The 252,181-nt window shown below is 45.4% G+C and overlaps 2 protein-coding genes and 2 long non-coding RNA genes across 7 annotated transcripts; 2 read left to right on the top strand and 2 right to left on the bottom strand.

The window, feature by feature from the left end:
* The first annotated feature begins 12,329 nt into the window (after positions 1–12,329).
* Positions 12,330–16,805, top strand: LOC142776197 (uncharacterized). Its single transcript, XR_012887369.1, has 3 exons — positions 12,330–13,396; positions 13,461–13,722; positions 14,018–16,805. It is a non-coding gene; the product is annotated as an uncharacterized LOC142776197 (long non-coding RNA).
* Positions 16,806–59,244: 42,439 nt separating this feature from the next.
* On the bottom strand, positions 59,245–229,982 carry LOC119161377 (WD repeat-containing protein 47). Its single transcript, XM_075879415.1, has 11 exons — positions 229,758–229,982; positions 224,446–224,711; positions 221,847–222,090; positions 208,375–209,501; positions 197,615–197,729; positions 97,459–97,680; positions 93,212–93,377; positions 89,374–89,547; positions 85,532–85,672; positions 69,802–70,020; positions 59,245–65,363 (listed from the first exon to the last, which is right to left on the bottom strand). Exons 2-11 carry the CDS (start codon positions 224,685–224,687, stop codon positions 65,218–65,220), a joined length of 2,796 nt encoding a protein of 931 aa, XP_075735530.1. The 5' UTR covers positions 224,688–224,711; positions 229,758–229,982; the 3' UTR covers positions 59,245–65,217.
* Positions 74,310–77,476, top strand: LOC142776198 (zinc finger protein 862-like). The gene is made up of 2 exons (XM_075879416.1): positions 74,310–75,082; positions 75,166–77,476. The coding sequence occupies exons 1-2, from the start codon at positions 75,016–75,018 to the stop codon at positions 76,362–76,364; spliced, it is 1,266 nt and encodes a 421-aa protein (XP_075735531.1). The 5' UTR covers positions 74,310–75,015; the 3' UTR covers positions 76,365–77,476.
* Positions 229,983–240,257: 10,275 nt separating the features above from the next.
* Positions 240,258–245,834, bottom strand: LOC119162373 (uncharacterized). Of its 4 annotated transcripts, none has more exons than XR_012887366.1 (7): positions 245,560–245,834; positions 242,395–242,594; positions 242,252–242,299; positions 242,105–242,167; positions 241,963–242,029; positions 241,268–241,887; positions 240,258–241,199 (listed from the first exon to the last, which is right to left on the bottom strand). It is a non-coding gene; the product is annotated as an uncharacterized LOC119162373 (long non-coding RNA). The 4 variants fall into 4 exon arrangements; XR_012887365.1 differs by having other exon boundaries at positions 241,306–241,887; XR_012887367.1 differs by lacking the exons at positions 242,252–242,299; positions 242,395–242,594 and having other exon boundaries at positions 241,306–241,887.
* Positions 245,835–252,181: the final 6,347 nt, after the last annotated feature.

Here is a 252,181-nt window from a genome sequence, read left to right as displayed (position 1 = left end):
GCTGATCATTACGTTCGAGGTCTTCCTCTTCCAGGTAGTGGTACCGTGACGGTGACAGCATTCGCTTATGACATCAAGTTGTATTTGAAGAATTAGGACAGTTTATCTCCTGGCCTACGACTTTTTGCTGAGTATGACAATTCCAGGTGCTGCGTTAAATTTTTCAAAAATCCGATATTTATTCGTTGGTTCCCCAGACGCCAGCTTAAGTCCCTTTTTCGGTCTTCAAAAAAGTGACTCCATTCGCATTCTGGGGCTTGATTGTATACCTGATACGGCATATCGGCCTTCTTGTGAGTTTCTTTAGTCGAAGATGTAAAACGACACATTGGTTAAGCGCAAGAGTATGATTTACCGATGCTCGAGAGAAGGTATATAGCACAGACTGTGTTTTGTGGCCGTGCATGGTACATATCTCGTGTTGTACAGCCCCTATTACGAATCACTAGGTCGCTGCAATCCCTCATTGGCTCTTTTTTTTTTTGTCAGGTGGAAGAGAGCTGGTTTGCCGAGGAGCACTTAGGCAACCGAGAAACTGTGGTGGATTCGCATTCCCATCCGTGTCTGTTCGCTGCCGGCTGCTTGCCCTATGATTCTTACTTCGGTTGTTGTACAGTGATCAGGATCCCGTACGTGATCTTGACTGCTATTTCTTAGGCACCAAAATACGTAATTTAATACCAGATACAGCTTAATTTTGCACCGCAAACACTTAACATGCCTGCATTTTACTCAACGGCACTAGCACTTTATCGACACGAGCAGCAGGTTTGTCCCGATGTGGACATTCTCGAAAGCTGCATTGTAGATACAACGGCGGCTGTTCTGCTTCCTATGGTTCCTCCAGCTCGTCTAGCACGATCGAGAGATGTCTCGTGGAGCGCGATAACGGCATCGTTTTAAAGACGATAATCTTTCTTTGGGACCTTCAACGCAAAACATTGTTCCGTCCGCCCATCCGTCCGTCCGTCCGTCCGTCCGTCCGTCTGTCGGTTTGTCTGTCTGTCTGTCTGTCTGTCTGTCTGTCTGTCTGTACCTTTGTCTGTTTGTCCATCTTTAACAGTTCCGGGTACTCGAAACGGCACCAGCCGATATCCCAAACGGCCCCACCCGCAGCGACCACTAATATTCCTCAAGGTTCAACGTTCATACTTGTGCGATTGTCAATTAAAACGCAATTATTGCGAATATCTGAGGCACCATAACAACTCGTCAATATTCTGTATGTCTGTTTTTTACTAGAAAAGGCATACATAAGTAGTTCTAAAGACTGTAGCATTCAACACGTTGCACTCACAATGAAACGCTTGCACGAGAAAGCAAGTGTATCCAACGCTTTGATAAGACCAGAGTTACTGTATATGCTACCTTTAGGTAGCAGAGTTGCGCCACTGTTTTCCGGGCGCCGCTCGCTCCGCCTACAGGAGTTCAGCCCCCTATTCGCAGAGCGCCATCACGTGGTCATAGATGGTTCATTTGCACTGCGGAGAAGCCAACGCTACGCAGATTCCGGGCAGATCAAGCGGGGTTGACAACAGCTGTTGTCATTTCGCCGCGCTTCTTCGGTAATGTAGCCATGCTGCTTGCTGTTCCCGAAAAATGTGGCAGCAAATGCTATATGTGTTGAATTGTACTACGAAGAGCCCATGCGATTAGACGCGGGTGTAGCGGGTGTTGCTATAGAAAGATTAGTGTTCAGTCGAAAGGAATAAACGCTTGGCCATTGTCGTTGGCATGATTTTCTCTTGGGGGTGCAAACCATTGTTGCATTGCGGCTTAGGTAGAGTGAGAGCACCGGTATAGCTTGATGAGGGCAAGTGCTGTTGTTGCTTGAGTGGGGCAAAGACCCCCTTTTCGCTTCTCTGCTGACGCCCATGCTCCTGGCTTTTATTTAATCTGTCCACGGCACAGCAAAACTTGCTCTATTTTTATTAACCACAGATTTAGTAGTGAATGCAGAGTAAATACAGAGTTAGGCAGCGTGTGCCAGCTCCATACGTCCAAACTAGTGTGGTGGTCAAAAGGCTAAAAATGAAGGGAGAACTTAAACTATAGAGCTATTTGAATCGGCAAAGTGTTGCTGCTAGTGCGTGAATTGAATGCTGCTTTGAAACCTTAAGCGAAAAGAATGTTGCACACGACAGGGTTGTTGAACGATGATTCAGATAAGTTGTCGTGAGCCGCGATTGTAATACGATCTTAATACGAGATGTGCGCTTGACGCGGGCGTCGCACGGCCACTCTCGATCGCTATCCAGCTCGATTAAGTTGAAGACTACAAAGCTTCAGCTGGTTAACTCGCACAGCTAACGAATGAGCCCAACGCACTGAAAATATTCCATCCCTGCCTCAATAGCAATCAAGAGTGAAAAATAATTTTATATATGTATATGGAAAAAACAGCCGAAAAGAAGCCGAAGCTAACGTGTGGCCTACTATAAATATACATATGTACAACTGGTTCAATGAGCTGACGCCCGTTTTATCATTATTACTTACCAAAAACGTAAACACAAAATCAAGGCTTCCAGGCATGACCAGAGCAACGGAGTTTGCCTCGTACCTTCATTAAAAATAAAGAGAAAAGAAAGCAAAAAGAAGCATCGCTAAAAGCGCGAACGCTGCTCCTACGCGTGTGGTGAGTGGCTTTCGCGCAAGACATTTGAACCCAAGATGCTAGCTTTAGGTGTATGTTATCTTTAGGTAGCATATACAGTAACTCTAGCTAAGATGACGCGGTGGCGGCACCTACCCGTCGCCTTGCGTTCTGCACCTAAACGCCTCCGAGACAGGCGCGCACGGCGCGCGCTTCGTTTTCCAAGATAACTGCCAGATAGCGCTCGTGTATCACATGTGACGTGCCTCGATGCACTCGTTCGCCTCCGCTGCACGCATCGAGGGACTCTGACGCAGCGCCTTTAGAGTACCATTCAGCGATTTTCTTACGCATAACATCAAATAAACTTTTTTGTTCACTCTCTCCAGATGCAAGACTATCGTCTTTCGAGGACGTTTGCAGTGTAACATGCAGATACGGGGCCATTTCTTTTAATTTGTGAGTAAGATACCGACGATGAAAACTGCATAGGAGATGCATTCTGCGATCACCGCCTTCTTTCATCGCATAGCCGTGCTCCCTGAATACCTATAGGTCCAGCGAAGCCATCGGGGAGAACCCAGTAAAGGCGTGGCACAGCTCTTTAAGCCGGCGTTCCTGAATAGGGGAGACCCGCTCAAGTTTGCCCGGCGACGCCAGCGCTTACCTTTCCCCTGCCAGAAAAAGCGCACAACAGTAGAGCCTTCCGACCCTTCCGCTCCCTTTGGCTTCCACACATTTGCGAAGCACGCTCTGCACGTGAAACGTCTCTCGTTCCGCGATGTCACCCCAACAGAAAAGGTGGTGACATCGCTGCGTCGTCAACTGTCACAATAACCATGCAAACACGAAGAAGTCGACTCCACCAGTGAAATTCTACCGATTCCCAAACTGATGGTACGAAACAAGCAGATGACAGAAATGGATTAAAGCAGTGCGCCGAAAAAAGATGTAAACAATTTTTTTTCATAAACATTAGCACGCGCACAATACATTCAAAATTACGTGTGTTAATTCCAGCGTCACCGTTTCTCTAATCTATCGAGTTACTGGGAGATGCACGTCCCCATCTTAAAAGTATAGATTTTCAACGCCCAGACGCGGCGTTTCAGCGCGCGCGTGAAACGCATGTCACGTCGGCTCCGTCGGAAATCGACGAATGTTGTAGACTTTTGGCAAATATCCACCAGAAACTGGTTTCAGCGTTTCGGCGAAGCCATCAGGAACCTCTGGATACCTACTTTATCCAGGTAGGCCCATTTTCCGCCAATCTACGACTGGTTGAACACCACGCGACGCCCGAGCCCGGCTAAGCCTAACGCCGACGAGGCTTACGCCCGGGCTCCCCAGCCATGGCAGCGTCCACGAAGACAGGCTACGACCCCAGCACGATGCAGTGGGTTGACATCGAGGTGGCAGAAACACGGGAAGACCCCATACCAGGTGAAGACGAATATCTTCAGATCATGGTTCGCCAACTGCAAGAGAAGCTCGCTAAAATGAAGCCCCGAGGCTCGACGGCCGCCGCCCAGCCACAGGCTCGCAAAACGGGATCAACACCCGCAGCTTGCGTTGAGTCCCTGCGGCAGCTGGCGACGTGGAAGCCAACACACACGCCTCGAATCCGGTCGGACGAGTTAGTTATTGTGGCTAAACCAAAAATGACCATGGATCTGCACGCTGCGTTCGGCCCAGGCGGGATTGGCACAGCCGTGCAACGCTTTACCGGTAGCACCACGAACGCTGGTATCTCCGTGTGGCCGGTGTGGGACCAAAACATCGTTGTTGTAGGTGTGAAAACGGAAAGCCTGGCCTCGAAGCTCATCGGGGACATCACGCTGACGATCGGGGACTGCCAGGTACCATTTCAAGGACATTTGAAATCAGCTGGAGAAACCTGCAAGAGTGTCGTCATCGTCGCAGACAATGAAACTTCGGAATCCCTTCGACGCAAGCTCGAGTGGATCGACGGCGAAATTTTGTGTGTGCGGAAACTCGGAACATCCAATGCTGCAGTGGTGACCTTCAAAGGACGCCGCGTTCCAAGATTCATTCACTACTGCTGTGAAAACGTGCCAGTGCGCTACTACAAGAAAACGGTTCCGGCATGTTACCGGTGTGGAACGGTGGGCCACAGACCGGATGCGTGCCCCAATCCGGACAATCAGCGGCGCATTCACTGTGGTGCGAAGGTGGAACTCACTCTGGAGGGCCAAGCGAAGCACGACTGTCAACCCGAGTGCCCTATATGCGGTGAAAACCATTTCACCGGCTCAGCGCAGTGTATCGGAAAATTCTGGAAGGCATGGAAGCCCGCTCTAACACAGCGGCAACATGGACTAAAAAACAAGCAAGAAGAGCCCTCAGGAGCTCTCAGGACTGACGAAAAAGCGAAGCCCATGCATAACAAGCCCAAGCCGATCAAAGCCCCAGCCGGACAGAAGCCGAGGCCGTCTACCTTCGGCGCCGAGGATTTCCCGTCACTGGCAAACCCGCCCAAACAGGTGAGCAATTGGGTAGGGGTCTCCTCTCAGTCTCCCACCACCACCACTGCCTCCCCCTTCCAATCCTGAAATTTTAAAACAATTGGAAGCCATGAAAAAATGCATTGAAACTCTGGAACGTGAAAATCGGGCGCTCAAGGCGTCGCAGGCTGCTACTCCTCCACCACCGTCGGAACCGGTGGCTATGCACACCTCCGACTGCTCGGACGATGAGCAGGACCCTCAATCAGACGTATCGGGTAACACTAGTGTGTCTAAAACTGTAGTAGGTGCTTCTAACGACATAGAAGGTCGACTAAGCAGACTAGAGGCTAAACTTGAGGAGCAGAGCAAAATGATCCTAGAACAAACCAAGCTTACAGTACAAGACATTATTCCGCAGCAGCTGAACCTATCAGTTCAAGCCGCTATGCAAGACCTCAAGCAAAGCGTTTTGCCAATTCTCACAGCCAGTGTACTACAAACCATTCAAAATTGGCTCACACCCCAATTGGACGAACTCAAAACTAGCATTAAGACAACAGAACAACCCCGACGCAAAATTGTTCATCGTAACCTGGCAAATTCTGAATACGAGAGCAACATAGCCCAGTCGTTAACAAACCAAACTGAGTCCCCCACGCCTCTCCAGGCTCCCACGCTGGCTACAGTGGCGAAAATGACACCTCCTCAATAATAAATTCATGATGGCAGGCAATTATAAACATAATAATAAAAGCTCCAAACAACAGCAACTCGATATTTTCCAGTGGAGCTGCAGGGGGTTTAAAGATAGGAAAAAAGAGGGCCACTCTTAACCTTTTCCTGCAGAATCAACATTTTACCCCTGCAGTTTTGGCGCTACAAGAAACCGGCTTACAGGCGAAATTGCCTGGTTCCAACTCATTTCAGGGAAGTGCGTCCACCTGTGTTCTCGTACACAAGGAGTATACCGCTTGTCAGATAGACCTTGATCTGTCAGAGGCGCACGAATACACAATGGTCAAAGTCCTTCCCAATAAAAGACGAGATCCTAGCTTGTACATTCTAAATGTATACAGTTCTCCAAAATCTAGGCAATGTGTCTTCAACGAAATGTTTTATAAAGCGATTAAGAAAGCAGATAAGAACCCACTGGTGATTTTGGGTGACTTTAACGCCCCCAGCTATCATTGGGGTTACACCTGCGAAGTCCCCAAGGGACGGAAATTGGCAGAACTCATATCCACTCTTCGTCTATCGCTTCTCACAGATCCAATGAAATCCACTAGGGAATTCTGTAAACCGAGATACTTGCCCGGATCTATCACTGACTAAGAACATTTCCTACGCAACATGGGAAAACTTAGAAGAAACGCTCGGCAGTGATCACTGTCTCCTCAGAATCACACTCTCCGGCAACATAGGCCGTAGAACATGAAGCCAAGCTAAGCTGACAGATTGGACAGCCTTCCGCTCACAGGTGATCCCCTCTGTGCCAGGGGCTGGAGGATATACGGGATGGGCAAAACAGCTCCTTGCAGCCAATTCCAAGTGTCTTAAAACTATAAAGACAACGGAAGACACCCCCGCCGTCGATAAGTACCTGCTCCACCTTTGGGACGCCCGCAGAAGCTTAACTAAACGTTGGCGGAAAAACAAATTCAACCGCAAGCTTAAACTTAGAATAGCCAAGTTGAGTAAGCAAGCGGATGAATATGCTGTACAACTGAACGAATCCAATTGGATAGAACGGTGCAATGTTGTAGCTAAAGAAATGAATACAAGGAAAGCATGACGCCTTTCTCGAACTCTCGTGGACCCCACCCAAACCCGAGGAGAAGCGCAAAAGCAGCTCCGTCGAGCCCTGCACAGTTTTCAGGGAACCAACTCCCAGCTGGCTGATGTTTTGTGTGCTAGATACCTATGTCGCACCACGGATCCCAACAGGAACGCATATGAATACGCAGGTAGAGAAAACAGTCAGCTCGATGCCCCTTTTGAAATGTGCGATCTGAAAGCAGCACTGAAAAAAATGCGCAGGGGCACTGCCCCGGGCCGAGACTTGATCACGGTAAAACTGTTAGCAAATCTGTCAGACGATTCTTATCGGCATCTATTGCAGTACATTAACGCGATCTGGGATGGCCAACCACTGCCAACTGAATGGAAAACAGCAGTTGTCACATTCATCCCCAAACCAGGCAAGCAAATCAGCACGGACAACCTCAGACCTATATCATTAACTTCATGTGCCAGCAAATTGATGGAAACAATGGTTAGAGACCGTCTCGCCACGTACCTCGAGAGCAAGGGGCATTTCGCAGATTCCATGTTTGGCTTTAGGCCACACCTGCCTGCGCAAGATATACTCTTGCAACTAAAACGAGACATTATCCAACCCATTCCCTCGACCCACAACGATAGAGCAAACCTTGCACTCGACCTTAAAGGCGCATTCGACAACGTTAAACATGAAAGCATCCTGAAGAACTTGAGTATTGTCCATTGCGGTAAGAAAATATTTGCCTACATCAGAGACTTCCTCTCTGAGAGACTGGCGTTCATTCGCATAGATAACGAGGAACATGGACCATTCAAAATGGGGACATGGGGAACCCCGCAAGGAGCTGTCCTGTCTCCGCTGCTATTCAACATTGCCATGATGAAGCTCCCGCAAGCATTGGCAGTAGTGGAAGGAATATATCATGCAATATACGCCGATGATATAACAATCTGGACGAATCGGGGCAGTTTAGGAGAAATTAAAGACCGCCTGCAGCAGGCCGCCTCCATTGTGGAGGACTATGTGGCCCAGTGTGGGTTGCAGTGCGCTCCAACCAAATCTGAATTCTTGTATATCAGAGAAAACATTAAAGATAGGACGACCCTGAGCTTGATGGTATCAGGATCAACAATACGAGAGGTTTCAGAACTACGAATCCTTGGCCTTCTGATTCACAACAGAACAAAAAACAGCACCACGCTAGACAAGCTACGGAAAATTGAAGAACAGGTAGGGCACATGATCCGCCGAGTGTCAAACAAGCGCGGGGGGCTACGAGGAAGGGACGCGATTCGGCTCGCCAATGCTTTTGTAACTAGCAGGATTCTATATTCAATACCGTACTTACGAATGACTAAACACGAAGAGTGGCAGAGTCGATGCTATTTTAGGAAAGTAATTAAGCGCGCACTTGATTTACCCATCAGCACTTCAAATCAGAAACTCTCTGCATTGGGAGTCTTTAACTCTATACAAGAGCTCCAAGAAGCCCACCTCACAAATCAATATACGCGTCTTACGCAGACGCCCCCCGGGTGGCGCCTACTGAACCGCCTCTTGATCCGGCACGAATGCAAAATCGAAAACGCGGAGCGTATTACTGAACTCTGGAGAACAAAACTCTGGGTGTCCCCGCTTCCCCGCAATATGACCAGGGAGGCGCACCAGGGTAGAAGGCAAGCGCGCGCTGAGGCACTTGAACAACGGCTTGGCTCCCGTAATGGGGTCTATTACGTCGATGTGGCCGGGCCGTCACCTAGGGGATACTACACGGTGGCGGTAATACATCAAGGAACGCAGGTGGACGGCCTCACTTTCAAAGCCACAAGCTCAAGTAAGGTGGAGGAGGTGGCCATTGCACTGGCAGCATCCCATCCAAACTCAAAACAAATAGTTACAGACTCTCGAAGAGCCTGCGAGAGCTATCTTGCAGGAGAAATCTCTCCATTGGCTAATAGACTTTTAAAATTCAGCATCAGGAACCGCGATCCTACTCCAAAACGTCTTATATGGACTCCGGGACATCAGGGTCTACAGGGTAACGAGGCTGCACATGCAGCGGCCCGCGTGCTTACTTCCCGGGAAACTCCCCGTTCCCCTGGTAGACCTGAACGTCCCACACCTTTACCACAGTTTCGAGAAATCAAAGAATACTACATTGAGCAACGCCGCTTGTATCCCGCACCAGCGAAGGAACTCTCGAAAACGGAGGAGCGCATCCTGCGGCGCCTACAAACAAATACGGTGCTCTGTCCAGCCATACTCAAATATTACGACCCAAAAATAAGTGGGCAGTGCCAGTACTGTGGGGAAGTGGCCAACAATTACCGTATGGTCTGGGCTTGCCAAATGAACCCAAAGTTAACCCCCTTTCCCAACCCCACCAAAGAGGACTGGGAGACGACCCTACTCAATAGCTCCACACTACAGGAACAGCGAACTCTAGTCCAGCGGGCTCGGGTGGCGGCCTCGACTAATGACGTCCCGGACTAGGGATGTCAACCAGCCTGGTGGGGATAAGGGCTATCTGGCACAGCCAGCATCAATAAAGTTTTTTTCCTTCTCCTCCTCAACGCCCGTCTTTAGAGCACTGTTAAAAATAGTGAATTAATATTTTATGCTGCTACTATTATTCGATATTGTTGGGGACGTAGTAGTTGAAGCTGTGTGCACATGTGGTATTGGTAATGTGTTGTTATAAATTTTTAAAACTACGTAGCGCCGACGGAAGTGTGTGGTTGCCAAAAGCTTGGACAACTATAAAAAAAGAAAAAAATGCATTAGCCGTTGTTGCACGTCCGTTGGCAGATACATTGAACTAGTTGTTACTGAGTGTGCAGGGGCAGCCCGAACAACACGGTGCATTTTTGATACGCGACCAAGATAAAATGCCTTTATAGCAATGCGCTCTTCTCCTGCAGATTAGACACACACAAAAAAGTTTCTCTGAAAGCTGGGCGCTCATCATGATGGTACGCACGCTGTTCGTGAACTCAAAGTACCCGCGATGAGAACGGTGATAATGCAAGGAAAGACACGCGAGATATATGTCCATTATTGTTGTGGGTCAGAAAGAAGCCCCAAATAGACCATTTATTTTTGAAGTGTTGTGTATACACCGCACGATAACTTGGGTAGGTGCTAGTAAATTAAGGTATCCCAACTAATAGCAGTCACAGCGCAAGAACCGCTTAACCTAAAGCACGAGAAGCGGCCTTACCCATCCATCCAGGAACAAACATAGTGCATAGTACACAGAGTAAACCAAATAAAACAAGTATATAATAATGAACGTACAGAAAGTTTTATTCACCTCTAACGTCGTAAACAGCGTCGTCTTTCACTTGCGAAACGCACTTCGCTCTGACGAGGACGGCGTCGTCTGCTACAACTTGCTTCGCTGCCCTTTTACTAAATTGCTGCCACGCAAAAAAATCCTCAATTGCGGCATCCTAATAAATGCGGACAGAGCGCACCGCACGCGACGCGAAACTCTCAAAAACACGTGCAGAAAGTGTGCAGCGCGCGAGCAAAGAAACGCGTTTTCAAGGCAGGTTGATTGGGACAGCGGAGGGGCGAAGACTCGAGTAACCAGTTTTCTCCCCACATTGACTGACAGCGCCACGCTCCGCAGCGCCTCCCCCGGCGTGGGTCTCCCCTATATGTGCTGCTGCAATGTATATGACTGGCAATAAATCAAAATTATTAGGCTATCGTGGATGTTAAAACAACAACTCCGGGCAAGTTATACTAAAAAATCGTTGCGACTTACGGTAATTTAACATCCACTTTGAGTTTACACGTGCTCCAGGAACCTTTATTGTTCAGTGGCGCAAATAAAAAACTCTTCGGCTTGCGCAATATGGCAGGTCAATTGCGCTAAGGTAACGATAGCTGTGCTTACAATCGGTGCACTTTTCTCTTATCATTCGCTTGAATGTAGCGTCAGGCTCTGGGACGGCTTCTATGCTCTCCCATAGAAGAGTACGAAGTACTCTAAATTGTTAAAACTTTTTCTAAACAGACAACTACGGGCGTACGCTCGTTTCGTCAATGCTCACGGCATAGAGAAAGGAAAAGATAAGAGAAGACACTCCGCGAAACCTGGCCTCAGGAAGTGCGTCACGACTACGTAACGAACTAGTGCTCTCACCAAACGTCAGAGGGCGCAAGCGCAAAAAAAACAGTTATAGTAATGCAACAAAATTGTTTTTACAAAATAATAATTATACGCCCAAATCTAGTATGTTTTTATACATAAAAACAATTTATTCAACACACCTTACGTGATTATTTTTCTTCAGCCGTACTGTCATAAACACCATCGACCCAGCGACAAGCCCATGCATGACTGACAGCGGGAAGCTTTCGTCGCTTTCGTCAACGTCTACTGCGTCGGCGTTTTCGTGCGTGAGATAACAGGTGAGGCACGTTTTCAAGCGAAGCTTGTTGAATGACATGTTGTTGGGCTTGTTGGGTCATTTTTTTCAGAAAACGGTTACACCTGCGCGAATAAGACACCATGCAACAATCATAGAAAGATGCACACACACACGTTGCGCTTTCTGTGTGCGAGTTTGTTTCTTACGTGGCGTCTCATTCACGCAGTTGTCGAACAAAAGAGATTTAAAACACTTGTGTACAACTTTATGCCCCATCCACAGTTACGCAGGCGCAGCGGCATGTTGTAGAATCTTCAGCCATGCATGAGCCGATACTGATTGTATTTGTAAAAGCTGGCGTGAGGTAACCTTTTTCTGAAGCTTGTAAGGACGGGGAGGTTCGCTAAAAAGAAAGTTTGCGGCTCTATGCGGCGGCTAGACGGGAACATTGTGCAACGTATGCAGTATAGCAAAGGCGACACGGCGTCAAGCCAAGGCGACGCGTGCTGCGTCTGCCACGGACGCGAGCATCTGTGCGCTGAGCATAGCTGGGCAGCTAGGTCATAGGCTCGGTGCAAAATATTGAGAAGCGTTCGCTGGGCCTCGCACGCTTCACGACGCGTTTCCCGAAGACTCGGAACACGAATAATTCTTGGTGTGCCGGAGGCAAATCTGGACTAGCCAAGTGGCCATCATCTTTGTTTCTTCGCTAGCCTTGTGCCACTAGTGCAAGCTGCCCACAAATTTTTTGACGTTTCCAATATAATTTTACCGCACAAATTTCAACTACGATTTTTCTTCCCAATTTACTGCTGATACTGCGTATGCACGAAGGTGTTCTAAAGTTCCCAGGCCGCGATACCATTGCATTACAAGGGATAGCGGCCTGGAAACTTCTGAAGATCTTTGTACGTGGTCTTGACGTCTATCTTTGTAAGTCAGAGTTTTATGGGTCAGAGTTGTATCACTGGTTTTGTATTGTGCATCGATTAGCTAATCATTCAAAGGGCTTTGCTGGTACACTTATGACGTGCACATATCTTTTTCGAAATTTGACAGCGATGCATCCACTTACTAACATTTTCAGACCGCGCTGATGCCATGCCGTCCGACGGTCCAAGCTACGGCAGCCACTGCTGTGTATCGTGGTGCTTCAACAATGGCAGAACCCACAAGAAGCCTGGGACGAGTTTCTTCCGCATACCACGGGACAGCAGGTGTGTTAAAGCTTTTGTATGGTTTGCATGTCTTTAGGCTTACTGTTCGTACTTGCTCAGTGAGGGTAACAATAAAAAATCACTATTCAAGCACTTCCCCTTTCAGCTAATAGTTCATTGCCAATGCAGGATGAAAGCATGGATGCAGTATGCTGGATGCGATGATCTCTTTAGTAAGCCGGCCAGCCTATTGTACGCAACGTACAGGGTTTGTAGCGACCATTTTACTGCTCAAAGTTTCATGGACCCTGGGCACACAAGGCTTACAAGAATGGCTGTACCGAGTGTGCAACCAGCTTTACCATGTAAGTGATTGACTAAAACTCAAATATGTGCAACAGCAGCCACTTGTATTGAATCAGTGGCGACAGTTAACCGCGAAGATCTTTGTAGCCGATGGAGAAACCTCACTATAGAAATAACACTTGGAAAGTCTTACATTTTGTGAATTGTGGGCTATTACCTTTCTAACAGCAGCTTTACATTTCTGTTGTTTTTTGATGCTCTTGACCTGCGCAACTTGTTTTGAAAAACTTTAAAGGGCTATTTCATGTTATCTTCAAGCCTGAGTGCAAATGTACGTATACCTTTCATCAGTGAAAGCTGGCACTGTTGATAATTCCAAAAATCACAAATTACTCGTTTCCTAGTTGGTGCCTTCTCTTTTCTTCCACATTTGACCAATTTATGCGTTTGAAAGAGCTGTTTAAGTTTCCCCATGCTACAAGCTTTGTAACTTGTACCAACTGCACATATATGCAGGTTCTCTGAGCGTCGCTTCAAGTAGTGACTGTGACATGGCTGCAGAAGCTGCACTGCAAGGTGCGGATGAGCTTCAGTTTGTGTTATTTTAGGCCTCTTACTGACACATTGTCGTAATTTCATTTCTTCAGGACCTGCGGTAGAGGCTTCAAAAAGCGGCTCCTACACATTAGGGTGCCCCGATGAGCAGGGTGCGTTCAGTGTCGCGATTCCTTTTTTTTTAACCCAAATTGACTGTTGACCAAACCTCGGCAGGTGGCAGCTCCCTTGTAGCTGGTGAAAGAATTTCTGCTGACTTCGTCTTGCCGGAGAAAACCTTAACCAGTCGTTCAGCTGTCACAAAAGGAACTTGTGTGACCGGTAAGTTGTATGTTCACTTCAACACCAGAGTGGATTGATATAGAGACTTCCGCAGGCCGCTTGCAAGATTGTTTCGACAGCACTGTCCGAGGCACTGAACAAGCTTCAGAAGACGTCTCCGCCAACAGCTCCACGCCTGAGTGCCCTAGAGAAAATGGTGACTATGCTTTTATTGCAGCTGTTTTTAATGTGCTATTTTATGTTTAGGACATTCTGAGGAAACTATCTTCAAAAGGACACTACGTGTGCACTTACAAAATGTAAGGATGGGCTCTCAGTGATTTTCATTTTTTTGTGCATTGTCAACACTGTGAATGGTTTGTTTTTAGGTAGTGTAATCGAAAACTTTGCACCACAGAAAGTTGTGCACCTTGGGTCTGAAAGAGCGAGGAAAGTGCTCGTATGGGATTAGTTGTTCTTCGCTTTTACATCCATTTTTTCGTTTATTGCAGTGCGTTCCTGTGTGCCAGCGACAATGTCTCCATCAATGAAGTACAAGCAAACCATTAAACATCTGCAAGCCAAAGTAGCAGCATAGCGGAAAACTATCAAAAGACTGCGGAGACAGCCTCACCAAGCACCGTCATCGACTTCAAAGGCCCTTGGAGTTATCCGACCGCACGTCATCGAGAAGGTTTTTAAACTTCTTTCTGCACATGTTCGCTTGAGGCCCAAACGCAAGGGCAAGCGGTTTCCCGTGTGGTTCAAGAAATTCGCTCTTCACTTAAACTTCTGAGGTCCGCGAGCATACCGATTTCTGGCTCCATATTTTTCTTTGCCCTCCCGGCGTTCGTTAAGGAGGTGGCTAGCTAATGTAAAGATGACTCCAGGCATAATTCCAGGAATCCTTTCTTCCATTGCAAGAAATACTCAAGCTTGGAATGAACGGGACCGAGTGTGCGCTTTAGTTTTCGACGAAATAGCACTCAAAAAGAATTACTATGATGCTGCAAGAAACGTCCAGGGTTTTACAGATGATGGCACTCATCGCACTTCAACCATTGCGAATTGAGCACTGGTTTTTCTTCTTGTTGGTGTTTCGAGAAAGTGGGTTCAACCGGTTGCTTTTACTATAGGGCACACATCAACACCATCATCTGTTATGCATAACTTGCTGGTGTCACTCATTTTGGAGCTTAGGAGCATTAATATTGCAGTGAAAGCAGTCATTTGTGACCAGGGCAGTTCAAATGTAAGTCTCGCTAACCAAGTAAGAGTGACTGTAGCAAAGCATTTTTTTGAAGTTAATGGTGAGCGGGTGTATTACATTTTTGATGTTCTGCATTTAATTAAAACAACGCGCAATAATGTCCAAGCACACAAGTTATACATTGGGGATGACATCGTTAACTGGTCGCACATTGTAAGCCTTTACCAATCCTCACATGAGTTGCGGTTGCGATTGGCTCCAAAGTTGACTGAACGGCACGTTCATCAGAAACCTTTTTCTAATATGAAGGTCAGCAGAGCAACTCAGGTTTTCAGTGCATCAGTTTCGATTGCTATCACGGCAATGGTGTATGCGAAGGTGCTGCCTGCCTCGGCCATCACTACAGCTCAATTTTGTGATCGTATGGACAGGATTTTAGATGCATTGAACAGCTCGAGTAAAAAAAAAAAACTTCGCAAAAGCGGCATGCAATCATGAAAAATGATTCAGAGCTGAATGACTTTTTCCGAGGCCAGCTTCCCTGGATTGCATCATGGCAGTTTGTTGGCAGACGTCAACCACAAACCATCGTAGGTTGGCAAATTACAATTCAGGCAATTTGTCAACTATTTGACGACCTCTCCAAAAATTACAATTTTGAATACCTGTTAACACGCAGGCTTCAACAGGATCCTCTGGAGAACATATTTGGCCACATTAGGCAAAAACAGGGTTGCAACACCAACCCCAATGTAGCACAATTTATTTGTGGCCTGAAGCACATCTGCATAAGAAAACTCTTCAAGCTGTCAGAATACGGAAATGTCGAGGATAATGAATGTGACCTCCTCCAGGAGCAGCTCTCGCCATTCTCCCTCACCAGTGCGTCTCTTGTGGATAATGAGGAGTGTGCACAGCCACAGCCTGACGACTTTCCCGCTCTAGACGATCTCTCTTAACTTGCGACCAACATTCACTCCCATATTATCGATGACTCCGCTGCATATTATGTAGCTGGTTTTCTCATCAAACACTTCCTTCGGAATGCATGTGACGGTTGCAGTTGCCCACAGTTACTGAAAGACGACAGTGAGACGCTTAAGGGTACCCACCAGTATTTCACAATGCTCAAAGCATACCACGTCCCCAGCAAACTTTTTGGGAATCTCACTGTGCCATCAGAAGCAGCTTTTGCATACGTACAACAACTTGAATCTCACTTTCTTGCCATAATTGAGGCCACTGCACATCACCTGAAAGTGTGCAATGTTTTGTATCACCATCTGTCAAGTGTTGGCGATTTTCATTTCTGCTCTGCTGGGTGTCGCGTGAAGTTTCTGAAAATGTTTTGCCGGGTTCGTTTATGTTGGCATGTGCGTTTTGTGAACCGAAACTTAGATAGGGTTAGGTTCCAGTCTTCAATCTCAGGCATACAGCTTGACAAGTTCAAAGGTTAGTAATTAGCGGCGGGTTTACACTAAAGTATTCGAGTTGAGCCGAATCCTGCAATAGCTTCGTTATGTTCTTACTTCGTTACAGCAGACTTCATTATGGTCTTATATGCTTATATTCAGTTCAACTGGACTAACCACTCCTTCGTTGCATACTTGTTTTGGTTACCCGCTATGAGGAGTAGGGACACTGTGTATTCGCTCGAAGTGATTTGCATAACCTTAAAAAGAATGTTGGGTATTGTCACACATGTCCCGTTTATTAGGGAGGCGATCGCCGGGCTAATTCCAAGGGCCGAAGTATCGGCCCCCCGAACCGCACCACGAAAGCGTGGACAATTTAGATGTGGTCCTTATTGGCGCGCCAGCAGACGCCGGCTGTGGCCCAAAGAACAAGTCAGAGCCGAGAGTTGATAAACAAACAGAATTATATTCTCAATAATGGCAGATGGAAAACAAGACACAAAAATGCACACTCCACAATAGTTGCATACAATATGCCACCAATCAAACCAATCAGACAGCGTACTACACAGTACAATCAGCCACACTTGAAACTACCGACACAGACAACAATACGCACTACAATGCAGTCGCATGCTTTGAACAACCAAGACACTTAAAGACTAAAGAGATAGAAAACCTATCCAGTCCAAAGTTCTTGGAACCAAAGTCTAGATGATACTCTTCCGAGAATCACTCACTCAAAGTCCAGCGTTGTTGCCGTTCTGCAGCTCTCGAAGTTTCTCTTCCAGGAAACCTCGCCGGAGTTTCTCTTCCAGGAAACCTCCCGTCTTCAATAGGCCACTCTCCAAGCTTCAAACTTCTTCGCCCGAACACGTCGGCTTCACACACGCAGCTGTCACCACGCGTCTTCGCTCGATAGCGGTAAACACACACTCTTGCCTGTAGCTCGAGCCTTCACCCCTCAGGTGGAAATCCTCTTCATCTCCTGCTTCGTCCCTATGGACAAAACCTTCGCCGACTACACGGCGGGATCGCTACGCACTCTGGCGCTAAATTCCGTCTTCTCCTGATCTCTCATCTCGGCTGCTCGGTTAAATACCTTGCGCGCGACATTCCAGACTGTTCTCGTCATTTCGTCGGCGCGATACGCAGCGAAGGCTGGGAAGAGGGCGAGACGGTTCGAACGCCCTCCGCGGCAGATGACTCAGCTCGGTATGACCACGCCTATTAACTTCTGGAACTTTCCAGCGCTTGCTAGGCCGCCGTTGTGGGGTGAGGAGGTTCGTCGGCGAAGCCACGCTTCTGCGGGGAGAGCGCGCGCCCCGGGGAGCCTTTAGATGTTTGTTTTCTTTTTCTTTTGACCTCGCGGCGCCACTCCGGCGTTTCGTCGCGACAATTCGGCGGCGCGCCCATTTTTAGCGCTCGTTCTGTGACACTGCCCCCCACTTTAAGAATATTATCTCATAATATTCAAAACCACACAAACGAGCGCGAACAGTCACCACACACTCTGAAACACTGTAACACAAACCGTCGCTCATGACACTTCACATTCGCAATAGATCGCTCAATACAATCTTACATTATAGTTCAATTCCACAACACATGAAATATAGCCACAGGTACACGACTACAACACTTCATCACTCATTCCAAACAATACAAATGTACAAAGTTCTCTCATTACAACAATTATACAATACTATACATCACCTCACCGTAACAAACATTTTGACTCATTCGACATACAAGTGTCACACAGGATAACAAAACACAACACATTGAGGCTCAACACAGACAAACACATTCCAATTTGACCTCAACACCTATCCTGAGTACTTCGAGTACTCTTTGAGTACTTTCTTGCGGCGTTCTCTCGATCTCTTCTTATTGTTTTTGCTCGTTTTGTTCCGGCGAGCCCCTTCCAACGACGGTATCTGAGGCAGCGTCTCAGCCATCGTTGTCACTTCTGACACCGTTAACGGGTCATAACATTCGAAGGGTCCTGTCTGTTTATTTACCAGCTTGATCATGTCTCTACATTTTGCCCGGCTGGCCAACTCCATCTCCTTTACACGGTCGGTCGGTTGGGGTCGTGCCGACGTACGTCCAGCTGCCCAGCGCGTGAACTCATTCAACACGATCGTCTTCTCATTCGCTGTCTCTTGCGCCGCGGCTTCACCTTGGGCTCTAGTGAGATCCGTCACGGGATGCTCCTCCACTGTATCTCGCGGTCGCTGGGTTGGCGAGGGCTTCATCTTAGGGTCTTCTCCCAAACATTCCGGATCATTCGGTCCTCGCGCCCCGGCGATGTTTCCGATGACAAGGTCTTAAAGGGGGGTCGTCATATATAGAGCGGTAACCTTCCCACTGAAGTACGGGGTTTCCACCTCAATTTCTGCTTCGGGAAGCATCCGGACCGTACGGTCAATTAGGCAAACCGGCTTTGTTTTGCCTGTTAACTCACTTCCCCGTACCAGATTTCTCCGCACGATAACAGTGGAGCTACCGGTGTCTCTTAGAACCGTAATCTTCTTGCCTGCAACCTTTCCAGGCCGCGTTGGCATTCCCTTCGTAACACCGGTTGGCTGTTTTGACATTACAGCACCCACAATAGGAATTTTCTCCCCACTTTTCAACTCTACGAATCCATCTGTCACGGCCTTATCATCGGATTTCGGTGCTGCTAGCACACAGGACACCTGGTGAGTTTGACTCGCTCCGTTTCGACATGCGTCTGCTTTGTGCCCAGTCTGACCACACTTAAAACATTTTACTGCCGTAGGGCTCGTAAAGATCATTCGACAGTTTTTCGCGCGATGACCCACTCGGTTGCACAGAAAACATCGCGGAATGCTCTCTGGTGCACGCTTCTTTTCGTCGGGAGCCAATTTCTTCGAATCCTCGGGACAATCCGTCTTGACCTTGGCCAAATTAGTTCCACCTTGCGCTTCCAAAAATTGATCAGCCAATTCAAGCATTCCTTCAAGTGACTCAGCCTTCCTCTTTTTCAAATACAGCGACAGGCTTGGGTGGCAACTAGTAAGAAATTGTTCTCTAATTAGGAGCTCTCTAAGTTCATCGTACTCCTGCGCTGTCCCTGAAAGTTCAATCCATCTGTCGAAATAATGACAAAGTCGGGCGGCATACTGCGTAGCCGTCTCACCATCAGCTGGCTTTCCTGTCCTAAATCTGTCCCGGAATCCTTCTACAGTAAATCTAAATCACTTCAGCAAAGCAGCTTTCACCTTTGCATAGTTGGCTGCATCGGTCGGCGTCAGCCTACCGTACACACTGAGCGCTTCACCACTCAAGCAAGTACTTAAAGCAGTTGCCCATTGATGTTCCAGCCAATTCTGGCTCTTCGCAATCGTCTCGAATCGGTGAAGGTATGCGTCAAGGTCGTCCTTCCTTTCATCAAACGCCACGAGCAGCTTGCTTGGGTTCAAGCGGAAGCCATGATCTTCCCGTTCGCTGCTTTCAACTCTAGGTTGGACGGGAGTTTCTTCGCTGTTGCAACCGGAGCCGCTCGAGTTCCATCTCGTGCTGCCGCTGCCGTTCCCTTTCCTCTCTTTCTTCTTTCAGCTGTCGCTCCTTTGCCTCTCTTTCTTCTCTCGCCCTCTCAGCGGCCAGCTTTTCCCTCTCCAGCTCCAACTTCAACTGCTGCTCTCTTTCTTCTTTCAGCTGTCGCTCCTTTGCCTCTCTTTCTTCTTTCGCCCTTTCAGCTGCCAGCTTTTCTCTCTCCAACTCCAACTTCAATTGTTGCTCTCTTTCTTCCTTCGCCCTCTCAGCTGCCAACCTCTCTCGTTCCAACTCAGCTGTTTTTTCTTCCTTGGCTCTCTCAGCTGCCAACCTCTCTCGTTCCAACTCAGCTTCTTTTTCCGCTTTGGCTCTTTCGACCGCCAGCCTTTCTTTTTTCAGCTGAGCTGCCTTTTCTTCTTTGGCCCTCTCTTTTTCTTCTTTTTCCTTGTGGTTGACCCACTTCCGTAGTTCGGCGCCAGAAAGACCCATCTTCTCGCCAAGAGCTACTAACTTTTCGAGATCCATTGTGTCTCGCAACTAAAACCTTGCCACGTGCAAAAAAATATCTGCCTAAATCAGTATATCGGAACACTTCCCTGCACTGGGTCACGAGAACACCGAACAACACACAAAATCAATCCGATAGCACTATCCCAACTCGAGGCTCTTTCTCACTACTTTGGACACACTGTGCACCAAAAGGTCCTGTGTTGCGGACGCCAGATTGTCACACATGTCCCGTTTATTAGGGAGGCGATCGCCGGGCTAATTCCAAGGGCCGAAGCATCAGCCCCCCGAACCGCACCACGAAAGCGTGGACAATTTAGATGTGGTCCTTATTGGCGTGCCAGCAGACGCCGGCTGTGGCCCAAAGAACAAGTCAGAGCCGAGAGTTGATAAACAAACAGAATTATATTCTCAATAATGGCAGATCGAAAACAAGACACAAAAATGCACACTCCACAATAGTTGCATACAATATGTCACCAATCAAACCAATCAGACAGCGTACTACACAGTACAATCAGCCACACTTGAAACAACGGACACAGACAACAATACGCACTACAATGCAGTCGCATGCATTGAACAACCAAGACACTTAAAGACTAAAGAGATAGAAAACCTATCCAGTCCAAAGTTCTTGGAACCAAAGTCTAGATGATACTCTTCCGAGAATCACTCACTCAAAGTCCAGCGTTGTTGTCATTCCGCAGCTCTCGAAGTTTCTCTTCCAGGAAACCTCGCCGGAGTTTCTCTTCCAGGAAACCTCCCGTCTTCAATAGGCCACTCTCCAAGCTTCAAGCTTCTTCGCCCGAACACGTCGGCTTCACACACGCAGCTGTCGCTACACGTCTTCGCTCGATAGCGGTAAACACACATTCTTGCCTGTAGCCCGAGCCTTCACCCCTCAGGTGGAAATCCTCTTCATCTCCTGCTTCGTCCCTACGGACGGAACCTTCGCCGACTACACGGCGGGATCCCTACGCACTCTGGCGCTAAATTCCGTCTTCTCCTGATCTCTCATCTCGGCTGCTCGGTTAAATACCTTGCACGCGACATTCCAGACGGTTCTCTTCATTTCGTCGGCGCGATACGCAGCGAAGGCTGGGAAGAGGGCGAGACGGTTGGAACGCCCTCCGCGGCAGATGACTCAGCTCGGTATGACCACGCCTATTTCCTTCTGGAGCTTTCCAGCGCTTGCTAGGCCGCCGTTGTGGGGTGAGGAGGTTCGTCGGCGAAGCCACGCTTCTGCGGGGAGAGCGCGCGCCCCGGGGAGCCTTTAGATGTTTGTTTTCTTTTTCTTTTGACCTCGCGGCGCCACTCGGGCGTTTCGTCGCGACAATTTGGCGGCGCGCCCATTTTTAGCGCTCGTTCTGTGACAGGTATCCTGTCTGTATTTTTGTAGCGAATGCGGGCAAACTGTACACTTTACTGTGGGTCGCTTGGTCACTGTGTATGCTTTATCTCTCCAGCTCAAGTAATAGATCGATAACAAAACCGCTTGTTGAAATGTCTTCGAGCGGGTAAGGAACACAGTATGAAGTGGGCAAGGTTCACGTTATCACGCTTTTCGTATTTTAGCTTCTCATCAACCTCCTCATCTCGCCCATCAAACTTTTCAAAAGAATACCCAAACTTGTAGCGTTTGATGGGACTGCGGGCACTGCCATTTTATTTTTATATAGCTTGTGAGTGATAACGTACGATGTAGAGCCTTTGTGAAAAATAATGAGCCAAAGTGGTTTCTTTCTGCTATTTATTAGCCCTGTAATACCGCTCTCGTAGCACCAATTAAGGTCCACAATTCTGGATAAGTGATGACTACAATCTATTTTAGCTCGCAAGCGTCACAACAACACCCAGACGCAAATAACTTGGGATCTTAAGTTTTTGATGAAGGCGACGCATAAGAAGAGCCACAAGACCTGCCAGTGTTGTAGCATAAAGTTTGTCTTTCACGTAGTCAGCAAGCTGCAAAGCCCTACCTTTCTGAGGACAAGCAAGCATCAAGTCTGCTTTTTTTAATTTTGGGCTAGCTGTTCTTAAGCACAGCCAGCACACTGCACCTTTGCCTTTCTGCTATATTGTGTCGTGTGGTTTCTGTGCGCTCTTTTTTTCTATGCATTATTTCGGTTGACCCCAGGCGCGATTCGCGACTTCATTGCTGTGTATATGTCACTTCTTCCTTCTTCATCAGCATTGTGCGCTGTGTTTTTGCCATAGATCCTTACTTACACTGGCCCGGTGTGTCATACTTCACCAGCTTCTCGGCTTCTGCCAACTCTAGCGATGTGTGCGTTGTCTGTGTTCTCTCTGTATTTGTTACAATATTTGTTACAATTTATTTGAAAGGCGAGATGCATTTGTTGTATACCTCTGTCATATTGTGCTTTTTATATTCTCAGACTCTACCTTGCCTTTGAATAAAACACTGCGGATACTCTGTCTCTTTGACTGATATATACATTGATCACTTGTTCAAAAAGAAAAACACAAGCGCGATGAATAAAACCGTAGTGAATTATCATTACCTGCATCTCTTTTTACTATAACTTAATCGAAATAAAAATTACGTCACGACCAACTCGCACAAACCACTGAACAAAACAAAACAGGGAATCGCTAAATCAAAGCGACCTACAAAAACTATCCATTTGGGCGATGAAAAGTGGTCTAAGATCATGAACTTTCGTCATAGCCAAACGTCGGTTACACAAAGTAATTCAAAATTTGCGCCAGTGAAACCGAAACAGAAAGCGCACGCCACTTGCTCTCACCAACCACCAGGTGTGCTAGGGTCGATTTGGCCGCGGAGGTTTACGGGAGTGTCCACTCTTAACATTTTTTTTAATTCTCTATGCTCACGGGACGGCTTTTTGCTCTCCCATAGTAGAGCACAAAGTACTCGAAATCATGAACCACTTTTCCAAACGCAGTCGTACTTTGTGGTGACCTCGAGGACAGCCTTTTGCTCTCTCATAGTAGAGTACAACATGCTCGAAATTGCCGAACATCTTTTGCTCGGCGGCCTGCGAAGGGGTTTTACATGATAGATCGTTTGGTTGCTTTTTAGCGTCGCCGCTGCAACTAATAGAATCTATGTGGATGCAGCATCTATGCTAACCAACACTCGCTCCCCCTCTCTTTCTTCTAGTCATCCCTCCCAGCGACGTTTACATCTGACCCCCATTCCGCATGTGCGCCCTCTCTCTCTCCTCTCCTACGCTCTCTCACAATCTCACCTCGCAACGCCGACGCAGGAAGCGCCTGCTGGCCTACGCTAACTCCCCCCTCTCCTAATGTCATCCCTCACAGCGGCATTTACGACCCCATTGCACATGTGCGTCCCCTCCCCTTCTCTTGCTTCGCAACGCCGACGCAGGCAGCGTCTGCCAGCGAGTTTCTTGATTTAAAACTGACTACTCGCGCTGCACAACCGTTTACTGGCCACCCTGCATGTATTCGCGACGAGATCGGGCTATAGACGTCAGACTCTGGAGTTTTGTTGACACGCAGCGCCACGTCTCGACACAGTTTTAGGTAGTACAAAGCCCTACTCCCTTTCACAATTTGCTGCGCGACCAGGTGCAACTACAGCGTACGAACCAACAATTGAGCTCAATGTTATATGTATTTGCTCATTTAACGCTCAGAAAAATAGCTAGGAATTTCTCCCCACTAGTCATACACATCACCAAACCGCCGTGAAGTGCTTGCTGGTTCACTCGCCTGAACGAAGGCGAAAACAAGAGAAGACGCAACAGCTCTGCGTTCTACGAAAAAAAAAAAGACCCCAGTCTGCGCTACTGTTGCGTTGTGAATTGCCACGGACGTAAATGACTTCAGTTTTACTGAATTCCGCACCTTTCGCAAAGCAGAATGGCGACAGCGCTAAATACAGGCCGTTGGGAACCTGTTGGGTAAGCAAATTACTCGCGTTCTCCACAGCCGTTCGCTTGAGTAAGTGTGATATTGTAGGTCTCCTGCCATTGCACTCTTGTTTTGAGTAGCCTTGACGGAGAGTCATGATAACAACTTTGTTTACGAAGCTGAACGGACCTTCTGACTGCGGAGCGTGACGTGCAACAACAGGCAGGTGACGTCCGGCCACGATAAACATCAAACACGCCACGACCACCGATATACTGAAGTTGTCGCCACTACACAGCATTACACACGTAGGTCTTTGAATGCTCAACCCCCCTATTCTAGAACGCCCCTTCACTCAACGCTCCACCTTCACTTGAGAAAGCCGATGGGAGCGCCATCTCTAGGCAGGGCAAGTTACTGCATATAAGTGATAATTTGCTGCTATTCTTGAGTAGCGCAGCGTCATTTTCAGCCGAGCAGTGGCGCACACCTCTGTCAAGTGATGGGTGAAAGTCGAGTCGAGGAGTGTTTGTGAATACGGGGGTAAGTCCCGGATTTAACCAAGAAATGCGAACACGTGCGTCATACAGATCATTCGCAAAATGATCCCAACCACAATCAGTTTTTTTTTTCGCCGTTGATCTCCGCGATAACCTGAGCTATCTCGGTGGCATCGGCTTTGCCTTTCGTTGTACACTGAGAAAGTGAACACGCATGTATCCCCATCTGCAGTATATACAAACGAAAGAAAACCTTCAATAGGGCATTCGAGTAGGTGTACTAAAACAGTTCAACGCACAGGAAGCGAGAAATCGCCTGGGTAATTCGTGCCGGATAAGGCGAACTTCGTACCTCTGATCGCATAGATTTTTCGTGTATGCACTTCATCACTCTGTCATAAGGCGCATGCCCAATTTTAATGCATTAAGGCGTTACTGAACGCACCTTAGATTGCTTGCCTCAAACTAGATGTCATGCGATGCTCGCTTGGATTTGAATTGCCAGTTGCAGCAAGCCTAAATAAATGAAACACACTCTAAAAAAAAGAGCGAGTAAAAAGGGTGTCTTTTTGTCCCACAACAGTAATCGTCATCTATAATGCGTTCCATCTTCGCGCTATCGCCCCACGTCCGGTACATTCCGGTTATGATCGACATGCTCATTATCAGGGTTACATTGCATTCTCGATAGGAAAGTGGCCAGCACCGAGTTTTCAAGAAAGGAGGCGCACGCAAGCCTGATGACGACTATTGTTGTGGGACAAAACGACACCCTTTTTACTCGATATTTATTTAGAGTGCATCTTTTGCATATTGCCCGCACTTCCTTTAGATGGGCTACCTACTTTTAGGAAGCAAGGTTTGGTTGAACGAAGAATGATTGATTGATTTGTGGGGTTTAACGTCCCAAAACCACGTGTTACAAGAAAGGGATGCTAACTTGGCATACAAGCTATTCATTAATAAACTCATAAAATGTTATGATGAAGCTTTCCCGGTGTCTGTGAAGAACGCAAAACGCCAGAAAATTAGAAAACCTTGGATAAGTAATGCGCTATTTAAAAAAATTACAAAGAAGAACAACATGTACCATGCGTTTATAAAGACACGAGATATCAAATTACTCAGTGAGTTCAAAAAATACAGAAACCATCTAAATGGTGAAATAAGGCGCGCTAAATTCAGGTACTATGAGAATTTATTTAGTAGAATAAGTGATAATCCGAGCAAAATTTGGAGCGAGGTTAGAAATCTTTCTGGTCAAATAAAACAAAGCCACATTCCTAGGGTTTTGAAAAACTCTAGTGGCCTTGGTAACCGAGAGGTGGCAACGGCAATGAATAACTACTTCATAAAAAGTTGTGATTTCGATGATGCGGGGTATGACGAGGATACACAACTGCCTGTAAATGACCGTCGCTTATCTAACTCTATAGTTCTGCACACTATCTCATGTCATGAAACCGAAGAATTAATAACAAAGATAAAAAACAAGTGTGCAGCAGGTTACGATGATATTAAAGCTATACCAATAAAATACGTCGCTGATGTTATATCACCTGCGTTGTCACATATTATTAATTTAACTCTTGTTACCGGCGTATTTCCCGATGAATTAAAAATAGCTCGCGTATGTCCGGTTTTCAAGGGTGGTAATGACCAAGAGATTGGAAACTACCGACAAATATCGGTACTTCCGATTCTGTCAAAAGTTTTTGAAAGCGTTATTAATATTAGATTACAAAAATTTTTTGCGAAGTACAATGTAATAAGTGATGCCCAATTTGGCTTTCAAAAATGTAAATCCACCGAGCTTGCATTACTCAATATTAAAAACGAGATACTAACCAATTTTGAGAAAAAGCTATATACTCTTGGTCTTTTTGTTGACTTCCGCAAAGCATTCGACACCGTGGACCACAGTGTTCTTTTAGAAAAACTTAATAACTACGGTGTCCGTGGCGTTGCCAATAGGTTAATTCAAAATTACTTAACAGACCGCTATCAGTATGTCGCTATTAATCAAGAGACATCTCCCCGTGCGAGGGTCAACAAAGGTGTCCCACAAGGATCGATACTTGGTCCTCTGTTGTTTATAGTTTATGTAAATAACTTGTGTAGCATTTCGGATTCTCCTAAGTTAATCATGTATGCTGACGACACCAATATATTTTTTGCTGGTTCATCGATCTCTCAACTTGAAAAGTCTGTAAACACATATCTAAATAAGTTGTCTTCCTGGATTAAACTAAACAAGTTGCGGCTAAACGCGAGTAAAACTAAATATATATTGTTTGCACCCATTAATAAGCCACGGAATATAAGTCTAAGTGTCTCCTTTGAGGGTCAAACTTTAGAACAAGTCAAGGTACAGAAATTCTTGGGTGTGTGGTTCCAGGAAGACCTTTCCTGGAATGAACATATAAATAAATTGGCAGCAGATCTAAGTAGAAGCGTTGGATGTATGTACAAACTATGTCCGTTATTACCACTTTGGCTAAAGAAAGCGTTATATTATACACTGATATATTCCAGGCTAAGTTATTGTGTCTTATGTTGGGGAACAACGACGGCTCAAAACTATAAAACATTACTTACACTACAAAAGAAGGTACTAAGACTATTCGAGGGATATTACGGTATGCCACAAGGTCTTAGCGCACGTCGGTTATTCCCTAAATATCTCATATTACAAGCAAACCAAATATATTATTATAAGTTATTATTGTATATCCAAAATAATAAACTATACCCCATGTACGATTCTTCTCGATGTGCTGAGTACTATCTCCGTACACATAGTATAAGAACACCGAAAACTAGAACAACCTATGGTCAACAACATATTGATTATCAAATACCGAGTCTCCTCAACAAACTGGGTGACGTACTTGACCTAAATAAGAAAACTTCCAAAAATAAGTTCAAGGAATTTCTCCTTTATAATTGTATAGAATACACTTAATACAGAAATTTGGATTATTTATTACTTTCTGTGTCCCAATTGCTTAGAGTACACTATTTGTGTCCTTTTGTTGTTTTTTTTGCTTATTGTTTGTTCAAGGTGCTTAGGAATGTATGTATCTCCAGATGCTTTCCTTACCTCACCTATTGTATATTACGATGTTTTTTAGGTATTTCGTTACTATTTACTGTCCTGTTCTTTCTTTATATTTGTGATGGTTACATGTGTGATCAGAATTTGCAGATTATATCTGTATATAATGATGTCTCTAATTGCGGCTAAGTTGTGTATGACATGTTATTTTTAGTTTTTATTTTATTTTATTTTGCCAGACAGTATTTCGGAGCAAAAGCCTCCGTCAGGCTATGTAGCCTTTTGCTTTTGCTTCGTTTTTTTTCTGTTGCACGTACAGAAAAAATAAATCTCAAATTGAAAAAAAAAACCACCATATGATTATGAGAGACGCCGTAGTGGAGGGCTCCGGAAATTTTGACCACCTGGGCTCCTTTAACGTGCACCCACATCTGGTTGAACGAAGAAGCTTGCCCGGTTCTTGTTTTCAGGAAACCTCGCCTCAAGACCAACGAAAGAAGGGGGCCTATGCACGTTCGCTTGCGGGACGGCCCTTTGTGCACTACCCATTTATGGTCGGCGTGGCGATGGGGGCGCTGGTGGTGCCGTTTTTCGCAGCGCGACCTGGGCAGAGTCTGACGGCCATAGGTGGCAGCACCATCCCAGCGGAAGAGCCGATAGGCGGGTGGCGGCGCGTATACAAAGACACAAGCAGTGGCGCTTCGCTGCGTGCGGTTTGAACCGATATTCGGTGAATGAAATGCGTTGAATGCAGTGTACTGGTAGTGCTTACGCTCCTTTCTGCCAGATCGACGCACGAAGTCCATACTACGTTACTATTACTGGCAAGTCAAGCTCGCCCAGGCTGGCTGACTGCGCGCTTTCGCACTAAATCAAGCTTGTGCTGTTCTGTTTGTAGGCATTTCGCGTATGTTCCGCCTAATTTGAGCTCTTCTTGCACGACTGAACTACATATTACCATCTTGCTCATCTATTACGAAAGAAAGAGAAGTAAAGATTGTAGAAGACCCTAATGTCGATGCGACGCGTTCGGTGCCCCTGTTCGCATTGAATGCGCATGTGCATGTTTGACTCATTCTGTTCCCCCATGAAATGTGGGACAGTCGATAAGCCCAGCCAAGAAATCTTCGTGGCTGACAGCGCTTTGCGTACATTGAAGTTTACCACGTGCCACATGTTCGTGCACCACCAAAACTACGGAAAGCTCACCGAAGGTATACTTGCATACGACAGTGATAAAATAATTGTCTGCTTATTTCATGGGAAAAATATGTTTTCTTTTTTAATTTTTAATATAAAAATTACCACTACCTTCCGTCAGTCAATTACAAGGCCACCCAAACGCTCAATAAAGTGTAAAAAGATGACACTTTCCGCGAAATTGTACAACAGTAATGTAAGGCACGCCGTCTGAATTAACTTTGGACGTCTGTGTTCTTTAAATATAAGCACACGGGTAATTTTGTGTAAATTTCGGTGCGTATATTTCGCCCCAAGGTAAAAAATGGCACTCGACAACTCCGTTTAAACCTTTTGAGACGCTGTGTACAAAATTACGTACACCACTTGTTTTTGTTATTTGCACTAAGTCGAGGCTAAGAAAGAGCAAGATATGTCGTACATTACATAAATTGAACTTCCTGTATAATAAACGTGTATTCTTTACACTTAATTTTGCAGTGAACTGATACATATGATCACTTTTCTGAAGGCACTACCTCGTTAGACGAGTAGTTTGACATGACACTTTCTTCAAGCAATGTGAAAAGCAGAAATTTTCCTCGCTCACAATTGACATAACTAAAAAATGAATTTGCACAATATTTCTAGCCTGACATAAGATTCTGTTTATGCCAAAAGTAAACATCAATGACTTCAGGATAAAAAGACATTTCATTGCAACTTAATTAGAACGAGTTACTATAACACACATAAATTCAACAATTATCTCATTATTTTTATTGCAAGAGAATATTGACTGCCTTGAGTCGCTGGTAACGTTGTAGTGATTTGACACATTTACAGACAGTTCTTAATAATTGGCGTTTGAAAGGGGTATTAAGAGTTGAAGTACCGAAGTGTCACGCTTTACATGATAGAATTACCTCCGTTGTAGTGCCATGGCCAGATAAACATAACCAAAGCTTATCGCATAGTCTCTGGACAATATAAAAAAAACCGTAGTTATACACCTAACAACAAGGTGCAAGTGCGTGGCCTAGAGCCTCGATGTTGTTTACAACCAAGTAGCTCTAACGCTGCATTCACTCACCATTTCATAGTCATTATGCTTGAGACGATGCCAAGTGCATTTTACAATGTGCTTGAAGCAGAAAGTGGCACCCGCACTGAAATTATTCTGGTACGGTGACAATACCAGCACTCTTGAAAGTTGCATATCGCTGGTCTTATTGCAGTGCATTACCAGCCTAGCAAGACCAAATGCTTTCAGATGTCGTTCCAGGCATACGTACAAGCAGTTAAGCTTGCGCTAACATATCCGAACAAACCAGTCTTTGCGAACGTTCTTGACGTGGCTAGCAGACGACGCAGGGAGAAATCCACACTTCGCCATTTTTTTTTTTTGCCCCACCGCGGTGGTCTAGTGGCTAAGGTACTCGGCTGCTGATCCGCAGGTCGCGGGTTCAAATCCCGGCTGCGGCGGCTGCATTTCCGATGGAGGCGGAAATGTTGTAGGTCCGTGTGCTCAGATTTGGGTGCACTGAGACGTCCCCCGCTACGCCACCGATCGCCGAAGAGAGGGAAGAACACTCGACCCTTTTCATCCGGTTCCCTCTTGGCTACGTGTCTCAATCACTCTCCACATACAGGGATTCGTGCTGGGGCCGGGAAGTAAGAGATGCTACGACCTGTTTCTCTTTACTGGTTCATTTAATTTAATACTAACTGCAAACATCGTAGAACCGCGCATCAACCACTACACAAAATTATAACACATGATTTAAACACTCGTGACATTTGACACAGGGCAGGCACATAAAGGAAGTAACTGTAACGACACAAGGTTATGCATATATAAAGCAAACACGCGACGACGCAGATGATAAAGTCATTAATTACCAAAACCGCGCAATGTCCCAATTTGCCGCATCCCTACCCGCAAAGCTAATCTAAATAGGGTGCATAAAGTTCGTCTCACGGATGGTCCGTCTTGTCAGTCTTCATCCTCTTCATCGTCTTCGTTGTCTCTCTCGGCGATTTCCATCTTAATCTTCTTTCATAACGTCCCGCAATCACTCGCTTCCTCGTTTCTCATCTCTAACTTTCATTCCTCATCGTACCGTCTTTTCCTCAGTCATAATCTCATCGACTCTCATTGCTATCTCTTCGAACCGTTATCTTCCTTTTCCATTCCGTCTTTCTACCATCTCAATCTCAACGCTGCGTCTCTCTCCGACTCTTCACATCGTATCCCGGGCTCTCCAGCTCGTCTCGTAGTCCCCTTTTTGTAGGACCCGACTCCGCCCTACCGGGGCACCAAACCAGTCCGCCACTCCACGCGACATATCTTTTCTTCTCAGTCCGAGTGTAACCTCCTCGGCGGCCGCCCCCGCGGCCTACACCAGTAGAAAACCCTCTCCCGAGCAAAGCCGAGCAAGTAAAATGTATAAACTCAAGCTTCAGGGAGAGTGATGGGCGCGCCGTCCGAAGACACTTTAATTACGGGCGAACAATGGTCCCGATGTTTTCGGTACTTGGCGAGCCGATTTCCAGACCGTTTCAACGTTTCTATGCAACTCAGTGTCTTCCACGAAATTCTCCGTAGCCGCCGCTTCCTCGTCGTTCACCGTCGCGGGCGGCCATCCGCGCAGAACGCAGTAAGAGCCCTGGCGCCACGGAGACTGACGGAAAAGCATAATGGACCCGGCACAGGCGCTTGCCGCAAAGGTCGCTTTCCCCGAACCAACAAAAGGTGTTCTGCTGCTCCCCCATGCCACAGATCTGAAGGGTGCGCGCCGATTATTGTACTCCGTCACACCATCTGTAGACGACAAGGCGCCGCCCGGTCCACGACTTTGCGTGGGGGAGCCCGTGAGAATAGTAGACATAATCCTTCTGGTACTTAACTCCGGAATGCCCTTTATGCGTGGGTTTGAAAACGAGCGCACACATCTCGAAAGGAGCGGGGTTAAGTCCGTGTTTGCGGGGACGTCACAGCACGTTAAAGAACACCAGGTGGTCGAAATTTCCGGAGCCCTCCACTACGGCGGCTCTCATAATCAAATGGCGGTTTTGGGACGTTAAACCCCACATATCAATCAATCAACACTTCGCCATTTTGGCTAGTGGCCGCCAGATGGCGACTCTGCTCGATCTCTCAGCCAATAACTTCATCTTTACCTCCAAAGTAGTGCCAGTGGGAAATTTCTCCTGTGCGTTGTTGAACTACGTGCGCGTTTACTAAAGGCCGACTGCGTGTCTCCATGTCTAATCAGAGTCTTCTGTCTCTCATTGTCCTTTAGGAGCGTTTTGCATGTTCCAGTAGGAAACACCGGTCCATCACTGCATACTTTGTGCGTCCCGAGGTTTCTCTCCTGCGTAAAGCCTTGATGAGCGCCAGCGTCAACGCCGCCGCCACTGTAACCGTTAGGGCCCATTGCTTCGCATCTGCAGATGATTCTCTTTAGTGGGAGATGGTGTAATTTGTAAATGCCAAGCATTTTTTAGCAAACTACAGCGACTTTGAGCGTATCTATCTATCTATCTATCTATCTATCTATCTATCTATCTATCTATCTATCTATCTATCTATCCCCCTACGACTTTTAGCTCTCCTGGCCGTTTCGATGATGGGATTTATACCAAAATTGGTATGGCATAACATTACTGTATATGACGAGCATAACGAACTATTCATAACGTGAAAATCATGACGTATGTGTAATGAGTGTCATGATTTAGATGTCATGGTCTTACGGTGGTTTCGTTCATATGACATATTGCAAAACTGGTATGGCAAGACTGCATGGCCAACAAGTGACAGGCCTTAACGTGAAAATCATGACATGCATGTCATGTAACTCATGACTAGACACCGGATTATAGCCAACTGCCTATTTTGATTTTGCGTTGTTATCTTCCCACTTTGACATATGAGCATGAATTAGAGGTTAAGAAGAGCATTTATAGCGTTTTTATAGTGCCTATTATTGCCTACTTTGGACATTTGTGCTTAAAATTGAATAAATGCCTAAAAATACCTATTTTCACAATTCGCGCCTATAGCTGCGACTGGCGCCTGTGCTAACAAGGGAGCGGCGTTCTTTTGGTCCTCAAACGAGTCGTCGAACGACTGGCGGCCTGTGTCCACCAGGTATTGTCCGTCTTAGCCGGAGGTTGAGGCATCGTGCCACCACGGCGCCGGGAACCGTTCCTCAGACGACAAGTGCAACATCTTTCTTGGAAGAGACAGTGGTGATATCCGCAAATCGCCCTGCTAATTAAGCGAGGTGTGCGGCGGACCCTTTAAGCTTGGTTGTGGCGGTCTTTTTGATGTATGCTGTCATGAGCTGGAGACCCCTCGCACAGCGGCACACACATGACGAGGAAGAACGACGTTGGTGACACATGGCAGTGCAGTGACATCGCCTTAATACTGGACGTTCACGTGGGCCGTGCAAGCTCGTCACCCTCGCCGGTTATGTGTGAGCCGTGATTGGACAGGGAAGCCTGTACGCGTTCCCTCATCTAGGGATTTGAGAACACACCCCTTATAATGAGCCACCCGGCTCGTTCAAAGGAGCTCCCGGTGTAGAGGAGCGCCAGATTCGAGAGCTCGCCAATTCTGCAATGTAACACGCTGGGACACCTACAGAGAAGCGTTGGACAAATCGACTGGTGAGCTGTTCGCAGATATGCTGCAAAGCAAGCGAGCAGCAACTTCGTTGCTGAAACTGCCCGACCATTTTCCTGCTCCTGACTTGAAATTGAAGAACCTCTGCGCAGCACGTAGACGGGCGGAGCGGAAAATAATGAGAACAAAAGGAAATTCATCTGCGAAAGCCGAATATAACAGGATAAACGCTGCGATTCGTCGCCATACAAAAAAATTAAGACGAAATCAATGGGCCGCTTTCTGTGAGAGTTTATCAACGTTTACGCCCTTGACAAAGATATGGGCAGTAATAAATGGTCTTTCTGGGAAGACCCGAACACACAGGCCATTCGAAGCACTCGCTTTGAAACAAGGGATAGATTTTCAAACCCTTGCAGAGGATTTCGCAGACGTGTACACATCTGGTAGATCAGCAGGAGCGGCGATTCCTCTGTCACCCCAGTTTTTTCACACGATGGATACGCCATTTACCTTTCGAGAGCTGGATATGGCACTTAGCAAATTAAGAAGACGCTGTGCCGTGGGTCCCGATTTGATCAGCAATCAAATGCTGACAAATCTACCATATGAGCAAAAAAGGGCCCTTTTGGACATATTTAATCATGTCTGGAGCACGGGAGAGATCCCATTTGTTTGGAAGACAGCATGGGTGGTGCCAGTCCTAAAGTCCGGAAAGGATCCTGGGAGCCTCGCATCATATCGACCGGTACCTCTAACATCATGCGTATCTAAGTTGATGTAAAGATTAATATGTACAAGATTAACTTGGTACCTTGAACAAGGAAGACGATGTTCATCGTGTATGACCGGATTTCGCCCACGACTGAGTGCCCAGGACAGTGTTTGGACCTATTAAGCCACATCGAGCACCACCATGTCAGCGGACTCTCGACACTCGCCGTCTTCATGAACGTTGCCAAGGCATGATTGTGTGCTTCAGGCAGGCATCGTGAACGGGCTCCAAGCCATGGGTGTGTCGGGAAATGCTCTTCGGTTCGTACATGAATTTCTCAGTGACCGCTGTGTCCGTGTGAAGCTTGGAAATGTAACGAGCGAAGAGAGACGCGTTTCCCTCGGCGTCCCACAAGGAAGTGTTCTATCTCCCTTGCTTCTTAACGCTGCCATGGCCAGCCTTCCCAACACTCTGCACTTAGCTCTGAAAGCAGTTAAAATATCCATCGACGCCGATGACATCTGCATTTGGATCTCAGGGTACCAGCACAAACGTTTGGCCCAGATAGCACAGAGCGCTATTTCAATCATTGAGCGTCACTTGTTGACACTTGGCCTATGTTTATCAGCGTAAAAATCGGCCTTCATGCTCTTCCCGGGAGCGCGACGGAAGTCAACACGTCTGTCGCTGAATATTCAAGGCCACTCAATTCGTTGTGCAACAAGTGTCCGTTTCCTGGGCATTACCATCGACAACAAGCTATTATGGCGACGTGCGGTTGATGGTATAGTCACTGCATCAGTGAAAAGGATCAATGCTCTTCGTCGCAAGGCAGGGGTCCGTTGGGGCAACAATCCTATGTCCACGCTTAAATTGAATGATGCGCTTATAACAAGCCGCATTTTTTTATCAGCTGCCCCTGATATCACCATCACCAAGCCAGTTCGAACGCCTAGAGGCAGTGTTTGGCGATGGGAGTCCCTCAGGCGGCTTCAAACACGAAGGTCACCAATGAAGCCGAGTCTCTTCCGCTCCGCCTTTTGGTGTCTCAGGCCTTATTGACGCAGCTGTCAAGACTGGGCGAGTCCTACGCAGGCACGGCGCTTCTCCGGCGGCTAAGAGCAAGAACTGGCTCACATTTCAACGCGGCACTAAACACATTTCGATATTTAGGCTTGAAACTGCCTAAACGGCTCCCTATGGACCCGCCATGGTCTTTTGTGGATGTTGCGTGTAACTTCAGCATACCCAATCTACCAGCGAAGCGCACCATTCCAGCCGCGGAAGCAAAATTTCTTGTTCTGGACCACTTGAGCACCATGTACCGAAACCACCTACAAGTGTACACCGACGGATCAGTGTGCACACAAACGGATAGCTGCGCAGCGGCTTTCTGCATACCCTGCAGGTGTCTTGGCGTGTCATGGTCGGGCCGCCTGGATCACGTGGTTTCGTCCACAATGGTAGAAACCGCTGCAATCACGGTGGCTTTGCGAAAATTGCGATCCTTTTCTGCACGAGATGTAGTGCTGACGGACTCCAAATCGACGCTACAAAGACTGCATCGTGGCCTACCTCAAGAAAAGTTCACCAGGCAATCTCTGGCACTAATCAAACACCTAAATGGCAAGAGTTTTAATACAAAGTTCCAGTGGATCCCATCCCACGTTGGCATTGAGGGCAATGAAAAGGCTGATGCCCTTGCATGCGAAGCACGTACATCGTTTCCAAAAGTAAGAACTCCCAAGACTTACCAGAACAACAAAGATGTGATACGCAATCATTTCAAGGCGATCTACAAGTTTCCCCACCAAGCATGTGTAATTCATGGACTTTCTCGTGAAGAAGCGACGCTGTTGTACCGCATAAGAACCGGCTCCGCATACACCCCGGCCTGGTCATTCAAGACTGGGAGATACGCTTCCCCGTTCTGTGCCTTCTGTGGTGACATCGGGGATATTGAACATTTCATTTGGCTTTGCCCACAATTTGATGCGCAAAGAGCAGCGATGATCCGCATCTTGCGAAAAGGCTGTCATAGGCACTGGACAGTTGATGACGTCATCTTTCCTGAAGGACCCGCGGCAACTAGGAGAAACGTGCAACGAATTTTGTTGGTCTTCCTGCGAGACATTGGGCTGTCTGACACGTGGTGACATTTTTCAAATTCAGGAGATGCTCAGGCGGAACAATTGCCGGCCATGAAGGCCAAGCTAACCCCGCCTGCTGCAACACCACCACCACCACCTCCACCACTGGCGAAGAAGTGAGAGGCCTTAACGTGGAAATCATGATATGCATGTCATGTAAGTCATGATTAGAGACCGGATTAAAGGCAACTGCCTATTTTGTTTCTTGTGTTGTTATCGTGCCACTTTGACATATAAGCATGAAAACACATCAAAAAGAGCCTTTATAGTGTTTTTAGAGTGCTTATTATTGCCTATTTTGGACGTTTGTGCTTAAATTTCCATAAGTGCCCAAAAACGCCTATTTTCAAATTCGCTGCCTATAGCTGTGACTGGCGCCTGAGCTGACGAGGGAGCAGCGTTCATTTGGTCCTCAAACAAGTCGCCGAACGGCTGGTGACCTGTATCCTCCAGGTATTGTCCCTCTTATCCGGGGGGTGAGGCATCGTGCTGCCACGGCGCCGGGAACCGTTCCTCAGACGACAAGTGCAACATCTTTCTTGGAAGAGACAGTGGTGACATCCGCAAATCGCCCAGCTAATTAAGCGAGGTGTGCGGCGGACCCTTTAAGCTTGGTTGTGGCGGCCTTTTTGATGTGTGCTGTCATGACCTGGAGACCCCTCGCACAGCGGCACACACATGACGAGGAAGAACCACGTTGATGACACATGGCAGTGCAGTGACATCGCCTTAATATTGGACGTTCACGTGGGCCATGCAAGCTTGTCACCCTGGCCAGTTATGTGTGATCCGTGATTGGACAGTGCCGTCTGTACGCGTTCCCTGATCTAGGGATTTGAGAACACACCCTTTATAATGAGCCACCCGGCTCGTTCGAAGGAGCGCCCGGTGTAGAGGAGCGCCAGATTCGAGAGCTCGCCATGTAAGAAAGAGCTCGTCAGGTACCAGAGCTCGCCATGTACATAATGTAAATAAACACTCTTCAAGTGTTTCTTCCTACTGCCTCCGGTGCCTTCAAACCCCGGTCGAAATACTATATGAACGCCATTAAACCTCAAATTTCAGTTGGAGACCCGTATTGATGTTACCAGGCAAAACTGAGCTTTTGGAACTTTCTGAGATACAACCCATACTCCATTTCATAAGTTCTTTTCAGCACTACTAATACTACAAGGCATCTTGGCCAATAGGAATGCCGATTACCCTCTACACAAGTATTCATACTCATCTGTACGGCTTCTCCCCGGCATGCGCTCGCATGCATGTAGCACAAAAGGTGCTTCCGTGCAGCCGTAGGACGATGGAGAACGAGTGCGAAATCGTGGAGTGTCATCAGGGGAAAGTACAGTTTATATAAAAAAAAGTGCTTACGTGGTTTTTGTTTTGTTTGTCATTTACTTTTTGAACAGTGATTCACTAGGTGACATGAGAAAACTTACACATTGTAAGGTGTTGCGTACCCAATGACAGGCTTTGCACCACTAGAATTTTTTTATTGGTTCATTGCAAGCCGCCGGAAGCATGATGCGAAGAGGTGAGCTAGAAACCTTTGCCACTCGTCATATGTAGACCTTGCAAGCCGAATTTCTTGCTTGCCCTCTTCGGTTTTGGAGACTCTCAAAGAAGGAAGATCACACTACGCAGACGTATCAACACGTCATGCGCACGCGAGCTTATATATTGCCGCCAGCACGTAGTGGGTTGACAGCAAGAGCGGCTCAAAATCTAGAGGAAAAAAGAAGATCGCGTTCTTCTTTGCTCGAGAGCCAGCCACGACTGACGCATCGTCCTAGTGCTAGCTACCTGGTGGTTTAATAAATCCCCCAGTACTTGTGACTCATCGTGACAACTGGTGGAGGTGCTGGGTAGTCTCACGGATGCTGCAGACCCCCCCAGGAAGCCGCGATACGAGTCCAGTGCCAGTCAATACTCCCGTGCATCGGACCAGCCGCCGAATCAGGGGATTGCCTCCGGAAGCCGACGATACTGCTTCCACCACGTCGACAAACATGACCAGCGCTTCGGTGCAAACCTCAGCGACCGGAACGGGAAGCACGACGTCGAACCGCTACACGTTGGAAAGCCCACGCGCACCGGCGACGTTCCATGGCTTGGAGCACGAAGACGTTGAGGACTGGTTGGCGGATTTCGAGCGCGTAGCCGCCTTGAATCAGTGGGACGACGCGGCGAAACTGGGTCGTGTCTACTTCTATCTCGAAGACGGGGCACGTACGTGGTATCAAAACCGAGAGGAACAGCTGACGACGTGGCCCGAATTCTCTCGTAGACTTCTGCAGACGTATGCCAGTGCTGATCGCCAAGAACGAGCTGAACGAGCTATTCTGGCCCGCGTCCAGCTGCCAAACGAAACTGTGACCACGTTCGTCGAAGACATGACGCGCCTCTTCCGACGGGCCGATTCAAGAATGACGGAGGACAAGAAGTTGCGTCACTTGATGCGCGGTGTCAAGGACCAGCTTTTTGCCGGCCTCGTGCGCAGCCCTCCGAAGACGGTCGCGGAGTTCTTGTCCGAGGCCGTGACAATGGAAAAAATGCTGCAGCAGCGATCCAACCAATACAACAGGCAAGTCAATGGCATGTCTACTGCCGACATTTTCACCGCCACTAGAACCAACAACGACTATCTACGTGAACTCATCCGTGGTATAATACGTGAAGAGTTACAAAAGGCTGGTGTAACACCTCATCCTACAGTAAACTCTATTACAACTGTGATCAAGGATGAGCTGCACCAGGCTCTCCGGGACACCTTGCCTCATGATACAGCTGTGCCAACTCCTGCTGAATACCGCCGTGAGACAACCTACGCAGAAGCTTTGAAACGCCCTGCTGCATCGCCGCCATTATTCGTCCATCCTGTTCCTGCTGTTTCACTACAGTCAGCGCAGCACATGCCATACTACGAAGGCACGTACACGCCACCACCGTTGGCCTTTGTCCCTGGTGCTTCTGTCGCCCATCGTTCAGTGCAACCAATTCAGTACATCGACGATCGGCGCACGTCTCCTCGAAAGTCTGATGTTTGGCGCACACCTGATCGCCGGCCTCTGTGCTTTCACTGTGGAGAAGCTGATCACTTGTACCGCCAGTGCCCATATCGCCATCTTGGGCTTCGTGGCTTCTCTGCGTACTCACCGCCACCCCGTTACGGCCAGAGACCGCGCGACATCGAAAACTACCTCTCCCAGCAGCATGCACCACCATCTGCCGGGCGCCAGTCGCGCTCGCCATCACCGAGGCGATTTTCATCAACGCCCCAGCGGTATTCTACCACACGGTCTCCCAGCCCCCGTCGGGAAAACTAGACCAAGCGACCTCTGGGGGCGGGGTCGCTGAACGTCGAAGCGCTGAAGACCTCCCATTGACGCAGAACTGTACAGAAACCGGTCCGACATCACATACTGCTGCAAAGGATGGCCGACTTTCATTGGACATAGCAGTGACAATTGATGGTTGTGCAGTTAATGCCTTAGTGGACACCGGCGCAGACTATTCCATACTGAGCGGGAAACTGACAACGCAGCTGAAGAAAGTCATCACGCCGTGGCATAACTCGCAGATTCGGACAGCTGGTGGCCACGTCGTTACCCCACTGGGTGCCTGCACAACTAGAGTACAGATTCAAGGGTACACATTCGTAGCAAGCTGCCTTGTTCTACGCGAATGTTCCCGTGACGTCATTCTGGGAATTGACTTTCTACAAGAAAATGGAGCTATCATTGATCTGAAAGAGCGCCGCGTCACGTTCTCAGCCCAGCGAGCAATCAACGTGCAAGATGGTGGAAGGCGTGTCGACGTACTCCGTATTTCTGAACAGAGTGTGACGCTTCCTCCACGAACAAGTGTTCTAGTCGACGTAACATGCTGTGGTTTGGGCGATGGCGATGTGGTGGCTGAGACAAATTTAGAACACCTCCTGCAGCAAGGCATTTGTGTAGCTAGAAGTGTAATACACCTTCGTGATGGTCGATCTGAATTGCTCGTAACCAACTTTAGCAACGAGCATCGACATCTTTTCCGTGGCACTTCGATAGCGTTTGCCCACGAAGTAGCAAACGTCACCAACTGTTTCACGTCCGAAATAGTGGATACCGCCGACACGTCAATGAGTAATATTGACATCAATCCTGATCTGCCCACCGTTAACCAGACTGCACTACGAGCGCTTTTGTTCGAGTTCAGGTCTTGCTTCGCAACTTGCTCAAAGATCCGCCAGACGTCCATCACTCAACACAGGATCATCACGTACGAAGACGCACGTCCGATACACCAGAACCCCTACCGCGTGTCGGCCAAAGAACGTGAAGCAATACGTACGCAAGTCACCGAGATGCTTGACGATGGCGTTATTGAACCATCGAACAGCCCGTGGTCATCTCCAGTCGTACTTGTCAAAAAGAAGGACGGGTCGCTACGCTTCTGCGTCGACTACCGGAAGCTTAACAACGTGACGAAAAAGGATGTGTATCCGCTGCCACGTATCGACGATTCGCTGGATAGACTTCGTCGTGCCCATTATTTCACTTCTCTCGATCTCAAAAGCGGATATTGGCAAATCGAAGTAGATCAGCGAGACCGTGAGAAAACAGCCTTTGTGACTCCAGACGGCCTATACCAATTTCGAGTGCTCCCTTTTGGCTTGTGTTCAGCACCGGCAACTTTCCAGCGAATGATGGACACTGTCCTCACAGGGCTCAAGTGGCAGACTTGTCTTGTCTACCTTGATGATGTGGTGGTCTTCTCTACCACGTTTGAGCAGCACCTTCACCGCCTGCGCAGCGTGCTGGAGGCTATCCGATCGGCGGACCTCACACTAAAGCCACAGAAGTGCCACTTCGGCTATAAAGAACTAAAATTTCTTGGACATGTAGTTAGCGCCGAAGGAATCCGTCCCGATCCGGACAAGCTTGCCGCTGTTGCCGAATTACCAACTCCTGTCGATAAGAAAGCCGTCCGGCGCTTCCTTGGTTTGTGCGCCTACTATCGCCGATTCATTCATGGCTTTTCACAGATAGCAGAACCTCTGACTTGTCTCACAAGGGACGACACGCCGTTTGTCTGGGAAAACGAGCAACAAACAGCTTTTGATGAGCTGCGACAGCGCATGCAATCAGCGCCCGTTCTCGCTCATTTCGACGATGATGCTGACACGGAGGTCCATACTGACGCTAGTAACATTGGGCTCGGTGCAGTGCTCGTTCAGCGTCAAGAGGACATCGAAAGAGTGATAGCCTACGCCAGCCGCTCTCTATCCCGTGCCGAGGCGAATTATTCCACTACGGAGAAAGAGTGCCTCGCAGTCGTGTGGGCAATCACCAAGTTCCGCCCGTACCTTTATGGTCGTCCCTTCAAGATAGTGACGGACCATCACGCGCTCTGTTGGTTGGCAAGCCTGCGTGACCCTTCAGGTCGGCTAGCACGGTGGAGTCTGCGGCTGCAGGAATTTGATGTCACCATCGTCCATAAGTCCGGCCGTAAGCATGAGGACGCTGACACACTGTCACGCGCACCCCTTCATGTCGTCAGTCAGGAAGCAGAGGAAGACGAAGGCTTTCTGGGCGCTGTTAGTACATCAGACTTGAGCAAACGACAGCGAGATGATGCAGAGATTCGTCCAATCATTGATCATTTAGAGGGCCAGGGCGCAATTATACCACGTCATTTATCCCGCTCGTTGACGTCGTTCTGCCTACGATACGGTGTGCTGTACAAAAGGAACGCTCGTTCGAACAATCGTGCTTACCTCCTGGTGGTTCCTCGAGACATGCGAGACGACGTCCTCTTCGCTTGCCATGACGAACCCACATCCGGTCATCTGGGCTACTCAAGGACACTTGCCAGAGTGAGCGAGAGGTACTATTGGCCAGGACTTTCAGCAAGCGTAAAGAAGTACGTAAAGAGCTGTCGGGAATGTCAGCGCCGAAAGCAACCATCTGTTAAGCCAGCTGGTTTGCTTCAGCCCATTGAAGCACCCTGCACGCCATTCGACCAAGTCGGCATGGACATTCTCGGGCCATTTCCTATGTCTGCGGACAACAACAAATGGGTGATCGTCGCGACCGACTATTTGACACGCTACGCTGAAACCCAGGCGATCCCACGAGCCACGGCTTCTGAGGTAGCACAATTTTTCATGCGCCACATCGTGTTACGACACGGTGCTCCTTCCAGTGTAATAACGGACAGAGGGACGGCATTCACGGCGCAGCTTACGGACGAAGTTTTCAAACTGAGCAACACCAGACACCGAAGGACAACTGCGTACCACCCGCAAACCAACGGACTTACTGAACGACTGAATAAGACCCTCGCAGACATGATCTCAATGTACATCGACGTACAGCACAAAACATGGGACCGGATCTTGCCTTACGTGACTTTCGCGTATAATACCGCCGTGCAAGAGACCACGCGATTCACGCCATTTCGGCTTCTCTACGGCCGCGAAGTGCAGACCATGCTAGATTCAATGCTACCGTGTCAGGACGAAAACGAGTTGGCAACAGACGCCGAAGAATTCGCAGAGCGTGCCGAGGAAGCCCGGCAGCTCGCGCGACTGCACATCGGCCAGCAACAGCAGGCAGACGCACGACGCTATAATACCCGCCACAGAGAAGTGTTTTACAGCCCCGGAGATCAAGTTTGGGTGTGGACGCCCGTCCGCCGCCGTGGCCTTAGTGAAAAGTTGCTCAGCCGGTACTTTGGCCCATATAAAGTGTTACGCCGCGTCAGTGACGTGAACTATGAAGTGGTTCCGGACTCAACACCCCATGCACGGATCAGGACACGGCTGAGGCCGGACGTCGTTCATGTGTTGCGCATGAAGCCATTTATTGCGCGTTGTTCGTAACTTTTCCTTTACCGTACAGCGTTCTTTGTGTTTTTTGTTCATTTTGTGAACTTACTTTCTCGTTCATTGACGTTTCCTATGTTGACACGCTCTTTAATTTTTACTTTCACTTCATCCGAATTTCCATTTTTTTTTCACGTGCCTATGTAGTAGCATCGTGGTGCTGCTATGTACTTTCCTTTCCTCTTTTTGGTACTTGTTTTTTTTCTTTTCGGAAGGGGGGATAATGCCGCCAGCACGTAGTGGGTTGACAGCAAGAGCGGCTCAAAATCTAGAGGAAAAAAGAAGATCGCGTTCTTCTTTGCTCGAGAGCCAGCCACGACTGACGCATCGTCCTAGTGCTAGCTACCTGGTGGTTTAATAAATCCCCCAGTACTTGTGACTCATCGTGACAATATTCGCATTATATGTCCATGCGAAATTGTGCGCGCAAAGGGTGTTTTGTCATTTCGACATTCTCTGTATTGTACAGGCTGTTTCTGTCGAATGGATCCCTATATGCATGCATGTTTTGAGAGGCTAGCATGAACCACATATCCTTACCAGGATACACAGCATCGCACCACTGTAACTCCAGGGAAGATACACCGAAAACACACCAAGTAATATCTGAATGCTGGCACCGGCACGACGCGAGCGCTGCGAGAACCCCTACGCCAACGAAATAGAGGCAGCTTAGCTTCGAATCTGGCTCAATACGAATTAAAAAAAAAACGCTCATAGATTCTGTTTGTATGTTTTAAAATTTCTGTGAACCTTCATACTTCTATTCAGACAACAGACTGCACAAATTACGCACGTTGCCTCGAATAAATTTCGCAGTGTCACATACCACTTTGAAGTACACAGGACCACTCATAGGTGTATACATTACATGCACCATGTTGGGGCGCTCGCCCGTGAGACGAAAGTCAAGCGGCGTTCAGTCTGACACTTCACTTCTTTCCGGGGAGCGTATTATTGCAAATCTTGGCAGATGAGATCGTTAGCGCCCAGTGTATGCATTCCTCTTGCATGCTCTAAATGTCAAACCTGGCGAAGAGCTCTGTATGGCATTCACAGACAGAAAAGAAGTTGACCTTGTGCTGTTTAACCAAGTTAATACGAGACAGAAAGACCCTTCTGGCATATTAGAGCCCTGGCTCATGTACAGGAATTGGATGGATGGATGCTATGAGCGTCCCCTTTATAACGGGGTGGTGACAAGTATGCCACCAGGCTCGACAAAAAAAAAAAACATTTTTTCTTTTTTTTATGTTGGCCTAATGCCTCTACTTCGATAAATTCTATCTTAATGGAAAAAAAAGGTAAATTTTCAGCTTAAGTTCTCTGCCATTTACGGCACACTGTCCATATTTTATTTTTCCAATATTTATTTTTGTCCTTTCTCTCTAATTTTCTGCCACCAATACTCTAACCGTCTCTTACTTATTTCAATCGCGGGTGTGTTCAGCTTTCCATTGTCCCTAAAACCCAAGGCTTCCTGTAGGCTCGTGCCCAAACGTACACCTGGGTGGATATCTCCACATTCAATCAGAACATGCTCCGCCGTTTCCTTATCTTTCCCGCAGCATGTGCATTGTTCTTCTTCTTTACTGAATCTTGCTTTATAACTACGCGTTCTAAGGCAACCCGATCTCGCTTCAAACAGTAAAGCGCTTCCCCTTGAATTATCGTAAAATGCCTCCCTCCTTATTTCATTTTTGCCCTTTCGGTAGTTACTCAAAGCCGGTTTTTTCTCCATAGCTGCCATCCAGTAAATCCTCTCCGCCTCCCTGACTTTTCCCTTAACGCTCTTTGTTGACATATGGCTTACAATACCAGCCGTATACTTACTAGTGAGTCTTCTAGTTCTTTTTCTCCACTGTGTGTCCACGCTCTTCCTATACAAATAACGGAACACCTTCTCTGCCCATCTACTCTCCTTCATATTTCTTAGCCTTTCTTCGAACCTTATTTTGCTCTGCGCTTCCCTCGCCTCAAAACCTGCCCACCCCATATCGCCCTTTACAGCCTCGTTTGTCGTCTTCCCGTGAGCACCCAACGCGAGGCGTCCCACAGTCCTTTGATTTACATCCATTCCCGCTTGCACCTCTGCCCTCATGCACACCACTGAGTTCCCAAAAGTAAGCCCTGGAACCATTACACCCTTCCACAGACCTCGAAGCACCTCATACCTATTGTATCCCCACAACGCTCTGTGCTTCATTATTGCCGCATTCCTCTTTCCTTTTGCTGCCGAGGCTTTTTCCTGTACCTCCATGTATCTATCACTCTCATTTACCCATACTCCAAGGTACTTGTATTCACTTACCCTCGGTATTTCTTGGCCTTGTTTGGACACCGTCTGATCACAGGGATCATTCAATACCATCAATCCACACTTCGTTACACTGAATCCTAGTCCAAGAGCTTCACCTTCCCTTCCGCATATATTCGCCAGCTGCTGTATATCATCTCGACTGTTCGCAAATAAGACGATATCGTCCGCATAAAATAAACCTGGAAGCTTCTGCTCAATCATCATGCCGCCCTGTTTGTGTGACAGATTAAAACCAATGTTGCTACCTTCTAGCGCTTTTTCCATACTCACCATGTACAGCATGAATAACAGCGGGGACAAAGGACATCCCTGTCTCAGACCCCTGCTAACCTCAACGTTCTCTTTGCTACGCATTCCTTCCCACTCTATGCAAACTGTATTTTCTCGGTATATCTCCCTCAAAAGCTGTATACAGTCGTCGCCCATGCCCATTCCTTTCAATATATTCCACAAAATTTCCTGATTAACGTTGTCGTATGCCCCAGTGATGTCTAGAAAAGCCACGTACAAGGGCCTATTCTCTATTTTAGATATTTCTATACACTGAGTGAGAACAAACAGGTTATCGTCTAACCGCCTGTCGACTCGAAATCCGTTCTGAAGTTCTCCCAAAATATCGTTATGTTCGGCCCATGTTTCTATTTTCATTTTTACTGCTTGCATCGCCATCCTGTATAGTACCGATGTAATGGTTAGTGGTCTATACGAGCGAATCTTGTCCTTTTCTCCCTTGCCTTTATAGATTAAGTTCATTCTACTTTGTCGCCAACTGTCCGGTATTTGTCCGTCCTTTAAGCTTTTTTCTACTGCTTTTAACAATGCTTCTTTAGTGTTATGTCCTAGTTCGTTAATGAGGCTAACGGGAATCCCATCTAAACCCGCGGCAGTGCGCTTTGGAATTTTTCCTTCGGCCTTTTTCCAGTTGAAATTATCAAGTACTAGCTCTTCCTCTGTTGCTTTCTCCGCCACACTTTTACTCACCGGGGAGATCCCCTGGACGCTCTTTTGAAACGAATCGGCTGTTACCTTTTGGATGTAACCTAGCGCTTCGTACCCTTCCAATTGATTTCCTCTTTCATCTAGAATATGTTGTTGCGTTGTGACAGACTTCCTACCTAGCGCCTTTATGTGGCTCCAAAAAATCCTAGGCGCGGCCTCCTTTTTTTCGTGTATCTCTGTCATCCAGCGTTCACTTTCACCTTTAATTTTTGCCTCTACCAATTTCTGTACAAGGGATTTTTTCTCTAAATATATTTCCCATATTTTTTTGACTTCGTCCTGCGGCCGCTTCTCCTTTTTTGCCTTTCTATGCTCCCGTGATGCTTCGCGTCGCTTCTCGATCGCCTCCCGGATTTCCTTGTTCCACCAACTTTTTGGCTTCCTTTTTCCTTTCCAGCAAACAGTTTTCTTCTCTTTCCCTATCTCCTTCGTCATTAGATGTAACAGCTCACTATACTCCCAGTCCTTGCCTGGTATTTCGCCTACTTCTTCCTCGACTCTTGCGGCTATATTTATTATTTGTTTGTCATTTAAATACGAGCTGCCAGACTTTGATTCCATGCTCATATTTTTAGTTTCGTATCCCATTTGTAATGTTATTCGTTTATGATCACTACCCAAGCTGTTAATGCCTTCCTCGTCTATCCTCATTTCTGTCAGTTTGTGGTAAATTCCTTCAGTCATGAGACAATAATCAATACTTGATTGCTTGTTTCCGACTTCCCATGTGATCTGGCCGTCACATTTAGGCCCCGTGTTAACTATCTCCAGACTATGTTGCTCGCAAAGATCTAGTAATAACTTCCCATTGGTGTCTGAATATCCGTCAAGGTCATGTATGTGGGCATTCATGTCCCCTAGAAGGATGATTTCGGCCCCATTACCAAATTCCTTAATATCCGCACTCATGCAATCCACTATCTCCTGATTCTTTTCTCGGCAGTTATTCCCCGTCCACAAGTAGGCTACCCCTAGCCACGTTTCCTTTCCACCTACTGTGCCCCGAACCCAGAGGTGCTCTGAACACGTCTGTTTCACTCTAACCCATTTGGCTCCGCGGTGAATTAGCATTCCTACACCCCCACCTTTCCTTTCCGATATGGTCCTGTTACACCCTTCCCAAACATAATTTTTAATATGTGGTGGCTCTTCCAAGTCTCTAAGGTGTGTTTCTGTAACCGCATACACGCCTATCTGTTCTTTGTTTAACTGCTCCTCAATCTCTAACCATTTTGCCTTCTTTCTGCCACCCTGCATGTTTATGTAACTAATTGCAACACGCGCCTTTTTCCTTTTTCTTTTACCTTTTTTCTGGTTTTTCGCAATTCTACCTGTCAAAGCGTCCTCCTGGTTGTTTTCCCTGTTACGAGCTACCCCAGACACCGAAGGGCCCGTGAGCCCCCCAAAAAAGCTATTGCGCGTCCTGCCAGTCGCCAGCCCACCTCGTGTCCAAGCCTCTTATCGAAATGAATCTTGTCTCTTTGGAATCCACCCAACCTGTGCACTTCCCTGTTTAAATCCACTACCTCGAAACCCTTCTCTCGACTAATTCGCCATATCTCTTTGTTTGCGTCGACAACCGCTCTTTGCAGGTTGATGTTGCGTACTGGTACTTCCGGTACTGTGCATACTACAATTTGCACCTGGGGGGACACGGTGCGCATGTCATCCACCCCTTTCGCCAAGGTCGTCGCTAGTCCTGACGATTCTTTTTTCAGGACGTCATTTAACCCTCCCGCAATTACAACGAGGTTACGATTGTTAGCTTTAGCTGCGAGTTGTTCACCCGCTTGACTCATTACTGTCCCCAGCGTTTGTCCTGGGAACGTCCCTATCGCAACTCTCTTGTCGCCTTTCACCCTTTCTTTGATTGCCGCTGCGCATCGGACTAAATTTGAGTCACCGGCGATGATGACCTGTTCGGACATTCCTTCTGAAACCTGCACCTGGCTGCTGACTAGGTGACTAGCGTGAGTCACGGCTGCTGGTTTGCTCCCTCCCTCCCTCAAAACTACTTCCCGGTAGCTGGGCCCTGTGGCCAATGTATCTGCCTTTGTCATGCCTGTTTCCTTCATCTCTCCCGCACGGGGGGTCGTCGCCATAATGCTTCCGCCGTCACCTGCGTCTTCGTTCCCTTTCACGACCTTCGATAGGCCCTTCTCGGCTGCCCGGAGCCTTTCTTCCATGGCTGACGTTTTCTCTCGCTCCTTCGCCAATGCATTCTCCAGCTCTGCGATTTTCTCCATGAGCCCACTCTGGACCGCCATCATATTTTTCATTTTCTCCTCGAACTCGCACTGTCTACACTTGGCGTCATCTTCTGCTTTCTCCTCCGCACTAATTTCTAAATTCTGGACAACAACTAGCGCCATCTGTTGGGTTTGCTGCTAAACGGCAGCGTAACTCAATGGGAGACGACCTTGGAACATTTATTGCAGCCCAACGCTTGAGTATCTGCTAAAATCACTCCATATGTGTAATCTGGGTGTAATTATTTCATAATCAGAGAAAGTTCCCTTTATTCCCAAGAAATTTCTGGGTTCGGGAGTGACGTTTATGTGCTATGGGAGACTCCATTGAAGAGAACTTCAAAAAAAATGTATAAAAACAATTAGCCTTCGTCTCCTTAAGTCACTCAAGTTACAAAATCTCGACGACTGTGTCTTCGTGCCTGTGAACTTTCGTTGATATCGGCAAAGTTCCTGAGGTTCGACGGGCACTTTTGTAAACACGTGTTTTGCAGTGACGTTTGCAGCTCTTTTATGTAGGGTTGTTTTTCTTGAGCCTGCTCATTATGCGCAGGTATTCACATTGTGTAGATCTTACGTTGATTATTAGCAATAACGCATCTCCGGTAATTTAGAGTAAACGATCAAAGATAAAAATAGCTCTTCGTCATTCAAAGTAAGAAGTAATAATTGACAAGACACATTGATGTACAAATCTATTCTTCTCTCATAGACATAGGTAATTATGGTACTGTTTAATGTAACAATTATTTTAAAAGATATTCGAGAAAACTGTCAGCTTAGAAGGACAAATTAAAGTTATATTTGTCGGTAGTGTTGCCATTCATCCCATTAATATTTGATTATTGTGGCATGTGAGTAAACAGCAGTAGAATTTGTTCAATGGTTCGGAGTAAAATAGAGTAAACTGACAAGGAAACGAGTGACTGTAAGTATTCATGTTTCCACGTTTGTGCCCTGCAAGCGTGGGACCGTTTAGCAGATCCCTCTTACATGTGGCCATTCATGCGTGGGGCAGAGCGGCCATCGCATCAATGTGCGTTCAAGAGAGCACATGAATTCGCTCAGTAATTCGAACGCCTTGCATCTAGCATTGCACTGGAGCACATGTGGCTGTTCATCTGTCCTTGCTAATACATAGGTTTTGTCGAAGCACAAATCCCAGATAATTGCGGAAGTGATAGAGGATCTCCATGTTAAACGAATGTATGAAACGTGCATCAGTGAGCCATCTATATGTGTCAGAGAAAAAAAAGTTCACATATTTTCTCAACACACGTGCCTTCAAGTGATACTCAATGACACTTTTTATATTGCTTTTTGACACTTCTGCGCAATGTGAATACGCTTTTTTCATTTTTTAACTTTTTGTGTTCTTCAAAATAAATTTCATTTGCGAGTGAGTGCTTGTTTGTATTTCCGTGTTTCATCGCTTTCGGGCTGTTACCGAAAATTCCCCCGTACCAACAAGCCCAACCTTGAATACTATTGCATTTTAACTCGAGCTTTGTTCGCTTCACCTTCTTAGTCGCTAGATTCGCTTAATTTCTCGGTGGACACACCCACCCTGCCGCAAGAGAAAGTACACCTGTGCGAGTAAGATATACTGTTTAAAACTCTGACAATGCATTCTGTAAGAACACCATGCAAAAGGTTCGCAAGGGCATAATTTTTTTCTAAGATCCTGAAAGATACACGCGCAAATGCGTCGCAAAATACTTTGTGTTGCAGATAATGATGATTACTTATTCTTGCGCACTTGGGAATATAGATCGGCCTTAAAAGCAACTACCCATCGTGCAGTTCGAATGTACGATGTTGGTGCGATTTTACATTCTGCTACCCAATATTACATGTGTGATAGGGGCTACTCCAACAACAAAACATTCCTATAGTTCCCTTTTATAGAAAAAGCATAGAACACATGTTTTCAGTGCGAAGTCTTAGATTAGATTTCAGCTCAAGCCGAATATTAATATTGTTTATTTATTTGTATCTATCACCAATTCTGGTCCTTGGGAGACACCTATATTCGCTAAGAATATTCAGCCACCATGATGCGCTGGTGCAAAACGCGTGGTTGGTGTAATATTCACAGTAACATTACTCGTTCACATTAGTGATGCCTTTGCTCAGACAACTACTGACTGTTTGTAGTTCATAGATTATTATTATTATTATTATTATTATTATTAATATTAATATTATGAATACAACATAGATAATAGGCCTGTTAAAGCCAGGCGGTGGCTTTGATGACTAGGCCCGGCATATCGCAAAGGAGAGATGACATGTATATTAAAAAGCTCGTTACGTAAAATGATCATGGAAAGAAGGCATGTAACTCTTTTACATTACACTTAAACACAATACAATACAAGCATCAAACTAACGGAAGCAATACTACCTAAACTGGAGAATGTTAAAATAAGGATTGAAGAATCTTTCAACAGATTATACCCGGCATGAAAGATAGTAGGAAAATAGACATGCTATAATTGTGCAGCATTAAAAAGATTTTAGGGCATTACGTGAAGTGCGTTTCATCGTTGCAGAAAAAACACTGGCAGGAAGGTAATTAAAAACAGAAGGAATGTAGACCCTTCTAATAGCTTTGTCGTATCCTGTTTTGACGAATGATACAAAAAAGCAGGAAAGTTTTTCTAATATACGAAAGGCAAAGCATTCTTTTTTGAACTCAGAGTTCCAGAAATGATGTAATACCACGGTTAGAATAAAGGACGCTTTGAAAGATGGCAGGCAATGTAAAGAAAAAGATTGCATTGCATGTTAAAGTACGATTGTAAACAATGAATTTCAACATGTTTTTCAAAATGTATCGATTCTACACTGTCATCGGTAAGAACAGGAAGGAAATAATGAATCCTATAATGCAGGACACTGTGCGCAAGAGCAAGCATAATGGTCGCTTCAATATTGGTGGCCGCACTTGATCTAATATTAAAAGTAACCATGCAATTTTTCGTAGTCTGCCACATCTGTAAGCCAAATGATAATTCCAAAACAGGTCACTATTGAAGAATACACCAAGATATTTTACAGAATTGACATATTAAATGGGAGCGCACTTACAGAAAGCACAATCACGGGCATGAAGAAATAGGGGCGCCTTTGTCCCTATTGCTTTCAATGAAGTTTTAAAGCGAATTGGTTTTTTTCAATATTCAGTATGCAATTATTAGCGAATCATGATGCAGCATCATGAACACTATTTTATAGTAGTGACAACGCTTTGTTGTAACAGACAGGTTTGGGTAAAAGAACAGTGTCCTCTGCGTAGTGAAATACGAGGCTTTTTGGAACAGCAGTAGGAAAATGATTTATGAATAAGTTAAACAAATAAGGAGACAAAATGGATCCCTGTAGTACACCAGCTTTCAAGGCAAACCTGTTGCTGAAAGGCAACCAATTATCTATTCAAACTACCTGGAAGCGCTGAGATAGTTCTTAAAAAAGTCATAAAACGAACCTCTTACGCCAAGGAGGTGCAAGCAGGATAAAATGGTTTACGGGTGTCGAATGCTTTGGAGATATACAAAAATAAAGCACAGGCAAACATACTATGTTCCAAAGCATCAAGCAGTTCGTCGGAAATTTCGTCAGGTAGATCAATGATGTCTCGACCTGCGACAATACCAAACTGGCGAAATGTTTTTATAAAAATGAAGTAATACATTGCAATAAGAATTTATCACCTATTTGGGATAAGACAGGCAAAACTGATGAAGATCAACAACTGTCAACACTATCTTTAGGTCCGCTTTTATAAAGGTGTTTTACAATTGCTGTTTTTAAATCTGGTAGCAGAGAAGTTGTCTCCAATAATCCATTAAGCATGAAGAGCAAAATCTATGACAATGCGTCCAAATTCCGCAGCAACAAAGATACAGAGTTACCATCAATACCTGCTGGTTTCTGCCATTTTAAACCAGAAACTATTTTAACGAGTTTGTCTTTTGTTAAAGTTGGGAGGAAGGCAGAGACAGGAATTCTTTTATTTATACTAGAGAGGCCTGCCACCGCTGATGATACCCCAGCAGACACTTTTGCAAAATGGCGAATAAATGTATTGGCTGTATGTGCAGGATCACCAGTAAACACATCAGTAGGTTTAGCATCGCTACTTTTTTTATCACGAAGGTGGTTTACCAGTGACCACATCAGGCCGGGGTTTCTGGTAGATAACTGAAGCTGATAGTAAAAATATCGTCGTTTTGCCAATCTGGTGAAGGCAACCACTTTATTCCTTACAATTCTGTAGTTGATACCGAGTTCTGCATTACCTGGGGAGCGTTTAAACCATTTCCAAACCAAACCTCTGTCGGAAATTGCTTCGAAAATACCTGGGGTCTGCCATCTGTGACGTCTCTGCGTAGCTCTACCAATACGAGTACAAGAGTGCTGCAGACTACGTATTTTTGTGCGAAACCTATCATATACTTCACCAGGAGATCCAGTAGCAATAAGAGAAGACCAATCAATATATTTACTATTTGAGTTCAATTCGCAGCAATAATAATAATAATAATAATATAACAAATATTTATTTTATTTATTTGATGTGCCCAGGAACAACCATAACGGCCTTGTTGAGGCGCACCCAAGAGTAAAAATAATAAACAATACAATATAGTCTGAGTGAAAGAACAACTGTGATAATGTTATACACTTTGAGGAGGCCCTTTAACGCGTGTAATGTTGCGTCGCAGAAGCGTAGAATTGCACCAGCGTAAAACATTGAATTGCACAATTAGTGGTCGCTTAAAAAACTCGCCGATAAGTGCGTCAAGCAAGCACAAAAAATTAGGGAATCCTTAAGCTTCGCCTTTAAAAGTTTAACTTGATTGCGATATCTTGTCGTTAGTGCGTGCTTCAAACACTGAGTGTATATGAGATCTTTTCGAACAAGCTGTGCACCAACTACGTGGCCTTAAAGGAATAGGCGCCGTAACATGTGTGCTTTTTGTAATGGGTGACATGCTTTAAAACATGAAGCCATCATGATAATCACATGTTCAGAGTGAGTGAGCCAGTGAATAAACTTTTATTGGGCCCAGGGAAACGCGTGAATAAATAGTGGGATTAGCCAGGTGCGCGTTTTAATCACATGTTCCGACGCCCGATAGCAATGTGTGCTTGTACCACACATTATAACTGCAATATTTCTCATTGTATTGCGAAGCAGAGGACGCGTGTGTTTCCAAACAGAGGAAGTTATTTTCATCATGTTCAGAAGCGGACACGAGAGAGTGTCGTTGAACACCCGCTTACTACGCAAACGATCCGGGTTCGATCCTCCCTCGGACTTTGGATATTTTGATATTTTATTTGCATCTTTCTCGAATTTTCAGCCACGCACAAGATGATTTTTTGCTCACAACCAACCACGCCAACACGAGAATATCTTCGAAACGAGCTATTTAACACTATCTCGTCAATAGGTCTGACAAGGTACCTGTTGTGAAACATTACCACGTAAAAATATCACCAAGCTGTTGTTGAGAAAGGTGCGCCAAGAAACAATGACACTAGTAGCAGCATGGAAACCTGACGAGAGATATATCTTGCGATATAACTTGCTTATGCATTTTCCTCGTTCTAAATAAAAGTGGCTGAAGTAACCGGGTCTTGAACCAAGACCTGATGCCGCTGTGCAGACCACATCGAAATTTCCGGAGCCCTCCATTATAGCGCCTCTCATAATCATATGGTAGTTTTAGAACATTAAACTCCACATATCAATCAATGTGCAGACCGCTTAGATATTGAATCAAAGAGGTGTGTTTTACATTTGTGTACATCCAATTATTATCCGATGATTTACACCCCAAAACCAGGGCATGATTATGAGGAAATCCTTCGTGTAGGGCTCCGTAAATGTCTGTCATATGGTGCTCTTTAACATGCTATGACATCGCGCAATATATATACGTGCTTCCACCATTCTGCCTCCATCGAAATATGGCCTCGGTGACCGGGGTCGAACACGCGGCTTTCGGGTCGGTACCCGAGGACTGTAACCACTACATCACCGCAGCGGACAATCGCATATTCAATAGCAGCGGACGGTTGGGCATCATGGTCGTAATGAAATGAATATAATTGGTTTCATTACACTTCTACGAACAGTTAGCAAAAGGGGACGACGAGCTGTAGAGCATGTCGTGCACGTAATGAAATATACTATTTCGGATGGCTTTTGTTATGTGCTCTAGAAACATATAGAGCGTTATTTAAATCGGAGCGTACTTATTTAAAATGCTCATATTTGGAAGATAATGAAGTAATTTCGTTTTTCTAATAACTGCGGCCTTTCCTCCTGCTTCTTTTTGAACTCTCAAGAAGATTGTCACTAGTAGAGAATACGGCACGGCAAGTTGGCTTCACGCTATAGCGAAAAAAAAAAAATCACTTGCTAAGTGACGCCAACAAATATTAGCAACCTGAGGCAACTTTCTGCGAATTCTCAGTCATTGCCATCTAATAGGCTGATATTTTTTTGAAATTGGCTTTTGTAGATTACAAAAACAGCAGCGACAAAAGGACGTCCTAACTTTCTTCAAAGAACCAGTGCCGCTGACTATACAACCAAACGAAAAATATTGACACCGATGACACGAAGCACAGCAGTCCTTTTCAAAATAAGAGTTTCTCAAGCACAGCCAAGTGACTTGTGCGCACGAATTCATTTAAAAAAATGGCCCCGTATCTGCATGTTACACTGCAAATGTCGTCGAAAGACGATAATCTTGCGTCAGAAGAGAGTGAACAAAACGTTTATTTGATGTCCTGAGCAAAAAAATTGGTGAATGGTACTCTGGAGGCGCTGCGTTAGAGTCCCTCAATGCGTGCAGCGGAGACGAACGAGCGCATCGAGGCACGTCACACGTGAGACATTAGCGCTAACTGGCAGTTATCTTGAAAAACCAAGCATGTGCGTCCTGAGCCCCCATCTCGGAGGTGATAAGGTGTAGAACGCAAGGCTACGGGTAGGTGCCACCACCGTGTCGTCTTACCTAGAGTTACTGTATAAGCTATACCAAACGTAACATATACAGTAACTCTGTATATGTTACAGAGTTACTGTATATGTTACAAAACCAACAGTGAAATACACTTTTTATGGTTTGGGGTGTTACGAGCCAAAACCACGTGCATTATAATTATGAAGCGCGCCGTAGAGTTTTTCAACATGCGCCGACATCGCACAGTATACACAAGCCTCTTTCATTTCGCCTCCGCCGAAATTCACTTTGCAACCGCCACAGCCAGGATCGAACCCGCGACCTTCGGGTCAGCAGCCGAGCATGCACCGTAAGCACTGATTTACCGGGGCTGACGAGGCCTCACACTTTTGTGGCCGCACCTATTCCTATCGATAGTACGTTATCGACGACTTCAAGTGTGCATTTTGGCGCTTTTACGAGTGTTTGTGTACATTGGTATCCTCTCATCTTCAGCATTACTATAAGCCTTATCTGGATTCATGCTTATGCTCACATCTACTCCTGAGTATTAAAAAACGGTACATCCCATACGCCATTTCAGTGTTTATTGATCAGAGGCGAGAGTTACGCGGGGTGTCCCCACCCTTTTGCCCCATTATTACCTCTTCGGGGAAGTTCTAGATAAATATATCTTTATAATCTCTTTCAAGGGAAAGAAATGTTTTCGCTGGTTTGCAAGAACTCATAACTCGTATTCGAAGGTACTACATCAAAATTTCGCCAAGAAAAGCACCGATTGCATGAGATATTGGTGTTAAAAAGCATTGAAATTTCGATCAAAAAAGCTCATCTGAGACTTACGGACTCACGAGTAGACTCACTCAAACTTGGACTCTGATCGAGCCACAAATCTTAGTCTGAGTGATTCAGTAATGTTTTAGTGAGTTTGAGTCTGAGTGAGTTCGGATGAAGTAAATTTCAGTGAGTATGAGTCTGAGCGAGTCCAGCTTGGAAAAAGTTTGGCAAGTCCGAGTCCAAGCGAGTCAAAAACCCAAGATACATTTTTTTGAGTGAGTTGCACTTATGCTTGCCCACCTATAAAATACAGTTAACTCTATCATAGGAGTAAAAGAGAAAGTAGTTAATCAGTTTAGCTTTTGAAATTTTTTTTTCACCATGGAGAGATATTTAAACGTCCTTCTCAGTCGGAGAAGTGAGCGCTCGAGGTTTCGGTTATGGCGTCGATGACGCTCGCAGGTGCTCCACAAAAATGGCGAATTTTGACGGATTCCGATGAATTCGAGCGGGAAATTACTGGATGATGGTAGCAGCACAGACGAGTTAGATTCGTCAGACTTCCGCATGGACGGCGATAGAGCGTTAAACCACACCGCAACATCAGCAGGTATTTGCTGGTGAAATATCGCTGGCCCCTCGAGCCGTTTGATTGCTGCCACGCGTTGGTGTAAACCATAGTGTGTGTAAACGTATCCAGTGCGCTCGCTGAATTTGTGCCGACCGGTTCTGCCCCTGCGATCTCCGACGACAGCGCAGCTCTGGCCGACTGGCTTGCCCTACGCCATCTCCTGATGCCGACAAGAGCTCTCGCGGAGTGGTGCCCCGTCCTCGGACTTCTGCAACCGTGTCCATCTTTCTTACCTTCTCCTTACTTTCGTATGTGGCTGTCCCTGCGCCTGTCTCTCTCTTCCTGCTCCTCTCTCTATACCTTTTAATCCTATCCTTTTAATCCCTCCTTACTTCCATCACTCATAAGCTACTCTTTAGGTGTCCTGCCCCTGAGAGGCAGTTACAGGCTCAATTTTATCTCTTTTTCGTTTAAGAATCACTCCCCTCCCCCACCCTCCTAGAGGTGACAGCTCATATCTGCAAGATGTCAACTTCGTTCAGGCCGGAGCGTTTGACGCCGGCTTCAGATAGAGTGGAGTTCCCTGCGTGAAGACTGTGTGGAGTGGACTTCAATCCACAGCTTTGGAGTACCGCGCGGCCACTTCTTCGTGTTGTGTTTCACCGCAGAACTTGTCAGAGAAATATGCGATTCTACAAAGAAGAGTGCGTGGACGCATATTTTCGAAAAGCCAATGCACAGTTAGAGGAATCGAAGAATCCTGGAGAGAGGTCACCGAGGAGGAGATGCGCAAGTACGTCGGACTTCTGGTGTACACACACCCCGTACTCGTCCAAGAGCCATGTCTGCATTGCTATTGGAGTCGACGACACGTATTTTCAGGTCCTCTTTCACCGTCGGTAATGTCACGCCGAAGGTTCAAGGCGTTGAGTGCCTTTTTGAGCACCTCTGATCCGGAGAAGTCGACAATCGCATCCCGCGAGAAGCTTCACCGCGTCTCCTCCACTGTATCCGCGCTATACTTTCAATCGCACTGGAACATTCCCGTGGGTAAGAAAACTGGTAAAACCTAAAGGTCACTCTGGTATTCGGCAGCACATAAAGAGAATGTGTGGTCAAATAGGAATACAAATTAAGGGTTTTAGCAGATTCGGGAACGGGGTACAGTGACCAACGTACACACAAGAAGGCACCTCAGGGTGCCCCACAGAAACAACAAAAAACTGAAAGATATCGGGACTACAGACTATGCTATCTGAACTGCAAATTAGGCTACGAAGACAGGGAAGATTTGCAGAAAAAGAAAAGAAAAATGTTTTCAGCAAAATATGTGCAGCCAACCTTTGGCTAAGAGACCTTGTCGGGAAGCTTTTTTGCATGATGGCATGATAGAAACTAGTGCTTATATTTTTAGATGTGTGTAAATAACTTTTGTACTTGCACATCTTATATTTGCAGTAGTATTCAATAAGGGCCCCAGTATTCAAAACACGTATTTCAATTTTGTTTTGCGTGTACACTGTGCAGAGTGGCATTAATGTTTTTTCAATTTCTTTTTGCTTTTTATTACACTTTTCTTTGTCTGGATGAGTTTTTTTTACCAATTTTTCCGCTATATACCAGTTGCTATAGCAGGAAAAAAATTTCTTGGACAACCCAAGAACCATTTTTTTTTCGCCATCACAAAAGGGTCAAGTTTTACAAAAGCACTTATCTCTTATGCTCGCTTCACTTGCACATAAAACAATACTTTCTAGTCTAAAATGTTTGGCAATTTAGGTTGATTTAAATATGTTTTTTATATAACAGTTGCATTTTTCCTGCCAAAATCTGCCAGATAAAGACTTCTAGCCATAAAAAAACAGAAAAAAATGCCATTTTTCTACTATACCTAATAAAACATGCAAAATGCAATGTGACAATACAACAGGCATATTACAAATGTGTGCTGCATCACACATACTAACATAAAATGTAACTTCCTCTCTCTCGTGTCAAAACCTACCAGTGCAGAGAATTGCTACTGGCACCCAAAAAGACAATGTGCCATTTACTGAGATATGAACAGAGGTGCCAAATTGCAGCACAAAACCAATCGGACAGCATGTGTTCCAATTCAACAGCAATGCCACCTAAGAGATTTCAGTGTCTTGAGAGCTTGTTGTACAAGAAAGCCAACACAAATGTACCTCTCACATAGGTTTCGAGGCAGCTAAAAAAAGCAACGTTTATTATGCCAGTGTTTATTACAAGCTATACACGCTGCCGATGTATCTCAAGGACAACTCCACAGGTGGTAGGCAAAATATTTGTACAACTGAATTATGTCGACATGCAAAAAGCGCAATAAAGTATATGTACAATAAAAGACAAATTGCTGTGCCATGTGCAGCAGATCTGTTGAAACTGGCCTGAACGTGCGAAACACTGTGTCTCCGTATATAGGTAAGCGGTTTTACTACAAGACACACTTCAACGTAAGTCGCCATGCTCTTTGCAAAAAAACTTATTCCTTCATAATAGACAAGAAGGGAATCCCACGCAGTGCTCTAGTGGTTTTTAAAGCTGTGTACATTACATCTCTTTAAATAAGCTTAAATGAAATCTGCACAAACCCTTCCTCCCTACACAACAAGCTCACGTACAAAAAGAAACAACTCTGATCAACGAAGCACTTACATATTCGCATGTCATTTTTAGTGGTATTTTGAAGCATTATGCCAAAATTTTCGAGCTTGATGGCATAAGTAGAAGTGTTTCCACAAAATTTGAGTAGATACCGCGCAACAAGCATTAAATAAAGACATTATCTAGGATCTAAAGTAAAAAGAAGCATTAACAGATAAAAAATAAAAACTTCACTACCTTATAGTGTATGCTAAAAACACTAAAGGAGAGATTCCCAGCTATACGTACTCCTTTTTACTACTCTGATAACAAACTTTTTAAAAACCCTGAAAAGAGTGAAAATTTCACTGCACTACATATGCATGACACACACAGTGGCCAGCAACAAGAAATGAGGTTTTTATATCAGCTCTAGAATGATAGTAATTCATGGCACCTTCATGCAAAAAGCATTCTCTCAAGCCGTGGTTGCTGTAGCTTTTGTGGCACTTCAGCCATTACGCACACTGAAGCCTGTCTGATTATAATTGTGCAGCACGCCTCCCACCGGAGGACCTCCGTTTTACATAAGTTCAAGCGTTTATAGACATTGTGACCCTTCCATGTTGGGTAAATGCACAGTGCTCACTCACAGAGCCCTCATCTCTGTCACGAAGGTAGGTAGAAAAAAAAGGAGGGGGGGGGGGTTAGAAATGTTAGACAATGATAAATCTGTGTGGTACTTGGGCAACATTGAAAAGCCATTTATGCCCTTTCGTTTTGGCTTAAAAGCATATATTATACCTCTGCCACCTATGTAACACAGGCAAAAGGAATACTCACATAAGCCTAGTAATCCTTACACGCTGCATTCACATTAACATGGCTAAAAAGTCAAAGCAGACAAAAGCGTACAAAACTGACAGACATTATTGCACAAAAGTTTGTTCTCAACCCCTTCAGGAAAGAAATAAATCTGTGGCATACCACAATATGAAAACGAAGTATGGATGGCCAAGGTATTACTCCTGCAGAGAAGTGACCCCTTTTAAAATTTTAAATTATGTACATTTATTTGCTAGGTTGCACACACAGTGATTATTCTCAAATTAAACTTGCTATCAGTGTGAAAAAAAAAAAACTGAAGTGGAGCCACCTGCTGATAACACTGAATATTTTCCACTAACACTACTGAACAGAGACATGCAGGCTTTCTTTTTCAACAGTAAAAGCTCTCACAAAAAGCGCCAAAGTGGCAGCCCCAGAGCTGCGTCACAAGGCACTCTTGAAACACTGTTTCGTTTAAGGCAACAACAAAAAACGGAAAGGATTGTGGATGCAGCTACAGACTAGACCGAAACGCAAATGTTCCAACCCTATTTCTATCCTTGCAAGATGGCAGAAATGAAAACATCAGTACCCTAAAATACCTTCAAATCAATTCTGTGGCAGGATAGACACAGGTGTATCTTATACATGCCACACCTTTGACAAACATTAAAACGACAGACCAAGAGGCACGAACATGTAACAGCAGGCCGTAGTATCAGCAGTAGTGAGTTATCCTTCGTTTCCTTGCAAGTGAATATAACTCTTCTTTCATTCTTTGGTTTTATGTATGTACCAATGAAGGTCTTCATTATGGCGTACAACAATGCTGGCTCAACTTATCCTGGCGGCTATGCTCTAAATGGGAGCAGCTACGACAACTACAGGAATTGTCATCATGACTTCATGCAGCACTGGGTATGGTAAAAAGATACAAAGGAAACAAATGAAAAAGAACATACATAGCTGAGAAAATGCACACAGTGAAACCTTTTCAACGTGCCACACATGGGTGTAGGCTGACCATTAGCAGCTTCTAGCCCTTCAATTTACTCTGCCTACTGAGAATGGTAGGTGTACGTGCAAAAAAGCTCACCAGTTTGCAAACATGCAGCTTTAATCAGGCAAGCAACAACACAGAGCAGCGACAACACCAGGTGAGATAACACAGTGCTGAAAGATCATGAAATTCTGAGATGCCGGTATGCATGGCAACAGTAGTGCTTTCTGGCCAAAAAGCGACATGGCGCTGTTCACCAGAAAAAAAATGACCTCGCATAAAAAATTTAGAAAAGGTAGTTTTGGGAAAGCAAGAGTAACGAAAAATGGCGTCATGGCTGCCTACGTCATAAGAGTCAATTGAAGTGCCATGTTCAGTGAAGTCTCCGGCAAGTTCTTTCTGCGTAATCATCGCTTTTCTGGCGATACCTATAAGCACTTAACTTTAAAATGCACAACGCACTAAGTTTTAGAACAGCAGCCAAAGTAGTGCTAAACGAAAATAATATTTCAATAAGTGACCACTGTATGCACACTGGGCCCAGTTCCCACTAAGCAATAAAACAAAGTCAATGAAATCAGCATTCAGGAATATGTTGCATATTCACATAACAATAAGCTTGCTTGATGCAAAATATTTTCAGCTAGGCATCCAAAAAATTGTTCAAAATAGTTTCTCAATTATGTAGATGAAAGCTATCGTTAGGAAGACCTGCAACACCTTTCTCAGTTATGAAAAATGACCCCACAGATTTGACCAAAAAAAAAAAACGATATTCAGCCATCTTCGACATGAAACTGCAAATAGCCTGACGCACGCAGTGCAATATTATTTGGCCCAGATGTTCCCAGGATCTTTGACTACAAGTCAGAAGTGTTGTCTTACTGATATGCTCAATAAATGTTACAAGGCCCCGCTAATATTTGTGACTACTAGCACATTCAGTTATGTTTTACTAGCTAATTTCATTGGCCTGTTCACAAGAGCAATAAGGGCCGCATTCCGCAACACTTCTTACTTCAGTAGGAGGGCTTTAGCTCCTTGAAATTGCCTTATTACGTGTTCTAGGATACTCTTCAAGGAAGTGCACTCGCAGAGGCCTTCCTTGGTGCTCTAATGAAATTGTAGGAGTTCTGTGTCCCAAAACCCCAGTATGATTATGAGAGAGCCCCATAATGAAGGGCTCTGGAAGTTTTAACCAACTGGGGTTCTCTGACATGTGTCTAAATACAGGCACATGGGCCTCCAGCATTTTTTTCCTCCACAGAAAATGCGGCTGCCACCGTTGGGACTCGAACCCATGACCTTACAGTTCCTTGGTGCTCTCCCGAGTTAAGGTAGTACTAGAGCAGCCTACACGTCTCCTTACCTCACTCCTTACACTGAAAGTATGCCTCTGTGCAGTAGTTGATAAATTCTTTGGCCTGCCAACTGAATGAAGACGCGGCAGCACACTGTTGTTGCCAGATGAATAAAGGCAGCCTATGCTTTGTTGGTACATGTTGTTCTAAATTAATAAGCAATGACACACACATAGCAGCCTTCATTCACGACAGGTTGAGTACCATCTTTTGCCTGGCATTCACTTGCAGTTATTTTCTCTTTTCAGTCTGATTCTTTTCAAGCTGCTACACCATCATATCGTTAGGTGCCCGTTCTATACCTTACAACTACATTACAGTTACTCAAGCTCATGTATTACTTACAAAAGACAGTGTATAAAATGGTCCTGCACCCCTTTTTCAAATAATCATTTAATGGGCTCAGCATTGGGAGTTTATTGCTTTATGAATCGAGTGCTGAAAATTGTTTTCAATTCATTAAGAACAAGCAGAGTTACAGGACAGAGATTTGTCACACGCTTTGAAGGGATACGGAACAAAAATTTTGCTGCCAATATTTTCAGCCAAATCAATAGATTGGATCCTGAAATTGATAGAGACAACCTTCATTCGAAGCAGAAACTACAGGAAAATAATGAATTTAATGCGATTTTCACAAACTGTCGCGTCGAGCGGCAGCGCCGTGAACTAGAGCATGCGACGTTGGGTGACGTCAAATTCACGGGAAATTGGGAAGCCAACAATGCCAGCCATTGCCCACGTCTCTCGACGCACTCATCTTTCCCTATAACTGGTATAAACAGCAACAGCAGCGAACAATGCTTCTGACTGGGGCAAAGTGACAGCGCCATTGTGGAAGGAAAAGAGTAGAGTGAAAAGACAGCTGGAGAAAAGGAAGAGAAGAACAAGAACACGTGCATCCCGCATGCGCCTCGGTGAGTTTGACGTTACTGCTCGCGCACGCGAGCAGCCGCCGCGGGCTCACAATTCATCAAAAATACAATTAACTGTTCAAAAATACGGGAAATAAACTCAGTTTATCGGAACAGTGACATCTTCCAAGCAGAATTTCGAAGTTTTGTCAGTTTTTTAAATATTTATTCAGTATTTCTTTAAGCACTTTCCCTCTTCTTTCGTTCCAATGAGCACGCTGGAAGATACACAAGGAGGGGAGGGAATGAAAAATGGGCCAGAATCTACTCAACATATGCCATAACCTCCAGTGCATGCCATGAAATGCGACTTGACCTCCCTCGGTGTCATTCTGGTATGCGCTAGTGCTGCTATTGTGTAATTTTTACAGACTGTCGAGTATGGGACTGGCACATAGTGGCACCCAGTACCAAGACGTGAATCTCATCTGTACGCCATATATTATTTAAGTCAGCTTTCGGTTAATAGCAACAATGCACTGTATGACACCATACGGCAGCTGCACGCAGCTACGATGAGAGTGAGCATGGGCCTCTGCCAAAAAGAGGACGATTTAGAAAGTGGCAACTTTGAGCCCCGCTTGCAAACTCTCCTTACCAAGCATGACTGCAAGATTTGGCTGAGCTATTCCGACAGAATTTTTTTTTTTCATGTAGTACAATTGGTGGTTTAGGACCTGTTTGAGGAAAATGCCGAAGGCTCGAATGCTTATGTAACAGCATGATATTTCGTTTTTGGCAAATATCGTTTATTCTAAGTCTTCTGCACCTTTATGTAACCTAAATACCATTCAACCATGCAACTTTTTAAATGTTATACAAGAATCATTTGAAATTATTGTACATGAGTCAATGTTTGCAGCTCATTCTCTAGCTGATAGTTACTGTTCATGGTAAACATATATGCATATTACGTAATTACTCAGCATAATTAAAGAACCTCTTTATAAATTTTCATAGAATTCATTAAGCAATTATAAAACAAATCTGTTAAATTTGGTAAAAAAAGAAGTTCACAACACATTAAAAAGCAGAACAAACACAACTGCTCTTATAGATGGACAGGCTCAAGGAATGAGCTATAAATTAAATGAACATTTAATCACAAGTCTACACACACACAAGTGTGAATGTCAGTGATAAAGCAAAGATAATTTTGCATGTCCCCACAGTTGCAAAAAAACACACCATTTGGTTTGGTCATAATGCTAGCAGTGCGCAACCTGCAAGACAAGTTAACGAAAATTCAAGGGTGAACTGGGCTTCTAAATAAACACATGCGCGGGCCAGAAAGCTGAAGTTATTGCGGGATGAACATAATCTAAAATTGGTGAAAACAAACTGAAAAGAGAGAGGGAGGGGGAGGGGTGGCAGAGACAGGGTTAAGGAGGTTTATCACAGAGCCTAGAGTCTGAGCACCCACACCCCATGGAGGGTGCTTTTGTAGTGGGGTGAGGGAGCACTTCAGTTGACTGGCAGGGCCCAAAGGACGGCCGTCTTGTCAGCGCTGGTGCTGACAAAGGAGAAGTCACTCGGGTGCCAACGAGCCTGAATGACCTTGTCAGCATGCTCTGCAACTACGACGCTAGGCAAGGGGAGCGTCAGGTCACCTATGGCAGGAGAAGCAGTAAAATTACTGTCTTCAAGGCTTACAGAAATAGCGGTAAATATTAGGATACTTTAACCATAGTGCTATATTGACAGAATCGGTCAAGACATTGATCGTTAAACAAAAACTTAAAGAGAATTAAAAAATGTTAAGTTTAATGCCCACAAGTCTAAAACAGTGATAGCAATAGCAATGCATGAGACAATGACACAAGGTGAGACCACAAGGTAAGGCTTGTGGTCTCATCAGCCTCAATACATCGTAGTGAACATTTCTTTTTTAATCAATTTAATGGGCATGTTGCCACACATGCACTGACAAACACAAAAATATCTCACTAAATGAACATGACCACTGGCTTGGATGAGGCGCACTGCTGTTACTGTTAGATAACGCAAGCTGCCGCATTAGGTGCATGAAGACCATACACACAAAGTGACCAGCCACATAAGCCAGCCCAGTCTTTGCAGCCGTCGCAGATTATTAACAACAGAGGGTGCGTGGGCCACCTTTTATGGCTCACGAACCCTGTGTTGGAATAACTGCACCTGCCCTGCTACTTCTACATGGAATAACTGCAGTTGCTCTGCTGCTCCTTACTAGGCTGACTACAGAAGAAAATGATTGCTTTAGTTTACTTGCCCAATGACTTGCCAATAAGGTGCACCAATTTGAATAAGTGCGCTTAGTGAAATGCACCTTGAATAAATGTCAAGAAAATTCCAACAGCACCGAAAAAGACGAATAGATGAAAAAGGACCTGACATGAAAAGGGAGTCAGCTCCCCTTTCACCCATTTCACGTTTCTTCAAGCTGTTGAAACTTTCTTGACCATCGATCACCAACTTGCCCAAATGCTCATGTTACTTGAATCAATGCACTGCCGATAGAATGGGAATATCTATGCCGAATAAATGTATATAAAATAAAAAAATGTGTACAAAATGCCAGAAATTATTCTTAATAGGTCTTTAGCCATACAAGAGTTGGGCAGCATTCAGCAAGATTACCAGAATCTAACGAAGAAAGAGGAAGCGGAAATGAAGAGTGTGGTTTAGACACCATATGCCACAGTAGCATATGTCACAACAGCAGGTTCTACACCTTTGAGTAGCCGGCATCATTCAGTAAGACTTACAATAACTATAAAAACATTTCATTTAGGCAAACTAAGAAGCACTACATTCACTGCTGCTGAGATGTGCACAAAGGGAAAGGTTGAACATGGCACAAAAATCAATAGGCAGCAGCAGTGCTTGTAGATGCTCTCTTTAATTGTGACCTGCATGCTGTTTTAATATGGCCATGTAGCATGTTCTTTCTTATCAATTGGCCAGCTGAAACTAGATAGCATTTCCATGTCTTCCCAGCTCAATGTACAGTTCGGTCTAGTGTTAAAGGGAACACTCGAATGCACACAATCAATATTTCTGGCGCTCTAAGAGCAAGTGGATAAGGAAACAATCTTCAAGCACGTCAGTAGTCTGTCAAGAGGAGTCAGAACTATCAACCACCCGTAGTGTTATGCATATCTTAGCCACTATGCCTCCATAAGATAGCGAAATCTAAACACGCTGCTCACGCGAGTGTTCCCTCAAACAGTGGACTCGTCCGTACATGATTATGCATTCAATATCTAAGCAGCATTAGCAGTAAATTACTTTCACGTCTTGTTAATAGTGAAAGAGATTATTGAAAATAATGAAACCCATTTTTTATGTGAACGCACTGCTGGAGAAAGGTAATAACTCTCACAAGACAGGAAGGGCGAGTATAATGAGTACAGTGGAGTATACAATAATCAAAACCGTTTATTACAATATAGCGGATATAATGACAAATAATGATGGCATCATCCACTTTTGTGCGTTCTCTTTGGTACAATAAACCGTTTATTACAGTGCTTCAGTGTAGTGATATCCGATGCTGTAGACTCGCAATAATTTGAACACTTTTATTTCATACTTTCGGTTGATGCAAACAAAATTCAATTTCTTGGTTGGCTATCTATTTTTTCAATGTATTTAAAAGCCTCTTAATTCAAACTCCATCATTTAGTTAATTCATACTTTTTGTGGTTCCATACCAGAAAATATCTGCTGCTTTCCCATTACAATTTAAAAATTTGGGTGCTTATATCACCCTACCAGTCTCAAAATAAAAAATAAGTGTCTCAGGCCTTCAAAAAAAAAAAAAAGAGGATTCGCTACTAAACAAAAATTTCTAACGAAGCACATGCATAGTAAACCGTGATGCTTCTCAACAGCTACAGAGAGCTTTGTACTAAAGACAGATAAAGACAGCAAAGAAGAAGTTGGCAATTGGCGATTCCTTTAAAAGGTCTGATCAGGAGTAAATGGCTAATAAAGTTGTGAACTTTACACCTTTGCTTTCTTTTCATTGCGTTGAGTTAGGATTTGAAAACGCTTAAAAAAAATTTTAAATGTGATAAAATTAATGCCTAATCGTAATTTGTGGTGTCACCTCACCCCCAGTAATATATCTGAGAACTTCTGATAATTGAAACTTCTCGATACTTCAAACAAAATTCAGAGGTCCCTTCAAGTTTGAATTAACGAGAGTTGACTGTATAGCGATTGAATCTGGCTACAGCGTGTGCCCAAATGAGTCTGCACACAAACCACGCCGTGCTGTGGATAGTGATGGGAACAATGAATCCAAAAACGCAGTTAAGCAGCCTACGCACGTACTGTCATCGCAGGAGGATCTGCGAATAATACAGTCCCCCCCCCCACCCCCCGAGACCTTGTTTTCCCAAGTGACCTCCCACACACCTACGTAGATCAGCTAGATGCTCTTGAGAAAGATGTGCTCCAGCCACGCATGCAGCAATCAAAGCTGCGCACGTAGCTATTATGCACGTGCATACTATGCATTTTCAGCAAACATGTAGTTCATAGTTGCACTACCTTGCTAGAATGCAAATTTAGTGTTTTCATCTGTGTTTTGTCTTTTTTTTTTGTCAAACCGCTTATAACAATTATCCCATTTAAGCTGCTTTGCCATTTCTGTTTTTCTCGTCATCAGCTATGAAGAAACAACAGCTAGCCTCTCAGAGCTTTGTCTGATGTGCATTTTTTCTTTTTACAAAGCCTGGAAGCACATAACCATTTAACCCACTCAGAAGACACTAGTGAACCAAAATACACAACCTTAAACTTATTGAAAATCATGTTTATATTAACTGTTGATATTAAAGAGACCCCGAAACACTTTTTCAAGTAAAAATGGAATGAAATCACTGGAAGAGTTTATTGCCTCACGAATTCAACGCCGTAAAAATTTTAAGAATTCGTCTTCTACGAGTGGAGTTACCAAAGCTTGTCACACGCTTTCAACACATTCTCTCTTCTCTCGTCCAGAAGAAAGCGCTGGAAGCTAAGCAGGGAGAGATGGCAGGGCCACAGAAAAACGTCACGCACGCCTTGTGACCTTGAGCTATTTTTTTTTTTTTCTTTAATGCGCGTCTTTCTCAGTGTGATCGCGCACACACACGTGGACAAGTAGTGGCCTCCTGCGGTGATCTCTGTAACGAGCGAGCACGCCATGTGCAAATCAGTCAATGGCTGATGGGTTTGCTACGTGTGATTTTTTTGGGCATATTTCACGATTTGTCGAGAGAAGAGAAAACAATTTTTAGCTGACTTTGATAATTTATTATGATTTCCAGGCCGCATGCTGTGCTACAATATTTGGCTCGCGTGTTGTCGGGAGCCTCTACTACTGACCGACAGCGTTTTCTGACCATGCTCAAAAAATGTAGCAGGGCGCCTTTAACTGAAATTTCCATTTGATTAAATACAAAACGAAAGATCATTTAAAGGAAACAACTGAAAAAAAAAGCACGAGTGAACCATGAAAAGCAGACACATGATATTTATTGCTCTGAAAGATAACGTATTATGATTATAAAGCATTTTATTCTAGAAGAGTTCTTTTATACTTTGACTGGAAAAGCAATAAGCAGGTCGCTATCACCTGTTCCCATTTAAGATTTATTATAGAAGTCTCACTGCATCTACATTATGAGAATCAAGCAAGAAAAGAAAATGTCCAACGCATCAGTTGTATCTTATAGTTATGACAAGAGTCTTGGCAATGAAAATTTTAGTCAAATGATTCCTGAAGCTCTTGTAGTATTTTCATGCCTAGTTGCTGTGCCATTATAATTTCTTCTACTCCCTGCAAATAAGCCGACATGAGAAGAAGTATGTACAATGACGCTTCAAACAACACTTATTTCAACCTCTACCATGGTCTCAATCATAACCACCCTGCCATTAAAGTCAGTTGGTGGTTCAAAAGAACAGAAGATAAAAAAAAAAAAACTTGGGTCAAAAGGTTCACTGCATCATAGTAGAGTAACAGAACAGGTTCCAGAGCAGATGCACATCTAGAGCCAAGGTGCAGCCACTCACCCTGCAGATCAGTAAGGACGCATTTACGGTCGTATGATGCTGTCAGTAAGTAGTAAGCTCGTGGTGAAAAGCGCACGGATCGCAGATCTGACGAATGGGGCCGGAACGTCTGAATGGTCCGGCCACCTCGTATGTCGTACAGCATGCAAGTGGCATCCTCATGGCCAGAGACCAGCATGCGTCCAGTTGGGTCCACAGCCACGGCAGCAACTGGGCTCCCTGTGAAATTAACAGTGTTAGTGAGTCTCAATTCATGCACCTAAGTTAGAATAGCTTAACATCAAAAAAGTTAAACATACGGCAAATTGAAAAAACTTGTAGGATTTTTGAGCTTCGCTTTAAAAAAGTGAACATGATAGCGTAATCGGGCCTTGTGCTCACCAACTTCTCAATTGCTAGCCTGGCTTCAGTTTTCGGCGCATAGTTTAACAGTGTTGTGAGGGAACGAATGACTGTGCGCGTAACATTGGCCATTTCAAAGTCTCTAAGAATGCCCACAGCAAGTTCAGTTGTGCAGTGCCCACTACGGCATAATTATTCCTTTTGCGAATCAGCGAATGACTTACTACACATTTGTAAGGCAACACGTGAGCCTACACAGCTGTTCACTTTGTTAGTGAAAAATTTTGCAGCTGATGTCAATTAAAAATGTCTGGGATATTTTGTAATAGGTGGGCATTTTTTAACACCACTCATTGCGAAGTCCGCATGTTTTAACACCTGGTGCGATTCTATGGTTTGATCTGCACACTCACACAATATTACATGCATTAAGTCAGCACCTAATCAATTTTTTTTTTTCTCTGCCTGGGTGAACGCTCCCTTCATGCTGTCGAAAGCAAGTTCCACCTCCGCTTGCCGCTGCCGCATGGCGGCGCGGCACGAGTAGACTATGGCAAGCTGGCAACGACTGCGCGCATTAGGAAGCTTACGAATTCATGTTTTCATGCGACATTATGTGCATTTGCGCTTCTCGCCGACTTTCACAGACACAGGGGGAATTGTCAACGGGCTCTGTCAGGCCATACTAATGGTTTGATATATGCGTTCAAGTTTTGCAGCATTCGCATTTTATTTTCTCTTTCAAGCTATTGCCACCTCATCATATGAATGCCTCAGTATATAATATTGCTTGTGTACTACTCTGCATATCTGATGAAGAGAAATCAGATTGTCCTTTTCGTTTCTCAATAGTGACAAAGAAAGAAACAAACTCAGATTGCCTTATGGATTGACCTGAGACGATTAAAAAGCAAAAACTATCTTCTTCATTTTCTTTCCATTCAATGCATTGAATGTTTCGTGCTTCCCGTCAGGATATTTATGCACCCAACCTGGTTTGCTTACTGCCTCAAGGGTTGGAGACAACGCTAGCTCTCTGCCCCTCAGCTGGTTATGCACTGCCTTGGTGATCGTTCCATTTCAACCATGCAAAGATGTAATATGATGCCATCAAGTTATGTGACCTTCCGATATGTCACAAAATTTTATGCTCTGTGACGTCATATAATGATTTCTTGCACTACTCATGTTGACATCGCTGAGGCAAGAAGACGCTGGACGCGGCCAACGATCAATTTTCGCTTTTGATGAGGCATTTAAAGCCATCGCCTTAATGCACTGTACAGCTGTAGTTCCGGGAAATTGCAGCTAACACTGATGTTCGGGGGAGGGTGCTTGCAATAATGAAGCAGAACAATTTGTCTCCTAATAAATCTTCGTACAACGCTCGAATATGAAGGAGTCAATTACAACCCGAATATTTTTTAGATTATAAGAAGTGGTGGCTAAAGACTACCCCTCAAGTTTGGCAACATTGGTATCACTAAACGGGAGTGCGCTGCATCCAAACAGTCAACAAATGAGTCTACCAGTAACGCTGCTTCGCGATCACTGCCATGTGCAACGCTAACATTACCCCCTGAAGCTGAATGGGAGCCCATGGGAACCCATGAGTTATTGCCGAAACAAGTGACAATTGTCATGCACTGTGTTGTACTGAATGTGTGCTTTTAAGGCTGAACAGCTAGGGTTCCCCATGCGATAAAAGCGTCCGAGTCAACAGCCATTCAGCCTCTACTCTGCTCTCTATCAAATTAAGAGGCCAGAGAAAAGAAGAAAGAAACAGAGCTGAGCAGCCGAATTTCAATGTTATAACTATCTGTCCACTACACAGACAAGCTCAAGCAACTGACCACAGGCCGCATTTTTCAAGCTTGTCACTTTGGCTCAAATTAAAAGTCGGCATTAGACTTTAGACTTTAACAGCGCCTGTTCAAAACATAGGCCATGATAGCAGAAATCGCGCCACTTATGAAGCTGTTCTTGTTTGTTTCACGATGATGCCTTGTTTAAGCTCTCAAATAGTTAAATCACCTGGCGTAGTTCCTTATTTTCTGACACTTGCTTTTTCTCGGTGGCAGCATATGTAATGCTTTGTGAAGGGAACGGATGATGAACTATTTCCCTAGAAGCAGTCTAGTGGCATTTTGTGCTATTTAGAGCATGAACTCCAGGCTTGCGCATATAGTGCTATGCCACTTGACAGTAGCAAGCATCAGGGAACATTAGTCCCCCAAGCTTCTAATATTAGCTCCTCGCAAAGGCTTCTCTCAAAGACTTTCAAGAAAGCAACTCTCAGTCAATCGAACACCACAGTGATAAAACGTTCCTCTGCGGACTACTGGCATGAGCTGTCTGATATCGGCCTAGCAGACGAAGCGCGAGCCCCTCAATCGAGTAGTCGCGAACGACACATGCCTTTGAAATGAGCTGGGTCACCACAACAAGTGCTTCATGATTCACGTTTACAAGTTTCGATTATACCTTAAACAATGCAAATACAGCTGAAAACCAAATCATACAGCGGCTCTGAATGCAGCTGTGACATTCGTTTGCGCGATAGACAACGCGACAGCATGTCTACTGCAGTTGTGGTGCCTCCCCGCGAACCGCTGCACTAACACCCGCGGCCACTTCCCATTCAAGTTCGCTCCTTCACCCGGGCACTGAAAAAGTGAAGGAGGCACTGGTCAAGTAGACTCCTTACACATTCATATAGTGTTTTTTTCTGAAGAAGTTTAGCCATAGCATCGCTCTGTGGTGAACAACTGCTTGCCATGCAGATGGCCTCGATTCGATTCTCACTCGAACCTATGTTTTTTTATTATTTATTTCATTCGCCTCTTTGTCGATTTTTTTTGCATTGACAAGACGATTTTTCACTCACAACCAACGACACTGATGCCAACACCAGAATTTATGCAAAATGGGCTCCTTAATGCTATCATGTTAAAATTATCACTCTGCACCAGCTTGGGACGGACTGAAATAGCAGTATACAGATTTCAGTTACGTTTGGTAAAAAACAATTATGCAATTACATGTTATTAGCCTTAGATGTGATGTATACGATTTTGCATGCAAATGTGACCATGTGACAGCCAAGATAACTTATGTTACGTTGTATGTAACTACGCATATATCATATTATGTGGATTATAAGACCACAGTTAGGCAGCCATACGTGGTTTTTCTCCCTCACTCTGTTTTGCATCTTGCCCTCAGCCTGACATCACAGAACTTATGTCCTTCACATTTGAAGCACCTTTGTTTCGTGAGGTATGTCAGTAAATAAAAAAAAAAGCTACATCGAAGTCCCATGCACTGTCTTCAAACAAATGAGTAACTAAAATACCTCGACAATTTCAGAGATAACCTAAACACTCAGTGGTGCTCCACCACTTAAGCTCGAGATTTGGAGCATTTAGTCTGGCTAAATTCTTAGGTACCATATGTTTGTCCTGTAAAAGCCATGCTGCTCATATCCATGCACAAATGTTGCTGGTCGCAGTAAAGGTAGTGAACCAGAATAGAGCCTAAAACAACAATGAAAAAAAAAAGTATTGTTTTTGTTCAAACTATGAACAAGAAGCTCGGTATTTTGTATTGCTTTTCAGAACAACACTATAAAGAAAGACAAAAGACTTTTTTTAACACAGGTTGGCTACCATCCCTAGAGTTATTTTAGTTTTCAGCCATGCATCACCTGCCTGCACTTGACATGGGTATCGTTGAAGTTGATGCAATGGTGTATGAAACTACAATACAGTCGAGCCCGACTATACCGAACCCGTTTATATCAAATTATCCCGTACATCAAACAATTCCTAAACACGGTAAGTTTACATTGAGAATATATAGCAAAAATGACTGTTTTATCGAACGAAAATAGCAACGACAACTGATATATCAAACTCCATGTGCCTCAAAAGTGCACCAGCAAGTTGGCTTTCCCTCACGGTGGCGGGGAAAGCTGCCGGCGCCGCTCTAGAAAAAGTTGGTTAGACCCGGTTGTGCGCGGGCGAACACCCCCCTCCAAGAAATGATCCTGGCCCGCTCGCAGCGCTTACAGCCAATCAGAGGCCGTCGTACTTTCTCCGAGGCGCGGAGACGGTAGAAGTGTGCGCCATTTTTTCTTTCTTTATGCTTGTGTGCCTGCTTCTGCCGATTCAGCGTGGTCTGTGCAGTGGCGCCAGATTGGGCTATTTATAGCCAAATTGGGCGACTTATTTTTTTTTCTGGCGTTGTTTTAAACGGCATGGCTATGTGGCTGTTTTTGGGCTGCATCTGTACAAATGATAGTCCGTTCTAAAAAGCGTGTTTTATTGATGCGCACTACGTTTGGTAAGCGTGGAACTAGGTGCTGAATGTGCCGACATTTGTTGGTTGGGTATGCAGCGTACTAAAAGCTACGGAGAACTGAAAGAGAGGTGTGCTGTTCGACGCTGGTCGAAGGGTAAGCAGCGCCCCTGGCGGCCGCTGCTTACCAACTGGCCTCACAAGTTTTGCTTGTTAAATTTATGCTGTTTTGTTGCCTTAAATAGTGCTGTTTCTCTGTTTAATAGTATAAAATTGTATGGACTTTAAGATCTCTTAAATTTGGTTGAAATACATTTAGGCGGCGCTGGCTGCAACAAAAATTCGCTGGGGCACGCCGGACTCGCATTCTCCATTGGTGATAGTTTCCTGCATGACACACGTCTATCTGCTAGTGAAGCAAGGTCCGCTGGTGCGCGCCATATCGCGTTAGGCGGAACAACGTGCCAACGGGCGTGATACTGAAATCAGCTAACAAGAAGAAATAGACGACGTTTCGCTATTGTCTCGCGTTGTTGCCCGAGTACTGGCTGAGGTGGCGGGACTGCGCACATCATGGGAAAGTGGGCGAAATACGCTCGAAAATACCAAAAAGAATGGGAAAACAACGAAGACTTCAGAGGTGAGTGCCAGCGATTAGTATAATATGTACCCTGCGATATATTTCTGGGTTAACCACTTTCGTTGTACTGCATTTTCCGATAGACTGGCTCACGTCGTCAAGCGAGAACAAAGGAGACGGCACGGACATGGCGTACTGCAAGGTATGCGACTGCAAGCTGCGACCACACCTGCAAGACCTGAAGCTGCACACCACAAGAAACAAGCACGTAGAAAATATCAAAAGGATGAAGCTGGCTGCTGTCACCAAACCTATCGACTCGCATTTCAAGCCCGGACCCTCGAAGCCTACAGGAATGGAGTTAAAAGTTGCGGAGCTGCGCCTTGCGGCACACGTCGCCGTGCACAGTTCACTCTCCACAGCCGACCACTTGGCTCCACTCTTGGCAAGCACGTTTCCGGAATCAAAAGTTGCTTCCGGAGTGACGTTGGGACGCACGAAATGCACAGCTTTAGTGTCGAAGGTCCTAGGGCCTACTTTTCGGGAGATGTTGCTCGAAGACATAGGAGAGCAGCCGTACTCACTGATAGTGGACGAAAGCACTGACATATCTTGCGAGAAAGAATTAGGAGTCGTTGTCCGCTACTTTTCCAAGCGTGCCAATGATTTCCTAACCCGGTTTCTTGGGCTCATTTCGATAACAGATGCTTCTGCTACGGGAATGTTCAACGAACTGAAATCATTTCTTGAGTCGTGTAACTTGGACCTAAAAAGGTGTGTTGGCATCGGCACGGACGGTGCGAGTGTGATGTGTGGACGGAACCATTCGTTGTATTCCCTGATGAGAGACGAAAACCCTAAGCTGATTCTTGCAAAATGCACATGCCATTCCCTTCATCTAGCCTGCAGTGAAGCGACTGCTGCTCTCCCAGCTAACATAGAGTTCCTCGTGCGGGAATGCTATAACTGGTTTTCATGTTCGCCGAAGCGGCGAGAGCAGTATCGCCGGATCTATTCCGCGATCAATGACTGCGACCCACTCAAGCTCATCAGCATAGCTAACACAAGGTGGCTCAGTGTCGCTACCGCAGTAAATTGCATTATTGACCAGTGGAGCGAACTGCGTTTGCATTTCGGACTAGTGCAAAATACTGAGCGGTGCTATACTGCACGACTACTGCATGAGATGTTTGAGGACGAAAAAAACCATTTGTACCTCCTTTTCGCTCAGCCCATCATAATGGAATTTGACAAAGTGAACAGGTTATTCCAATCCGAAAATCCTGACCCGGTCAAGCTTTTTGAAGACTTGGAGTTGCTCGTCAAGTCAATGCTGTTGTGAGTAGCTTTGAAAGAGCACGCTTTTCCCACTGCGGAGTGGGAGAAGCATTTGCTTCATGTGCGGGCTTGTAATTTTGGAACTGTTTTTTTAGACGTGCTTCACAACAGCACGCTTTCAGAGGAAGAGAAGGACCAGATGTTGGTTCGCTGCCGTGGGTACCTAGTGTCGTGCGTGAAGTCTCTGCTCAAAAGGCTGCCAAGCAACCTGGAGTTGTTCGAGAACTTTAAGTTCTTAAGGCCCTGCTATGTTCGCGACGCATCTTTTAGTACATTTCACAAGGTCATTTCTATGGTCACAGCACCATGCAGCACATCAATCCTTGAGAGTGAGTATGTGTCGTTGCAGGCAATGCACTCTTCTCTTGCATTGAGCGACAATGTTAGCGAATTCTGGAGGGCTGTCGCGAAAGCTACTAACAGTGTGGGTGAAGCTCTTTTTCCTAACTTGTCAGCGATGGTGTTTGCACTTCTTTGTTTACCTGCGTCGAACGCCGCTGTAGAGAGAGTGTTCAGTCTCGTGACTGTAACAAAGACGGACCACAAAAACAAACTCACTGTGCGGAATCTGGAAATTATTCTGCACGTTCGGTGTGGCTTGAAAGAGTATTTCGGCTGCTGTAACAATTTTAAGCCAAGCGAGCGCTTTTTGGAGAAATTTAACAGTGCTGTCATGTATGAGGTGTAATACGTTCCTAGAGCATCGAATAGTGCGCGACGATGTGCAATATTTTCCTAGTCTTGCTTTACATCAGTTTACTTGTAATCACAAGGAAGTCGGCCAGTGTTTTTCGGTCTCATCAGTCTGGCAGCAAGTTGTATGTACGGCGAGGTATGCTGTGTTTTCTTGCATGTCTCATGTCAGTTGCATTTACACAGAAGTTAGTATTTTCTTATCTCTTTGTTATCAATTTGGCAGCAAGTCTTGTGCTGCGAGGTGTGTCTTTTCATTCTTGCTGTATCTCCATGGATGTGTATTTAGAAGAAATTCACTGTCTTTTTTTTTCATTGATTGATTTAGAGTATCTTGCTGTTTCTCAATTTATTTGTATAGGCGTAAAACCTTGTTTTTCTCTGTCACAGTAATTCTTGCTAATAAAAAAACTCTTTGTACCACTTTGCAGTGCATGGTTTTTGAACATCAATCTTGGCTACATTGGGCTACTTCTTAACTGGGCCCAATTGCATGGGTGGCTATTTTTGGGCTACATGTTTTTTAAATTTTGGCTGCGCCCCATTCTGCTATCTGGCAACACTGGACCGTCTGTGGTGTTGCCTGTTGGTGCTCTGTGAACTGTGTTGGCGCACTGTCATCATGGCTTGCGCAAAAAGGCAAAATTTGCTGTTCGCCGCGAAACTCTAAATCATCAATGGGGTTGAGTACGGTGAAAAGAAGTCCGACGTCACCGCCGCGTACAAAATTCCAAGGAGCACCTTGAGTACTATCCTGAAGAACAAGGCAGACATCAGGGCCAAGTCGGACAAAAGGTCAGGTGCCCGTGGCGCCCGACGTGTGCACCCTGCTGTGTACGAAGATGTTGAAGCGGCCGTTTACAAGTGGTTTGTGGACGTTCGGTCGCGAAACATCCCGGTGTCCGGCCCTATGATCGAGCAGAAAGCCAAGGACCTTGCTTTTCTGCTTGGCAGGAATGATTTCCAAGGCGCTTCAGTGGTTCAAAGAACGGCACGACATCGTTGGCAAAGCTGTTACAGGTGAAAGTAGAGCGGCGGACCTGGACAGCGTAGTAAAATGGCTCGAGGAAAACTGGCGAGATATCGCAGCAAGATATAGAGCCCAAGATATCTTCAATGCGGATGAAACTGCTCTATTTTGGCAAATGTTGCCAAACAAGACACTTGCGTGTCATGGCAACAAGACAAGCGGTGGCAAGGCAAATAAAGCTCGTGTGTCCGTGCTGTTGGCAGCTAATTTAGACGGATCGAAAAAGCTTCGACCTCTGGTTATCGGGAAAAGCACGGCACCGCGGTGTTTTCGAAATGTGCTGTCGCTTCCAGTTACTTACCGAGCAAACTCAAAAGCATGGATGACCGGGGAGCTTTTCAGCAGATGGCTATCATCGTGGAATGATGATTTGGTAGGCGAAAATTGCAAGGTGTGCCTGCTCGTGGACAATTGTTCATTGCACCACTGCAGTACGACCTTCAGCAACATCGAGCTGCGTTTTTTGCCCCTGAACACTACGTCTGTACTGCAACTACTGGATCAAGGCGTTATACGTGCAATGAAAGTCGGCTATCGGAAGCGCCTGGTGGAGAGGCTGCTGCAGAACCTTCGTGTCGGCAGGGAGCTTAAGATCGACTAGCTCGGAGCTATTTTTATGTTGAGTGGATCGTGGGCAGATGTCAAGAAGGGGACGGTCCAGAACTGCTTTAGGCATGCCGGCTTCCGCATGCCTGGTGATGACACCCCCAATTCCGACAGCACTGAAGACACCGCAGGTGTTTCCGCTGACGTTTGGAACGAGCTGGCAGAGTTCCCGGGTGCTATCGACGGATCGACATTCGACGAGTTAGTCAGTGCGGACGATGATGTTCCCATCATGGGCCAATTACAGAATGAGGATTACATTGCAAACGTCGTGCCGACCACGAGCCAAAGCGACAGCAATATGGAAATTGACGGCGGCCTATTGCCTACATCCTCCGAAGTGATTAGTGCACTTGCGTTGATTCGGCGCTATTGCTTGAGTGTGGAAGGTTGCGACCTCAGCTGCTCCGACTCGTTGGGCAACGTGGAGGCGTGCGTGCTGTCGTAGGCAGCGAAGTCGTTGACACAGAGAAAAATCCGGGGCTATTTTGCACAGTAGGGCACGCAAGTAAGCCACCATATTAATAAAATACTTTTCTTCTAGTTTGTTATGTGTCTTTGCGTCAAACCTATACCGGGCCTATATCCAATTATGCCATATATCGAACTAATAAACGTTTTGTGGCGAGTTCGATATACCCGGGTTCGACTGTACAGCATGCATCACTCTTGCAAAGCGTTGCAGAAAGCACGACCACTGTATCAACTTCAATGATTCCCGTGTCATTAGCACTAAAGCTAAGCAGACGAGGAAGCTGCACTTAGAAGCATGGCACAGACAAAGTACAGTAGAAAACCGGAATAGGTACATGGGATTACAAACTACACCAGGAAACCCCAATAGGTTCAAGGAAATGCTTACGGGCGTATCTGTGCATGGCATTTTATTTTATTTTTTTATTTCCAGGTACTGTTGGCCGATTGGGCCGTTACAGGGGTGGGGTAGAAAACTGACATAACAACCGTCATGTCATGCGTAAAAAAAAAATACTTAGCCGATACAAAAGAAATACATCACTATGCTACGTTCTACGACTTACATGCCACATCACATACATCACAAAATACACCTCCCAATATTACATCCTACAACGTACATGAGACAAGTTGCAGCAAATAGATTCATAGTCAAAAGATGACAGGCACACACACCAAAAACACCAATCACCGTTTACGAAGATTCACCTAGAAAATAATTCGTAACATTGTTTTCAAAATGTTCTGCAGTTTGAGAATCACGTATAGCATCGGGTAATACATTCCAGTCTTTTATTGTTCTAGGGAAAAAAGAGTATGCATATGTGTTCACACGACATTGAGGAACTAGATATTTTCTGAGGTGGTCACTTCGTAGGCTCCGCACTTGACGGGGAATTAGGTACTGCTCTGCTGAACATACTGGTGAGAACGGTCACACACCGGCGCCAGCCACAGTGGTGGAAAGTGTGACAGTTAAAAGCACAACCTACAACCACTTAAAGCATGACACCTGATGTCTTAGGGAACAGTCACCACAAGTTGGGGGAGGGATGTAGGGCTTTGCAGGCAAAGCGTAGAAATTCAGTGAATTGACACTAATTTGTAAAACTAGAGTAGAAATCATGTTTATTTTCAGCACACACATTACGAAGTTGAAATCAAGCATAAGTTACAAACGTAAATCCTATTTTGTGCTAAAAATACCCGAAGAACCTTCAACGAAGCAACATTTTTATATACTGTCAGTAGGAAAAGCCTGCTCAGGGGGCGTCACCAACTCATATCTGCTCCGAGCGGCGGCGCTGGTATAGCGTTAGATTGAGCCACCCCAGCCACTGCCGGCTTCCCACTACTTCCCGGAGCAGCATTGAATGTCAGATTTAAGTCATCGCAAATTGCATTTCACATGTGACACGACGATCAAGCATGCTTGAGTGATTTAGCAGTTAAAAATAGTAAATATGCCGACCTGCAGCGCACCGGGCTGTTGATGTGGCTATGCCTACGAGGAAAGCACCTGTGATCTGGGGCACTTCAAATTCCCAAATGACTCAGCAGTTCTCAAGGCCTGGACAGCTGCTATTCTAAGAAAAACCTTCCAGGTGACAGTCAATACCTAAATTTGCGACTTATATTTCGAATCTGAAAAACTTATCACTTTCTGCGAGCACATCGAAGGCGGAAACGTCAAAATTTCACGTAGTATAGGGACACTGAAGCTCTGAGCAGTTCTTTGAATTTTTCCAAATATTCCTGCACACATGTCTAAACCAGCGGCATTAAAGCTCAAAAGGATACCCTCGAAACTTAGAGAAACTGTGATTTTCTAGGGCGGTGTGTCGGCAAGTGGTCTCGATGTTCTTTGTGCGAAGTGGCTACGTGCGACTCAACTAGTGCCGAATGTGATGGGACTGCTGTGAACGAAGTTGGAACGTCGTGGAAAGCACCGTAAATACCCGCGTATAATACGAAGTTTTTTCCTAATATTAGCGTTCTGAATTTCCACTTTGCACTATGTGCGGATGCAAACGAAAACTTGCTCGAAAAACGTAGTTGTGCTTGAAGTTTCCGTTTCGCAAGTGCTGCTTGGCTACAGCTTTGTTTTGTCTACGAGTTGCTATGGCTTGTCTTCGTTACCTTCGTGCCCTTGCATGGCAAAAGTGAGCACTAGCTCCATTTCTTTCTTTGTTGTTGAGTTTTTTTTAGCGTGTACTTGGACAGCAGACGTGTGAACCTTGGTGTGTTCCATGCCTCACTTCGCAAAGGTGCAACATGCCAGGGCCCCGAAACCAGTTCTTGGCTGCATTCAAAAGTAAGGTCATCGCAGCTGCCGAGAAAATCGACAACAGTGTGGCCGGAAGACAGTTAGGAGTCACCGAGGGAAGTGTCCGTGGATGGCAACGACAGAAAGAAGCGCTTTTTACGCATGCAGTGAAAAGGTGCATTCACACTTGGCCTCCAAGAGAGCGAAAGCGGCGAAACTCTCCGGAAACTGGCTCGTTTCACCAGCCAAGTGGCTGGAAAACCATGCCACGTGGCCTGTGCGCAAAAATCGATCCGAGACCGATTTCCCTGTCACGCGAAACCGGATACGGTTTCCGCTTCATGGCCATGGCTGCGCTAGATCAAACCACGTGACCTAACCAGTTGCCGCAGATTCTACATGGCGGCAAAGGCGTCGGCAGTGGCTCGCATCCGCTCGTATCACAACTACCCGTGCAGCACGACAAAGTTTGATGGCCTCAAAAAGGACGTGTTGATCGAGAGCCTGGTTTTGATTACGATCACTGAGAACTCTGGAAGTAGATGGTGCAGCATCAGAGAGTCGGCATGCCCCAACGTGTTTCGCGGTTGTGTACAGCCAGCTGAATCCGCCGCCGCCGCTGCCGGTGTGTTCACTCGTGTCGTTTCTGCTGGCTTATATCCCAAAACAACATTTGAAAAGGTGCGAGCTGTTTCTTTTGACTACTTTGCGTGAATAGCTAGAATTCCGTATGAACTTAAATTTTCAGAAAGCAGGCAAAATCGAACTCATTGTCAAGGTATCGACGGCAGCAGCGGCGAGATAGGGCAAAACAAATTTGAACATGTTTGACACGCGCGATAGTGGTTTTGCGGCCGCTCTGACGTTTTCGTTTTCTCTTCACTCTCCAAATGTGAACGCACCCGAAAGCGAAAAAGCTTTCGCGGTCCAAAAAAAGGGGCTTTCCCTGAGATTGAACTCGCACTGACAAAGTTCGTTCGACAGCAACGGGCGGCGAACTTGCCAGTGAACATGGAGCTGATGCAAATGAAAGCGAGGGAACTGGCAAGAGAAAACGGGATGTTGAGCTCGGACTTCAAAGCCAGCAAGCACTGGATATACCGTTACATGTGCCGAGCCGGATTTTCCCTGCGCCTGCGAACCTCGATTTCTCAGAAGCTTCCTGAAGCCCTTGAAGAGCTTCTTATCTCATTTCAATGCCACGTGATTACGTTGTGCCGCTCGCAAAACTTCCAGCTAAGACAAATCCGCTACGCCGATCAAACGACAGTTTACCTGGACATGCCGTCGCCTCTAACAGTTCACGAGAACGACTCAAAGCAGGTTAGTGTCCGTACCACCGGCAATGAAAAAACTCGTGTCACAGTCATATTACCGCGCACGGCGGACGGCCACAAGCTCCTACCTTATGCAGTCTTCAAGCACAAGGCAATGCCGAAAGGGAGCTACCAAAGAATGTCATCCTCAGATGTCACGATAAAGGCTGGATGAACGAAGACCTTGTCCTAGACTGGGTAAAGTCTGTGGGGTGCAAACGGCCTGGTGCCCTGCTGTCTTTTCCATCCATTCTGGTGCTAGACGCGTTTCGCTGCCATTTGGCTGATTCACTGAAGAGGCTCTTGCGCGACTGCGGCACAGAACTGGCCGTGATCCCGGGTGGGATGACATCTCAACTGCAACTTCTCGACGTTTTGACGAATATGCCTCGACGAATATGCACTCAAACGAGGTTTGAGTGCATATTCTTACACGCAATGTATAAGATGTGTAATTACACAGGCTTGTTCACTCAGAATCATCCATAACCTGAAGGCGCGGATGAATGCTATCTATTTCAGAGGTGCAGACAGTATTTTTTTCGAAGCGTAAGGACCCGACTTTGATCTGAAGTGGGTGCCCGACAGGCAAGTGTGGTGGAGTGTCCTTTTTCGCTCGGTAAACAATAATTGGGAAAAATTTGGTGGGGGGGCACAAGCCTAGTGTGCCACCCGCTTGCCACACCCCTGATTGCAGGCAAAAAAATAATCATACAATTCTAAGCTACAGGAGCAGCCCTTATTTATTACAAAGTAGTATTCAATCGGCCCTAATATAGGTGCTTTACCTAAAATCCACGTATTTAAGAATGAATTTCCCACTGTTTTGTATGCAGAGGTAGCAAGCGACGCTCCTTCGCCAATCCCAAAGGGACAGCAGCGCTGCCGCTGTGCGGGATATGGGAGAGGGCTGCTTCTCGCCGCTGCGACCGCGCCGCTTACCCAACTGACAGTATCTAAAAACGTTGAACTAAGTGATAAGCGAATGGTACTAGGTCATAATGCCTTGCGATGAGCGTGACCACACGTTATTAGTACTGCCCAAATTGGCTTGTTCTATTTTCCTTATTATCACAGACCATCACAGTTATTGCCAAAATCTCAATACTACATAGACTTGCGATTGCCACCTGCGCCGCTTCGCAACTCGCATAAAGCGCTCGCACTGAGCAGCGCACATAAGCAATGTGTCCACGCAAACAAACAACCGAACGTATAGAGCCCAGATTTGGAAAAAAAAAGATACAAAAATGCATGCCAGTCATACTTCGGAACGACTGCCGACTGAAACAACGGTCGAATTTAAAGCTAAGCCTAAAAGCTTGGGTAGTGCCTATCTGGAACACAGCGACGCCTCTTAAAGCGCTTGTTGTGAGTTTCAATTACAAAACTGTGCCACACGATTACTGATGTGTCATGAGTCACGAATCAAGCGCCGAGGTGCCCATTTAAACTGGCTTGAACGCGCATCCTGAATACCATGGGTTCCTAAATCGTGCAAGTTTCATAGCGTACCCTATGGGTGAGTTTTTAGAGCTGCTACCAAGAGCATATCTCGCTACCTGCAAACACCGATGTGCGAATTTGGCGTGCGATGGCTTTTTAAAATGCAAAATGCAATGAAAACTTGCTTGTTTAACTAAATTAATTCTTAATAGGGGTACACCAGGAGCGAATTGCGCATGTTATATCGCTCACAGAAACCAGTTTGAAAATCCACTGGCCAAAGCATCCAGGAGACTCATTGCATGCAGGGGGATGACAACGTTTACGCAACATACGCAACAAGGTACTACTCCCTCACGGCAAAACGCGCACACATAGGTGACCGCATGCAGCAGCGTCAACATGAAAACTTCAGCGACTGAAGGAATGCGCTAAGCACAACAAAGGACATGAGAGTTAACCCCACTATGCATGCCACTCGGCAGAGTGGCTAACTCAGTGATTTTCGCTAAATGACAGTGGCGCCAGAACACACAGTCTAGCAGCAGAAGCAGTACGCTCGATGCGCGGCAGCACATTTTTGCGGGGTCACGCATATTTAAAACAGTCCAGCATAGATTACGGTGGCACCATGGAAGCCTTCGTCACCAGAAAGATGCAAAGTACAGTGTTCTACCTAGAACACTGTAGTGCAAAGTGAAAAAACTGGCTTGGACGCATCTTATTTTCTTTGTACTCCTGGCCCTGCTCGAAAAATCACGTAGTCAACGCAACCTTTTCCCCTACTGAAGCTGAGGTCGGCATACAACTTCTTGCTTTTGAGGCAGTTTCAGGGCAGTTTGGCACAGTTTGCGCGATGTTTTTGCTTTAGAGCAGCTAGGGGCAAGAAAACAGAAAACGTATAAAAAAAGCACAATACGCGCAGCTGTCTCACCCCTGCAGAGTGTGAGCATTTGGATGCATTGAAGAGCAGCCTCACAAATACAAAATCTAAATCTGTTGAGTAAAAGAATGCCTGCCTGTCGAGTAACTGCGCCTACCTAGTTTCAAAGTCGTGGAAGGAGTGCTGCTAATGCCAACATTTTAACAAGGGTACTTGTCTTTGTCAGGACCCTTGTCGAAATCTTTTATTTACTCTTTAAGCACTTATCACTGATGTGCCATTACCAGGGAGGGCACCGAACCCACCAGTTGTTCATTACAATTCCTTGAAAAACATTTGGACTACCTACACTAGAGGGTTGACGAGGCTGATATCGCATGATCACAATTCCTTGGTTGGGACACTTTGTATAATTAAAGTTTAGACGGAAGAGATGAGCGCGACATGAACTCACCAGGTCCACTGCCACTTGCAGGTGGTGCAGTCACTAAGTTGACGCAGCCTCTGGTGCGCAGATCCCAGAAGCGAATGGTTCTGTCTTGAGAGCCACTCACAAACATGGCTCCTCCCCACGTGTACAAGGACAGGATATGACCTGTGAATTAGTAGGAGAATGCAAAGTGAGCAAAGAAGTAGAAACAAGTATCTGCGCACAGGAATACAATACTTTATTTTGTGTGTTTGTACAGGTGCACTTTACGCAAGATTATGTGCTGCAACCAGTGTCTTGCTTGCAGATTGTGTGCTGCCTCAACAGAGCCTGTTACACAGGCTCTTTCAATTCAGCACACAGGCTGTAACAAGTTCTGGCGTTCGTAGCAGTGCACAAGCAGGTGACACCCTAATACCCCTGTCACACGGGCACCCGTGAAGACCGTTTAACTCCCTCGCCTTTACGACAACGAAGATGCAGTTGGTGTCACACGGCCACCCTTACGCAAACGAAGGTGAACGGAGCATTTCGCAAAGGACGTTCAACGATCTCCCTTCGCAGCGAAACGAGGTACTCTCGTCCTCAGCAGTCTAGAGGTCAGAGAAAAATTTCGAGCACTAAGTGGCTGCAGTGAAAGAATAATACATTTTAGCAACATTAAACGTTCTTTCGTTGTAGTACTCATTCACAACGCGTGTTTGTTTACAATATTTACGCCTGCCAGAGTTCACTTACTCTCAACACCGATGCCCTACACATCGTGCCTCGCGACTCGCGAGTCGGGCCGGCCGGCGCCAGCCGATCAACGTCATTACTAGCGTAATATCGCACCACTTCCTCACGTCGTCCGCTGTGTCACTCATGGCTGACGAACACAAAATGTGCGCTCACGAGGCAAGGAAGCATAAGAACTTTCGTACCGGGCATGTACACAGGCAACAAAACAACTAAAAGCACAATGTGGCCAGCGTCACTAGCAGCATTGCTACATTTAGCAAATGCGTTTTTATTTGAAATTATTTTTAATGGTTTGTTAGTCGCATACCTACTTTATAGTGCTTTTTTGTAAAAACCGCATAACGAGGATTCACAAAAAAATCAATAGGGATCAAATTAGAATACTTTTCCGAAAATCAAACAGCGCCAGCTGAGCCCCCTCGTGGCAACTGTTACAACCTTGTCATTGCCGTGTGACACTGCCACAACTCCTTCTCCGTCGAACCCCCTAGGGGAGATTTACGTTGACGGTGTTCAACGGAGTTTGGTGGTGGCCGTGTGACAGGGGTATTACACCTGACACCTGTTCCCTTAGTCTATTGTATACCTTTTCGTGCTTCAGCTATAAAAGAACTTGTAAAACACGCTGTAAAGTTGGCAGCACGCACAACCGAGCCATTTCAGTTAGCATACAAAGGTATTCTAAGCTTGCTAATTTAATAACAACAAAATACCATCAGGAGTTTTTTTTGCCCCGAAACCATGATATGGTTACGAGAGACGTCGCTGTGGAGGGCTCCGGAAATTTGGATCATCTGATGTTCTTTAACGTGCGCTAACATCGCACAGCACACAGGCCTCTACCATTTTGTTCGTCCCATTGGCACTTCGATGAACTACAGACTAGCTGAAACCAAACAGGAAGCAGAAACCCTACACCACAAATTCCCTAACTCTCATGCTAAACTGCAATGTAACAGTTTGCTTTGCTTCATGTAGCAGTGGCCACATAATGCAATGTCTATGTTTCAATCTTTTTAAGTGCAGTCTACTTATAACGATATCCAAGTGCCTAGGAGATCCCACAAGCGATGATTGTTATAAGCATGTTCAGAAAAGAAAGCTAAAAAAAAAGTCAAAACAACTCATTTGCATGCAAGTTAGATGGTGCAACTATGTGCTTTTTTGGAGAAAAGTAGGCTTGTGCGATTATTCAAATGCTAAAAATAATCGAACGAATAATGTAGTACTTCAATTTTCTTTAAATTAAATTTAAATTATTGAAAATTTCGAATGAATAGAAATAAACAAATATATGCATATTCATTCACATGTGTAACACCCTGTAAAAATGGCTTCGCTGCTATAAAGGGGTCCTATGCCGTGGAATCACTTACTCAGGTGTATGTTTGCATCTAATTATTTTTAAAAGTGGTTTCACTGATTTCAAGTAGTGCTAAGCCGCGAAAACACGTATCCAGGAAAAATCTGCACTGCCTTGAAGCCCCACTTTAATGTTAAATGAAGATATCAACCTCACATCGACTCATTTTTTCAGTTTCAAAGCTAGTTACGGACTTATACGCTCTAAGCAGAAGAAACTTTAAAACGTCACATATTTTACGCGCTACCACTAGCAATTTTACTGGAAGTGAAGTCCTGCCACTATAGGAAGTCAAATCCTGCCACTGGAGACAACCCCACGTGACGTGTTCTTTGTGAGGTGCGGGATGACTGTCACTGGGACGTACCCAAATGATATTAGATTGGACAGCTTCTGGTATTATGAAGTTCCAAGAGGTCTCCCTTTGCCATTCTTGATGCCTTATAACCTTCTCCAAGGGTTTCTGGCAAAGTTTTTGAGATGAAGAAAGGCGAGATCATTCTCACTGTCTTTCCCGCTTATTTTTTTCAGAATGAAATATGTGATAGCATGGGAATGTTTCTCCCTGGTTACCAACGAAAAGAAACAAGTCTTCTGTGCTCCTTTTTTTTGGAAGTGATCGGAAAGTTTTGGGAGAGAAAAAGCCATACAATATACTAAGTTTTGGCAGTAACGCGAACTACCCACCTCGAGGCCTACATGGGGACGTTGCAGGATGTGCGAAACACAGATCCTGCAATCCCCAGCTGTATGATACTGCTTTAACCAAATATGCCGTATCCAAGACTGCTACCCGCACAAAGTTAACCCTAGTCGCCAGGAAATTTGAAAGCGAGTCGCAGCACTGCCGCCTATCATTGCAGTGTTCACACTAAGGGATCTCTTTTTATATACTTCTCCCTATATGTAACCCCTCACCCAATTACGCTCAATAAACTGAAACTGAAAAGAGGAGATGACATGACAGATTGAAAATAAGAGAGAAAGAGGAAGATACGAGAGGAGGACAGGAAAAGGGGACTGCCACTTTCCCTTGGGCTGGTCAATCCGGAGTGCCATCTACGTGAAGCCGGGACCAAAGGGGTGTGTTGCATCCTCCGAGGGGCCTTAAAGGTCCAAGCCCAAACAGTCGGCATTGGTTCAATCCCCAGGATCCCTTTTTCCCTGGATACGGCAATGCCACACACGGCAAGACATGGGAGGGGGTCGAAACCCCCTCGTTGGCTTGGGTCCGTGGTGTCGCCATACACTAAATGCCTGCTTGCGCAGACGCCCCTGCTGGGGCCAGCACCATGATAAGTGGTTTATTTGAGCATAGAAAGCATACAAAAGTGAACGGTGCCACCGTTGTTGATTGTTATATCCAATATAATGATATAAACAATATCGTTATAAATAGACTCAACTGTAGTACAGTAGCTGTTTCATTAAGAACTGATGTTCCAAACAAACCAAAATTGTTGTCCCTCGTATATTTAAAACAAAGAGTCAAGTTGTAACCGAGCCAAACATGAACAGGAGGAAAGACCTGCTACAATGCAGGAAGTAATATAGTCCTGCACAACCGGAGAAAATGTTCTAAAATTTTCAAGCTTAACTTCTCCTGTCAGATTTTTTTATAGCTGTTCATTACTGGCAGACACAAGTAGGTTTCGGAAACCTTACTTGACATAACTTTGGTAATCCATTTTGTTTAGGAAATAAGCTGCTGAAGTGCAAAAATAGCCCTCTTTTTGTCCAACTACAGCCAAAGACAGCTCACCTGAATGTCCAGAGAGTGCCTGGAAAGGCGTGGCCGTCTCACAATCAGTAACGTATATCTTGCAGTCTCCTGCTCCGCCACTGATAAGCAGACTTGACCGGTTGCTTAGATCCTCCACAAAGCAGACGTCGCGAACAGTTCCATCATGCATGGTAAGCTCTGCTTCTCCTCCAGCTGTTAAAAAAAAATGCAAAATGGCGAAATTTGGTTATGAAGGTATTGAAGAGGGTTGGTTAGTAAGCATCATGGCACTTTGGTAAAAGCACAGATAGCAGTACTACCTATGCTGGCATTTGAATTGAATGGAGTTTTTCATCTCAAAAACTGCAAAGGGTCATAAAGGGGCGTGCTCTAGTGGTAGGCTACAGAAGAATCTTGACCATCTGGAATTCTATAGTATGCACACAAATTGTGTTGCACTAGAATTATTGACTCCACTTTTATTGAAATGAAGTCGCCATGGCTGGGAATCGACCAAATTCTTTCATATACCTTTCAACCCCACAAACCAGTGTACTGGGCATACCGAAGAAAGAAAAAGGTGAAGAGAAGCAAGCAGAGCTAAGATCGGAACTTGCACCACTTCAGCAGCTTCTGTAAACATCGAGCAATATGTTTTTCTAATTTGATTCCTCTTTCAGCCCCATTTCCTCATGAAGCTGCCCAAGAGTAATGCCATCATGTACGCAAAAATTCACACACATTTAGTGTGTGAAGAGGGTGCTTCCACCCTTTTCACACACTAAACAGCGCACATAACAGATGCGTCAATTTAGGGAGGAGCTTTGCCCTGACCCTCACCCTCTTGCATACATAATCATGTGAAAGACAAACTTTGTAGCTGGATATCTTGGAGCACAGGCATGCTAGAAAAAATCTTCCAACTGAAATTGTGTACAAGCCCCACTGCCTATATTTTTTCAATATAATTATGCCAACTTACCACAGCCAGTAGTAGGTTAATTATTAAATTTTAGTCAAATGGGCTGCTGATGGTAATAATTATCATCTAACTTTCTGTCCCCCTGGCCACTTAACTTATTTGCCCAAGTGCTTCTCACGTGCTTTTGAGTGCCTAATTAAAAAAAATCATAAAGCATAACTTTGAACCCCCGGTATATAAAGAGGGGTCGACATGCTACAACATGGCCGCTTCCAATTCACAGCCAAATTTTCACTGACAGAGAACACAAATTCTAAGCACCTCTGTTTCAAGAGCTTCTGCCCTTGCTTGGGACAAATTGTGTGTGCACTGCCGCCTATCATACCCAAATCAATGACCTCTTAAATGGTTGCACCCATAGAGGAAGGAAAAAGAAAAGGAGGGAATCGAATCATGGAATCGAAGCCCATCGTGTTGGCCCAACACACAATCACAATGTCACAGCAAATAATAGATTTGAGTACTACCGGTGGAGTTCTGTTCTTGAACCTCGGCAGTGGGCCAGCCGGTTTGTGCCGAACATGCGGGCTTTGATTAAAAGCAACCAAGCGCCATACCCAGAAGTCTCAGCAAATAACATTTCTTGCTTGATCTTGACGCAAAATGTCACATGTTCTGACGACGCTGCTGGCTTTAAAATGGGTTGGTGTGCTTAGGCTGACTGTGTGATGCAATGCTCTCTCCTTTGTTTTTCTTTGTTCCATGCTTAAACCGACAGCTCGAGTCAGTACCGATATCTGATGACACACCATCAAAACTGATTTAACATATGCCACTGCTACTTCTGGCTGTTCAGTGCACCTTCAACATGGTGTGCTCAAGCACGGAGCTAATCTACGATTTTATGCATCATCTGCCCACTGACCTTTCCTCACCACAGCCACGTTTGGCTTCTCTACCCAGTCACGAGCATGTGAAACTTTTTCGTGACCTCTTACTGGATCTAAAACCCTGCAAAACGTGTCCTGTTCTAGCACACGCACCTTTCATCTCATGTCTTTGTGTGCTATGCACCCAATCGGCCTGGTCTCCACCCGCAATGCCTCGGGTCCTTTCCCATATTAAAGACGCATGATTCTATATACATGGTGAATTCTCATGGCAAAGCTGACCCTATCGCACCTGACCGACAGAAGCCAGCCTATTCTGAGGTGACTCCCACTGATACACCTCTCATTTCAGCACCAGACATCTCATTTTACATACTGTTGCTGATACTGTTTGCAGACCAGGCTGCTTTTTAAGAGAGAAGCTTATGTAGTGCCAGTGCCATCGAAATAATTACCCATCTGGAGAAGACTATGCCAGCTGGTGCCACAAGGGGTGCAAGAGCTTAGGGCACCCTGGGACCCAAGCAAGAAAGAAAAGAACAGTAACAATAAGGCTCCGATCCTAGAACAGCATCTCACCATTTCTTTTTCTCACATGCACTCTACAGTTTAGCAACTGCTTTATAAAGCGAAAAATATATAGTAAATCATAGGTTACAAATGACACTTGTATTACATGTTCTTAAGTGCACAACATGACAAAACCTACAGACAAGGAAATGTTGTTAGCATTTCACGAGGTGAAATTTGATCACATCCGTTTTGTGAACGATTTTTAAACGGTACCTTCATCTGGCTTGAACGTTTAGGAATCTCTGCATGCCCCTTTTTTCCGGCAGCAGTGCAGGAATCTTAGGCTAACTGTCTGATGACTATATAGCAATGATGCAGACTAACTCCAAAGGAACAGAAGCCACACTTGTTGTCTGGACATGTGCAGCTTCAGTACTTTCAATGTAGCAAATGCAAGAGCACGTCAAACGCAGGTTTTAATGATTTGTGTTGACACTTCAAACAATGGCAAGTGGAAGTTACATTGTATAAGGTTTCGCACACCCTCATACTTCCGCAAGTTTGCTCATCCTTGTGCATACACAGTTTTTACATAAAAACATAATAGAGTTACAGAGTACAATGAGGGCAAGTTAAATTTCAACAAGAGAATTTCAATGAGGAAAAAAATTGTGGGACTCTTAAGCTTCGCCTTTGAGAGTCAAACGCGATAGTGATATCCTGTGCCTAGTGCGTATTTCAAACGCTTAATGCATGAAATCTTTTTCAACATGCTGTGCATCGACTTTGTGGCCTTTAGGGAACAGCACAGTAACAATTGTACCTTTTGTAATGGGTGACAGGCTTAAAACCATGAAGTCATTACGATAATCGCATGTTCTGATGCTCAATTGCAATGTACGCTGATTAATGATTGATATGTGGGGTTTAACGTCCCAAAACCCCCATATGATTCTGAGAGACGCCGTAGTGAAGGGCTCCGGAAATTTCGACCACCTGGGTAACTTTAATGTGCCCCCAAATCTGAGCACACGGGCCTACAACATTTCCACCTCCATCAGAAATGCAGCGGTCGCATCCGGGATTCGATCCCGCGACCTGGATTGCAATGTACGCTTGTACCACACATTATTAGTGCAATATTCCATGGTGTATTGTGAATCATGCATGTAACAGGACGCATGTAATTGTAAAGCATGAAAGGACGCATGTGTTTGTAAAGCATGAAAGTTACATTCACTGCACTTCCAAGCAGAGGAAGTTATTGTCTCTGTATTCACAAGCAGAGACGTGGTTGTGTGGTAGGACATCCGCTTGCCACGCAAACGACCTGGGTTCGATCCCCACTCAGACCCACAAGACCCAGGTTCAAATGTCACTTTGACCCAGGAATTTTTTAATTATTTATTTTATTTGCATCCTCGATTTTTTGGCCACGCATAAGATGATTTTTTTGCTCACAACTAACGACGCCAACACCGACGCTGAAATTTCTGCTAAATAGGCTCTTCGATGCTCTCGTGTTAAAAAAAGTGAACATAGTGATTCTTACTGTCAAGGGCACATGTCTCAGACTTGAATCGCATCAGCTTGATTGTCTTGTCATTGGAGCCAGTGGCCAAGAGGTCCCCAGTCTGGTTCCACGCCAGGCAATAGATAGAGCCCTTGTGATGCTTCAGCCGCTTGAATAGCACAGTGGGCTGGTGAGCTACGTCTCCCTCCCTGCAGGGCAACAAGATACGAGCTGTAAGTACTGGACAGTGTTGTAGGCATTACTGAGAAAAAGGAACTAAATCAGCTACTCGTTACACTAACAAAAAAGGAACGTGTCGTCGCCCTAAATTACCTACAAAAAAAGGTGACATGTAACTGTTGCAAAAAAAAAATGTGATGCATGTTACTTCAGCCATTACTATATGATCATAAATTTTAATCAGTGCATCGTTGCTACAAGGATATATAGTGACCATGTTATAAAGCTCACGATAGTATTTCACATAAAACTTCTAGCCCAAACAAGGATTTTACCCAAAATACTGTTTTAACGAGAAAACTTTGCACAAGTTGCGAGGCCCCAGTGTTATTAAAGTGGCCCATGAAGATGACTCTAGAGTTACATGCATGGGCATCGGCAGGATTTTGTCCTGGCCGGTGTAAACCTGTGTTGCATTGCTGATGGAGGAGTGTTGGTGTAGTCTGGTTGGAGGGTAAGCGATGGTGTGTCTTGAGGGGAGTAAGTACCCCTTTCGCATACCCCTGCCAACACCCCTGGTTAGATTTGATGGCATTTTTCTCAATGTGACATTGAACACAACATGAGATTTCATTATCAATACTCTCTGCAAAGAAAACATCCATTTTCTTTCAGTGATTCTGACAGCATTCTGACAGCGTTTACAGTGATTCTGACAGCATGCTTACACTAACAAAAAAGATGTTCAAATTTTGTAGCCATAAATAAATGCCTAAATGGTTTAGTTCTGTAAGAAAATATTTGCACAAATATACAATATTCCCCCTTTCACCTGTACAATTGGCAAGAAAATTGTGAGCGTTTATATTAGAGTGTTCAAAGTAAGTCACATACCCTCAGAAATGGAGTAACAAAAGAAATGTAAATTGACAGATGCCAATAAGAAAATTTATTTGTGAAAACAGAGTTAATAAACAGTGCTAGAGTATTGCAGGGACAACTTTCAGTTAGACATTTAAATTACAGCTACATTTTGAACTTGTCATCGGACAGTTCGCCTTGCTTCATAATTAAAAACGTCTTAACAAGGTGCTTGGTGGACATGCTGGATGGTACTCATATAGTCAATGCCTAGTGGGCTGGCAGTAATATTCCGCTGTGACAAAAGAACATTAGGGGCAAGCTCTGGTAAAGTGGCATCTGTGAGACGAAGGTCCTTTGAGCAAAACTTTCAAGATTGTTGGAATAAAAATTAATTGGTGATAACATCACACCTCCTATATTACAACTTACTGTTGGGTCAGTTGGTTGGGGTGCTGGGTATGGGGTGTGTTCTTACTAATATGGCTTTGAGAGAACTCCTAGTTGTACCAAGGTCTCTCAATGTCACACCTCACATTACTGAAAAACATTATTATAAGTTCATTATCTGTGACAGTCCTCGAATATTACTAACTAAATTAAAAAAGAAAGTAACACATTACAGGTAATACTGCAAACACTGGTACTGGCTCAAACGGATAAGTTATACATGTGTATTACTGCCTAAAACACCTTAAAACTCCTCCGGTGTCAACACAAATGCTTTAATCCAGTGGTTGTCAGTAATGGATGTGTTGGGGACCCCTTGTGGACTGGTGCAGGTAATGGGGGACCCTTGCAGCAAAGGGTAGGGATGTAGGTATGTAGGTAAAGTAACACAACCGGAGCGTGAAACAGGTGCCTTTTATTGCTACCAAAAACATTAAACAAACGTGCCACATCACTTCATTCTGGACAGTTTGTCAATACGTGGCACAGTTGCGCTTTAACAGAGTTACATATGTAAATTTTTCTAAATGCAAAAAAAAGCAGGTGAGGGTTCCGTGGATCACAGACCCCCTAGGATCCGGGAACTCCCATTTGAGAGCCACTACTTTAATCAATCAGTGCTATGGCTGGTGTCACCGTGACATTTCATCTGAAGTTTACGCAAAAAAAAAGACCTGTCATGCTTTGGACACAGTATGTTGTTTTTAGGTCAATGAAAAGTGCGGGAAGATGAGCAGAGAAAATTAGTGAGTTGCTGCAGGCCATGTCCCACATATCATCATCAGCCTAGATTTAGAAGAAATACCACACTGTCAAACATCTCTGGCAGCTAGCAACAGCTGTAGGCTCTGGTTAAGAATTAACTCCTGTTCTTTCTACAAGAGAAGAATGGAGTGTTCATTTGAACTCAATTGCGTGTAAAAAAACAGAGAACAACATTAAAACACACCCGTAACAAGAACAAGCTAGTAAATGCTGAATATGAAAACTTGTTTTAAATGGACACTAAAAAGAAACAATCAATTCAGTTAGATTGACACACTGCATTCTAAGAACACTATTGCCATATGTTTCACTACCACAGGTTCATTAACAGCTGAGAAAATCAAGGTTTAAGTTTCATTTCTAATTTACATGGCAACTTCTCTATGTGCGACATCAGAAATTTCCAAATGTATTTTTGTATTTTTACTACATTGGCTTAATTAAATTTTCTGAAACTTCGTATGCTAGGTCTCTGGCAGTCACAGATGACAGTATACCTCATTTTTATCGATTAGAAGCTGCTGTGTAGAACCGAGTAGATGCCTTCAATATCTATCTCGTCACAGTGTTTGGTGGTGTAGGAATCTTAAAGGGGCCCTGCAACACTTTTCGAGCATGGTCAGAAAATCCTGCCAATCAGTACTAGAGGCTCCGAGAACATGCAAGCCAAATATTATAGCCCAGGATGAGGCCTGCAATTTACAATAAATTATCAAAGTCAGCTAAAAATTGCTTTCTCTTCTCTTGACAAATGACAGAAGATGCTCAAAAATCACTCGTAGAAAATAATCTAATAGCTATTGGCTGATTTGTACATGGCACGTTAGGTCATTATAGTGATCGCCGCGGAAGGCCGAAACTTGTCCACACGCGCGTGCGACCACGCTGAAAAAGTCGCGCATTTGAAAGAAAAAAAATGTGCTTAAGGTTATGAGGTGGGCGTGACTTCTTTTTTTTTGCCCCTGCATTCCGCCTTGCTTAGCTTCCAGTGGTTTCGCTAGGACGACAGAATGTGATGGCAGGGTGCAACAAATCTTTTTAACTCCACTCACACAGGACAGATTCTTAAAATTTTCGCGGCATTGAATTCGTGAGGCAATAAGCTCTTCCAGTGAATTTGTTCCATGGTTAGCTGAAAAAGTGCTTCAGGGCCTTTTTAAGGTGGTATCTCTACCCGCATTTCCTTTTTGAGGGTTTTCTCGCTTCCCAAGCGTTGTGTTACAGTAAGAGGGGCGTTTAGAGGATTGAGAAATTGTACTTCAGTAATACGCGAAAAATCTTTTTGCTCTTTAGAGCCCCTTTGAACTGTGTTAAAGGGACACTAAAGAGTATTAGGTCCACAATGATTGTTGAAATGGCAATCCGGAAACCTCGGAGTGTTACTATTGTGCCAAAAGAGCACTTATTTTGAAATAAAATGACGTTTTAGTGGTCCACATCAGGCTAGCGTACTTAAAATTACCAGCCCCAAGCAGAATGTTGCCTGTAACATGGGCTTTACTGCGCGGTCGCCGACACCAATAGTAGCAAAACGAAAGTAGCGGGAGACACAGCAACAAGAATGGCACTTAAACAATTTCCTGCCATGGCCTCCACGATAGAAGACACGCTTTCAACTGGGCCCCGCTAGATATGACGACCTGTTCAAATCGGACATGTGAATTTAAATTTAACTGCTGTATCTCAACATAACACCAAAGACTGTAACATCAACCTACTTGTGTAATGCTAGATGAGCTGGTAATCGAGATAATAGCACCAGCAATGTTGCTGGTGTTCATTAATTTAATTGTTACTTTATTCAATTTGTCACGGTACAACAATATAGAGATAATTTTTTGTTTGTAATGAAAAGCACTAGTGACAGGCTGGGCCATTCAATAAAAGCAGGGCATGCACATAATGAACCCCTTAAATCATTTTCTTGCACACATACTGTACTATATTTATGCATATGCATCGCACAAATATTTGTTGGTGATGTACAGAGCTTTACAGGTAAAAGGCAAAGTTAGGCAGTAATGTAAAACATGCCTGAGGTCAGTGATAGTTGGGTAGCCGCAGATACGAAGGGTTTTGGAGTTGGAGCCAACAGCGTAGAACTGGCCGCTAGGGTGGAAGTCACAGGCACGCACCACCTGGGCATCTTCCAAGTTGGTGACCTGCACGAACTTTGGCTTCCGTGGCTCATCAGTTGGGTGGGCTGCCTGTGGCTGCGGTTGCTGGTTTTGGGTTCCATGATTTGCCGAGTACTGCACACAGATATAAAAATAAGCGTAAAAAACAGAGTTTTATCGATCAACAGGATTTTGCAACATTACATTTAGTCCTTTAACAAGTGAAAGCAAAGCACAGGTTCACAGTATTCGGTCACGATCTTCATGTTTCCTCTGCCTGAGCAGTTGAAATGATCAGGGTCATTGTTCAGGGATAACAGCTACTTATTTAAAAGAAAATACTGCACAACTATGAAGGAACGTGCACAAATATGGGTATTTATAACACTTTGAGTCACTCGTGCATATTGATGCCCAGATGCAGCGCCCCTGGAAGGCTAACTTTAACTTGACTGAGAAACTTCTATAAATAGTCAGGACAGAAAGAGTTGCGAGACGTACAGAATATAAAGCTTTTACATATGCCAATTTGGAGACTAAGCAGAAGTCAAGAATTATAATAACAAAACTTTTCCTGCCTTTTGTTACAAATTTTTAAGATTTTCCCAAAAACTACCTATGTCATAATCAATATGTATGAAAGATGACAGGTTGTGCAGCTGAACGTTATATCTTAGATGAGCTGAGTCCGCCCACTAGAATCAGCTGCAGTTCAAAGCACATAAACTCTAGGTGACACTCATTACTGTATGATGACTAGTAAAACTAATATAAAGCTAGAAAAAACTATAAAAGTAATAACAAATAAAAAGCAAATACACATTTACGCACTAGTCATAAGAAAACACACTATAGCAGAAAATAGCACTTCGTAAGCCATTTTTATGGTGCTACAACTGATATAGATTAGCTTCCCTGACTTTCCTGCACATAGGCAATCTTTCAGAATAGGTAAAAAGAAAAGGTCAAACAATATTTACCAGCCTAACAAAACTGCCACCGATGCAAGACATTACACAATATATTATTTGCTCCAAACAATGATATATATAGAATAAACTGATGCTTCAAACAATAACTTTGACCACTCCTAATTGAAGTCGTGAGATTACATCTAAATGAAAATCACTAGTAAAGTATAAGTCTTGTTGAAACATAGTGAATTTAAAAACAGCCCCAATTTTAGAAACAGTATAACGAAAGCAAATACGAAAAATAATGAGAACAATACAAAATCAAATTTCTTTAGAAGCACGCCACAAAACATAGGTCTGTGCCAAAAAAAGGTGGATCTTATTTTTGTTTTTCTCTGGAGTGACTATGACAAAAGGGCATCTAGAGTAAGCTAGTCATTATAGGGCTGTCAGAAAGCTATGCAAGATCAGTGAATCATTGCATTCAAGCTGCATTGAAAGATAATAGAGACAGTAATTTAGACAACTTGCTCTGTCACCAGATGCAAAGTTAAAATTACTTTCTGAGAGGGTGGGAAGAATTGAACCTTTTTTTATGTAGGTTCATGTATGTTTGTATTGTACTGAACAATGTGAGACGATGACGAATCAGCCAAGAAAGCAAGCGACGGAATTGGTGGTAGCCACGCAACCCGAGCCTGTGCTTGCCGAGATTTTGGCCTTTTGACATTCTTCCATGTTCTAGTACAGTTATACATGAATAAATTATGTGGCAGTATGTACATGTGATTAGATAAAATTATGAAATGTAAAATATTCAGGGGGGGGGGGGGCCTCCTCCCACTAACCAACACTGTCTGGCACTATTTCACTGGGAATAAAGGAGCGCTAAAGGGAAAGCGATCAAGGCCCATGTGCCATACCTTATGCTCATCCTGGTCCTCTAAGTGCTGTTCGGGCTCTAAGAATACATAGATTCTATTAGTTAAGGGGACCGTGTGCTAATTATAATAAAACAAAGATAATTGCAGTCAACACGACCAGTGTATTAATTAGCATGATACAACACAATGAAATCACCAGTCAAAGGTTTTGCGCATTTGAAAAGAGCAATAACTGCTCATACTGCCACTTGAAGTCATTGTGCTAACGAAAAGATTGTGTTTCATAATTATGAATATAAAGATGACTTTACATTAAACAAGGAACTGTAGGCTTAAAAATGGCACAAAATACTGCATTTTATGGCTTCAGACTAGATGGTAAACAATGGTAAAACATTGACAGCATACGTATGGAACAAACATAATATGTACACCCAGGAAGAAAATTTTACGAGCTGCTGGCTCTACAACAAATGCAGATTCCTTCACTATCAGTGCGCACTGCTTTTAATCTTTCTGGTAACTGTATATGTTGCACTACCGACTACAGTCTGGAACATTCGTTTGGAGATTGTGTTCCGAGTAGCAAGAAAAAGCTTTTCTCAAACATTTCGTACCCCGCCAACTTTGCTAGGTGTACACCCAGGTGAAATCAGCTAAAAACAAGTTACAACTGGTGTTTAGCTGGTTTTAACTGGGATAAGCTGGGTTAAGGTGAAAGCCAGTGGGCTACCAACTCAATTCAGTTGGTTCATAGCAAAAACCACTCCAGTCTGGAAAGGAATTCAGCTGGTATAGAAATGAACAATCTGGAATAATTAGGTCTGCAAATGAATGAAACCAACTGGCCTCAAACCAAAACGTACTTACTAGCTCATCTGGCAGGAACATTTCTGTGTAGAACTTGCTACAACGTAGAACTGCATCCAGTATTAAATGTAGAATTCAAGTGGTTCGACTGCAAGAATTAGCTCATACAGGTGGTTTCCAAGTGCACAAGTCAGTGGGGTATAGTAACACGAGCTATGTTCCCATATTTTGGAAGCCATCATTGAGGGCACAAACCGAGGAAGGAGAATTTAAGGCTTCCAGTAAGTTCATATTTATTTGACCCAAAGTTCTTAAACCTATGTTTTTCTTTTAATTGAAGCACCGTCAAAAAGGATACTTGCTTACTGCAATTTTCAGTTCCGCTGAAATCGTGTGCAGATGAATTGTATCCCTTCACAGCTGCATTCCCCGTGTCTTCAAAGTGACACATACATATGCTTGTGAAAATATTTGGCTCATGTTTACGTAGTGTGTGCCGAAGAGAACAGTACCAACAAATACCGTTGAGACAAGTGATGTCAAAGTTGGGATCTGAGGCCAACAACTTCCACCGTGGGCGAGCTGGCAACTTGGAACAGCTCGAACAAGCTAGCACAGATTAAAAATTTTCACCGGGCATGCATAACTTACGTATATGTTCGTGTTTTTTTTTTTCTTGTTACAACAACAACAGAACTATTGCTCTGAGAGTCACTTATAGAAACAAGTGAACTTTAAAAATCAGTTGTTATATGCATTAAGGCAGCGACACACAGGTGACTACAACGTACATTTTATTTCACGCACGAAGCTCAAACACGAAGCTCAAACCCGAAGCTCACGCACGAAGCTCAAACATGAAGAAACAAACAATTAACGGTCAGAAGGGGCGGTTTTTGAGATCAGCGACTGACGTTTGCCTGCTCTGAGGGTTTGGCCAAGAATTTAGTAGTTGTGATTGATTTTGTTTATTTTTTTTCATAAGCGTTTCTATAGTGTCCTAATTGATTAGCGAGTGTATTTTCAGATAGTACGACCAGGCAGATGCCGTTTTCCTCACCTGGACCAGGGGCTTTCCTCTGGTCTGCTTCTCTTCCTTCGCAGGAATTGCCAGTGGACTTGTTTTTACGCAATGGCATCTCATCCGTTCCTGTGGCATTGGTCCCAAGCAACGATGGTATTATACGGATGAAGAATCCAAAAATGATTGAGACGGAGTTGAGAGCCGCTACAACTCATTACCAAAGCATCACAGAGGTCAGGCAGTTCGGCAAGGGTGGCATTCTTTGCTTCACGTCTGACTAGCCCTGTGTTCGAGACCTAATAAAATGCTCGGTATTGGCTACCAACCCGGTGAGCGCATTCATTCCACCTCACCTAGCTTGCGTCAAAGGCCTCGTTCGGGGTGTCGATGTCAACTTGACCCCAACTGAGATATTAGATATGTTTTCAGAAGCAGGTGTGATAGCTATCTATAGATGTAGTCGAGTTGTGGACAAGAACAAGGTCCCAACGGAGTTCGTGATTGCTACATTTGCCGGGTCGAATCCCCCAAACGAAATCAAACCGTGGCCGTTAATATACAGAGTGGAGCCACTATCACCTCGTCTCCTACAGTGTATTAAGTGTTGGCGTTCTGGGCACACAGTGAAAGGATGCAGGTCAGTACCTAGATGCAGAATTTGTGAGACGCTCAACTCAAACGACTGTAAAAGTAATGAAGAAAAGTGCTGTCTTTGCCATGAAGCACACTGCGCTGATAACCCAAACTGCTCAGCCAAGGCACGTGAAATCCAAATCCTTGAAATTGTAGACAGAAGGCAATGCTCCCGAAAAGATGCCATTGCTGAAATCCAAGCCCGAACTTAAGGGTATGCAGGAGCAGCTGCCCGCCATAACATGGCAATGGAAGCATCCTTTTTCCTATCAATTGCGGACATGATCGAGAAGGCTGCGGATAAGGCTATGCAACGCTTTGCTACCATCCTATGCGAGTCACTGTCGCACATTGTGAATAACCAAATCGCACAAGTCTATGGAGCCCAGATAGATATAAGTACGGCTGTAGAAAATGCTGAGTCTGCACACCCGACAAGTGAGACAGAATCTGAGATAACTCCACCGGATGCACAGTCTGCAGAGCCCTCTGGAGAAGGCGTTCAGAGGCAAAGCGAGGGTGCACAGGAAGCTTCTCAGGACACAAAAGCTATGGACATGGATCTCAAAGGCCTAAAGCGTTCTAGATCCCCTGTATCGAAAAAACTTGGCTTGCCGAAACATGCATAAAGCAAGAAATACCAGAAAGACAACCTTTCAAAAACCGATTTTCTAAAAGAAAATATTTTAGATAAGGTAGTTACCGAAACCATTTTAACGAAATCATAGGGTCTCTTAAAATTATACATTGGAATTGCAGATCTCTTCACTCAGCCATAACAGATCTGTTATACCTGTCTTCCAAATTCGATCCGGCTATTATTGCATTACAAGAAACTTAGCTTTCCACACATCATTTATTTCACCTACCCAACTTCCAAACCTTTCGTCTAGACAGTCCATCCAAAGGTGGAGGTTTAGCTTTCGTTATAAACAATAAAATTAGTTTAAAAGTCAAAAACTCATACAAATGTATGTCTTCTGAATGCGAAATTTTTGCGTTAGATATTACCTTGCCAGGATACTTGCCTTTCTCGCTAATAAACGTCTACTTTCATGTAGGCGTTCAAGACATGAGTTGGTTGGATATGGCTGCTGATTCAGGCTGTAAAGAAAAAATTATAGCTGGCGACTTCAACTCTCACCATACCTGCTGGGGTTTTAGAACAGATCAGTGTGGACAACGGTTGTGGGACTTGTCAGTAGACAACTTATTGTGCCTTAACGCTAGAACTCCCACATTTATTCGAGGTCATTCACGCACCGCCTTAGATTTAAGCTTTGTAAGCTCGGCCATTGCTAGTACATTGTGGACAGCCCTTGATTGTGCCTCCAACAGTGACCACTTTCCAATAATGTTCGAGATCGCTTGCCCCGTCAAACCATCATGCTTCCATGCCCGGACCTATATAAATTATGCAAAATTTCAACACGACTTAAAAACTGCTTTAGACGCTCCCTCTCAGGATGGACATGACACTAAAGCAATGAAATTAGGCGCAGTAATTAAAAGGGCATACAAAAACGCTGAATTTGCATTTAAATCGGCGAAGGGAGTACCCTATAGCCCCTGGTGGAATTCCAACTGTTCACGAGATCACAGACGAAGGCAGGCAGCTTGGAAGAAGCTAATACATAATCAGTCATCTAAGAACTGGTCAGATTATAAATTTCTTGCCGCTGTATTTAATCACACGGTGGCCCAAGCTAAAGAAGAATATGATAAAAGACATTTCGATTTTCTCTCGAAACCTAAAAATAAGAAAGCTTTATTTCAATATATGCGATCTCGCAAAATCCTGCCGTCTACAGTAAATACTGATTATGAAAAACAATCATTGGAAGAAACGAAGAACTCTTTAGAGTCAATTGGCAGAGGTCTAGAAATTAGATTTTTTTGGACTATGGCTTTCAACTGGCAAAAGTCTAGCATAAGCACTGACTTCGAAAACGTAACGCTGTCTGAAGCATCAAAAGTAATTCGAGATCTACCATCGTCAGCTCCTGGTCCAGATGGAATCACAGTTCCTATGATTAAAATTTTATTCAAGCTATCCCCCGGCGACATCCTCAATCTTATAAACTACTCTTTAAAGAATGCCTGGATACCGTATGATTGGAAAATAGCTAAGATAATCCCATTAATAAAAAAGCAAGGATTAGGTTTTACCATAGAAAATATCAGACCCATCTCGCTAACTTCGAACATGGTGAAACTCATAGAGAGGGTCCTAAAGGGCCGAATAAACTCCTGGATGACGAATAAGGTCATATTAAAGCCAAATCAGATTGGTTTTCGTTGTGAATGCTCAATTTGATGCGCCCATGCGGATTTAGGGAGTCGAACCCAGCTTGCTCGTAAAAGGAAACCGTACGTCGCATTTGTAACTAACTCTCGACATAGCTAAAGCGTACGACAGTCTCGAGCACTCTATTCTACTGACCACCTTGCAGAGCCTAAAGTTTCCTCAGTATATTACTGAGTGGATAGCAGAATTCTTAAAATCAAGAGAATTGTATTGCGTGAAGGATGGCTGTTGTTCGCATAAATTCAAACAGAAATGTGGTGGGTCTATCCTATCTCCAGTATTATTCAATATACTGATGAGCTCTATACCAATTGTTCAGGATGTCAGTGTCTACATTTATGCAGATGATATCACGTTCTTCGCTGCAGAGAGCGACATTTACTCACTACATCAAAAATTGCAAAGATATATTAATATTAATACCCTAGAAATTTGGTTGCAATCCATTTCATTGTCATTAAACATCAGTAAAGGTGCGCTCTTGGTGTTTCCTATAGCAGATACAGTTTCAATTTCTGTATTGTATAATCGGCAACCTATTCCACAAGTAGATTCAGTCAAGTATTTAGGAATGATTTATAATGAAAGGCTAAATTGGAGCCCACACATTGAATATATAACAACAAAGGCACAACGGGCGTTAGGTTTATTACGCAGGTTAAGCAACAGAAAATACGGGCTGCGCAGACACTCGATGTTAATGATATATAAAATGTATGTGCGACCAATATTGGAATTTGAGTGTGTATTATTCTCGGGGGCCGCTGGTTATAAAATTAAACCGCTAGTAATGTTAGAGCGAGAAGCCCTGCGAATATGCCTGGGACTTCCCAGGTTCATGGGGCATAATGTATTGTATCAAGAAGCGCGATTGCCAACACTCCTCTGTCGATTCCGCATTCTAGCGATTCAAACCTTCCTAAAGTTCTACAGTTTACAAGCGCGAAGATCAGAGTACGCATTTATCAACCACCCTGACTCTTTCTTTCTTGCACATTGGCCCCGATTTCATACCCCTCAGATAATTTTCGTTAAAAAGAAACTGGATTGCATAAATGTAGACATTAGCACAGTAATTGAAACTAATTCCTCAACCCTCAACATTAGAATAGAGTACGATGAAATCTTCCCCCCACAAGCCAAGTTGCAATCTCTTAAATTTTTGACCACTACATTAAAGGATTACTTGGTACATGCAGAAACAAAAAATGCAATAGCTACAGATGCTTCTGTCAACAATGAAAAGGCAGGCGTAGGAATTGCGTCTGATTTCCTCGGCTGGTCTTTTTCAGTAAGGCTTCCAGATTTCACTTCTATATTTGAAGCCGAGCTAGTTGCTATTATTTTAGCTCTTCGTAAAATTCCTACGACCGAGACCAGTGCAATCATCCTAACAGACTCACTTTCGGTGTGTGGAGCTCTGACAACCTCCGAACAATCTCGTGCCCTAGCAGCGTTCCACACATTGGCACCGCCACATTTAAAACTCCTCAAATTAGTGTGGGTCCCAGGTCACTGTGGATTACAATTAAATGAATTGGCAGATGCTTTGGCACGAGCATCACTCGATGGACCAGTAATTTCAGTACTTCCCGAGTTAGAATACTTATCAGGGGTTAGATATAAGAAATTTGCTATTTTTACAGATAGTTTAGAAAATATCACACAATGGACAGATTATCAGCACCTCCAATTTCCATGGAAAGCCCAGTGGAGTCCGTCAAAAAAACTTGAAATTATAATCTCCAGATTCTGGTGCCGTGACCCCCATTAAATTTTTATTTACTCAGAGCTGGCCTGACACTTTCCCCCCTTTGTCCGTTTTGCAAAGAATCAGAAATTATTGAACATTATTTTGGCTCATGTCGTAACTATGCATTAATTAGGAAACGACTTTTAGATATTCCATTTGCGAAGCTAGGTTTAAATTTAACCACAGAAAATGTTCTAAATTTTGGTGCCTCTGTTTTGGGAAATTGCCACAGAGATGCATTCGATGCGGTGTGTAATTTTATTCAAGACTCTAAACCTTTTTCAACATAAAGCCCACGTTAACAGGTACTCAAAAAAAAAAAAAACCGGGTCAAAAAGTAATTTTCAAATCTGGATAAATCCGTGACATACCAAATTAATCGGGTTTGGCAAAACCAGCTGTTTGGTCGGCTCCCAAAATCACGTTATAGCTATTAGTGTCTACTTCCTTGTTGATTCTTTTTTCTCACCATCTAAATCTTTGATTTCTTTTTTTTAACATACTGTTTTCACTATACAACTCCCCCCCCCCCCTTTTTTTTTTTCGTTGTAAGCAATAATGCAGTTATCGTCCATATGAGACTATATGTTCTCTTGGCCGATCCCCCAGAGTGGGTATGAACCATGAATTAGAGGCTACAAACAAACAAACAAACAAACAAACGAAGCTCACATTCCCCTAGCTAAACAAATAATGTTCTGGTCGACGTTTCACACGTGCAATGTGTGTTTCGAATTAGCCTCCTTAAAGCAAACTGCAATCAAACTAATCAAGGACTCGCATTGCCGCAATACGTGGTGGCTAAAGGGCGCCTACACGCGCGCACCTGTGTTGCTGACGGCAGCGCGCGCGGCAACACCGGAGTACCAAAGCGACGCACGTTAACCCGCAGCGGTCGCGTCTTCCGGCGAACCGCGACTGTCAAGGGCGCGCGCTGCCAGTGCACGCCTCCGGCGCTCGTGAATATTCAGCCGCGACGGGTACAAACGCACGCACAAGGCGAGTTCGTGCACGGACAAACCAGCGCGACTTCCGATCCGATTCTATTCTAATCACTGCCGCCGCGACAAGCCGAGGCTCCCGAGAGCGCGGCGCTTGCAGCCAGTGCAGGCCAGGGGCCCAGAGCAGGCGTCACGCTTGGCGGGCAAATATGTGGGTCGCATATCCGCCACAGGGCGCAACCATGCGCACGTACCGGCGGCTTCCAAGTGACCGTGCAGTAAACGCTTACAAGGGATGACACAGGAAAAGCCGCGAGAGAAACAGGTCAGGCAGTAAACTCGGGCAGCGTATCTCTCAACCCTTTGGTGCCTACAAGAATATCGATGAAATGCCGAACTGAGCGGATTAGATCAAGACTCGGGGCTGGAAAAGCGCGAAGGAAAGAAGGCAGAACAACCATACACAAACGACTAAAATGTTCCAATGTACACAAATCGCATATGAGCTGCAATGCATACGCAGGTCAGAAAACGCGCTTGCCGAAAAAATTCGAACGAACATGAAACGACCTCCTGAAACAGAACCTATCGTTATTTCCAAACCATATACTTATCAAGGTGGACAATGGTCACGCTGCCTTCGTTCAGAATTCCCACATGGTGTACTATCGGCGTCAAATGAAAGTCACAGCTTTGGCGCAAAGGCGAAGCAATGAACGCGATAACGACAAATTGGAAGGTCACGCACAGGATGACAAGCAGATCAAAACGTGCCCCGTGCCCCGCCGCGGTGGTCTAGTGGCTAAGGTACTCGGCTGCTGACCCGAAGGTCGTGGGTTCAAATCCCGGCTGCGGCGGCTGCATTTCCGATGGAGGCGGAAATGTCGAGGCCCGTGTGCTCAGATTTGGGTGCACGTTAAAGAACCCCAGGTGGTCAAAATTTCCGGAGCCCTCCACTACGGCGTCTCTCATAATCATATGGTGGTTTTGGGACGTTAAACCCCACAAATCATCAAAAACGTGCCCAGCGTTTCTCACGCACAAATGACGCACCAAACGTACTCACAGGTACAGATGAACGCGTATTAGCGTCTCAATTGCTACTTCGATGTGTCCAAAAAGTGCGCCCTTTTCGCAAACGGAGACTGTGCAACCATTGCAGTGACCTTTGTGCACCCAGTAAATACAACAGAGTCGTTCCACTGAAAGCCCAAGGCCAGCCAAAACATACGATCTTCCCCACCACGAGATAAGGGCGCGCGAGTTAACGTCCACCCCCTCCTCTCTGCGGCGCGAAGTACGCGTGGGAGATGAGAGCGCGCGCCGCCACATCGTGACGATGTGGCGTCGCACGCTCAAAGTGCCATCTTGCTGAAAACACGACAGTTCCCCCCCCCCCCCCGAGATGCCCGACACCAGCGGTAAGCAGTAAATATAAATAGCTTGCCGTTTGAACGTGAAAGAACGTGCTCCTCCGTGGCTAATACCTCGCACTCTTTTTCTGGATTATTTTTCTTTCTTGCGTTTACATATATAATAGATAGGTATACATATACGGTGAGTGACGGCGACGCCGGCGGCAAAATCCAGCCGAAAGTGTCCATATATTTGCTATCGCTATAAAAACCAGAACAGCTGCAAGCGCACCGTCCACATATCACCATGGGTGGACAGGCACGCATATATATATATATATATATATATATATATATATATATATATATATATATATATATATATATATATATATATATATATATATATATATATGTCCGGATCTGCTGAACAGGATGCACGCGCCTGTCAATGGTGATAAGTGGATGGTGCGCACTATACCCTTGCGAAGGCTTGCCACTGTTCGGGTTTCAATTTGACGCCGATAGTACATACAACAAGGTTACAACAGACGCATATTTAGTAACGGAAACACTGTTTCCGAATTGAAACATCACGGTCTCCCGAACTTAGGCAAACTTTTTCGGGGGGAGGGGGGGGGCACCCCTTTGACTTCATTCAGGAAGAGAGGGGTACCTTTTTGGAATGGTTAGCTTTCGCTCTGTATGCCAGGGCAAAACAATTAGTGTGTGGGGGGGGGGGGGGGGGGGGGCACGGTGCGCCACGCCCTGACTACGCCACTGGTCTCAATCGTAAACGTGCTCTGAACCCTTATGTCATTACGTATCAACAGCGGGATAGTGACAATCGCTGCTTTCTGAAGGCCCGCGGCCGTTTCGGCTGTCCGCGAACGCTGAGTTGTTCCTTTGCGTCGCATACATACTGCACGCGCTTCGCGCTCGGCGCACTCTGATGATCGTCCGCATTCATAGGATCCATTGATTCATATGTGGGGTTTAACGTCCCAAAACCACCGTATGATTATGAGAGACGCCGTAGTGGAGGGCTCCGGAAATTTCGACCACCTGGGGTTCTTTTACGTGCACCCAAATTTGAGCACACGGGCATTCATAGGATCCAAATATCACCAAATTAACAGAAGTTTGATGCCACTGAACAATGCACGTGCTGTCCAGCATCAGAGAAAACGTACGAATTATCGAACTTTCCCAATTAACGAGGGTCGAATTAACGAGCTTTTACTGTATAGCGCTTCTGGTGAACTATAAGTGTGAACTTTTCTAGGTCACGCTTCATTCCAGCGATATTCATTTTTTTTTTAAAGACGATAGTCTTTCTTAGGATACTTCAACGCAAAAATTTTCGTCTGGCTGTCTGTTTGTCAACCGAAACGGTTAAAGTACGACCACATCCACAGCGCCCACCAAGCACCGCCGCGGTGGTCTATTGGCTAAGGTACTGGGCTGCTGACCCGCAGGTCGCGGGATCGAATCCCGGCTGCAGCGGCTGCATTTCCGATGGAGGTGGAAATGTTGTAGGCCCGTGTGCTCAGATTTGGGTGCACGTTAAAGAACCCCAGGTAGGCGAAATTTCCGGAGCCCTCCACTACGGCGTCTCTCATGATCATATATTGGTTTCGGGACGTTAAACCTCACATATCAATAAATCAATCAACAGCGCCCACCAATATTGCTCAGGTTTATGCATTCATACTTGTGCGATTGTCGACTAAAAAGCAAATATTGCGCATATCAACACGTCAATACTCTGCGGGGTGTTTCTTTATACTAGAAAAAAGCATACATAAGTAATTCTAAGAACTGTAGTGTTTCTTACGCTGCGCTGACAATGCTACGCTATGCAAGAAAAGGCGAGTTTCCTACGCTTAGCTAAGACAATATGGTGCTGCCACCAACCTTGAAATCTACGAAATACATCTTCCAAGATTGTGCGCGCACGCTGCGCGCTCGCCACGATGGACGATCCTTTCGTTTTCTGAGATTACCGCTAGATAGCGCTCATGTTTCACGCAGCACCTCCAGAATCCCATACACCGATTTTCTCGAGAACATGAGGCGCAAACTCGAAAGGTGCATATCGCCCCCCCCCCCCCCCAAAAAAAAAAAAAAACACGCAAAGCGATTTTACAGCCATATATATATCATCTTGTGACCAATATCATCAGCCACCCTCTGCTCCCTTCCCAAAGCTGCACATTTGGCTAGTCGCGTCATCCGCCATTTTTATATCTACTGTTTTAACGAATATCGGACATAACGAACAAATGAATGGTCCAGTTGCTACTAAGTTATAGCTAGGTTATATACACTGTGCTGGCACGGTCCTCAAAATTAGTAGTGCAAGGGCGTCAGTGCCCGACTTAGACAGCGACAATGTGATGACTAAGTCTATCGAGACAAATGAAAGCCCAACGAGGTATCGTGAAAGCTTGCCACCTATCGACACTTCTTGCGGAGCCATCAGGAAAGTTAATAACGGGCTTGGATTGCACAATAGCTCGGCGAAGCGGCGGCAGTGTCTTTATTATAAACTTATCGGGACGCTCCTCCGTCTCCGCCTCCTTGCACATTTAACGGTCGAAAGAAACAAGTGTTGCGACTTAACTTCATTCAACTTAAATTCAAATTCACAACTTGAGCGACAAAACTAATCGGCACGTCACACTATGATGGGGGTCACGTGCTCATAAAGGAGATAAACGAAGCAGCTTGCTTTTGATGAATATCTCAGAGGGCGAAAGAGAAAGCACCGTATGTGTTCTAGATCCTCAGCGACTGCGAAAATAAATGCTTAGACGACAAATTTAAAAGCGGAAAGGTTGTACACGGCTGGAAAGTCGTGCGTGGGGAATTTCTGAGCATGGAAATGAAAGATGTGGCTGATAACTGTCAGAAATTAAAAAAAAAACCACAAAAAGAGGGCAAACAGAGAGAGGATGCCTCCGATAACGGAGACACACTCCGAGTACTCTTTACACGACGAAAATGACTGAACATGAAGACGTGGAGAAATAGGTCATGTTGAAAATTTAATTTTATTCCCATTTTTAACATGTTTATAAACAAACAGATTCAAGTGGCTGGTGCTGTTATAGGATCTAAGTCGCAATCAAAATTTGACGATATAGTTCCCTTCGAGAAGCATGTAGACATGTTTCTCGGAACGAACATTTGTCAAAGTAATGCGGCTCTTCGTGCTTGCGAGGCTGGTATAAAATAGTGGTGAACTGCAGCGCAGAAAAACAGAGACAAAAAAAAAAAAACAGGGCACAGACGAGCGTTCACTGCCAAAGGAAAGTTCATATTTTCTGTCCTTTCATTTCTTCTCTAAGGTACTCGGCTGCTGACCCGCAGGTCGCGGGTTCGTATCCCGGCTGCGGCGGCTGCATTTCCGATGGAGGCGGAAATGTTGTAGGCCCGTGTGCTCAGATTTGGGTGCACCTTTAAAGAACCCCAGGTGGTCGAAATTTCCGGAGCCCTCCACTACGGCGTCTCTCATAATCATATGGTGGTTTTGGGACGTTAAACCCCACATATCAATCATTTATTTCTTCCATCCCTGTAGGCTTTTTGCCCCGAAAGCCACCAATATGTTGCTAAACAACGCTATTCCGAGCCGCGTCGGACTTAAGTAAATTAGGAGCACTCAGAGCGAGACAAAATAGAGACTAACTCCGGCGGAACCTAAGGCTGCAACAAAATATTCTACTATATTTTAATCCCCGCCGCGTTGGTCTAGTGGCTAAGGTACTCGGCTGCTGACCCGCAGGTCGCGGGTTCGATTCCCGGCTGCGGCGGCTGCATTTCCGATGGAGGCGGAGATGTTGTAGGCCCGTGTGCTCAGATTTGGGTGCACGTTAAAGAACCCCAGGTGGTCAAAATTTCCGGAGCCCTCCACTACGGCGTCTCTCATAATCATATGGTGGTTTTGGGACGTTAAACCCCACAAATCAATCAATCAAATACTATATTTTAATACATGTAAATATGCAAAGCTGCCTCAACGGTGGTGACAAAACACGGCGCTCCGAGCGAGGATCTTTTTTTTCGCTGTAGTTTGTGGTAAGGCCGCATGCAAACTGAGAGTAAAGGAAAAAAAAATACGCGTTTACTAACACTTTTCACCAAGTGCGGAAAGGAGCCCAGTAACCCGGAAAACGCTTTTTTTTTCTAAGTTTTTTCTCTCTTTCTCTCTATCCGGTGCAGGTGAAGAAAACAAGTCATTACGTCATACCGAAGCATACCGAACAAGAGCGCTTCTGACATTCGTTTCACGGCGTTCGAAAGTAAACGGCTGACAACGTTTCAACGACAAGCGCAATTTTAACGCGCGATGCCTGACGAAAACGACCGGTGTTTTGCGCGCGACGCTCCATCCTATAAAAGGTTCGTGGGGAAAACGCGCAATACGTTTTTTTTTATTGTTTTCACAGCTCGAATTGCCAGCGCAGGACCAGCGCACATGACACCACCGCTGCGAGTAGCCGCGGTGCCAGTTAGTGTACTGCAGCACGCCATAACGCGGCACTAAAACTGAGTGAAAAATGGTCCGGCAGGTATTGCGCTCGTGTAACACAAGAAGGCGAAAGCTTCGTTGCACTCACGTATAAGACAAGTGACCCTCAACGAGCAAGAACATATGCTTTGCATCAAATCGACTCTTTGAAAGCCTCATCCGAGGACTTGTTTTTATATTGTTCAAAGGTGTCCCAACTTTATTTGCCTTTAGGTGTTTATGAGACTCCACATCTGCAACTCCGGACATTACGCTTCTCTCACGAAATACTTGACTTGACTCTTTGCCGGACACGGCGACTGTACAGGGTATTTTTACGAAGCAGTTTTAAAAGAGTAGGCGAGGCTCTGTCAAAGTATGCTTGATTGTCACGAAGAATGCGTGGGTTCGATTCCGGCTCAGACGTTGATTTTGCTTAGCAACCAACTCGATCTTTTTCGTCAAGGCCAGCTTACCTTCAAGTTTATCAGGTATCGAAGGAGAGCATGCAGGATGCCAAAGTAGAAAAAAAATAAACGCGAACAAGATTTCAATCTGAATAAAGCGCAACAGTAAGCGACGATCGTGTCTCTATGTGCCGAGCTCAGTACTTCGCCCCGAGAAGCTTCGCACCTATTCACGTCACATTTGCTAAGGGCTCGCACATAGTATACTGAGTACTCCCTAGTCTATTATAGAAAGACCTCATGCACAGGCTAGTACAGACGTGGTTCAGAGCATTAAGTGCCCGTGTCACAAATAATCCGATGCTGCCACCGTTGGTGACGGTGTCCATGAGATTAAAGTCATGAGGGATGCAAATAAAAATAAAATCAGTGTACGAGTCGGAATCGAACCCAGACATTCTGCGTGGCACTCGTGTACCACAGGGGCACGCCATTACTTAAAACTGCTTCCAACAAAGACCTGCACAGGCGTCACAGAGGGCCTACAGTCGCGGAAACGCGTGTTATATTGCATGGTAGAGGCGTAAGATAACACCAGGCGTTACAACACGATAAAAGCGCAACGAGTGCGGTGATTCAAGAATGCCCACCCATTAGAAAAGGCGAAGCCATAATTTATTCCCATCGGCTGCACTATCAGCCAGGCGTGAGGCTATACGTTTGTGGGCATTGTTATAACGGCCAATGCTAAGATCCGGTCTGCAAGGGACACTCATTGGCGTGTTTGCCACACGCCCTCCGCGTCCCACAAAAACGCTGGGAAAACTCCCTATAGTGCGCCGCAAGAAACGCACGTCAACGTGCCAGCTATGCGCGGTCCACGCCCACCAGAAACGCTGAACGAGAAGCGCTTTCACGGGCGGGTTTATATAAGAAGAGCGCGTCGGGAGTGTGCTATAGGGCTCTCTCTCTCTGGCCTTTGCTAGCCCTCTCGTCTCCTGAGTACTCTTCTAATAAGACAGCGCGTCTCTACGCTTTTTGTAAAGAAACTCCTGTAAAAACGTAAATAAAACGAGTCTTGTACGTAAGAAGCGTCGCGAGAGTCCTTCGCCAGAGACTCAGTGTCAGCTTCAACCCACCCTCGGTCAAATGAGCCCATTGGCTCACAAACATGTAGCGGGTACTTCACGGTGCTACTTGCTGTGAACGCCCCGAGATAGTTTGCAATGGCCGATGGCACGCGCTCGCACATTATTTCTCCCACAGCACGGTTGAAGCACCTACGGAGAAGCGAAGCCTATATACCAAGCGAATCAGAAGGCGATGCGAACGATGCCCGATGACACTGTCATATTGCAACGAAACGGCCACTACAAGAGTCAACATTGGCGAGGGCGGGGGGGGGGGGGGCACTCTTTTGTAACATTGAACGAACCGTTTTAGACCCGTAAAATGTAATCTTTACACGATTTACACGAAGTACAACTGTAAAGTTCTACGGTATTCTATAATGTGCCAGGGATATTTGATCATCTTGTTCCATAAGCTACATCCATTCTTGAATTCCATCTATACTGCCACGAATAGTTTTATGACGGCAGTTCTTTGCATGTCATAGTTATTCGAGGTGAGGGCGCAGTATGGGTTACCCAGGCTGGTCCAGGGGACAACGTACGCATGATGAAACGATACTTCCAAGTTCATCAATGGTGGACGGGCAATCAGTGCGTGAACCATGCTTCGTAGAGAAGTTTCTTTCAGGAGAAGTCTTCAACAAGTCCGTATCGCCGCATGGCTCGTAGAGCGTGAGTGCACCAAATAGGTGGCACCAATCAAGACTTGCTCTCAGGCCGTGAAAATTTCTCCTTAGCGGTGATGACGCGGTTTTAGAGAAACCGAAGATTGGCGCAAGTTCACCCAAAGTTCGGATGTAACATAGTATTTTCTTTTGAAATGCATCCGACAAACGTCACGTGAATGACGCACTTTCTGTGTGTTAATGTCCGTTCTTTCCACCGACAAACACCCTGAAGCCACTTTGATTTTACTGAACATGTGAGTATACATTCGTGGCAACAATGGCGTAGCGTAACATGCTTTCTATACAGGCCAGATAGTAAGTATATAACCCTAAGATCCGTCTCCCACCCTAGAATTAGCGTTGGCCTATCCACGCGTCTGGTGAAACCAGGTATACTTCCGAAAGGTGGCACGGACCATCGCACCTTGGAAGCAAAGTCACATGTGACAAATGTTAAATCAAGGTAGTAGTATAATAAAAACAAGAATGTTGGAATTTCATTGTTTGGCGAAGTTCCTCATTACTCGCGAAAAATAACAAGGTTCTCATATTCCTATAGAATTAGTCCTTTCCGATCACACCGTGCAGAGGTGAGTTGAAGTCCCCGTAGATTATTGGCGGAATAAGTATCGCCGTCACATGACAAACACCTTTGAAGTCATGCCTGCTAGAATATATATGTAGTCCATAGTTTTCTGCAAAAAAAAAAAAAAGTTGCTCTTCATTTTTCTTCCCTTCTTTCTTTTCTTTTACGTTGAGACATGACCTACAGTTGCCCATAAAATCATATTTAACTAGTATTCAGTGACCCATAGTGCACTCTCTTGACCCAATGTCAATGAAATAAAAGGCTTTTTTTCTTTCAGGATGGTCATCACTGGAGCCCATATAATAACCCGCTCTTAAATTAACCAATCACCCCATGGTCCATAAAATCATATTTGCTAAGGCGTACTGTCGTATTGCTTACTGTCTTAGCAACTTTATTCCAAACAAAACTAAAAAAGCATCGAAAACTACTCCTTGGATAACGAGAGAAATCTTGCACCTCAAAAGGAAAGTAAATCGCCTAAGGCGACGGCGGGCCTCCCGTGTGATTATTAACCGAATGCAAGATAAATTAAACCTTGAAGTACAGCTAGCTAAGCGCTGGTATTTCCAGCACACGTTGCCAAACTTCATTCGCACGGCACCCCAAAAATTTTGGTCTTTTATAAGCAGGAAAACAAACTCAATTGACCAAATCGTTTACAAAGGCCTCGTCGTCGTCGATAAGCAATGTATCGCAGAGCGCTTCAATCATTATTTTCAAAGTGTATTTTCTAGTTCTAATACCATTGTAAACCCTAATCGCTTGCCATGTGACTCGAACACTGATATTGTATCACAACCAGGTGTGGTATCAATGTTACTGAACCTTAAAATTAAATCATCTCCAGGACCAGACAACATACCGAATGCCTTTCTGCGCAGATATGCTGAAGCGTTAGCCCCCTTTTTGGTAATAATTTTTCGTTCCTCGTTGTCGTCAGCTATTCTTCCTGCAGATTGGCTAACTGCGCGTGTCGTTCCTATTCCGAAAAAGGGCGACGCAGCACAAGTAGCCAATTATCGACCCATTTCATTAACGTCCACGTGCTGCAAATTAGTTGAACATATAATTGCTAAATAAATAACAAAGTTTCTAAATGATAACAATATACTTCCTCCTCATCAGCATGATTTTCGCAAAGGGTTATCGACTGTAACACAATTAACGACAATTATTCACTACTTTGCTAGTACACTTGACAAGTCGAGCCAAATCGACGTGATATTTCTGGACTCTAAGAAAGCGTTTGACCTTGTTCCTCACAGTAAACTTATTGAAAAACTGCAGTCAATTAACCTTCCCGCATACATAGTTAACTGGGTAGCAGCTTATCTGTATAATCGCAAACAGTTTGTATCAATCGGTAATTACTCTTCTAATGAACTGTCAGTAACGTCTGGAGTACCCCAGGGTAGTGTTTTGGGACCTTTACTATTTTTAATATATATAAATGACATCGTTAAGGAAATTTTTCCCCCAATTCAAATTAGGCTATTCGCAGACGATTGTATATTGTTTAACGAAGTTTATTCTCTTAATGATCAATTAATGCTTAATTCTAACCTTCAAAACATCTTGTCGTGGTGCGGGCGATGGGGTATGGAATTGAACAAGGAAAAAACAGTCTACATGTCTATAACAAAAAAAATCAATATGATGTCGTTTACTTATAACCTAGGATCTACACCGCTCACCAAAGTAAACCAATACAAGTATCTTGGAATCACGATAACCAGTGACCTAAGTTGGAATAACCACATTTCCAACATATGTAACTCTTCTTTCAAAAAACTGTGTATCCTCAGGCACAAACTAAAGCACACTCCTCATTATACTAAAATGCTAGCCTACACTTCACTCATTCGCCCGAAACTAGAATATGCAAGCATCGTAAGGGATTCCTACACAAAAACTAACATAAACGCTCTAGAGATGATTCAACGCAGAGCAGTTAGGTTCATTTTTTCTAAATATAGAATAACTGACTCTCCCACTAGCCTAATGAAACAACATAATATCCAGACACTTCAGCTTCGAAGGAAAATACACAGGCTAAAATTTCTCTACCAACTGAAAAACAACTCTTCCTTTCTAAACCCACACGCGTATGTGACACCACTTGCAGCACGTCGAACACGGCATCGTCACGAATTTTCTTTAACACCATATAAGACCAGAACTAACCTTTTCAAATATTCTTTCTTTCCGCGCTCTATAAACGATTAGAATAATCCGCATTTATCACAACTAGTAAGCATAGGCTCCATAGAACGTATATCTATTTGATGTTCGCCATTGTCATGTTGATTAATCTTTCATTTCTTATTTTTAGTGCTCCTTTTTTGTATTTCAATTCTTTTTTTTGTATTTCAAGTGTCTTGCGGGAGTATAGGCAAATGTTTGTGCGCAAGAAATGTGTTCTTACTTCTGTTATCTCTTTCTGACGTTGTTTTCATTGATTATGTTTTTCGTATTTCTTCAGTGTACATCTTGTTTAGTTGTGACTTTCTCCTTTCATTTTTTTGTGATTGCTGTTCATGGATATATATATATATATATATATATATATATATATATATGTGTGTGTGTGTGTGTGTGTGTGTGTGTGCATTTATATTCATGTATTTGCCCTCCTGCTTGGACCCAAATAGGGTCTGCAGTATTGTATAAAAAAGAAAAGGTCCATGAAGCAGGCGTTGCGCTGCAGTGTTGTTATCCCCAAGGCTCTCTGCCGTCACAATAAACATGCAGTCACAATAAACAGACAGCGATATTAAGTGGTGCTCTTATTCTGCCTCTGGACAGGTCCTGCCCCGTTTGGAAATTGAAATGGTCATTAAACTGTTCGTAAATAATAATATAAAGTGCATAGGAGCGAAGCATGACGCGTGTTTCAGGTGCAGACAATATACCACGTGCTGAACATTGCACGCAGAAAACAGTATCCGTCAATAAGAGGTGCGGACGTTAACGTTAAATAGGGGAAACCGACACAAAACTTGGGCAAACTTGGGCTAACGTCAACTTCTCCTGTTATGAGTCGGGCTTTCGCCCCCCCCCCCCCATTTATATATATATATATATATATATATATATATATATATATATATATATATATATATATATATATATATATATATATTCTTTAGAGAAGACGAATATTTACGTCATTTTACCGGACACGCATACTGCAAGGATTCCGCGGTGCATATTAGCCGTAACAGCCTATTCCAGACTCTCAGCCCGTACTCAACCATTTTTTTGTACACTATCCACCGGGTGCTCCTTCTTTGCAACGTACATCGCGTACTCCACATGCACTGCAGATTTCATACCTTTGTCTGCAACTAGGAACGCGACAAAAAGAAAAAGAAAAAAAGACAGCTAGTGTAGGCTCCCTTTGAAGATAAAGATAGCCCGTAAAAAGGGGCTGATGAAAAAAAAAATCACCATGTAGCGGCAAAGCAGCTCTTTTGCGTTTGTGCTCGCAAAGCGTTTGTGCTCGCAAGCTGTGCAGAATTCTAGAGACACAGAAGATGCAATTGAGGACATGCAAGCAACGTGGCAAATCAAGGTTAATTAGTAAGAGATACTCGACTGCGCAAGGGAATGCTAACGTGCGCGTTAGAACTCCCCTGCGCGAGACGTCCTATAACGATAGACGGTGCTCGAGAAACAGTCAGTGTTCACACGCCGTGCTATGGCGCACACGACACGGCAGAACGTCCGTTCGGGGAGCTCAGCACAGCTGCGTGCAGCAGAGTTGACTATAGGCGTGACGGGAGTGCAAAAAAAGGAAGAAGTGAAAGTCGAACGCGGCCGTGCACAACGTGGAATGGCCTACCGTCGCCGACGCCGGCGACCGAGGCTTGTGCGGTCCATTGGTTGGTGCGGCTGCAGGCGGTGGTATCTCCAGGGGCCTGTTGCGGCCAATCTCACTGCGCGGGCACAGGCGAAACGGTAGCTGAGCATAGCTCGGGTACCAGAAGCGACTCATCCGGACCACTTCCGAGGCCCGGGCTCAGGGGGTCCACTGCAGCAGCACGGCGGGGTCCGACCTCTAGGTTCGATGCCGCACAGTGTTCATCGCGCGGCTGACTCCGACAGCGTGCACGCAGACCAGCCACGCCGAAGGCCGGAAGCAGACGACAGAGATGCGCGCCGCCGAATCCGCGTCAGAGGAGGGCCTCGCGCGGCAAAAGCAAATCCGACAGCATAATAACGCGGGCGAGGGTGAACCACCCCCCGGTCCAGACGTCTCGGTGCGGGGACGACGCACTAGACAATGCACTGAGACCGCGGCCGAGGACAACGCGATGCACGCCGCCCTCGACGCCGAGAGCAAAACGAGTTCCCCGCCGGCCGGCGATGTGACGTCACGGGGCGGCGCTAGGTGGCTCGCGGACGGCGACGAAGGACCCAGCGGTGCACACAGACTGCCCGCTGACACAAGGACGTCGCCGACGGTCGCCGCATCTATAAACTGTCTTTATCAAGCGCACGCCGTTGCGGCATTGTTCGCGTTACGCTAACCGCGCGCGCGAGCGAGCGACGCGAAACTCGCGCTGCACGCGTTTCGGGGCTGAGGGAGAGGGAAGGCAGGAGAGAACACACACGCGCGTACAACGAACGCCTTTCGCTATTGTTACACCGGTGCCGTTTTGATTGTTATTACTGTTTTTTTTTTCCTTTTCCCGAGCTGTGCTTTCCCTTTTGCACGCCGGTGGCATGACTGGCGCTGACGACTTCCGACGCAGCCGGCACGGAAACACACGCGCTCGCCGCTCGGACCTGCTGGTACGCATGCAGCAGGTGCTGCCCGAGCGGAGGATGCCTTCTCCTCGAGACTCCGCGCGAAGGAGAGAAAGAGGCGAGCGAGGTACTGCACAGCTTCTTTCTTCCCACAGCCTACGCAGCGCTAGCTGGCTTTCTCGCTTCGCACTCTAGCCTCGGCGTCGTGACCTGTCCGGCACTTCTTTGCGGCCCCTATCACGCGGAAGGGAAAGAGGAAGAAAGCGCAGCAGCGGAGAGGCTGCCCGGACTACCCACGCACACACGTGCGGACACACGCAGCGCGGACCACGCCTCCCTTCGCAGGTCTTCTTCTCACGCACGACAGTGAGAAATCTGTCCCCGCAATTTTCTCGCGCATCGAAAGAGCAGCATGAACGAGCATGTTCGCCCTTCAATCTGACGGAACTGGTGTTTTTCCAAGCAGACGGTTCAGCCTGAGCGAACGAGCAGCTTCCGCCAGTACTCTTTCGGCACTCCGCGCTGTCTTTCCGACACGCCACGGCTGTCACGATAGGAGAGGCGAAGACAAGCCAAAAAAGAAGCAAACGAAAAACATCTAGAGCCGCAGGGAGACTCAAATGAAGGCAGCGAGAAAAATAGATCAATGGTAAAAGGAGGGGAAACAAACAATATCGGGCGGATTCGGGGTACTGACCGAACGATGGAAACCAATTCGCCACGCACACAGTCAAGCAATGAAGAGAGAAATAAGAAAGCACGACGGGGTGTTCGCCATTGAAGTGCAAACGCGACGGACGCTCAATACTGATCGAACGAGTCAGGAGGCGACCAAACAGGATCTCAAGAAACTCGTTTTGGTTCGCAGCGCATGGCAGCCAGTATAGAAATAACAACGAAGTTAACCAAAATCCTACACTTGAAGAGGTTTACGCAACCGAAAGCATATATGAATCGACAGCTCATAAAGATTAGCCGCCACGTATAGTAGAGACCGGTTGTGCAGCATTGCACTATCATGTAAGTTTTGAACGAAGTAACATAACCCAGTAAATTGTTCATTACAACATAAAAATATGTTGCGGCCTCATTGACTCAAGCGCTTCACTTACACGAGTCCAAGTTCAACGCGACCTTAATCTTCTACCGAACACAATACTCAAAGAGCGTTAGCCATTAGCATGTACACATATCCTCCTATTACACCGATATGCACCAGGGCTACGGAGCCACCTTCCGTAGCACTTCTCTTCATTGGTGTTTCGTTGTTGCCCCACGGCTAACACCTGTGTGGTCATAAGAATTTTACTACACAATTAAGAAAGCGAGCTATATATATATTATATATATATATATATATATATATATATATATATATATATATATATATATATATATATATATATGAAGGTATGGGATATGGCACAACGGGAGCGTTGTCAACAAGGATAAATATATTTCCCAACAGTTTCGGGAGGGGTCCTCCCTTCATCAGGGGATGAGTTATATATATATATATATATATATATATATATATATATATATATATATGTGTGTGTGTGTGTGTGTGTGTGTGTGTGTGTGTGTGTGTGTGTGGTATACATATCACGATAACCGCGAATTTATGCACTGCTCTAATAATTATGGCTGCTAAAATAGTAGCTGTTCTTACAAAACAACGCTGTAAACTCGAAATGTTCAAGAAACTCTGAACCACCTTTCTTTCAAAGTCTTAACGAGTCAAGTGCCTTTCAGATTTGTATAACTAAACATTAGAAAAAGTTTCGCCGGCGATTACGATTATATTCTTAGCGCAGGATTCCAGCGTTGGCGGCGCTTAAGCTCTGCTCGGGCATTTAGTTTAGTAGTATAGCGGTCGACAGAAGCACTTCTACCGGTTGCATCCGAATTGGGCCTTGGAAAAGATTAAATGCAGTAGTTTTTCCTTCCTCCATTATCGAACGGGTAAAACTGCAAGGAGGCCGCACTTGCCGGAGTGGAGAGCGCCGATGCCTGCCCGGAAGCTACTGATAATCATCCAACGGGAGCTCTCCTCGGGAATCCGCCCGATGATTGATTGCTTGATATGTGGGGTTTACCATCCCAAAACCACCATATGATTATGAGAGACGCCGTAGTGGAGGGCTCCGGAAACTTCGACCACCTGGGGTTCTTTAACGTGCACCCAAATCTGAGCACACGGGCCTACAACATTTCCGCCTCCATCGGAAATGCAACCGTCACAGCCGAGATTCGATCCCGCGACCTGCGGGTCAGCGGCCGAGTACCTTAGCCACTAGACCACCGTGGCGGGGCAATCTGCGCAATGATGTCAGGGGATAGCGGCCGGAGGCAGAGTGACCACTGTCCGGTCCACCACTTGCGAACTCCACGCGACGGCATCTACCACAAAATTTGGTTGTTTGATGAGATACGGCTACGATCGGAATTCAGTTTTTTTTTTATCAAGCCCAATTACCGCATGCATGGTTCATGACTCATTTCAGATTTGTTAAGGATACAAATATTAAGCATGCCTGGTAGGCTACGCGAATGTCGTTCTTTTCCTGCTCGTGGTACTACAGTGACGCTACTGTTCCTATTCTGTTGACTTTGGAACTACGTACTTGAGCGATTCGGATAAGCGAATATGTATATATAGGGCAAAACATATTTGACCGGCGTTCAGGTGGCCACTTTAAATAATGGCATAGCGTGAAAACACAAGGACAAAGAAAAAAAAGTGTAGGACGTGCGCAGCGCACGTCGCGGTCCCAGTATTTTCAGCACTAAAGATTCAGTGAATGTACCGAGCCAACTAGTCTACACTCCAGGTGTCAGCTGTCCACGGTAAACGTTTACAGTGCGCACTCTGCCGTAACTAATTTTCATTTTTAATTACTTAATTAGCTATGTGTTATTGAAAGTATTTGCAACAAGCGCGAAAAAAACGAGCCGTTGCGCAATGACACTTCGATCATAGAGAAATATACTTCCGTAAAGAGTGGCCACTCGCGGCCGAGCAAAAATTAGGTCTGACCAACTGCCAGGTGGCGTACCCAAGCTCGCTTCTATATACTCCTTTATGGAAACATGTAATAGCCGCCTCAAGAGGACAATGAAAACTCAAGTTTGTTGTCAAATTTTTGCCAAGAAATTGTATTAACTTGTGCAATTTTCCATATCCGCTCTGCATCGTGTCCCGCAGAGGATGTTTAATGTTTTAGCACGAAATTGAGTAAAATTTGACTGGAAAGTGTTGTCTTTTTCCATTTGTTTTGCACAAAAGGTGCACATTCATATGTGGTTTAGATGTACTGTACATGCATTCCCTTTGAGGGAGTATACGGGTGTGTAGCCTATAGTGGTAAAAACACTCGCCTTCGGAGCGAACGGGTACGGGTTCGAATCCCTGCATCGAAAAGAAAAAAAAAACGTTATTTTCTCTATGCTAAAGACATTATCGGGTGTTACCAGCCACTCGTGGCGCTGAAAGCAGCGCAGTATCTCAGCCGCAGCGCCCTACGGCAGTGTCCACTCTTCATGTACGGGTTTCTTTACTCTTCGATGACCAACCACGCACGCCACTGGCGCGCGTGACGAATGCCGCCACGGAGCGTGCTTGCTTGATCACACTGCTGGCAGTGATAGCTCCGCGCATTGACGAGGGGAAAAAATACATGTTGAGCAGAGAATGAAGGAAAAAACAGATTGTCACCTGACTTCGACTGAATGATACTATACAGCATTCTGAAGGAAAAAAAAAGGAAGGACAACATCGCAAAACTTTGATTTTGCTTATACGAAGATGGACGCGCTGAAATCTACCAGAAAAATGGTCTGTAATCATTTTAATACAAATTGTGAAGAACGTTGTAGTGGAACGCTCCAGAAATTTCGACTACCTGGAGATATTCAAATCTAAGCCCACGGGCCTTAAGCGTTTTCGCCTCCATCGAAAATGCAGCCGCCACGGCCAAGATTCGATCCCGCGACTTACGGGTCAGAAGTCGAGCATCGTAACTATATACTACCACCGTTGTGGGTAATATAACCATTTTGCCTTCCCGGTATTGCGTGAGCGCATCGTTTATCGGGAGTTTTGGGACGTTAAAACCCCACATACCAATCAATCAATCGTTTATCGGGAACCACAGCGAGAGCGAACTCTTTGATCCCCGCTTCTGGAATAGAAAGGACGAACCTATAGAAGACATCGGCTACATCACAGTACAGTAAAGTTTTCGTTTTCCTTCCATGAGATGGCTGGTTCAATTGTTGAAAATAAAGAAGAGAGAGCGAGAAGAAAAACAATGGACGAGGAAAGTCGGGAGGTGAACAATGGGACTGGAGGACACCTCAGCTGGCTCGTGCAACCAAGACACAGGTAAAGTACCGAGAGAGAGAGAGAGAGAGGGAGGGAGAGAGAGAGAGGGGGCTATTTCACCTCGGTGAAGGCTGATAGATGAGCCTGACATAAGCTTGTACGACGCGTTGATCACGCGAGGTACTTGTCGAAAGAAGGCTCTCCCGATAATCTGCCTTCCAAATTAGATTGAATCATCCAGTTAGACGGCCCAAAGCAATCGAAACTCGGGCTATCGTGGGAGGAGCGGCGCAGTCGAGTGCACCGCGGCTTTACAACGCACACTGTTTTGTTATGTGCGGAGCACCTTAGGGTCCCGGACTGTCGTATGCTGTTGTACGCTGTCGTCGCTTGGCGTAACGCAAGCAAAATCAAGCATAAAAATAGAGAAAAAAGAAAGCAAGCGAGAAATAGAGAGAGAAAGAGAAACAATAGGAATAAAAAATAAAATTTAAAAAATAAAGAAAACCAGATAAACTGAAAAAAATGAAGGAAAGAAAGAGAAAACAAAGAAAAAACAACAAAACACTTTCTTCAGGCTTGGCGCCACTAGTGCTTTAATTTTTTTGTGCGTGTGCGTAAGCAGAAAATTTAACAAAACGGACAACAAATCTACAAGTAAGAGGCCCAAAATTAGTTTGGGTGCGTCGGTGTGTGAGAGATGCAAGAAAAAGAACGCATGTTAACCAGACGGAGAAACAGTTTTTGAACTGTGATTCGATTGATATCTGGGGTTTAACGTCCCAAACCCACCATATGATTATGAGAGACCCCGTAGTGGAGGGCTCCGGAAATTTTGACCGCCTGGGGTTCTTTAACGTGTACCCAAATCTGAGCATACGGGCCTACAACATTTCCGCTTCCATCGAAAATGCAGCCACCGCAACCGGGATTCGATCCCGCGACCTGCGAGTCAGCAGCCGAGTACCTTACCCACTAGACCACCACGGCGGGGCAGTTTTTGAACTTTGAACAGATGCGGGAAAATACACAAGAGGATAGGAGCTGCAGTTAGCAAGAGTAAGTGGAGCGTCACACCGTTACACCGAAAGGTTGCCGGCGCATAATTTGAAACTGGTGTCATATCTTGTAAGCGTGTCTTCTATTCCAATTACACTCTATGTTCTACCCGCCTGTCTACCGTCAATGAAATAAAATATTTAGGTGTAACAATAGCCAGTAATCTAAATTGGAGGACCCATTTGGAAAACATTTGTGCGGTGGCGGAGAGAAAACTATGGTACTTGCGAAGAAAATTAAGACTTGCTACGACTCCCGTTAAGCTAGCAGCATATCTTACGTATATTCGGCCAACATTGGAATATGCCAGCATAGTGTGGGATCCCTCGGAAATCAGCCTCATTAATATGCTAGAAAGGGTACAAAGGCGAGCTGCCAGGTTTATTCTTTCAAAGTACTCCTCGACTGAGTCAGTAACAAAAATGCTACGCTCTCTTCAACTGCCCACTTTAGCTGAACGACGGCAATTGGCAAGAATGAAGTTCTTGTTTTTATTGTCAAAAATAAATTAAACATAAACACAACAAAATACTTAACGCCACGCCGCGGAAGAAACCTGAGAAATGTGAATGATTACACATACAAAGTGCCACAACAGCGTGTCAATGTATATGCGAATCCATTTTTTCCTAAAACAATTCGTCAGTGGAATGCTTTGCCATTACCACTGGTTCATTGTGATTCATTAGAAGAATTTGAGGAAGGGCTCAAAGATATTTTTCTGTAAGCATGGTCTACTATGTTAATTTATTACAATTTATTTGTATGCTTAGTACGACTGCACTGTTTTTCCTTCAGCCTCAAAGCCGGTGATTCCTATGTATGTCAAGTAACAATTCCAAGTTCAAGTGTTGCTCTTTGAATTGCTGTATGATTTGAATGTATTGATGTTTGACATTCTTAGTATGTCCCACCCCTGTAACAGCCGAAAGGCTAACAGTATTTGGAAAATAAATAAAATAAATAAATATCTTCGATTTCTATTAGTGTGGAGACGCAAACTTACTCACTACGGGTCGTAAATTACTGTTAGTTACCATCAATATCTTATTGAGAATTGATAATAGTAGTAAATTACAGACTTCCATTTATCTCCCCGTGCAAGTGATCATTTCAGGATAAAATAGTAATTTACCTACTAGAAGCGCAGGCTCGCAGCCAGAAACTTTTTTTTTTTTTGGGGGGGGGGGGGGCACGCGCTGGACGTTTTTAAAAACCCGTAGTTTCATTGTTTATTCTAGGGGCAAAACACCCCACTTCATGCGAATTTCAGGGTGGGTGCCCGGGCCCGCCGGCCCTCCACACCTCCTCGATACGGGCGCGCAGAGACGATTCCGAAAAAAAAAAAAAATATGGACATCCCACCAAACACCTCACATGTACACAATTGAGCACACACATCGTTCTCTCAAACATTTACTCATTTTGTATAGATCTCCAGCGGTACACATCGCGCTGTTTTCTCACATGCACATTTTGACTAGCGGACTCTCTTTACAAGGCAACGTTCAAAAGAAAGTCTTCGCCTCACAAACGCTACAATCACAGCCATCAAGTTCTATCCAATTAGCAGAAATTTTATAATATCCCTCGCACACGCGATAACAAAGTTTCACATCTGTCGCTAAATGCAATAATGTTATATGTGAAACTCGTCACCGTTGCGGAAAAATGGGTATTTGACGAGTTAGAACGGGAACGTGAATGCTTTCCTTTAACAGGATCGATGATCTCAGTCAATTGCAGAGCTGTTCCCACAATACCACACTCCCTTTTTTTTATTTGTTTTCATTTGACTAAAACACTCAAAACGAGTTATTTGAGCCCCCTCCTGGCTCTACATGCCTTCGTATGCAGACCTCAACAGAGATTAAAATTATACGCAGGACAGACAAGAACTTACCCGAATACAAACTTTATTGACTAGATATATCCAGACAAAGAGGTCTGCATCAATTGTAATGGCACCATTACTCTGGACCGTGTATTTTGGCAGTGTCCCGTGGCTTTTTCAGACTGTGACAAGGAAAAAGACAGGTGGCAAAGAGTCCTTAGCAGCGGAGCTCTTTCAGATCAGAAGGCCCACGGTGATACGGCGATAAGGTTGAACCTTACTGTCCTAAAGTGGGAGTGGTTTGAAAGTGGGGTTTAACGTCCCAAAACCAGCGTATGATTATGAAAGACGCCGTAGTGAAGGACTCCGAAAATTTCGACCGCATGGGGTTCTTTAATGTGCACTCAAATCTGAGTACACGGGCCTACAACATTTCCGCCTCCATCGGAAATGCAGCCGCCGCAGCCGGGATTTGAACCCGCGACCTGCGTGTCAGCAGCCGAGTACCTTAGCCACTAGATTACCGCGGCGGGGTCGTCCCAAAGTGGAAGCCGCCTGAGTTAATCTTTGCGTTGATCTTCAAGACCTGCATAAAGTTTACCATACCATACCACAGCACGCCAGCACTGACTAATGTGTACTGTCCCGCTGCTTATAGGGGCAGATAAGCTAAATGTGTGTGCAAGGGCGGAGTGAGTCGCACAAAAATGTAAAGAGGTGTTAAGCATCCAGTAACTGGCAGGTGCAAAGTGGTTCGCGAAAGATACCGGAAGTGGATATCTCCGGATTAATTTTGACCACACGCGGTTCTTTGGAGTGCGCACAAAGCATGGTGCATGAACGTTCTTTTTCCAATACTTTCCACATCGGAATGCGGCCTCCGCGACCGGAGAACTCACCCGCGACATCGTGCACAGCCCGGTAATTAAGCACAGCCACCGATACGCACGGGCAGGTAATGCGTGACGCGCACGAACATTCAGCGTCTATACTCGCCGACAACTTCCTGGCCCCAACTTTCAAACTCGGGGCTCTCGTATAATGCGGCACGCGCCCGCAGACTGTCGAAATCAAGCTCCACAAAACGCAGTATCGCGCAAGCCGGATCGACCCGAACAGTGGCAGGACGTGCGGCAACGGGGCTGCGTGCCAGCCTCCCATGTTGCCTTCAAATAAGGTTACGTATACCGGAGCGAATATGGGCGGATGTTGCAGTGCATCCGTAGCTGGTGTCACACGCAATTCGATACCTTCATTTTTTTTTCCTTTGTATTTCGCGTTTGCATCCTTTGTTTCCAAAGACAGAAATAAAAAAAAAACGATTTCACGCACGCGCCGTGATTCGCGTTGCGCAAGAGAGAGGCGTTGCACGATCGACATCGGCGGCCGAACGCAGGCGCGCGCGCCCGCACCAACCCCGATACATGCATATCCGGCGGCCGGCCGGGGCGCGCTACGAAAGGGAAAACGAATAGCGCGCTGTGCACGTATGCTGCTCCGAGAGAAGAGCGCGGGTAGGATACGTCCCGATTTCTGCACACGCGGAGAGAATCGGGGCGAAGCGAGCGAGAGGCCTCGCCGAGTGACTGCCGGGAGGGTGGAAAGGGCACGCGCGCAAATGATGTGGAACACGCCCGCGCTGAAGAATAAAAAGAAAAGGAGGAATGAATCTTCGTCAACGCGCTGCGGACTGCGTATAGTGCGGGAACGCATGGGAAAGACGTAAAACCAACGCTATAAAGTGCAGCTCTACACGCCAAATATATGAGCACTATACACAAAAACGCAGAACAGTGACGGATAACCCGAAATATCACGAAAAAAAAAGGGGGGGGGGCGGGGACGGAGGGAAATGGAGTTTTTGTTTTTCTTTTGAACGTAGATTACATAGCCAGCTTTCAATTAAATGTCGTGTCAAGAGAAACAGGAGGTGCGGGGGAGAGGACACACTACAACAAGCAGCAAGCAACAAGCATACTGCATAAAGAGCCCACAATTGAGTGCAGACTCGTACGCGGAGCAAAGAGTATAGAAAGAAGGAGGGCAGGGAAGAGGGTTAGACGGAAGAGCAAAGAGAAAATGAGCGCCACCGGTCGAGTGTGCGAGAGTGCGCGCAAAGCGAACGAGCGAAGAGCGACAGCCTTGATACGAACTAGGTCGGCCTTCAATTAAAAAAAAAAATGAAAAAAATCATTCGTTCAACGCATGGCAGCAAGAACACTGTACCCTCCACCTCTTCAACCCCACCCCTAGCTCGCTCGACTCCTGCTCTGCAGAGTGTGCAGTCACGACAATTAGGAAGCGCAGCGCGGAACGAAGATCTCGCCGACGCCATCTGCGTGTACGATCACTGCCTGACTGATTGAAATTTCCTCAAGGACGCAAAATCACGCTCCCAAAAAGGACAGCGAGAGGCTCCGCTACAGGGCTCTGCTCCGCAGCTAGCGTTCAGGAGAGTGGGGGGTAATGCTACGAGTAGGTGCGCCAGTGCTCATGTGCGTGCGAAGTATACGTGAAGCTAGATGCTATATGGTATACTCATAGGCGGCGTACCCTCGTAGGCGAACGCTAGCCACGAGCACATCTAAAGAGACGCGCGTGCGTTACACGCACGCTATGTCGCCGGCCAAATAGCGGAGCCCACTTTCAAGCGACACGAACAGCGTCGTTTCTATTGTGTTCTTAACGGGCGTCGTGCGTGGAGGGAGAGCCCCGTAGGTCAAGGGCGCTGCGCGCCACGGATCAGGGCGACCGCACGGAACGACAAACACGGATGCCGCAAGATGGCCGGAGAACAAAAAGAAGCCCGCAGAGAGCGAACGGAGACGGGCTAGTGTGATGTGCGATATCGCGCCTTGTATATATAGGGCGGTTCATCGCGTGCTCCGTGGTATCAACGACCAGGCATGACAGCAGCACCGAGAAATGACTTGCGGGTTTTGTTGCCACGCGACCCATAGCCATCCATTCTGGCAATGTGCCGCAGTCGAAACCGGAAGGTTTGAATGGGTTAACATGATGAACTTCCCCTGAATGGTGAACTACAGCTCTTATTTGCCGCATATCGGAGCCGAAACGCTGCGTACAGAGGGTGTTACGGAAACGACTACCATTTTGACTCGGCACGATCGAGGACTAGAATATGGATACAAAAGTCATGTACACCCTTCTGGGAATGAATGTGTAGACCAAATGCACTTTGACAACGCCTCCTCTTTATTGAAGAAGTTCTACTTTCGACGGGAAAGCAATTTAGAATTGATCAAATACAGCTGCACGCTGCAGTTTGATCAGCCCAAATAAGCCAAGTTGTGGGAAAGAAAAGACGCCTTTGAAAGCGACCAGATAACGTTGCAATTGAGGAGAAAAAACTCGGGAAGTTGGATTTGCTTGCTTGATGTGTTGGTTCACAGCTGCGTTTCTCAAAACTATCTCGACCTCGTATTCACCATGCAGTTAGCCTCAACCACGAACGTCCCGCACGCTACAGGTAGTACAGAAACTGTCGTAAACTGGCGTCATCTTGCCTATAGGCAAGATGACGCCAGTTATGACACACGTCTATAGACGAAAAAAAAAAAAAAAGTCCCGTCGGAGCACCAGTTGCAACGCCGGCCGCAAGCACGTATCGTTGTACTCGATTACAAACTACCAATTACAAGCATGTTTCCTGCACTACATCCACTTCGTCTATGGTATATACGGAACCGCGGGGGAGGGCTGTTAGAATGGATAATCTTAAACCACTATTTTGCTCTGAACAGGCGCCAAAATAAATAGCCCACCACAGTATACTTTTGTGTTCCACCCAGCTAGGACTTGCGGAGGCGCTACGGTCGCAAATCGGTACCTGTTGAGTCAGTGTATAAAGGGTATCAAACAACAGATCAATCTATCGATAAATAAATAAATAAGTAAATCGACAGCACTCCGAAAAGTATATTTGAGAACTCATATATATATATATATATATATATATATATATATATATATATATATATATATATATATATATATATATATATATATATATATATGGGTGTGTGTGTGTGTGTTCCTGGAAAGTGATTTCACGTGGCCGCCACAAATAACTGCGAAAAAAAGAATGTTACACCGGAAACTCAATCTCAATACTACCTGTGTCGGAGAGGTCTCGCCGTGCGTCCAACGACAACTGAGTTTTGGCTTCCTGGATGCCTTAGGCAGGAAATGAACTGGCGCTAGCATATTTAGGCCTCTCCATATCTACATGCATAGCCACACTTCCCCATACACTATCGAATTGAATGCCTTTACAACCGGAATAATCTGGCTAACGCAACAACGCATGCAGGCATACGAAAAACGAGGAAGACTGCTAAAGGCGCGAAAAACATATACAAGCTAATCAGATAAGCGCTCGTTACTGTCTTCGTCGAGTTATTTCGATGCAAACTTCACTGGGCACAAACATAACTCTTCAAATACGCATATAACTGCTACGACATTGTAATATTAGCGTTACATCTTTTCTGGCCAGGTAACAGGCGATGTACACCATTTTGCCGCGGCCTTTAACAGAGTTGGGCGGTATTACTGAAATGATTTGATTGATTGATATGTGGGGTTTTTAACGTCCCATAACCACCATAAGATTATGAAAGACGCCGTGGTGCAGGGCTCCGGAAATGTTGACCACTTGAGGTTCTTTTACGTGCGCAGAAATCTGAGCACACAGGCCTACAGCATTTTCGCCTCAATCGAAAATGCAGCCGCCGCAGTCGAGATTCGATACCGCGACCTGCGGGTCAGCAGTTGAGTAGCTTAGCCACTAGACCACCACGGCAAAGCAGGACTATTGAAATGAGAGATGCAGGAAAAATGCTTTTTTTTTGCCTTTTTACAATTGTTTTACCTTTCAGCGGCATTTAAGCGGATAATCAGAATGCACTTCACATGCACTGGTTACCTATTTAAAAAATACAATCAGACTACATTGCCAATGAATAATTACGCACACTAAGTGATCATGGGAGCGCTAACTTCAGCGACTGTTTATATTGACAGAACAGATGCGCGATTCACACAATGCTTTCTTTTTTTTCTGCTGTCGTATTGAACCGCACATTGACCACACGATTATATGGCACCCACCATCATGTTATTATGCTATGCTTTAGCTACACAGCATACATCCTATCGAAAGGGTTCACCTAAATTCCCAGATTAAGCGTTCGGTATAACAACCCCTAACATATAATGCCGTTACTACCGCTCACGCCACCACGCAAACGCGCCCGAAACACAAGCGAAACGCGTAGAAATAACGCCACGCGTCGGCACCACAAGACCAACAGACTCTCTGCGAGATTACGCCTCGATACGACGCAAGGAAATGCTGGGCGCACTAAGACAAGGAAACACAGAAGAGGATAAATTGGGGCAGAGTCATTCCGCTGTTTACGCTTTGGCGTGAATATAGATAAGCGGGGATCTTATAAAAAATAGAAAAAAAAAAGGTCGTTGTTGCCGGGATGTATATATACGTGTCTTGGAGAGCAAGCGGGGGCGCGAGATTACGCACCTGTAAACAGCAAACGACGACACACACATTTTAAGGATACGCCAGGGGGCAAACAAATTCGGATGCAGCGAAGGCGCGCGGAATAGAGTGCGTAAGAAGCAGCGAGGCTACGTGTTGCAGCATGTTCCCTTCAGATTAGGCTCCACTGTCATACGCGCATGTACACGCAAGAACGGATAGACGGATATGGGTAAATAGACATCGAACAAAACGCACGGTATATGTAGAAAGTGAGGAAGACTATAATATCTCGCATCTATACAGGAACAGACAACAAATTACTCCGTTTCAAGTCGCAGGGGCTATCTTTTGTAATCCAGCAATATCGGAGGAGTGGGGGAGAGTTCGGATGAAGTGCGGGAAGGCGGGCGACAGCTGCCGATTAAGGTGAGCCGGACCGCCCAAAGCGCCGCATCTGTGACCCGACACTTCCTGCCGCAGTAAATAGCTAGAACAAAAAAAGAAAGAAAAACGATGCGGCTGGCTGACGTATATACACGGTGTAGGGAGCTCTTGTCTCACTGGCCTCAACGATTACTAGTAAGAGTCCGCTTCGTTTGCGACTCAACACTTGACCCAAAGGACTCGGTGGCGATTGCTTCACTGATGGACGTACTATAGCCGCTAGATGAACTTATTTCATCCAGCGGCCGTGGACGTACGATACAGCATGCGGATGCGATAGAATCAAGGCGAAAGGCGTGCGATCATCAACTCCGTTGCGCAGATATTGCGTGCATCAAAACACACATATGTGATCTTTCTGTGTATGTCCGTGTGCGTGATAGTAGTTCCAACGAGATCAGCAAGATAACGCCTGCAGCTAGACGCGAGCAGCGTCTCCTGGACCGACCCGATATACGAAGCATCAAAACATTTTCACAACTTGACACATATGGGTACGAAAATGAATACCCCCTTTCCCCGCCTCCGAACTTCCCCAATTTACTCACAAGCATATTATATTCAGCGCCACCAGAAGACGACGTAATACGTCTTTGTCTGCTAGCACCGATAATGCTTTTGAGGTCAGTTCATTAACACGGCCAAAACATTTATATACTACAATTATCCAACGTCATTCTTATAGTCTGCGCACGGATGTCGGTAACGACAATCAACAGGAAGTAAAAAAAAACAACTTTGAATAAAATCTGAAATTAAGGGGTAGGGCAGTCGAATTAAGATCTGTAGCATTTTTTGGAGCCACAAAATGTTGGTTTTGGAGCACGGAAATAAAAACTTGGAGCAGGTTGCGGCCAAAATAACATCAGCCAACTCAAGCACAGTGCTCTGCTGATTTAATAAAAGCAGTCTATTGAACCACCCCACAGTGCGAACAATGTAGAAGCTCACATTAGCATTTGCAGAGCCTGTCAAACTGCTTGACAGGCGACCTAGAAATTTGGGAGATCCGTAAGGAAGGGGCGAAAAGGGTTGTCGAAAAAATTGGCAGATCCCACGAACAGTGGGAATCAATGATATGCAGAGCACGAATGATAAATGTTGATATGGCACTTTAAAATCAGCACAACGTTATGAGGTGGAGGAAAATGATGCCGTACATGACTTCCTTGTCATGATTATCAAGTTTGGATGTGTCGTTTACCTTCGTCATCTATTCATGTCACCTGATGCCAAATGCGCACACTATAAGCTTGGTATTATGTCATGCTTTTACATGACACGCGTGTCAGGATTATCATGTTTGCACCAGTAATATATATCGTCATCCATTGACGTCCCGTAGCACCAAATTTGGTATATGTGAAGCTAGGAAAACGGCCGCGAGCGCATCATGAAGGGCCCAATAAACTCCAATGCACAGTTGACAAGCGCGCACGCTGGGCAGAGCAACGCTACGTTAGCAAAACGCGAGCAATCTATAGTCTGACGCCAGGCGCGACCAGCGTCCGTCGGCGCGGTCTGACGGCAACCAGCGCGAAAGGCGACTTGCTGCATTTCGCGCCGACGCCATAGAGTGACATTACTCTATACCGATGCGTTACCCAGACAACACTGCGTCTCCCTCTTTTCGTGACGGAGGCACGCCAGACGCGCTGAAACACACATGCGTCAAAGCAACGCAGCGCGGCGCGCGCCTGTGAGTATATGGCTGGACCGGTGCCCATGGCATGGCAACGCCGGCGTGACGCGACGAAATGAACGCCGGCGAGCACGCACACCGCGTCATGCCCAAATGTATTGGCGCCTTGACTGTGGCTGTAGTCATGTTCTCACATGGCACGCATCTCATGATATTATGTTTGCACTAGTCACATCCCTTCATCATCCATTGGCGTCACGTAATATTAAATTTGGCATATGTGAAGCTAGCGATGATGATATATGGTGTTTTTTGGCGCAAGGGCCATTTGTTGGCCAAAGAGCGCCATTTCATCTTACTAAAAATATGGACAATGATTGTGATAAGCGGCTGTATAAGGGCCATAAAATTCCTCGCGATAAGGCGGGTAAGAACATACAAGTAATAAAATGATGACCATGCCGTGAAAGATGTGTGTGGTGTGAATGATGACAAAAGTTGATGATAATAAGACGATGGTGGATATGTATGGCATTAGCACAAGTGCCTCACTCGTTCATACCCTTGCGTCCAAGGGCCGTGAGGCATGTGCTTTCCTGTGTAGCCACCGCAGCAAAAACCTCTCAAGAGAGGTCGTGCTACGGTATGCCCGGGTATATGATATGGAAATTATGAATTTCCTTTAAAAACGCTAATAGTGATTTGTGACTAAAAAGCGGTTCCCTACCGACGAACATTGCAGGGTGTAAAGGTATATGTTGTCGGTAGGATAGTGGGAAGTGGTGTCTTCTTAGACTGTCTAAATGTTTACATTCAATTAAAATGTGAAGAACTGTTAAAGCCTCACCACATTTATCACACAATGGTGGGTCCCCACCGGATAAAAGATGTGTGTGTGTCGTGTATGTGTGCCCTATCCTGAGTCTTGTTAGTGTTACCTCTGTTAGACGTGATTTTGATACTGGTGGCCAATGGCCAAGGTGTGGCTTGATAACGTGTAGTTTGTTTTGTGTGTGTGTATCCCACTTGCTCTGCCAGTAGTTCCTGAGGTTTAGTTTGAGAGACGGCTTAAGATCAAGGGCCGGGATTGATATGGATGTAATGGCGGTGCTCTCATGGACGGATGCAGCGAGCTGATCCGCCCTCACGTTGCCTTGGATCTCACGGTGCCCTGGCACCCAGCACACTACAACATGTTGTTTGTGTGTGTAGAGGGTGCACAAAATGGAGTAAAGTGAGACAAGGACTGGGTTTTTTTGTTTTTTAAGACTGTGCAGAGCCGTTACCACATTGAGGGAGTCTGTATAAATTACTGCTTTTTGTATTTGTAATTGTTTGATGTGTTTAGCTGCCACCAGTATCGCGTAAGCTTCCGCTGTGAAGATACTTGTGCGTGGATGTAGAGGGCCAGCATCCGAAAAGGATGGGCCGACAGCAGCGTAGGACACAGAGGAGTTAGTCTTGGAGGCATCTGTGAAGAACTCAGGACGTGTGTATTTGTGTTGAAGTTCCAGAAAGTGTGTTCGGATATGGGCAATAGGTGCATGTTTTGTAACCTCTAGGAAAGACACATCGCAGTCTATAGTCTGCCACTGCCACGGTGGCGGGTATGCTACAGGAGCCATTAAACTGTGTTCGAGTGACACTCCAGTGTCCTCAGCTAGACCCTTCAGGCGAACTGAGAAGGGCTGCCTCATTGAAGGTCTATTTTGAAAAAGAATGGAGCTCGCCAAGTCATTAATAGTAGAGTATGAGGGGTGCCTCTTGTCTGCTTTCACCTTAAGGAAATATACAAAGGACATGTAGGTTCTTTGCAGATGAAGCGACCACTCATTTGACTCAACGTAAAGGCTTTCTACGGGGCTGGTGCGAAAAGCACCCGTAGAAAGGCGGATGCCCAGATGGTGCACGGGGTCCAGCATTTTCAAGGCACTTTGAGTGGCAGACTGATAGACAACGGCCCCATAATCTAAGCGGGTACGAATAAGGCTTCTATAGAGGTTCATGAGGCATTGCCTATCACTACCCCACGTAGTACGTGACAACACTTTTATAACATTCATGGCTTTTAAACATTTTGTTTTTAAATACTTTATGTGTGGTACGAAGGTCAACTTGTTGTCCAAGATTAAGCCTAGGAATTTATGCTCCGCATTCACAGACAGACGTTGGCCGTTCAGTTCAATGTCGGGTTCTGAGTGCATGCCTCTCTTTCGAGAGAACAAGACACACGTGCTTTTTCCTGGGTTCAGCCGGAATCCGTTTTCCTCTGCCCATTTGGAGACCTTGTTTAAACCTAACTGAACCTGTCGCTCACACATTGCTAGGTTGCATGACTTAAAGCCAAGCTGGACGTCATCGACATATGTGGAATAGAACATGTTGCGGGGGATGGACAGGTGCAAGGAATTCATTTTTATAATAAAAAGTGTACAACTAAGTACACCACCTTGCGGTACTCCCGTTTCTTGCACAAGTATTTGGGAGAGAGTACTGCCCACACGGACGCGGAATTTCCGATTGGACAAGTAACTCTCGATTATGGAAAGCATTCTACCGCGCACACCCAGGTGAGACAAGTCTCTTAATATCCCAAAACGCCATGTTGTGTCGTAAGCCTTCTCGATATCGAGAAACACTGAGAGGAAGTATTGTTTGTGGACGAAAGCGTCTCGGATCTGTGCCTCGATACGCACCAGATGGTCGGTGGTGGATCTACCCTCCCGAAACCCACACTGAAATTGGTCGAGCAGATGGTGTGTTTCAAGGAAATGTAAAAGTCGGCGGTTTATCATTTTTTCAAAAAGTTTACAAACGCAGCTGGTTAGTGCAATGGGCCTGTAACTTGAAACTGAGGAAGGGTCCTTGCCCTGTTTCAAAATAGGGATAACAATAGCCTCTTTCCAAGAAGCAGGGATGGTACCTGAAAGCCAGATAGCATTGTATAGAGAGAGTAAAGTTTTTCGCGTTACGAGCGGCAAGTTTTTCAACATTTCATATGTGACACGGTCGTTGCCTGGAGCGGAATTATTGCAAGAGTTTAGTGATGTTTGTAGCTCAGCTAAGTTGAAAGGTTGGTTGTATTCCTCGTAATTTGTGCACTTGGATTCTAGTTTCTGCTTTTCTATCTTTGCTTTGTGTCTTTGGAAAGCTTCAGTGTAGTGTGACGAGCTAGACACCTGCTCGTAGTGTGCACCGAGGAAGTGAGGAAGTTCGCTTGATCTTCCAGGCTATCACCTTGTGTGTTTACGAGTGGGAGTGAGTGTACTTGTCTTCCTGCTACCCTACGAACCATGTTCCAGACTTTAGCCTCTTGTGTATATGAATTTATCCCTGATAAAAACTTGTGCCAGCTTTCTTTTCTGGCCTGCCGACGCGTTCTCCTGCCTCGAGATTTTATTTTTCTAAAGCTCTCAAGGTTTTCCGCTGTCGGCGAGTTCCGCAGCAACCTCCATGCCCTGTTTTGTTCCTTTCGCGCATTCTGGCACTCAGTGTTCCACCACGGAACGTGTCGTTTGCTGGGCAGTCCAGATGTTTGTGGAATGCACTTGGTTGCTGCGTCAGTAAGAAAAGCCGTGAAGTACTGCACAGCTTCATCTATGCCTAACCCGCATATGTCAGTCCAATTTAGGTGAGTAAGCTTTTGAAATCGTTCCCAGTTGGCTTTGTTTACCAGCCATTTGGGAACATGTGGAGGGCATTCATTTGTTATTGGTGTACTCAAAACTAAAGGGAAATGGTCACTTCCGTATGGATTATTTATGACTTTCCACTGAAGTAATGGTACAAGTGAAGGAGATGCAATACTGAGGTCTATGGAAGAGTAAGTTTTGTTGGCAAGGTTTTAGTATGTTGCCTCTTTCCTATTCAACAGACAAGCACCCGATGAAAGGAGGAATTTTTCAATGAGACGACCTCGGGCATCACAGCGAGAGTCACCCCACAGACCATTATGTGCGTTCAGGTCCCCAAGGACCAGATAAGGTTCAGGTAGTTCGTCGATTAAAGACTGGAATTGAAGTTTTTCGAGACGGTGGTGCGGAGGTATGTACAAAGAGCAAACAGTGACAAGTTTGTTTAGAATAACTGCTCGGACAGCCACCGCCTCGAGGGAAGTTTGAAGGGGTAATTGTGTGCATGCTATACCTTGACTTACTATAACCGCTACACCACCGGATGGTAGCATGGCATCATCTCTATCCTTTCGGAAGATTATATAGTTACGTAAAAAGTTTGTGTTAGTTCGTTTTAAGTGTGTCTCCTGTACACACAGCACTCTTGGATTGTGTTCATGGAGGAGTTCTTGTAAGTCATCGAGGTTTCGAAGAAGGCCTCGGATGTTCCACTGTAATATTTCTGTCTGCATATTTAAACAAGAGAGATGCTGCTGTGTGTACAAAGAGTATCCTGTGTTGGAGTGAGGTCAATAATTCAGGTGGCAGGACGGTCGTCCGGCCCCGTTATTGGTTTTTTATTTTTTTTCTTAACGCGCTCCAAGGAGGCACGCCGCTCTTTTGGTACCAAGGGTACCGTTGTATCCATTGCCTCCGCAGAGGCACTGGTTGCCCGCACATGCGAGCTGGTGGTTCGGATTTTAGGCCTCGCCTGGTGTGGGGAGGCCTTGAGACCAGAGGACCCTGGAGTCTCCGGCCTCAATTCGCTAGGCGGCGGAGTAGACTGAACTACTGCCGCCTTGGGGGCAGGTGCCACAGCCATCGGCTCGCTCTGCGCTGGCCGAAGGAGTGACGAGGGCTGCTGCGGCGTTGCCCCCTGACGCGCCGCATCAGCATATGTAGCGCCATAAAATGGCGACACTCTTCGTCTTGCTTCCTTAAATGTAATATTTTCTTTAATTTTCAATGTGATAATTTCTTTTTCTTTTTTCCAAAATGAGCAAGACCATGAGTATGCGGCATGATTTCCGCCACAGTTCACACAGTGTGATGGTTCTTCGCAATTGTCAGAGTTGTGGCCTGACACTCCACATTGTGCACAAGTTTGGTGACCACGACAGCTTTGTGAGCCGTGGCCATACTTCTGGCATTTGAAACAACGACGTGGGTTAGGTATGTATGGTCTGATCGACGTCTTAGTGTAGCCTGTTTGAATACTTTCTGGGAGATTACTGGAAGCGAAAGTGAGTATTAGGTGTTTTGTTGGTGTTGCCTTGTTGTCTCTTCTAATGGTGATCCTTTGTACATTGGTCACATTCTGACTCTTCCACCCCTCCAGAAGTTCCTCTTCAGTCAAGCTGAGCAAATCAGCATCAGATACTACTCCACGGGTTGTGTTCATGGATCTGTGTGGCGTTACAGTGATGGGAGTGTCACCAAAAGTTGAAAGATTCTGTAGCTTTTCGAACTGTTCTTTTCCTCGGACTTCAAGGAGGAGGTCTCCGCTGGCCATTTTGGTAACTTTGTACCCGGCTCCAAGAGTTTCTGTGAGACATCTGGCTACTACAAAGGGTGATACGGTTCTGGCTTGCTTGCTGCTTATTTCACTATGTATAACATGAAAATGGGGGAAGTTTTCACTTGATTGGTTGAAAAAGCCTAAGTCTTCGGTGCGTACACGCTTTAAGGCGGTACGATCACTTAATAGGGGAAATGCTTTATGCATGCCAGTTTAATTTTCTTCAGAAGCGTTGGCGGCCACCCACCACGGAGCCCAACAAGGGGACGCTACAAGTTTGTGGATGCTAAAACCTGCAGACGCCAGCCGTACAACGCAACTATAACCCAATGCGCCTAGACCAAGGTAGGCTATTTGCACAGGGTTAACCCTCGCCGCCAGGAAGTTTGGAAGTAAACAGAAGAGAGTAGAAGACAGGACAGATAAACAGTAAGAGATAAAGACGAAGATGTAGGGAGAGAGAGATAGGAAAAGGCGACTGCCGATTTCCCCTGGGTGGGTCAGCCCAGGGGTGCCGTCTACGTGAAGCCGGGGCCAAAGGGGTGTGTTGCCTCTGCCGGGGGGCCTTAAAGGTCCAATCACCCAGCGTCAGCTCAACCCCCAGGATTCCCTTTTCCCCGGACACGGCGAAGCCACGCACGGCTAGGCGTGGGAGGGAGTAGAAACTCCCCCGTTAGCTCGGGTCCGTGGTGTCGCTACACACCAAACGCCTGCTTTATCAGGCGCCCCTGCGGGGTATGTGAAGCTAGCGAAACGGTCGCGAGCGCATCATGGGTGTGGCATGTAATCATGTTACATGACACGCTTGCCGTGATTATCATGTTTGGATGTGTCATTTACCTATGTCATCCGTTGGCGTCACGTAATACCGTGTTTGGTACATGTGAAGCAAGTGAAACGGCCGCGAGCGCATCATGAGCGTATAGCTTGTAGTCATGCTGTTACATGACCCGCTTCTCATGTTCATCGTGTTTGCACCAGTATCATACCTTCGTCATCCATAACGCCCCGTAATACCAAATTTGGTATAGGTGAAGCTTGCGAAACGGCCGCCAGCACATCATGAGCGTGGCATGTAGCCATGTTGTTACATGACACGCATCTCATGATTATCATGTGTGCACCAATCACACACCTTCGTCATCCATTTACGTACCTCAATACCAAATTTGGTATATGTGACGCTAGCGAAACGGCCGCGAGTGCATAATGAGCGTGGCATGTAGTCATGTTGTTACATGACACGCATGTCATGATTTTCATGTTAGGGTCGGTCGATTTTGTTTGCCATGCAATCAATGTCATAACATACCAGTTTTGCAACATGCCATGTGAACTAAACCACCGCAAGAGCTGCCGGACAATGAAATGTACATCATGACATTCATGACGTACATGTCATGATTTTCATGTTATGACTAGTCAAATATGTTCTTCATACACTCATGTTATGTCAAACCAAGTTTGGTATTGATACCATTATCGAAACGGCCAGAAGAGCTAAAAGTCGTAGGCGGCGATAGATAGATAGATAGATAGATATATAGATAGATAGATAGATATATAGATAGATAGATAGATAGATAGATAGATAGATAGATAGATAGATAGATAGATAGATAGATACGCTCAAAGTCGCCGAAGTTAGCTAAGAAATGCTTCGCATTAAAAACTACCGTACGTTTTTGTTTATAGTTTCTTGAGGTCGCAGAAAACGTCATGCACAGCTGTGAATGATTGCCAGTAATTTTTAGATGCCAGCCATCGTACTAGTAATTAAGGTATAAAATGTATTGTGACCCGTGACAGCGAATACCAATAACCTCTTCTAAATCATAGTACGCTTTTTTTTTTCGCATAGCAAAGGTGTATTGCGGCAAAAGTGGCTAAATAATGAAAATTGTAGGGAAACTTTAGAACCACAGTCCTTTTCTATTTTCTTTCGCGGTGAGGTTTAGGTACAGCGAACTAGTAGCTATAAGATTATCGTCTGCATGTTTGAATTAGATTGGATGAGGATGGGCAAATTGCAGGTGACTAACTGATTCTCCATTTCTAACTCAAATTAACAGTACTAAGAAAATATTGAGGCTAGCTGTTCGAGTGTTCTGGCGCAGCGTGGCGCAATATGAACAAAGTTCACAGTTTCAGCTCAGCGGAGCCCATAACGTTAAGCCGACACACATGCGCATTCTTGAGAACAGTGTTAGTCGAAAATTTGTAGCGTTTCAGACTTTATGGCGCGACGAAAAATGCCATATTTTTTCGCACACAATCTTTCAGCGTTGAGTGCGCTGGCGATCACCGCGAGTGTATACAGAATCCGCGAAAAAAACACATATACGAAGAATTTTTCGGGCAATTAAAGTTCGAACAAATCAGTCGTACAGAGCGCGTTTTCCACTTAAGATAGAACACTTTGGTGTGGACAAGTGAAAACAGGGTAGGAGCAGCGTCTCGACTTTTCAATAAAAAAAAAAAAAAAGAAATCAAATAGGACGAAGACATGAGCGGCAAGCTCAATGCAATATTTGGGTATATGTGCTCCCCGATGTGGACAGAATACGAGCACAGTTCCTGGCTGGTTGGTAAATGCCCAGTTCCATAACGCGTGACATGTTTCAGACCGTGAAGCAAATACGCGCGCAAAACAAATGAACAGGTGGCCCTTCCATCACGACTGCCAGTGTATATACACGGTCACCGTACATCTGCGCTATAGACACACCGCAATATGAGCCATTTTGCTCTTTTTATTCCTTGCCATTAACAGTGCCAGCTTTACGCGCAACTTCATCCGCTTGCTCTGGTTTCGTACAGAAATGATGAATCAATGCCAGACGCTAAAGAATAGAGATCGTAAATGGAAAGTGTCACGCATGAAAAATCGGCTTCAAAGCGCACAAAATGCAGCTACCGCTGGTTTTTTTTTTTTTTTGCTGCTCAGTGAACAATATCTACACAAACCCATCCATGCACTCCCCCCTCACACACACACAATCCATAATCGACTGATTAAAAAAAAAACTCACTAGTTAGCCTCTTAAATTTTACTTTACGGTACCTATCAATCGCGCATTACAGTCGGGGAGTTCACGTGGTATATCTTCTTACAGTGAAATCTCAGAGTGGCCCGGATGTGGATACATGTGCCACCGAAAACTGAACAAATGCGTCGTTGTTCGCGATATTTATTTAAACAAACCGCAGTATTGTGCACTTAAAGGGGCCATGACACCCAAATTTTCGATCATAATCTGCGTTATGTGGGTTAATCCTTTCGCATTCCGAAATAAGCTCGCGAAATGTTAGCGCATTTGGTCAGGAACTCAATTTAGAATTGAATAATAACATATGCACGCCAGCGGCCTGTGAGTCTGGCTACACTGACGCACTCGCGAACCACGACGTACCAAGCAATTGCATGGCTGAGCGCGAGCGCCTGCACCCCGGCAAATGATGTTGCTCCATGGTAAGCTGCACGTCAAATTGAGACAGCTTCCTTCACCTTGGCACTGAAACTGAACAATTTTCAGCGGCTGAAACTTGGGAAGGCGACGGCTCCACTCCCTCCAGCTCATTACGTCACACGCGCCATAGCAAAATGGCGGTCGCCGGCGGTGGGCGGGGTTTACAGCCAGCCACGTCTCGGGCTTGTTTCGCCTAGAAATATTTTTGTGGCCCACTTTTCGAACCTGTATAAGCATAACAGACCCCTTGGTTTTCACTGAAAAACACGAATTGTTGGGTGACCATGTCATGGCCCCTGTAAGCGCAAACGTAAATCGGGTGCCCCCTCTCTTGGCAGCACACACTGTGAATGAACAGCGTCTCGAAGTTGCTGAATTTGCTACATATTCTCTATGCCTCACGAGATCACTGGCTATACATTCGAGAAATTGGCATATCCCCAAAAACCAATTACAAAAGTGAAAATTATTAACTAACCGATTACGCGTTTGGATAACACGCGAAAGTAATATCCGCCGCGTTGTTTAGCGGAGCTCGAAAGAAGACACTTTCGCAGTTCTAGTTTATATATATGAGAGAGAGAGAAACATCCTCCATGTATAGGCACGTAACGTACCACTCGCTCCACTCTGACCCACATCGCAATCACTGGTCCAATTAGGCCACAGCGTGTGTTGCAAGGAAGTGGGCTTCGCTCACTCCAGCACTGGTATACCGAGTAAACACGGGATGGCGCAAGCTGACAGCAGTACGCGCAGTGCCACTCGCTCGACGAATTCCGGCGAGAGAAGCGGAAGAAGTTGAAAGAGAACGCTGGCGGCGACCTTTTACTAATCCTTATATATTGCAGATATACATATATAGAGATTTTCACGCACACCTATATAGCTCTTCAGGCGGAAATTTAGTGTAGGCCTCTACAAACGGCAAATGCGCAGATGAGGACAGAGAAGAAGACTGACGCACACGAGCGGTATACTTCAAACCTCTCGAGTTCATATATATATATATATATATATATATATATATATATATATATATATATATATATATATATATATATATATATATATATATATATATACTTAATCCATTTTGACTTCCTTCCCGCCTAGTGTGCACATGACCTTGAGCCATTTTTTTCTTTTTTCTACGAATACGCGGCTTTTTCAGTGTGATCGCACGCGCACGCTTGGACAAGTGGCGGCCTCCCGCGGCGATCCCCCTAACGACCGAGCACGTAATGTTGAATCAGCCTATGGCTGATAGAAGGCTTTTTACGAGTAGCTTTGGATCTTCATCTGTCATTTTTGGATAGAAGAGAAATCAATTTTTAGCTGACTTTGATAATTTATTGTGAATTGCAGGCCGCGTGCTGCGCTATAATATTGCGGGTGGCATGCGATGGAAAAGCCGCTGTGAAAGTTTTCTTTATTCCAGGTAGAACACGAGGCTGGCATAAAAAACAACAAAAAACGACACCACCATATATGCAAGTCACGCGGATAGAGACGGAGTATAAGACAGGCGAATAAATGAAATAATGACCACCTCGTGTGGCACTCAGCCCCTGCATCCATCTAAAAGGTGAACAGGTTCCAGAGACTTGTCGGCGATATAAGCCCACGTCACTTCCCCTGAACAAGTTCCAGACTGCAGATAAAATAATAACATAAAAACCCACACAGTACTAGGCATACAACAAACCTGCGAAGAACCTGAAAAACTGCGACACAAATAGAAACGTCAAAGAGGATCAGTGTGACCCGGCTTGCTCATCAGAGCAGGCAGAAAGCGGATGTTAAGGGTCGCTGGACACTACGGGCCACTGGTTTCTCCAGTAAGTGGCACGGGCTACGGGTTCACTTTCGGAACGCCTTTCCATACCAAGTTTTCCTTCTTTCTCCAACCCACATGCAACCGTCGACAGGGCTGATCAGCTACACACCTTATGCACTGCGAATGAGTAACAAAGTGCCCTGACACTGAACGAGTTAGGCTCGGCTGAGAGCACGAGGAACGTGCTGAAGCTGCAAATGCGCACCTTCAGCGCCGTGATCACGAACCTCATCAATGACGTGGCACTTTACAGGGCAGTAGTCATTGCGGCAACAATTGTGGCATACTAGTGAAAACATGTGACGCGAAGTCAGCATGTGAAGTCATCGCTGTTAAAAATTACGGGGAATACTCAGATCCACAGTTGCGGCAGCAGACTCTCTCTGCAATTTCTGCATTCACAAAGCACATGCGTTGCTTATGGGCTGCATGTTGTCATCGCCGGGCGCTGCCACAGCTTCATCCATAGGTGCTTCCTCCAGCCGGAGGTTACGGAGAGCGGCTTTCGTGCTTTTCTATACGGCCTTAGAGTTTCAAACAGACTGGGTACATGGTATTTGTGCTTTGTTTTTTAAAATTTATTACTGTCGGGAATCTCGCAAGGTCAAAGTGAATGCGTAGCCCGCGTGCTCCTTTTTCTACCTCACAACGCGACCTTGAAACACAGATATAAGGATTTCCTATTAAAAACATTACAATATATCACTGCATGCAAACGCCTGACAGGCATACTGCCTCCTCCACAACTCTCTATACACGAAAAAAACGGAAATGTCGATCGCGCAACACGTCTTCCGATTAAGTACGACAACGTGGTTACACGTACACACGCACAGCAAGCGTTTGGCTGGCGCTGGCCCAAGACGTCGCATGAGCCGTCAACGCCTACCGGGATTGCGTTTCAGCCCAAATTCGGAGAGAGAATCGACGAGAACAAGCGATTAAAAGAGAGACGGATAAATAGGAAGTCCACGCAAAGGTGCTCTAAAGAGAAACAGAGCGAAAAACGAATCCAGGGGCTAATCAACCACCAATACATCCAACAAGCATGAAATGATTCTACACCTCGCAACATCTGAAGCGCGCCGCCGAAAAATTCCCCTCTGCGGACGCTCACGTACACACGCAGCAGATGCGCTCACACGAGTGATTAACATTTCTCGCGAGGCCGAAACGCACACGCCGAGCCACGCAGGCTAGACTTAATGGATCTTTTCGTTTTTCCTCGGTCACGAGGCGCCCGACGAACAAAAGATACGCGCTCCACTGCTAGATAATCAAGCGCTTACCGGAGCTGCTGCTGCTCCTGCTGCTCTCGGATGTCGCCCTCTTTTTTATATCCCTCTCGCTCTCACTGCGAAAGCCGTGAAAGTCTGCGCGAATTTGCGAGGCGTAAACGTCGGAGAATACAGGGCAGTTGGTGCGTTTTCTTAGATGCAAAGCAGCTCTTTGACGAGCCTGTGTAACGCTGTCCGTCCGCGTCTCCATGCCAAGACGCCGCCGCATCGCGCTCCCCTCACCGCAGGTGTTGGGGCGGTGCCAAGTAAATAACGCCTTCCCTCGCAGTGCGCGGTAACGTCACTTTCTCCCTTGCCTTTCTCTTGTCACCTTTCTCTGGCTTCAGCTTCTCCAGCGCTCGCAACGTCCGAGCGCACATCGAGTGAACACTCTTTCGGCTCGTTCTTTTGCGATGGAGAGGACGCAGGAAAGCGAAGCTCCTTCACCCACCGAAACATGCGCCGAAGCGATTTGGCCTAACCCGGCCGTCGCCGGCATTGTGAGGATTAGCAGAGTAAATCGCGTTAGCGAATGGCAGCGTCGCGCCTGCAACACCGACGAGGCGCAAGCCAGGGAAGCCAAACGCAAGCGTCGGCAGCAGAGGACCAACGACACCGACGAGGCGCGAGTCAAAAATGCCGATCGTGTCCGTGCGCAACGCCGCTGATTCGCATCCCATCAGGGTTCTCTTTGGGAAAATGTCAATAATTTTTTATTATTTTTTCATCTACGCTCCATTGTGTATGCATTACTGGATCCATTGCGTCACACCTTTTCAGTCGATAAGTATTTCAGTCGGATTTGTACTATACGTCCTGAGTTCGTTATCAAGAAAAGGAACCGAACCTCTCATGTTGAATTCCAATGGCAGATCCAGATCAAGTTTTTCTGCTCTGAGCGGAGAAATCACATTCCAATGGTGGATTGGGAGCGTGAATTGTGTGTCCCAGTGGCAGATAGAGAGCAACCGCAGATCCCGGATTGCTCCGTGGAGCGAGAATTCTGGTTCCGCTGAAATCGGCAGATTAGACCGGAAGTTCAAGTGACGTATTCAGTGCGCCCACCTTTTATCCAATCACCGATGGATGTCCAGAAAACGCCTTGCACTCTCTCGCACCCTCTCGTGCTCCCTCGCTAGATTACCGCTCACCAAGAGCTTCCGCCGAGACGCGCGCGTTCCAATCACAAATTTGGCGATAGCAATACCACTCGGATCTGCGCTCTCCATTCGTAATCTGGCCCAGCGCTCGCGATCTGCCATTGGAATTCAACATAAGTTGATAGGTGAATGCTATGAGAGTGCGTGGACGAATCAATATATATACATATATAATATAGATTCTGTTTTTTTTTCATTAAGCACCCCTTTAGAGCAACCCTTACTGAGGAGAGTGGAAGGATAACATGCATTTTCACATTTATTACCAATGCAAACGCAAATCTTAAGTGATGTTGTCTAAGACAATCGGTGCTCGTCTTCTTACAGATTGTGATTTGTGAATGACAAACGTTAACCTGTCGGTGTCATTTTCTTGGTTTGTCACCACCATCAATTCTGTTTGCAATTGCATACGTATTGTGTAATAATTTTTCTTTACGTTTAAGGGTTACTGCACACGCCAGTGTGATTTTCTTAACATTGAGCCTAATGTCATTATTTTTTTTGGGGGGGAGGGGTCTTTCGAGGGTAAACACCCTGTGAGGCTTTTTTTTTTCTGTCATTTCGCCGGTGCCTGGTGAACTATATCATTATTTTTTATGAAATAAAACTCACAAACCTCATATAATAAAACGTTCCACTTAAATCACCTCAAGCAGTACAAACAATTTCGCTGCGCAAGCTCCAACCATTACGTTGCGACCACCTTCAATCTTATTGAGCTTTTAAATGCGGCGCACCGGGGAACATTTTGCTGCTACGCCCGAAGCAACAGTAAACAAAAAAACAAAAAGAAAACCGCTCCAGACATGCAAAAACCACTCCAGACATGCAATAGACACAAAAGCGGGGAAACCAGCCCCAAGAATAGCAGGCAAGCGAACACCGTGAACAACGGGCTATAAAAGGAGAAGAGCGATGGAGTCGCCGTCGGTATATAAAAGGAAACCGGCATCGTTTTATTTCAGTGTCACTGCGCGGTTCCAGTAAACGACCATTCACGACTGGGTATCTGCCGCACATTGAAGCTCGCAGAGACGAATGCCAAGACGGACATAGATGAACGAGTTATATCAACCAGCCGAAGGCGAAAAATACTCGACGACTGACACACGTTCTACGCGAAACAACTGATTATTACGTACTTAAAAAAGAAAAAAAAAGAAGGCGGGGTGCGACGAAAGGGGGACGTGTTCATTCCCTGCGAACAACAGCGTGCAGGAACGCTCTCTATTAAACGCTCCCTATTAGAACCAGTTATGGGCCCCGGATCCAACGCGACTCGGCAGCGCTTCTCCGCAGTCACCTTGCGATGCACTTCAGCGATTTTCAAGAGGGCCGAGACGACGCGATAATCCTTTGCGACGAACCATTCACGACGATAGTTATAGCGCGAGAACAAAACGACGACACAGACAAGAAGGAGACGAAGGACACGTCTCCTTCTTGTGTCAGTGTCGTCGTTTTGTTCTCGCGCTATAACTATCGCCATGCCATACCAACTAGCCCAAGCTGCCACACTTCTAAACCGTTCACCCCGCAGGTTCATCAGCAGTGTGTTCATCAGCATTCAGTTGTACACGATGCCGGAAGGACACGCCTTCGCACTCGAGGAAGACCGCGCGACCTTTCGAGAACCGCGCCACGCTCGAGCGAAGTGGCTTTGGCTGACGTCATACTCTGGTCGAACCGCTCGTATCGCGAGCGAAGCGCCGCGGACGGCCGCACATTTCGAACGAGGTCGAAGAGCTGCTGAAGACACACTCGGTTTTTCGCGCAGAGCCGGCGTTTCTGAATCCGCACGCGGAGACCGCGCGAAAGTGGCCGTTCGGCCGAAGATCTGTCTCGAAGTTGGCAGGTGCGCGACAAGAGTTGAAAAACGAGTGGAAGCAAAAAGAAAAAAAAAAACAGCACCAGGAATAAACAGCGCCCACGCCCTCCATTGTCGGCGCGCCCGCATCCACCTGCGGTGCCGCCGCCCACGTTTGCCGAACGAGCCTCCGTTGACCATGATAGCGAGCGAGCGGGAACCACAGAACGGGAAGAGCTCGCCCTTCGAAGCGCCATTGACAGCTGATGAGACCTTGGCGCAGCAGGGCCGGGCGAGGAGGAACGGCCACATGCTTCTCGTCGCACCGTTTGTTTCCACACTCTTCATCTCGTTCTCGCCACATTTGCTTCCGGTTCAGTCCCGTTCGCTCGCTGCAACTACGGTCTGACTGATCATCGTCCACAATAGAACCGAATTCGCTGCGGCGTCACAACAAAAAATGACGCGAAATTTAGCGCCTCGACGCATGCGCGAAAAGGTAGTTCCACACCTTCGAACCGGCATGAGCACGAAAGGGGCAGCGATATGTAGAGCTGCTGCGGGGAAAAAATGATTGCAGTGCGTCAATAAAGGTTGGCACTCTATGGCACCCATATGCACATGCGACAACCAATTTAAAATGACAAAAAAAAAACTTCTACCTTGCTTGTTCTGTGCACAAAGAAAAAGCGAATCACTGCAAGCATGGACCCTAAAATGAAACCACGCCGAATTGAATAACACTCGTTAGGGGCTAACAAATAAAAAACAAAGAACAGCTTCAGGTAATACCGATGAAAACAAGAAAAAAAAGTGCCACCATATCCACGAAGTGAATGATGATGAGTGGGCGAAGCTCCGGAGGTAAACCTGCTAAACAACGAATCCTCCCTACATTTTGCCCACTCGATTTTATTACAACGCCTCCCCCCTCCCTAGCGTACGTCGCCGCACTAAATCGAACGATTGACTTACACCAATGACACGCGCCATGTGTGACAGCTATTTTATAACACCTCGCATCTTTCGTCATAAACTACAAGTACTACGTTAAAGAACCCCAGGTGGTCAAAATTTCCGGAGCCCTCCACTACGGCGTCTCTCTTAATCAAATGGTGGTTTTGGGACGTTAAACCCCACAAATCAAATCAAACTACAAGTACCGCCATCTAGTTTATAACATCTTGCATATTTTCACCATTAGCTACAAGTACCGCCATCTAGTGAACACAGCAAGAACTAAATGAAAGATGGCTACATACAGAGGACAGTACCACCATCTAGTGAACACTGCAAGAACTAAAGGAGAGGTGGCTACATACAGGGGACGCACAGCCCACGCCTTCAAGAGCTTCGCCCTTAAAAAACCCTGCCTACTGCTGTTTCAGCGTTGTAACACTCGACGTAAGACGGGAGTACCTTGCAAGTTATTTGACATTTCTGGAAAGCTGTTGAAGTTAGTTACTCAAGGCCAGAAACTTTCGGAACTGCTGTTTTATGTTAACTTCTTTTGCACGGTAGAGTCAGGGGTGTTTTACCAAAAATTCAACTGCTGTCCTTTGTTTTTTTTTTTCGTGGGGCTATGGGTGTTTTTCGGGTGATTTGTGGCTGTACCTGGACAATCTGGAAGATTGGTCGAAATTGGGGCGTCTCTCGGGCAAATAAGGTTAGCTGGCCGGTATGCAGTATCACACTGCAGAGAGAGGGAATATAAACAGCGCTTTACATGAATACAAGTGGGCTATCCTCTTCCCGTAAACGGTGGTAGCGTGCCAAGGCGACATGATGCTGACACAGAGTACGAGGTAATCATCGCCAGCGCGTAGTATAGGCAAGTAATAACAAAAATAAACGCACTTTACAGCAGTAAAGCGAAGGACAGAAAGAGCCGATGAGGCAGTCACCTGACGAGCAAAATGCGATAGACGAAGAGCGCGGCGCCTTTATACAGCACGGGGTGCGCTGACACACATTTCGCACATGCAAGGTACGCGCAACGCTGGTGGCGCTTTTCAGCGCCAGACATGCCTTCAGCACCTCTCAACGTCAACGCCTGAAGGCGTGCCATCGTTGACAGGACAATATGCTATTGTCGTACAACGAGCTCCACCCCAGTGGCGCTGCAGGAGGCCTCACGGTCCAAATTGACACGCATTTGGCGGGCGCCCACGTGCACATGCATGATCGGAAAGAAGAGACCGTTACTTTGTTTCTCTACAGCGCTGGCCTCGCGCGCGCGAACGGTCACGTCAGGCGCGTATACACGGCAACGTGACCAGATGGCACGCTAAAGCCGTAGCGGAGCGATAAAAACCCGAAAGAGGAACCACGCGAAGAGGCGCACGGGCGGAAAGTCCCACGCGTTACGACTGCTTGGACAATGGAATCCCTCGACAACAAGGAAGGACCAAAAATAAGTTGCGCAACTTCTGTGAGACCGAGTAGCGTGCACAAGTGCGAGGACTACATAATGATTACCCCCCTACGGGTAAGTTCCAGCAGCGGCTTCTTTATCCTATACCCTGCGAAAGAGCGAATGGGTGCGGTATCCCTTACAAAAAAACTTGCAGCCCATCTGCAGAAATTATACAGATCAGCAGCCACCTGGGATGCAGAATACATGTAGACAAGTGAAAAACTTTCTGTCACCCCCTGTCACCTTCGAGTAGGCAATTGGTACACCCGTTCTGCAGAAAGTCTGCAGATCATTTGTAGCCGCGCAGGATGCAGGATTCCTGCAGAATATCGGCGGAACGCCTGCAGAAAGTCTACAACGATACTGCAGCATTTCTGCAGAATATCAACAGCGTTTTGTCAAAAATGAACAAAAAGTAATAGGTATCATTTGAGTTAGCAAAGACATTCAAGGAAAATACAGCATCGAAGGTTATTATTATACCGCCCATACACGTGCCCAAAACAACCAAGCAACAACAGCTAAATGATACCAAACACATAGACCTCTCGCACATGAGAATCTAACACCCACCACCCGGTTGGTGTTATATATATATATATATATATATATATATATATATATATATATATATATATATATATATATATATATATATATATATATATATATAGCCTTGTCTTCTTGACCGGCCATTGAGTGCTGGGAGGAAAATTCTTATGCTTCAAAAATTTACATCTACACGTACGCAGAATACGTGCAAAGCTATGGTGGCTGTGAGATAGCCATAAAGTACACATATCTCTTATTCTGAGCTTGCCAAATGAGCAACGATCTCTTAATTAAAGCCATTTAATTGCCTTCTGACAGGCAGTCGCACGGGGCTGCAAAAAAGTTGCAGCCTTTCCGCAGACAATCTCAGGATTAGGGTGACTGGTGGGTGACTGATGGGTGATTGAAAGGTGAAGCCCATTTAGTTACTGTTATGGAACATGTCATGAACCAGAAGTACTTTGGTTAGGGCTAGTTGTTTCATAGTGCTCACATAGAAAGGGCAGCGCAAAAACTCGGAAAAAAAGGAGGACAGTGGAGACAGAGCGCTCTGTCTCTACTGTCCTTTTTTTCCCGAGTTTTTGCGCTGCCCTTTCTATGTGAGCACTATGAACCAGAAGGCATAAATATACCCGTGTCTAATGTATACATCCACACATGCACTCACAGGGCCCATATTAACCGACAAGTCTGCTTGTCATCTGCAGAAAGTCTGCAGACTAGGTTTGTACGGGGGTGACTGGTGGGTGATTGACGGGTGACTGAAAGGTGAAGCCCATTTAATGATTGTTATAAAACGTGTCATGGTCCAGAGTATATAGATACACAAGTATATGTTATACACATTCATGCGCATGCAATCTGGGCGCACATCATCAGAAAAGTCTGCTTGCCGTCTGCTCGGCGTCTGCAGAAAGCCTGAAGACGAGATCTACAGAAAGGTTGAGTCTGCAGGAAGGTGACTGATGGGTGACTCGTGGGTGACAGAAAGGCCAAACTCAATTTTGTAAGGGATAGGAGTTCGAAGTTCCCTGTACAACGTTACATACCGGTGCTCTCGACAGTCTATACTAGCGGTCCAACTGCCTCTTCCTTTGACAGCAAACTGCGAATGTTGCCGGGACTTGCCCTTACACTCCTGATTATACATACACTCTTCACTGTCAGACATTGATCGGATTAGCCTGCCACGTACTTAACACTTCCCTATTCGTCATTTCAGTGATATGATTGGCTGAGGTCATTTTGGAGCAGGTTTTCGGTGAAGCGAAAAGCACCTTTTGGAGCAGGAAAAATGGCTTTTGGAGTGGCCAAAAGCGTAATTTAGAGAAGATAAAAAGGTTTTTGAAGCTGTCAAAAGTATATTTTGGCACAGAAAAAAAGGGGGTTCTACAAGCAACCAAGAACGTAAATTACAGCAAAGCAGCTGTAGACGTTAAAATGACATTGCCGAGCGGAAATAACAAATTTGTGACAACTAAAACAGCCGAATAAAGCCTAAGAAGCATTCCATAACATTCCATGCACGCACAGCTCGGACTGCTCAAAGCGTAACCGCGTTATAGTGCAGGACTGGCTATAAAGCAGACTTTTCTTACTAGCGTTTATAATACCTCAGAACTTCATTGATATGCATATCGCTCACTGCGCAGTCACCGAGATCAAAGACCGCTTGTAATGCGGCTCAGATAAGCGAGATGATGACTGCGCTTCTCAACGGAGGTATGCCGGCAGGGGTGAGACATGCGATGCAGACACTACGAATGAGGAGGGGACATGGAACAAACTAACAAGGAGCGGAGCGTGGAGAAAAAAAAAGAAGAAAGAAATCAAGTGGAAGAAGCTTAGCAATGTAAAGCTTAAGTAACAGCGAAGCTGGTTGGCTTTAGGTGCTTAATGTGGCCTCTTCACTGATGCTAGGTCTTTGCTTGGTGTAGACAGAGTCAAACCACAGCCTGCCATAGACCACGCGAGAATGTCCGAACTTAAGCGCCAGAAGTGACGAGCAAATCTGGCGCGGGTCTATCGTCACTGGTACTGCGCTCGCGCCACGGCAAGCAAACTCGGCGCGGCGAATGCGCGTACTGTTTCCGTTGGTGGGCGTGGATTGGTGGCGGCGGCAGCTCCTTGCCACATGCGTGAGCAGCTAGCGCAGCTGTGATATGGACTCCTCTGCCGCCATAGCTGCCATATGCAACGGCACGACAGTTTTATTGCGATAGCAACTATATGGATACTCTCAGCTGGATTTTGCCACCGGCGTCGACATGGGCGTCGCCGTCATCCACCGTATATGTATACCTATCTATGTGTATGAAAACGCAAGAAAGAAAAATAATGAGACTCCGGCGCGCGACCTCTTGCTTGCGAGTGCGAGGCGCTAGCCACTGAGCCACGAAGGAGCACCTCCTTCAACGTTGAAACGGCAAGTCATCTACCACTTCCCGCTGACAATAACCATGTCGGAGGAACTATCGGGCCAGCATTACGAGCGAGATGGCGCAATGAGCGCGCGCGCTGACAGATCGTCACGACATGGCGGCGCGAGCGCCGCGCTTTCATCTCCCATGCGTACTTTCCCCGCGGAAAGGGGGAGGGGGGGGGTAGACGCTCACGCGTGCGCGCGCTCATCTCGCGGTGGGGAGAATCGTGCGCCTTGGGCTTTCCCCGGAACAATTTTGTTGTAGTTACCGGTCGCACAAAGGTCACTGCAGTCGTTGCATAGTCCATAGTCTCCGTTTGCGAAAAGGGCGCGCTTTTCAGAACAGCGAAGTAACAGCTGAGACACTTATTCACGTTCATCTGTAGCTGTGAGTACGGTTCATGCGACATTTGTGGGTGAGAAACGCGGGACACATTTCGATCTGATTGCCGTTCTTCTCGCGACATTCCGATTCTTTGCTATCGCATTCATTGCTTCGCCTATGCGGCAACGATGTGCCCTTTTTTTTCCTTCTTTTTTTTTGCAGACACCCGAGGTTTTGCTTAGCTTCACTCTTAAAAAGAATGCGTCGCGGGCGCGCGACGTGAAGACTGGTTGTTTAGGCGTCGGAAAGCCTTCGCTCCAGCCGCTTCCTGCGCGTTCCGTGCGCGCGCTCCGCTTCAAACGGCCGCCCGCGTCCGAGTCAGAAAATAGTTGCGCCGTAACAATCGCGCGTGCGACTTCAGTTCAACTATCACTGAAAGCTGTTCTGCAAATGAAAAAGCTTCGCGATGCGGGTTCTCACAGAGTGTGAGAGCACGTGCAGTTTGTGTGCGGCGACTGAAGTTACCGTGCCGAAGGCCAGCCGCTTTGTCACGTGTCGGGGTACGTCTGCTTCGTGTGCGGTGACGAAAGTCGCCGTGGCGAAGAATAGTCCCCGAGTCGAGGGTCAGGGTACGTCCGCTTTGCGCGCGGTGACCGAAGTCGCCGCGCCAAAGCGTAGCCCCTCCGTTGAGTCTCACTGGGCCCTAGCGGTCATTAGACGGGCCATGACCGCAGCGCGCCCCACGCGCGGCGACAGCCCACCTTGCCAGGGTACGTCTGCTTTGTGTGTTGTGACCGAAGTTACTACACCGAAGGGTGTTGTTGTTGGGTCTCCCTGGCTTGTACGCCGGGAGGCAGGCCGCGTATGTTTGGCGCCTGGCGCCGAACGGTGGCCCCCTTGCCAGGGTATGGGCATCTGCCCAAATCCCTCTCACACGACCCTGGGGGAGGGGGAGGAAGTGCCAGGACAGACGAATGGATGATGATGGGTTGATGACTCTGGGACAAAGCGCCTCGGCACCGCATCTCCCTCGTATCTGACCACGGCACCTTTCCCACCAGCAGGCGCACATGTAAGCGCGCGGGCTTTTGTTGTCACGGCTGTTCTCCCGACGCTGTATAACCAAACTTGCTTCCACGCATGCTGCTTTCGGTTTAGCTCGCGAGTTCCATCTCGTTTTCGCCCGGTCTTATGCTGTCTGTGGCGAACTTCCCGGGGCGATGCGCCAATTGCGTTGCAAGTCCACAGGTTAGACCTAACGAGCGCTAACCGCGTAACCGCCCCATCGGTACAGCAGCCACGGATGTGCGGTTTAGTGCCGAGTCAACGAAACGCTTCGCAGTGGTTACATTTTGAAAGGGTAGATTTATCGAAACAACTTTCTGGTTAAGAAAGTACAGACTATCATCGTTTACGAAAATAGGGTCGTGCCTGGTGCATGGGCGACATTCGAATTGTGGTTAGCGGTCACCAATGCGTCAAACATAACGCCTAAATCAAGCGGAAGTTCGATTGCCGTTATGCGGGGAAATCCGGCGCATATTTGAAATGCTCTGAAAAGTGAGTTGGCAATTTTCTGTGTTTGTTTTATCGACACAGAAGGCCTGCGAAACTGAACTTCTCAACATTTGCAATATTACGGGGATAAAAACTTGTATCCCTGCCACACGACTGAATTCTCGGAATGGCACGACTGCCGGTCCGTTAAATCTTGCACATTAACAGTCTCTGGAGAACGGTGGTGTGTCGTATATACGTTCCTTTGGCGACTAACGATATAAGCAGTTTGTGGCTTTCAGCACAGTTCCTTTTCAGCATGACTAAAGATGATCGAATATATATATATATATATATATATATATATATATGGGGTGTCGCTAATCAACGACAACGGAGCAGCATTCACTCGAACACACAGTGGAATCACCTGTTCCGTATGCAGCATGACACGGCGGCGCAGACAACGGGAGTACTGGATGGAAATGTCCAGCTGTAGTACCGCAAGCCAAACTGGTATACTGTTAAATTCATGAACAGGATGTCTAACGCTGGTTATTAAGGTGAAGCGTGCAAAACACATAGCTATGGCAGACGCGTCTGAACGCAATGAACCCCAGTTCAACGAGAGAAAATTCAACAAAATTAAGTCCAGGTGTCTCACGTGACCAAACCGCGATGTGTGACAGAGACATGCCTTATATCGTCGAATAATTGAGCGGGCAGCCATACATAGCTAAATCTCGTTTATACGAGTTCGCATAATACGGTCTATACGTCCATTAAAAATAACGCATTTTCTTACGTTTAATACCATGACATTCTTGCCGAAATTTGAAATATACGAATGGAAACTGGATCTTCACCGACGTATCTAGAAATTCTAAGTTCATACTTCGGTAGCGTATAGCTCAAATCACGTTCCAACGAGGCGAGTTGCAGGGCCGTTGAGGCCGCAGCAGCGTCGATTTTGCGGCGAAAAGATCGCTGCCAGGCGGCCACTGCGTCCAACGAGGAAAATAAGAACGTGCTGCACAAATTTACCAGCTACTTCAATGCTGACAATAAACGTGAATTGCTGACGTAGTACAGCATATACTTCCTTCTTTTTTAAAGGCTTCTTTGAACGATACGATTTTGTCATAATACCTTCTATTTTCCAGTTCCCGCGAAAAACGCATCAACGACAGCCCTCTGTACTTGGGTGCGTTTGCATTTTTTTTTTCATTTCGAAAGCCTGACCTAAGGTATATCACTTTCTGACCATGGGCGGAAAACGCTGCCGATAGAGGTTCCTGAACACGCAAGCCAAACCTTACATTGCAACTTGCGACCTGGAATTTAAGCTATAGAACTCGATACTTCTTTCTACAAATTACTCCATATAACCAAATGACAGCGCCACAAACCCAAAGACCACGGCCATTGAGTAATTTGAGCATCGTAAGCTGCAAATCGTGGCCGCTGCAGGATGGTGGCGCGATCTTCAAAATGGTACCTCGTGATGACACTAAATGTCGCGCACTCGATCAAAAAAAAAGGGGGGGGGGGAGTGATCAAGGTCATGACGCTAACATGACGCAACTTATTTTTCCGTGCCACCCATCCTTACTTAGCTTCCAGCACGCTCGTCGGGGCGGGAGAAGAGCGAAGGTGTTTGTATATACAGCGTAACATATCCCCTAACCCCGCTCACACGATGGAAGGATTCTAAAGCCTTTGCGGCAGTCGATTCGTGAGACAATGAACTGCTTAATGAAACCATTCCATGGTTGCTTAAAAAAGTGTTGCAGGACTTCTATAGAGTAACCGGTGAAACGGTCTATGAATCAAATCATCAAGATCGGGTGGTCGGCTAGGCCTGAGGCTTGTTGCACGGAGTTGGCGAAGGCAGCTTCAGAATGCGGCCGCACCGTAGCCGCGAATCGAGCCCGCGACCTGACAAGCGCGACATCCTGGACGCCACAATAACCACGGCGGGCAACATATTCCAGTACAGGTGACATGTACAATACACAAGTATACCGTATACCTTGAAACTTCACACGGAATGCAGATCGCACAGCAATGTGGCCACTCTTGAGATATTAATTATGCTCCGGGGAGACAAGAATAATAATGTTTAGGGTGGGCTCGGAATATGTCGTGTATACATGGTGGAGGGCTCTTCGTTAATTTTGACCATCTCGCGGGCTCTTTGCACACATTAAAATACGGCTGCCGCTCACTGGAATCGAACCGACGACACTGCATGCCGTCAATAGCGCATACGACAACGCACGGCCACCAAAAATACAGCGGTGGGCAAAGCAGAAAAAAGAAATGTGCACAAATATTTTGAAAGAATATCATAATTTTGAACCATAGCTATATCGCCTGAAGCACAAGAGTCCCAAAAAAAGATGCAACCCCGCCGTCATCTGAGCGCGCATAAAGACGGAAGCATGCAGAAGCGTATACACAAAAAGCGATAGAACTATGCGTAAACACCCCCTTCCAGAGGAACCGCGTTAGCATCGACTGAACCTGGAGGAGAGCCTACGGAATACGTATGCATAGATGCAAGGGTATAACATGACGCCGCAATTAGCGACAGCGCCGCAGCTCTCTGCCCTTGGTGAGAGGATGGCGACAGGCCGCAATGGAACGCGTGTATCTTAAATGGCTTCAGCGAGCGTATACAGCTCGTAGGAGGAAACGCGTGGGACGCAAGCGGGTACATTATGCGCCACCCACGTCAGCCTGGCCCCACTCTGGCTGCTGTCGTCTGCGGTATACTTACTTAGCCGTAAACAGACTGCACGCGCGCAGCCGTGCATTATACGTGAGAGAGCGCGGAGGAAATAAGGACGCTGCTATAGAAGGGCGACATAAAAGGCGACAGTAGCTGCTTGGCCATCCCTGTAACATAGAATATCGCCCCAGAGATGTTTACAGATTGTGTATATACTACTTGGTGGACGTGCCCTGCTCGGCCACTTTCAGAGAATGCAATTGCACGCACGCAGACTACACGCATACAACATGGAGTGATAAAACTATACAGCGAAACCTCGATTCGATTGAATGCGTATAGCCTATAGGTAATGAAGGCTAGCACTTCAGCAAATTGAAGAAGCATTATGTTTATTACGCAACGCTTGCTGGATGATGAGCACGTGATTCATGAGTAGTAATCTGCTACAGTGACGCATACCAGTGATAATGGAACATAGGAACACTTCTATTTTTTTACCAGTAGACATTACGAAGGTTTCACATTAAAATAACGAACTCGAACTCCCCTTTCGGCGTACCTAGATAATGGCGCATAGGCAGTTTTAAAACTCCTCCTCAATTAAAACACGGACACGCAACCAAAGTTCTGCACGTGCGCACATGAGCGTAAATGAGACAAAAAAAAGCAAAGAGCGTTCTGTGTCCTCTATTCTGTCCCCTCTTGGTGTCATCCCTGATTTGCACTTTTATTCAACACCAACACGCCCAATGCCACATTATTCAATGATTCAGCAAACACGCGTAATACTAAGACGCTGTCCTGGGTCCTATATCTGTCTTCGATCGCATTCGCACGTATTCACCTAATCTTAGCGTCGTATACATCCGGGGACCTGACCATTTATTGATGATGATGAAGATTATATGTGAAGTTTAACGTTCCAAAATTGCCATATGATTATGAGAGACGCCATAGTGGAGGGCCCCGGAAATGGACCATTCAATTGACCTTGTCTTCAAACCCAATGCTATCAATGCAAAAAAAGAAATAAGAAATGAGTAGAAGGCAGAATATCGACACTACGCGTACTGCAAAAAAAAAAAAAAAACGAGTGCTCCCCGCGTAATACTACACTGCCTTCCAAAACACTCCTTCACGAGCAAATATTCGAGAAAACTAAAAAAAAAGCCCAATAATGGCGAAGCAAAAGTTCACCATTTCTGACCAAGAATGGAGCAGCTAGTCGAACGAGACTCGCCGAAGATTTCACAAAAGAGGGACGCGCAACAGAGTTTCAAGCCAGAGAAAGAGGCCACGCGCGATTTCCGCCGATACAGTTCGTTCTTCAAACGCCCAAGAACAGGGTCAGCGCGAAACGCCCACTTCGCAAAAGGAAAGCGAGCAAAAAAAAAATACATACCATATTGGAGCGAATCTCAATTTGAAGGCTCCACAATAAAAGGTTTGCGGGGCGCGCAAGCACACACACACACCTATAGACAGTGGCAGCGCATGAGAGGTTTTCGCGGCCGCTATATCAATATGTCGACGTCAAAACAACGAGGCAGGAGTCACTGTCACCGCCATGCACCCGTTTCGGTGGAACCAGGAGATCTAGCTGCCACGAGCGCCGTCCTCCTGCCAATCCGTTTTGGCGCGACGAAGAGTGCCGTAGCGGTGTCAGTGCCAGCAGAAAAAGTATACTGTTCTAAAAAGGCTTTTTTTTTAACCTTACCGATGATATATATATATATATATATATATATATATATATATATATATATATATATATATATATATATATATATATATATATATATATATATATAGGATGACGTTAAACCATGTATATAGAGTATAATCGCAAGCACGATTCAAAGAGAAACATCGCGACGCTATCATTTACAACGTGCACGTACACACGCTTTATCGAACATTCCACCGAAGAATGATAACGTGTTTAGAAGGGCCCAGCACATATATTCGCACCACTCATACAGGAGAACGCTGACAATATAATTTTATCACGCACTTCCGCTGCAATGTAGTTAATTAAAAAGCAAACGCCTTGTTGACAACGTCTAATCCCGTTTTTCCGCACCACTACTCAGCACTGTTCAGTGCTTGGGAATGTGAATATGAAGGTCAGAGTAACCTTATACCGACACCCGGGACATCACGCACAAGAACGCTAACACGACAATAACGAAAAACGATGCGAACGCTTCCCAGGCGCCACCGCTACCACAATTTCTTTCTCTTTTTTTTTTTGTATCGATCTATGCCACCTCCAAGGTTCGAGTCGGCGTTCAACCTAATACCGACGTTCAACCTAACTGACGACCTCCTCCAATAGGCATCCTAACGCGCAGCTGGCGATAGGCTGCAACGACCGCGTCACGACGTAAGCGAAACGGTGGCACCGGCCGACCAGCTCACTACATCTATTTCACGCGCCATTGATCCATCTGTTGGAACACTACGTGGGACATCTCTTGACTGATTCATGTATATTCGAGAGCTAAGTGGCTGTCGGCTTTCAGACAGCAGCACGAGCATAGCCGGACGCATTACGAGCCGCTCACGTGTCGTCTAGTTTTCCTGTTCCCCTCTCTATGCGGCGGAAACTCCAAAATTACCTCCATCGGACTAGATTTCCTTCGTGGCACTCTTTGATGCAGCAGGAAGATGTGGCTCTAGAACAACGTGCGCATTACAACTGCTATTATTAAAACGCACGAACGGACCAGAAAACAGGCCGTTGCGACACGCGGAAGAGGGCCACGCGACGCGAGGAAATTAACCCCCTGGGCGCCTTTTCTGTAGCTGCGGGCAACAAAGCGCCGTCCAAGCTTACGACGACGCTTAAGTGCGGAGACGTCCGAGATCTCTCGGCGAGATACTCCGCTGGCGGTGATTCCCCGGAACGGAAAAAGGGACAGTCACGGCTGCTCGTATCCGTCCGCATTCACCGGTCGCGGAACGGGGCCGCCGTCTACATCCTGTTTTCGGTGTCCAACCCATTAGTGGAGCCCGCACATGCGTCTAGGGTGTCATGTCGCACCGTGTCCAAACACACACGGTGCGACATGACATATATCCACAGCTGCAGACACATATACCACATTTGGTGTAGATGTGCAATGCTCTCGTGAAATGAATGACGCGCTAAACGACAAATGAAAACCATACAGAAAAAGGGCTAGAAGCAGCATATCGCTTCCTAATTTGGGGCGCCTAATTATTTATCGAAATCTAAAACCAAGTTTGCGTTACCTGTGGAGTAATTGAGATAAGTGAACTGAAATGCCCACGGTGTTGTTATTAACGCGATAGCGTTAATAACAACAACGCTCGTGTCGCAGAAAACTCGCCACCTGCGCCAGCCCCGTTGGTTGTGAGCGAAAAATCATCTTTGCGTCTGTGACCAAAAAATCAAGTTACCGAGATAGCCGCGGGAGGCCGCTACTTGTCCCTGCGTGCGCGCGCGATCCCCCTGAAAAGCAGCGCGTTCAAAGAAAAAAAAAAAAACTGCTCAACGTCACGAGGCGCGGTAGTTTCTTTTATAGAGTTTCTTAATATACACTAGAGGGAACTCTGGCGCTAGGGTCTATGGGAGCTGCAGCACACGGCGCTTCAGCGAGCATGGGAATGATGGGTAGTACACACATTTGTCTAACTTTCGTACTTCTGGCCTGCTTCTGGCTCCGTGTGTGTTCGTGTTGCTTGGAGCTGTTTTTTTTTACGAAAAAATGAATTAGCAAATGTTCACCGCTTGCGCTTCACAACCTTATTATTTTAGGCTTACCGTTTTGAATTAAGTCACTAAGTTCAAAAGGGTTCGTTCTTTCTTTCAAAACAAAACCGTAACCAGCAATAAACGAAGCCGCAAGTACGATTCGCCACCAGCAAGTACGAAGACTAGGCAAATGTGTGTACTACCCATCATTCCCATTGTAACTGAACGATCGCAGCGCCAGAGTGCCCTCTAGTTAATTTTGGGAAACTCTGTGGTTTCTTTGCCCTGCCACTCCTCCCTGCTTAGCTTCTAGCGCTTTCGTCGGGACGAGAGAAGAGAGAATGTAATTACAGCATGCGACAAAGCTTTGTAACTCCACTCGCACTGGACGGATTCCAAATTTTTTGCGGCGTTGAATTCGTGAGGCAATAAGCTCTTCTAGTGAATTCATTCAAAGGTTACTTGAAAAAGTGTTTCGGGGCCCCTTGAACGCATTTTGTTCGACAGGTGTCACGACGAAAACGAGACCATTCGGCGATAATAGCGAAGCTGCTCCAATCTACTATGTTCGTGTTTGTGTGCGTGCGTGTGTATATAACAAAACATATTAATAAGTATGCATTTAGCAGTTGAAGGGTGCACTAGGGGCCACATTTCGCTATCGCGTTCAACTCTTAAGGGCGAAGCTTAAGGGTACCCCAATTTTTTTAACCGTTAAGGAATTATTTGAATTCGGAGGTTTTAAATGCAAGTATTACGCTAATAAATTGTGACCACATGTAAAAACGAGGCATTATATTCACCTAAATCTAGTTTACTTCAGCATTTCCGCCTTTGTCCAATTTCGCTGCCCTCCTACTAATCGCCCCACGGTACACTTTATTCCCGAATATTTTCTGGCCCCCCGATTACGTTCGACAGCGCAATTCGCCAACGCCGCGCGTCACAAGTATCATGTCTTACGTCTTTATTTAAAATTCGTTTTGTGGTCACGTGTTATGTGATTACGCGATCCGTGGAACATATCGGCGTACTTTTTATGCCACATAGCACACAGTCTCCAGCTGTCATAAATATGTTGATCACCCCAGCTGTCATAAAAATGTTCATCACACCAGCTATCATAAAATGTCATCACACATTTACATTACTAAGCAGTCACAAACCTTACTCATGAAACAACCATGTAAACACCAGTTTCATATGGAGCAGAACCTATAGCGTTCACCCACTCTTCAAACACAGGATTCGGCCAGACAAGTCGTGTGCTGGTTTCACACGGTTGTATTTTTTTTCACAGCGCACAGGCTTTGTTCCTTGTTTTTCAAGGCTCTTTTTTTTTCCTAGCACGCTTAATGCTAGCACCACAGTCAATCATTCTAAGCGATCGCGTTTGACAGTTCGTGCCTATATATCTGAGCCAGCAAGCGCCACGAATTAGACAGCCGTTTTCTACGTCAAAACCACCGGATTTAATTGTCCGAGCTCGGATGCCTTTATTTAAACATAAAAGGTATGATCAGATACCTCACGCTACCATTAACAACACACCCTAAGAACAGCTAATTAGGGCGCATATATACTTCCGCGAGGAAGGGCCCCACCGCGGTGGTCTAGAGGCTAAGGTACTCGGCTGCTGACCCGCAGGTCTCGGGATGAAACCCCGGCTGTGGCGGCTGCATTTTCAATGCAGGCAAAAAGGCTGTAGGCCCGTGTGCTCAGATTTGGATGCACGTTAAAGAACCCCAGGTGGTCGAAATTTCCGGAGCCGTCCACTACAGCATCCCTCGTAATAAAATGATAGTTTTGGGACGTTAAACCCCACATATCAATCAACTCCGCGAGAAAGGCAGGATCCCGAAAACGGAGACTAAGAGAAAACTATTTTTTCCCCTTAGGATACCACCTCGTATTCAAGGAGGCAGAAAAAAAATTCAAGCAGACGGCGTGTATAAGGCAGTAAACACAAAGCACGGTCCACACAACGGCGCTCACTTTGGCAGTTTTATTCTGAATTCTCACTTTTACTTCCCGTTCCTATAACGGCGGCGCGCCACAATTCACTCCGCAATCAGGAACAACTATAACACCCCGCGGGCCACTCCTCAGAAGCCGCCGATTCTCCCAAACAAAGCTATACGGGCGCTCCAAGGCACACGTGCACGAGCACGCAGCAGGTATACACGCACACAGCTGCCGTGCTACGCGCGAGAGCTTAGAAAATACACGCCTGGAGCACACACACAAGAAGTCGTCGCTTCCTATTTAACGCGAAGCAGAAGGAAGCCACTGGAGCGTGTCCGCGGTTAATACGCTGCTTCGAATAGAAAATTTAGGGCACAATGTCGATCACGCCCGCAGACACACGCGATGGCCGACGACCGCCGGGCCACGCGCATGACAAATTGCGCTGGCCACATAGCCCGCTGTGACCACTCTCTCCTCCCTTTGCAGCCAGCACCACATCGGCTGAGAAGGCCGCCCGGTGCGACGATGCGCATGAACAAGATGGGTACAACTGTACAGGGAATTCATTTCCCTAGCTTGGAAGTACATTACAAGGGGTTCAGGGCCAATGGCGTTTTTAATTAACAACGGATGGAAACAGTGCAAATAGCGGTCCCTCTCTCTTTCTGTCTCACATACATACACACGCACTGGCATGACAGAAAGAAAAAAGAAGAAATGAAGAAAGGAACAAAAAGAAAGGAGAAAGCTTTAGATTGATTGATTTGTGGGGTTTAACGTCCCAAAACCACCATATGATTATGAGAGACGCCGTAGTGGAGGGCTCCGGAAATTTTGACCACCTGGGGTTCTTTAACGTGCACCCAAATCTGAGTACACGGGCCTACAAGAGAAAGCTTTAGAGTATACTTAATATCGCCGTTCATCGGTGTGCCCCGCAAGGAACACAATGATAGACATTGCGCCCAAACTATCAAAGATATAGCACTGCCACTCCCTTCAATTATCATACAAGTCACGTCACTTTCCGCCTAACCAACGGCTGCCGATATGAAGTTATCAAAAAACAGACACAAGAATCTAAATGCATGTTCTCTATACTTGTTCGGCATTAAGAAACCGAGTGCAGATCGCATATGAAACGAAATAATGATGATAAAAAAAAAGCCAACCATATACAACCATGGCGCTGACAAGACATGCGAAAGGTAAACTTGCGCCGACGACCACGCAACGGAAAAAAGCAATAGATTGAATTTATATGTGTAATCATGCGAATTCTGCTTCAGTTGGTCCTGCACTTATTAGTCGAAAACGGTGCGAGGAAAGCCGAATTGATTGATTGATATGTGGGTTTAACGTCCCAGAACCACTATATCATTATGAGAGACGCCGTAGTGTAGGGCTCCGGAAATTTAGACCACCTGGGGTTCTTTAACATGCACCCAAATCTGAGCACACGGGCCTACAACATTTCCGCCTCCATCGGAAATGCAGCCACCGCAGCCGGGATTCGAACCCGCGACCTGCGGGTCAGCAGCCGAGTACCTTAGCCACTAGACCACCACGGCGGGGCAGGAAAGCCGAAGAAAATTTGCGCCACTCGATTCAACTACACGTGTGGTAGACTGCACCTGCATCCTCGATGCAGTATTAAAAAAAAAAAGTCATACCACTGGAGAAAAATCGACGAAGACATTTTGTCCTGGCCTCCGACTCACGCGCTGCGGCAGATTTTTCAGCCGACAAGACAAGGCAAGCAACCCACAGAGTCGGGCTGCGGTTTATTATAAATAAACCACTTTTTCTACGCAACGGGAGGCTCGATTTTCCAGAAGTGGTACCGAAATCCATCGGAACAGCTAACCACACCGATGACCCCAAGGTAATCGCCTTCCCTCTTATGGGCTGAACGTACCGGCTTACAGCCAACTGCTCAACGCGTAAATGCGACATGGAAGCTCTCAAACTGAAGCGTAAATCCGAGAGAGCTCAATTAACACGCGTTGTCAACGAGGTAGAAGCAACGTTCACTCAAGAAAGCGCGTTACAAAAGATGAGCTTTGTATTCTCAACGAACGCATCAAACAGCTTTAAACATCGAGTTGAAGGCAACGGACCCGCACATCGTCCCTCTATGTCGATTATAACAATCGAGCCATAATTACGTCAGCTAAACTCAAGTATAGGCAACGCCAAAATGTATTCACGTGCGCCGTGATTAGAGCAGTTAATCTTGAACTAGTCGAAGATATGACTGCCACAAGCTTACACTGTAAAACAGTGTTTTACATGCAGCGTAAATTAGAAACTGCTGCTTGTCTCTTCTCGGGAAGAATTGCGCATAGAATGAGCAAGCACGAGTTCTAACAGCGTAAGTGACGGAGTCATACTTAGTCGTTGCTGAGGAAGGCGATAAGATGAGTAGCGATAACGCAGCGATAACGACAAAGAGTGCCCAGAGATGGCAAGTGGCGAGGCTCGCGAGCAGGTACGCTACCCTAAACGCCAGCAAGCAGAGAAAGCGTCGACATATGCCACAATTTTCGCCTTACGATTAACAAAGTATACATATAAGGTGTGCAAACAACGAACGGCAGCATACATGCGCCAACAAACAGTAATTCGAGCGTCGCCTCCCTGAATAATAATAATAATAATAATAATAATAATAATAATCCATGCTATTAGGGACGAACACATGCGCCTCTTAATGAAACTTGTTTATTATATCACACTGAGTGACTAAGTGTAAACACTCCTAATCTACTCTAATCCAGTCACGCTCACGTCATGGTCAGGAATAGCAACGCAACGTAAAGCGGCTCGCAGTTAAAACTGCTACGCAGTGCAGGCGGCAGCGGAACAAGAAAAGCGAACGAGAAGAAATGGTAGTTGAAGGCCGCATATACGAACGCCGAGAAAGCGCGGAGGAATCAAGAGAGATATCACTCGTCAGCGGTACACCCCCGAAGCGCCAGCAACCCCGTCCTAATTGATCGGGCCCCTATCAATTAAAACACGACAGACGGACTTCCCACGAAAATACCAGACAACGACAAGGTCGTGTTTACAAATGGCCTATACACGACGCAATGCGTGGGCGCAGCCGAGGCACGCAACGGTCACGTGGGTGTAGAAGCCCTTTCAGTTTCTACAAAAATGGAAGCGCGCTCGACCGCGCAGCCTCCGCTAAGAACACGATAGGCCCAAACGAAGCAGTTTGTGGTACAACGCAATGAAAAGTGTGCACAGTCAAAAGTGCAGCGCCGCCTGACTAAGCTTTGTGGGGTGCGAAGGAAACGCGTCAACTCGATATATGCTGCCTTGCTAGAGGGAACTTAGAATTCCCTCTAACATGGGGAGGCGTATGTTAGTAGTGGTTGAATCGCCTACAAATTCCACACACCAACGCGCGAACCCGTACAGCGCGGATGATGTCGTGACTCTGACACGGGGTCCTTAAAGAGCGACACGGTGAATAGACGACGGTCAATTAGTGGCCGGGTCACACTGACCTCCCAGTAGTGCTGATACGTCTTGCCGGGCCCCACGGGAGATCGCGGAGGCGGGGAAGGCGACGCCATCCTGCACGTCGGGCTGTGAGTCCCGGCGATGGTCGAGCCCATGGGACTCGTGGGTCTCGGGCTGGGACTGCGCAGCCGGCGCCGCTCGGCGTCGAACAGTTCCTGAAGACGCTTGCGTGTGCGCACCGTATTCATGCTGGCTGCTTGGCTAGGACTCTGTGACAATCGCAGTGAAAAAGAGGTGCGAACGAGTGTCCTACAGTCGTCCAGAGAAGCTACTCAATGGCCGCTTCAGAAACACCACGGTAGCTGCCAGACGTCCGAGCCGGAAGTCACAGTCCTCGATAATTAACAATGATCGCTGATCTTTGGGAAAACTCGAACGAAGTCTTCTTCGAAGAATGCAGTGCCAACACACTTGGCGATCTATGAGGTGCACGTCACGATTGGCGAAGGTTAAAGTGAAGTTTGGACACCGGTCGGGAGCAGTATCGAATAGCGTCGAAGAGCTGCACAGGACACGACAGAGTCGCACACGTCGCAGCAAGTTCCTGTTCCCGTCCACAGAGATCTACAAAGGACAGAGGCGAGGACCCGTGATGGTGCAGAAAACGGCCCGATCTCGGACGACTGTGGCTGCTGCTGCCTTTCACGCGCGTCGTCACAACGCGTATGTACTTCTAGAAGAAGCCGACTCCCGTCATGCGGTTCTCGCTTCGAACGTCCATAGTGAGAATGTGTTTCCACGAGCGCCGAAATCGCGCAGAGGCGGCGCTCCTTGTTGACCCTCTTAGAGCGCGCTGCGTCACGCAAGGACCACGCGAGTGGGCGCGCAGCGTTGGCGGCCGCCACAGCGCATGCACGTATACAGTGGCAGCCACCGCCAGTGGATCCTGGAAAGGAGCTCTCAAGGACTGCGGCGACCCCCGTCACTCGAACGCGTTTTGCAATCAGCTACACGAGCCCGCACACCTCCTTGCAACAACAGCGACGAAGTAAAGTCGTTCGAGAGGCCAGCCACGCACTCACAAGACAAAAGGATACAGGCCGACGCCGAGAGATTTGCGATCCGGTTGCGCATACAGCGTCGCCCTCCCGGCCTTGCGAAGGTCTTCGAGGCGAAAGCGACTGACGACGAAAACGATGTCGTCCTCCAGCGCGAAACTCACTCCTCCCCGGAGGTTTCTTAGGTATTTTATTTATATTAGCCACCATGTTAGTCGCGCAAGCAAGCAAGAGGAAGCAAAAAAAAAAAAAACAAACAGGAAATAGAAGATCGAGACGACAGGAAATCTACAAGGGTCGCTCTTGTACATGCACTTCTGAAATCCCGGCGAGTCAGGTTTCCCGTTGACTCACGCTCAAATTCTAATGAACGAGGCGTGCCCGCAATACGCCCTGCCAGGCGACCAACGGTCTATAGGCATCGCGTCGTTACACCGCATTGCGCGACAACGCCACACACGAAGAACAAGCATTCGGGAATCCATTTACAGTGCAGAATGGTCAGTGACGATAATGACGTAAGGCAAATGACAACAAGATAACACTAAAATGCAATTATTGAAACCATAAACGTGCCAGCTCTGACAGAAAGTAACACAAGTATATATTCATGTCTGTAACTACGTAGACCACATTTGTCCATATCCTGAACCTGGAGCAATAAGCCTTCAATTTAGAGAATAATGCCATCATCCTGGCTAACAGACAAGCCTCCGTGTCACCGCATGAACTATACTTGAGGAACTCCGAAAAGCAGCTTTTCTGCTACACCAAACAGAAGGAAACGTATACTTAAAGGACCTTCAACAGCAAAATTTTTGTTACTTTCTTACTGTAACTTGCAGCTTGTTTTCGGATAATGCCAAAGTATACATCGTAAATGCTCTAATGTACGTATCGCAAACTTAATATTATCTCCGTTAATTATGACCGATTTCACCGTTAGTTCAAGACGCCCGCCTGAAATCATTAAAAACTAGCGCCTTACTTCGGTGGAGCAAAATCTCACGCGCCCGAGCTTATAGATAACATTGAAAGCGCAATTTTTGGATCAGGACTCCACGCGGTAAAGAATTAAGCGATATGGGTGATACAGCATTCACTAAACAAACAAAAGCATAACACCTCACGAGAAACAAATAAAAAAAACATCCTGGCGTAAGTAGCCAGAACCACCTTGAAAGTAGCCCAACAACAAAGCGAGAGAGAGAGAGAAATAGATAGGAAGGGCAGGCAGGTTAACCAAGCTTGACAACAAAGCGAGGGCCTAGTCATCGTGTCGTGTGCGCCCAGCTAACTTGTGTGTGATGTCTAAAATGCTTGCTTTACTAGCTGAACATCACAGTGGGTCCCTATCTACTCCATACGAGTCAAAATAATCATCGGTCAGAGGTGCCCACGCACACAGGACAATCAAACAGCACAAACAAGTCAATATTTCGATTTTGGTGTGTGTGTGTGTGTGTGTGTGTGGGGGGGGGGGGTCCAACTTGCTCGCGCTATGTACTCTTGCCCTTGGTAACATCTAAATTACTATCTTACCAGAATCAAGGTACCTTATAGTGAAAAGCAAGCACAATATATCAGATTCGTTAACTAATTAACCCAATTACTCATATGATTTAAGCCGCAGTAGTCACAAACAGACGAAAACGAAGGAATCAGCAACAGGCGAAAGAGGAAAGCCTGAATCTGGAGCAATAAGCCTTCAAATAGGAGAATAATGCCGTCATCCTGGCTAACGGACAAGCCTCCGTGTCGAAACGGTGGCTTCTACAGCAACTAATCAGCCGTCTTTCAGCGCATATTCATTAACCGTGGGCCAATATGACACGCATATTGCTCTTGCGTCAAGTAACAACTTTAGCGATGAAAGGCCAACAAAATGTCGCATGCAATAGATATCGAAGCAGGGAGCTAGTAATGACCACTTCTTTGTCTGATCAGGTACAGGCAAAACAGAAGACATAGAAAGACTAAGCAACCATAACAATGTTCACCTGCAAACACTATCTTTCCAATAGGTGCGGCCTAAAATGTTCCGATTTTGTTTGTTTACCATTTTTGCTAAAGAACGACAGTTGCAATGCGACAACACGGATGTTCCCAAGTAGACGAGAAAGGAAAAAAAATCTGAATAAGAGACAGTACAACATTAACAAGCAGCATGAATACAAATCAAATTTCAGGTTTACGTGCCGAATCCCCGCTATGATAATGAGGCCCGCCGTAGCGGGAGCCTCCGGATTATTAATAACTACTTGAGGTTCCTTCAAGTTTTCGCCCGTATCGAAATGCGGCCGGCGAGGCCGGAAATCGAACCCGCGTTAAGGCGAGTGAACAAGTGATAAACTATATACGAATATGTATATGAACGGGCAGTCTAGTAATAAAACTAGTACTGAGCATAATAGCGTCAGCGAAGAATAAACCAAGCCCTATGTTTTCGGGGAAAACCCGACTGACACAAGCCAACGAACTCAACGTCGCCACGTCGGATGTCTCCACTTACCCCACTAAGCTCTCGCCCCTCACGAAAGTAAATAAGAGGTATAACAATGACAAATCGTCCCGACATATAAGCATGGAAGGTGCCGGCGGTAACACCACCCAGGATTACAGCGATTGTCGTTCCATCATTCTACATGGACACATGGCGGGGAATGTCCGCCGATGTGTCGTTGCTCTCGTCTGCGTCCGCACAAGCACGCGGGGAATGCCTATCACTTTGCATTGGGCCGATGAGGCTCACCGTCAAAAGTCGTGTCAACGGCCCCACCTAGCAGACACTCAAAGAAGCGATCTTTGGAAACTCGTTCGCCGGAGAGGTGCGGTGACATGGTGTAGCGGCCATATAAAAGCGAACAATGAAGCACATGCTCGACGGAAAATAGTCACAGCATCAATTGTTCTAGGCGGTCGTCGATTGCTTACACTAAGACAGGCTGAATGAATGAATGAATGAATGAATCTAAGAGCGAAAAATACCACTTTCGAAGGTTTCCACCGATAGTTGATTAACATTTCATAATGGAAACTGCGTCAAGAGAAGAGCCGATACAACAAACGTTGGGAGAGGCAATCTGCGCATACGTGTCCTCACATCAGTTCTGCGAGCAAACTCATTTGCATGAGAAGTGTAACGTCACTCAACATGATTCACATAAAAAAAAACATCGCCAATAACGAGGGACAAGAAAAGAAGGAGACAGATAGCGTTATTGGCGCTGTTCTTTATGTGAATCATGTCGTACCAACTAGCCCAAGCAACCGCGTCAGTCACTCGACAAATTCCAGGGCTGCCCCTGCATCCACACAGGCGACACTGTTTGACGAAATAAAACAACTTCACGATCTTGCTCACAAGCGATGTTCAGCACCAACCTTAACCACCAAGCTTGACCACTACGACTAAATGTACGGAAAACAGACGACTTGTTCCAGGTTATTTGAACAATACGCGACGGACGAGATGTATGTGCGCGTGCGCACTATAGCAGCGAGCCTAGCGACTTTTCTGCCAACAGCCCAAGCCAAACGGTCACGCGCCATCGCTTGAAAATCAGGACTGCGAATTATATTTAAGTGCCGAAGCGAACGAAAAAAAAAAATAACGCCTCTATTTGTCGAATTAAGTTGCAGCTCCAGTATCAGCTGCAACAATACTACAAGCTTCGCGCACTGCAAAGCCAACTTCGAACAAATGCACTGTAATATAGAGAAGAGAGAGAGAATAAACTTTATTGAGAATAAACTTTATTGTGTAATATAGAGAAGGTCCGCTGTGCCTCGATTTGAAGGAACGTCGGCTCGAAGCCTGCTCGTGAACGTATCGCACGTCAGGCAAGTGGTGCCATTCCTGGCACGGAGAGACCACGCGGGCGGCGCGTTGCCCGCGGTATCGCATTCGCATCAAGGCTGCCTCGGCATGCGTTGAGCAGCACGGGAAAAAGACAGACAGACTCTCCCTCTCTTCCCCCACTTCTCCGCCAAACCCACACAAACACACAACGGAAACACTGTATACAGAAGATTCAGCGAAAGTGTGTGCACATATGCGCCTGGCTAATTAGGCAGGTACAAAAGGAGGACCCGCGGTGCGAGGCATTTTTTTTTCTGTGCGGTGCGGGAGCGCGCGGATGGAACGTGTTTCGACGTCTGAGCACCGCATGCGCAGTCGCTCCGAAAGCGAAGGACAAGGCCACACTAGGCACGCGGTCGCGTGCATAAACACTCGGACGGCATCGGAGGACCTCACGAAGCACACCTCATAGAGGAGCACATACATGCGTATCCTCGATAAAATTTTAATTTAGTACATTCGGCAACAGAAAGTTCGTCTTGACGTCGTGCACGTAATCGATCCCGATAGTTCGAGTGCACAGGGTCTGTGAAATAGTTCACTGACGAGTTCTGAAGCCAAGACCTCGTGCAGGAATCGCACGTTATGCATGTTTTACAGGCTTTAACGACCATACGACGTATACACCCTATCGATGAACTCCAGGTCTTCACCAGCATTCAAGCCCCCTGAATAACCTCTAAACATACACAAAGCAAGCAAATTAATCGCCACTAGCATTTACCACCTCTTCAGGCCGATTCGTGACGCCAGCAGTCCGTTCACGCGACGTAATGAGCAATTGAGCTCTAGATTGGTCTATGTAAGAGAAATACGATTATACACTCTAAAAAAATATCGAGTAAAAAGGGTGTCTTTTTGTCCCACAACAATAATCGTCATCAGGCTTGCGTGCGCTTCCTTTCTTGAAAACTCGGCGCTGGCCACTTTCCTATCGAGAATGTAGTGTAACCCTGATAATGGGCATGTCGATCGTGACCGGAATGTACCGGGCGCGGGGCGATAGCGAAAGGATGGAACGCAATATAGATGACGATTATTGTTGTGGGACAAAAAGACAACCTTTTTACTCGCTCTTTTTTTAGAGTGTAGTTAACCATGTCCTACCCTGCTTTATCGAGCAGTCGCATGCCTGTTCTGCATTGCCTGTCATGACTACCGTGCGCGATCAACTGTTTCACTTCGTTGACTGCGTTTCCCACAGCGCTAGCGGTGATAACAGCGTGCTACCGAAAAGCCCGAAATCCTTACTGGCTCGATGCATCGTGCTGACATTGTCCACACTTTTTATGAAGAAATATGTGGCGAGGAGAAGGTAGCGCCAGCACTAAGGGCAGTGAAGGCCAAAAGGAAACCGCTCTCTCGTCTTTGAACTCGGGCTGCTATATAGGGGTCATTAAGCGTGGACCTAAATATAAAAGTACACATCTGTTGCCACGTTTCGCCCCCACCGAAATGTGATCGACAGGACAGGGAATCGCGCCCGCTTCCTCAAGCCTGGAGGCGCGACAGAGTAACTGCTAAGCTACCACGGCGTGTCGCAGGAACTCTGCGGAAGTTGCAAGAAATTTTAGAAACACACGAGGACGAACCGATCATCCTTAGGAGAAACGAGTGTTCTTAATGAGACCTGCACACGATATATAAGTAGTAAGCGCGAAATGGAAAAAAAAAGCCATCGATACACAAAGGAGTTTCATGTGCATGAGGCGGATTTGTGCATTTGTATGTGTATTTCCGTTTCGCGCTTCTAATACTTCCGTCTCGAGTAGGCTAACATGCTCAAAACCACCATCCGATACGCCACTCGACTCACCGCGCAGACATGTTTCCGCTTCTGCAGTACAGGCTTTTTTTTTTTAAAGTACAGGTCAGACCAGTTTGCGGACGTGCACACATGTCTGCGCGTAGGCGTACGGGCGAAGCGAAACATGTACACTCCTCTTGCAAGCATTGCGTATGACTGCAGACATAACGACATACATCATCGCCATGCCACGCACTTCACGACGCTGTCTGTGGCCACTGCGATGATCCTTCAGAATAGTTTGCTCAGAACTGAACAAATGTGAGATCAGCTACATACAGCCCCATTCACAACGGTATTACACCGCAATGGAAGTCATACAAAAGCGTTACAGTCAGCCACGCGGCGCGCAGACAACCTTACAAGAATTATTATACCTATAGATTCTGTTGCATTTCCGTTTTGTTTGTTCTGCCTCTATGGGAAGCGTCTGATGAGATGCAATCGAATACCACGAACAAACACTACGGGGGTACACCCTGCGCAGCCACACGCATTAATTTGTAGCCGCACCTGATTTAACAAGGTCCACTAATTGAGTGGCTACTCCAATAACACGTTATTAGGAAACAAAGCGTATGCGATGGATTACACTATACAGCTACTCTGAGGTGAATGTCAAGGTTTTAAAGGCTGAGTAGCAGTACACTGCACTAATGCTGCCCGTTACCCTTGGCAACTTTCGCCGCGCAGTAACCTGCACAAAAGCCCCAGTTTTATTATAAACGATCCACCTTTGAAGCATGACATATTTTCGTAACGCAAATTATCTTGCACTGACAGACTGAAAGCTCGCGTTGAAAGAGCTATCGAGCGTATTGCTTCTGTTAAGGTCATTTATCCACGCGTTCACAATCACTCGACGAAGTGGCACAGGTAAGCCGCGATTATGTGACGACGCCAGCGGCATTAGACGGAAGGCGTTGGAAGGCGAACTTACGTTCCGACTTCGGGGTCCGGGCTTGCACCAGTGCGGTGTCACGCACGTCGGAGAGGTCGACCTGCGGACGGGCCTCACTATTGGAGGCGGGGGAGGAGGAGGAGGTGGAGGTGGTGGCGGCGCCCGCGAGTAGAGCTGCGGCTTGCACGGTGGCGAAACCGGTGGCACGACCCGGCAACTGACCACGAACTGGTCCCACAGAGGCACCGTCTTGAGCTTCCTCGCTCGAGGAGGCGGACTTGGCGGCGCCCTCGGCAATGCCGTGTTCGACGACGCGGAAGCCGGCGTCTTTGCTTGGGACGTCCCGGGGCGCCGGCACCAAACGTAAAGACGCCGCGGCATGGCTACACCACCGAACACCGGTAGTGCTGGCAACTTTATCGCCTCTTCGCGTGAACTACGGTGCGATAGAGCTGCACCTGCAGCATCAGATGGAATAATGAGGCAGACGGTGCAAGTCAAGACGCCTTCAGCTTTTCCTCAAACTTTTGATACAGGAAAGTCCCAGTCGCAATCGAGCACTAGGTAGTGGCCAGAAGGACTACGGGTGTCGGTACTTCAGGCCGGTCGCGCTGGCTCCATAGTTGAGATTCACGAACGAATATGCGTCTCACCACGTGCCGGGGACTCAAATGTCGAGACCAAGCATAGCCGGCCAGCTTACGTGAGGTGCAGTTGCCGCCGAACGGATACGAAAGCAGAGGACCGCAGACGAGACGACTACGAACGTACGGCAGCTACACAACGCATCGCACCGTGAACTGCATAGCACGCCGTCTCGGAAAGCGAAACCTCTGGGCATCCGCGTGCGGGCGGCCAGCTACCGAAGCGGATCGCTGGCTTTCTGGAGCGTCTGTCCTGCAGGAGCGAAAAAAACACGAGTCTCGGCCAAAAGAAAGCAATGGGGGCTGGCCGAAAAGGACGACACTTCAGAGTAGTTGCGAGAGAGAACAACCAAGAGGTTGCTACAGAGAGAACAGGGAGGAACCGAGCAGGCGCGAGAGAAAGAAGAAAAGCGCGAAATAGGAAACCGTAAAACGGCGAGCGGAGAAAACGAGCGCACGCGAGCCCTGCGAGTGGTGCGCACGGCACCGGCGAGTGAGATGATGAGAGTGCGAACAAGTGAAATTGCGGATTCGCCCGGGCCAGCAACGACAGGGGCTCCTCAACAAGATCGGCGAACAGGCGGGACGAGGGGGCAACGCTGCAGCAACGCGGCAGAGGAGGATACCTCTCGTGTATTTTCTTCATCCCCCCCCCCCCCCCCCCCCGCAACGCCCTCGACCCCATTTTCATTCAGGCCTTTCACTACTGTTTCAGGATGGCCGGACAAACGAACGTCTTGCAGTGCATGAGCTTTTAGTGTGCGGAACAAAATGGTCCACACACGACTGCGGTGTACGGACACGCGCGACGTAACTTGAACTCGACGAGTTGCACGGGTCAAACATGCCTATATATAAACTGCCTATTCACAGATTTGCTCCTAGAGCGAGCGATAAGCCGGCGCTCTTATATTGTTTCTGTCGGAACGGTGTGTGTGGTTGACACCGAGAGTTCCTCACGACACCGAGATTTCTTCGCGTTACCGTAACAGAAATTCCTTTTCACAGCACCTCCAAGGGACAACACGGAGGGAACTAGAGCGACATATAGAATGACACTTTTTACGTCCAGCCACTAAATGAAATAAATAAATAGAGCCGGAAGAATATAAACGAGAACGGTTGATGTTAACACTCCTACCACATGACACGTGTTGGCAGCCTCGATTGAGGGACAGCGGAATTTCCAGGGTCATAATTTTTAGGTCATTACGGATGCTGCGATGCATGGTCAGGGGTTCAGAGACTAAGGTGGGAAGTCGTTAACTAGCTTCGTGTAACACAATATTTTTTATTCGGCACACATATTTTATTAACTTATTTAAATACAGAGTACAGTAAAATTACAAGTTCGAGATGACCTTCTCGAAAGATGTGCATAATCAGAGCACGATCATGGCAGTGGAGGCGGGGAGCTGATTTTATTCGAATGATGCCGTATTCACATATATAGGTAGAAATACACGTAGGTCTGGCAGAATCGCACTTGAGCTTCGAAGCATGGGGCCGACGTGGGATGAAAGGTCGAGGGAACGAAATGCCTTACAGCTCAGGATTCATAAATAAAAATCAATGAAAAAGACGTAAGGATACCAGCTTCCGTCTTAGGTTACAGGGAGGTCAAGAAAAAAAAAAGTACAGCAGGTACATTAGAATGCGGCGTAGCAGCACGCACACGAGACAAACGCCAAACTATACGACCTTTGCGTCGAAGCAGGGTATTCATCTTTTGTGCTGCTTCCCGAGTCCTGTATTAATACGTAAGTACCGACAAAAAAAAAAAAAAGCAAAGCGTTGTCTCGGCATTGCACCTATTGCAGTGTCAACAATGTCCATTCTATCCACTGCTGCACAATACCACCAACAAATAAATACGCGCTAAAAACCCGTATTTCCTGGAGCAGAATAATAAATTAAATGCTACTTCACGTTAACATCTCAGTATGACCCTTCACTATAAAAGCAAGTGCTCCTAGCAAACCTCTGTTTTCCTAAACAAACAAACAAAAATGATTCAAGTAAACTCATTTTACTATTATAGTCCTGATCAGCATTGTCTTCCGGCATGTAAGCTTTGACACGGCATAGAAATATGTTCCAGCGGTGGCGAAGTGGAATATAGCATTCGAGACGACAGCGACATCGATCTCGAGAAAGACGACTCCTCTGCAGACTTGACGCTTCAACTGTGCGACGAGTTCCAAAATGTCTGCATGCTCAGTCACTCAACTGTCACTGCAGTTCGCAGTGAAGCTAAAGCAATATTAGCCAACAAGTAAGTGCCCATAGTCCCTGGCAGCATGACAAATTTCATGGTAAACGTATCGTCTATATTTCGATTTGCGTACTAATTCCCACCTATTGCCCTTTTCATGGGACGAAAAGAACATCGCCACGCTGGGATGTGCATATAGGGGCAGCAAAAAATGACGTCACAGCCTCAGCAGTGCATTTTCGCTGCTCAGGCCTGTTTAGCGCAGCCCAGGGAGGATAGCACTTCACAAATTTCAGAAAGTAAGAAGTTTATGCATCACCTAACAAACGAAGAAGTTCCAAATGACGATAAAATGAAAAAAAAATACAAAGCACACGCGCGACCTTTTTAACTGTGGTCACGACGTCTTACAAATGTGCGCGAGAGGTAAATTATGAAAAGCACTGACACGACTGAGCGTTGAAAGTAGCGTTGATCACAAACGTTATAAATGTTCGCCCTACTTAACACCCCCCCCCCCCACACACACACATTGCGTAGCCTGTTAGCGGCAGACAGTGAAAAAAAAGTGGCGTTAGCCGTTCTTTAGAAATGTTTCTATATAGATAAAACGTAATTTAGCAAGGTGAGCGAGACTTAGTCCCGCAAGTCTAGACACAATCAAATTTAGGGCATAGTGATTCACTACACACAAATGAACCACGCGCCCATAGAAAAAAAGAGAAGGACTGGCGGCAACGCACGATTCAGCACTACTACAAAAACGAAGTTCCTCACATAGTAATCACGCAACCGTCCTTCCATCTCGACCATCATTTAAGCCTCGCTCTTCAAGGGCCCACGAAAGCGCTCGCCCTGACCTTGCTTTCAAACGTCGAGTTATGAATGCCGAAAAAAAAAAGAAAATACGACGCGGCGCAGCAAGGTTAGGTAGGCACGCGTTTAGTTCCGTTTAGGCTTTCTTCTAAGTACCATTCATATTCCTAGATTCATGACGATGGCAAAGAAACAAAAAAAAAAAAACGAGATCGGCAGTGCTAATTGGAAGAGGGAGGGGAGTGTCTTCAGGTTGAGGAACAGGTCCGGGGCGAACTAAGAGCTTGGTTGAAGCGGCGACAGAAAGTGAACTATACAGTAACCTCCACGCGCTTCTTTCCAAGCTGTAACCTGAGAAAGCCTGGCAGGCGATGTGCTTTTTTTTAGTTCGCGTAAGCGAAAAAAAGAAAAGCAAGGACGCAAAAGCAATAAAGGAGCTCTCGTGAGAGGACGAGAAAGAAATAGATTTAAGCGGCAAATGCCGGGCGAGGGGGGGGGGGGGGAGGCGACGTAAAGCCGGGCAAGTATATCCTGCGGTCTCCGGAGACCACGAAATTCCACGTGCGTGCGTGAGTCGACGCTCACGTATATGACACCGAGCGCTGAGCGCACGCTGCTTGGGGCACATGGGGCCGTCGCCTTGCAGGCAGGGAAACTAAGATGAAAAAGCACGGCAACTGCGCACGCGCGACACCTCGAGCTTCCAAAAGCAGGAAAGCGGCGTATGAACGACAACATCGTTCTTTTATACGATACACGCGAATGTAACTTTCTTCAGGACGTGCAGCGCGCTCATGCGGACAAAGTCATCGCGCAGGTCACAGATATCGAGTACATTCTTAACCATATAGATGCTGCTTCGAACAAGACGGAAGTTCAGCGGGAAGTCACGAGGAAGCTGAAGCTTGAACCAATGTTGCGACAGAGGGTTTGTGCATGCTTGCCTGAGCCCAGACGGCAACAAGTCATTTTGATGTCAAACATTGCTTCCTCAAGCGACGTTCCTTGTTTGAATATTTACCCTCACACATACATACATACTACACACACATGCATACAGACGGAGATTAAAGTAACTAGAAGAACAAGAATGGGGTGGAGCACATTCGGCAAGCACTCTAAATCATGACTGGTATATGGCCACTATTCCTCAATAGGAAGGTGTATAAACGCTGCCTCTTGCGGGTACTTAGCAGGGAGCAGAAACCTGGAGGATTGCAAAGAGGGTTCAGCTTAAATTGAGGACGACGCAGCGAGCGATCGAAAGGAAAATTATAGGTGTAACCTTCAGAAACAAGAAGATAGCAGAGTGGGTCAGGGAACAAACAGGGGTTAAGAATATCATCGTTGAAATCGAGAAGAAGAAATGGACATGGGCCAGGCATGTAGCGTATAGGCAGGATAACCACTGGTCATTAAAAGTAACTGACTGAACTTCCAGAGAAAGCAAGCGGGTTAGAGGGAGACAAAAAAATAGATGGGCAGATGAGATTAGGAAGTTTGCGGGTATAACGTGGCAGCAGCAAGCACAGGACCGGGTTGACTGGGGGAACATGGGAGAGGCCTTTGTCCAGCAGTGGGCGTAGTTAAGCTGCTCCTGCTGTTATGATGATGATGATGATGATGATGATGATGATGATGATGATGATGATACATACATCGCGGTAGGCATAATTAAATCAGTGGAAGGATGTACTTCGGCAATTTGTTATCACGTTCTTGTCCTATATGAGCAGGTCCGTTTTGTTTCGGTGTATATGGCGTACGCGGGAGTTTTAATTTATGGCGAGCGTTTAGTGTTAACGTCGTATGCGCTTTTGCGTTGAACACACACCATCGACGTCCCGCGGACGGCAGAACTTAGCGAGTCGCGAGGCATTGAAGGCAATAGGAAACAGGTGCAAGTGGGGAGGACGCATATATACTGTTCCTGCGTGCGTGCCCGTTTCTGTGGAAAGAAAAAAACGAGGTGGTGGTAAAAGTATATGCACATGTGCACGTTTACACACACGCACAAACCAACGCAAAACCTTGACCATAAACAGGTGGAGGAGAAAAAAAAAAGTGAATCAAATCCAGGGACTCGCGTATCAGAACCACAGGGTATACGCATAGTGGGCATCCCTCTGAAATAACATATCTTTGGTCATTAAACGGGCGCCGAAGTCTATGCGGACTTCTTTCCTTTAATATGTTCCATCTTTTTTTTATCTCCCCCCCCCCCCTCATTTCGTCACAGTTTGCTTGGGGTCGGTGTGATAACAGAATCGCCACTAGGCGGGAATAAAGAGGCTAAAAAGAGACGAAAAAGAATAAAGAAACGTATTTCCGAAGACACGAGGGACGTTACAAGAACCGGAATATGCCATAAACACTGACTATCCCAAACTGATTGAAAGACGTCGACACTCGTTCACACCGATGGCGGCGCGGCAAAGCGGGCTTTTCGAAGCGGTGACGCGGCGAGTGGGTGAACCTGCATGCCTCTTTTGGCTGACCGTGCGGCAGAAGAGGCGGGCATCCCATGCTTTTGCGCACGTGTCGCTATGGCATGGCAACGCTTCTCCCAAACGTACACCCGCGCCACCACCACGCCTCCGCTGGATGCCATTCTGATTGGCTACGGCAAAGCGGCGAGCTTCGGCAGGCGGCAAAAAATTGCTCCGAGAGCGATCGCCCTTTCCGCTTGGAGAGGAGGTTTTTCCCGCTTGCCGCATTGCCACCTCGCCACTTTGGTCGCCCAGAGTGAACGAGCCTTAATAGTGTTTTTTTTTTTTCAAATGAAATGCATAACTGCATGTGTAACGCGGGAAGACTGCGGCAATTCACCGGCGAAATTTCGATCACTCAAAATACATTTAGAGAAATAGCCTATGCGCGAATGCTCTGCATGCTGTACCATCGTCGCATGACACGCTGCACGTCAACACAAATAAATGGAAACAATATTGCATCCAATAACTTGTTTCTAATTATAAGCCAGATACAGCTATGCTGAGAGAAATGAAGAAAGAGAAAAAGTGAAACCTTGAGGCGAAGGCCCTTAATTGCATTTCTTTCGTCTCTCTCTCTCGATGGCTCACTTCGATGCAGCTAAATTTCCTACCGATATTTACTAAGGGAACAGGAGAAGTTGCGCATCAATAAAACGGTCAAGCGAGTAAGCGTAAGCTGTATAACTATTCTTACTAGTTACTATCTAATTTGATCAGCCCACAATGCAAACACGGTCTAAATTTCCGGAGCCCTCCACTACGGCGTCTCTCATAATCATATGGTGGTTTTGGGACGTTAAACCCCACATATCAATCAATCAATCCACAATGCAAACACGAAAGCGCCTTCTCAGATGACTAAGCCACTTCAGGAAATATTGCAGACGCATTAAAGCAATCCGACCATTTTACTCCATCGTTTCTTTAAATTAGGCGCCTGACATCGCGGTTGTTTACGTTTTTTCGCGGTGTAACTCAGGAGAAATGTTTCACGCTTGTGGATATTTACTGGGTAGAAATTGAAATTACCATTCCAACTCGTTCACCGTTAGTGAAAAATTTACGCAGCCATATACCTCGTGTGGCGAATCGCTCTCGCGCAAAAGATCGAAATTCCATCAAAACCTATACGGTATACCTGAGCGCCGCGTATACGTTTCCCTTTCATCAAGCAGCTATACAGCCGCTGCGCTAATCACAGTCCTACCATTCCCAACAAATATTCAGCCAACGCGAACCAATTTAAACGCAACAGGAGTTTCGATCCTGACAACTTTGCTCAAACATGTTCAAAAAAAAAAAAAAGACTCCATAAAACGTTGGTCAAGTTGGATAAACAATGACGTGGCCACTGCGAAAGTGAAAATAATTATCAGATGATCCGGCCCGCTTACGAGTTCATTCAATTCAGCTGACTCAGGGCAGCGTCACGTTGGTGATTGAAGGGGGGAAAATTCAGCGAGAGTAACGTTGAACGTGATAAGACAGATGCTTGGGCTAGTTGGTGATTGGGAGCTGTACTGTGGCGTCGTAAGCATATAATGAGATGATGATTGTCTTGCTGTGATGCAATAGGTTGTGCGATTGCGCGTTGATGTTCTGTCACGAGTATATATTTCCAGCGTTTTCGCTCATAAAATTTCAGTTGAAGTCGGCGCTCTTTCTGTCCTCGTCTCTTCTTCTGTAGTTGCGTCGTAACTATACTCGTAGTCTTGCGCTGTGCAAATATGTTGAAAGTTGAACGACCGCGTCTGCCGTAAATATGGCAATACAGTAGACCTATTGCGGCGCAACCTGGAGTAATCGAGAAAGTATATTCTGCTTAGCAGTGATTCCATTTACTGGGACAAGAACAGGGCTGTAGAATACTAGCACCAAACTAATCAATATCAATATATACACCGTCGAAAGACCCGCGCGATCACCTTTGCTGGGATGTATATAAGGGCGAAAATGCAGCATGAATAACATTTTAGCTTGGCAAACGCGTAGCCTTCTGAACGTCAAACCTCCGCTGGGCATTGTTAGCTGTTTATACCAACGAACTCGTAATCGGCACACTCCCTTGGTGTTGGTCTACCGGAGGAGCGAACCACGCTCGCAAACTCCCTTAGCCTGATGAAGCTGCCTAACCTATTCCTAGCAGTGGTCCGTATACTTCCTTCTTTACGTAGCGTTTCTGCACAATTATACGGTTTGAAGCTTAAAGCACAATTAACAGGCGTGCCGGTTAAATACGAAGTCGCGATTGTCGATGGCACCTGCAGAGTTGTTAACTGAATTGCGGGACTTTCCGTGCCAAAACCACGGCACGATTACAAGGCACGCCGGAGTATGGGGACTATACTAACTAATTTCGAGCAAACGGAGGTGTCTGCTTAACGTGACTTAAGACTTTACGCACACGCGCGAGACTTTTGCACCGACCCATCTTCCATTAATCAGAGTAGAGAGTGCACATTGAGCAGAGCGCCGTTCGACAACAGGAGTACAAACGCAAGCGTGTGCATATTTAATATGAGCTTCTTCAACGGCTCATAAGGTGCACGTAAGCCATGCGAAAATCATATTCATTATATATATATATATATATATATATATATATATATATATATATATATATATATATATATATATATACACAATCGCCTTCCTCGAAACATAAGAGAAAGAATACGCATTAACGGTGGGACTCCAGAGAAACTCATGTTCAGCAATCCTTCCCCCTCCTACTTCGTTTATTTTGTCAGCTGAGGCCAGCTCACGAAACATTTATAAATTGGAGTAAATACGTCCCTCCGCAAAAAAAAAAAATCTTCCTCGGTCGCTGAATCCCTGCCGAATCAGTCATAGCCGAAGTGACTTTACTCAGTTCTCCAACATATATACTGCTCTCCTGTATAAAGCGATGGAAGTATATAAGATAGGGCGCACACTGCAGTAAAACACATGGCCACTACGTGAAGCATGAAGAGACGCATTTTCGATACCAGCACTGTTTCCTATTTGGTGATTGGTTTGGACACTGAGAAATGCACATCCACGAGCCACATACGTGCGCACGAAGAAACGTTTCCGCGAAAGTACTGCCACCGGTGATAACGCGTACTAAGCTCGCCAAACAACAAGAAATCACGAAGAAGACATGAGCACGCGCACTCCAATTTCGTTCAATAAATTCACAGCAAGTAATAACTGTTTTTTTTCTTGGATTCTCCTCCGAAACCCGATTTCAGAAAAAAAAAACTACTCTTTCAATATTAACTTACTAAGTCAATATAACGAAGTGGAAATGCAACATTCTTAAATGAAAAACAAAATAAAGCCAAATCGTTGCGCTTCTACGGGCGAACTAAGTGTGGTCACTATATCTACCAGACATAAGCCGAAAAGTCGACCAATAAACCCTCTTTCTTCTCAATGAAACTGTTCTTTTGTCAAAAGAGAACATCTGTCACGACAAGAAACGAGGGCACGGTTGTCAAAGCTGACCACACGTTTCAACACCAATGCAGAGGTATGGCTCGAGTATTTTCAGAGCATGCATATAATTATTGGTGGGGTTTTACGTCCCAAAATCAAGATGTACTTATGAGACGCCGCCGTGCAGGGCTCCGAAAATTTCCACGGCCTGGGGTTCTTTAACGTACACCCAAGTTAAAGGAAGGGGGCTACAAGCATTTTCGTCTCCATCGAAAATACCGTTGCAGCAGCCGGGATTCGATGCTATACGATACAGCGCATATTACAACGTACGCGTGTCCCAGAGTAAACACTACTTCCCAAGTGGCACAAAATATAGTGTCGATGTGTTTAACCACCACAAATTGAGGTTTGCGCCCCTACACAGGACGAATGAGGGAAAGCGACAGTAACGGATGAGAACGAAATAGAGAGAGAGAGAGTATCCATGAACACAATGACGTAAGAAACGCAATAATGCCCTCGTAGGCGTTCAACTGTATGTTCCACAATCCGTAAGAATTGCAACCCTCTGTCGACTCGGCCTCGCAAACCTCTGTTCAGACTGCATACAAGGTCAGTCTTCTGAAATCATTAGGTCGGATAATTAATGGCAGTCTGCCACAAGCGTTCAACTGTACGTTCTACAATCTGTAAGAACTACAACCCCCTGTTGACTCGGCCTCGCAAACATCTGCTTTGATAGTATACGAGGTCCGTCTTCTGAAATCATTAGGTCAGCTAATTAATAGCAGTCTGTCGTCAGCGCAAGCTCATCAAATGTTATTTGTTGCAAAGTTAGACGGCCATATGACTCCCATAAACAAGCGCGCAAGTTAGCTGACACGCTTAGCGTACACGAAAATTCCGAGTCACTTCTGGAGGCCTGAAAATTGCGGGACGCACAAGCGCAGAAAAAAAAGTTATAACAAAGAAAAAAAAAGAACTCACTGCGCAACTTTCTGGGGCCCGCCCTGCACGCAGCTTGGAACTGTCAAAAAACTCCGATTCATATTCCCCTTTGAGCCCTGCGCGACTTCATAACCAGAACAAATAGCCCAGCTCCGCTGGCAGCCAAAATATAATTCCAGGAAACAAAGACATATTATAAGCGAGCAAGAATGCAGTCATTTCGAAGCAGAAAGATCACTACTAAGGTGCGAGCGGCACAATGCCGTCCCGGTTTCGTTTCGGGGACAATTACGGAACGCAAGCCAGCTCGGGGCCACGCGAAGAAAAAAAAAAGAACAAGAAAACGCGCGAGGTGCGCTAGAACGTTAGAGCAGCTAGCTAGCGTATACACAGACTCTATCTACTGTAGTCCAACACTCGGTTTATGCCACAGCGGCGTATGCGCTGCAGGGCTCCGCCAGTTACGCCGTTCTTCTGGAGCAGCAGTGGAACGAAGCACGAAATCAGAGTGCGGCATTTTCCTCACCAGCAGTCGGGCCGAGGAATGCGCCTCGTCGCCTTCCGCCGGCCGGGCACCCGGAGGCGACAGCAACGAGAAGAAAGGGGCCTTGTCGTGGAGGCTGCAGCGCGACGGTGCCTTCTTCATCGTCGACGTGCCGCACAGCTGGCGCGTCGCCGCTCTTCTAATGTGTCTCAAGCGTGCCTTTTTCGCCGACCCTCTCTCAGCACCGCCGCCACCCCCCCTTCAAGAGTGAGCGGTCCACAACAAACACTACCGCACAAAACAGCGCCGGCTATAATGCCGGCGCGAGTAAATGACCGGGCGCGTGCCGGCACGACGCTTGCGACCTTTACCTATATCTGCGGAAAACCACCGTTGACGTCGTCGTCGACCGGTTCTGTAACGTACAGGTTTGTCACCGTGCTCGACGAACTCGGGCCGGACGGCGGAAGAACGCGGTTGCAACTTGACGGTACACACGCAAAAAGGCTCGGTCTCGAAGGTCGACCGCGATGTAGAAGCGCTACGCCCGGCGTCAGAAGCAACAAGAGGAGGAAGAAGAAGAAGAAAAGTAAAAGCGACTGCTATCAGTCAAGTCAGTGAGTATGTAAAGAGCTCTCGCACGAGTAGTTCTCCGCGGAAAAGAAAGGGGTCTACGACAACTGTAGGGTGCACAGAAACGAAAACCGGGGGGGAAAAAAAGCGAGGAGGATCGGAAAGAGATGGGGGGGGGGGGGGGGCTCTCTATAGGGCACCTGCGAAAATCAACTCCATCAGCAGCACTCGACTGTCTTTTCCTGCATATGATCACAGCGCTGCACTTGCCTTCAACTTTGCTTTTCCATCACTCGTAGCGAGAAGGAACGAGGATATTCGGCACACAAAAGCGAAATCACGCGGCTATATATATACAAATATACGAAGACTTACGGCGGCAACCTTAGCGCGCTATGAAGCCGTATAGCGGACACGTCAAAGCTTTGCGGCACAAACAGCAAGGCGCTCGAGCTGTTGCGAGAGAAACGCCCCCCGGGAGGTACGTAATCAGAGTGAAGATGAGATTGCGAGGACATGAAAAAAAAAAAAAAAGGGGGCGGCCAGCCTTGGAGGGGGGGGGGGGGGGAGGGGACGGCATTCCAATGAGCTGATGCAGAGCGCTTTCATCGAGAGAAGAGATATTGCACAACCTCCGTGCCGGCGATATGCATTTTTATACGCGGGACAGATCGCTTTCAAGCGATTGCCAACGTTTTGTAAACAATGGGCTCCCCGCGTCGCCCCGATACCCCACATTCGCGTCCAACAGCGGAGGTTTGCTCAAATTTCTAGACAGCCCGACGTATACGAATCGTATACGTCCGTACACAGCTGGTGGCACGCCCTCGGTGTGGAAATGCAAGCGCCAGCGTCGTGTTACACGGCCGCGTCAGAGTTCGCACAGATTTTCGAAGCGAAAATTCAAGGATACTGAAGGTCTTTCCAAGACCTGTCACCGGTTTTTCAATGACTCAGAGCGGCACGAAAAGTTGGATTGTTTCTTTTTTACTCCGAAGTCTGCAAGAATGACCGATTTTTATATGTATAATTACTGCTTTCGTTATATGATCCTGTGTTTTGTACTTTTGTTCTAATGCTGTACTACAAGTGTTGATTTCTCCTGTATACTGTAATGCACGATTTATTTGCTTTTAATTTTGCTGTTTTGTATTCTATTTTCTACTGTAACCCCCCTACAAAATGCCAATGGGCGATGTAGGTACTTGTAATAAAATAAAAATAATAAAAAAATAAAAATAAAATAAAATTTTATTGCACTTACGATAAATACATGCCTCCCAGAATTGTAACAAAAGTGTCTAGTCTCCACAGTAGCCGACTTTCACTTCACTCTACTCCATTTCATACATCATGGCGCAACGCTGCGGAACCTATACACAAGTTCGCCTTGCAAGATGTGCGAGTACGCGCGTCCCGCACTTGGCTTTCGTCGTTGTGAACGCCAGCGCTAGCCGAGCAATGACTCTCACGCGTGATGGCCGCAACTGAAACGCCACGCGAAGCACCAAAAGCAACAACAACAAAGAGACGTTAAGCGGTTCAGACAACTTAATAAACAACTTAATAATTGCGCGTCCGCAGCCGCCCCGTACGGACGCAGCCTCCCATTGCGAACGGCTGGCAGGCTGCGTCGGTATACGGCTGCTGCGGACGCGCAACCAAATCTGTCGAATGATAACGGTGCAGCGGTGTTAATATCTTACAAGAAAGAACCCTTCGCGCGCTGTGCTCATAACACAGGCCCGTGGCCAGGAGGGGCCCTATGCCCCCCCCCCCCCGAAATTTGCATGAAGGGGGTGTTTTTCAAGGCCTACAACAAATGCCCCCCCCCCCCCCCAAACCCACGAAAAATCCAAGGCTACAGACCACGCACAGGGGTTGTTTCCGAGCGCTCTTTATATAGCACTGTCGTATGACGCTCATAAATAGCACGACTTGGTAAACAGCAAATGAGACTCACTGTTGCTGAGGGTGATTCCTTAGAAGAAACATCTGCGAATACTCGAGAAGCAACGCTTCCCTTGCGTCCTCACAATGTAGGCTATAGCACAACAATGATTGAAAGGGTTTAACTTTCCAAAACCACCATACAATTATGAAGGCCTGCGGAAATTTCAACCGCCTGGGGTTCTTTAACGTGCACCGGAATCCAGGTACACGGTCCTCAAGCGCAGTCTCGCCTCCACTTCAATCCCGCTACCTTTGGTTCAGCAGTAGAGTACTATAACCACTAGACCATGGTGGGTGATGAATGCCACCGGGAATAGAAAGCGTCTAATTAAGAAATGGTAGGCGGCACAACGTTCAAGAAGTAGCGTAAGGGCCTGCTTATCCTTGAGAGTTACTGTATATGCTAGGTAGCAGAGTTGCGCAGAACTTTGCACTGCGCCGCTATTCGGCGAGCGCTGTCACGTGGTGCAAAGCGACGTCAAGTGCTCAATTTCACGCGTCGAAGCCAACTTTATACATGCACAACGGCGCGCCGAGTACCTTCCGTCAGCCCCCATCGTGAGCGGTCGTCGAGCGTGTCAGCGTGCGCGCGCGCGTCAAATGTGCGCTTTGTTTATGGGCTCCATAACTTGGCGAAGTGTTAGAAAGTACGTCGCATTGACAGTTGGACGCAACATATGACTGGGCACCTAATGCCGGCTGCTATTTGCCTTCCATAGTATTTATACCATTGTACAAATAAAATTTAATTGAAAAACTCTAGCGTCGCTGTCTGCTCCGCGGCACGAATTAAATATTTCAATTCGAAGGGCTCTAATTGCATGCTAAGATGACTTGACGACGATAGCCAACCTGCATTCCCATGAAGATTCGCTAAATCTCCGTTCACCTGTTTCCTGCTTGATTTGCTCTTAATTACCTTTGGCTTACCTTTTGTACTAAGCTGACCTTGAAGCCCCGCCGTGGTGGTCTAGTGGCTAAGGTACTCGGCTGCTGACCCACAGGTCGCGGGTTCAAATCCCGGCTGCGGCGGCTGCATTTCTGATAGAGGTGGAAATGTTGTAGGCCCGTGTGCTCAGATTTGGGTGCACGTTAAAGAACCCCTGGTGGTCAAAATTTCCGGAGCCCTCCAACTACGGCGTCTCTCATAATCATATGGTGGTTTTGGGACGTTAAACCCCACATATCAATCAAGCTGACCTTGGATTGTTTTCTTAGTTATTTTACTTATGTTGGTTTGATTTACTTTGCGTTTTTAGTTTGATTACTTCATTGGGTACCATTTAATGCAGTTAGGCTTGCTTTGTAGATGTTTGGTGTATTATATGACGCAATACGAATACTGGCAGCACTCGTGTTGTCGCCAAAAGACTGGATCTTATCGTGTTTCAAAAGACGTTTAAGACTTTCACCTTGATTATTAGAATTTGTACTGCACAAAATGCGCGACTCACGTGGTCATTTGAAATGAGTTTAAAAAGCAAATTTTCTGCGCCACTTTTTAGAACAGTGACCCCATTGTGAATAATGGTTAATGACTAATGAGAGTTTGTCAGTGGTCTCCAGGTTAACCGCACACGCAATGATATTCTATCCACGGTGGCCGACCAGCTGGCATCGGCAGCTAAAATGCATTCTGATTGTCGACCACACGTTGCGTGAATTTCCATCAAACGCCCTTCAAGACAACTATTTCTTGCCTTCCGGCCAGGGGAGGAAAGGTCGTGTGCATGCTGAAAGTAATCGCACCATTTTTCGTTGCAAATTTCTGCGCATAAAAGCCAACTTTTGAGCTGTTTGATCGTCGCATGCATCTGAGAGCTGTGATAGTAGAATATGCCCACCACTACAAAACTGTTGTTCATTGCGTAGTTTTGTTCATGGACGCCATTCGTGAGAACCTACAGCAATATACAGCTTCCCTGCAAAAGTGAAATCTTGCTCAGCGCGTGCGAAAAAAATGGCCCCTCCACCCCAAAGGGAATCGTGAGGAAATGCGAATGCATTTCTTGCGTTGAGAGAGGGTACCATTGTCGTCAGCCATTCAATTGCCTTCACCCAAATCTGTCATCGCCTTGAGAGGCGCCTAGCCAGTGAACTGGCGAGAGTGAGGAGCAAGCGGACGAAGAGTGGGGCGCCAGCGTTCTCGGCTGGCTCAGCGTTGATGCTTCACAGCGGCGTGTCGAGCCAGCACCTCTTTCACTTAGTAGAGGAGGCACCGCTCGAACACACATTTCCGGGTGTTCTTCAGAGGCACCCAACCAGCGAACGGTCAAGAGTGAGGCGCGAGCGGACGGTAAAGTTCGGCGCAGGGAGGAGGGAGAGCGAACGGCGAGAGATGGAGCGGCGAAGCACTGCACCTATCCTCTCCACTCTCTCGCCCCACATGCTCCGGTTGCTAGGGGCGAGGATAAGCGCGCACGCTCGCAACTTTTGCTATGAGAGACGGTGTGAGGGCGGAGAAATAACACCTGCCGGCGCTCGGACACCGCCGCGGAAAACGCCGGATGCCTGATATCATCATCATCATCCGCCTGTCTACGTCCACTGCAGGACAAAGGCCTCTACCCTGTTCTGCCAGTCAACTTGGTCCTGTGCTTGCTCCTGCCACTTTATACCTGCAAACTTTCTAATCTCATCTGCCCACCTAAACTTCTGTCGCACCCTAACCCGCTTGCCCTCTCTGGGAATCCAGCCAGTTATCCTTATTAACCAGTGGTTATCCTGCCTACGCGCTACATGCCTGGACCATGTGCATTTTTTCTTGTTTTATTCAACTGTGATATCCTTAAACCCAGTTTGTTCCCTGATCCACTCTGCTCTCTTCTTATATCGTATGGTTACACCTATCATTTTCCTGGCCATAACTCGCTGCGTCGTCCTCAATTTATGCTGAACCCTCTTTGTAAGTCTCAAGGTTTCTGCTCCGTAGTTAAGTACCGGCAAGATACAGCTGTTATATACCTTCCTCTTGAGGGATAGTGTCAATCTACCTGTCATAATTTGAGAGTGCTTGCCGAATGTGCTCCACCCCATTCTTATTCTTCTAGTTACTTCAATCTCGTGGTTCAGCTCTGCGGTTATTACCTGCCCTAAGTAGACATAGTCTTTCACAACTTGAAGTGCACTATTACCTATTTCAAAGCGCTGCTCTTTTCCGAGATTGTTGTGCATTACTTTCGTTTTCTGCAGATTAATTTTAAGACCCACCTTTTTTCTCTCCTAGTCTAACTCCGTAATCATGAGTTGCAATTCGTACTCTGAGTTAATCAGCAATGCAATGTCATCGGCGAAGCGCAGGTTACTAGGGTACTCTCCATTAACTCTTATCCCTAACTGTTCCCATTCCAGGCTTCTGAAAACCTCCTGTAAGCATGCGGTAAATAGCATTGGGGAGATTGTGTCCCCCTGCCCTACACCCTTCTTGATTCGTATTCTGTTGCTTTCTTTATGAAGTACTATGGTAGCAGTTGATCCCCTGTAGATTTCTGCCAGAATATTTATATATACTTCACTTACGCCCTGATTCCGCAGTGTCTGCATGATGGCTGATATTTCTACTGAATCAAACACCTTCTTGTCATCTATGAATTCTATTTAAAGTTGTTGGTTATATTCTGCGCATTTCTCTATTACCTGATTAATAGTATGAATGTGGTCAATTGTTGAGTAGCCTGTTTGAAATCCTGCTTGTTCCTTTGGTTAATTGAATTCTGATGTTTTCTTTACTCTGTTAGCAATTACCTTTCTAAATAGCTTGTATACTACAGAGAGCAAGCTGATCGGCCTGTAATTCTTCAAGTCCTTGTCATCTCCCTTCTTATGTATTAAGATGATGTTAGCGTTCTTCCAAGACCCTGCTACTCTTCCCGTCAGGAGACACCTCGTAAACAGGGTGGCTAGTTTTTCTAACACAATCTGTCCTCCACCTTTCAGCAGATCCGATGTTACCTGATCCTCACCAGCAGCTTTGCCTCTTTGCATGCTCTCCAGAGCTTTTCTGACTTCTATCATTACTGGTGGGGTGTCATCTGGGTTACTGCTAGTTCTTATAGTATTAAGATCCTGGTCGTCTCTGCTACTGTACAGATCTCTGTAAAACTCCTCCGCTATTTTAACTATCCTATCCATATTGGTGGTTATTTTGCCTTCTTTGTCCCTTAGTGCATACATCTATTTTTTGCCTATCCCAAGTTTCCTTTTCACTGCTTTGACGCTTCCTCCGTTTTTCAGAGCGTGTTCAATTCTCTCCATGTTATACCTTCTTACATCCCATACCTTATGCCTATTAATCAACTTCGAAAGCTCTGCCAGTTCTATTTTGTCTGTTGTACTTGAGACTTTCATGATTTGATGCTTCCTAATTAGATTCTTCGTTTCCTGGGAAAGCTTGCCAGTGTCCGGTCTAACTACCCTGCCTCCAACTCCCATTGCCCACTCCGTAATGATACTCGTCAGATTATCATTCATTGTATCTACGCTAAGATTGGTTTCCTCATTAAGAGCCGTGTACCTGTTCTGAAGCGACACTCTGCATTCCTGTACTTTTCCTCTCAGTGCTAGCACATTGATTGGCTACTTGCGTATCAGTTTCTGTCGTTCCTTCTTCAAGTCTAGGTGAATTCGAGAACGTACCATTCTATGGTCACTGCATCGTACCTTGCCAATCACTTCCACATCCTGCACGATACCTGGGTGTGTGGTCATTATAAAGTCTATTTCGTTCTTATTTTCGCCATTAGGGCTCCTCGATGTCCACTTGCAGTTTTCTCGTTTTCGGTAGAAGGTATTCAAAATCCGTAAATTATTGCATTCTGCGAATTCTGCTAGTAGCTCTTCTCTGGCGTTTCTGCCTGATATAGCTTGACTTAAAAATGCATTCGCATTTAAAAATCTGCGGCACGTCCCCCGTGCCGAAACATCGTGCCGTATTTGTCTCCTGCGGGCGCGACGAGTGGCATCACTGCATAGTCATTGAACATAATTGACAGACCTATAAGTGCAATTCCGCTTGAACAGAATTGACAGACCTATAAGTGCAATTCCGTTCCTATAGGGAGCATATACAGTAACTCTCATCATCATCATCATCAGCCTGACTACGTCCACTGCAGGACAAAGGCCTCTCCCATGTTCCGCCAGTTAACCCGGTCCTGTGCTTGCTGCTGCCAATTTATACCTGGAAATTTCCTAATCTCATCTGCCCACCTAACCTTCTGTCTCCCCCGACCCGCTTCCCTTTTCTGGGAATCCAGTTATTTACCCTTAATGACCAGCGGTTATCCTGTCTACGCGCTATATGCCCGGCCCATGTCCATTTCTTGTTCTTGATTTCAGCTATGATATCCTTAACCCCCGTTTGTTCCCTAATTCACTCAGCTCTCTTCTTGTCTCTTAAGGTTACACCTACCATTTTTCTTTCCATTGCTCGCTGCGTCGTCCTCAATTTAAGCTGAACCCTCTTTGTAAGTCTCCAGGTTTCTGCTCCGTAGCTAAGTACCGGCAAGATACAGCTGTTATATACCTTCCTCTTAAGGGATAGTGGCAATCTACCTGTCATAATTTGAGAGTGCTTGCCAAATGTGCTCCACCCCATTCTTATTCTTCTAGTTACTTCAATCTCGTGGTTCGGCTCCGCGGTTATTACCTGCCCTAAGTAGACATAGTCTTTTACAACTTGAAGTGCAGTAACAGTAACTCTACTTATCCTCAAGCTGAAGAGCTACCTTGCGATAGGTGGCAGGTCAACCGGCCGACAGCGGCGGTCTCTCATTGGACGCTCGCCTCTGTCACAGCAGGGGGTAGCCAGTGAGAGAGATATGGCGGGCCGTCGATCCGTCGACTCCACAAGAATGCGAGTTTTTTTTTTTTTTTTTTTTTTTCGAAATGGGCCAAATTCAGAACCGAAACTAGCTCCTCTATTTGCCTTTACATACTCTTAACTTTACTCTAAAACAGTAATGTTAAATTAGTAATTATTATTATTATTTATTATTACTGTTTTAGATGAAAGATTAGGGTATGTGTGTGCCAATACAGCCTCATCTGAGCTATAGTTGCGACGATAGGTGTAGCCCGAGAAGAGAACGACGACAAAGAGACAAGAAGGACACGAGCACTAAGTCTCTTTGTCGTCGTTCTGTTCTCCCGCTACAACTATCGTCATTTCATATCAACTAGCCCAAACTGCCACACTCCTATAGATACGGTTCTGTATTTGACCAATTTCGAAACAAAAATATCATGCTTTGAACAGCACGAAAAAATGCATCGCGTGCAAGGCCATTCGTCCTGTCTCACTCTATCTTAAATTTACCCTACTTGTTTTATGTGCATGCCTTTTTTGTATATTTTTATCATAGTTCTAAACGAAAATTTACAGTGTAATGTCCGAGTTTAACATTATCAATTTCTATTGTTTAATGTGTAAAATGACGGTATGATCGTGAAGCACACGTTATAGTTGTGGTTTTTGGATTAATAAGGACCCCTTGAGGTTCTTGCATTCCACCCCTATAGTAATGTGGCCGCCGTGACCGCTAATTGAACCCATGTCCTCTACACATGTTCACCAGAGCTATCATGGCAAACCCAAATATTTGCAATCGTGAAGTTGATTAAGATTGAGGTGATGTGCGCAGTGTGATTCTTTTTGTTGTTATTGATCATCACTGCATGTGAGCAAGAAGGGCTAGTAAGTGTGCTGTTCATTAGAGGTCTTTGCACCACAAATACGAGGAAAGGAAAGCCCGTGCATAAGTTAGTAAAGTGTTCATGTTTGTGAAGCGAGCGCAGCATTTGTCAAGCAGTTGAATCAGAGCTCCTGCCTGCCATTCGCCAAGGCACTCGATTCCCAGCGCCACCAGGCAACCACCAATTCATCCACTGGAAAGAGGTACCCTGCTTTGCACTCAGTGGTGTGGGCACTCATTTGTCAAGAAGTTGGCCTGTCCTTTCCGCTATTTTTTCTTTACAACCTTTACCTTCCCCGAAAAGACTCTGGTTCGATCGCCTGTATTGAACAATGTCCTTGGGGAGATCTTCACCCTAATTTAGAGCTGCCGCATTACGTTTTAGACATGAAGAATAACGCTGGAATAAATCTAGCACAAACTTCTATATTTTATAGCAACAATGACTGATTCACTTTGTGTTTTCTGTCCTTCGCTCTCCTTCCTATTGACGCCGGCTGTGTCGCCTACAAAACACATAGTCAACCTGTTTGACATATCCCACCAAAATGCCCCGTAGAGAGAAATAGGAGTATGCAGAAATAAGGAACTGACTGTGTTGATGAGAACTCTTGCTGACCCAGCGCTGGAAGGCTGCGCAAGTGACCGAGGCTGGGCACCTACAGACCGTGTGTCTGAATGGACGCTTGAATCACTGTGCTCTGGAAAGCTAGAAGAAACGGCAAGAAATACATCAACACTTCCTTCAAACATGTTGAGAAACCTCGACAAATGCGAGGGAGGTGGACTAACCAAGCATCCATATAATCCACACGATAGGGGCTAGAACATTTACGACAGGTGTGTGAAAATATTTGAGCCTTCCGATACAAAATACTAATTTTGCCTTTGCCTCTGGCCTTGCCTCTCACCTCTTACCCTTCTCTCTCAGTACGCAGTAAGATATACTTCATTTTCAAAATGACCGCAAATACGACCTTTTTCCTTTCTTACTAATATACCAGCTTTTAAAGTGTTCCCAATAATTCCCAATAATACTACACTACTAACCACCGTTCAAACTGTTAACGACACTGCAAGGTGCCACTTCTAAAGAGTCCTTAAAACAATTTTTCAGCATGGTCATTAAAAGCTGCCGATTGGTAGTCGACTTTTGAGAGTGCGCCAGCTAAACATTGTATAGCGCAGCGCACGGCCTCGAATTCACATTGAATCTTGAAAACCAGCCAGACATTGCTCTCTCTTTTTTCTAGAAACGATGTCCATAAACCCTAATTACTACTCAGCCCTTGGCTGAATTGAGCATCGTGCGCTTCATGGTTACCGCGGCCGCGATCCCACCAAACGTAAGCTGCACGTTCGAAGAAAAAAAAAAGGGAAGTGCTCAAGGTCATGACACAAGCTGACTGAGACATGCGCTGACACGTGCATACTACTCGATTTGTCAGTAGAAGGCATTCAAGAACACAGTTTTAGTAGTATGCGTGATGAGCCTAATTTTATGTGCCTCAGCCAAAAAAATAAATAGTTGCTGAATGGAAGAAGATATCTGCTCTTGACTACTTCATCTAAATATAGGCCTAGGAAAATTTCATCCAATTAGTGGTACTCCATGCACTTCTTCCATCAGAGGTTAGTACAGTGTAAAGACCAAATCATTCTACCAAAAATGAACCAACGCTATTCACAACACCAAAGTTTGACAACTTCGTCATCTAAGAAGTAATAGAAGTTGAAAGCATTGGAGTAAAATTCATTGAATGATAGAAAAAAGAAACATGTTTGATCCGTATGCCACATTAATTGGTATAACACAAAAGTAAAACATGCCCTTACATAAGTAGTTCAATGTTTATTATTTATATTCATAAAAGAGAGCTTGCACAAGGTCTGTTGGGGGTTAGGCAGCTCCAGCACTGTTTAGCATGAACAGAGCCACATTGGTTCTTGGTGGCACATCTTCATTCCGACGAGTAACGTCATTGATAAATGATTAAAGAAACCTCTGTGGTAGCTGCAGTAGTTAACGGTGCGAACGGAATCGGAGAAAGCGGTGTGACAAAATAATGTTGCCGACTGGACGCAGAATTTGACCTAAGGTCAGCATCCTGCGGCATGTTAAAGAGCTAGTGATCACCATGGCCAAACTAGAGTGAAACGCAATGCACATCATGTCTACCCTCTAGCCCAGCTGTGATTGATTTTTCTCGAAGCCAGCACAAGTAGAGAATGCAGTGTTACAGCCACAGGAGGCAGGCACGCATTCTACAGCTATCTTCAGTACCAACGGATGCTGTGGGTGAGGCAGGGGTGTAGCTAGGGGAGGGGAGGTTCCAACCTACCTAAACATTTTTCAGTTTCGCTTGTGTTTGTGTGTGCATATATATATATATATATATATATAAATATATATATAAATATATAAATATATAAATATATGACATGATGAATGGGACACGTGGCCTGGCTCATATGCCATGTTTATTCCGTTCCGACTTCTTCCTTCTCGGCTTCTACTACAAGTCACTGCCTTCCTACGTCACAGGATTCCCCCTCTCCCGAAAGAATGCGCACGTTATATACAACAAAACAACAAAAAGCATAAAGCGAAGAATGTCAAAATGTGCAGTAGCTCAATTTCAGAAGGGAGTTTTTTAACTCCCACAAAAGCATCACAGCAGAGGCCAGCAGTCTGGTCATATCTAGGGTAGCTCTGGTGGAAGAAGCTGGCTGTTGCGCCCGGGATAGCATAACGCCGCCCTGCACATCTGCACTGATGATGACACGACTTGAGGTCTTGTGAGGAACGAACAAGGCTTGAAATCTGTGCAGCATTGGATTGACAAATGTCTTTGGCATCCGATCCAGCGCCGTCGTGGCAACAGACGCTTTGATTTTAGTCGGCGTGCGTGGGAACCAAGGCTGATGGGACGATGTCTTTTTTTGTCCGTTGTATACGTGGCAGCTTCATGTCTGTTTCGTAACTTTCTGTGGCATTCTCTCAGTTTGTTGGATCGCACACATGGCCTTGAGAACTGGTGCAAAAAATTTTGTCGATGTTGCTTTCTGCGAAGATGGCTCAAACATTGACTTTGCCTTTGTTTCTTTAATTGCTGCTGTCTCTGATGACCTTTAAGCCACAGGTGTACTCGTGAGGAGGTTTCACTTGATCGTTTTGTTCTTGTTCGAGTAGCCGTTGTAGTTCCTGGAGTTCGTGGAGTTGCCTTTGTTGAAATTGCTTATTTTGTTGCGAAAGTTGGTCAGATGGGCATCTTTCAGGAACATGAGTCTGCTTTCCTTTGCATGGTGATGTGATCAATAGATAATCGGTAGTTGATACTGTACTGCTGGGCTTGTCTTGCGATGAAAGCAGCGTGACAGACTGATGAGAAAGCTCCAAAGATGGTTGCCAGTCATCATTGATTGTAAATGCTTCTGTCAGTTGACAATGCACCGGCGCTGATAGATTCAAAATTTCTGCAGTGCTTTGACTCACATGTGTGTTATCTTTTGACGATGAGAGCACAACAGACATGGCTTCAGGTGGTTCTGATGGCATATGTTTTTCTTTTTGCAGCGAGATTAGGCTGAGAATGTTTGTCAAATGACCCTGGTCCGGAACGTCAGGAGGTGGGCTGGTATTGTAAGGATTCACCAGCTCATCATCATCATCATCAGCCTGACTATGTCCACTGCAGGACAAAGGCCTCTCCCATGTTCCGCCAGTTAACCCGGTCCTGTGCTTGCTGCTGCCAATTTATACCCGCAAACTTCTTAATCTCATCTGCCCACCTAACTTTCTGTCTCCCCCTAACCCGCTTGCCTTCTCTGGGAATCCAGTTAGTTACCCTTAACGACCAGCGGCTATCCTGTCTACGCGCGACATGCCCGGTCCATGTCCATTTCCTCCTCTTTATTTCAACTATGATATCCTTAACCCCCGTTTGTCCCCTAATCCACTCCGCCCTCTTCTTGTCTCTCAAGGTTACGCCTACCATTTTTCTTTCCATTGCTCGCTGCGTCGTCCTCAATTTAAGCTGAACCCTCTTTGTGAGTCTCCAGGTTTCTGCTCCGTAGCTAAATACCGGCAAGATACAGCTGTTATATACCTTCCTCTTAAGGGATAATGGCAATCTACCTGTCATAATTTGAGAGTGCTTGCCGAATGTGCTCCACCCCATTCTTATTCTTCTAGTTACTTCAATCTCGTGGTTAGGCTCTGCGGTAATCACCTGCCCTAAGTAGACATAGTCTCTTACAACTTCAAGTGCACTATTACTTATCTCGAAGCGCTGTTCCTTTCTGAGGTTGTTGTACATTACTTTCGTTTTCTGCAGATTCATTTTAAGACCCACCTTTCTGCTCTCCTTGTCTAACTCCGTAATCATGAGTTGCAATTCGTCCCCTGAATTACTCAGCAATGCAATGTCATCGGCGAAGCGCAGGTTAACTCTCCATTAGGTCTTATCCCGAACTGTTCTCATTCTAGGCTTCTGAAAACCTCCTGTAAGCACGCGGTAAATAGCATTGGGGAGATTGTGTCCCCCTGCCTTACACCCTTCTTGATTGGTATTCTGTTGCTTTCTTTATGAAGCACTATAGTAGCAGTTGATCCCCTGTAGATTTCTTCCAGGATGTTTATATATACTTCATCGATGCCCTGATTCCGCAGTGTCTGCATGACGGCCGATATTTCTACTGAATCAAACGCCTTCTCGTAATCTATGAAGGCTATGTATAGTGGTTGGTTATATTCTGAGCATTTCTATATTACCTGATTGATAGTATGAATGTGGTCGATTGTTGAGTAGCCTGTTCGAAATCCTGCTTGTTTCTTTGGTTGATTAAATTCTAATGTTTTCTTTACTCTGTTAGCAATTACTTTTGTAAATAGCTTGTATACTACAGAGAGCAAGCTAATCGGCCTGTAGTTCTTCAAGTCCATGTCATCTCCTTCCTTATGTATTAAGATGATGTTAGCGTTCTTCCAAGACTCTGGTACTCTTCCCGTCAGGAGACACCTCGTAAACAGGGTGGCTAGTTTTTCTAACACAATCTGTCCGCCATCTTTCAGCAGATCTGATGTTACCTGATCCTCACCAGCAGCTTTGCCTCTTTGCATGCTCTCCAAAGCTTTTCTGACTTCTTCTATCATTACTGATGGGGTGTCATCTGAGTTACTGCTAGTTCTTATAGTATTAAGGTCCTGGTTGTCTCAGCTACTGTACAGATCTCTGTAAAACTCCTCCGCTATTTTAACTATCCTATCCATATTGGTGGTTATTTTGCCTTCTTTGTCCCTTTGTGCATACATCCATTTGTTGCCTATCCCAAGTTTCCTTTTCACTGCTTTGACACTTCCTCCGTTTTTCAGAGCGTGTTCAATTCTATCCATGTTATACCTTCTTACATCGCATACCTTACGCCTATTAATCAACTTCGAAAGCTCTGCTAGTTCTATTTTGTTTGTTGTACTTGCGACTTTCATGATTTGATGCTCTTTAATGAGATTCTTCGTTTCCTGGGAAAGCTTGCCAGTGTCCTAAATACTCTGCCTCCAACTTGCACTGCACACTCCGTAATGATACTCGTCAGATTATCATTCATTGTATCTACGCTAAGATTGGTTTCCTCATTAAGAGCCGTGTACCTGTTCTGAAGCGACACTCTGAATTCCTGTACTTTTCCTCTCAGTGCTAGCTCATTGATTGGCTTCTTGCATATCAGTTTCTGTCGTTCCTTCTTCAAGTCTAGGCGAATTCGAGACCGTACCATTCTATGGTCACTGCATCGTACCTTGCCAATCACTTCCACATCCTGCACGATGCCTGGGTGTGCACTCATTATAAAGTCTATTTCGTTCTTATTTTCGCCATTAGGGCTCCTCCATGTCCACTTGCGGTTTCCTCGTTTTCGGTAGAAGGTATTCAAAATCCGTAAATTTTTGCGTTCTGCGAATTCTACTAGTAGCTCTCCTCTGGTGTTTCTAGTACCGATGCCAAAATTTCCTACTGCCTGGTCTCCAGCCTGGTTCTTCCCTATCTTTGCATTAAAGTCTCCCATCAGTATTGTATACTGTGTTTTTACCTTACTCATTGCCGATTCCACGTCTTCATAGAAGCTTTCAACTGAAGCGTCATCATGGCTGGATGTAGGCGCGTAAGCCTGTACCACCTTTATCTTGTATCTCTTATTCAGTTTAATTACGATACCTACCACCCTTTCATTAATGCTATAGTATTCCTCTATGTTGCCAGCTATGTATCTGTGAATAAGAAACCCCACTCCCAGTTCTCTTCTGTCAGCCAAGCCCCGATAGCAAAGGATGTGCCCATTCTGTAGCACCGTATAGGCCTCATCTGTCCTCCTAACCTCACCGAGCCCTATTATATCCCATTTAACACCCTCTAGCTCCTCGAATAGTACAGCTAGACTTCCCTCACTAGATAAGGTTCTAGCGTTAAACGTTGCCAAGTTCAGGTTCCAATTCACCAGCTCATCACGTGTAAATTCCGTCACACGTTCGAAGCCGTCTGGGCCTTGTGTGTGACACGAAGCATCAAGGGATTCGGGTGGTTCAGTAACATCTGAAGTGATGTGGTGGAGTGAACACATTTAAAATGCCGATTTCACTGCTTTTGGAAAAGCCAGCTTTAGGTTCAGTCTTTTGGCGAAATGGTCCAGATTCCTTTTGGTATACGGAGGCTTTACCTTGTCTGTTGCGACGTGCAAGTTACCAGTCGGTGTTCGAATGCATGACGTTTTTTTCAGAAGAGTCATATGATGGTACAATGGTGGTATATTTTTTCTGAGGTCTCGTTTGGAAAATAGGCTTACTGCGGAAAGACTTCGCGTAACTGTGATAGGCGAGTTGAAAAGCCTTCCGCTGATGAGGTATGGACAGGTATTCATCACATTCTTTGAAAAGGGTGATCATTTCTTCTTTGATCTTTTTCCAAGACTCATCGTTCTCGATGATGTGGGTGAGGTAAAATTTGAATGCTTCACCTGAGATGTAGTCAGTGAAGTTGGTGATCATCTCCCGTTCCAACCAGGATCAGCGGCGGCGTGGAGCTCGAACAGGTTGAACCAGTCCTGTATGGGTCCGTCGTCCGCTGATCCTGTGTACTTCGAGATTTCAAGGTCTGTCAGTGATGATGCCATGGTGCTAGTCACGACATACTGCGATGATCCGCTTCTGCAGTCCACATATAGTCAAGGCACCATGTTGAGGGCTTCGTTAATGATGCGTGGCTGATGAAGTGGCTTCCAGGTCTTCATCCTGTCGACTCGTGTGACGTTAAGATAAATGAGAGACGTGGCCTTGCTCATACGCCATGTTTATTTCGTTGTGACTTCTTCCTTCTCGGCTTTTACTGCAAGTCGCTACCTTCCTACGTCTCTCTCTCTCTCTCTCTCTCACACACACGCACGCACGCACGCACGCACGCACACACACACACACACACACACACACACACACACACACACACACACACACACACACACACACACACACACACACACACACACACACACACACACACACACACACACACACACACACACACACACATATATATATATATATATATATATATACAGTACACACTCAGTAAATGAAAATCTGTTAAATGGAACTACTGCTTAAACGAAACCACCGGCTATATATATATATATATATATATATAATGCGTCGGCTTCCGCACAGAAGCCTTGTTCACCAGCTTTTTGATTGGCGTCCAGTGTTTTTATTTCTACCAAGCCATTACATGCCAAGCTGATGAGATCTTGTTTAATTCTTGAGTTCACACTGCATTGTAGGTGAGCAGCATGGTTTTCTGGACCAGTTGGTTTGTGATGTGAAAGTTACCGTATTTACACGATTCTATCGCGCCCTCGATTGTAACGCGCACCCGATTTCCACGAAGAAAAAAAAAACTAAGACATCAATTGCAACACGCACCCATTTTTCTCGCTGGCCCGCACGATCACACCACTCAAAAAAAGAACTCCTTTCGGGAGCGTCTTCCATTTATATATGAGGTACGGGGGAAGCTTGTGCCCATCTGACATGTAACAGAGCATTGCCATCACTGTAGTTTTACCGTGGACCGATGTCAGCACACGAACTTCCTTCGCCCCCTTCTTCTAGACGGTTGTGGTGCCAGGCATGTCGAAGTAAAGAGGCGTATGATCGGCATTCCCGATTTGCCCAAGCAGGTAGCCGTTGTTGTGCCGCAAGTTCAAGATGAACCTCTGAAAACTGTGAAGCTTTTCATCGTACTCCTCCGCAAAACTTTTCGCATATGCCCGTTCACCTTCGGAGGGGAAAGCCTTTCCTCTTCATAAAGTTAGTTAGCCAGCACCTGCTCGCTTTAAACTGGCTCCGCGTTAGACCTTTTTCTAAGGCTAATTGCATAGCCCGCACTTGGAGCAGTTCTGTCGTCACGGGCCGCTGTGCCGCTCGCTGCTCAAGCACATATTCGCCGAGCAGTTCTTCAATTTGCGGAAACCGACCCTGCTGTGGTCCACTGAAGCCCTTGCGCGAAGCTTTGCCGTCGACAATCTTCTGCTTTTGTTTCCACCAGTCCTGCACGCACATTTCGGGAACCCCGAACGACCGCAATGCGGCCCGATTTTCGTCCGTTTCTGCACACGCGATGACTTTTCTTTTAAAAGCGGTATCGTGGTGCACTCGAGTTTTTGGAGTCGGCCCTTCCATGCCGTTGATGTTAATGCACTACAAGATGACGAACTCCTCAGCACTTGTACGAAGTGCTGCACATGGGAAACACATAGGCAGAAATGGCAGACGCGCCATGCCGACGCACGTAGGGGGCGGCCATTTTGGAATGCCGATGGCAATAGAGTGACCGTATTCATTTTTTTTTGGTACTCGATTCTAACGCGCATGCAATTTATGAACTCGCTTAACCGGAAAAGAGGTGTGCGTTAGATTCGAGTAATTACGGTAAGGGTACCAGAATGTTTCAGAACAAGAACAAAGGAACAGACAGGATACAGCTGGACTTACAACTGAAGTTGATTAAACAACAGTATTCCCTAGGACACCATCACGCATGCACGAAAAAACCAATGACACATGTAGGAACATCCCTATCTTCTGCCAACTGGCACTGGAGGGCACTTTCCCTTGCATTGCAAGAGGTGCAGATGCACACCCCATATCGGCAGTGTCTTGATTGTAGTGAGGGAACATAATAGATTGATGATGGTATGTGATGTCCCAAAACCACCATATGATTATGAGAAACGGCTTAGTGGAGGGCTCCAGAAATTTCGACCACCTGGGGTTTTTTAATGTGCACCCAAATCTGAGCACACAGGCCTACAGCATTTTCACCTCCATCAAAAATGCAGTCGCCGCAGACAAGATTCGATCCTACGACCTGCAGGTCAGCAGCCCAGTACCTTGGCCATTAGACCTCCACAGTGGGGCAGAACACAATAGATTAGAAACAGAAACATGCGAAACTTTCCACATCAAGAAGTTGGGTGCTGAATTATGTGTTAGTCAACCATCGGTGCATATCACGGATAAAGAATTTCAGTACCTGCATAATCTATAAATTTCCCATGTAGCACAAGTGTTAAAGGGGCCCTGAAACACTTCTTCAAGTTCAGCTAATATGTTTCACGACAAACATGATGATGCTGTCTAATAAAATGGCCACTACTGGATCTATCAGCACGGTAACTGTTGAAAATTGACCTTACGGCCTCTTCCCTGTGTTGATTTCACAAACAAATAATGCCTGATGTAGGTTTAGAGACCAGGGCATCACGAAATATTTATAGGAGCTGTTTTAAGTTAAATGACCTCATTGCTTCAGATGCCCAAACTGGCACATTTATTTATTATTTGACTTCCTCAGCCTACTTGCCTAAGCTGTAAAAAAAAAGTATTTACGAAACAAAAGCATTTGAGAGGCAGGTAGCCCCCCCCTCCCCCCCCCCCCCAAATAAAATCCTGTATATGTCCATCATCACAAACAACAGTGGCTCATGTCCAGAATTGTGAGTAAGCGTGAAGAAACAAGGAGGTAGAAGAGAACTGCCATAGACAGAGTGCTACTTTCAAGCGATCTTTTATTTTCCATGGATGCAAACCAACTAGCACACCAATGCATTTTAACTCATGTCCAGGCTAAGCCTTTTTTCGGAAACATTGAAAACATGTCACAACTTCTCTGCAGCTAAACAGAATACTTGCAATAGTTGTTTGTAATGACAGATTAAATGTGGTACATCATTCTTAGTGTACCAGTGAGCTCGTTCTGCACTGTTTTCATTTCGTGTTGGGCAATACCTGTTCTGACAATGGGCTATTTGGACACATTTAACAGAGTTTTACATCCAAGCTTACTGTGTGGCCAATATACAGAGCAATTTTCTTGGTTAAAAGAAATGATGCATTAGAAATATATTTATAATGAAAACCATTATCTGGAGTTCTACGTCCCAAAACCACAATATGATTATGAGGGATGCCGTAGTGGAGGCCTCCAGAATATTTCGACCATCTGGCGTTCTTTAATGTGCAGTGACAGCACACACTACATGGGCCTCTACCATTCTGCCTCCATCGATGTGTGACCACCAGGGCTGGGATCGAACCCGTGACCTGGTCAGCAGCTGGGTACCCTAACTGCTACACCAGCACAGAGGGTGTGCATTAAAAATAAGAGAAGATAATAATTGTTCAGAGTGGAATGTCATTTTCATTTAAATATTCCTGTGTTAGACAAAGAATTAGAAAACAGTTGATGATACTGATGTGTGTTTGATGCTCTGCATCATGAAGACAGACAAGACAATAACATGAATGGGTTGCCAATTCAGGCAGACATTTAGATTGAGCACATTCACACCAACCAGGCAAGTTTGAGTCATCTGCTGATGGTTAATTTTAGCGTGAAACAAGAAATGTTCTGGTCCATGCATAATTTGAAACTTTTATCTGGGATTGTAGTAACAAAAGAATAAATAAATAAAACAAAGTTAGCCACGTGCTGAATAAGTGGAAGTCAACAGTTTAACTGTTTTCTAAAGATATTGAAGTCTCGAATTTTCCACACACACACAAAAAAGGATATAGTGCACAAAGTTCTATTGACTGCCAAATGTAGAAATTATGAGGTGTGCTCAAGTAACTCTCAACTAGTTCGCATTCCAACTGGTATTGCGCTTAGAGAAGTACCACAAGAAGTTGTTTTTTCATACCTTGCATTGAATACTGCAACACTTTGAAGTATGCGAATGGCAGAGCAGCTAAGAAGCGCATGAAAATTGCAATCACTAGCAAGCAACAAACTACAGTAGCCATTTACCTGTCAGTAGACCGGAGGTCTTCAGAGTTGTTTTTTGCCACTCCATCTATCGTAACAGTTGTCACATGAGCAGGTGCTATCCTTGGAGGTAGTGGTGTGCTTGTCACAAATTTCACACTTGCTTTCTGAGCTGGCTGTCCTACTGGAGTCAATGGTGTTGTCAGAAGAGCTGATGCAGGAGATTTGACACGTGAAGGTGCAGAGCTAGTGGCACTTGTTGGGGCAGATGTATAAGGTGTCTGCACTGGGGAAGATAGATATGCCAACAATGAGTCTGCCGAGTTCGACGTCTTTCTTTCACTTTTTTCACTTTCAACCACAGATGGTGGCACAGTCGGGGTCGCCATGGCAGCGTCCATTCTTTGAAGGAGGTTCCTCTTCAGACGCTGAAATTCCTTCCAGAACTCATCACTGCCTTGACTTTCATTTTTGCTCTTGTCCTTGTTCTCTTCCTCCTCTTCTTTGAGTAAATCAGGCAATGTGCCTGGACGAATGTCAGTGCAGCTTGTGCTGAATACGTCGCCCACCTCAAACAGCCGATCAACGGATGTATTCATCAGCTTCTTGCCAGTCAGATGGAAGGCCCCAAAAGAACGCGACATAGATGAGGACATGTCTGCCATTGATAGGGCCATCTTGGCACAACCACTGAGAGCTGGGTGGCTGCCAGCAGAAAAGAGGCCCCCTTCCATGCTGGCCATTATAAGTGACCTGCTCATTGGAGTGCGTGGAACAGCTGAATGTGGAAAGACGCGCGGCTTGATTGGTGTCGCCAGGATTTGCTCTGTCCAAGACGCTTCCAGGAATGGTTTCACCAACTGTCGAATGTCAACATTTAGCACTTTCTGTTCAAATGGGTACGAAAAGACCTCTGGTGGGAGGCACTGAAGCCACGAAAGAAGGCTGAGATCAGCATCAGCACTTCCCAGGAGTTCGGTGAAAACAAACTCCTCATCCTGAGTGCTGCTTGGTGGAAGGGTTGCCTTTTTCTGGCAGAGGTTAACACTAGTTTCATACAAAATTCCCTTTATGAGTAGTTGGACCAGCCGGTCGCCAGATGATGTTCGACTGACCGACACTGGAGACTTCACTGGAGATGGCAGTAGCTTCTCCACGAGTGGCAACACCTATGGAATGAAGAAAACAGTGTTTTGTTTAACAATGACCCAGAGGTTATCAGTGTAAAACAGGGCATAACAATGAGCACAAAATGATACATCGATAAAATAAAGCTCTATTCCCTATAGCGCGTGACAAGTCAGGAATGCAAAAATCCCACTTGCTTGAGCAGCATGTTGCATCTACTCTTCGCTTCCAGCAAAGTTATTTGCTGGTCAGACAAGCACTTTGTGGTGAACTGCTTAGAAGGCAAATCAGTGGAAGTGGAATGATTTTTTAAACATTGGTGCACTGTTGCTGTATTGCCATCATCATCAATACATGTTCACAAAATTGCCACCACACAAGGCCAAGGTAGGGATGTGAATAATAACTACAGGCATATGCAGTGTTTTACTATAGTATATGCGTGCATGTAGAGAGAGATTTCAGTAATAAAATTTTGTAAATGTGACTGCCATTTGATTGGAACAGTAGGCTTGTGGTTCACCGTTTTTGTAATAGTGCACCGAAAAAAATATTCACTAAATGGTATTATACTTTCTGCAATTCCTGATTAACTAAGCTCTTGCCCTAACTGAAAATGAAGCTGAACAAGCAATCTGAGCAACATGCACATGTTAGTTATTCAAGTGTTGGCCTAATTTATTCAAGCTTCTCAGGAAATTAAAAGTGGTTAATTACGAGGACATAAGGTTGACACCGTGAGCCATCATTCTTTGATGTGAATTTCTCTTAACTTGAATGACAGCACACTCATTCTTTTTTCTTATGTTTTTCCTACATATTGCAATGTGTCCTTGACTCCTTAAAATGGATAACAACCTCGAGTCTTATGTGTCAACCTGAGCTTCGCTAATAAAGTTTAATTATCCATTATGCGAGTCTGCTCTGCATTGCTTGCAAACAAATTGATATTTAATTTATTTTTTACTAACTTCTGTTTAAATTGGACACAATACATAAAACATCGTACAGAACTGTCAGCAAGACACTATAATTCAGTGCATGCAAGAGCTTTGATCTCTGTCATCCAATTAAATGCGGCTGAAGTGATGCATGTTTCCTTTTTAAAACACTAAAATTGAAAATTGCCCGGCAAGTACAGCATGTCAACAAAGGATTGTGAAATGGCAGCAGTTTCAAATAGTGATAAAATTATTTCCATAGTCTACCACCCAACAGAGAAGATTTGTGTACTATGTTGTCGAGAATCTCACACTCTCTTCTGGCCTTAATGTTTAACCACCATTTTTGCTTGGTGTGCCAGTGTGCTAAGCTTGAGGGCACGAGCCTCATACCCGCATTCGGAAAATGCAATTCAATGAGGCCGAATTACTAAGAACACCCTTTTGCTTAGATTTATATATACACATCAAAGAAACCCAGATGGTTGAAATAATCGTCAGTGCCCCTTGTATAGTGTACCTCACTCATATTCATACAGTGGTTCTGGCATGTGTAACCACTGCAATTGCTATACTATCATGGTGTGCCAGTGGTGAGCTTCAATATCAACATTTTCAAAAAGAGCAATGTTCCTGAAGAATTATACTTATGTGCATCTGGCTTCGAAAAATTTCATTCCAACACGAGCTCACCTTACACGTTCAATGTCATTCTATCTTGGAGCTTTTAGGGACAAACCTCGAAACTGTTATTCATAACTCTGGTAGATACAATGGTTTTGGGTATTAGCAATCACTGCCCTGCTTAAATAGTGTAAAAAACAAAAAGAAGAGAAATAGAAGCTTTTACTGTACAGCTCATCACAAAAGCTCAGACTTCAGACTTTTGAAATAGAGATAATGCAGCAACATTGGCCTCTCCTTTCCAATACAGTTAATATGAATGGGACCTAGAACAAAATTGTTAAATTTTTTGTTAATACCATAGTAGATATGAGGTGTATAACATTAAGAGAACAAGAAAGCTACAGATTTCAAAAGAACACCTAGAAAAAATCCATCATAATAATGGCAAGTATCATACATATCTGTGCAAAAATTCCGAATTGCACTTCAAAGCAATGGTTACAGATATCAATTATATATTATAGTTACTGGTGCAAGATAGCAGCATTATCAGAAGCTTTTCACAAATGTCTCTCTACCACACTTGTATGGCATGTGAAATAATGTTTTATTCCATCAAAACAAAATCAGTGACAGAAAGAGCACACTGTGCAATGGTACTGAATAAACCAGCAAGGAGCCCGCGAATCACTTTGACCAACATTTCATAAGCACGATGAAGGAACGGAGTTTTGAGAGCCCATAGCGGTATCTGGGGTTTAACGCCCCAAAACCACAATACGATTATAAGAGACGCCATAGTAGAGGGATCTGGAAATTTCGACCATCTGGTCTTCTTAAAGGTTCACCGACATCGCATAGTACATGGGCCTCAAACATTTTGCCTCTATCGAAATGCGACCACTTCGGTCGGGATTTAACGTGCGACCTTTGGGTCAGCAACCTAGCACCATAACCACTGATCTACTGCGATGAACAATTACGAGGGCTTGTTCTTGTTTGTTAGACACAACTTTAACCAAAACCAGCACAGTATAAAGCCAAGAAAGGTACAGGGAGATTGATTTTACTGTTTTAGGAGCACTGTAGTCACGTTGATGTATATGTAAAAAAAAGTAAAGTAGACAAAACAGCTTCCCTGCTGGTTGTAAGCTGCCTTTTTGTCCACTTTACTTTCTTCACGTCTAGTATGTCACAAGTGCTGCAATACACTTAAAACAGCACAAGTGGCATCTCCTATACCTTCCTCTGCTTCATCATGGGATGGTTTTCGATATGGTTATTATATTAGCACAGACATTTCTTCTTCATTAAGAACCACCAAATCACATAAATCCTATTTCTTTGCAACTGTATTGTCTTATTTATTTGACTTTGCCCCTATTGTTCGTCTAATTCTAATGGTCGTAGCACCTGTGAAAATATTGCCGTGCACCAAAATATGAACAACAAACTGCTATGCATTTATTCAAGACTGCAGCTAAGTAGACATAGTCAGCAGTACGATAAGCAGGTGTCGCCTCCCTGAGCCAGTCAAAGAAAAACTAAGATCAACCATAGAGGAGTTAAGGAAGAAGTAGAAGAGAAAATTGGTGATCATATTAAAATGCTGCTGCTGCAGTAGCCATGTATAATAATATGATGCATCCCTAAATTCACTGAAAGACATTTTTCACGAATAGGAACAAACTCATCAGATAAAATAAATAACAGCCATCCTTCCACATTTTGAAAAAAACAGTACCTGACTGCATAAATGGTAAGCCTATGTTTAACTTGAAACTTTCAAATTTTATTTATTCTAACATATCATCATTTGGGATGCCGAGAGTCGGGGTCAAAAAGCCTCTTCCCAGGCTTGACTAGGACCATGACCCCGCACAAAATGGCAGGGATAGGCAAGCATACAGGGCAATACAATAATGCATAAAGTGAAAAACAGTGTATCTAGTTCAAATTTCACCATACATACACAAAAAAGATAGCTCAATGAATTTTAAAAAAGAAAAAAAGATGTGCACACCACCACTGCCATAATCTGAGTGGAATAGTTGCCTTGAGGTCCCTGACTGCCTTGATGTCCCTAACAAGAAAGTCCGGGAAATGGGTCCCGACGCGCAATCCGACAGCTGAACCACGAAGCCCACCTGAGGCCTGCTTCAGTGTCTTCCGCATGGCGTTCCACCGTGATGTCATTAGGAGCGTTACAAGGCACAAATGTGGAGTTGGGATGGTTCCCTGCAGATGCATACTAACAGTGGCACCCTTCACACGAGTCATCTTCTGTTTTGGTCACTAGCTGACATGTGCTTGCGTTGGTTACCGATAAAGAGTCCACCAGCTCAAGTGGTAAACTGCAGCTGAAAGCTGCAGCCTTGAGATGGAACACCTCCCGAGCTCCATTCTCGGTAACGGCTAGGTTAGACTGAGTGGTGGCAGAGAGATGGGAGGGAGTCCGGCCAAAAACAGTAATCAGCTTGCAGCTCCATTCTGCCCACGATTGCTACTACACACCTTCGTACCTAAGCCACGCTGCGGCACGATTTTGACGGTGGTTGATGGCTATGCAGCAGTTTTGTTGTTCTGTGCATAACTTGCGAGCCCTGAGAGCATTGACGGTAGCCACCCAATTATCGTTGTTGTGCTGAAAGCCACGGAATGGCGCTAGTTCGCAGGCAGCCGGCGATGATGATAGAGCCACGAAAACTCATGTCGACCCGAAGCCGCCCAGTTGCTCTGAGAGCTCCGTGAGGGAACACCGGAGCTTGTGACGGTTCTCGAGTGGACTGGCCCCAAGTTTCCACGACACGGATGCAGCCAACATAGCCTTGAGTACGCACAAAGTTGGCAATGCGGCCGGTGACAGCTTGGAACTGGACGTTAGCAAGGCGTCAGTCATGACACAGAGTTGTGCGATGGTGTGCTGCAGCTCTGCGGCTCTGTTGGGCAGTTCGATTGAAGACACAGGGCCAGCATCTGTTGAGGATACAGGAACTCTAGTTCTCATGGTGGTAAAATGAAAAACCAAGGACGCGTAGACAGCATCCCTTGGACATCCAGTGGCAATGGAAATTGGTAGCGCCAACGACGTTCCCAGGCAAACGAACCCTGTGTGATGTGTTGTGACCTCCTACTATGGCGTTAATAAAGCGATGCTCAGCCTTTGAGGAAGCCTGAACGCCATCGGCGGACGGTGCTGGAAGTGCCGACAGGTTGCCAGGTCTGGAGGAGGCATGCACACCGTCCCTATGCGAGAGGAGCCCGTGCGCAAGGTTAGCGTGAAGTATCACGTCACTGGACAGGTTTCTTGGAACCACAATGGAGGCCTGGACGCTGTCCGCTGGTGGTGGAATCGACACTGGCCGCGACGGTAACCTTGTGGGTTCTATCAGCGAAGAAGCGTAACCGTGTTCCTCGGAAAGACGCAGGACCTAAAGCTGGCAGCTGAGGTTCACCAAAGCCTTTCAACGACTGCGCCATTGTCAAGAAGAAATAAGACACAGCACTCGCATGGTAGGCCGGCTGTTCTTATTCATCTTACTCTGCTTCGGGCTGGCCGAGCGTGAAAGCCAAAGGAGCTCCGTAGTCACTTTTCATCTTTCATCACTACAATAAATAAATAAATATATGTGTATATATATATATATACACACACGCACACACATACATATGTGTGTGTGTGGGGGGGGAGCGCCATGGGCAAGTTCAGTGAAGTTGGCAATGAGTGAGGTGGCTGAAAATTTGTAACATCTTTTTGAAAATCATCATAAACACCTACTATAATGTTATATCTGCTACATACCTTTCTTGCCACTTTACATCTTTCTGACGCTAGCAGCCGCTGCACTTTATTCATACAAGAACATAATGAGAAAGCGGCTTAACAAGCGTTGGTTCAGTACTAACAACCCTTCGAGAAATATTGCATTTTAAGCAATAAAGTAAGGTAAAAATAAACTTTAAAATAAAAAAATTATCTCGTTACGAAATTTCGCATTCTTTTTTGACGGAAACAATAGTCTATAGTTTGTATTTTTATTAGTGCATGCACTGCTGCAAGTACCATCAGCATGGTCATCTTGATCGGACCGCGCTTCTTTGTAAACACATGCAACTGCCAGCCACAGCGGTCAATGGTCAGCAGCTTTACCGGCATGTTTTATATTCAAAGTCTTTGCAGTATTCATGTTGACATAGTCTGTGGACTCGGCCCTATTTATTTACAATGAAGGCAAGTATTTTACTTTTAAACAACTGCAGCCGTTATATTATTATCACTTTTTGCACATTTCATTCGTCATCCTAACTAGTGTTGGCGCTTGACTGCAGTAGACATGGTGCATGGGTGCCGCAAACATGACGGATGGGACCTACTGTACACGGGAAGCCTTTGTTACATCATTAATACTTCTGTCTTTCATGCAGAGATCTCCACACTTGTCTAGAACACTCCAATAATGCACTCTGGACTGTACTGTCCATGTTGGCATGTATGAACTCAAAGGGCGAACGCTCAAGTGTGAAATATCTAAAACTACTTGTGCTGGAAAATACCAGAGTATGCAGTTACAGCATTTTACACTGGTGTGTTAACCAGTTTACTACAGCTCATTTCTCTCTCCATCTTGTCATATTTTCCTTTCCGCAGCCTGCCTGCATGATTGCTGATGTATTGCGGCACAAAGGAAAAAGCTCTGAACAACAAGAATATATCAGCGACCTCGTTCCCAGAACCTGCAGCAAAATGGGCAGTAGTTTCACTAAAAATATCCTTGGTAGCGAAAATTGAGAGCTGTATTACGAAGCTCGCTATGTACGAGTCATTTTTGCCAAACTATTGTTGTGTAATAAAGGCTCTTTGGGTTAAATACCAGTTAAGTTTATACGGATGACCATTTTCATTCAGCCAGTCAACTAGTTGGAAACCAGTCTATTTTAGCTGGCTAACCAATTGAGAACTGGTTATCTTTAATTGGATAAGCCCATATATCTATTTGGTTAAGCAACTGAACACCACAAAGCTTTTAATGGCAATCTAGTTGGACACCAGTTCATTTCAACTGGCCAACCATTTGGGCACCAGCTAGTTCCAACTCGGTGACCATTTACAATTAACTGGACTATCAGTTGTACACTAGTTCACTTTAACTTGTTAGTCATTTGGGCACCGGTTAGCTTCAGTTGGATGACTAATTGGACCCTAGCTTAAATTAACTGGTCAGCCAATTAGCCACCAGTTCTGTCTAAATGGTTATTTATAACCATTTGGATGTTCACTTATAACCAATTGGATGTAGTCAGTACATTTTCAATTGATGGTAAAATATCAATTGCTAGAAAATGAATTGTTCTTAATTGGTATTTTTTCCAATTGGACCACTTGAACTTTTTTGACTGGGTGTGCTATATAACGCCACCATGCAAACAAAAAAGTGTTCTACAGTGAACATCATGGCTACTCGTGGCACTGATTGACACTCCCACGTTTAAATGCACATATACAGTCAAACCCACTTATAACAATACTTATGTGCCACGATAATTTCATTGTTATCACCAATAATTGATATAAATGGGTCGCCCCCAAAATTGCAATATAGATGCATGGCAGGCTATCGTGAAAAAGCCATAACACCAGATGTGATATGCCAAGAGACATCAGGGATAAGGATGACAAAGCCGCCTATTTATTGGACGTGCTTGAAAATTTAGACACTTTCACAGCCCCGCCACATAGAATCACGAATGAAAAGAATGCATGATAACATCTGAATTTTCGGATGTGAAACTCTAGCAAGCCTTAACTTCTTACTCAAATTACACGTCCGAAAATGTATTAACAGAAACCAACACCGCTCCCGCACCGTAGCAGATTTCAGAAGTTAGGTTTGCCATCATGTCATAACGCTACGCGGTAAAGCACACCACGAATCTGAAGGGTCCTAGGGGACGTTGGGGTTTTGTACTGGGGTTTCAGCAGCTTGAATTTCTCGTTTTCTTTAATTTTTTCAAAAATTTTGCATTTCATTACCTTTTGGCACAGACACCCTACAGCCAGAATTCATTTTTATAACCGTTGAGGCAGCATGCAGGCATTGCTGTAAGTAGGTTATTCCACTAAGAAAAACATGAAATCTGACAGTGATTGCAGCAACTTCCCATTGTTATAACCAATATACTGTTGAAACCGGGGTTATTACAAGTGGTTTGGCTGTAAACCCTATAAAGTGGATGGACATATGACCACCGGCATAGCTCAGTGGGTAGGGCATCAGGGCCGCAGGTTCTATCACTGCCAGTGGCAAGTCATCTTTTCATCCACTTTTCTTTGTTCACATTTATGTTACAATAACATCCTCAGTACTTTCCAAGGCACCATAGTCTGTTAGTTCGCATTGCGATCAACACAAGACGTGCAAGACATTAGCAGGCAGTTTGTAACCATATATACTGTTCTGTTCTAAAAGTGCACAAGTAGCATTTCATTCCATCTTTCAATGCCCATAAATGACCTTATTTTTATGCATTCTTAGGCACTAGTGACTGAATTATACTGTGGAGATAACAAATTATTTGGCTAGTATCAAGATGTCTTTCTGGATTCACAAGCAGTCCCTTACATTAACTTTAAAGTCTTCGTTCCCAAAGCACTGCTGTTGAGAATACCAATGTTTTTGATACCTTCAAGCATTACCTAGTCTATTACTGTACCAGCTAATGTTTGGGAATAGAAAAACTTTGAAATTATAAAATGTAAAAGAACTTAATGTTGGGCTAATTGGTAGAACATTGAAAAAACTAATTTGGGTACAAACACACAGTGGTCTAGTTAAAAAACTACATAGAAAAAACTCATTTGAGCACAAACACACGGTGGTCTAGTTGGTAGAACATTGAAAACACTAATTTGATTGCGAACACACAGTGGTGGACAATTTTTTAAAATTCTTTATGTGAGCAGTGAGACCTTACATCCCCTGAATCTATTTTAAGCATTTTTAAAAAACTAGGACAAGCGCTTTCCTTCAGTGTTGAATTACCGCAAAAAGCTTGTCTGCAAATTTTAGACTTGAGTCTCACGTGAAACGATCAGCATTCTTGCTGGTTTTATCATCCTCGTGTTAAGGAGGAGCTGTTGCCATACGATTCTGCCCACTCAAAGATTGTCAAGAGGGGTATAGCCTCTTTTGGACTCGGTGCTGAGGAGGTTGTGCCCACACAGCATGAAAAGTAGTTTCCATATTAAGGTGAGCCAATTAGACGCTGCTAGCTTCCCTCGATTGGTCATTACGGCCATTGCTGGATCACTTTTGCAGAAGTTTAAACGTGGAACATGGGAAGCGATGACTGCTACCCAGCCCTCAAAGATTAGACTACAAGTTGTGCCATATATCCATAAGCTCTAGCACAATTTCGCGAAAATTGCGAGCAGGCGCGGTGTACCGAAGGTGTTTTCAGCACCTGAGAAGATCGGGAAACTGTGCCAACGTATTTGCGATAACAAAAAGCGCGGCTGCAAGAAGAAGCATGGGAGGCCCTTTGTAAAATGTTCCGAGGGGGGGGGGGGGTCATGTACTCGATACCCTTACCCTGCGACAAGGTGAACATCAGCCAAACCGAAAGATGTATTAATGACTGGTTAAGGGAACACGCCCAAAAATTAACAAAACCAGATGACAAGTATGCGCACTTGGCTGCGCATGTCGTTTTGTGTGGTTGTGACGCACGATTCTCTGAGACAAAGATTCTAGGCAGAAGCGCAAGAAAAACTGCACAGCTAGTTAGAGACCTTTTCTATAAAAAAATATAAATATCACTGTGTAATCCCCCCTTCACCATCTTTCTTTTCAATTGAATCCCAGTTTATTGGTTCTAGGCTGCGAGAGGATAAACTGCATGTCTGGACAGCGTATGCTGTTGGCCTTCTATGCTGTTAATGCGCACATGTACCCCATGTATATAGTATTCAAAACTTCGTGCTATGAATAAATCAGTGGGTGTGTGTGTATGTGTGTGTGTGCGTGCATGTGTGCATGTACGTGCGTGCATGTGCGTGTGTGTTTGCACTCAAATTAGTTTTTTGAAATTAGAGTTGCTGTTTAAAGCAAGAGCAGTGCAGCCATCAGGATGTGCTTCTGCATGAGGCCATTCTATGATTGTCATTTTAGGTCAAGCTATTTGACATTGCAACTTCCATTCCTGCATTACAGAAGCCACAGCATTTTGAGAGGCTAAGTATATCCAGCAGGATGCTACACCTAACAGAACAGCTTTGACCAAGGAAGAAACATAGTTCTTATATTAGTAAACTTGAACTCATCAACTGTACATTTATACTTAGGCTTGATCAGTAAACATTATCATCATTCTATAAACTGTGCACGTGACGACAGTCCTTCTATGAAGCCCTGTTGTTTTCACCGAACAGGTTGCAACAGATATTATGTGTTAAAGTAACAAATACTTTGCAGCAGGTGAGCGTCAATAAAATAGGTCGGCAATTACAAGCACTCGTAGCACTGCTCAGTTCTAGGACAGGGGCAATTTTAACAATATATTCAACTCTTTGAGCACCACCTTGGAGGCTGCCTAGTATTTAAAGAGAATGGGCAATTATATTAAAATGTTCAGCAAATATGCAATGAAAATTTGTCACAAGGAAGCTTTAACTTGAACACTGATACAATGTCTGTGTTCAAAAATGATGAAGATGCTCTATTAGGTAACCATTTGCTCGGCCAAATTCAAGAAGAGTTTCTCCACACACTTGCCACATTTTCATTACTAATGGTTAGAAATAGTACACAGTACTGATTCAGACAGTCATTTTATAAAAAAATTAAAAGAATAACTTAAATTGTGCTTTGCCTGGTTTAAAAAATGCAAATAAATAAGTGTGGTGCATAGATCAGTAGGTTAGGATAGTATATCTGTAAAGTGTAAGACTATTACATGGTGCAAAAGCAGCTGAATTTTCACAGGAATATTCATAGACCCTTTTCTCTAAATGTAGGACCACTTAATGCTTGAAAATCATGGGCCACACATGAATAGATCAAAAAACAAATGGTGGCACTCATGGCATAATCACGATGCTGTTATAGATTGCCCCCCCTTTTTTTTTTGAAAAAAAAAAAAAAAAACACAAACCTTTGGAGAAGGGGAGGAAGGGTTACAAGAGATCAAGTTAACATATAATAGATGCGATTTTATGTTTTTGGCATGCAGTGCAATTTATTGTAGCCTGGCCTCGAGTGAAATAACTTAAATGTACAAGTACACAAAAACACAACACTGAGCTAACCAACTAGTCTGATTGTTTGCATAAAAGTACCAGTGATTGGAATAATGCTTGTACTAAAGTAACTGAGGTTTTGGTTAGTGCTCTAAATTTGCTGCACTGAAAAGGGACTGCACATACTTTGTCCTTTAAATAGTGTGCTTCTTTCTATCGTATCACTAAGCCAGTGATATTGCAGACATAAACTAACGTTAAAATGTATAGGTGCACAAGCCCCAAAAATATCAGATATCCATACGTACATAGACATGCAATGATATGCTCTATTCCGATAATTAGTACACTTAAAGGGATTTCAAAAGAGGGTTGACTAATATCCTAAGATTTTATGTGACTGACAATATCATTTATCATCATAGTTGTTGAAAACGTCCGAGAAAATAAATGAGTGCAGTATTATAACGGAAAACTGACCGATGATAGCTGGCCCAAGGTGCGAACCAGTAAACAGCCCCATATCTAAAAAAACCAGCTGGGCCAGTCTAAAACTGGGCACATGGTAACTCTAAATGCAGTATCCCGGGTCCAGAATGTAAGAAGGCAAGGAAAGCCTATTCCTCAAAGATGCTAGCCAGAACAAAGGGAAGCTCATCTCCCGACAGCAAGGTAGATGCATCTTAATCTCAAATAACACTTTTAGTATGAATAAAAGTAATCCGAAAAATTACCATGGCAGATATCCTCCCAAGCACTTCTCCATTTCCAGAGCATAAATGATATTTGGAATGAGCCCTGGGTCCACTATACATTTATTACAGCACTCTTGCTTTACCAGCCTTCTAAGGTTAAAGGGGTATTGGCACAAAAGTTTTTGAGTTTTTTTATAGCAAGATGTTACTAGAATCCTTTCGGTCATATTGTAGCACATCACTTGCTACAGTGCCCAACAGATAATTATAAGTAGTATGCTTATCACCAACCAGTCTTAGCTTCGATTAGGGAGAGCTTCGAGAACGACAGTCCGCCATGTGTAACTAACAGCATCTAGCATGTGAAAGGACCGGAATACAGACAAAATTCTTTAGTACCTGCATTGTCTGTTTGCAATCTTTTGCATGCCATATGTGCTGCAGGGCGTTATTGCTATCGTCATCGTCACCTAGTGGTGAGGACCTTTTTGGAGCTTCCACATGTTCACTGCAGGCACCATCTCACGAGGAACCACGGAATAGTAGCCTACAGGTGTGAGCATGGCAAAAGCGCAATGGCAACTATGGCATCATGCTTTAGTTGGGCATCTCTCAGCTCAGGTGCATTGATGGTGTTGCACATTTTTACGGTCGTCTTCAGGTCACTTTACATGATGTCAATGTCAAGAGGTGTGGCATATAGCACTGAAATGGGCTTGCGAACTTCAAAACTCACATAAAATATCTTCCAAGCTGTATTCACTGTTCAGATTTGGTAGAGGATAATCCCATGTTCACGAGTATTGATCCCAGAGACTGTCTCAGCCGCAAAATTTGGTTTCGGTACCCCTTTAACATAGTCCTTTTAAAGAAAGATGTGTATAGTACCTCTCGAAAGCAATTTATCCGTGCGTTACTGGGATTCCAGTGTTTGTAGTCCAGGTGATCACAGAGCCGAGGAAAGGTGAGCAATAGGCAAAGCTGGTTGTAGTCTTCACGAGAGGGGCTGCACTGCTCAAGGGCTCCGAGGCAAGCCACCATTTCCTCCACGCCAAGCTCAGCACTTTGCACCAACCCTGCTTCCGACCTGATGCACAGCAGCTCCAAGAACTTGTGCTTTAGTACTGAGAATCTGGAGAGCAGAAAAAGTGTGCTTGGTGCGCATGCGTCAAATCAACCCTTGATGTGAATTATAGAACCATGAGTGCAGTTAAACATTACATATGCAAACTTATAGTTTGTGCAAGTACAAAATTCCTTATTTTTACACAAGCATGCCAACTACATCTTAGTTTAAGTAATGTTCCTGTTCTAGGTCCTTATAATTTATATTGCAAGCACGTATGTTGTATCTTGCTAATAGGCTTCACTCAGTGGCACTGGAAAAGAAGTATGACCAATGAAAAAAATTCGACAATACATAAAATATGTGAAAGAATAGGGTAAAGCTGAGCAAATGTTACACTCATATAAGAAAATGTCCAAGTATTCAATAATCTTGAATAACAAATTAAATACAAACGAGAGGTATTCAAAATTTGCTTGTTCTTATAATAGTACCTGAAATCACCAACTGTGCAATAAATTTAATAACTGCAGATGCAAAATGCAGGAAGTTCTAGAGTGAAGCACATTATGTGCCACTCAGGGTGCCAGTCCTTTATGGCAAAAATACTGTGATTCACACTCAAGAATTAGTTCCAAGCATATAGAAATACAAATAAGGCATCTTTTTTTCCCCCTTAATGCTCCAAATAGGCTTTTAGTAATGCATTGCTGTTTGTTGTCAGCCCATGCCCAAACTGCAATACATCTTGAGCGGTATGTAGTTGGGCACAGCTGGAAAACTTATTTCGCGGTTGATTCATGCATGTATTATGTGCCATCTGTAAAGGACAGACTTCTCTCACTTGCGCTTTGAGTCTTTTACTTTCAGATTAGAATGAACAGAAGACGGGAAAGTGGTTTGAAACTACAAAGGCTTAAACAATGCTTCATAAATTATAAGATGATGACAAACACTACTTTTAGAATGCATTTTTCTCAAGATGCAATTTTGGGCATCTTTTTATTTTGGACATCATGTATTTGGTACTTCTGATGGTCATATTGAGATGAGCGTATTACCCCATATCCTCTAACATATAAAGAGTGCAGTTATCATCTTTAAAGTAAGATACCACTTGTAAAATTATTACGGACTTAAAGCAAGCAATTAGTAAGGGCTGAGCACTTGACAATTCTCAAATTAAAATTTTTTTCTTGTGTTATTACATGTTTTCTACACTCTTTTTCAATAGTTGTTCGTATTCTACAGTTTATGCGTAGAAATATGAACCACTAATTACTCATAATTATAAAAAGTTAAATGGGCAAAAAAGTCTGTTCAAAAAGAATAATATTTCACAAATTGTCATGGTACAAAACAAAAACTATGCAACTTACTATAATACTGATTACATATTCAAAATAAGCATAAAAACTAATATAAGCAGCCAAAATTATATTGCCTTACGCTACTGATTAAATGAAATTTTTTTTTCCAAATCGCATCTCCCCCTTAACTATCCCAGAAATCCATTACGCTGCCACAAGAGTGCCAGGTCACCTCACATCCTGGCACTCACTTAATGGCAACCTGCAGATATATCAGCTACAAGTGTAGGCTCCATGATCCTCTTAACACAACAGCAAGAAACTAGGCTAACGAAATTCCTATGGCTACTATGTTACAGAAATTGTTTTAAAAGCAAAACCAATTTCTCTCCCAATGAAGTAAGTAGGCTTTGAATAAATGGAAACCTGTTATGTGGAATGGCTACATAAATAGAACAATTGGGATTGGTTTTGTAATAGCCCTGTTAATCTCTCAGTATATTGAACTGCAGTTAAACTGGCCGTATTTTTTTTTGTTTCTAAAGGTTTCATTGCATGAGAGTTGACCGTACATACAAAGCTTCAAAGGGACATTAAGGAAAAACAATTAGTATTTGCTTATGAATAACTTCCTCTTTCATAACACCAAAAGCACAATTCTCGCCATGCGAAGTCGCTTGGTAAACAGGAAAACACACACACATACAAAAAAAAAAAACAGAAGGCGATGCGATGCATCTCAATATTCCTGCACCAACTCTCTGCGATGTCACAGATTTTTAAGGTGTCAACTAGAGTCCACATAGTTCTTAATTGGTAAAAATGAAGTTTCACCGTCTTCCAAGGGGCTCAGAGATGACAGGCGGAGTTTCAGGGAATTTCGTTGAGCAAATGTAGCTATGGCAGGTGAAAAACTGAAATCTGCAAATTCCTTCATGCGCCAACATTCGTTTATGAAACTATAAATCGAAACTTCGACCTTCATTTTCTATTTTTTATGAATATATCTATGATGATGAAACTGATGAAAACAGTATTTTGTAAGAATACCTCACGAGTCTAACTTAACTGACTTTTTTGCTTTAGTGTCAACACAATAAGCTATACTTACCTAAAGCGTTTTTTGTCAAAAGCTTCCATGTCCTCAAGTGGTTGAACAAAGTCAAGAGCGTCATCCCACTGGCCATCAAGAATGAGCTGTCGCAAGAACAGTAAGTCATCTGACAGGGCGTCATTAATCACGCCCGACTCTCGCTCCAATGCTAACTGGCTTATACTCAGTTCTCTATTTGCCAAGAACTCCAGCACCAACCGCACGACTTCTGCTTCCTCCAGACACAAATGGGCTGCCATCTCACCACTTCCCTGTCGTAGCCACTGCATAAGCAAGAAACAGTTGAATAATTATTAACTAGCCCATTCACAAGATGACTGACAAGTCCACAGGTTTTAACCCCTTGAAGTGTAACACTGTAAAGCTTCAAGAGGCCCTATAGTGCATGAATTCAAATTACCTTCCAATGCCTACGGCTTTTGAGCGTGCTCCTAAATGCATAAAGATTCTTGTATTTTACACCTTTTCAATGCGGTCACAGATGGGAATCAAACCCAAATAATAATCACTAAAAATGAAACACCATCTTACTGAACTAACTACTCCAACATATCCAGAAGACAACTTCACAACAGCTACAAGCCTGTAGGTATGGATTACATCCCACAACACAGCCAACAGTCGATCTGAAGATAATAATAATAATGAAAAACAACTTTTTTCATGAAATACCATGTTTAGAATTTCATCACAGTCGCTGGAGCAACTGGCCAAACCTATTCTGAGTAATATTTACAAGTAGGCCCCCTTTTTCTGAATGGTACACTCCCAAATCAGCCCTGTGAAATGTTCTATTCAATAATACCCTAAGTAATTATACATAGTAGTCAGTAAAGAGTAATACAATACAGAGTAGAATTGACACATGAAAACATATCAAAAGTACAGAGACAAAGGGGAAGGAACAAGCTGGCATTACTAGCGGAAAGGGTCCAATGCCAGCATGTTCTAAAGGGGGTGAGGATAAAAGTACCAAAAGAAGAAAAATACCCTTCAGAAAATAGCACCGCACAGTACTAAGGTAGCAACTACAGATGTCCTATATGAAAGTATTTAGAAACACAAACACTCCAAGAACCTGAACTTCTCAGTAACTTGTACTTTAAGCTGCATACATAAAATCTATCTCCATGCTAATGTTTTAAAGCTCTCAGAACATACTGCATGCTTTACCAGGCTGTTAATTACTAAAACTAAATGTTTTAATGAATATGTTTATTTCTGCATAGCTCTGTGTTGTGAGTCCACTGCACTGTAACTCAGACATGCCTTACAGCCAAGTGTAATCCAACTGTCAATTATGTTGCAGCACATTTTTACAAGTCATTCAACTCCTCTGATTTACCCTTATACAAATTTATATTCATTAGAATATGAACCTACACATGATCTACAGTGCTCCAAAAAAGAAAGAAGAAGCAGAGAATGCCCTCTTTGATACCAACCAATAGCTTGAGATGTCACACCTACTACTACAAAAGTAATATGACAGCTGAGTGCTAGTAGTAGTAGTAGCAGCAGCAGTAGTAGTAGTAGTAGTAGTAGTAGTAGTAGTAGTAGTAGTAGTAGTAGTAGTAGTAGTAGTAGAAGCTGAGAAGTAGAAATACCTTGCCGACATTTGGGGCACAGAATGTTTGCACAATGAAGTACTCCTTACACACTGGTAATACTGCAAGTTTTATTAGGTGTACAACCCTTACAAGAAAGTGGCCCATATAATGAAGAATTGTGAAGGCTCTAAATATTCATCATACAGGCATTTGGCTGTAGAATTACGTGTAATGCAAAAAAGTAACAATACAAGAAAAAAATATTGCATGCCACGAGAAAAAAAAAAACATCGACATGTGACGTGTGTACACTCCGTGTGCTTTTTTTTAGGAGCATCACACAAGCAGGTGCACATAGACACATGTACAGAAAGCATAAGTAGTGCTTCAGACCACCCTCTTAATTTATCATATACATCCACGAAAACGTAATTAAAAATGTGTTTCTCACTGGAAGATACGAGCAGTACTGCCAAACTAAACTAGTGTGTAAACAAACCCTTTCTGGCCTCTGTGTTCAAGCTTATACCAGACAGCATGAGAATGCAAGCTGGAAAATTACATATCATTTGCAAGATAAACTGTTAAACGAATGGAATAGTTACCAGGAAAATAAAATATTCGTGCTACATCCATATTTCAGGCGCTAAACCCCACATATCAATCATCCATCAATCAATGTTTCAGGCATAAGCGTGCGCAGGGTTCCCTATCATGGGGCGGGGGCGCCCCCCTGCCTTAACATGCGCACGTTTATGCTTTGAGGAATACAGAATGCTTGTGTTGCAGCAAATGTACTAGTCGACCGCCGCGGACTCGCGGTGCGGTACATCCACCGCCATTCGCGACCGACCGCTCGGCGAAGCTTCCAAATGCGACGCGTCGCACTCCCCATCCCAAGGTCTGAACGCGCCTGCCGTGAAGAGCAAGGGCCACTTGTGGAATGACAAGAGCGCCGCTGCGAGAAACGCGCGCCATGCGCTTCCGCTCATCTGCGCCAGGAAAGGATAAAAAAAAAAAAATAAAGAGAAAACGAGGGAGAGTGAGAGAGCTGGTCTTGCAACAGCTGCAAATCGCATTGCACAGCCTCGCCGGTCGCCTGTAGGCAGACAGAAATTAGGTGCCTTCTTCCTTTTCCTCATGAACCACTAACAACAGCCTCGCCGGTCCCATCTCGGCGGAGCGAGCAAAACTTTTCCCCCCAAATCGAAGGGGACACAAAGGAAACAGAGGGGCGGTGCAATTAGGCAAGTGCTGTCGCCATGCAGTTTTGCGCAAAAATTTCGGGAGCGACATTGCCTCTGTTTTCCTTACATGCCCCCGCATGTTACCCTGTTTACAGCACATGCGCGCTTGAATGAACAATATAATAATATGTGGGGTTTAACGTCCGAAAACCACCACATGATTATGAGAGACGCCGTAGTGGAGGGCTCCGGAAATTTCGACCACCTGGGGTTTCTTAAACGTGCGCCCAAATGTGAGGACACGGGCTTACAGCATTTTCGCCTCCACCGAAAATGCAGCCGCCGCAGCCAAGATTCGATCCCGCGGCCTTGAATGAACACTATCCACCTGGCAAATATTTAAGGTAAAAATCATAATGAAATGTGAAGCTATGTACAGCCGATAAAGCCGACGACTAAAACCGGTCATTCTGCAAAGTAGCACGTTGTCATAATATGATCAACTCTTTCTTTTTTTTTTGTTCTTTTTTAGCGAATATTTTCTTCGCCTTTTTCGCCCAGTTTCGTGTAAGATGGAGGTAGACGACTTAGCGCATCGGGCGCGTTTGTCGCCGAAAGTCATTATTAGCACTTCGAGGCGCACGTATCGTGCTCGTGGGGAATTGCTATTTCAAAAAAATGAAATTGCATATACATCTTATCTGCAATTATTATTACATCTTATCTGCAATTAATATACGCTCTCAAGCGCGCATTAATTTTTCGAAGCGTTCGGCCATTCCCTGTGACAATCACGGTAGACTGTACCTGCACATTTATGTGTGTCCCTCAATTGATATTTCACTTAACACAATTGATAGACTAGTTTGTGCAGGACGACAGTTACATTCCCAGGATTAGCATGAATTAACAGTGTAATCCACGATTAACAGCGTAACGGTGGCGTAGCCAAACTTTTTTTCAAGGGGTAGGGTACCAACCATACTTTATGCACGTTCGTGCATGCGTTTGTATGTAAATTGAACCCCCCCCCCCCCTTCATCCGGCTAGGCCAGTAGGCCAGTGTGTAAAAACTACTGCATACAAAAATAATTGCACATACATTTTTAAGAGTAAGACGATACTCTCCAGAATGAACTTTTGACAATTAGAATATGTAATATATATTGCTTGAATTAGAGCTTGAAGCCATCTTTAAAAAGACAAAAGAGAAGCAGTGCCGATTTCGAAAACAAACTGAACATTTTTGGCAGTCGTCTTTTGGCGGGAGCGAAATTATCAGGAAAGGCCTTTGCAATTCTAATTCTGGCCATAACGCTAAACATATATATATATATATATATATATATATATATATATATATATATATATATATATATATATATATATATATATATATATATATATATATCTCATACGTGAGAAATCACAGCGAGAAATTTAGTTATCGTTGTCATTACTTGATAGAGTTGCAATTATGGTTTATTTTAGCACCTTGATTATTTCATTACACATATTCAAAAACGCAGTTGGTTAACTTCAATTGCTTAGTTTTCTTGAACTTTACGGGAAGCAAATCATACGAAACCTGAGTTGACATTCTTTCTTTTAAAAACGCTGAAGTTTTACCAGTAAAATTAGTGTACTATTTCGAAAGATGACCATTCGCTGGCTTCCCGACGTTTCAATGCAGCAGCTGTCCTCATGAGAACACATCCCAGAAGTATAAGAAGGAGAGGACCAACACACACACAACAGATCTCCTGGAGGCTTTGGTTAAGAAGTTGCACTGACAGCAAAAGTCCGAGCTGAACTCATTAACGTTATTTTGGGCACATCGCTAAAAAAATAGAGCTGAAATGGCCTCCAGCTTTTTTAAAGTAGCCCATGATCAAGCACGAAGAAATAGACACTGGACAGCTATCGAATATGTAAAACAAAAAGACGGTACCGGTAATCGCGCTAATGCAGAGCAAAGGGCACGCCCACGAGTGATGCCTACATCTGATAACACAACTCTCCGCGGATTACCCGGTACGAACAACGAAAAACTTTAATTTAGATTAGTCAGCTACAACCGAGTCGCCACGGCCACCACAGGGCTGTACGACACCACCCCGCACGAGCGGAAGAGCAGGCTGAGCGGCTCAATTATCTCGAGATGGCCCGCTCGGTGGAGGCTAAATATAAACACCGGGACGCGATGTCACATTAAATGAACCAGCTATTCGGCAGTTCTGCGTACCAACGGGGTAGTGTCTGTTAGAAACGTCCATACGCGCAAGCAAGCACTATACACATGGAGACAGGAAGCGAACAATTAAACTGATTCATCTATCCGCTCTCGAAGCTGACAGTCCTTACTGAAACGCGATGCGAGATGCGACGAGTCCATCGTATATCGCTCCGCAGTTTGCACAACAGAAACGCCGAGAATACGTCAGCAACCCATGAACAGATAGTGCTATGCGATGTCTAGGAAAACAAACAGATACGCTAAAATACCAGAGAACACTAAGATCATTTTAAACCGATGTCACCCGCCGGCATGCGGCGAAGACGTTGTTCTTACCTCTGGAGCTTTTCGACGCGATGAGTACTTGCAGTCAACTTCCTACCACGACATTTGGCACCTTCGCATAAAGCACTAAATGTCTAAAAGTGTAGCGACCGCTTAGAATTATACAGAAACACATTAAAAGCGCTACATCTGCGGTCAGCAGAACACTACGAAGCCATCAAATCCTCTAGCCGTGCACCATGGACAGTCGACATGTTTGCTTGCAGACTGCTGCTGCCCCCTGGACCGCAAAGGCGGAAACTGTGGAAGACGAAAAAATTTGAACCCATTTGGCGCGGCGATGGTTCGCGGAGCTGCTTACACCGTTCTTCTACAGCACTCTTTGTGCTCAGGCACCTTATTGTAGTAAGTTACTCGGGATAAAAGTTGTCCTAAATATATAAAGACGTAGCACTAGATAAGCATGCAGCGAATATTTTCCCGCTTTTGTTTTTGTGGTTAAGTTGACAAGCGAAGTGCACGAGACGCTGTCCTTTGGCGCATATCACTACAATCCCCTCGTGTTCTTACAACTGTGTGGTGTTTTAGACCGGCACAGATTCAATAAACAATGCGGTTACTGGTGCGGACCAAATTGGGAGTAATACACTCGGTTCCTAAGAAGAAATGTCAGCTTCGCCCGCAGCAGTCATTGTCTTGAACATTGAGTTAGGAATGTCTTGAATAAATGTTTCATCCAATAGCACTAGAGTCACCTTTGTTACGTCAAGCGCATCTGGACTATTTCAGAGAGTTGGCTTTGGTACAGACATGCGTTGGTACCACTGTTTTGAGGACCAAAACTTGAACCTTCAAGTAAATTTCTGCTGGGATTATGACATCATGCGCATCATGCAGGTAGCGCAACGACGAAGTTTTGACTTTTAGTAGGCACTGTATTTCCAATAGGCGAGAAAAATTACTTATGGTTCGAGAGGAAAGCAGCCAGCCTGACTGCCTTCCCCACGATAAGTGCAGGTGCACCGTGGCGCTGCAGGCGTAGCTTTTTTTAGGGGTGGGGGGGACTTAAATGAGTACAAGGGCTATAATTTCTTTCAGGAGGCATAGTGCGAGTGGCGTATCAGCTAGTGCATGGAAGAGTGATCAATAAATTCCAATGTTGCCACTCATGGCTACTTTTCGACAAGGTGGCGAATTTGAGAGGCCAGCAGTGACCTAAAGTTAAGCATAGCAACATGGTGAATTTTTAGCGATTTTTGGCTTAGGCGTCGAGTGAGTTATGCATACAAACTCAGTGTCTTCAATACAAATGGACGACAATACTATATCTACTATTTGTAGTTTCAATCCCAACAGTACAAGGCGCACGTAACGCTCAATTTAGTATTTCTGTAGTGTTTCTCGTGTGTATATCTATCCCGTAAGGTACATAAGTGCGTCCGCCAGCAATTTACCAGCAAAATTTAGGTCAGTGAACTGCTTCTCGTGCAGTGAGGTGGTGGTGTTATACTACGTTTTTTAGGTGCTTTTAGAGCTTTAAGCTTCTTTAAAGTTTCTCTTCTGAAGAGGTTAGAGGACGGTAAGGCTGTGTGTTCTGACCACAGCTTCAACTGTCGTGAATAGCTTGTCAACGTCTTCCCTGCTGTAGTACCCCCTAATTTAATTAATTGAGCTTAAATTTGTCTTTAAGATACTTTTTGTGTGGGCCAACAAGTCGGGTTTCTTTGGGTAGATTTCGGAAATCACAGTGAGGCTAATGTATAGCCTAAGCATGACCACCTATAAAGCGTTGTGCGGGCATTGCGATGGTTACGCAATACTTCCGAATTAATTTTCGTTGTTTTGTAATTAAGTTATTTGGTTATCAAATACATAACTTCATGGCAATGAAGAAAAGAGAGCGAGAGAACATAAGGAGAGAGGCAGGGAGGTTAACCAGGGCTGGGCCCTGGTAGTCTACCCTGCACTGGGGAAGGGGAGACGGGGAAAGAAAGTTACAAAGGAGGAGAAAAAAAGGTCACTGACTGGGCCCGACGCGTAATAGTTTCACACCACAAACGATTAAACAGGCTGGTGTCTTTGAGAAAACGCAACAGCGCTTTCGTTGGCTTTCGGAATTGGGATGGACAGTGCCATGGTCCCAATACTTTCTCGACAGTGAAATAACTTTTGTCCAGTTGATTTAAGACAATGCGCGGGTGAAGCCTCTCGATTGTGTATGCCGGGCAGTAAAATTCTGTAAATATGCAGGAAGGCTACGCACGCTATCCATCTCTTTTTGTAGCGATAGCTTCATCCGGTAGTAGCGATTGCTTCATCCGGTATTCTCTACAACAGAAGCCATCACAAGCTTTTGTTATGAGATGCTAGCATTCAAGGACGCTGCTAGTGCATACATGCCCTTTTTCAGGGCTCTCATGGTGAAGCAGGTGATATACATATGCTTTGAAAAACGCCAATATATTTTAGGTTTTGTCGGTGGTACTGTACTTCTCGAGGCTATACATAATTAAGAACTTTTATTACTAGGTATGCCACACGTAAGCAAACGGGCGACTATTTTGGAGAGATATGAAAAAATGGCCACTTTTGGCGACATTTCGCTCGTTGTTTGGCAAATTTCACGCGAAAGGCAGTGGCAACCCTGATAAAATCTAAGCGCACAAATAGACGGAGACAAAGAAAATCACAGCATAAATTCACGGAGTGACTGATGATGAGTGGGTTGACGCATCTGTCTTTCTGTCTGCCCATCTACCCGCCTGTCCGTGTTTGTCTGTCCATTTGTCAGTTTGTCTGTCGGTCTATCTCTCTGTGTCCGTCTGTTAACTATACGAAATTAACACCCTCTTAAAATTATTCATACCTTTTCACATGCCCCTTTTTCCGCGTGATGCGTGATGCCAAAGGCCCGACAGGAAAACTGCAAAAACGTCTGGTGACCTACAGTCTGCCTGCACGTGTTTTCTCGGTGTGCTTGCCCAGGCAAGTCAGTGCGTGCGCGTCAAGCTGCTGCACAGTTTGTGTTCTTCATGCCGTGTGCAATTTGGTGTTCTTCGTGTCCCTGTGAGTATTTTTTTTTTGGCGCACACGTGTTAATCCACGTTATGTGACGTTTGGTGCGAATGACATAGCATCGCAACGACTGCAAGTTCATGCAACATGGGCCGGTGTTGTGTTCCTCCGGGCCGCGGAAACTATGATAATGGACCAAAAGCACGCTTGTACTCATTCAAAAGTGATGACGCTAAAAAAAGAGAAAAAAGTCACAGCTTTGCCTGAAAGGCGAAGCAGTGAACGCGATAGCAACAAATTGGATGGTCACGCGCAGAATGGTAAGCAGATCAAAACGTGCCCCGCGTTTCTCACACACAAATGACGCACGAAACGTACTCGCACAGGTATAGATGAACGTGAATAAGCGTCCCAGTTCTTGCTTCGATAAGTCTGAAAAGCGCGCCCTTTCGCAAACGGAGACTGTGCAACAATTGCAGTGACCTTTGTGCGCTCGGTAACTACAACAGAATCGTTTCGGTGAAAGCCCAAAGCCAGCCAATACGTACGGTCTTCCCCACCGCGAAATAAAGATGCGTGAGTGAGTGCCCACACCCTTCCTCTCCGCGAGGCAGATTACGCGTCGGAAATGAGAGCGCGCACCGCCGCGTCGTGACGATGTGGTGATGTGCGCTCGTTGCGCCATCTTGTAGGTAATACTGTAAACACGTTAGTTACCGCCGAGATGCCCGTCACCAGCTGTAAGTGGTAGATATAAATAGCTTGTCGTTTGAACGTTGAAGGAAGTGCATTTGTGAAATTCACAACAATTAAAGAAATACATAAAAGAGCACCAAGGAGTGTCCATGTATCTTTTTGTAGAGCACACTATTTTCTCCGATACCTTATGCAAATTTTTTAGCTGCAATTTTTGCATTTTTTATAACTAATCCTAAAGCTATACACACTATCGTAACGCTGGTTCATGGTGCCGCTGCAGTGCCACATATGGTTACAAATATTTACGCAACCTTTGCCTATTTCGCATCGACTGGTCTTGCAGTGACTGATTGCAAAAATAAAAAGAAACACCTATGATGTAGGGAATTAACGTTCCACTCTGCAAGAGACATTTTGAAACTCATACAGTGTCCACATCATCCTCGGGAGGTGATGACGCACTGGAGTTACCAGTATGCAGGAGAGGTACCCGCCCTATAGGTGGGTACTTATGGGTATAGTATAGCTAATGCCACTGCACGAGTTTCTTCATATTGTTACGTGGAAAATAACAGTAGTCAGTACGCAGCCACAACGCAGCTCACCGATGATGATGATGATGATGGTGATGATGATGATGCCTCCACTATGGCTCTTGCCCACTCAGGGGGATTGGCCAAGAATTGAGGATATGAAATTTAAAGCCTTTCGAATGAAACTTAATCCTAACAGGAGGAGGATAAAACACCCGTAAATACAGAAAAAGTGCAATATTTTTTTTTTGATATTTCGACCAGACAGACTAATATATATCTCGAATTGAAATTGCAGTAATTTCGAACACGTTTAAAATTGATGTTTAGAATTTGCATAATAATATTATAATAACAAATGTGCAAATTGGAATTTAGAGGCGCATTCGTTTTGTTTCACGTAGATAGCTGCAAACGGCATTAAAGACAATGCTGTGGCTGTAGCCCAGAACCGAAGCACCAAAGGAGATTATATACTCAATGTTGAAGGGCAGCCCAAGGTTAGCAAATGGGATGGCAAGGAGACGTTTTCTGAATAGACTGTAACGGCGACACGACAAAACATAATCGTCTATTGATTCCAGATCTGTACAAAAGCTGCATAGGGGAGATATTCCCAGCCCAGCCCTGTGTGAATATAAATTCAAAGGTGGCACACGACATCGCAGTCTTGTTAGCATGACTTCCAGATGTCTAGTATGACACAAGCCAGATTTCCATCAATATTTCAAATGTCTAAATTCAGTGCACGGTGTTACTGATTCTATGGCATCAGCCCGGAGCGCAAATTTTCGATAGCTTATAGCCGTTAAACTGGGCAGCACCAGAAGCACAGAAAGTATTGGGCCATTTAATGCCATTCGAGCTAATGAGTCCGTCATTTCATTTAACTCTAACCAGCAATGTGCAGGTACCCATAATAATTTTAAGAGTAGCTCACCGACAACGTCCACTTCTTCACTCTCAGTCTGAGGCACTTTACTTGGGTATGTCCCACTATGCCCTGTTTCAGTCAGCCGAAATTACGTAACACGACCCTCGGCGGCAAAAGCGCCGACCCAGCGAGTTTACGGGGCCACAACAGGAGCAGTGTGGTAACGCTCGAACCTTGACACGTGGACGATGTCCCGGGACAGCAGAGCAGAAGAGGTTGATGAATTATCAGAGACAATTTCATATGTAGTGTCGGTCACTCGTCTAAGCACGCGGTGTGGGCCCGTGAAACGAGAGAGAAGCTTCTCTAGAAGAGGTTGATGAATTATCAGAGACAATTTCATACGTAGTGTCGGTCACTCGTCTAAGCACGCGGTGTGGGCCCGTGAAACGAGAGAGAAGCTTCTCTGAAAGGCCTGCATGTCGCGTAGGGAACCAAAGAAGAACGAGGGAACCTGTCGGAAAGTGTTCGTCGCGATTCTGCTTGTCGTAACGATGCTTCTGCGAGTCTTGGGACGCCATTAATCTGCTGCGGGCAAGCTGACGAGCATGGTCAGCTCGGGTAATAGCGTCGCGTGCATATTCAGAAGTAGACTGCGCAGCGGCTGGCAGGAAGGTATCCAACAGCAATGTTGGTTCGCGTCCAAACAGAAGGTAAAATGGCGAGTACCCAGCAGTGTCATGCCGGGAGGAATTGTATGCGAACGTCACGTAGGGTAGTGCAAGGTCCCAATCACGATGGTCGGCCGAGACGTATTTCGATAGCATGTCTGTCAGGGTGCGGTTTAAACGTTCTGTAAGCCCGTTTATCTGGGGATGGTACGATGTCGTGAGCTTATGTTGGGTAGAGCAGGAACGCAGGATATCGTCAACCACTTTCGAAAGGAACGTACGGCCTCGGTCTGCCAGCAGTTGACGAGGGGCTCCATGCACTAAAATGAGATCGCGTAGAAAAAAAATCAGCAACGTCTGTAGCGCAGCTTGTTGGCATGGCTCGCGTAACTGTATAACGGGTCGCGTAATCTGTAGCAACCACGACCCACTTGTTTCCGGAGGCGGATGTTGGGAAGGGACCGAAAAGGTTCAAACCAACACGGAAGAATGGCTCCGATGGGATGTCGATGGGCTGAAGATATCCGGAAGGGAGTCCCAATGGCTGTTTGCGACGCTGGCAAATTTCGCAAGCGTTGACATAACGACGTACAGAGCGTGAAAGCCTAGGCCAGTAGAAGCGGCGGCGCACACGGTCATATGTGCGAGAGACACCATAGTGACCCGTGGTTGGCGCGTCATGGAGCTCGCGTAGGACTGTGGAGCGCAGGTGCTTTGATATGACCAGAAGTAGGTCGTGACCGTTGGGCGATAAATTACGCCGATATAAGGTGTGGTCCTTTAAGATAAACATGCGAAGAGAAGCGTTTGCGGTGAAGATTCAAGCTGTGGTATCAGGCGGCTGATATCCAGATCGCGACGCTGCTCGTCCCCGAGATGAAGCAGCTGGGAGGTGGAAAGGACGCAACCCACAGAATCAGTGCTCGTAGGATCGCAGTCGGCCACAGGGTAGCGTGACAGGCAATCCACATCTTTGTGCAGTTTTCCTGAATTATACACTACGGTGTAAGAATACTCTTGGAGGCGGAGTGCCCAGCGGGCGAGACGACTTGTGGGATCTTTGAGAGAAGCGAGCCAGCAAAGAGCGTGATGGTCGGTGAGAACTATAAATGGTCGGCCGTATAAGTAAGGGCGAAATTTCGCGACTGCCCACACCAGCGCTAGGCATTCGCGTTTTGTGATGCAATAATTACGCTCCGAGGGGGACAGCAGCCTGCTGGCATAAGCTATCACGCGATGCTGGCCACGTTGTCGCTGAGCCAACACAGCGCCTATTCCGTAACCGCTGGCATCGGTGCGGACTTCGGTTGGTGCCGTAGGGTCGAAGTGAGCCAGAACAGGAGAGGAAGTGAGCAAAGTGGTCAGGTCGGAGAATGCTGCTGCTTGCGAGGGACTCCAGGTAAACGTCTCATCTGGTTTGAGTAAATCTGTTAGTGGCTGAGCGATTTCCGCGAAGTTCTTGATGAACCGCCGAAAGTAGGAGCAGAGCCCTACAAAGCTGCGGACATCTTTGGCGGTTTTCGGCACAGGAAAGTCCTTTACAGCTCGAACTTTTTCTGGGTCAGGCTGTACGCCGTAGGCGTCAACAATATGCCCAAGTATTGTATTGCGACGGCGACAAAACCGGCACTTGGATGAATTCAGCTGAAGGCTGGTGAAACGGAATACATCAAGAATTTTTGACAGTCTCTCAAGGTGCGCTTCAAAAGTGGGAGCAAACACAATCACGTCATCCCGATAACAAAGACACGTAGACCACTTGGATCCATGGAGCAGGGAGTCCATCATTCGTTCAAAGGTGGCGGGGGCATTACATAAGCCGAAAGGCATGAGTTTGAATTAGTAGAGGCCATCAGGTATTACAAAAGCCGTATTTTCTCGGTCCATGGGGTTCACGGTAATCTGCCAATAACCAGAACGAAGATCGATGGAAGAAAAGTAGGCGGCACCATGGAGGCAATCAAGGGCGTCGTCGATTCGGGGCAGAGGGTATGAGTCTTTCTTGGTGATGTTGTTAAGGTGGCGATAGTCCACACAAAATCTCCACGACCATCCTTCATTTTAACTAATACCACCGGGGATGCCCAGGGACTGGAGGATGGTTCAATAATGTCCTTCGCTAGCATCTTGTTCACCTCCTTTTGAATGATGCTCCGCTCAAAAGCAGACACTCTGTAGGGACGGTGGTGAACAGGGTTGGCATCACCTGTGTGTATGCGATGCTGGACAAAGGACGTCTGCCCTAGAGGTCGGTCGCCAAAATCGAAAATATCCTGGTAGGCCTCGAGAAGATGTTGTAGGGCTTCAACTTGCGGAGGCGGAAGATCAGTGGCGATATTGTCTACAATTTGACGGCTGCCCGAATGTGTTGCGAGTGGTGTGCGCTGCGGTGGAACAAGAGTGGCCGTAGTCCTCAGGGGCAGTAAATGCTGTAGACTCAGTGCGGGTCGGATAATGGTGGTTTGGTGGACGAAATGAGTTACTGTAAGCGGAGTACGAGCCAGGAGACATAGATGGCCACTGGCTGCGGCAGTAACGAGCAATGTGTCCCGCGCGACCACAGTGGAAGCAGATTGGCTCATCATCAACTGTCCGCCACTCAGACGGGTTTCTGGTTCGAATAGAGTACGGACGGCGACGTCTCATGTCCACAGAAGCTATTGAGGGATCAGTATTATCCAGGGTGGGTGCAGTGGACAGGATACCCAGGTTAGCGAATTCCTGGCGGACAACAGCCTGCATGGATCAAGGAGACAGCTGGCGTTGAGGCGTCGGGCAACGTCGGTTTGTTGGCGGCCGGGAATTGGCTGTATACAATATATCATACTGTATACAGCAAGACAGGTGTATTTGGGACGTCTTTTTCTCATAAAACAAAGAAGGGCATCTCGCTCGCTCACTCTTTATTTTTTCACGGGATCTATGAGCTCGCTTTTTCATGTGAGCTCTAACAATCTCGCAAAAAGCGTTTTAGGGTTGTGTTTGTATCCCGACGCAAAAGATCCATCAATCTCAGGTGTCTTTCCTTTCATTATCGCCGGGCGCGGGGTAATCGTAAGTCGTAAATTGCATGCTTGCTATTAGCTTGAAAAAGACATTCTGGGTGGGAAAGTGGCGAGTGCCGAGTCATCACGAAAGAAGCACCTATGGATGACTGTCATTCATGAGGAGCAAGTAAGACTCCACGAAGGGTGGGAAACGTTTTTGGAGTGCAAAAAACACATGGGCAATAGGATTTGGTGGTATTATGTTGGAGTTAGAGAGTGTAGACTTCGATTTTCCTGCTGAATGCACTCAAGTTTCCTGGACTTCGTTCGATAAGTTGAAACTGCGAGATCATTTCGCTCACGCTAGCTTACATTAAACTCCTGCTGAGAACATTACTTTTAGTCTGCCACCAGGTTAGAGCACAATACGACCTGACACCAATATTCCGTTCACTTTCCGTGATGGAGCTGGAAAGAATAATACACGCCATTCACGAGTGAATACAAAAGCTGGAAGTATGCCATTTATTTCCCAATATTTACGCATCACGTGTTTGCGCTTACAGTGTCCGCGCACATAATTACACTATTGACTACACGACGTACATGCATGAGTTCCAACAAGCGCTAGCTGTTTCATAACTAGGGTAAATCACGTTCCATGTAATGACACCTTTGGGCGAAATACAAGTAAGCAAAAACACGGTAACTTAAGACTGCTTTGTGCTGACAAACGTACATTCGAGACTGCATCAATAAAATGTATGGTGTTATTTCAAGGTGTGTTGTCATACTATTCAACAGAACTTACCATACAAGAAGTAATTCTACACAAAACGCACTCAAGTAAACTTTGTAACACCGACTAGGAAAAAAGGAACTAAACTAAAAATGTAGACAGAGAATGAGCAGCTATTTCAGCGCAAAAAGCGGGAGGCCTCAGTTAGACGGTTCTCACCTTACTCCAGTTGTCGCCACTTGCTTTCCCACCCTACGACTACCGCACTTCAAACATGAACAGTTTGAAGTTGCACGCTCATTTTCCTTTTTCAAAAGAATGTATTGCCTCGTTTTGAAAAATGCTTTCCCGATCTTTGTCTGAACATTATGGCAAGATGGAAAACAATTCACCGATTTATTATTAATTACAGCAGACGATTCTAGTTGTGCAAAGGGTCACTTTATTTTTCAGAAGGCCTTGGCTGTTAGCACAAAATAGCGCCTCGGCATTTTCAATCAAATGTAGAACTGCTGGCGAAGGTAGGACACGGTTTATGTTGCTCGTGTAGGATTTCAGCCGCGTTAGTGTGCTAGCGTTGTTTGATTGAAGCGATTCTTTGCACTCTTTACAGCATGCAGTTTTTTTAGTACATTGCTTACCACGTACCCTGCCAGACAGTTTAACGATTCTTGTTCTGCATTGCCCAGTTCAAGAATGTAATGAGAGAGGACAGGAAATTCGGTGTCTTCTGTCTCGAAACAAGTTTTTCTATCTGACGTATTCAGGCTAGTCACAAAAATCTATCATTAGCAGCATACTTACGGTCTTTTCTGGGTCGTAAAAACTGCGCCATTGTTGCAGCTCGAATGACGCAGCGTAACTCAAAAGGCCTTGGCACTGGATTTTTTTAGCACAACGTGGAAAACGGTTTTTCAAGCGTGTCTTGTCCGAATCGGCTGAGGAGTACACAAAAGAAGTTCTTTTTGTTCAAGTAGTAGTCCTGCAATTTAAATGGTACAGTTGTCGCTAACACCACTCCGGACTGCACATGTTTCCAAGCAATTTTATTTGCACTGCCAATTCACACTCTTTCAAATAAGTAAACTAAATTATTGAGGAATACAACTGCTTCACCATACTTCTGCTCATCAAGCTTACTGGGTGCAAGCTTTGTCGTTCTTGATGTCATTAATTTAAGTAATAATAAAATGGCTTCAAAAAACCAGGCTATTGTGAGGGCTTCGATGGGGAGGTCTCCTGTTTGAACTAGAAAACGAATGGCAGTGACTGTAATATGGTTAAAAAATGAATAGGGGAGACCTACTTTCATTTTTTTTCGAAATGTCCTGGCTCTAAACAAGCCGGCTTCAAGTGAGGTGCAATATTCAATTCAAGAGTAGCATCAATCTGCACAAGAGCCTTCACGTGCTCAATCTTAACCTCATTTGAAGGGAACTTCTCCTTAGCCACTATGTCATCTGGCAAAAGAAAGGATTGCCCTTTTGTGAAATGGTTGCGAAGGTTCTTCAAGAGATGCGCAACATCTGCAAATCAAATACAACCTGCGACTTGCATCACAGGAGTGCGGGCATGAGACAGTTGATTGGCAGTGCTTACCGATAAATATGCCAAACTCTTTCCAAATGACTTGGTTGCCACCTTCCATGTCACTGTCAACTGCGTATACGTTATTATAACTTTTTTAGCAGTTTCCAATTATGTCTAAGATAACTTTCTTCACAGCACCAGAACTAAAAAAATTCCCTGTGAAGTGATATGCGACTGTCTGGTTCCAACGTGTGGTCACACTTCCTAACATAAAAACAAGTCCATGCGTAGCCAAAGTGTCTTCCGGCAGCGTCCCATCGGCTAGAGGTATTGTAGGCCTGCCAATTACCACGCTGGTTGACTGATCAAGAGCTAGGCCTGCTGTTAGTTGGATTTCATCAAACTTTAAGATTGCATGCCTCTCGTGGTCATCCATGACCTTTACCTGAAAAATGAAAGCATATATTCAGATATCAAAGTCGATTTGTTATAAACAGTGCCCCATCCACTTACTTTCAAAAAAAGGCAGTGCAGGATGTCGTGAAGCTCACCTGAAGAGAACTTGTTGTTTTCTAAGTGCCTTGTAGAGTGCGTTCGGCTGGAAGAGGTATGCAAAGTTCCTTCACAAGAGCCTATCCGCGGGCACCACACGACAGTCGCACCTTCAGGGCTTTCTCTATAGTGCTTGGTGACCAATGCTGTTTTCCATTTGATGGCCTTTCTAAGGACTACAACAGTCAGGGGCTAAGAAGTGTTAAACTTGTTTCTGAAGGTTGATTTTTTCTGGCACTATTTTGTTTTTCTGCCGCTGTGCTAGTACCAAGCTTCTCTGTGTACGTTGGAGCTTGTTTCCCAATTCCCGTAACCTCTCGTGGAGAGCAGTTACAGCATCCGGTGAAAAGTGCACACCCTTCAAAGGGACTTGTACTGGCAGACTGTCCTTCAGGTCATCAGTTGAATCTACACGTGAGACAACATTAGATACCTGCAGTAATTACACTGTGTAATAAAGAAACTAAAGTGATGCATATTAACGATACACGGTGAACTTTCAGCGTCCTTGTTTTTAGGTAGCGGTGAACTATGACACGTTCCCTACAGAAGTTCCGAAGCGTAGGGGGCGATCGGGGTATCTGGAAATTAAACTGTAGAGTAACTTCGCTGGCGCTTCGTGCCAGAGATATCAAATTCAAAACACCATCACTTACCACTGCTTTCAGGTGCTACAGTGTGTGGGTCAGCTCTGCTCAAATTACCAGCGCTAGTTAGAGGATGCTGTTGACAAAAAAGACATTTTTCAGTTTAGACAAAGCTAGGCAATGGCGGTACAATACAGCAATGAAAATTTACCTTCGACATGAGCTGCAGCTTTCAGAAGAAGGTGTACCCCTGCTCTATCTCGGACTTGTAAAGCTATTAGGAGGACAAAAAATGCGTAGTTCATAGACCCTACACACATATCTACAACTTAAATGTCGCAAAATATTCAGTACGAACCCTGTGGGAGGTAGTCTGGTGAAAAATTATCACCGGATGTTGGACTGACTAAAAATGTGAAACAAACAAGCAATTAATTGTGTAAGAGAGTACTTTCGAAAATGAGATTGCTGAATAAATCTACATGGAGAAGCATTACGTACTGTGTACTCAGGCAGTTCCTCATACAGGGCAGCCATGCTGTTAGAACTGAACGCTAGTGCTGCTCAGTATATAAAAAAACAGATTGATTAACGGATTTTGTATGAGTGCTAGAGAGCAGGCAACGTAAACTCACAATCAGTGTCCGCCAAAAGTGTCTCGTACGTACTAAGAGGCGCATCTTCTGAAAACGTCTGTTGATCTGAAATATTTGGAAAAATACGGCAAATTCGGTGACTTGCGTAATTATACTGCAAGATTGTCGCAAGCTTACGAAGAACTGCTGCATATGATGTCATTACTACCAGCTACACAGCATTTACAGCTTGCTTTAAATACGTTTTACTTTCACGGGAACCGGTGGTTGTTGTGTGTTGCTTGTACAGGTGACCTGAACTGCTGCAGGATGCTGTATGCATAAAAAATGTCGGATAAGTCGTATGCCATACACATACGAATTAATGGCACCTTACAGTCAAGATGAGCAGCAGCTGCTAGCAAAGGCAAGCACCCACACTGTTCGCATTGAATTCGGGAGCTGCATTTCGCATAGGACAAAGTGTGAATTACGTCAATCAAATACCTCGCTACAAATTAATTATTTGTAGTACCACACTTACTCAGCAAGTTGAAGCAACCCATGTTACTACCACTGCAAGTTGAGGATGTTGGAAGTGCATAACAGATGGTTCATACTTATTGCTACAGATGAGTTTCAATATGCCTCTTGGATAGTTGGAATAGAGCGTTTGCTCCTTGTTTGCACTGGCTCCAGGATGGACTTACATTTTGAGGCTAAAACCCTAGATGCCTCATCAAACATGAAAATTGGGCGTCGGCGTCCCGTGTTGACGATAGTGATGCAAAAAATCATCATGTTGTGACGACATCACACGACGCCAAAGATCGCCAAAATTGGTGACGTCATCTTGACGTGCAAAAATAAAGTCATCACATGACATCATTGGTTTGCACTGTTTCTCTAATGAGTTGGCCGATCATGAAAGCAGTGCAGCACTAGGTCGGGAGCAGAAAGCTTGTGATACCTTCGATTCTGGAGGCAGTCCAAAACCAAGATAGGTGCCAAAAGCTTTCGGACGGCTGTTGAAATCGATCAATACATCTACTCAGAAAAAAATCAGAATGGCTTTTTCCTTTTAGTAGTCTCGGGCAAATGCATATGGCACCTTGTAATTTCTTCGTCAGTTTCGCCATAAAATATCACGAACAATTAAACACAGCAGTTTCGCTCAACAGTACTTTATAAAGACAGCACTTCCCGTCCCCCACCGAAAGCTTTCCGCAGCTTACCTCTTTTTGCACTGCCCCCTTGATAACTCCCCATTTGACAAAGGAAAATTTATGCTATCGATGATGTCATCACAAAGTCATAAGGTGACGTCAGTACGTCATGAGGATTTCTCCCATCACTCGGGTTGGAGCCGGCGCCCATCAATTTTCTCGTTCAATCACGCATCTGAGGCTATCCCGTTAATAACGTACTTAATAACGAAAGATGAATAAGTACCGGGAACATGCGAGTACCTTTCAACGTCGCGGTATTTGATGAACCAATATTTTTCGGCAGAGGAGCAGCTAAATTGCAGAAATGTGGCACAAAGTTCGTTAGTGTATATGACAACAAAAGACAAGAGTGTTTTTAGAAAGACTACCATTTTTACGTTCCAAAGGGGGCTTCCTGGCTTTAGGAAAAGTCCCGTGTCTAAATATATTTGGTAGAGCATCAGGTCTTAGCTTTTTATCCAAAACTTCCTGAGAAATGAAGACTCAGACTGATCCTCGGTGGAATGGTCCTAAGAAGATGAAATCGTGTTATACTACGCAGTATATATGCACTACTGCTCATGTTAGTAATTATCTTTAAAGCCTTTTAGAATGTAGAATTAATAGATGATAGCGCCCCGGCAAAATGTGCCATGCAAAAAAAAAAGGGGAGTGAGCAATGACTGCCAGTGCACGCAGAAACTCAGGGCTTCGTTGAAAGAAGAATGCAATAGAAAGCGTACATCATTTTGAATGGATACATATAGACCGCATTGTTTGTTTCATTAGGAGATTTACGTGCCAGCCATGGTGCGCAAGTGCGCCTCGCATACGTACTTCATATGCGAAGTATACTGATCAATGAACCAGCAAGAGAACAGATAAACTAGTGTGCCACCGTTAAGATTTCCTTCATGACGATCCATAAAAAATAAAAACAATATCTGTGGTTTTACATCCCACAATGCTGTTTGATTTGATATGTGGGGTTTAACATCCCAAATACAAACTGTGATCATGACAGGCGCCGTAAGGGAGGGCTCCGGAAATTTGGACCATTTGGTGGTCTTTAAGGTGCACTGATATCACACAATGCACGGGCCTCAAGTATTTCACGTGCATCGACACGTGACACCTGTGAATCAACAGCTGAGCACCATAAACACTCCTCTACCACAGCGGGCAGCCACTCACGGATATAAATCTTAACACAAAATAGCACGTACACTTATTGCAATATCAGACGTATACATGAGGTTTCTATAAACTATCAATGCAAGCTGCGACTCGGTCGGGCATCCACGCTTTGCCTAGCTACCGTCTGTCACACACACACACACACACACACACACACACACACACACACACACACACACACACACACACACACACACACACACACACACACACACACACACACACACGCACGCACGCACGCACGCACGCACACACACGCACGCACGCACACACACACACACACACAGAGAGAGAGAGAGAGAGAGAGAGAGAGAGAGAGAGAGAGAGAGAGAGAGAGAGAGAACACTGCTCTTAACGCGAGTTTTCACACTAACGCTTTCCTTCTTAAAAGCACTGCACCGAATCTCTCAATCACATTCTCGATGGCCGGTGGGCGTGCATGATGGTGCAGACTCGAATGAATACCGAGAAATCAGACCAGTTGGCGAAGAACGTCGAGAAGAAAACGTAACCTCGTATTCTTGAAAACGATTTAAAACAGTACCGATTTAAGAGAACCAGTACTAAAACATGAATAATAAATAGCGAGATATAGCAGAATGAATGAGACGGTCTTATGGTGTTATAGCACGCAGTCAGTTTCGTGAACATCGACGCATGCTTATTGTGAAAGGATGGCAACTTACCTCGCATAGTTACGTAGAAAGCGTTGGATGAAAGTTCTCTCGTCCGATTCGATGTAACCAAGCCTTTCCCCGCAAGTGGTTGCGCTGGCCGGACGGAATCATGAACAACTTTTCGTCTTTGCTCGAATCGATGTGGCATCCGAAGGCGCAGCAGTCGCCCACGGCAACTAGCACTTAGGCTTGCTTTGTGCACAACGCTAGTTGAATAGCAACACGCATTCATGAAGCACAGGCGCCGAGGTAAAAACACAGGGTTTGCGCGCCCACACGTTCACGCTTCCGCACCTGGAGCAAAGATGGCCGCCTCAGGCGACGGTAAACAGAGGAAATCTTTCCGCGATCTCATGTGACATCAGTTGGCCAATGCCGACGCAGCGGTGGCCTCGGAGAGGTCTGAGGAGAGAGGAAAGAGAGGAGGCGTGCGGTTAATCATGTACGTCGCTACTTTGTGAAGTTCTAGGGGCTTTAGAAACACGGCGAGAGCATGGCAGGCGAGGGAGAAAGACGTCATCGCGCACTGCTAGGAGGGCGTGAGCTACTTGGCATGGCTCCAACACTCTTTAAAAAAAGTTAGTAAAAAGGTAGCAACTGCAATCAAATAGGTAGAAACTGCAGCGGTTACTACCCTTCCTGGACCGTTACTACCATTTTGCTACCTGTTGACTACCTACGTTAGTAGACTGTTACTATCTGCAACCGTTACTAATTTTTGTTACCTGTTCACTACCTACGTTAGTAAGCTATTAGTAACTGGAATGAAGGAGGTAGTAACTGCAGCCGTTACTACCTTTCTTGCCCCGTTACTACCTTTTTGCTACCCGGCTATTGCCCATCAAATCCAAAATAGTGTTTGATTCCGATTGTGATAAATTATGGGAGAAATAGTCTGGATGTATTTTATTAAACGAAAAAAATATGACGTAGAAGATATTCATACAATCAAGAAAATACATTTTGCTTTAAATCACGCAAGGAAGATATGTAAACGTCATTTTGATGTTGTCGAAACGGAAAAGTACAATTTAACGAGCCATAAGAAAGTGCTACACGCTTTTTTAACAGACAATTACAACAAACTCACTAAATTACAAAAAATTAATAAGACCAGCGGATCAAAATAACAGACGGTCACAAATAGCCTCGAAGACAGTCAAAATTATTCCACTGCGACGTGTCTCCAAATATTATCATTGTTTTGGCATGTCCAACCCCCAAAACAGTTATTACCTTTTACCTCTGATATATTAGCCGTGTGAAGCATTCAAATCCACCGAGAATGAGTTCGGTACCTTGTTACGGCTACTATACATAATGCTTTTTTGTGGCCCATTGATAATGAATAGATATGACATATATTTTTTTACGAATAAGACTTTTTAATGTCTTGTGCTACATTCCCAAACACACGTAATAAGGTAGTATAATACAGTGTCATGGGCTCACATTCGTTATAATTCATCCTGAAACACAAGTGCTCCCTTGTGCCAGAGACACACCTGCAACGTAGGGGCTATGTATACCCAACGCTTACTGTATAATGTATGCGTAAACAGTAGTGAACATGTTAGGTCTATGTGTTCTTTGCGTTCATGGTACACCACGCTACATTTCCCGAAGTTTTGTAGTAATGAGACATTGATTGACGACATGAATAATAGAGAAATAATATGCCAAAATAATGAACAAGTTAGTATCGGTTGCTACTTTTTTTGGAACCTTTAGAAGTTACTACCCATGGGTTGTAACGGCTAGGGTAGTAACAGTTACCAATTGCTGATAGTAACAGCAAAGGCAGTAACTGTTACCCCTCTCGCGGTTACTAACTGCTTTTACTACCAAGGTTGTAACTTATGTGGCAAACCATTGCTATCCCAAAGTTAGCAAGTACTACCACCTTTTTTCGAAGAGTGAACACCTGCGACGAGGGGAGTGGTGCGGACGGAAGGACAGCATTACACAGGCTAGTCAAAAAGCTGCTTCGCATCTAAAATGGAAAGAAGCCCTGCAAAGTGGTCTCCGTCTATGCATGTGGCATCGAAGGCACAGTGTCGTGCCGTGATAGCGACTCTCTCGCCTTCATATTCCGGTTGCGTGCTAGGTGTTGTGTTAATCTAGTGCAGGCTGAAATGCCCCCATCCACAAGTCTGTACTGCTACGATACCACGCAGCCCGAATCTGTACTAAAACAAAACAAATAAAAACAGTCAGTGGTAACTGCGTGAGTATTTTTTTCTGGCATCGCGTGTACGCCATGCCCACGGTATGTATTCAAGGGACGTTGATCAAGCAAACCACCATCGCAGCATATAGCACGTGTGGTGTCACACTCCTATGCTTGAAGGTGCAGGTTAGATTTACGACCACCGCGGCTGCTCTTCGATTGGGGTGCAATATAGAGAACACCCGTGAACCAAGATATATATGCGCATTGGGGAACCCAAAGAGGTAACAAATATTGCTGATACTCACACTACAGTGTGCCTCAAAATGATATCTTGTTTGACACATGAAAGGCAAGCAATTATTGATGTTGAACAGATACTTTTAGCCGAAAATGCAGGCAAGGCAAACTGAAACTGTGCATATGTAAACCAAACGATGAGTAAAAATCAAAGACATTCGATACTTCTCTAGGAAAGCATAAATTCCGTTGTTACTAAGCCAGGGTAGCCACAGAAAAAGAAGCATACCGCATCGGCTGGCTCTATAAAGCTAACATTCGAATAGTACGTTGCTTTGCTCGTAACAAGAACTCTGTCTTAAGCAGAAACCAAGTTAGACAGAGACATCTCAGTATGGATTATTACCCGCGAGAGTATATTTTATAACAGTTCAGAGGCGCAGGCGAACGTGCTCCGCAAAAATTTTGTGGATAAGACAGCTTTCCTTTACACGTAACTCAAAGAATACTACCTGTTGTATCATTCACTTCACGCGATGGCATTAGATGGAGTTTGATGATTGTGACTAGATAGTTGGATGTACAAATTTTTTTTTTAATCCTGAGATGCACGACTCAACGCTGTGTGGGCTAGATAAAAAAATGCATACAACGTATGCTACACTTTTACCCTTGTTAAATTCGACTGTTTGGCCCTGGTTTTCCCTGGTGGCCACCTTCACTATCGAATAAATATAGCAGACACGCGCCATTTGGTTTAGAAACCAGCCCGACACAACTAAACAGGAGAGCGAGAGGAGGGCATACTTCGCTCGCCTGACCGCTTGAATGCGATGCTTCCTCCTTTCTCATTGATATCAATAAGATGAAAAAACGTACAGGGATGCGTCCTGCCTGTTTCTGCGTATTGTGTCATTCGAATCCACAGCAGTACCACCAGCGCCCTTTGGTTTTGTTAGCAGCCACTCTCGTTTGCGGGAGCGACTGAGAAGTGCGCGCTTTGACCGCCATGCAGTGCGGGTCGTGGAAACTCCAGTGCTGGTTCCCGTAGACGAGCTGAGAGACATCCAGCAGCGACCAGCGCAAAACAGTTTCTTACAAACTGCCTGAAGAAAAAGCAAAAGGAAGGAGGTAGGGCGAAGCCTCCTCTCTCCCTTGTAGTATGGACCTCTCCTCTATGGAGATTGAAAGTACAATTCACAGGCCACTCACCGGAAAAACCATTGAACTAAACATAAGGCGTTGCTCACTCACGTGAGCTGCTTCTCCTATATTTACTTTGCTTCTTTTCTTTTTTTTTGAACATGGACTGCTTCTGCTACTAGCAGGAATTTCGGAGGTGCTGCACTCCGCCATTATATATAGCAATGGGAACCCCCCTTCCGTCCCAGACAGGTGTGTTTTGGAGACGTGTTAAACGATTCATAGTACGCGGTACTCTACAAAGGGAGAGCATGAAGCCGTCCCGTGGGCATCGGACTTGATGAGGCCGTGCCGCCAATAATTACGCCGTGAACGGGCTCACGACGTCCCACGAATTCGTGTTTTTGAAAAAAAAATGTTTCACAATTTTGAGTACCTGGTACTCAACTACGGGAGAGTGATAGTTATAGCGCGAGAACAAAACAACGACGCAGAGACAAGAAGAACATGAAAGACACACGTGTCCTTCTTGTACACGCGTGTCCTTCTTGTCTCTGTGTCGTCGTTTTGTTCTCGCGCTATACCTATCGTCATGCCATACCAAATAGCCCAAGCTGCCACACTTCTACGGGAGAGGAGTACGCTGTCCCTGTGGACAAAGGCCGTTGATATTGTCACGTTCGTACGATCGGATTACCGCTACGAACTGCGGCGGTACTTTAACTACGCTGCGCCAAAGTCATCATAAAAAATCTCCGTGATAAGCCAAGCTTTTAATGTTAAACTGTTTTTGAGTACACAAATATTTGCTACAACCCAAAGAAAATGAACACTGAAAGTTAAACGCTCGTGACTAGACTTATTCCTTTAACTAAACAAATCATTTTATAATCTGCCTTTCTCAGTCCTGCTGAAAACAGACACTCGAGTATGTTGTCCTTACATAACCATCTTTCAGGGACACTGACCGATTAGCGCTCCTAGCTGCCACGGCTGGAAGCTCGCGCGCTTTCAATAGGAACAGGTCATATTTCCACGATAAAAATTGTAGAGGCGGACATTGTAAAAGTTCTTAAAGGGACAAGTTCTAAGAGCTGTACTGCACTTTACATTTGCACTTTTGTAAACTTCGGGGCTTCTCATTCCGTTCCCACGACAATAATGTTTACACAATGGGGCCCTACGGAAACCACCGAAATCACAGCTTGTTTTTTGAGACAAAATAAAAAGGCCGTTTAAAAGAACTATACGGAAACCTCAAAATTTCTCGGAAGTATAATTAGTGCGAAGACAGCTTTGATTACAGCCTGCAATCATGTTTATGCGTGACAAAGAATACGTTCCAAAATCCAGTTTTCCACAACGCATTCGCATCACGGACTCGGGTCTAGGACCCTAATATCTTTATAAGACAAATATTATAGCCACGCACCAGACTGGCGTTATGACCAAGTTCTACGTTTATGCAGCGTCGCCCCTTGACTTTCAGCCCTGACAAGATTTATCTGGCAGGCCCCCAGTGCCAACAGCTCCGGCAGCAGTCCTGCAGGGCTGAGAGCGTCTCGGAAATCTACTTGACGTCGTCTGCCACTCACATCACCATGTAAAAACACAATGTTTTGCTCCGCCGCGGTAGTCTAGTGGCTAAGGTACTCGGCTGCTGACACGCAGGTTTCGGGATCGAATCGCGGATGCGGCGGCTGCATTTCTGAGGGAGGCGGAAATGCTGTAGGCCCGTGTGCTCAGATTTGGGTGCACGTTAAAGAACCCCAGGTGGTTGAAATTTCCGGAGCCCTCCACTACGGCGTCTCTCATAATGAAATGGTGCTTTTGGTACGTTAAACCCCACATATCAATCAAATCAAACACACAGTGTTTTGCGCGACGCATCTTTTGGGCAGTGGTGGGAAAATAATCTGGTATCCTGCGTCTTTCGGTGGCACATGATCCTTGCGTCCGACGCGCGTGATTGCCGACGAAAAAATGACCCTATAACAACGAGCCGACAAGCTAACCCTCCGTGGTATGTGTGCTCATTCAAAAGAAGCAAGCCGACTAAATACTAAATTGACCATAAAGTGCAGAAGCCGGGCTTACTGCTAATAAAAAGAAAAAAAAAACGCCGCCAGCGTCTTGCCACGTGGGGAACTCGAGTAAATACATAGCAGAGAGGAGGGTAGGGGGGGGGGGCGTATGCGTCAATGTGCCGTAAGTTGGTATGGTTTGGGAATACGTAGTAGTTATTTTGTCGTGATTATCTTATTTATTGAATGAAGATGAAGCGTTGCTCTCAACGAGTGATGAGGCGCTAAGGTGCAATTCAGTGCCTACCTACAGGGTGGCCAATGAACGGTTGTGCAGCGTGAGCAGTTGGTTTTTACTAGCAGACGCTGCCTGTGTAGGCCTTGTGAGGCGAGAAAAAAATGGCGGGGGGGGGGGGAAGCAAGAAGTTGGCACGAAACGCAAGCATGCGCCACGATCCGCAAGGCGCGCGCATGCGCAATGGGGATCTGGACATCGCCGCCGGCGCACGACGCATGACATCGTTCGATTAGGAACTGCACCGCTTTTGAAAGGGAGGCCTTGCCCGGGATTCGAACCCGGGTCCTCTGCAGCACAAGCGAGAAACATACCCCTAGAACTACGAGCCCGCCATTTTGATCTATCGTTGCTAGTGTGCATTTCCATATAAAGAAAACAGACTGAATACTAAAATGACCAAAGATTACAGAAGCAAGGCTGGCTGCGAAAAAAGTGAACGAAGGGCTCGTCCGGGATTTGAACGCAGGACCTCTCGCACCCTAAGCGAGAATCATACCCTTACACCAACGAGCCGTCAGGCATTCTCTCCGTGGTATGTGTGCTCACTCAAAAAAAGGTAACAGAATAAATACTAAAATGACCATAAAGTGCAGAAGCCGGGAAGACTGACAATAAAAAAGGAAGAAGGGAGGATTCGCCCAAGATTTGAATTATGGTGCTCTTCCACGCTAAGCGAGAAACATACACCTAAACCTAGGAGCAGAATATTGTCACGTGCGTCCTGCGAGAAAGACGAAGTAAACAGTGCATACGCGA

Source organism: Rhipicephalus microplus, chromosome X, assembly GCF_043290135.1.
Source record: "Rhipicephalus microplus isolate Deutch F79 chromosome X, USDA_Rmic, whole genome shotgun sequence".
Taxonomy (NCBI): Eukaryota; Metazoa; Arthropoda; class Arachnida; order Ixodida; family Ixodidae; genus Rhipicephalus; species Rhipicephalus microplus.
The sequence above is the reverse complement of the archived record's forward strand: the minus strand, read 5'-3'. Positions and strand labels throughout refer to the sequence as shown.

Excerpts from the sequence above, each read along its gene's own strand:
- LOC142776198 (XM_075879416.1), top strand. The coding sequence starts at position 75,016 with ATGGGAAAGTGGGCGAAATACGCTCGAAAATACCAAAAAGAATGGGAA. Across the intron at positions 75,083-75,165 it reads AAACAACGAAGACTTCAGAG|ACTGGCTCACGTCGTCAAGC; the intron begins GTGAGTGCCAGC and ends ATTTTCCGATAG.
- LOC119161377 (XM_075879415.1), bottom strand. The coding sequence starts at position 224,687 with ATGGCAGCCCATTTGTGTCTGGAGGAAGCAGAAGTCGTGCGGTTGGTG. Across the intron at positions 97,681-197,614 it reads CAAGAGTTCTCATCAACACA|TACTCGGCAAATCATGGAAC; the intron begins GTCAGTTCCTTA and ends ATCTGTGTGCAG. Across the intron at positions 85,673-89,373 it reads GGCACTCTCTGGACATTCAG|GTCATATCCTGTCCTTGTAC; the intron begins GTGAGCTGTCTT and ends ACTAATTCACAG.